At 39.8% G+C, this 288,358-nt stretch overlaps 8 protein-coding genes across 14 annotated transcripts in view; 4 read left to right on the top strand and 4 right to left on the bottom strand.

Moving 5' to 3' along the window:
* The window catches only part of LOC117396653 (LIM/homeobox protein Lhx3), a 19,112-nt gene extending 3,437 nt beyond the window's left edge, over window positions 1-15,675 (bottom strand). Inside the window, exons 1-4 of one of the 4 annotated variants that reach the window (XM_058987112.1) lie at window positions 15,247-15,675; window positions 5,697-5,868; window positions 4,560-4,762; window positions 960-1,111 (exon numbers count right to left, since the gene is read on the bottom strand). In XM_058987112.1, coding sequence (XP_058843095.1) covers window positions 960-1,111; window positions 4,560-4,762; window positions 5,697-5,868; window positions 15,247-15,316 — 597 coding nt within the window. In that variant the 5' untranslated portion in view covers window positions 15,317-15,675. Of the gene's footprint in view, window positions 1-959; window positions 1,112-4,559; window positions 4,763-5,696; window positions 5,869-7,481; window positions 7,692-10,420; window positions 10,711-15,246 lie in introns of those variants that run through there. The other 3 variants (XM_058987109.1, XM_058987110.1, XM_058987111.1) reach the window with 3 other exon arrangements.
* Window positions 15,676-25,957: 10,282 nt separating this feature from the next.
* LOC117964725 (sulfhydryl oxidase 2-like) lies at window positions 25,958-63,533 on the bottom strand. The gene is made up of 12 exons (XM_034909290.2): window positions 63,175-63,533; window positions 48,152-48,252; window positions 46,386-46,434; window positions 45,939-46,044; window positions 43,904-43,994; window positions 43,665-43,810; window positions 38,711-38,854; window positions 36,671-36,800; window positions 34,775-34,897; window positions 34,031-34,181; window positions 31,010-31,198; window positions 25,958-28,934 (listed from the first exon to the last, which is right to left on the bottom strand). The coding sequence occupies exons 1-12, from the start codon at window positions 63,434-63,436 to the stop codon at window positions 28,435-28,437; spliced, it is 1,992 nt and encodes a 663-aa protein (XP_034765181.2). The 5' UTR covers window positions 63,437-63,533; the 3' UTR covers window positions 25,958-28,434.
* A 2,650-nt stretch (window positions 63,534-66,183) lies between these two features.
* Window positions 66,184-138,121, bottom strand: LOC117422505 (centrosome-associated protein 350-like). Its single transcript, XM_058987333.1, has 25 exons — window positions 137,993-138,121; window positions 135,735-135,830; window positions 133,695-133,738; window positions 133,038-133,131; window positions 131,205-131,292; window positions 128,775-129,208; window positions 126,513-126,620; window positions 125,996-126,073; window positions 124,078-124,191; window positions 121,714-123,098; window positions 121,096-121,196; window positions 119,524-119,918; window positions 118,393-118,486; window positions 108,268-108,413; window positions 100,080-100,180; window positions 98,985-99,172; window positions 97,032-97,116; window positions 95,325-96,164; window positions 90,990-91,108; window positions 85,071-85,378; window positions 74,899-77,603; window positions 74,404-74,655; window positions 72,842-72,982; window positions 70,042-70,167; window positions 66,184-68,741 (listed from the first exon to the last, which is right to left on the bottom strand). The coding sequence occupies exons 2-25, from the start codon at window positions 135,757-135,759 to the stop codon at window positions 68,550-68,552; spliced, it is 8,163 nt and encodes a 2,720-aa protein (XP_058843316.1). The 5' UTR covers window positions 135,760-135,830; window positions 137,993-138,121; the 3' UTR covers window positions 66,184-68,549.
* Window positions 138,122-143,782: 5,661 nt separating this feature from the next.
* LOC117397001 (G-protein-signaling modulator 1) lies at window positions 143,783-208,849 on the top strand. 4 transcript variants are annotated; one of them, XM_034909212.2, is made up of 14 exons: window positions 143,783-143,974; window positions 162,182-162,403; window positions 163,272-163,407; window positions 164,384-164,526; window positions 165,890-166,013; window positions 166,518-166,633; window positions 168,746-168,901; window positions 170,267-170,390; window positions 175,529-175,640; window positions 188,159-188,229; window positions 190,986-191,159; window positions 202,492-202,651; window positions 203,247-203,455; window positions 204,065-208,849. In XM_034909212.2, the coding sequence occupies exons 1-14, from the start codon at window positions 143,916-143,918 to the stop codon at window positions 204,263-204,265; spliced, it is 2,007 nt and encodes a 668-aa protein (XP_034765103.2). In that variant the 5' UTR covers window positions 143,783-143,915; the 3' UTR covers window positions 204,266-208,849. The 4 variants fall into 4 exon arrangements, with proteins under 4 accessions (XP_034765103.2, XP_058843090.1, XP_058843089.1 ...); XM_058987107.1 differs by lacking the exon at window positions 143,783-143,974 and adding an exon at window positions 159,501-160,140 and having other exon boundaries at window positions 202,495-202,651; XM_058987106.1 differs by lacking the exon at window positions 143,783-143,974 and adding an exon at window positions 159,505-160,140.
* A 3,327-nt stretch (window positions 208,850-212,176) lies between these two features.
* Window positions 212,177-218,590, top strand: LOC117421816 (uncharacterized). Its single transcript, XM_034036199.3, has 3 exons — window positions 212,177-212,352; window positions 215,580-215,677; window positions 217,290-218,590. The coding sequence occupies exons 2-3, from the start codon at window positions 215,653-215,655 to the stop codon at window positions 218,099-218,101; spliced, it is 837 nt and encodes a 278-aa protein (XP_033892090.3). The 5' UTR covers window positions 212,177-212,352; window positions 215,580-215,652; the 3' UTR covers window positions 218,102-218,590.
* Window positions 218,591-221,905, bottom strand: LOC117422504 (natterin-3-like). The gene is made up of 2 exons (XM_034037622.3): window positions 221,779-221,905; window positions 218,591-220,438 (listed from the first exon to the last, which is right to left on the bottom strand). The coding sequence occupies exons 1-2, from the start codon at window positions 221,903-221,905 to the stop codon at window positions 219,345-219,347; spliced, it is 1,221 nt and encodes a 406-aa protein (XP_033893513.3). The 3' UTR covers window positions 218,591-219,344.
* Window positions 221,906-236,712: 14,807 nt separating this feature from the next.
* Window positions 236,713-241,480, top strand: LOC117422503 (natterin-3-like). The gene is made up of 2 exons (XM_034037621.2): window positions 236,713-236,734; window positions 240,242-241,480. The coding sequence occupies exons 1-2, from the start codon at window positions 236,713-236,715 to the stop codon at window positions 241,330-241,332; spliced, it is 1,113 nt and encodes a 370-aa protein (XP_033893512.1). The 3' UTR covers window positions 241,333-241,480.
* A 9,386-nt stretch (window positions 241,481-250,866) lies between these two features.
* Window positions 250,867-287,262, top strand: LOC117422502 (sarcosine dehydrogenase, mitochondrial-like). The gene is given in 11 exon segments (XM_058987301.1): window positions 250,867-250,872; window positions 251,806-252,142; window positions 252,672-252,850; window positions 253,408-253,587; window positions 254,490-254,572; window positions 256,495-256,663; window positions 258,830-258,934; window positions 263,119-263,248; window positions 266,454-266,540; window positions 270,108-270,198; window positions 287,103-287,262. Coding segments are annotated over 11 exon segments (1,527 nt in total).
* Window positions 287,263-288,358: the final 1,096 nt, after the last annotated feature.

Here is a 288,358-nt window from a genome sequence, read left to right as displayed (position 1 = left end):
TCATAATACGTCACGATTCTTCAGGAGGGTCGTGTTTAAATATGATGACCGTATATAGGAGCCTGTAAATGCAAATGCTTCCCGTAATTAATTTGTTTTTTTTTTCGATTAAATAAAATAAACATGAACAAAAAACGGAGGAAACAAACAAAATGAGGGATACGGTTATGACTTGTAGTCTGACTCCAAATTATTGACATGTTAACTGCAGTTTAATGGTAGAATACCTATAATATGCAGGCAATTTAGACTGCATGTAATTATTTAAACTACAATTTAACGTCACTAGGCCTTTACCAGACTAGTCTGTCGACAGAATGCGATACCTTTAGCTACTAAACACCTTAAAACGTGTGACGTGGAATTTAGTCTCCCGTACATAACATGCGTTGGTCGTCATACACAGCTTAGTACTTTATTAAAGCAGAAGGTATGGGTTGCAGGGAGCTTGGTCAGACCACGTCGTTCAACGCAGTGTCGCTCTCCGGAACATTGGTGCTGAACCACAACTCGTGTTTTTATGTCATGCTGTTTAAAAGTGGTTATTTAAACTAGCACGTGTGTATTAATCAAATTACAAATGTATTTGTAAAAGTTAGACGACCCCCACTCAAGCTAAACTAAAAACTGAAAAAATCGGTCCGTTTTATGGTCTGAATCTTAATACCATTAATATATCCATTTCTATAACATCTATTACAAGGCAAAACACATTTACATATTTTAAAAGGTACAACACATTAAACGAAGCCTTAGCACACATATATAAACGTTTGTATACATATGCAAAAAAAAAAAATAATAATACTTGTATGCACCATAATATTTATATCTATCTTTATAGTTACGTTGTCGTATGTGTATTGTCGTGTGTGTCTGTCTGTCTCGTACCAGTCCCACACTTACCCCCAGCTATCTCTCTGTTTTTAACCAATAGAATTTGAAATAAAATAAGATACCTGCACTACTCTCATATCCAGGCCGGTCTCCGAAGATAGCTGTTCTCTGACATGTCTGGCTGGCTTGGGGGAGTTATTGTAGGCGGTTTTCAGCGTTTCTAGCTGTTTGGCTGTGATGGTGGTCCGGGGTCGTTTCGCAGTGGAGTCTGCCTCTGAAATACAGGGAACTGTAATGCTGTCACCGACTTCACAGACTGGAAACTCCAAGGAGACTAAGACAAACTGTGCTACATGCGTAGATACTATATAATGTGAAAACAACTTTAATAAAACACACCCTCTGTTAAATAAGCACGTGCATTTTTTACATTTTAGATTAGATTTATCAATGTTTTATTCCAAATGTAACCCATTACACCATTTTCAGAATAGTATATAAGAATGCTTGTTTATAGAACATTACAAGGATTGCAGAGAAATCCCAAAAGAACCATATAGGTTCTGCATGGAATTATTTTCTGGTATGCATTAATGTCATTCGGGTTGACTGAGTTTGCTTTCTAACTAGCAATCTTTCTATTCTGTAATTATCACGTGCAATCTAATTTGTCATTTTTATTACTCATAATTAGAATACATAACCTATATGATAAACAAATAGCCACAGAGATATGGGTAAGGCTTTGTGCTTCATCTTAAAATGTTGCAGAACGTTAGTTACAAAATAAAATCTATCAGAAGCAATTTGAATAAACGTATGGCTTACTTGTGGTTATATAGCATTAAACAAACGGTGCTTTGGTTTTAAAGGGATATTTGTCTTTCAGTGTTTAGTTAAACATGTGTTAAATCCCATCACACGTGCCTTCTTTTCAAGATTGTCATTTGTGGTTCTTGCAGTATTTAATTATATTATATTCATAATCCTAATTTAATTTTGCTATTGGTATAATCCATCTTCTGATTTTTTATTATGCATTTTTAGCACTGTAGAGACTTTCAGTCTGGTTTTTAAAAAGAAGGAAAACGAGAACTGGATTGCAAAATAATATTCAATGCTATTATAAATCATATGTGTATTTTAAAATGAGTGACACAGTGATCAGACTGGATGTACCCCTTTTCAAAGCCATGCTTTTTTGATTTAGACAAAAAAATAGAATAAACATGTTTTCTGGCCCTGAAGGGCATGCCTGTACTGATCAGCTGAATAATTTGCTGACTGTTGGCCCAATAGATGTGGTGCAAAGTGTTCTGAGTGGAAAGTCCATTCTTCTTTCTCCAGTGCACTTGAATTTGCAGCACATTTGAAGAGCACTATCGATTGGGAGGCTGGCTGCAGGGATTATTAGCGCAGGTGGGTCAAGTGTTTTATGGATGACCTGTTGACCTCACAGATGAAGTTCACAGTTCAAAGCGGTTGTTAATGAAAGGTTAGTGGGTACAAAGAGAAAGCGTTGGCTAACACGTCGGCTGGGCTAACCCTTCATTTCTAATCATTTAGACGGGAGCACGAGCACAGTGCAATTCTGAACAAAAGGTCACTATCAGATCAGCTGTTGCCAGACATGTGATACATTTCTGCTTGTGTTTAAATAGCTGTCAGCCATTTTGATGCATATGGGTTCAGGCCAGCACAATTTCAAGGAAAGTTACATCTGTGTATTGATTTTACATGCTTAATTTCTTAATTACACCAGAACTATTATTGAAACATAATTTGGATATAATTTTGAAATAGAGGCCTATCAATTATTTTTATAAACAGATCTGATAAGATACACTGTAGAACACCATTTCTAAAGAATTAAATATTCATCTTGTGCAACACATAGTATACTTTCAAACAATTAAAATAAGCACTAAGATGTTTTCAAATCTGTTGAGGGATTGTGTTTAATTCTTAAACATTTGGTTTTACAATACTACAAAGGTTTTTTGTTTAATACATTTCTACAAAATGGAAGTAGACTTTGACTTGGTGTATTCCAAGTAGTTCTATAGTATTACACTGAACCTGTTCAATGTTATTAAATTACATGTTTTTTTTAAATATGCAAAACTATTTTAACTGCAATAATATAGTCTACGTTTTCACATTGTTTTTTTCTGTTGTTTTTTTTCTTTCTTTTTGCAGTACGATTAAATTATTTGTATTATTGATGCCAGTCTTATGATGGTTAATCAATGTCACCAGAAACCCGAGATGGAATTACAGCCTTACATACAGGGGCGCTGGAACTAGGGGTGCCGGATTGAAGTGCTGGGCACCTCCTTCCCTCATATACATGGGCTACAGTTTTGTTCAATGACTTTCAGCACCTCCACTATAAAAATTGTTCCAGCGCCACTGCTTATATGTACAGTTTTGGGGTCTATTATTTATTGTACATGGCGACATAGCAACAGACAGTAATTGAAAAACTAGCAGTGTTTATGTTCAAATAACTGAAGACGTTTTGAGAATAACATTGCAAAACATCATTTTAAAAAAATGTGGCGGGAAGGGCGAGTAGAAATGTGTTTGTCTTTTTTTAAAGTGCATTGGATGATATCCTCGTCACTCAAGAGCCTCTCCTTTCTGAGGGCCATCCTTCTACACTGCCCAACATCCCATGTCTTACTAAATGTATGTTGCGTATTGTTGTTCTTACATTATTTTGCTCTTACACAAATTTCTCCCCGTCTTCTGCAGATAAAACCGTTGTTGTTTGTTTTGGTATTAACGGTGTTTTGTTGTGTTCATTCCTACTAGGTTTTATCATCAACCTTACTATGAACTTATTTTACACAGGTCTCGCGCCACCACCGTGTATAAGACACCATGTTGTTTATTCTTCTTCTTCTTCTTCTTCTTCTTCTTCTTCTTCTTCTTCTTCTTCTTCTTCTTCTTCTTCTTCTTATAATAATAATAATAATAATAATAATAATAATAATAATAATAATAAACTCGAATGAATACCTAATGTTCCAGTGTTCCTGAATCTGGGAGCGTGTCGCCTATAATAATATCTTAGATTGTATTAAAAAAAAAAAATTTTGTTTACATTTTTTGGGTGTGAAAATTTGAAACTAATAATGCCTTTTCCAAAGTTCTTATAGTGCAATAAGAACTACATATTGTGGTAACACGTTTTGTGCATCAAAAATAAATACTTTACTCGAACCCTATCGAAAGATTATAATAAAGGCTTTACTCAAAAAAAAGGAACGTACCCATTGATTTACCGATTGATTTTACCATATTATTTAATTCGATTTTAACTTTCTAAAATATTTTTTATTATTTGTGCATTTGCTCAGAAACCAGATTCTAAAAGTAAATCAAGCGTTTAAGGATTAAAATTAAACCTACTGCAACGTTTATATATATATATATATATATATATATATATATATATATATATATATATATATATATATATATATATATACTTTGCACTGTAATGCTTATTTTGGAAAATTTTTGGTCATATAAATTATAGTCTAAAACAATTAAACTAATCACTTAAATGTGTTTAGAATCTGTTCCACAAAATGTATGCTTAATTCTTAAACACTTATTTTTACAGTGCAGTACCCTGGTATCCTTGGTTGATATTGCCCCAGTCATGAGCAGTGGTTAAGGAGGGACAGGTTCGGCTATAGCACCCGACTCACCTCTTTGTTTGGCGGTCTCATAGTCAGCCTTGCACACGAGACGACTGTCCTCCATTAGGTAATACTCGTCTCCAGTTGCTAGCTGCCGCTTGCACACGACACAGGCGAAGCAGTGAAGATGGTAAACGAAGTCCTGGGCCCTTCTGACCACTTGTGTAGGCGGAATACCTTGCTGACAGGCGGCGCATTTAGTCCCAAACCTCCTTTTGGAAATACAATTAGCAATTTATATGATTCTCAAGGTGTATCTGCTACAAGCAAATACACCCCTCACCATCTTAACGTTATTAGAGCAATATTACACACCCCACACAGAAAAGCTCATTCTTGCCCTGGGTAAAATCATCAAAATTGTGAGACAACAAAATTGGAAATAAAATACCCTTTACAATACAATACAGTAGGTGTACCAATGCAGAATAATCAACTTACATTATTTAGTATAGAAAACCTATAGAAATATATTTATTTTCTGTTAATAATAATTACTAAAGGGAAAATAGTTGTTTGCCTCTTTTGTAGCCTATATATTTTTTCTGGATTAAAATGTTTATAATATGAACGATTTCGATGTAAACAATGGCATTTTCTACAGTGCATGTGTTATGAAGGTGATATAGGCTAGTTGTTTTTTGTTAAATCACTTTAACTGTATATTTTAAAACATGTCAGACTTCAAAATGTAAAACAGATCTTGCATATAGATGCATCACTACGATATTTTTGTAAGTAACTGCATCCAGGAAGTTCATCATAAAATTGCAATAACTTGTATAGTTCTCTAGTGTTATACTTGCACTGCAAAACATCATTTAAGAAATATATCCCACACAAATATGGTACAGTAAACTAATCAAAGCCATGTATTTAATTTCGTTCATTCCTTGTTTCATGTTTAAAATTAAACAAATATTATGCAACAGATTTAAAAAACAAAACAAAAGTGTTTATTTCAACTGTTTGATACCAGCACTGCAGTTTAAAGTATATACAAACTAAATTGTGTTTAAAAGATGCTGCATACGATGCATGTTTACTTGAATATTTGGTTTACAGTGCATGCATGTGGTTTACTGGTATTAGGAAGCTGGCATCGGCTTGTCAGAGTACAGGACAGTACAATGCATGATCACTCACTTGAAGAAGTCCTCCTTGCAATAGACGCTCTCGCCTCTGCTGAAGCACTTGTCTGCCAGTTGGGTTTGGCAGTCGCTGCATTTCAAACACTTGCTGTGCCAGTGTCTGTCCAGCACTTTGAGAATGAACCGGTCCACGATGTGCTGGTTACAGCCCGCACACATAGGGATCTCTGCAAGACACCAACACATCCATTATTATTATTATTATTATTATTATTATTATTATTATTATTATTATTATTATTATTATTATTAGTACTAGTAGTGTTGAAATTCAGCTCAAATAGATGTTAAATATTTGATTTTTTTATTCCTCAATCAAACACATCTGTTTGTGAAGTTAATTTTTAGTAGTAGTAGGTTTCCATACTGTTCTTGTTATATTATTTATATTGCTGTATATTTAATGGTTGGCCTACAAAATAATAATAATAATAATAATAATAATAATAACAATAATAATAATAATAATAATAATAATAATAATAATAATCTAGGTGCCGTTGCTCTTCTAAATTGGAAAGCGTACGAATTAAACATGTTTTCAATGTGCTCAGTTACGCGTGTGTTACCGTTGTTGTGCTGATACATGCAGACCTGTGTCACCCAGTCTTGCTTTTGAAAGAAGATAGTAGACAATACATATCGTGACACATCTCAAACAAATACACACACAAATAAACACCATGTCCTGGTCTGTACAGTTAAGTATATTCAACCCTATCACTTCTGTAGAACAATCCAGTAGTTTTATAATGGTTTTATTTGATACAATTTATATTAAGATTTTTTCGTCAACTAAAAAAGCAATATGTATTAATATGTAAAAAAGCATGATTGCAATTTACAAAAACATTCTAACCATAAAAATATATATTTGGGATGTAACTTAAAAAAAGGTCATATTTTACACCATGTGCGCTCGTGTCACTAATGCAAGGGCATTCATTCTAAAGAAAATACAAATAACTTAAATGGCACTATGCTATTAGTTCAAAATATTGACTAGGAAATATGAATTAATATTAGATTCATTGTAAATAATTTGCATGCAAGTACTATTCTAGCACCAAACAACGACGCATATTAAATGTAAAGAAGTATACCACTTAGGAAATATTGAACATGAAAACATTTTAAACAAATCCCCTGTTCCAAAAGCAGATACAATTTAACAAAAAGCATTGTATGTCGAAAAACAAATCAAAGTTGACTTTAACAATTGGTGCAGCTATATTAGATAACATGCTGTGTAGCAAAAAAAGGAAATAAATAGTATTTAGTTTATTGCTCCGGTTTTGGAACAACATTTTGTATAAATCACACAACTTCATAAACTGCAGAGCACGTGTAAAAAAACACTCAAGACTTGCCGGCTAAAGTAAGAGTCCAAGGTTGACAGCCCATTTCCGTAAACAATAACTTCGGAGGAACAAACAATACTGGGCACGCGACATCCACCGATCTAATCCCCCAGATGAACTCAAGCGACTCGTCTTCTCAACAATACAGGGGACTAAGACAAGCGCCTCGCCTTCTCAACAATACAGGGCAGAAGCTTAAAGACACCGTCTTATTAAAACAAAAAACACATTTCTTCTGCTCGGCTACGTCTAATCTGATCACCCAAGAACAAAAAAAAAAAGTGTAATCTCTTACATTAATATGAACCTTAACTCTTGAGAAATTAATGTAACAGACCCCTCCCTCTCCCCCACCAAACACCCGAATCTCAAGGGAGAAGGATCCACTTGAAGAGACACTTGAGGAGAAAGACCCTTACTCTGCATGCCGAAATCCAGGCTCAAGCTTTGATGTTTCCTTCGCCGAAGAAAGAAAACTTGCGTCTTCCTTGACTTGTGCATTCAACGACCACCCTTCAGCTCATTACAAGCGCTAGAGCTGTTTCTCCTTTACATACACTTCCGTGTGTTGATATAGACTGTAAACTCAGATGGTCATATAAAAACACCGTTCTGAGCGGCTTCTAGGTCTGAACCAGGCAGTCAAAAAAAAATACCCAAAGCAATGAAGCAGAGATAATGGATAAAGCTATTAGCTCATCGGCCAACCAGTGCCGGAGTAAAGACGCCTCGTGGCCTATAGCAAAATCCCAATGGATATAATGTGTCTGTTAACCGTTATCACTACCACTATATATGGATTGCAGTATTATTTTGCAATGCTGAATTTTGGCAGTAAAAATATCACCTATAAAAACTTATTGCTATTCGGTCCACTTCACAAAGCTCGTGATTTATTTAAAGTTGCTTGAGTTTTGTGAATATAGTTTCTTTGAAATAGCGAAAAATAAAGTTGAAGTAAAACAGAATTGTGGGTCAGTCCAGTCACATTTACAAGTTGTTCATGTTTCAGAATGGCGAAAGGTACAGTTTGGGAAGACGTTGTTTTTAGGTGACAGATGTGGAACCTGGTAAATGTGTATATTAGCGGTTAAATAGGGCTGTTTAACACAACTTGCCCTGTTGCTGTCTTTATTGTAAAGTTGAGAGAGCACGAACGTCTTCTAGTTGCAGCAGCCCCTCTGGGTCAGTCAGGTCTTCTGGATGAGTGAACCTGCTTTCCTTTCACACTGTCCAGGTGAGCTAGGCTGAATTTAACACGCGGAATTTAAACTTTTTTTTTTTTTTGCAAAATAAGTATATACTCTAAAACGGTATATTTTATTGTTTAAAAAAAATCGACATATACAAATTGACAGGGTTTTGTTAGTCTTTCCTTTTGCAAACTGGACAGTGGAGGAGAAATGAGAGTCAGTCTCATTTAAAGAGCATAGCTCGTCTTATAAATACAGAAGCCTATCTGGAAACACATTTTAACGCTCGAATAATAACAATACTGCATACACATGTATCAACAGCGCAGGACCTCAGATACACTCGGAATTCCCGCCCTGAACAAACCCTTTCAAACTTTTAATGGTAACTTTTAAAAGTGTTTGTTTCCTAGCAATTACTTTATAATAATTTACTAACGCGCTACATGAAAGATGTTATTATCAGTTCTATTTTCTTGTTTTACACATTACTTTTGGATGTTGGATAAAAAGAGACACTTTTTATTTATTTATTTATTTATTTATTTATTTATTAACATTCTGGCTAGCTAGAGGATGGGAGCCTAAATTTCAGGTTTTATCCTTTAAATAATTAATTACGGATGCAAGCTTGTAGCTCCTTATCCGAAGGAAGCATCATTTTTCTTTTGTTGGTTTTATAAAACATTAATGCGGAGGTTTCTGTCATGACTGCAGCACACCTGCGAGTAGAACAACGTCGAGAACAGATGCACGAGCACCGGCCCATTGTTAATTTATAACGCTGTGTGAAACTACAGCACAATCGAGATATGATAACTTTTTTTGAAGATTTTGCAATCAATTTCAATATTACATTTTTAAAATTGAAACAACAACGATCTCATTCAAGTAGTTTGTCTTGTCACGACGTAGTCTTAATTAACGGCCTCACGATTTTTTTTTTCAACTTTTATTGTCATAATTCGTTAAAGACAACCTGTTCAGCTTCGGCAGTATAAACATGGTTACTATTCATAATCATTGTGATTGTTTATGTATTTGTTTCTGTTTTTAATACTCTGTTGCCGAATTGTAAAAATGTATAACGTATTATATTTTTTCAATATTTACTATGTAGTCCACAAGGAAAAAAATATATATTGAACTTCTGTCAATGAAGAGGATATGATTTTGTTAAGGACAAATACAAGTTTATAAATAAACTAGATAATAAACAAAAGGTTATCCATCAAGTTAATTTATTATTCGAAAAAGTGATTTAAGAAATCTGTCAAAATTTTTCACTGGATACTGGCATTTGTCCTCTTTTTTTAAGATGCTGGGTAACATTGCTTTATGGTGTGCCAGAATAAAAAGATGAGACATATGTCACCCCCGCGGATCTGCCTTCTCTGCCCCTAATCCCTTGCCTCCCTGTTTTAGCCGTAATCCGGTGCATTACAAAAATAAGAGAACGAACAGCATTACATGTAATTCTGACGAGAGGTAACATCCTCCGCTCAGTATGTAGGCACCCTAATATAATACAATAACATTTCTATTGACGTTGCACATGCGTATGGATTAGCATGCCAATGTCTAGAACTGTTGCAAAATTTTACAATTCCATAGTGTCCATGTGTTTTAATAATATCTATCTATCTATCTATCTATCTATCTATCTATCTATCTATCTATCTATCTATCTATATATATATATATATATATATATATATATATATATATATATATATATATATATATATATAATCCCATTCTGGTGGGCTCATTGTATATCACACTGACCTAATATTTCTACGTTGGCTGCATAGTTCAATAAATACGCGGTTTCCTGCATTTTAGAGTTGAAACCCCTTGGATGAAACACCGCTCAATAAAACGAATTTCAGCCAGAAATATAAACCGACAACCAAAGTTAATAGAAACCCTTCACATCCACTTATACATATCTCCCTTCCAAAGAACAACAACCTTACTATGCGTGCATGACCAACAAAACGTTTTAATGTAGTCAGTTTTAATGTTCGTAGTAATTTAGAAAGTTGACATTGACACACAGAAAGAGAGCAGCATGCTGTTCATAATGTATAGATTTTTTTTTTCATTTTTTTAAACTGTCAAAGACTCCAGAAGACTTCTAATATCTTCATAATAGTATATACCTTTGCGTAGCTCTTCGTTCTGAGCTAACAGGGCTAGCAGCATATCCGTACTGGGTGCTTCACTGGATGCGTTACATTGGTTAAGAGAATCCATCTTGCATTATCCCTCTGTGTACAACAAAACTAGGGGGTCCCTTCAAGGTATGACGATTTTCCTCAGTTCAGTATAAATGTATAAGCTTTTTCAAGAGCAGGCCGCTTCAGAAATCCCAGACGTATTGTTATTGAAGGTTTTCGTGGACTGTACAGTGCGCTGGAGTTGGCTTCGTGAATGCAAGAGAGAACATAGGCGTGAGCGTGCAGCGCGGTTACCCCTGGTGACTGGGGAGTTTAGAGGAGGCACGGGAGATGGAATATCATTACAGACAATAAGCGGAAAGGTGTTGCGCTTTCAAGGACTCAAAGGTCAACAGGGTGCAAAACAAATGGGTTCAGTTGTATGCACGAGTATAGTACTCTTGTTTAATTATCTCCAGAGTGGCGTTACCAATATATAACATTTTATATAATATTTGGTTCTTAAATTCAGTCATCTTTTTGCCCCTTCGTGTATTCTGCTCCAATATTTTATTTTATTTCACGATTTAATTAAACCAATTTGCTGATAAGTGAGCACACGTAAAGTCATTTTGACCGTGAGGTCAAAAAACATAATTCAATTAATAGTTGTGCCTTGCAAGTAACAAATCAATAAAAACAATATGGAGACGATTCATTTTAATAAATGACTTTATTAAACCAGCATACTTGTATAAGTTAGCAGGGCTACTTCAATAATGAAACGGCATGCCTTTTGAATTTAAACAATAACGACGCTTAATGGACAAAATTTGTTCTCTTGAAACATATAATTAACGCATCTGTGTCCATTAAACTCACTGCTGTTGCACTGTATAATAAAGCACATTTTAATAGAATTTCATGTGGCTGGGAGTTGATGAAAGCAGTTGCAAGGGAGTTTGTTGGGTTACCAGTGAGTTATCGAAGATCAAGCTAAACTTACATCTTAGCGCAGAAGAATGTAAGAATGGAGGGTAGATGATATTATCAAAGCAGTCTTAATGGATAGAACGTTATTCTGGAGTTGAATGGGGTCCATATTTCAGAGTCAATGTTCGAGCAACGGACAGCAGAAAAATACAGTACAAATGTATACCGCCAAATATAAGAGCATCAGAAGAAGTGTATTACAGAGAAGCTTACATCAAAGTGTGGTAAATGTGAGCTCAGCGCTGTTCTGACATGGGTCGTACTGTGAGTGTAGTAACACTTATTCATCAGTGTGTCGGTCCAAACATTCATGTTAAACATTGTTTAAAGACAGTTCCCACTTCCTACTGATTGTAATTCATCAGAGTCTTCTGTTATTATCAAATGCTATGCCACTTCATTCTAAAAAGAGATTGTATTCTGCAATCAGCGACACCAAACAATAGTGAAATGCAAGGGAGCAATCATTGTTTTCAGAAAAAAATAAGGCCACTACGCACTGTCGATTTTGACACTAACACGCGCCCAGTTCTTAACCGGATATTTTGTATATTATTAGCTTGTTGTGCGTCTGCTGTATCACGTGTTAATATCGACAGTGGAGAATAACAGACTGCAAGACGATTGGTGGAAAAGCTATGTCTTAAAAACAAGACATGTCCACATAGTGACTTCTAAAAGACAACTGTTTACTTTGGGAAGGATCGGCAATTCAATACAATGCTAAGTGAGGTAACACCCAGATACATTGTATTGACAGTGATCTTTAGTGCAAAAAGGTGCCTTGGGAAATCAAGCGTAGTGCCACCGCTGATGTTTCCTCTGATGAATTCAAAATCAATGCCCATTTGCCTGCATTTCCAGAGTATATGAAACACATTTTGGTGAAAGGTGCGCGATGCTTCAATGTTCTTTCTTACTTTTAACCTTTAATAATATTTTGTATGTCTTATTGATCGCTCTCTTCTGTAGGGGCAGGAGACAGTAATGGAATAAAATGAGCGATGATTATCGGCAAAATAAAACGAGGGGCATCTAGGGAAAGCAACTTGATCTTAATGGGGTTTGCACGAAAATGGACGCATTAAAGAGGAAACTGCTAATTTTCAATTTTTTTCGATTAGATCGACTCTACGGGATATTTAGCAGTTTATTATTACAAATATACAAGATGCACCGGTCTGTTATAAGTAAAAAATGATATATGTTTTATGGTTATTTTAAGTGATTCATTTTAAGCTAGCAGACCCTTACGATATACGCTTTGCTCATAATAATATTAAGGTAGGTAACTGCTCTGTATTTGGTCTGCTGGCTGTAATAAGAACATAATAAAGTTTACAGACGAGAGGAGGCCATTCAGCCCATCTTGCTCGTTTGGTTGTTAGTAGCTTATTGATCCCGTGTTTGCTGTATGTGTGTGCTGTATTTATTTTTGGTTGTATTTTAAGATGTATATTATTGTGGTTGGCTTTTTTACATATTGAGATGTATGTATGACATATGGTATAATATATATGTTATTATTATTATTATTATTATTATTATTATTATTATTATTATTATTATTATTATTATTATTATTAGTAATGGGATCTCAAGTTTGTTATTTGGAGGGTAAACCCACAGGCACATTTATAATTTATACACTACAATTCTGGCTTAATAAAACATTATAGGCTATGTTTGAATATATATATATATATATATATATATATATATATATATATATATATATATATATATATATATATATATATATATATATATATATATATATATCCATAATAAACACAGCAAGGTTAAATTGTAAAACAGAATTATGACAGAATGTTTACAAAAAAAACATTACTATTAAGTTAATAACCATTAATAATTTATAAATTCGATTTTATATGTGTGTATTGCATATATGCTTTTTACAGTTACTTAATTCATGTAATTGAGGTGACGTGGTTTTTTTTATTGTTGTTTTATGTATTCGTTTAACATAGATTTAAAACGACATTCACAAGATCCCCGTCATATTTCTGATCTTTTATAAGATCAAAACGTATATAAACACGACAGGGATGTAGAAGAGCGCATGCTTTTAGGAAATATAGTCATCTCAGTAGTTTTACACAAGCTGAAAAGAGAAGTCAATCCTTCACTTTTAAATGAGCAACATAACTGAACAGTCCGTTGACGTTCAATATCTACTTTATATTGTGCTCATTTTTAAGCTTGTCTCTATATCCACGGGGACTACAATACGATATATTTGTAAGTATGTATATATGTATGTATGTATTTATTTATGCTTGTATGTATTTCTTTTTTGTTGAAAGAAAACATTTTGAATTGCATATTGATTATAATCTTTACCTGGATGTGTATTACTGCCGCATTCTCAAAGGAATGCTTAAATCTGCAAAGAGTTGTTTTTTTCTCCAGGTTACAAGTGTAAAACGTGTTGCTTCTATGTGTTGAGCTATGTTGTAGATGTGTGCGCAATCTTCATCGACCTGTAGACCTGCACCCCAGACCATTACAGCCGTTGCACCTGTCGTGATGACACACACTACCTGTTGAGCGTGCAGGCCCAAGGGGAGGTCAACAGCCAGGCACACAAGCTGCCGCGCGGACGCACAGACAGGTTGTGGTTGTGTCGTTTCGGGGGTTTAGTGTCTAGGTGGTCCCTGCCTGACAGCAATGAGTAATGGTGGTGTGGAATGACAGCACGCGCTTTACATCTGTTCATATCATTTACTAACAATGGACTTCATTACATATTCATAACGTCTACTGCCAACAGGGCTAAACGCAACTGAAAAAAGACTTAAAGGAATATGCCTACGATGTCAACAAAAATCGCTTGAATACATAAATAAATATTTACCACTTTTAACTAAATTGTATTTACACTATAAAAATGCATGTGAACAATATGGTGTTGTGTTAAGTCTTTTTATTTTTACACACATTTCATTGTCCTTTAAAACAAAGTCGACAGCATTGTGGTTATTTCAAAGTTGTGTAAGTACATTTTTTATTCTTGCAAATGGCGTTTTTAAAATGGTTGGATAATCATGTTAATATGTATAGAATTAGAATGGGGGTTTGTTGGGTACGCAAAGTTCGATAGAGATTCATTTATATGTAACATTACAAAGATCTGCAACATCACTGAGAATAACAAATCAGTAGTGAATTAGCCAATACCACGACATTCGCCACAACCACCTTCGGAGAAGTTTGCCTTTGGTATCATGTTGACATATGCTTTATCAGAGTGTAGGTCCATATTTATTTGTATAAATACAAATGATATATTTACATGTATATAAATTCCATTGTATTAAGGCATACCGCGTTTGGAACTGGTTTAAATCTAATGTTGTGATTAGATTTGAATGTCTCTGACGAGGCATAAGTAAAATTGAAGACGCAGCAATAAATACTTAGTAAAACTGAAGACGCAGCAATCAATACTTAGATCACCTTTACTGATGATTTTATGTTTGGTCATTTTTGTTTTCTACAATGTTGTATTATCTGGCGAAACAAACACAGCTATTTATCATAACCACTTGTTCCCTGGTATGGAGTTTGGCGTTGGTGTGCATTTCTTAACGAGTTCCGTTTAGGAGACGCAGTGGGAATCTGACAGGTACAATTTCATGGCATGTTATGCCCTGCCACCAAACATCAGCGTGTTACCGCCGCAAAACCAGCAAGCAAAGCATGTCCGCACAGTCTACACACAGAGTATCGGTACAGCGACCATGGCATATTTGATGGAAAACATTTCACTTTCTTCTGAGATACATTTTAAAGAAACACAATATTCTTACCTTGATTGGAGCTGTATCTGGTGAAACTGGTCTGGTTCTGACAGCCAGATCCCGGGTGCTCTAGCAACATCTTGGTTAACCAGAAATACCTTTCTAATTTAAATAAATATGTACAAACAAAAACGTAAAGAAAACACCGACTTGCTGTATCCAAGCAGACTTGCCAATAGTAAAAATGTCCCCACAAACTACTTAAACTAACAAACTATTGAATATAATACACAAATACATAAATAAATAAATAAACACATAAAGACTTTAAATATATAAATGATAAATCTAAAATTAAAAAACTGCTTTAGAGCTAACTTTGAGACCTATAACTAGCTGTGTAGCGGTTTTCTTATTGCTACTATAAATAGCGTCAGCTGACCCCGCGTTGCTTCTTGTGCTGCTCTTTAGCATAACAAAGGTAGCGAGTTGAGCGGCGACACTGCCGAAGCTCTGCCTTGTCCAGGGTGCTGAAAGGGGTGTCGCTGGACGCGATGCTAGAGGCGTGCGCGTGCTGTCTTGTTCCTTGTCTTCTGGCCGAGTCCCCCCGTGCGTTTCACATACACGTGTCCATCTTTCACTGTACACAATAGCCGCAGAGGGAGCCCCGCGTCCGGACATTGTCATCATGCAAATTTCCCTTGTCATGCTCCTGCCACTCTTTTGTTCCAGTGCGAGGTACTATAACAGAATTGTGAATTGTTCATTATGCACTCTATTGTCTGCCCTTTTGTGTGTCATTTTATTTCTACGAGAGGCACGCATTTCCATTCATTAAACTGGCTGCAGAACACACAATGGAGAAACTATTTAAACTACCTTTGTAAAGGGACCACAGTGCTGTCATTCCAGCGAATCCCTTCATTTCACATGTTAATTCACTCGTCTACAAGAACATCTCTGAAGACTAGTTTGACGGTTTGGGCTATCCCTTACTGGTATGGGAGCTTATATGCACATATTAAGGAATAGAGTTGTACGCAAGGGAACTCGTTTTGATAAGATTAAGTGGACCATCATATCTACCTTTTGAATAACACACGTTTCTTAATAGGCCTAAATATTAGGTTTACCAAGGATTAATAACTCTGTGTAGTTTATGTAAAGTGTTGTGACATTTATTTCACTTCAAGCGTGTAATGATTTAAGGAGGCTGTTCAGATACCTATGCGATGACACTGTTTATATAGGGGCACGGTTATAAGGGAGCGGGCGATGCTATGGTTACACCAAAGAGTCCAGTTTAGATGACGTAAGATAAAAAAAAATGAAAGAGAAATAGACTGGTGTGAAAAGGGAAAAAAAGTATATTGATGGTATGTTACCTACAAGTTAATAATAATAATAATAATAATAATAATAATAATAATAATCTAGATGGTAACTTTACAAGTAAAGCTGTGGGCTTGCTTTATCGGGAAAGTGGTCAAAGTAGCTGATTTGTGTCAAAAGTCACATTGTTTACTAATTGTCTCTTGCTTAGAATGTGCTATAATTTGAAATTTCTCAAAGTTCTATGACAGTTAATTCAACAGTGGGAAGTAGCCTACTGAAAGAAATTGATGCGGTTACTAAAACAGCTGTACCTCTCGATTGGTAGACGCCAGTCCTGTTTTGATTTCATATCTGAATAGCTGAGAAGTACAGGAAGATTTCATTTACTCTAAGTAGTTGTCTAACTTGTTGGGAAAGTCGTCAAAATGGCAGTTATTTATAAAAGGTTAGAGAAAATTGAGTTGGTGCGGTTACTAAAACAGATGTACCTCTTGATTGGTAAAAGTTATTTCTGTTTTGATTTCAGATTTGAATAGCAGAGAAGTAGAGGAAGATTCCATATGCTCTAACTTTTACTTGTTGGGAAAGTGGTCAAAATAGCTGATTTGTGTCAAAAGTTACATCGTTTACAGTAAATAGAATGTTGGAAGTCTGGGAGTTTTTAAACAATGGGGAGCTTTAGAATGTTGAAAAAAGTCCCATTAAAGTGAATGATGGACAAAAAAAGGACAACAAGCTTAATAGTTTAAAAAGTATAAAAGATATCAAAAAGTTGTATACAAGCACACTATTCCATACCGGTCTACACGTTTTAAAGTTTGAACGGCGTTTCTAGCTTAAACCGTATAAGTGGAGTAGCGTGCCAAAGAATAATAATAATAATAATAATAATAATAATAATAATAATAATAATAATAATAATAATAATAATAATAAGTATGTCGAAGATTTAAAGTGGGGACTCTTGCTTCGCAAGCCCCACTAATGACATGCCCTTACACAGAATATGTTCCGTGTTGTTAGAATTATGCAGTATGGTGGCCTCACTGTGGATCTGCAGTGCGGAAAATAACGGACTGACGGATTGAACAGCAGTGTGGATTAGTGGTTAGGGCTGTGGACTCTTGACCGGAGTCGTGGGTTCAATCCCAGGTGGGGGACGCTGCTGAACCCTTGAGCAAGGTACTTTACCTAGATTGCTCCAGTAAAATCCCAACTATAAAAATCGGTAATTGTATGTAAAAATAATGTGATAGCTATATAATATGATATCTTGTAAAAATTGTAAGACGCCCTGGATAAGGGCGTCTGCTAAGAAATAAATAGTATAGAAACAATTGCGCATTTATTTTTTAAAAAAACAAAACAAAAACCTCGGTGCACAGATTATATATATATATATATATATATATATATATATATATATATATATATATATATATATATATATATGTAACTTTACAACTGTCAGATGTGCAAGACGTTGTTTAAGAATATGCTTTAGTAAATGACATTTTACGTTATTGTAATGTGCCAATACAAGTTGAACCATTTGGGAACTGCTGTGTTTTATTAAAATAATTTTAAACCTATTTCGTAGCCCATTTGATAGGTGTTACACATACGGTGCATTTAAATCAAAGTGGGTTTTATGTCGCAGGGAGATTCAGGTCACTCATTGTAATTTTTTTCCGCATAGTTCTCAGCTGACAGCGGTTGAAACGTCATAAAAGAAAATAGTGGGTTATGGCAAAGATGCAGCTCTCCTTTCTTGTAAAGGTAAAGTAATTGGTTCTGTATTTTGATGTTTTTGTTGTGGGGCGGGGGGGCTAGCGGTAAATTGTGGTAGTTTTAAACTAAAATCTTATTCAGGGATATATTTCCATTCGGTAATAAAAATACTGTTAACTAAAAGGCTCAAAACTATCGATTGTGCGCGACCCTTGTTAGTAGCTGCCAGTCTGTTTTTCATTCAACAGTTTCCTTCAGTTTACTTGACAGTGTTTGTAGGATTCGGTATTCGGTAGAATCTTTTGAGATGATCTTTGAGTAAAATTCTTAAAAACAAAAACAAAAAAAAAATGTACCTTTAATAATACGGAAATATACACTAGCATGAATCTACAAATACAGTTTTATCAAGTCACTATTAAGGTAAATGTACCGTAAAAATAGGGTATTTGTTTTACAGTGTATGCTAATTTCCAGAAAGTTTAATAGCTCATTTGCTTGCCCCTTATTAGGGCACTATAGCATAGGTGTTAAATATTCACACAGTAGTTATACAGAGAGTTACCAAATTATTACAACATACTTTAGTTTAAAACAATTACTTCATTAGTACCTTGTATTATTATTTATTTCTTAGCAGACACCCTCATCCAGGGCGACTCACATTACAGATAAGCGCAGTTATAAGGTACATTAAAATCAGTAGAAAATAAGATCAAATTCAAGAATCAAAATCAAGCATACAGTAAATACATTTAAGAGCAAATTTGACTAAGGGCAGTTAACTTATAGTAAAAATATTTGCGTATATGAGTAAAGTCCTAGTAAGTATAGTAAGTACAATAAGTGGATGAGAACAATTTCAAATAAGAGCACTTACAAAAAAATGTGAACACGGATACCTATAGGAGTAAAATCAACCACCAGATAAAGGAAGTAGTTATAATTAAGAGCAGTAGTAGAATACAGCAGGGTATGGAGCAGTTCAGTGCAAGTATAAGCTGGTGCAAGTACTGGTACAATTGGGCACCATATAGTCCAGTATAGTCGAGAGTTGTGAGGTTTACAGGTGTGTCTTGAGGAGATGCTGAAAGGTGGTCAGAGACTGAGCAGTCCTGATATCCGTGGGTAGGTCATTCCACCACTGAGGGGTAAAATCAGGAGAAGGAGCAGAGGGGTCAAGAGGGGGTGTAGGGAGAAATGATATAGTCTGGAGAAGGAGGGAACAGAAAGGTTGATACAACGATAGGTGAGTACAAGAGTTTTTAATTGGATGCGAGCAGCGATAGAGAGCCAGCGTAGAGAGCGGAGCAGCGGTGTAGCGTGGGAGAAATGAGGATGAACTGGAGTGGACAGATAGCAGAAGTAGGGAGGCCAGCCAGTAGGAGTGCATCCAGGCGATAGCAGAGAGACAGGTAGAGATATGGGAGGAAATGTCAGAGTCAGAGGGGGAGAAGGAGTGGAAAATAAGGGCCTCATCATCATAGAAATAATATGAGAAGTCATGGGAGGAGATGAGGGGAACCAGGGAGCGGGTGTAGAGAGAAAACAGGAGGGGTCCCAGGACTGAGCCTTGGGGGACACCTGTCGAAAGAGAGCAAGAGGCAGAGGGTGAGCCACACCAGGACACCCGGTATGTGCAATTAGTGAGGTAGGAGGAGAACCAGGCAAGAGCAGTGCCTGAGAGTCCTAGGTCAGCGAGCGAGGACAGAAGAATACAGTGGTTGACTGTGTCTAAGGCAGCAGAAAGGTTGAGGAGAATTATGACAGAGAAGAAGGTTAGTGACAGGGCAGCAATGTGGAGTAGTGGTTAGGGATCTGGACTCTTGACCGGAGGGTTGTGGGTTCAATCCCCAGTGGGGGACACTGCTGCTGTACTCTTGAGCAAGGTACCTTACCTAGATTGCTCCAGTAAAAACCCAACTGTATAAATGGGTAATTGTATGTAAAAATAATGTGATATCTTGTAACAATTGTAAGTTGCCCTGGATAAGGGTGTCTGCTAAGAAATAAAATAATAATGGCAACTACACATTTATGTCTGTTTAAATCTATGTATGTGATTTTGATGTCATTCACCACATACTGTAGTTGACAATGTAATTATGTACTATTCCTTTCTATTTAAACCTTCAGGCATCATGGTACTGAGTTTATTTATCCATATATTTTCTTTTAGTCTTCTATATTGTATATTGTTTAATTACATTTTTTCTAAATCTACAAATTTAGGTAATTCATGTTATGCTTGTTCTTTGTAAAGTGCTGAATCACTGGTTAACTTTTTTATTTCTTATGTTTGATAGGTGACTCTGTATGCATTTATATAATGTTGTACCGGTCTCTCCTACATTTAATTATATTAGATTTTTGGCAAAATATACCATAAAAAAATGATATCCACAAGTTGTACATCTAAACTAAAATGAATAAAGTAATACAAATTGTCCTTTAGAGTTCCTTTCCAGAACCTTCTCATAACATCATAAGTGTTACAAAGATAATGCATTTAAATCACTTGTACATTTTAGCATGTCTGTTCCTCAACATCCGGTTGCAATAATAGTCGGCAGTCTTGCTAATGAATCACTAAATTCTGCCCCACTTTAGATTTAAAAAAGCAGCAGCCTGACACAAGAACACAAACAATAGATTCTTCTTAAGGGGTCTGCTCGTTTCAGAGCCATGGCTGTTAGCTATAATCCTCCGCCAGCAAGTCAGGCTGATCTCTTTATGGAAGATTATAAAGACAAAGTGTGGAGTCTGGAAGGAATGAGATAACTAGGATTCCAAAACCCTGCTCAGCGTCAAAGGAGCTTAAGAGCAAAAACAACAACTACTCAGAGGAGAAATTACTAATGCAACGTGATAACCTACATCACGTTGCATTATTACTATTATTATTAAAATTTTTGTTGTTAATGATTTTTGTTCATTGTATGCATGGTATATTGTAAACACTAAAATCAGATTATTATTATTTATATGCTTATTATTAATATTATTTTAACCAAATAAATATTTCTGCCAATGACTGGCTCTATCATGTAAACAATTCCAAGCTTCACCTCTGCTTTTTCCTCCCTTCTATTTCCCTTTTAATTTTCTCCCCTTTAAAATGTACTTAATTCATTTTATCAAATTCTTTCTTAAACAGTATTACCAGGCATCTTTCTGAAAATGACTGCATTTGAAATCACCAGACTGCCATTTATTTAATTCACAATCACCTGGGAAAGAAATTCAAAAGGAAAACAGAACGATTGTGTGCATATGCTGAAGTGTAGAGTACAAGGACATTGGGGCTTTGGAGTGTAACCTCAATAATACCATTTCATTCTTTTTAGACACTGTTGTACTAAATGGGTTTTATTTTTGATCTTCCTTTCTTTTTACACATGTATTTTATTTGGACTTTCTTTTGTTTTATCCGTCAGTGCTTTGAGATACTTTTTGCATGAAAGGCGCTATATAATACATCTTGATTTGATTTACTGGTGCAAAAATATGTACACTCTACACTACTCTACACTTATGGCTTAAAGTGAAATCTTTTTAAAGCCCATTATCTCTTCTTCTAAAACCACTACATGGTAGATGACCTTTAGTTTTTACTTTGTGTTTAAGACTAAATGAGTTTGTTAGCACTTTATATTACAAGACATAAAACATTTAACATGGTAATAACTAGATAACTACCAATGGTTTCTGCTATTTCATGCAAAATTATTCAGCCCCTTTACTTTCAGTGCAGCAAACTCTCTCCAGAAGTTCAGTGAGGATCTCTGAATGATCCAATGTTGACCTAAATGACTAATGATGATAAATAGAATCCACCTGTGTGTAATCAAGTCTCCGTATAAATGCACCTGCACTGTGATAGTCTCAGAGGTCCGTTTAAAGCGCAGAGAGCATCATGAAGAACAAGGAACACACCAGGCAGGTCCGAGATACTGTTGTGGAGAAGTTTAAAGCCGGATTTGGATACAAAAAGATTTCCCAAGCTTTAAACATCCCAAGGAGCACTGTGCAAGCGATAATATTGAAATGGAAGGAGTATCAGACCACTGCAAATCTACCAAGACCTGGCTGTCCCTCTAAACTTTCAGCTCATACAAGGAGAAGATTGATCAGAGATGCAGCCAAGAGGCCCATGATCACTCTGGATGAACTGCAGAGATCTACAGCTGAGGTGGGAGACTCTGTCCATAGGACAACAATCAGTCGTATACTGCACAAATCTGGCCTTTATGGAAGAGTGGCAAGAAGAAAGCCATTTCTTAAAGATATCCATAAAAAGTGTCGTTTACAGTTTGCCACAAGCCACCTGGGAGACACACCAAACATGTGGAAGAAGGTGCTCTGGTCAGATGAAACCAAAATCGAACTTTTTGGCAACAATGCAAAACGTTATGTTTGGCGTAAAAGCAACACAGCTCATCACCCTGAACACACCATCCCCACTGTCAAACATGGTGGTGGCAGTATCATGGTTTGGGCCTGCTTTTCTTCAGCAGGGACAGGGAAGATGGTTAAAATTGATGGGAAGATGGATGGAGCCAAATACAGGACCATTCTGGAAGAAAACCTGATGGAGTCTGCAAAAGACCTGAGACTGGGACGGAGGTTTGTCTTCCAACAAGACAATGATCCAAAACATAAAGCAAAATCTACAATGGAATGGTTCACAAATAAACATATCCAGGTGTTAGAATGGCCAAGTCAAAGTCCAGACCTGAATCCAATCGAGAATCTGTGGAAAGAACTGAAAAGTGCTGTTCACAAATGCTCTCCATCCAACCTCACTGAGCTCGAGCTGTTTTGCAAGGAGGAATAGGCAAAAATTTCAGTCTCTCGATGTGCAAAACTGATAGAGACATACCCCAAGCGACTTACAGCTGTAATCGCAGCAAAAGGTGGCACTACAAAGTATTAACTTAAGGGGGCTGAATAATTTTGCACGCCCAATTTTTCAGTTTTTTATTTGTTAAAAAAGTTTGAAATATCCAATAAATTTCGTTCCACTTCATGATTGTGTCCCACTTGTTGTTGATTCTTCACAAAAAATTACAGTTTCATATCTTTATGTTTGAAGCCTGAAATGTGGCAAAAGGTCGCAAAGTTCAAGGGGGCCGAATACTTTCGCAAGGCACTGTAGTTATAGTTATTCATGGCCTGTAGTCTAAAGATTTACACTTGACCCATGTTTTTCCCCCACTGCTTTTACAATGAGTTCCTGCTGTTTAAAGTACAATAATGCTTTATTTTGAATCCTTATTATTTATTAAAGTAAATTGTTGTTAAAACAAACCCGGATGAGACAGATTTCCTACAAGGTCCCGAATAAATTTAGCAGTGGCTTATTGTAAATTACTTTTTATAATACAAATTCACTTAACATGAATGTTGGTGCAAATTATTTAAGTTTTGTATTAACTTGCATCCAGATTGTACTGTATTTTAGTGCTGTTTGTGGACTACAGATCCTATGATGCATTTCGACTTGCCATAGTGCTCATGCAAAAATGTGCACTATCCTTGCAGACAAAATTGTTGAAAGCGGTGGATAATGCACCACTGTACAAGAAAAAGAAAGAAGTTGCTGCAGATTTCAACATTCCCATTAACACTTTAACCATTCTGAAAAACCAGGGTACAATAGTATAGGCCTACGAACAGCAAACAGTGGATGCAAGTCACCAGCGTTTCCGTTTTGCTCCATGCCGCGAGAATGCCTTGCTTTTGTGGTTTAAAAATGCCTGTGATCAGAATGGGACATGCAGATATTCAAGTGCAGTTCATTTGCAACGTTCACTTACTAGCGTATTTAAAAAAAAAAATGTATATTACTTTTCAGTGTTACTGTAACTTCAATAAAAATGGACACGATGCATTTGGCTTAGACCTCTGACAACACACATTTATTGTTGCATTTATTCTGCACCATGCCTCCCAAAGAATAGGAGGGGAACTCCAATATATACAGTAGAACTGGGAAACAGGGCTGCTCTCGTACCTTTGGAGATGTTAAGAAAACCTAATAGAAAATAACAAAGCTGAACTAAAAACAATAGCAATGGGAGGTGCACAGAAGGTAAATACAATGGAAATGTTAATACACCCTTAAAAATGTAGACCTTGCTTCTAAGCTTGAACCACTGGCTAACACTCATGTCAGCTCAGCCCCTCTTCTTCCTTCCCGAAAGGAATCCAATACTAGAGATGTGTGAAGAGACACATCTGGGACACACTTTTGTGACCCATTTCAATCAAGTTAAAAGCGGTGCAACAAAATCAACATTAGTAACACCCACATGCTTCCTGGAACACCAGGGTCTGGCTTCTTAGAGACGATTTTGGAAGCGAAGGCTAAAACGTTGACAAATGTCTCTTTACAGCTAAGTGGCACTTGAGCGTCTTTTCCACTCCACTGGAGAGCAGTGCATGTTCCCTTTCAGGTCTCATACAGTACATTCATCTCAATGGCATGACGGTAAAAGGACACATGCCTGCTTTTCCTTTACCATTCTTTAGAGTGGCTTTGAAAAGCAAAGTAATGAATATTTATGTCAGCCTGGCTACTGGCTTCTTACATGCAAAGCAATGCTTTCAGGGATCATTTTGCTGTTTAATTCATGCAGAACTTGAAGATGGGGATCTTAAAAGCCTGGTTCTTGTACTCAGATGCCAGGTTTATTGCCTCTTCAGTATCAGGTACTGTCATGGCAACTCGTGGTGCAAAACTGATTCATCTTCTGTTTTAATTCCAGGCTATTTTTGGGACAAATTATATTTTGACTTAGTGATTATGCTAGTTGCACTGTTCTGTCCGTTTCAACATTAAAACTGTATAAATGCGGCATTGTACACCCACATCCAAAATGTACAGTTCAATAAACAGGGCTGAAAAAAACCAAGAAAAACAATGTTGTTTTAAGTCTATGTGCTATTCCAACTGCTGTAATTTAATACATGTATCACACTCCTTTTTCCCTTGTCTAACTTTCACGTAGTTCCCGTTATATTTCCTAGGTCATTTCACTTCAACAATATGCCATTCAATATGCTAAGCACCTGGTTGCTTTAGGATTGGAAAGAAGGCACTAAAAGGGTAAACATGTCACTCCAGGTGAACAGGGAAGGGAAAAACTACCTGAAAGGCGTGAAAACACATTGTATTTGTTTAACCTTACCATGATCATTAACACTGGGACAGCTGCTCCAGAGACAGAGTGCCACCCACAAGAGACCCAGTTTGCCCCAAGCTTTGCCACAGATACTGCATGCTAAGGGCATGTGACCATCCAGCTGTCGCACAAAACGAAGGACGTTGGAACTAGAGATGTTTATTATTGATGATAGCAAAGACACAGTCCATTTATTGGGTTTGTCCACTGGAGTGTTGTTGCATGGGGGTTACAATGGTGAATCGGGACAGTTTTCTTTTCAAAATCAGTGATGCGCGGCTCATTACAAGAGTTGTACCTTTGCAGAGGTAAACCTTGAAACAAGTCTGTGCTTGAAATGTAACCCAGGTCACTAAAGAACCACTACAGGACTGGCCTATTCCATTATTTTACATTTTATTTCCATTGAAAACTAATTTAAAATACAATAAATCTCAGCAAGATGTTTTATATCTTAGGTGCCATTTATACATGTGCTATCAAACCTGTTTGTAATGGTTCTGAACAAAATTAGTATGAGACAGAGGTAATGCATGTAGTTTTAATTCTGAAAACAAATCATAACAATATCATACATCAATTTTGTACAAAACAGGTTATCTTCCCCCATCAAAAGAGAGGCGACAAAAACACTCAACGCTAGGTTTGTGTCAAACTGTAAAGGTAGGTATTTTAATGTACTGTAAATATTATAACTTTACAAAATAAATAACAACTTTAAATTGATTCCACAGCTACTTGCACTTTAGACCAGTGTGACCTCTACCCTTCCCTTTCAGTGTAAGGCAACAGCTATTTATTTCTGTAGGTGCAGAAAACAATGACAAACACCTTCAGAAAACGTTCACGATAACATTACTGATCTCGATGCCCTCTTTTACAGCTGGGAGGCACAGTAGGCAAATAACTAAGCTGGAGATTCCTGGCTGCTGGATATAAGCTCTGAATACCACGACTCACAGTCACAGCCACTGTGACAGCAGCAAGACATGAAGGTCTCAAGCCTGGACCACCACTGAGCTTTTTACATCCATTACAAACTGGATTTCAAGTTTGGACATTCCCTCTTTGTATTGAAAAAGTATCTAAAAATAAATAAATAAATGCTACCCTAGCCTCTTCGCATGTTACAGTAAAGGTAAAATGGAACTGCTTCTTCAGTGGCACAGTACTATCACATTGTGTGTTTATTTGTACAGCATTCCAGGTAGGTTTTTAAGGACAGAAATAACCAGAATGTCTCACCAATCCTCTACTCAAACCTACAGGTTTATATCGGACGGTTTTGTAAATCTGTCACACAAAGTCCAGTTAGTTGAAACCCTGTAGACAGGCTCTCTCTCTCTCTCATCTATCCAACAGAGATGTTACTGTACATAGTCTTTCTTAATATTGTTTTATTAACATTGAAATACCCTCAAATGTATAGAAGATTTCACTACTGCAGTTTTTATATGCAATAAAAGACACTGCCCAGGAATATTTACTCTTCTATATCCCAAAAATCACTACTACGATAGCCTTTTTAACAGCTGCAACAAATTAAATGCTCCTTCAAATTCTACAGCTCAAAGATCAGACAACTGGCAGTACACTGAAGCATGTATCCAGAAAGAAGCTATGTCAGCATTTAGAATGAAAGATGTTTCAATGTCAGGTTTTGAAAGACTACATGGACTGCTCTCTCCATGTCATCCAGACTCCCTGATTTAATAAAACACTATTCCCAACAGTGAGGTCATCGATTATACTAGAAACACAGCAGGATCTTGAACACTAGTTCAAAACAGACCGCAAATTGAACTCGCACCTTTTGTAAAGCAAAATAAACTTTCCAAAATGTTAGGCAAAACCAAAACACACAATGTACCTCACTAGTGTCCCATAACCACCTTTTTATCCTCTAATCAAGTGATACTTCTCTACAAAACACACAGAAGTCAGATGCGTGATACACAATTGGAGGCAGCTAGGCAGCAACCTATAATAAAAGTTTGGCAACCTTCGAGTCAGAATTTACCGCATGACTTCACAGTTAAAAATACTTAATTAGAATCTCACGCATGCATGGCACGCATGTAACAATAAAAATAAAATAAAAATAAAACATATACATATACACTACCTTCCCAAGTTAGAAAACACATTTCTTTAGATAAGAAAATATTTCACCTCTCAAATACATTTAAACCTCCAACAGGCATGTAAGTATATACTGAAATATTATGGTTAGATTCAATAATTCCCTTTAGTATTTTAGGATGTTGGCTTCCAGGTTCTCCAATGATCAAAACATGGCATGATGGCATTCCATTTATTTTTTGTAACATGAATTCTAAAGATATTTGGCTGCTTTGACTACTGCAAGAAGTTTCTTGTTTATTTGTTAGTTGTGTTTCCCCCTGGACTTTCCAGAAACTCCACCTCCTATTTTAGCCTGTGATGTCATCATGAAACCGGCTTCCTCTCAAGAATGGAGAACATGACATCACAGCCCTGTAGCCAGGGAGTTTAGGAAAGTAACAGATGCAAAGGATACTGAATATGGCGCTAAATTAGTTCTATGGATTGAAAAGCTTCCATTTAGTGCATTTATGCTGATTTTTGTTTGTTTATTGTGAAATGAGAAACCTAGATTAGGCACCATATCAACTTCGTCAGACATTACAAAAACCTTTACTGGCCAAAACTGCATATTCCAGAACATATCATGGCTTGGTGATCTATAAAAGCATTTTTAGGAATCTAACCTCAGGGATATTCATCTCACTGAACAGTATGTGAGAAAGCGTGGTGGTGGTGGCGGTTACATCTCTCAAACACTTTACAAAATCAAGAGATCACCTTCAGCAGCTGCTGTTTTATTCCATATTATAGGTGATGAAACCTTTCTGGACGGTAAAATACATGTAAAATCAGAACAAGTTTCCTTCAGTCAACCAGGTTCATGGTATGGTATACAAGGATGTTGTGTGTGGCTAGTGTCTTCCTCAACCCTCATCTGCTATATGCTGAAACGGTTGTGTCTCACTTTCCACCTTTTGGAGCGCATGCGGAAGAATAAGAACATGATCATGAGGAAGAGACCGGAGGAGACGTACATCAGCACACAGAGGCTCAAGTCTATGTTGGAGAAACCAAGGCCCAGAAAGGACATCCCTGGCTTTGCCTCCTTGTGCAAACCGATGCCCTCCTCCTGCCTCTCCTTGCCCTGGAGCTTCTCCAGGTAGGGGGATTTGGGGGAGTGGGCCCCGTACTTGGGGTCTTCCCACCCAGGCTTCTGCTCCGAGGGTTCTTTGTCTTCCTGGCCCCCTGCTGTACCCTCCTCAGGTCCTGCAGTGTATTTAGGGGAGATGTTGGAGGCCCCATAATGCCGCTTGAGGAAGGCCAGCACCTCTTTCTCGTTCCAGGCATGCAGCCCCTCAACCTCCTCATGGCAGGCAGGACACAGATCGGGGGTCGGCCACTGAGTCTTGGGGAACTGTGGGTCCTCACTGAGAGCTCCTGCAGGGGAACAGCTGACATGTTACACTCCGTCTGTGAAACTGAACTACTCCACACTGAAAAAGGTTACATTTGATATTACCACTACTTTACACATTTCTTTGTCTTTGCTTTGTCACAGTCAATAAAATGTCAAACTTGCCGTGCACACGGATAGATAAAACCTAAACTGGTACAATATATTTTGTAAGGTGCTGATGGACAATAAAAAAATAGTGCGACATACTGACAAACTGTCTGACAGACAGACAGACAACCAAATTCTGATTCAATAAATGACTTCAGCTAAAGTAATTTTCATAACAATCTGACAAGTGGTTCTATAGTTCAATGCAAGTACATATGCAAGCCTGCCTCAACTACATCCACTGGCTGGCAGAGCCAGCAGAAAAATAAGGGCAACAGTGACTCTAGTGCGCCAAAGGAAACCCAACTCCCCCTCTCTCTCGAAAAATGTTAACCTGCTTTTAGTGCCTAGATCCACTTCTCCCCATGCAATGCTTTAGGGTCAGTTGTAGGGAGCCTGCACACAAGCACAAACAGCTGTTACTCCAGGCTGGCCCTGTGTCTGTGTGCCTGCCTGAGATTGTGTGAGTTTTTGTAAGTGGAGGCCACCCCAAACCTTCCAAACTAGACCCACATTGTGTGGCTGTCATGATCAATCACTGTTCTTAATGCTTGGCCTTGTCCTGGGAGAAGGGGCACCAATTATCCGCCTCATTACACTAGCCTGACTATTCAATGTATGGCAGTCAAAAGACACACACTCAATGGCAATTAGAAGGCTGTGTTACTCAACAATGGGATATGAAACCATTCAATTGTGGTTCCCTACTTCTGATTCAAGTACAGATCAGCTGTTTGGGAGTCAGTATGAAATGAGTATCTGTGATCCCAGGAAACTATTTTAAAATAACTGTTACTTGTTTATACACAAGACATGAATTGACACCTAATGTGGTTAACTCTTTACACTGTAGACTTGTAAAAGTGGTCTACTAGGGGAAAGAAAAAAATAAAACAAACAAAAAAAAGCAGCAGACTGCCAGAGCAGTGAAGTAAAAACTGTCAAGCTCGTATATGCCCTTAAATAAATGTTGTATTCGGCTTCCCCCTTCCCCCCCATATTGAATTAGCTAGAGTAGTCCTTTTCAAAGTTATACAGCTATACTAAAAAACAATGCTGAGCACTCCTTAACTGGAACAGCAGGCTCTTTCAGGCTGAAAGCTGGAAGTTCTTGACCAAAAGGAGTGTTCTGCATCGTCTCTCAGTTCTAAGGGAGCGGGACCCTCCATCAAGCAATAACTTGACTATATTCACATGCTAATGCTGTACAACTTTGGGGACAATGGCAAGGCACAACAACTGGACTACACCACAAAAAAGGACCTTAACTCACATACGACACATTTACAGCTTAACATGTGTCACTTGTTTAAGGGTTTGTGTCTTCTGATGCAGCAAAAAAGAAAATCACAACTGTCCACCTCACTGATGCTAGTTATTTTTAGGGCTTCAAATTGGCCATCACCAGCAACAACCTTTATTTTATTTCACCCAGATAGCCAAGCTGAGACAATCAATATCTCTTCTCGAGGAGGAAGCCAGTTTAACAACCAAGGTACAAAGAACATTTCCACATTTTATTTTAAGTAAATACAAGTTACAATCAGGAAATATCTTAAATGTTGCTAAAACCAGCAAAGAAAGCAATAATCATTTACATCACTGTTGATGAGGATTAAAAGGATAAAACATATTTCAATAAAATTATTTTCCAGCTTGCCTGCAGAGTGTATGAGTGTTTCCATAGGAACTATTAACTGGTTGATAGTTACCATTAGCAATTACCCAAATTTCTTAAAATCATGAATGTGAAGCTAGATAAGATGGTGACTGCAGATGTGACAATCCAAAGTGAAAGCGAAAGGCACACTAGTAAGATACTGCGTATACTGTGCCATGTGGGTAAAATAGAAACCTAGCGTTGAGGTGTACTGCTCATGCAATTAATAAGGATGCAATAAAGACCAGAGGAATGCGGAATGCCCAATGCGATGCCCTCACAGCATACCTGCAAGCCTGTTGTTGACTGTATTGTGTTTCCTCCACAGCCACAGAACAGCCTCATTGTGTGTCGTCACCTGGTCCATTGACTCTTTTGCCATCTCCTCAAAGTGCCGCCCACACTCCTGGCATCCAAAGAAAGAGCCAATGTAGCGCCTCATGGTCTGCAGCACAGCCTGCGCATTCTCCTCCAAACCTTCAGAGAACAGAAATAAAAAGCACCGATAGTGTAAGGATTATTTCCTGCTTTGTCAAACAGGTAACACAGCAATGGCGATAGAAGATGTGGTACGGGACAGAAAAAAAAAAAATAATTTAGAGTACACATCTCAAACCCTAGTGAACTAGAGCGGACATTTTGAAAAAGACTAAAGTTATAAGTGTAAAAAGTTGTCAGGATGTTAATGTAAAGATTTAACAGTTATTTAACAGTTGTAGCTACACATGGGGACTATTTTTTGGAATCCCGCTACTTACTCTTGCTGCTTAACCTTAACAGAATTTCAGAATTTCCCATCATCCTCCTGCTCACATATGTAACTGAGATGGGTTTACCAGTGAGCAGGAGGATGATGGGAAATGTAGTTCTGAAGTCCATGCAGGTACATGGGAAGTCACCTTGAAGCAGGGAATGAAATTTAAAAAGTTTTAAATAAGTGGGCAAAATGTAAATTATATATATATATATATATATATATATATATATATATATATATATATATATATATATATATATATATACACACACACACACACACACACACAGAGATAAATAGAGAGATAAAAAGACCTCGAATAATGCAAAGAAAATAAGTTCATATTCATTTTTAAACAACCTGGAAGAAAACTTGTTTCCTTCTGCTCTGACAATGTTCCCCAACTCTGAGGATTGGTTTTTCCAGCAGGACAATGCTCCATGCCACACAGCCAGGTCAATCAAGGTGTGGATGGAGGACCACCAGATCAAGACCCTGTCATGGCCAGCCCAACCTCCAGACCTGAACCCCATTGAAAACCTCTGGAATGTGATCAAGAGGAAGATGGATGGTCACAAGCCATCAAACAAAGCCGAGCTGCTTGAATTTTTGCGCCAGGAGTGGCATAAAGTCACCCAACATCAATGTGAAAGACTGGTGGAGAGCATGCCAAGACACATGAAAGCTGTGCTTGAAAATCAGGGTTATTCCACCAAATATTGATTTCTGAACTCTTCCTAAGTTAAAACATTAGTATTGTGTTGTTTAAAAATGAATATGAACTTATTTTCTTTGCATTATTCGAGGTTTGACAACACTGCATCTTTTTTGTTATTTTGACCAGTTGTCATTTTCTGCAAATAAAAGCTCTAAATGACAATATTTTTATTTGGAATTTGGGAGAAATGTTGTCAGTAGTTTATAGAATAAAACAAAAATGTTCATTTTACCCAAACACATACCTATAAATAGTAAAACCAGAGAAACTGATAATTTTGCAGTGGTCTCTTAATTTTTTCTAGAGCGGTATGTATAATATATATATATATATATATATATATATATATATATATATATATATATATATAAATAAAAAAATTCACACACACCTCTTAAGTAAACAGTTGTAGCAACACATGGGAACATGTAAGACATTAAAAATAAAAAAGGTCCTTACGTACCCTTTAATACCCAACATTTAGTCCCGTAGGTTAACCATTACATAAGAATTGTTCTCTAAATAATTCTTTAAAAAAGTCAAGAAATGAGGGATTAGACAAAATGATTAGGGAGCTCCTCTTGCCAGCCAGTAAAGGGTCTAATTCAATTTATGTTTCTAATTATCATCAAGTTATGCTGTTAAACTGTACTTTGAGATTGCGCCTGGCTAAACATTTGCCACCAATAACCCCATTCCACTTACTCACTCTCTTGCTTACTACCTGTGGATGAGATTACCCTGGCTAGCAAGCTCCTCTCTGTAGCTGGGATTTAGAAAGCAGCAATGGGGGTAAGGGGTGGGGGAGTGACAAATTCAAACACATAATCCCACAGTTTCAGCCTGACCCACATTCTTCAAACACCAGAATGAGCAATCCCTCTCCGATTCCTCCTCTAACCACCAGGGCAGAGAGCCTGTGACCGCAGCAGGACGGAGACACTCCAATCCTCGTTTAGCATCGTCCACTCAGTCTCTGCTGCCAGAGTTTCTTTGTTAACAATACTGTGCTGCAGTGTGGATCAGCAGAAATGAAGTACAATACCCAGACAGTGAAACACCTCTTTCGTAAACCCAAACTGCTTCTCTGCTGTGCAGTCATTTAACACAATTAACACAAAAGCACGGTTTATTTATTTATACACACTTGAATGAAGTATTTAAGAAAACACAGCAAGGTCCTAATCTTTATAAAGGGAATTCAAAAGATATTCTTTGATTCAAAAAAAAAAAAAAAAAAAATGGTAAAGCACCCTTGCTGTTTCCAGCTACAGGTCAATTTCTTTGATAAATAAGGACTTACCAGCATGCACAAGGACATACCAGTTTTAGGAAAGGCCGATTGGCTTTTCACAAACTTTGCTGTCAACTTCCTGGGAAACCCTTCTATTGTAGCACAGAGAAGGTCTTCTATCTACAGGATGTGTTAGAGCACTTTGTCCACATTTTTTAAACATGATTTAGAGCTATATTCTCACCATACTGTCTCCAAGGACCAGTGCAACCAGATCCCCACCCTTCCCCCTAGAAACAACAATCACAATTTGTAGTATGGCTATAGCCATCAATCTCCGCTCTAAGAACATTTCTTGCAGGCAATATCACAGCAAAACAGATTATTCTGTTCTTCTGGTTTGCTTCAGATCCCCTTTTGGCCTTACAATATATTCTTTTAGAGCTAACCTTAGAGATTAATAGATCTTGTTGTGCGACAAGCACAATGCCTACTGTGGCTAAAGCGGACATCATATACAATATAATGCATGTATTGGTGAGCAACACTTTACGATAAACATTCTAACAAACAGATTCTTTCATGTTGTTCTTTCTTTACCTGTGTTGGCCAGGGCGTCTGGTCTTTCTGCTGCCTGGACAGTGAGGGTGTGGAACAGCGTCCACAGGGAGCAGGGGTACCTTCGCAGAGCCGGCTGGCTACCCTGGCAGCCTACCCACTCAAGCTTATTGGTCAGGTACATGCCAGAGATCTGCAAGCAAAACCCAGTAGAGAAGGAATATGTCAGGGAAATTCAGTGCATTGGCCACATCTCAAAACCATTAGAAATATGACTTGTCTAACAGTCTCAGACTTATTCCTACCCATTATGCTACTATTGCTGTTTCACCATTTGGACAAAAGAAGGGAATCATGGAATCCCTGCAGGCTGGGAGGGGGCTTCAGTCATTAGCTTCTACCATTAAGAAGTGCGTGTTTGTGTGTGTGTCTGTCAATCAGATTATCAGAACATTAATGGCTTGATTACATTTTGATGCTGTTGTGTTGCACTCAGATGCACTGCCTCATCACAAGGCATGACGCTCAATAATGAAATCACAACGCAATATTCTTTTGTTTTTACAGTTGCTGTTCGTGAATCCTGCAGTTTCTGAGGTAAAGCTCCCATTTCAATTTGTACTTGCATGAACAGCATCAAATTATCACTGAGGCATAAGACACTAATTTATTATTCCAAAATCATTTGGTCAGAAAAACCAAAAGGAAAAAAAAAAAAAAACACCATCCTATCCCTGCCCCATTTAAAACGCAGGCTGTGCTGAAGGGAGCTTGCGAGTCGCTTACCCTCATCTTGTTGTTCACCAGGTCCAGGATGGCATCGTAGGGAATGCGGTCTAAAGGGAGGCTGACCAGCCACTCCAGAAGAGTCTCCAGCAGCTTCACCACAGGCTGCTGGCCGGGAAACAGCTGGGGAGACAAGCAAACCCTGTCTGTGACCAACACTCTCCAAGCAAACAAGAACAGGACACCACTGCTATCATTAAAATCAGAGATACAGTGTAACAGAACACTCTGCCATGACCCAAGCTGTCCGTATCACAGCAATAGATTTAACTTCTTGCCAACTCTTGAAATTACAAATCACACATCATGGGCCACAAATCAAAAGGGCAATACATTTCTCAATATTTACTAGTTCGCCAGGAGAAGAAAAATGCTCAGTGTATCCTCCCTTGTGCAACAAGTCTGCTAAATAAACAAATAATAACAAGTAGCATTGTTGCAGGAGGGAGCACAAACTCGATACACTGCGATGTTTAGAAAAAAAATAAAAATAATACTCTCTCCTGGCAAATGTTTCCGAGTAAAAGCTGAAGAGAGAAAAAAAAAAAAAAGTATATCCTATTCAAGTTAATGATCTATGGAAAACAATTGCTGTGACATGGACGACACAGGATACGCAAAGGTAAAGCCATGTTTTTCTTCTAAACACTGCAGGGATTCTGAAACACTTTAATACCAATGTGAATAAAAAATACATATCCTGATAAAAGAACAATAATTTAAACAAACTGCCCAAAGCTGAACAATATATTGGAAAAATGGGTAGGCTGATCAGCATTGCATTTAAATGATCAGAGTCTAACCATCAGCCCCTCTGGCACACATGTTTTTTCTTACTTTGCTCTTCCCTTTAATCCCTGGCAGACTAAAGTGTCTGGCAAGCGAGTGAAATCCCAAATCTGAGGGCGAGAGGCCCTTAATCCTTCCTTTAGACTCGGGTGCCCTCATTTCACCAGTCTTAAAGTAGGCCAAGAACTGGGTTAGCAGCTCCCAGCACTAAGCCTGAACCTGCTCTCCAGATAGCCAATACTTAACATTAAATCAGACGCCCTGGCTGAACTGCCCTTTTCAGGCTAAAGCTCCAGCCAGATTAGGCAGGGCACTTTCTTTAAGGAAAAGAGGCCAGCAAGAGATTTCTGCCTCCAGGGATAAGACCCTTTTACACCAATTCTCATCTTGGGACCAACTGTTCTGTCTTCTTGACTTGCGGTTCTCTGCGTGACCAGCTATTGGCTCCCCCATATTTAAACCGATGATTGACAATTAAGAAAATCAATCTTTGTTTAAAAGATATTTAAAATTCTAATCAAGACACAAGACATTTTTTAGGCTAGCTATTTCAAATCTTCTTTCTTTCATTATTGTTATGTGGTCACCAACACATTTAGCATACAAAGCATAAAGATGCAGTTAGTTCCTCAAGTGATGGCTATATAAGGCCCTGGCAGTGCGGCAGGTTTGCACAATTACTTCCAATAATCCCAAATGACTTTGACCTACAGAATCATATAATACAGATGTGTACCAATTATAAAGCGGGCATCTCAAAGCGCAAGCCTTTGACATACTGTGGTCATTTGACATTTTTGAATTTCCAGATGATAGCCATCTTAGGTCACAGGTCAAAATGAAGGGTACTATAAGATTTTGCCCAAGCAGTGGGCATAATAAATTAATAAACAAACATGGTCAAGCTCAGATCCCACCAACTTGAACTGAAAGCAAACACATTTACAGACTTCAATAATATAATGTATAGTGGCCCAAACAAATGTACAAATATATTAACATAACAGAGCTTTTAAAAAAAAAAAAAAAAGCCTGTAGATGACCCAAGGTGAGGGAAGGATACATTCAGAAAGTTTGAGAAGCGGAAACCCAATCCTGTGCAGTTACCTTGGCGATGACCGTAACAAAATCCTTGAATGTCTCCAGCTCTTTCCCTTCCAGTGTCTGGTGGCTGGCCAGCTCTATCCGCAGCAGGAAATGCAATCCTGACTCCAGGTCTGCCATGTACACTTTGGATCTGAAACGCAAACAGGGCAACGAGATCAGCGAACAGGGACAAAAAATACAATAACACAAAACCACTCATTTCCTAGGAGACAAAGCCAGCCTGCCACCCTTCACAGTTCATGCTTTTACAGAGATTCCTTGTTATTAGGTGGCCCTTGATATCGTGGAACAGGTTATAAGGTGGTATGGCTAGTGCAATGTCCCATAATGCCATTACACTAGGGTTTGCATTCACATTATAACACAAACATAATTTATTTCTTTGTTTTATGAATTCTAATCATACAGTAATAATGGACTACAACCCAGGCGCCTATTGACACTAGTATTCACAGGTAAGGTTTGAATAGAACTTTCCAGTCAAGACGAAAGCTCTGTGGGGAAAAATACAAAGCTGAAAAAAGGCTTGAAATCAGGAGATGCTTCAGTTTGTAGCAAAGTTGTAAAGCTGTATCTGCTGTCTATAAGGTTAGGCAGTGTGTACCAGAGGCTGGAGAGGAGGGGAGGAAGCTGCCTATTCACTGGTATTCTAGCTGGTGCTGTGTGCGGGGATTTTGAGAGTTTAATGCTCCTAGTGGCCTCCTAGTGGGAATTTAGAGAACCACATCCAGCTACACTGTCAGAGAGCCACTGTGGAGATTTCCATAAGACTTGCTGGGGTTGTCATAACGATTCCAGCATTAACCACAATCAGCAATTTGAAAATGACAACAGAGCCCCCTGGTGGGGCTTTGGGTAAACTACATGTACTACAAAGCAATGCCAGAAGAAATGAACTACTACCGAGTACAGAAATAAACAAACCAAATTAAAAGTGGACTCTCAATTCAAATTTCTTTATTAAGAGTGTTGTTTCAGTCTGAGAATTTCTTAGCCAAAGCATTCTCTTTAATACAAAACGTTAGTATACAAATTTGGTTAAGGTTAGTCTGAAAATTGTGATGTTGATTACAGCATCTAAATGTCTTTAATCTCAATTAATGCAAATTATAATAATTCATATTTTATGCCTAATGATTATACTATTATTACATATTAAGAAGGGTGTCTGGTAGTGTTGGAATATGGTACTCCCAATGCAAGGTTACAGAATATGATCCTTAAAGGAAAGGGACTAAACATTGAAATATGTTAAGAATGCGTGGCTCCCAGTTTTTTGCCAGCTGCAGCAGGATTGTGAACTCCAACACCTCCAGTCCAGATGTTAAAACCAAGTCCTTAATTATTAAATTGATACAACTAACTCCTGACCTCTTTCATTAAACAGGAACGGAACGACAACAGCAGAGATTAAGAGGAAGCAAGGACAAAGATACAGCTTGTGAACACCAGATGGCACCACAACACACACATTAAAGTAAAAAGGCTGACTTGAGCATAACCTGGGGTTTCTGTTCAGACAGATTCCTTTGTGAAGCGCCCTAAATTACAAACAGTGATTAATGAATCAGAAAATCAGATTCAGATACTACTGTAGAAGGTTTCACTGACGTTTAGGTGGGGTTCGTAGTTACTATTCAATACCTACAGTATACTGGGTTCTACATAATCAATGTATGGCTCTCAAAATCCTTTGACAAACAGCTCATGTGAAAAGCACTATACATCAACATATTCTTTGCCTGCAATAAGCTTATTTTAGGAATGCATCGTTTTTACACGTCTCCCTTATGCTCTTTTTTAAAGAGGGAATTTATGAAAAAAAAAACGTGACTATTTATTTGGGTAGAAAATAAAATGCATAATAGAAAAGAATGATGTTCCTTATTTTGTAGATCCAATTAATTAATAGTGTGGCCCATTAGAAAGAGATCCAGATGTGTTAGTGTAATAATTTACAGTGCCTGTGGGGTAATTGAAACACAAGTGAAACTCGTATCTTCCATATTCGGTCTCAATGAGCTGTTCTGACAAACGTACTTGTCAAACTCCTTCCAGACTGTGGCAGCTGCGTCACCCTCCTGGACAGCAAGGTCTGGGCTCCTGGGAGACTGAGGCTTCCTCCTCCTGACTCCTGGCAGAAGCTTGAGGAAGGATGAGAAGAAGAACCGCAGCGTCTTGTGGCTGCAAGAGGAGAGCAGGAGGAATGACACAGCAGTATTTGATATAACAAAACAAGGTGCTCTGACACCCTTATCCAGGGCAACTTACAATTGTTACAAGATATCACATTATTTTACATACAATTACCCAGTTATACAGTTGGGTTTTTACTGGAGCAATCTTGGTAAAGTACCTTGCTCAAGGGTGCAGCCGAGATTGAACCCACGACCCTCCGGTCAAGAGTCCAGAGCCCTAACCACTACTCCACACTGCTGCTCCTCTGTTCTAGAACCCCGCTCCCCAAACTTGAGTTTGGTTCTGACATACAGTTGCTGTGACAATCCGATCTTAACAGTACCTCACTAAATTCATATAAACAAGCCCCATAGGGTATATATATATATATATATATATATATATATATATATATATATATATATATATATATATACACATACATACACACACACACACACACACACACACACACACACACACACACATATATACATATACAGTGCCTTGCAAAAGTATTCAGACCCCTGACCAATTCTCTCATATTACTGAATTACAAATGGTACATTGAAATTTCGTTCTGTTTGATATTTTATTTTAAAACACTGAAACTCAAAATCAATTATTTAAGGTGACATAAGGTTTTATGTTGGGAAATATTTAAGAAAAATAAAAAACTGAAATATCTTGCTTGCATAAGTATTCAACCCCTGTGCTGTGGAAGCTCCCAGTTTACACCGATGAAAGAAACTGCCCTAACGAGGACACAATTACCTTACCATTGGCCTCCACCTGTGAACCATTAAAGTTGCTGTCACATTTTCTGGATAAAAACCCCACTGTTGAAGGATCATTGGTCAGGCTGTGAATCTGAAGGCAAATGAAGACCAAAGAGCATTCTACAGAAGTTAGAGATAAAGTAATACAAAATGCATAGATTAGGGAAAGGGTACAAAATAATATCCAAGTGTTTGGATATCCCAGTGAGCACACTTGGATCAATAGTCAGGAAGTGGAAGCTGCATCACACCACCCAGGCACTGCCAAGAAAAGGCTGTCCCTCAAAACTCAGTGCTCAAACAAGAAGGAGACTTGTGAGAGAAGCCACAGAGAGGCCAACAATCACTTTGAAGGAGCTACAGTGGCTGGGAGTGGAGTAATGGTGCACCAGTCAACCATATCAAGAGCTCTGCATAACACTGGCCTGTATGGGAGGGTGGCAAGAAAGAAGCCGTTACTCAAAAAGTACCATTTGAAAGTATGTCTGGAGTTTGCCAGAAAGCATGAGAGTGACCCAGCTGCGATGTGGGAAAAGGTTTTGTGGTCAGATGAGACAAAGATAGAGTTTTTTGGCCAAAACTCAAAGCACTATGTGTGGCGCAAACCTAACACTGCCCATGCCTCAAGACACACCATCCCTACAGTGAAGTATGGTGGTGGCAGCATCATGCTGTGGGGATGCTTCTCATCAGCAGGGACTGGGCATCTTGTTAAAATTGAAGGAAGAATGGATGGAGCAAAATACAGGGAAATACTGCAAGAGAACCAGCTTCAGTCCGCTAAAAAACTGAAGCTTGGGAGGAAATTCACCTTTCAGCAGGACAATGATCCCAAGCACAAGGCCAAAGCAACATTGGAGTGGCTCAAGAACAAAAAGGTGAATGTCCTACAGTGGCCCAGTCAAAGTCCTGATCTCAATCCCATTGAGAATCTGTGGCACTATTTGAAAATTGCGGTCCACAAGCGTCGTCCAACCAACCTGAACAACCTGGAGCAAATCTGCCAAGAAGAATGGGCCAAAATCACTCCGACACTGTGTGCAAAGCTGGTACATACTTACCCCAAAAGACTTAAAGCTGTTATTGCAGCGAAAGGTGGCTCTACCAAATATTAATGTGAGGGGGTTGAATACTTATGCAAGCAAGATATTTCAGTTTTTTATTTTTCTTAAAAATATTTCCCAACATAAAACCAATGTCACCTTACAATAATTGATTTTGAGTTTGTTAAATACGGTCAGATAACTTTTTTGACAATGTCATTTTGATGCTGTTAGTTTAGACTCCACTGCACCCAGTGTTCAATAACTCCAAGTTGTCGACAGCATTTTGCTGTCATTCATTCTTATGAATAACAGCTTGACGCTCAAGACAGATGAAAACTTTATGCTAATGAGGTCATCGTTAAGCATTCTCAGTTTGTTTAAAGCAGGCCTTTATAGACGAAAATTGTTGGGGCTTAACAACGCATCAGAATTCTCTTATGAATAGCAACTGCCGTTAAATAGGCGGCTATGGGCGAAATCCGATCATGTACTCCTCTCATTGACAGGCGTTAACCCTTCATGAATAGACCCCTATGTGTCTATTTCTACTACCATTATTTATACTGTTTTGAATGTTAACATCGTTAATCTGAAATAGTTACACTGGAAAATAATATAACTATGTTGATACAATATGTAAAAACGCTATGTTATGGTTGAAAACGCAGATTTTGAGATTGTATGCTTTTTACAAATGCACTTTTTTAAAGGCTATCTCAACCTCTGCAACTCTAAATGGTCACGCAAGTTAGTTGTTTTACCAGAGTATCCCAAACATTACTTTCTTTACTTTCTTGCCATCTTACTTTAGAAAACAATTATCAAACATTGAAAGGCATTGTAACTTGGTCGATACAGTAATTGTAATTCTAGCACAACGCTCTTAACTCCTACACAGATCCAGTCCCATCAGTAAACACTCACAGGGGGCGGGGCAGGGGGGAGAAGGTGAGCTCAATCGCATGCAGATTCAGAGAGTCAGACCTGAGGGGAGCAGAGAAGCTCTGCGCTTAATGCAAAAAATAGTGGCCGATTCGAAATTTAATAAAAAATAAAGGCTTTTCTTTGCTTAAACCCCTTACACAAAAACAATGCACAGGCTTGACTATCGATAGTTGTCAAACAATACGATGCATCGCCTCAGCCTTAAACATGTGACCAATAAAAAAAGAATATGGTTGAATCACTCGCTTGCAATTCGTGAATAAGCGACTGGATTCTTGATCTACAGGATTTCTCTGTGCCGTTCTAGTCCCCCTCAACCTAACCTACCTATCTGTCAAACAATGTTTTGGAATGCAAATCTATAGAATACAATATTCTGTGTTTGAGAGTCGAGATGCTTTATATTGCTATAGCAAAGCAATCCATAAAGAATACTATATTAATGGTTTCTTTATTTACATCAGTGCAGTTTTAAAAATGTTTGGAAAACCTTTTGTTTTTAGATTTTTAGGGAGTGTGTCTTTCGACTTGGAAAGAGACTGAGAAAGGAAGATTTACAGAAAACAAAAAACTAACAGCCTAGGGAGGAGACTCTGTGAACGCAGTAGCTAACTACATCGAGAGTAGCAACATCTCAGACTATAACATTATTAATATTTAAGGCAGGACTAAAGGAGGACCAAATAAGACCATGTTTTAGTTCAGTAGTTCAAATTAACATTACAGTTAAAGTGTAAGGCTGTAGTTAATGCAGACCCCATGTTAGCATTATGAACTCTATTTATTGAACGTACTTGTGACTTCTAGGTAATGTTGCATTTAACTCTCCCAAAATACACTTTACACACAGTGTTTACACAGGAGAGTAAATTACTCAATGACCCAAAACCTGATCTGGAGCACTGGTTATCATGATTATGTGTTTTAAAATTATAATAAATGTATACGATTTATGAATTCAGTCTTTCATAAATCTAATATCAAAACCACTATGATCAATATAGTGCAAAATCAAAATGTAGCACATTTGTCATTTTAACAGTGCAATCACACAGCAGTGTGGAAAAAATCACTTGGTTGCATTTTTCAAATAAGGAGGGCTGAATAAGCCATGTTAGAATAAGCAAATAAAGGCATGTATTACTGACAACAGAATACACCCTGTTGTGGCTTATTAATTAAGCACATTACAGTAAACATGGCAGTCTATGGAAACGGGATATCCCCAGAGTATATAGTATCCCACAGTATGCAAATATTTACTGGAGTTGAGGCTCATAGTGGAATATCCCTGAAGGCCAACAAAGTGACCGATAAGGAGTTGTGTGGCTTAGGGGCAGATCACCTTCTGGAGGTCACTTTTTCAGTACAAAGGACAACAGTTTTCAATATGTTACAAATCAGAGGACTACTGATTTTGTGTGCAATAGTACAAACTATTCTTGTCATGCTACACTTTTAGCCAACTGACCCAACTGCTGTTTACGAACAAGAGAACAAAACTAAACTACTCTCTTAATATGCTTTGTATTTGGAGCTTCTGACTTAGTAACTAAAGCCAAAATAGAACATTATTTTCTTTATAATAACAATGTATTGGGAATAGTCAAATATGCTTCAAATATTAAACTGATTTCTACAGAATATTCATTACATGTGTTCAATAAAAGCCTTAATAAACCAACTAGAATCATAATTTTATACACTTGTATGTTTGTAGCCCAGACTATACATAACAGTATATTAAAACTGATAAAAAAAAAAACATTCATTGTAGCCTATAGTTACTGCCATGATCAGTTAAAATATATATAACATGTTGCATCTACACAAACTACAAATAAGTATAATGAATAATTACCGGTAGCCAAAATGCAGCAGGATTCTCTCTGCTGCATGTCAGAGTAGAATCCAGAGAGGAACCAAATTTTACACATCATGAACTTTTATTAATACTAGGAATGTACTGGCTTCAGCATATTACTCTTTCTAATGAACTACACAAAGACTGAAACAGTATGGACAAGACTTTCTCTGCACACTTACACTTTCATGAGTTCATGCTTGCCGTTGGGATGAAAGAGGTATCCAGCAGGAAGGGAGAGGATTCCCAGCTTCTCCAGGAGGGATGCATCCGAACCCAGAGCTCTCATCACAGTCAGGCCGTCGTACTGCATCAGGTCCAGAATCACCTGTGGGGCACGAGGAATGAATCCGAGATACTTATTGCTTTGCACTTATTGTGCATTGTTGATTAAAAGTTTAGTAAAAACAAGTGATCCTACCTCTCGTCCCACAAACGAATTCTCATCCTCAATGATAACTGCTGTGTACTGCTGTTTTTTCTTGCCAAGCAGGGCGAGGACATCACTAGACCTTTGAGAAAAACAATTTCATGACAATAAACTCAACTTCATTGCAAAAAAAGAATGTTCAACGCTGCCACTTTCAAATTTCTTACATCACATTGGTAATTGACTCCACCAACTCAGTTTGAATCTCCACACTACTTACCTCCTTGTTCTCTTGTCTCCAGGTGAACTGCCTCCACAAGTTTATTTGACAGCTTTACAACATGTTGGATATTAACCTTCTAGCTTTAAACATTTGTAGTTCCCCAATATATTAAACTGCTTTAATGTGCCACCATGTGAGATCTCAATGGAACACAGAAATGTCATGTAAAGTTCTATTTTGATTTCACTCTACACTGGAATCTTGTGATATTTAGCAAATTCAGTAGCTTGCAGCACTGAAGATTGTGGTGCGATTTTCCAGGATTACACACATTTAAAGTCTTTACAACAGTGTTATACTCAATACGGAGCACACCGATTCTAAAATTGAAAACATAACAGAGACTCCAAAAGCTGTATCTGATATTATATAATTAGGGCTTGTGTTTTACATTTTTTATTAATTTCATTTTTCGTTGCTTATTTTTAGCTATTCGAGTTTAATGTCAATTGTTTTTTTGGGGGCTTTTGCTTTTTATATACTGCATGAAATTATTGTTTTCAGTTACTTTCCAAAATGCTTGGGTGTTTTTTTCTGTTACAATATGTACAGTCACTCGACAGTACTTGCACACTTAAGTTGTACCTTCTTTCCTTTGCTGTCTTCCATGACGAAATCCTTATGGTCACGGGCACATTCTTCTGGGGTTTTTGTGTGCAGGCATTTTTTACATTTCACCACAATTTGCAATTCTGTTTTAAATTCTCCCTATCTAACTGTAATATAGCTTTAAATCCTGCAAACAAGCCTTCTAATTGTAATCTCGTTTTAGATCTTGCAAGCGGAGTCTCCAGTAGAAATGTAGGAATTTGCTGCCACTCAGTAATTGGGGTAGGTTTAAAGTATTTAGAATGGGTTTAAAGTATTTTTTGTAGTAGGTTTTATGTGAAAGGGTTGAAGTCCACGTGAATTAAGTAACCATTTCCAGTGTTTTTTTAGCTATACACCAATTTCATGTTTTTGTAAATCGGGGGTGTTATCGGTTTTCACTGGTTAAAACTGAAAATCAGAAGCCTTACACATAATACATAAATAAATAAAAACATTAATAAATAAATAGAAAGTGGTGCTTTTTATGATGTCAATGTGCAAGGTTACTTAGTTGTTAAGTGCCTGTTTAATACAATTCAAGGGTTAAGGTGAATCTACACTGGACGTGAGCGATGCGAGCAAATCATTTAAAAGTGACTAGAGTGAAACGGACCAATCGGAAGCAAAGCCAGTTCCCAACCCACTCACAAAACCACACCCAGGCACAGCCCCAGGGCCAATCCCAATCCCTGCTCTAACCACAGTTCCAGGATAAGCCCCACCTGCAACACTTAATGCAATATGCACGGTTGGAACTGTGGGAGAGGGTGGACGAGAAAGGTAAATGATGTAAATAGTTGTTTGTGTACCGTTTTGTGTGCGCTGTGGGTGTATTGTGTTGTATTACTGCGAACGTGATTGTGTGTGTTTTTATCTCTTCCCCCTGTCCGCGGGACCTCTCTCTCTGTCTCTCTCTCGCTCGCTCTCTCTCCTGGGTGTGTGGCGACTTCACTCTCTTTGGTGTGTGTTGGCTTCACTCGCTTGCTCTATAGTCTCTGTGCTGCGGGAGTGGTGTTGTGAATGGGCCACCTGTCTTGTGTGGGATTAGGTGGGAGAACAGCAGGAGGGATAAGGACAGGGTCACATGACCGTTTCTGCTAAAATATTTGCCTTTGATGTAGATACAAAATTCGCTCCCGTTGCTCGCCCCAAGTGTAGAACCGCCTTCACAATTCTATCGTGTCAGGTTAAATAAAGTTTACCCTGCAGTACCTAGAGGATTCCAGAGGAGGGCAGGCTGGGGGCCATTCTTCCTGGCTGTGGTTTTGAAGAAAGTTTACCATCACCTGCCGGACTGTAGGCAGCTCCCTGTTTGCCCCTGTGGGGATAAAAGAGCAGCAAGTTATCATTACAAAACACAAGTGCGTTACAATGAACCAAGTGCTCTGGCTATAAGCAGACAGACATCCCACCATCCTTATAGTGTTGTGCCATAATCGATATTATATTTTGCAAGTCTGAAAGACAATATCCAATTAAGGACAAATTAAAATATATACAAAACTTAACAGTTATAGCAGAATTAACACGTAAGGTTGTTTCTTTTTTAAATGTGGTTATCCAAACTTACTACTGCTTTTGTGTTAAAATAAAAACCACAACAGCATAAGAGGGAAGATTATTTTAAAGGAACAAGTATGATTCTTGATGAAGAATTACCTCTATAAGGTTTCCCAAGATCAAACTTGTTGTTACGTGCCTTGAAGTACTGCAAGAGAGAAGAGTGGGGCAGTTAAAGATCCTAAAGGGCTACTGGAACAGTGACTGGGCTAGTTATTGTTTTGGAATTATTTTAACAGTGGAGGGACATCTGTACATTAGATCCTAGTTAAGATCATCACATCTTATTATTGAAGTTACTACAATTTTCAATAAGAGACATCACAGTACTGCTGGGACAACTATTTGAAAGCACAGCTTGAAATGTATTCAGAGGCAAATATGACTCTTCGTTTTTGCCAGAATTTATATAAGTATACCAATAAGATAGAGGACACAAAATGACAACTAAATAACCACAGCACTCCATGAACGTTCACAGAGTATTCAGTTCTTATACACACAGTATGGAAAAGAAAGGATGTTTAAACTTAGATTAAACAGCTGAATTCAGAGTATTACTTTCCTTAGACTTGCTCAACAATGTGATGTAGATCTCTCAAAGAAAATGTTTATTAAAAAAATAAATAAACAATCTTGAAATCATTTGACAAATTACCATTTATAATTCTAAAGCTCTGGTCACACCTGGAACGATAACCATAACCATAAATCGTTTATGGAGCGGTCACACCAGAACGAAAAAGGGCTCAGATATATTGTACAGCAAATGCCAATCAACTTTTTAGTACACGCCCACTTATTTCCAGCAAGATGAGGGACAGTGATGAGGAACATTAAGAAATACCCCTGTTGTATTAGATCAACAGAAGGCATAGGAGACAGAAAAGACGAGTGTGGGTACACAGAATACTAGAGTAGGGAGGAGCTAGGGGAATTCCACACGCTCGTTGGTATAGTCAAGTGCTGAAAATTACGCCTTGGGTACAACCACTTCCCATTAACTTGAAACATAAAATAAGAACATGGTATGTGTCGCTGATTACACCTTACTGAATATGACGAGAGACGAAAATAAATGTGTATATATTTATACTAATGGACTTATTTAAAGCAAAAGAAAAAAACAAAAGCAACTACAATATGCAGACTGACATGTCTTTATGGAGCACATAGGATCACACATCATGCTTGTGCTATAATTATACATTAATGACTGTTTAATCAAATAATTCATAACAATTAAAAAAAAAAAAAAAGAAAGATTCCTTGATGTATACTAGAACCAGTTTTCCGACGTGATGTTCTGCGGTGGAACAGTGGAGGGCAGTCTTCTCTGTAGTAAATCATTGCAATGCCTGTATTTACTGTTTAGCGTGTTTAAAATAACATATAAAACACCAGGTAGTTGATGTCACATTTAATACAGCCCTGACTGGCCAGGAACATGTTATTGTTACAGCAGGGAAAAAAAAAAAAAAAAAAAAAAAAAACGCTCTGAAAGTGATCGAAACGATAGCTATCGTTCTCATTTACAATGACTTATCATTCTCCTCCATTCATTTGAACTGGAATGATTTTTAAAAATGGTTATTGTTATCATTATCATTATCATTCCAGGTGTGACTGGGGCTTTTCACTTTGAAGCCATGAACTCCCTCCCCTCCCCTGCAACTTTTTTTTTTCAGTTCCCAAACTGTCCAGTTGCAAGAACTACACTGAAAAACAAATTGTAGTCTAAACATATGTTGTTGAATGTGTTATTTTTTTAATAGTATGTCTACATTTTGCACTAGCTATTTATCAGTATGGATGATAAATCTATTAAAATACAGAATAAAATTGTTGTTGGTGTTTCGACTTACCCTGAAGGTAGGATAGAAGTGGACCCCAAACTCTTTACAGACATCAAAGTTCTTCTCATCTGCACAGTCCAGCACGCCTATTTGAATAGCTGGCTCCCAATCTGTAAAGAACCCCACAATCAAAACCACGGTGCACTAGACTGCATACAAACACACTTTAGAAACTGTGGGATCAGCTTCTTCATATAACTCACACAGATGATGGAGAGGCAGTTTTATTGTCCAGATGAACAGGCCCTGAATCCCTTTGCTGAGTAACCACTAGACCACACTGCCTCCCAGTCACCTGACCGCACAGCCTCAACTAAAGGCATATTATAAGGCATTTTTACTATTATTTAGAGTATAGGGTGGTCCTGAAATCTATACATTATATTGTAAAATAAAACATACATTGTTGCTGGTCTTAGGTGCACTGTATATAGGAGTGTAGAAGCAGTTCATTCAAAACAGACACAGTACAAAGACACATGCTCTGAAACTTATTTAGGACACGATTATTTTGAAAATTTTAAAAGGAAACAATGTTAAGTAGCATTTGATTTAATTTCAAAGTGACATCATAAGCGCATCATACCTGGTGCAGGTATACAATCCTGCAGAAAGCTGCATCCCTGACCACTGTTTTGTGAGTTTTGCAATAAAAGGGCAACTGGGCTATAATTATTATACAAGTCATGTCTAATGTTATATTACCCTGGATTCAGGTAAAGAGTAGCATGTCCAACATGCAATGACAGTACCTTCTAGAAACAAAGTTTTTTTTTTTTTTTTTTTTCTTTCTGACATATCTGGGGAATTTTCAAATAACTATGTAACTTGGTGTCCAGCTGTCATATTTCTCAAAACAAATTATTTTCCCATTGAAAATTATATATTTTTAGAAAGGTAACATTGTAATCTACTCTGCACAATAACTCGATACATTTTACATATTTTGAATCTCATAACCAACCCCTGTCCCAGAGTCAGATTTAAGTTTCAGAGTGAAATTTTATACATTTAATTGTTTTTATACAAAAATCTGAAAGGGTTTAAGTTGTTTCTGAAACGGTAATTATGAGAAAAGCTATGCCACTTTGTATTTATACACCATTCTATGTATGTCCCAGAGTTTTGCCCGACACCCACTGACTGTGTACAAATAACAAAATAACGTTCAAACAAGGTGAAAGGTCAAGAGTTTCTGGAGGGAAGGACATATATGCTCTTCATTATTTTTAAAAAATATTACTGTTTAACTCACTAGTGCAGCCTGGCACAGTTGTGTAGCTCATAACCAACACTTCCAGCAAAACATGGAAATATTTATAAAATGTACATGTATTTAATGTAAATGTACTTTATCCTCAGTGTAAATACCACTGTTAACAATCTATCTAACAACTGATCAGTTTGAACAGGTTTTTGTTTTGTGTGTCAGTTATGAGATTGGGGGGTTAATGAGAGAATTAAGAAAACAATTAGAAATATTAACTGTGCCAATGTGTGGATATACTCCAAACCAGCTCTGAAAATAACTAAATACTGTAAATAAATAGGCTACTGAAAACAACAACAAAAATAACGAAGGCTGCCAGTGCTGACTGCATCCATCCACGGGAGCAGATGGACAAGCCTTCACGTGAAGAGGGAATGGCCTTCTCTGTGAAAGAAAAGGAGGAGGGGTTGTTTGGGGCATTTGCTATTTATTCTGCGCCCTGCGCCTAGCTCCCACCTGTCTGTCTGCCCCTCTCCAAACTTAAACAATGAATGGAGGCACTATCATGGTAATGCGAGCCGGAGCACTCCGAAACAATGCAGCCTCCCACCCCTCCTCCTGACAGCAGCCTGCTACTGAGAACAGAGCAGATGGGAGGCAGCAGCTCCCGAGCCTGCATGGAAACAGCCACCACTGCTTCCTTTAACCGTCAAAAAAATTTTCTACTGCTGGTTATAAATGAAGGATTACCAAAAACGGAGAAATACTACTCTACATTACTTAAATTACTGCAATTCATTTTATATTTGACTTCACCAAAAACCCTAAAATAGTAACTTAGTATTATCAAAACGAGGAGCTGCAGTTTGTTACAAAAATTCTAACATATAAAACAAATAAATAAATGACTTTGTTCAGCTGATGGTAAACAGAATTAGAACATTATCTGTCATATAGAATAAAGAACAAACATTTAATGATACAGGTATATTTAGGAGCATGGAGTAAATAAAATATGTATAGCAACATCATTAAAAATGTATTTTAATACCAAGACTTGTTATTAGATTAATATCTACAATTCACATGACACTGCACAAGTCAGCTTCCAATGTTTTTACCAAGGATTATTACACATGTGGAGTTTGTACAAAAAAATAAAAATTTCTGTAAATAAGAATAAGCAGACTATCCCACTGCAATCATCTGTCTCTGCTATTGGAGACACTGAAACTTGCATTGTGTGTCGTCGACCATTATCAAAATATAGCATAGTCAGATCACAAAACGATCTTCCTCAGGCACTTTGCTAAGGCTGCATGGATCAGCGCTTGGTTTAGAAGCATGTTTGGAGCAGGAAAATGCAAAGGCAAAACATACACACACTGTTTAGTTGTACAATTTTGCATTTTGTTTTCACATTAATAATGCATAATCCAGAATTTGGAGCTATCCAGGAAAGAGGGGACAGAGGTTTTAGATCATGTACAGGGTTGCAGACTGAAAGCACCAATTCTAAATAACTTACACATTATGTTTCCTAGTCCAGTTGTAAATCATTTAGAAAAAGCTCTTATTATGAGGATGGTCTTACGTTACGCTGTAGTGAACACTAAATTGTTTCCAATAATTCACACCAAAAAGTTAGAGGGTTATTTAAGCACTCTTGATTCTCTAAAGTTTTTGAATGCAGGGGGACCCCAGAATGATGGAAACACATATTTTGCAAGGTGTTGAGCACCTTGCAAAATATCAGAGCAGCAAATCCAGTCATTTTATTTCAGTTTAAGTTATTTCAGGACATCTGTATAACGTTACATATTTTATATTTCTTTTTTTTTTTTTACCAAACTCCCACACTGACAATCAATCCTGTTGTAGTAACACAGGCCCGAAATAACGGTCATTAAGACAAGTTAACATTGCTTTATGAAACTAAGCAGTCAGTAAGGCAAGCTGACCAACAAGATGTGTATCAGAGACCTTTTAGAGAGTTAGTGTCTCAAGGATGTATGGCCTTGAGGTTACAATGGTTTTCAGTAGAATACAAAGATTAACATGGTACAAAGTACAAACTCTTCTATGAAAATAACAATTTATGGGACATGTGAGGTGGTAAGGTGTAATGCCTGATGAGCAGGGTGTAATGTTTTTGTGGAAAACTACTGGAAAGTATGAGAAAGTTCTGGTCTTTTCTAAAAGAGTATAAAACCCTTTTAGAGAGCCGCGGCCTTTTCGATCAGTCTTCGTCTGGAAGCTGCAGGCTCCTGCTTGTTCCCGATAAGGACTTGGTCTCTGTTGCTTGTTTTATTCACTGGATCACATAGAGGTTACCAGCCTGATTCTGTACCTGGATACAGATGCAAAGGGGGAAAAGTATCTTGCCTGTTAATTCCTATAAGGAATCTTTGAGCAAGATTTTTAATTAATAACTCCTATCAGACTTAAGGACAGCCCTAACATTGTAAAAAGGCTTTGTGAGTAATATCTCTGCACACTTCAATTGTTAAACTAATAGCTTTGGCTTTCTCAGACGACCAAGGTACAATAAGAAAAGTGACTGTGGCTATCACTTCAAGGGTTACTACTTGTTTGTTGGAAACCACCTGCCTATAAAAGGAAGACGAGGATCTGCGGTACAGTTGTGGACCTTCTGTAAAATAAATTTTATTTTCAGTTTTTTTCATTTAATTCATGCAACCATCTTGTATTATTTTTGCTCCTAATAAAAACAAATAAAAAATAAAAAATATATTCTTAGTCCGAGTTAGATTTAGGTTTGGTATATTTTAACATACGGTTTCTGTAGGGCTGTGTTCAAAGGTTCGAAGGTTCGTTCTCTATGTTGTTTTTAAAATGTCACTTGCATGCAAAATTCTATCTTTTGATTTGTATAATGCATATTACTAAAACAAAATCTCCGGGGTCACTTGACAAGCGTAAGTTGACATTATTATTATTTGTAGTAGTAGTAGTATTAAAAGTAGTAAAATGTGAATGACTGATAACCTGCTTGAACGGTGAGTGTTAAATAAAGCTTTGTTTTCCTAAGTCCTCTGCAGTTGGTGCTGGTGCAATGCAAGCTTACTGTATATATCACAAGCAGCCTCAATTACGTGCAAATAAACATTTATTTTTATTTAAATTATAAAAACATAATCATTCTATAGAACGTATTTTTAAAACTACGTGTGTATGTTTTATTCCATTTATATGGATTACCTGTAAAATAGGATTTTCAATCAAATACAAAACATGGTGACATCACAAATAGGGATGTCACCGTATCAAATTTTGACGGTATGGTAACCATCAAAAAACATACCACGGTTATCGTCGTACCGCGGTATAATGTCATTTTGTTAGTGAGCATACATTTTGAAGGCATTACATTTCATTCAAACATCAACATGACGACCTTGAGAGTTGCAGGCTTTGCATGTCATACATAAGTTGCTCTTTTATGGGATCAGGGCAGGTGCTTTTGTTTTTATCAGTTTATTTAGCAAATGTGCACTTTTCCCACAATGAGTGAAAAACTAATTCCAGGGTAAGGCCAGCCAGCTGAATGGCTTGTTGTGTTGCGCTGGGCTTCAACCACCACGAGCTCTGCAATCACCAGCTGGGGCAGACACTGACACGTATGCAACAACATTAAGAATTTGGCTAAAAAACACAAGTTATATAAAACGATCCAAGATACATGTCTTCTAAAGTGTTTCAAAAAGGAACAGCTACAGTCCAAAAGTAACAACTCTCTTGCAATGCTCTCCATCTCTGTCACTAACAATGCAGATTCTTCTGAAACGTCGATATCATATCACACTTAGTGTTCCGTGTTTTTCGTTTATCTGGGAATTTTTCAGAGTTTATTTTACATATATTACAAATAGGGATAAAATCAGTACAAAATAGTTTTTAATTCAAACTTCAGTAAAAATCGGGGGAAAAATTCTCAGAAAAAAACACTTTACATGTGGAATATGATGAGTAGCAGTTCTGGTTTCTGATTAATAATGTCCCTGGCATGTATGATAAAGCAGAATCTGTGCAAGTCGAAGCCACATTTTTCCAAGTTAGCTGGTACTTTGTGAACGTTTGGGCAATCGCTGTGCTGATGGAAATAGTATCTACAGAAGGTATGAACATGACATCAGCAAAAAACAAGCCAGGTTTATTCACCTTGAAATCATAAAAATAAAACAAAATAAAAAAATTAATTGACAATAAAAGCATCACTAAGATTGTCGGTGTTAGGCAGTGTTTTACTACAGACAGTACTGTCACACGAAGTCACCAATACATACTTCTCTGCAATAAACAATGGCTGTCCAGCAAAGCACAGCGCTCTGACAAACTCATTAAGTCATTCTGCGCTTTCTTTTTATTCAAGCACGTGTAAAAGCTGCATAAATGGATTGCTTGTCTCCATTCACTTTGTTTGTTTAATGTGTCGCTTATTTTTCAGTGTGTTCTTTTATTGTCAGCGTGAACATGTACCTCAATGCAGCAGTATTTGTAGCGCTATGCATCCTCTGCCTCATCTGACCCACTACTGCTATTATTGCATACTTCGAAACATTTATTTTCTTTTGAATATATGACCTAATTTACGTTTTCTCTCCATTCCTCATCCACTAAAAATATCATAGCAATTGCCACAATAATCAGACTTTGATTGGCCAACATAATCAGGTGAGAATGTGGTTGTGAAGTGACAGAGAACCACGTTTGAATGTTATTTGATCATCTGATGTCTAAACCTCTGCTGTATCCTAGGATATACAGTGTACAGCTGAATGTCGGAGTCAAAATAAAACAGCATTTTAATCAAAATATTGTGTATTTCCTATAAAATAGTACCGGGAAAATATTGAATAATAGACAAAAACAGGTATAAAATCAGTAAAAACCGACGTCCAGTTAATAAATCCTGTAATTTTTCGGTAAAATTTGGAATAAAACGGAAATGCGGAACACTACACATACTGTACTGCACATTAAAACACAAACACATCAAATTTATCTCCCAGCCTTTAGTGTCCCGTTGTACTAGGTGGGGTTCTGGATTAGTGTCAAAGAAACAGCTCTGGTAATCCTGTTACAAATAAATATAACACCAATAATCTCTCATGAAAACTACAAGGGCAATTTCACAATTTCAGACGTATATTTCAGATACTTTAAAGATGTGGGTAATCATTAGTATAATAAATGAAGTAGCTTTTACTTGGGCATAGTATTTCAACCAATTTGTACTGTAATTCACATATAAATTAAGTCCACCTTTCTTGAGGGAGAAATGCTCAAAATACCATGGTGTTAGACGCACACAGAAAAACTGACTTTCATCCACACTGGGATGATATCAAAATATTTGTGATGTTAAAGGACTTTATACAATTTTATTAAAGTGTATCGATACAGGTCTGATATAAGTACACACAGGAAAATGTGTATATAAGCCCTTCAATATCACAGATATATTGTCACGCGACAACTTGGGAATTGAGCAATTACAGAACAGCTTCAATGCACGGTGTCCACCAGGGGGAAGCACTATCCAAAACCATAATACTTACCATGGTAAAATACTTAGAGCTTTATGACAAAGACCATCGCAATTATAAAGAGACAGAGATGAATAGTCCCCTGTGAAAAACACGATTGCGGAATGCACTCTGGGTTGCAGAATTATTGATTTTCCACAGCAACAAGCCTAACTAGCATTCATTAGAAAAAATTCAAGTTTGTTAAACATTCCACAAGGTGGCGCAGTGAGATTTTTGAATACCTTTGCTTTGTTCATCTTGCTCAACCCGCTCTTAGGAAAAGCAATCCACTCGTTTTAGACACTGACGTGCTGTGACTATTCAAATCCTCAGCTAACACGGATACATTTAAGAGCAAACATGTGCCTGGAGGCAAAACCACTTAGGAAATAAAACAGCCGCTGATCGTGCTGGGGAATACCCAAGACTCTTGTATGAGGAAGGGGGTTAACTGTTTTGCAGACCATGCATGTCGTTTCTGAAGAAACTATCAGAGCCCTGAGAAAATGGAGAATTTTTTTTTTTTTTTTTTTTAATTTCAGGTCAATTTTATAGTTTCTAGTTGCAGTTGCTCACTTTCAAAGTATTTTTCCCTCATTGCAGTGAAGGTTTAAAACTGGAAAAACACCAGTATTTATTTGATCATTTATTTTACTTTTCTACCTGCTGACAGTGGCCTCACAATTTTGTTTTTGGAATTAATAAAAGTTATTAAAAGTTTCAATAAATGTTTTTGTGTATTCATTTGCTATTTGTTTCAGCATGTACTTAATAAACTTTGAAAACAGCCTTATTAAAAAAAAAAAAAAAGAAAAAGGGAAATTAACAAAAGAACCAGGTTGGTTTTAACTTTTAAAAGGCTACCGCAGAATTCAAGAATTTCTGTTGCAGAAATCATGAACCCTTGCCGCAGAATTTGGCTTTTCACAGGGGACTAGACGAAAGATAATATATGAGAGAATGCACATATGAAAGAAATATATGGGAGAATGCACATATGAAAGAAATATATGGGAGAATGCACATAATGGTTGACTAACATGTACCAGTCTTGATCCCAGTCTTGATCATAGTCTTGTCAATAGCAATTTGTTATAGTTTTATAGATCTGGCAGTTGCAGTTTTCAAATCTGTCATCGTGTCTGTCACTTCAGATGTATATGGTCATGTCACTGCGAAAGTATCTGGTCTCCCAACGGGGGAGGGAAAAAAAAAAAAAAAAGGTATTGCGCCTGGTGAACAGCCTTTAGAGAATAAAATTTCTGTTTGTTTCTTAATGAAACAATTGTCAAAACTTTAATAAAAATAAAAGATGTGTACCATAACATTAAGACTTTGGGACTAAGACAATGCATCGATGCATCGTATCGTTTGAACACTACTGATAGTCAAGCCTGTGCATCGTTTCTATAAAGCTTTTATTGTATTTCAGCAAAGACTTCCCCCCGCTCGCCTCATGTCTGGCTCTCTGAATCTGCGTGCGACTGAGCTCACCTTCTCCCCTACTTCAGGATGAGCAATGGAACAAGTTAACAAATATCGACTTTGAAACAAAGCCTTCTGATGTTTGGCAATTATTTTCTAAAATAAGACGGCAAGAAAGTAAAGTGCAACTTATGTGACAAGTGTCTGGGTTACACAACTAATTTGCGTGACCCATTTAATTAGATGGGACCCTACAAAACTCTGACAATGAGCAAAATTAAACATGTACCACCAGCTGCTGCTTTTTTTGAAAAAAATAAATCTTGCACAAGGCTACCAAAACGACTTACCCAAAGACCGTGTCCAAGTAAAATATAAGCCATGGACAATTTACTGAACTGCTGTGGACAGTTTACTTTTTGTAAATGAGTTACGTTCTCTGGATTGGTTGTTAAACCGACTGCATTAAACAGTTTTTTTAGTTGAGAGTCCTGGACCCTCAATGGGAAAGCGTTTTGGAGAGCCCTGAAACACTTACCATGCTGATATTTATTTGTGTGTTATAAGTGGCAATAATAGAGACAGTTCAAGAGTATGGAGCTTAACAGCTGCTTTAGATATACAGTTATACTGTAGTAGAGAGCCTACATTAACGCCATGCTCAAAAGGTATACAACCGAGACAGGGGTCTAATTTGTTAAAAGATAAACATATATAAGCATACATGCTTGCAACACTTACTGTGAATCAAACTAAATGCATTTAAACAAACATTTAAAAATATTTAATAAAGGATTTAAAACAGCTTTTTAAATGTAATACCAGTTTAATACAACTCAAGATACTGACTTTAAAGATTGTAACAGCTGTCCTCATATTGCTTCCTAAATACTGTATGAAGTTTTAAAATACATATTTTAAATAATGTGTCAAACCCTAGAATTGTAGTCATAAACAAGGAATGGTAATGCACTAAAATCATTTCAGTGGCAGAATCTAACTGCAAAACAACTAAGCAGAACAGCTGGGTGATCGAGGGCCACTGACCTAACACAATGTGATCCCTGCCTCCTTAAACAATAGAAGGTTTTGTTAAAAGATGGGGAACTCCCAGGGTCAAAGTAACTGGCCATGCAGTGCTGTGACAGAGAAGACTGAGAGCTTTAACCTCAAATGGTATTGCGAGGACACAAACGCTTGGGCATCTTCACGTTGCCCAATACAACCTACCTAAGACTTGATGTTAGGTCATATTTTAAATTACATGCATGTGTAGTTAGTTCTTTTTCAACCTTTACCAAGACAGTTTTGTTGATGCTAATGGTGTTGTTTAGTAGGTGCGCTCACAAGAGCATTGAATGAATCTGATAAACTCACTCTGTAGTTGAAATTAGCTCACTAACTGAATATAGGACAATTTTTGTTAAAAGTGAACAGGATTTTTTTTTTTTTTTGAGGTGTTTTCAGGTGTGACTTTAGTGCTTTTTTCTACAATGGTTTTCTATGATAAACATGGCACAAAACTACATTTGTTTTTTTTTGTTATACTTTTCTTCCTCATAATATCCACATTAGTAGGAGTTATCCCTTGAGTATAAAGCCTTAATACCGAATACAGATATTTTCTAGGTATATTATTGGGTCTTCAGAATGTTTTGAAAAGTTCAAATTGCATCCGTCTAAACCACACATCTACTAAATTCAAATAATTCCTTATTCTAGATTTTTAAATCGATTGCTAAGATTTCATGGCTCATCCTACTTTAATTAAAATCTCTCAGTCTGACAACTAAAAATATACAGTTACTCTTGTACAGTAAAAATATCCCGATTAAACGAGGCATTTGAGATGACCTTAGTCACACTTTTGTTTCTAAAAGAAAAGAAAAAGAATGAAATCATATCACGTTGATTAAATGTTAAATACAAGTCTTTTTGTTTTATTCCGAAACAAAATTAATCACTGTTTTTAATTTCTACATTAAATGAACAAGAATAAAATCACATCTTAATCACAAGGCGAGGCACCTGCGATGTTGACACGTCAACTTTATTTGCAACAGCAGCCTGAGAAACCACAGGAGACTCCAGCTCCTTCAAGAGTTCAACATGGTTTACACATGTCACAGCGTAATCACAAACTCACTCGTTCTTTTAACCGGTCTTGCTCTGAAGCGATCTCCGTTCATCATTTGAACATACCATATCCCAATTAAACGAAGTGATGTCCCAATTAAAATGACAAAAATAGCATTGGGAAGAACTGTCTCCCTGAGTTGTATCCCATTTAAAGCAGAAATCCTGATTATCAGTAAGCCGATTTGGTGGTGCAGACCAATTAATAATTGAATTCTTTTAAAATGACCACACTCTTTGGTGGCACTTTACCACAGAGCGGCCCATATACAATAATTTTGAATGTTACAACTAAATGTCAGAGTAAAACAAGACTTTTCATGGTCATTAAAATACATCAGTGTCTCAGGCCTTAGTGCGACAGGTTCCTAGCCCAGCAGGGGCTATTACGAACAATGCAGCTAACTGCAGAGCAGTTTGATCCATACTGGGTGTTTACTACAAGCTTACATAGCTACTGTTTTGGCAACAAGCTCAGGTGCGTTACTGTTAGGGATGTGCTTTTTGTACATTTTTATGAATGTATAAATGCTATGTAGGTGTCAGCGTTTAAATGTTTAAACCATATCTACATACATACACTCTTTATATTATAGGCATTAGTTGATTAACAGGTAGATTCATCGGTGGATGTATCCGTGCGCATTTTTAATAAAGGTTTCATCACAATTGTGTACCGAGTATGAAGCCAATATCTTTGGTCTTTATTAGCTGGGTACCAAAAAGTCAAAGGAGATTTCACTTGGTTAGGGTTTACCTGGTTTATGAGAATATAGCAGCTGTTGTGGCAGACTTGGAAATGCATACAAGCTTCCAACAGGAAGGTCTAATTAATATCACACACATAAGCATGGTTAATACTGTACAGTAGGCCGAATAAATGCTTAGCTTTTGCAATGGAGAAACACTGTGTGGGTCTGTTAAAGAAACATACAACACATGAACAGTTACACAATTCTGTGGTTTTGGCAGGCACTGGCGACTCGTGGTTTGAAAAACTGGTGGGGCACAGCCCTCACCCCACCCCCCACAAAAAACTGTGCTCAAACCCAATGCCTGATTTTAACCATTTTTATGTAAACGCTAAGCTAGCTTTCTAACATTACCAGAGATCTTTCATCACAAACAGTTCTACGCCAGATTGTCACAATCAAGAGAGCTGCAAACAACACTTTACAGACAAGGGTCTCTTATCGACAGACAGCTGCACCTGCACTAACCTGAGTGTTTGAAATGAAAGTATCGTCAAACTCTCGTGCTGTTAATAACATTCTGAACTACAGAAGAGTCAGGTTCGGTTTCTGTTGATGTCTCTGGCGTTGGTGGTTTAGCTTTTTTGTTGTAGAAAAACTCCAAACTTAGCTGTAAATATAACGGTGAAGGGTCTTAGACACTCTTTGGTTATGTTAAGTTTTGAAAGTTTGAAACAAACTGCGCACTTACGTATTTTTAAATAAACCCTGGCAACAGTGGCGTAGCCAGGATTTTTTTTCAGGAGAGGGTGGAAATGGTAACTTTATTAAGGTGAGTAGTCACAGTGGTGCAATTGGCAACCTGATTTCTTATTAGTGCATTCATGTTTTATTTTCGAAAAATAAAGAACAATCTTTTTTTTTTTTTTTTAACAGAAGATCCAATAACCAAATACACTGTTGTGCAAAAAAAAAAAAAAAAGATTTGTTTAGAACACTTCCGATTAAAAACAAAAGAGGAAATACAAAGCAAAGGACTTGAACTTTTAACATGCGCATCAGATTTCAATTTCACATTATGATAATAAATAAAAATAACTATATATAATTTCATTTGTACTTATGGTTGTTCATTTTTGTTAACTAACATTTGGTGTTTAAAGCAAAGCAAACCATTTTATTTAATTTCACAAATCCTGACTAATTTAATTATCGTTTGACTGATGCAGGACTGTCGGTGGTACCTAATCTTCTGGAGGTTTGGGGGAGGAGGGACTTGTGCACACAGTTGCATTAACTACATTGTATAACTACAGTGCCTTTTAAAAAAAATAAAAAAAATAAATAAATATACGAACAGCTGATCCAACAAAAAACTTTGGTTGATTGACAGCAAATCCAGCCACTGGTTTTTTATGGTATCACACTGCACTGACATTCGCTAGCCTATCAAGCTTTGTTGAGCTGACAGACGCGCTGTAGCCTAAAAAAAACGAACAGGTAACCGAACTTAGGAATTGACAGTTTTGCCGTTTCTTTCTCAGCAGCATCCAGAACTGTTTTCATTCCGATTTATTTCTTTAGTTATTCAATTAATAATAGGTTGTACATTTACCACTCCATCTCCAAGACCTGGATGGACTTGGTTACCGTCCCTTGATGAATCTGGCTGCACAATCCGTAAAAAATGATAATTTTATTAATAGGATGGCCGCTGGAGAGGTCAGCTGGCAGTAAGATATGTCGAGAGGCGAGTGCATTCTACGTAAATACATAGGCTACTCATTACATAGTAGATGTCCTTTACCCCATCTATGTGTGTAGTAGCTAGGCTACATAGCATATACAGTAATCACAGCCTATATGTTACATGCATCTCTGTGTGCGGTTGAGCGAGTGCAGCTTGCTTATGTATTCTCATTGGTTGATAGCAACGCGGTAAATAAATAGTTCGCTCCGTGAGTGAAATGAAAAATCAGCGCCGCCTGTGCCACATCCGCCCCACGTCCTGTGTGTACACACAGGTAGACTATAATGGGAAGCGAAAAATATAAAAATATTGCAATTTCTTTGTTTCTTAGACGTTTCAGTGTGAACGATCCTAACGCAGTGGCTACACTGCCTGGCAGAAATCTGGGGGGGGGCACGTGACCAGACGTGCCCCCCCCCCACACGTCGCCACTGTTGGCAGGGAAGGAAGTTATGGAGTTAAGACATAAAAAGGCAAACTATTGAAAAAGATAGTTACTACAAAAAAAAAAATAATTGTGAAGCACTCTAAAACCAACAGCTCGTGTAACTATATTTGTGTATCTGTGTGTTTGTTTGTGGCTATGGGAATAGGAGTCAGAGCGATAATATTTCTCCAGACCTTGACATTGCTGTAACCAAGAATTGTGGATCTTTACGTAATATTTGACTACCCTGGCTGTACTGTATTTTACTCAGGTGTGTGACTGGGTGCTTTACACAGCTCTCTCTGCCCGTGTTCATCTTAGTGTACAAAACATTGACATCACTGCAGGAATTGATTTCGACAGGCTGACTTTGCAACACTGAGAACAATTAAATTCCACCGTTACAGTGTTCTAATTGATTAAGCTGGCAGAGGCCTTCTACAATACGCACCACCCTCCTTTTGCTTTGCCCTCACTATTTACTGTAAAGCTTTCAGTGGAAACAAGACCTGGGCTTGATCTTTGCAGATAAGCAGAGAGTGTCTCTAAACGTCAAGTGTACCCAGAGATGTATCCGGACAAGGTGGCCACAGTAGCCTTGCTGGCCACACACCGTTCTGTTTGGGCAGTAAGCAGACTGTTCAGTGAATATGAGACTAAACAATTTATCCAGTTCATGTCTGTCCAGTTCGAGAAAATAAAGGAATTAAGCACCACCTGGAAGCCCTTATCTTGAACACCTAAACGTGTCACTGGACAGGCTTCCGCAGTTTACAACACATTTATTATTGCTGCCTGCCATGACACATGTGGTTCGCATCCCACGCTGGTGTTGGATCCTGCTGACAATAATACACCCACCCACAAATGTACTGTACTGGTACTGTCTAAAAGCACTACTCCTGGTAAAATATTTTAAATAAAAACCATCTACTTTAGTGAAAGCAGCTTGTTCAAACAGCCAAAGGTTCAGACTGCCAGAGCAGAGACCAGCTGCTAGTGTGCAGCTTTCAAATTAACATGTTGCACAAACATTCCACTTCTAGTATACCTGTACATGTTTGTCATTCATGATCAAAATACCCACAGGTACTGCACTGTTGTACAGTCAGCTGCTTTTCAAGAGGAGGCAGAAAAATAGGGAACTGTTTGCAACAAGTGTGTAATTAGGCTGTAATAGAAATACTGGATAGTGTGTAATTAGGCTGTAATAAATATACTGGATAGAGTTTGTAATTAGGCTGTAATAGAGATACTAGGTAGAGTGTGTAATTAGGCTGTAATAGATATACTGGATAGAGTGTGTAATTGGGCTGTGACAGATATACTGGTTAGAGTTTGCTTTTTATTGTAATGTCTCAACAATTAGATAATCATAACTGCCTCCGTTTTTCACACATCCCACGAGTATTTTACCCAGTATGGGGTGGCTGAAAAAAACGAAAATACCTGTGTATGCACAAACGTGCTGGATAACACGATTGCTGTCTCTTGTCCGATCACTTAACATTTCCACACACACAACAAAATGTAAAGCCTGAATCGACTGCAAGCCGATAATACAACTCACAACAACATACACTATATCACTAGTATACCATTGTTTGTAAAATGACTTGAATGATGTGTTTTAAACTAAGGAATGAAAGGGCTATTTGCAGTTATGACATTTATGTGAAATACACACTAAATGTTCAATGCCTGGGCATGACAAGGACCTTGAGGTTCAGTCTCGTGCAGAGCTTTGCAGATGTTTACACTGTAGGTCCGACGTCCTGATGGAGGAATTTAATGAAATCCTTGTAACTATACCACGTAATAATGTAGCGGTAAACCCTACCTTTAACGTCCCCTGCCAATGCTTTCCATGTCGGCGAGTACTGGATGCAGTGACCGCACCACGACGAGTAGAACTGGACAAGCCAGGCACTGGACGAATTTTGCAGGGTCTGCTTCACTGTGCCGCTGTGCAGAATGGTAACAGGATCCTCGCTGGAATATAGATGAGCGGCCTGCGTCCAGCAAATGAAAACAGAAAAAAAGAGACTGTACAAGCCGAGTACGAAAGCAATAGAACAAGGACAGCTGCTACCCGTCGCCATGTCGTGGCTCTAATGTGCTATTGAACCAGCTGGAAGGCGGATCAAGGCTGGGCCTCAGTACACGTCACCGGGAAATGGGCCTAGCAACCGCCTTCTTAGCAACCGGGGCGGGTTCAGTTAAGGGGTTTGGCTTATGTGTCGTGATAGAAATGCGAGTCCGTTTTGTGCGTGACATCCGAGGCAACCAATGAGCAACACCGTGGTAGTTGTTGAAATTGTGGTACTGTATATTCGCTGTTCATGAGGATTCCATAACCAAATCAGTGTCCTTGAAAAGCATTTTAATATTTTTGTATCACACTTCTAAGTGACACAATATGTGAATATACTGTTAAAGTTTGTATAGATTAATACAATTTATGCTAATGATCATAAAACTAAAAAAAAAAAGGTTTTAAAAAAGGATTAAATCGTATTCCTTTTCTGATCAAATTCAATGTTGTCACTAATTTACTTACAAAGTCAGATACTTCTAAAACACCTTATATAGCCATCACACTTATTCAACGGATAGCATTCATCTTAAATATAGTACCCTTTGTCTATTTTTTTCTTAAACTTTGCAGGATAACACATATACTACTTCAATAATACATTAACACAGAATAAAAATATGGGGTCACCAAATTGAATAGATGTATCCACCTCAACTTATTTAGATATTTGTAAAGGTAAAATTAAATAAGGATTTTTTTTTTTAACTATTTGTATTATATACAGTAGGCCTGCTCATCAATGTAAATACAATTTGAAAGAAATTAAATGGGCACATGGAGACCTGAAACTACTGTTTAATTATTGCCAAAAAACCCCCCCCCCAAAAACCCCAGTATACTAAAAGAAATTAAAAATGTTCAATATTTACAATATTTACATAATTTTTACAACATGAGTTTCACAAATGTGAAAATAACTAGTTCACAAATGATTTTGTATTATCCACACACATACTGTAACGTCGACAACCTGCAAGGTCAACGTTACCCAGACTCCCTGCTGCAGGGTACGGTTAATGGAGTGTCAGCCTATCAGAAAAAGGGACACTGAACTAAGACTGCTGTGGAACCCTGTAAACTGAGAGTGTTTGGGACTGGTGGGCTGGTGTCAGGAGGGGCATGATTATAAAAGCAGCAGCGTGCCCTCAGCACGAGGAGCGAGTCAGACTTAACTGAAGAGCTTGGTCAGCATCGTAGACAGTTTGTGTTTAAGGTTGTTTTGCGTGGTCGAGGCCGACAGCGACCCAGTGCATTCAGAAGCCTGTAAACAATAATTGTAGCCGCTTCTATTATTAGTTTAAGGGGACTGCCAGCTGCTACGGCACGTTCAGTCGGCACCCAGTAATTGTACAACAAATAAACCGTGAATTGGAAACTGCAACATCGTCTCCCTGGTCTCCTGCAGTGTTAAAACATTACAATACGTTTCTTAGAGGGTACCTGTGGTTAAATCTACCCTTATTTCAATAGAAAATATGTTTCCAAATACTTGTGTCACATTTTACAGCCCCTCCTATTGTTGTGATGGGCTATTTTGATGCACAAAGTGTTCAAACCACACAAGCTTCAGTGCACTGCCTTGTATGTAAACATGGCACAGTGATGTGACACGACAGCGTTGATTTCCACAATTGTCGCCCATAGCTACACACGAAGCAAAGCCGTTTGCACGCAGATACACAAATATCATGGATAAAGATGAATAATTCCAACACTAGTTTAACCTCTTCAGGCAGTGAGAGTGATGATTCAGACGAGGACAGCCGCCAGTTCATTTAGCAACAAGTCAGTGGATAAACCCAGCCGCAATTCTCTGTGATTGGTTGCAAATTTGAATGTTGACTCTTCAGTAATTCTCCAGATTTGCATGGCGCTGTACAACCATTTTTTAATGCTAGTTTTTTGTATAGTACAATACTGCAGTATATTACTAGAGCAGAGGTGCCCAAACTTTTTTTTTTTTTACCTGAGACCCACCTGTTCAGCTGCATTAGGAACTGAGGCCCACTATTAGCACTTCTTAGGAAAAATGACAAATTAAAAACATTTTAAACCTGTAACACTGTAAATAAACTTAATCTAAATTGTTCTTTTTCATTTGAATCTAATTGTTTCTTCATTAGTATTTTGTTGCTTTTCATTATCTATCTATCTATCTATCTATCTATCTATCTATCTATCTATCTATCTATCTATCTATCTATCTATATAGATCAGTAGCGGCTTGTCATAAGAGGCTAAGGAGGCTAACCCTACATGTAATTTTGTAAAAGTAAAAAATGTTTTTTCTGTGGGCTAGTGATTTAAAAAATGTAAAATATTTTTCTACAAATGACATCAATCAGGATTCATCAATCAAGTCCACAATGTTTTTGTCATATTCAGTTGCTTGCCTTATGTGCTGCGTATACTATGTGAAAGTATTTGAAAAGTAACTTCTTTGAAAATAATTAAATACATATCACAGAAAGTAACTATTATTTGAAAATAATTAAATACAGATTGCAGAAAGTAACTATTATTTGAAAACATTTAAATAGGGTTTGTGGAAAGCAATTATTATTTGAAAATATTTAAATATTAAGTAAAGTAGTTGAAATAAGTTGAAATACTTTAAACACTTCATAAATATGTAACTGTAACATACAGCAGCCTAATTATTGTGATTATATTGACAGAAGCAAAGTGGACAGGGGTAAATACACTTAGAAAATAAAAAATAAAAAATAAAAAGGTTAACTTCAGTTGTGTAAAACACAGCAAACTTTATTTGGGTCGGTTGCAAATATAACAAATCAGTATAAACTCAAAGAATATCGTATAAAAATATACATTTCATAAATAAAAATCAATATTTTCTTTACAGCACAGTGCACACGCTGGAGGCAGGGTCTTTAGACCTGAATGTCATTACTGATTATCCATTTGCTACTCCACAGTGAGGAGGGCAGCTGGAGAAATGGAGTGTAAATCTGCTGTTAGGATTCTTGAGCTTGTTCTTTTACATACTGTTTAAGACACATATCCATCACTGGGAATCAGACTTGTTCGTTTCCATTAGCAGCAGGTAAAGATCAAACAGATTTCAATTGGAACTCTGTCAGCCCAGCTAAGACTGCCCGCTGGTCCAATATAAATACCAATTATACAAACAATGTGATGACTCCACCCCCAGTTTGATACTGGAACAAGATGCCATTGAGATGGAAGATGGGGATGTACATTACTGTACTCACAAGTAATGTCAATACTGGATTTGTCAGGAGAATTCCCACTGCCCTGAGCTCAGTTGCATCTGCCCTATATTCAATCTGTGTTAGCTGTTACACTCTGATGTACCATCTGAATTTATACAGGTGGTTTCACAGACCTAGATTAACACTCATTTTGGACTTCCTAATGTTATTTTAGGTAAAGTAATACAAGATTAGTACTAATCACGGTCTGTGAGACATCTAAGTAGACATGCTTGGGGCCACTCACGTCTAACACCCTCCTTGTCGCTCTTGAAGTGAATCAGTTGAAAGACAGCCTGACATGAGTGTGCCGGGCCAGAGACATCTAAGTGCACATGCTTGGGGTCACTCACGTCTGTGTTTTAGAGCCCCTTTTAAAGAACACAGCAAGAGTTTCATGAATATAAATAAAATATATGTAATTTTTTTAATAACTCTTTGTGAATAGTGATCATTATTTGAAAACATGTCAACCTTGTACACACTGTGTCCTCATTATCACAAATGATTAAATTATCAATCTTTTTTACACTCTGTGTTCATGATAACATTATCACTGGATAATAAAATGATTGCAATTAAAAAAACAATAAATACATTTGATTATTCAATTTCGAGCTGTATGCTGTATAAGCTACTGAAATATAGCTATTAAGTAATAGTAATATAACTACTATTGTTAGTGTCTATGCAGTGCAATTATTTAGGCATCACAGGTATAAGAGGTTTGTGTTTACACAGTTTTCTGTGCTGAAACGAGTTTTTAAACTTTCATTTTAAGGCACCTCCCCACTAGAACCTATTAGCAGTGACTACACTTATAATTTTTCACTGAGAGCATATATCTCACACTGAGAATGTCAATGACAAAGAATTCTAACGTGTAAACCTCAACAGAATCTACATAAACACATTCAATATGTTAATATGGTCTTTTTTGTTTTTATTTAGATGTATTTAACTTCTAATGTGTCTCTAAGGTTCAATGGCTACCTCTGATCAAGCTGAGAGTGTATTTCCTCTCGCACTGTTTGTATGACAGACCCAGAGTCTGCAACGCTTCCCTCATGGGCCTCACACAGCAAATAGTGTACGAGATATACACTCTCAACTTGATTAGAGGTAGCCACCAAACACTTATACTCAAGACCTACTGTACTGAAGCAACTTCTTAAAGTTGCAAAGTTTTTACCATGTGCAAAGTTCAAGCAACACAATCTAAACAGTTTTGTTTTCAGCAACTTGGTGAAAATTGTTGAAAGCGTTAGTTGCCACAAAATGTTACCTGAATACCTTAAACATATGCAGGAGAAAAGTGGTGATTAAGAGAGAATGTGAAGATAGCTGTGCCCAAACTGAGGAAGAAACTAATTACCACAGCACGTTTTTGTACTGCATTGCATAACTTGAAATGAGACTAAGTGGATAGCAGCCTCACTGTCAGAGCAGAGCCTGAAAGCGAAGTGGATTATAGCAGAGATAAAGGTAAACTAGAGACAATGCATGTGTATGTGTTCTTGTGTATGTATAAATATACCATTTGAAATGATAAAGAAATACAGTACTGCATCAGTTCTAAAAAGAAATCTACTACACAAACAACCCTGGTGTAAGATAACATGCAGTAAACTTGATTATGATGGCTTAATTACTTCCCTTCAGATGAAAATAAAAAATAAAGATTTCACTTCAATGCAAAGTCCGTACCACTTATAGAGCAAGTATGACTTTATTGCATGCAAGTTCCCTTAAATTAGCATTTTGGATTGCTCGCAGAGAAGAAAGTGGTGGAGACTTTACACTGTAGTGAGTCTACAGGGGTTCCTGTCATATCAGAGTTATTACCCTGGTTCAGTAGCCTGAGTGCTGTAGAGGCCTAGCTCAGCCTGTGCTGAAGGCAGGTTGCAGTACGCACAGGTTGGCAGTAGGGGGCGCTCCATCAATGTGTTTGAGGACCTGGATGGTGTCCTGCAGTAGAGCATCGAAGATCTCCTTTGTCAGTCTCATTTTCACACTGAGCTTGTCAGCGCTGTAGTCCACCCACTGCGGCTCCTCCTCATGCAGCTCCTGGATCTGAACAAGGACACATGCGTGTCAAATCAGAGCAGGACAAAGTCCGGGTCTTTCTTCTAGCCCTGTTCCCAGTTGTTTTTTTTAACCAATTAAACCTCCATTCAGGTCCTAAAGTAGTTTGTTATTTCATTATACATACTTAACATTTCAAAACACACATTCACAGGCAATACATCTAATACATCTTATTTTAAACTACATAGAAATCATTAAGGAGCAACTTGGCTTGGGTGTGAAATATCAGAGCTTTCTTAACTATGGTTTTATTGCTGTTTTTTACGTTCTCTTTGTATCATGTTCTGTTTCAGTTGTCACATCCTGGTGACTTTTGAAAACTCTGAAGTTTAAAGCGCCCTTGCGGCCTCAATACTGTGGAGTTCTCAGAACCATGTGTAACTTCCAAGTATTGGCAACAGGGGTGCTTTCAAACTTCTGAGTGGTTTGTGACGTGATGTGATTCCTTAAACAGAAAACACAATAAAGTGGATCTAAACAAGAAGAAGAAAGACATTCGTTAGGACAGCTGTGAACGCCAACTTGTACCTCTACAATTTAGTGACCCAATTTGTTGAAGTTGTAATGGTTAAACAGTGTCACTACCTGATATTTTGCAAAAAACGCTATCCACTTATCTAAAGTAATAGTCTAGTGTAGCATATTTTAACACTATTTAGCGAGTCTGCATGACACAAGAATCACAGTGTTGCCTGCCTGCTCTCAGTCTCAGTTTCCTCAATTACGTATCTGTTTTTTAAATCAATCCACAGTTTTAACTTGCTTCTCAAGTACTCATGACAGAGTTGTAGGGGTTCCAGTTTGAAATACATATATCCCTAGCGATTAATGAACAGCTGAAGTATCTGGCATGATGCCAGCTAAAGAAAAACTTCATTTGTTCCCACCCACTTCATCTACAAAGCCTTTCACCAGACATAAAAAATAGCTTCTTGATCGACATGGCTAGGTTACATTTAAAAGCTTTTTTGTGTTGATAAGAGAAAAGCTAGCACAGTTAGACTGATAGAGGGATATAATCTAATAGCTATGTTAGCTTACAGTCAGCTTAGACAAAAAATGACAGTAAACTGTGGTTTTGCATAGCATAAACATAGTAAAACCACAAGACTACTGTGTATATGTAGACTTTTATTCTGGGCCTGCCTGCATCCGGTATCTAGTAGCAATATCCAGCATGCTTAAGGTTGGAAACATAAACCAGCAAGTGAGAGCTACATCCTGCAGAAAGACTACCTAACCCCTGTGGTGGTGCTGTGAGCTGGATCTTTGAGTCATTGCCTACCAGAATGTAGTCCACTCTGTCTCTTTGAACTTTCCCAAACTTGGACATCTTCTGTAGAATCCTCCTCATCTCCAGGTCGCTGCGGTCCAGATTGAGCAGTCTCAGAACCTCCGCCTGCATGACAGACTGGAAGAGAGACCACGTTCATTCATTCATCATTATAAAATGTCATGGGCAAACTAAGCACTCTGATTGGTTGTTAGTGATCACATCACCATACAGGACTCTGCACTACTGCACTGGTCAGAACTTTTTTTGCCTCATCACATTCTTAAAGATCAAAGCGTGTTTGAATCAACACCTTTTGAAAGTGAATTTCACCACCATTACAGGTGATAAGGAACTACATTGCTGTGTATTGCCTGGGATTATTCTTTGTGGTTGCCAGACCGGGATTATAAAAATGAACGTCTGTTTGGACCGTGAACTTTGTTGTCTGTCTTCTTGTTTCATAATCACATCACCTCTACACCTGCGCACTGCAAACCACTTTGCCACAGTTGGTTAGTAATATATTTCTTCGGGTATTTCTAACAACTGATATCTGAAGCTGATATCTTTAGGCTGATTTTTTAATTTTTTTTTTTTATGGAAGCCGTTCTGAAGGAACATGAAGAGGCTCAGCCCCTTTGCCCTGGAATCCTGTTTGGCACACTGCTTAATTTGAGAAGACAGATGTCTTTGTATAAGACAAACTGCAAACTTGATGATGATTTCCATTACACGAGAGTAGATGTTAAAACTTCATGCTGATTTGAACTCAGCTCTCGCCAAGATAAGCACCAACTAAGACGTAGCTTTACAGTAAACTAATGTGATCCATATGTGTCTCCATCCATTTACGTTTCCTTCCATATGATGATGTAGATATCCTTCTGTCTGGTGTTAATGGCTGAAGTGTAATGCTGGCTCCAGGGATCAGCTTATTTTGCCTCCCTGGCGCATCAGCACACACAACGGCTGCGATGCTGGCTCCGGGGATCAACCAAAGTGCGGCCTCCCCAGCGCATCAGCATGACAACCGTCTGGATTGAGCTAAGTAGGGTACATCTCTGGGGTTTTCAAGTGGGCACCTTCCATCCTCAGTGTTTCGTCGACTAGCCCACGACACCTCAAGAGGGCTCGACGGTGATTCTGGCGTCCCAGCATCACCCCCCTCCGTCCCCCACTCAACTCAGCCCAGCTTACTTACCTGTCCCCAGCCAGAATCTTTCCGTCTCAACCACAGCCAGTTGCTGCTCCTCTCTGCTGCTTCAGATAAGTTCTTCACTGTCCGACGCAACTCTTGGCCACTGAATCCGACGTCTCTGAGAAACCGGGTTGTAGAGTGTGCCACAAATCCTCGACAACCCACTTCCACTGGGTAAACCCGAACTCTCCATCCTCGCTGTTCCGCTTCAGTGGCTAGTTGAGCATACCGCAGTTTCTTCCTCTCATACGCCTCATCTACAGCGTCCTCCCATGGCACTGTTAACTCTACCAGGTGAACAAAGCGTGCTGATCCAGACCACAAGACAATATCTGGTCGAAGGTTAGTGGTGGCAATCTCAGGTGGAAAAATAAGCCGTTGACCAACATCTGCCAGCATTTTCCAGTCTCTAGCAACTTCCAGTTGTCCTGGGCGAGAATTGGTTTTAACACCTTTTCTTGGTGGTTGCTCTCCTGGGCGGAGGAATGTTGTCTTTTGTGTGTAATGTTTTGATGGAACAGGTGACAACTTATTGGTCATGTTACGCTTGTCTTCCAATGCTAAGGCCAAACATCGCAGCACCTGGTCATGGCGCCAAGTAAACCGTCCTTGGCTAAGAGCCACCTTACATCCTGTCAAAATGTGCCTTAATGTTGCAGGTGATGAACACAAAGGACATGAGGGATCCTCTCCTACCCAGAGGTTTAGGTTCTGTGGTGATGGGAGAACATCACATTTTAGTCATTATTACATTATTGTTTTTATTTTGGCTCAAAAATTGAACCTACTGCACAGATGACATATATCCTTACATCAAATACAGCGTGACAGGGGAGGGACTGAGTGTGAGGCTGTAGGAGTGGACAGCAGCCTTAGATTATATCAGAGACAGTGTTAGAGCAGAGAGTACAAAGGGATGGACACCAGTCTAAAGCCATATTCCCACAGAAAATGCAGGATCAGTGATGCCGCATTTCGTTTTCTAAATTCACCTTTTACACACAACAATATTGCCAGTTCAGTGTCTGCAATTTGGTGGCTTACCCCCATTTACACAGAAGGCAGATATTCTCGCGTTACCATAATTTGCTATGTTCAGTACCGTGATCAAAACAATGATGCCTTTGGTACCTGCCGTGGTATGTGTGATGTTTTTCACTATACTTTCTGAATATCACAATAGAGTAATGAAAAGATTGGAAGACATGCAGAAAGAATTTAGCCATCATTTGCTTTTTATTATGCACAACACCGCGTGTCATTAACTTTTCTACTATTGTGGAATACACATTAGCATCTCCCAGTTCCATCAAGTTGGGCGTTTATCTCTTCTTCTGCTCTGATGGTCAAAAGCTCCCTTACTTCTTTTTCAGACCAATTACTACCTGGTGAAAAAAAAATCCACCTTGAATGCAGAATGCGGTGGTTGTGACGGCATTGCAGTTTACACTGAAAGTAATGCACTTCAGTACCTGCACTGTGCCGCCACTGCATTTTACCGGCATTTCCCATTTACACTTAAAGTGATACTGCATCAGTGCCGCCACAGACATGGCAAATTGCTTCAGTGTAAACATGCCTTAAGATACATGAGTTTTGTCAGAGCGTTACCTTGACTTCCTTGAGGGTGGGCCTGCTGCACAGTAGAGCTGAGAGGGTGGAGACCCCTTTCCCCCTCCATGGGGAGGTACTGGTGTTCAGATTCTCTCGAAAAGCATCATGGAATATATCTGAGGTTAGATCAAATATGACCTGTAAGTGAAAGAGAAGAATGATTTATGGTACATCAAACAGTATTCGGTTATTCCTTTCTCAGGGTTTACAAACTGTCATTTAACTGGCTGCCCTAGTAAAAAATATGCTGGTGATAAGAAACATGAACCCAAAACAACTGTCTACTAGACATCATTTCAAAGTAACCAATAGTAGGGCTACCACATTGGAGTGAGAATTTAAAATGCCACATACCAAGAACATCTTTCATTTTTACAATTTAAAAATTTTAGATATGGGGTGCAACACTATCATTGGATACAACTTATATAGTACCTTGGTGTTCATGGCTGTTGTAAAAACAGTCATACAAAATTGCATATTCACAAATCAAACATATTTGTATTTATCCCACTAAGAACAAGTGGTGTGCAAAGAAATCTGATTTGGCTTTTCCTTTAAATCTAAATATTTTACATAGATTAAGTCTAGCTAAATAAATCAATAAAATTGTATCTTTAGTAATAATTCATTGTTTAGAGTCATATTCCAGTTTAGACATCCCTTTCTCTTAGTTCCATAGTGTACACTACACTGACCCCCAAGATGTACCTGGGTTTACCGAATCTCATTAGAATGAACCTGTAGCCCAAAACGACGAGAAATGCAATTGTATTCCATGGATAAAAGGATGGTCGGGTTAGCTGCTTCCAATTAAGACATTAAAAACTTTCTTTGCATCACCTCATGAATAAACATGGACAGTTTGCCCAAGAGATAAGTGTAGAGAAATGTGATGATCATCTATACCAAGTGGAAGAGCAACTAGAGTGAGAGAGTTTTATAGGTCTGAGTGAAGAATAGTTAGGAATAAGTGTGAGTTTGAATTATGTGCTCAGTGAACTAGGTACAGAAAGTAAAAATGTCAAGTGGAAATGGAGAGAAGTTCAAAGACATAGTTTTGACAGATGTGTTATAGTTAACCATGGTACATATTGTAAGGTGATGGCTGGGAGATAGGCATAATGACCTGTTTGACCAAAATTGGTTTATGGCCAGTTTCTTAAGAACAGATACAAGTAAATAGTTAAGGGACCCCATCTTATTTGAAACAATATGTTTTCAGTATAAATATAAGTGTAGTAATGAGACACCCTGAGAAGATTCGAACACCTCCAGATCTCCTATCCATCATATCGACACCTCCCTGCAGGAACAGGTAACCTCGGCCTTTACCTTAAAATCTGCTGTGTGATGATAGTGACCGTCATACATAACTAAATGGAACGGAACTTTGTACTTTCAAATCAAATTAATGTAATCTTGATGAGTTTTAATTATGAGTCATTTGAGTCTTAATAGGTAAATACTGATTTATTTACCTAGCCTCAATCTCTTTCAAAGTTTGACAATTATGCCATGATATTCCAATTGTAAGGGACCATCTCTAACATACCAACCTGTTTATAGGCTTTCCTGCTTTCTTCATCGGCCATACAGTCATCCCCTTCTCTCTTTCCCTCAACATCACACTCCCCAACCTTCTGACCTGGTACCTGGCTCCACAGCCTCTCAACTGCGCTCCCCACCAGTGTTCGTACATGTGCAGGGTCATGGAGGCGTTTGTCTTCCAGGGGGGGTGCTGTCAAGGTAGTGCACTGCCATTGATCCAAATAGCATAGTGTGCTGGGGGAGCAGGGCTCCTGCTGACACTTCTCAATTGGGGGGGGGGGGGGGAGAAGAAGAAGACAAAGAAGAAGAAGAAGAAGAAGAAGAAGAATGGGGTAGACATATAAATGTATTACAAATAAAAACTATTGCTGCACAATGATACAAATCACATAGGCAGGAAAATAAGTAAAATAATTAAAACTACAGCTATAATATTTTCTATAGTGTGATTTACATGCCCCACAAGCCATACAAAAGTAATTTAGATGTAAACCTGTACTTACAGGTTCAGGGCTCTTGGGGGTGTTGGTCAGGCTCCCTCTGGTCCTCGCAGCCTCCTGCTGCTGCTGCTTTCTCTTCCGAATCCCTTGGAACTCCCTCACCACCTCGCTCAATAACTCCCCTGCCACACTGTGCACCAGACAATTCAGCACAGGGCTGCCAAGGGTGCTTGAATCCCCCATCTCCTCTTTGTGTGTATGGCGTTCCCCAATGAGTGGAGCTCCTGAGATGCTCAGGGATTTTCTTCGGTTGGTTTCAGGTAGTTCTTGAATCATTCTATCTGCAGGTTGTTCACTACCTAGTTTCTTATTTGTATTTGTTGTAACACTACTATCCAGCTCAAAGGAGTTGTCCGCTTCATTCTGCTTGGACTCAGCCCTTGCTTCATTGATGATCTGCTGGAGGTCTGTCTCTCCTGTACTGAACTCTGATGCAGTGGAAGAGGGAATGGACTGTGCCAAGTTCCATTCTTCCTCAATAAACACAGCTGTGTTCTGTATATTGTTATTAATCTCCTCAAGAGTCGGGCTGTATGAGCCAGCTTCACACACCTTAGGGGCTAAAGACCGCTTTCCTCCTTTTTCCCCACTAGGCTCCTTCCCTCCCCTTTCTCCACTCCTCTTTTCTCCTCCTTCCCCCCTGCCCTCAGCTAATCCACTGTCCCCTATATTATCTCTTAGGGATCTAAATTTCTCAGGTGAGTCTCCATCTGAGAAGGGATCTTCATTGGCTTTGAAATCTGAGTCAGTCTCATGGCCCCCCAGAAGGTGAGATATGTCCTCTGCTCTGACCAGGACACCACAGTTTTTAGGACATTCAAAATACCGGATGCCTCGGTAGGTGCCATTGTGATGTCCGGATGGACTGTCTAGGGCAACCCCAGCCCAATGTCCGGTTGCAAAACTAGTGAGCCCTTTGAACTTCAGAACCCCAGGCTTGGTGTGGCACACCAACACTCGGTCTCCAATGTGGAAGGATGACAATGGGTCTGACAGTGAGTCTGAGTCGCTTTCATCAGCATTGGTAAGAGTTACAAATGGGGTTCCCTTCTTGAAATGCTGGGAGCTCTGTTCTTGGTGTTCCACATCTTCCTGTGAAGGCTGAAATTGAGACCCATTGGCTACAACCTCAAGAGTTTGCTTTTCACGCTTATGATTTACAGCTACCATACATTTATCCATAGGATCCAAGAACTGCTTCTCTTGCAGAGATCTGTTCAGCTCCTCTGTGTAACACTCCTCAACAGGAGGGGCCAGGTCCTCTGATAGGGATGGTAAGTCCTCGCTCTTGATCGAGGGATCATCATCCACTGGGTATTGAGGTCTCTCCTTCCCAAACTCTCCCAGTTCTTCTGGTACTGGGGGGAAGTCTTCGCTTTGAAATGAGGCATCATCACTTGTCCATGTAATCACCTCACCTGCAGGGGGAGGAGGAGGGAGGGGCAAATCATCACAAGCTTCAGAGCCTGTCTCTCTTGCAATAGGTGGAGGTAGTTCAGCACTCCCATAGGACAGTACCTCATCCAACGGTGACAATATCTCTGATAAGTTCTCGTCAGACAGTGGCCTTCTTGAATTAATGGAAGCACCGTCTCTCATTGCAGAACAAAATAATGGCCTATCCTTGGAAGCCTGTGCTTTCTCCAAGACTTTACCTGAGGAACTTAGTTTTACATGTCTTTTAATCTTTGGTGGCAGGGAAATGGATGTTTCTGGGCATGGTTGGCCAGTACTGTTCTTTGTAACCTGTGATTCAGTTTCTCTAGAGGCTTTATTTTGAACCAATGGTTTTAAGTTATTTTCAAGATCTGAGGTGCCTTTTCCCTGACATTCTATCCCCTCTAGTATAAGCTGCTCCTCCCTTGAAGAAAACAGTTCTTGGCTGCTCAGGGAGAAGTCTTCCTGGGGCTCTGGTGCTTCACTCTCTGAGAAGTCATCACTGTTGGAACCAGATATTTTTAGTGAGCTATCAGGGCTTCTGGGTTCAAGATCCAGGAATAGGCCTCCCTTGTTTGGCTTGCCTTCTGTAGTTTTTTCTGCAGACGATGTACCTTTTGGGAACTCAACTCTAGGTAAAATGGGCTCACCAATGTCCTGGTGATCTTTCTTAATCTCTTCCACCACAGTGTAGCTCTGATGGAACTGGTCTCCTACTGTTCCTGGAACTCGTGGAAGCATGTACTGCTTGCTTTTGAATGGGCTGTGGTCAACTAAAAGATCACTTTGAGTTAGATAGTCATTTTGAGAACTGTGCCTCATTGAATCTTTAGGTATTTTGGTTATCTGTTGTTGGTTAACCTCTTCAGGACATTCTTCCTTCATAGGAGAAGCGTCATTGGACACTCTCTTTGACTTAAGATCAGGTGAATCAGGGCCCTGAGGGCTGCCTGTCTCTAGCACTTCCCCTTTACTGCTCTCTGTGTCAAAAGGGATTTCTTCCTCAATTTCCAAAGAGGAGACAGATGTCTCAGATATGTTTATACGAACGGCAGATGCTCTCTGGAATTCTTGGAGTGAGGGATATGACCCCAAACTTTTCTGTGACTTCAAGGAAAGATCATTTGAATTAGAAGACAAGTGGAGCTTCAAGTTGAACCTGGAACAAGATGATTCTTCTTCTGAAGACTCATAGCTATCTATGTTTTTTTGTGAATGCTCTTCTTTCTCAGATTCTAAATTGCATGCCTTTCTGTCAATCACCTGTCCATCTATAACAAAAGAAAATGTCTTGTTACTATATACACTGCTAACAACATAATTCCATAAATAGTAGCCATTTTGCACTTCCATTAGCTACATAGGTCTCAAATGTGCAGTTTTAAAAGAAACACATAGTACACATGTACAGTGCAGTCCGTTTATAAGAATCACATCCATCCCGGGTGTTTTGATTCTTATAAGCGGATGATTCTTAAATGCAGACCGATATGATTACTGTGGTGCAGAATCAAACTTAGCATGAGAATGATAAGAGCGTGTTCCCTGGCTGCAGTGTAATGGGTTGACCAGTAGATGCCAGCATGTATGCACGCCCACGAAAAATCCACAGCTGCTTTCCTTAACGAATTAAGGATAATAGTCAATTGGTTAACTTCTTGTTAAAGTTAATAGCTTTGTGTTTGGGGGGGGGGGGGGGGGGTATAGAGGCGTAAGGAAGCAGAAGTAACAAAAAGAAACCAAAACTCGAGTAAGAGACCTAATCTTTGTTCCACATGAAGTACTGTTAGTTAGTGCTCCAGCTAGACCTAGGTTTATTTTGTTTGTTTTATTAGCGGTTGTTTCGCCACCGCAGTGTAAGAAAAATAAAACCAACGCTGGTTTAAAACTGTAAATCAAGACTCCAGCCTGATAATTTACACTATCCTCGGCCACTCTGTCACATTGCAATTAGCAAAAGCATACCATCAGCAGTTCAAATACAGTATACATATGTCAATGATGCTCAATCATTGAGGACAATACATCAGAACAAGTCCTTGTGGGTAAGCAGCTTGTTATATGATCACAATTATGTTTACTCAAGTCTGCAGAATCCTATTTTACTACAGTATACCTGAGAAGCAATCGTCTTGTGAGGGTGCCTAGTTTAACTGCTGTGCGTGTTACGTGTAATGGCCTTTGAATTAAAATGAGATTACAGTACAGTATTTACGGTCAGGACTACCACTGCATTTAAGCATCTATGGCTTACTTAATCCCACTCCCTCTACATGCATATCTCACAATAACACTGCTGTACTCAGTATGTATTCAATGAATATGTATTCACTTTATTTAAACACATTTTCACTAATAGAGAACACAAAAAACCATGCCTGCACAATGCAGTGGTGCAGTCACGATTGATTACAAACAATGCAGTGTTTCCTGCATCATTGCATGATCCATGCTGCGTACGTGCCTAATTGCACGAGATGTGATCAAATTCAAAAACAGCTTTTATTGGCTGTAGTCAGTTTACCCCGAAATGATTATTATAAGCAGACTGCTTGATTCTTACAAGCAGATTATTTTACATTGGTTGGTATAGGAATGATTTGGTCCCAGTGGTTTTGATCACTATATGTGGCTGATTCTTATATCAGTGATTCTTATAAATTGACTGCACTGTATTTTAATTTTAAAACATGTTATCTGCTACTACTTTTGGTTCAAGGAAACTCTTAGTTTCGATGCCTTATTCTCGTGTTTTCTGTTTGCATTTATACTCCCTGGGCTGTTTCACCGTAGTAGTTTCTTCTGTGTCAAAGAATGTTACTGACTGAAAGCATGTGCATTAACAGGGGAAGAACCTGATTGGTTATTGACAGAAAATATGCAAGTGAAGGGGTGGACCGATTTAAAATAAACCAGCCAATAGAAGATCTGCATTTTCTCAGTGGCAGTCCAATCATAAGTGAGTGGAGGCGGGGCATAAACAATTGAAGGTATTTTCTGGCTTGGCTGACTGTTTTGAATAAGTTTAACCAATGGCAATGTCAAAGATCTGCCCTGGTTTTGCAGCTGTCCAATCATGAGTGAGCAGAGGTGGGACATAAATATGCTAGGCCCTAAGTGGTGTAACAATAGCTGAATTATGCACGATATTGCTTATTAGAGCGTTATTGAGAATTATATTCAGAACGTCTAAGTCATATTTCGATTTACGTTTTACAAATACAAAAATAATGTCATCAGACTACAGAGGTATTGTAGTCGATTTGGTTACAAACCAATTTTCAAGAAGAACTTTCTCAGAAAAAATTTGGAGATTGTTTAAAAAGGGAGGCATATACCACAAATACCCGAACCGACACAGGAAGGGCAGGGATATACTCGCCACTTCCAAAACTGTAATTATTAAAGGTCTCTGTGGTTTACTGGTAACTGTCAATTAAACAAATAATACTGCTCAGTATAATCTTTTGTTCAGTACAGAAAAGGCGATACCGAACTGCACTGGCTACAGCAATCTAGGATGTATAACGAAGTCAGCACAAAAACATGAGTGTTCCCAAAGTCACCTGCGAGCCACTGTAACACTCAAAACTTTTTTGATGTTCAAATGGATAAGCAGAAGTGTAGGGATGCAATACATCACAACAAGCAAGCAAAAACTGGCTTTCAGAGGGCATGATGAAGGCAGCAATTCTGTGCAATATTGCTTATTATAGAGCGTTATTTCACCCAAGACTTCCGACTCGTTTGCAACTGGTTTGCGACTATTGCGACAGGCGCAACACTTTAGTAAACCTACCCCATAGTGTCAAATTATTTATCTGATGGTCTAAAGCTGGTTTCATTGTTTCATTGTGAGTGTTTGAATGTATACAACATTATACCATTTGAGTTGCTTGATAACTTATTAGCTAAATATGGTACATGATAAAAGAGCTGTAAAGCATGTTGTTAAACACTGATTAGCTCACCATGAGAATTCTTTAACGTTATTTATTTTCCATTTCACTAAAAAGAAAAAATAGCGCTGGATTTGAACTTTTGTGAAGAAACTTGTTATTGTATTAATGCTGTGCTCCTTCTTCTTTTAGGGCTCCTTCCACAATGCTTTCTTTGTCCCCAACTCCCACACATTAATGAGAAGCCATGGCTCACAGCAGAAGAGAGTGGAAGCTGAAGTGGTTTGGCCATGTGACCAGAGCAACAGGCCTAGCAAACACAATTCTACACTGGAAAACTGGATTGAAGAGGAAGAGATGCCATTCAGAGGCAACCTGGCACAAAAACATCTCCCGCCCCAACCCCTGGATGGGGAAATCGCAGTCAGAGCTTCTCCACAGACAGAGGGGAGTGAAGTGGAGGGAGATGACAATCTGTCATCAAAAAATGACACCCTATGACACCCTATTATCACGGGATAAGCTAAGCTAAGCTTGGCGTTTGCTAGGTTACAGTTAATCATACCAGCTTTCTGCAAAAAATTAAACTAATTTGCATATATAACATACTCATTGTATAAATAGGAAAGCTAATTCTAGGCTATTTGTTACAATATTTATCTAATTTATTCCAACATCATTGGCATACCCTTAACCATGCTTCACATGTCATAGGTATTTGGACTGACGTCATTTATTAGATAAACATCATATCTACTAACCTGGAATCAGCTTTCCTATGCAATGCTGTTACATTGTGTGGTGTATGTGTGGAGAGGGGAGGGATTGATGCAGAGGGTGCTTCAGTTTGTAGGTAGCAGGACTGCCTCAGACAAGCAGCTTCTGAGCATCTAGCAAGTTCATCTTTTTTTGTAATGGTAAAATATTGAGACCACAGATTTGTTTTTTTAAATGAACAACATTACCTTGCAAACTGAAAAGAAATGTAGAAAACTATTTAACTAGAAGATTAGCATTAGTTTGACTTGAAAATGGTAGAACATGTGTTCAAACAAATAAAGGACAAAAGCAGTTTACAGGCGCTGTGGAGTAGAGCGGCGGTGGGTACAGGGATGAAGTGATGGTTGATATCAGACTCCTGCAGCAAGGGAATACTATTGTATTTATAGAAGGCTGCTACCACTATACACAGCAAAGCTTTATAGAAAAAATCATAATTATTAACAAGACTTTGAAAACTACATTACTAGGGAAAGAAATCCACATGCTGGAATAATAACAAGAACGACATTGCTAAGGACAAAACCTGCCAGGCTGCCATATTGGATATGAATTCCAGGTCAAAGTCACCAAATAAATTTCAAGTGTCTGACTGTTTGTTGTATCTGCTGAGTTTAAAGATATATGTATGTATAGCCTTGAGACGGGGTGCCCGCCCCTTTATTAATGATATATTATTTAGTTGTTATTTTTATGATTTATTTCAGTTTTTATTATGACTTTGCTATTGTTTGTTTTGGATCGGTATAGAGGGGGTTAAATTCCTCCCTGCCAGAAATCTATGTGAGAAAAGCCACAGACTCTAAAAGCCAGGAGAAATCCTTTCTCTGGGTGGAGTATGGTGGACAGACAGACAGACAGAGTGAACAGCAAGAAAAATCAATGCTACCTATTTGTTAACAAAGGTACTTGTTGTGTTTATTTTTGATTTATATGGTGTGGAAACCTTTACTTTGGCCCTTGTGCCTTTTATTTTGTGTTTGAGAAGTTTATTTATTATTTTGTTATTTTTGTTTGCTTAAATACGAACGCAGCAGCACACATTTGTTTGTGTACTTCTTCCTGGTCTGCCGTCACCCCACAAGCCAGACTGTCACAGTGGCATACAGACAGATAGATTTACTGACAGAGAGACACCTCCCTATATTCCCAAAGTCAGATAACTTGCTAAATCATGTTGCTACCACGTTGCATCACAATTTAATAATAGGTTTTCCAGATATAAGTGTGACCGATGATGGATAAATGTACAGACAAAGGGGTAGATGTAGTAAAGTGTTGCGCCAGTCGCATAACCACTCGGAAGTCTAGGGTGAAATGCACTAAACATGCGCAATGCTGTGCGACTTTTTAGGGAATGCTTTGCGGCAGCAGTTTTTCTTTGCGGTTCAGCCTTAGATGAGTGTGTAATTATGGGCGTTCCTGTATACATTTGCAAAAAGGGGGCGGAGAAGAGGGTTCTCAAATATTATAATGAGATGTACTAAAACTACTGACAATTGCGACACTTACAATTGCATCAATTTGTTCAGAACTTTTGAAAGCATGTTTTAAACAGTCGCAATTGTTGCTGGCATTTCCCAGTATGCTTTTTCTCGTGTGTTGCCAGTTGTGCACAATGCATTCTTGAGACAAACACCCAAGTACCTAATTTTCACGAAAGTCATGGTGTATTTACAAGGCTTGAAAACACATTTCTATGACATTTCTGGTTTTCCCACAGTGTTGGGAGCAATAGACTGCGCACATGTGCCACTAACCCCTCCAGCTCATATTGAGCATCTGTATAGGACCATGATCTATTGTGTGTTAATTGTCAAGGGTACTAAGTAGGCCAAGTTAAAAATAATAATAATTAAAATAAAGTAAAAAACCCAAAAATCAATTTTTAAAATAATCTTTTATTCGCATTGTACAGCAATGTATAAAATGCAGCAGCATGATTTATTTTGTGTTACCAGTAGGCTAAAGTAAAAAGAAAGTGCGCTAGGTAATCATTTGATTTTACTACTGTACTGTATACTGTATAGGCCTACTGTACAGATTCCTATTTTTACATAATGTAATGCATAGCCTTCCCAAAACACATTAGTGTTATTTCAGCACAATTAAAATACATTGAGAACTCTAAATGTATGTGTGTGATTTTATTGTATTGTTTTTAAACCCATCACCTCCTCATGTCGGACAAACATGTCAGGTTCAGCGAGGGCCTACTAAATGATTATGAAAAGCTTTTTGGGGGTGAAGGTTGGGGCCCCACTATAGAATCTGATGGGATTAAACTGCCTTTCATTTTTTATATATATAACAGTATTAAAACAGGTAAAATGAATACGGAACAGAATGCATCTTATAGATGACGTTTACATTTAACAAAAACTATGTTATTTTGATTCTTGCACCCATGCATGTATAGACGTTATCCTTTGGGCACCCTCTACTGCAGCAAACCCCAACTCAAACCCCGCTATTTATTTGAACAGTGTTGCACCACTCTTGCAATGTATGCCAGAGATCTCGCTAAGAATACGCAACACTCTCTCCCTCTTCCTCAGCTAAGAACCTTGGAGTCACCCTGGACCCCTGCCTCTCTTATTCCCAGCACATCTCCACTCTGGCACGCACTTGCCGATTCTTCCTGAGCAACATCCGAAGAATCCGACCCTTCCTCATCAACTATGCTACCCAGCTCCTGGTCCAGGCCCTGGTACTCTCCCGCCTAGACTACTGCAACTCCCTCCTGGCAGGCCTCCCTGCGTCCGCCACCCGTCCGCTCCAGCTTATCCAGAACTCTGCTGCCCGCCTGGTGTTCTCTCTGCCTCGCTTCGCCCACGCTACTCCACTACTCCGCTCGCTCCACTGGCTCCCGATCACCGCTCGCATCCAGTTCAAGACTCTTGTACTAGCCTACAGATGCCTTGACCAGACTGCACCCAGCTACCTCCAGACCCTCATCTCTCCCTACACCCCCACTCGACCTCTCCGCTCCGCCTGCACTAGAAGACTAGCTCTACCTCCGCTACGCTCCCCTGCCTCCAGAGCCCGCTCCTTCTCCACCCTTGCTCCGCAGTGGTGGAATGACCTTCCTACAGATGTCAGGACTGCCCAGTCCCTGACCACATTCCGGCGCCTCCTCAAGACTCACCTCTTCAAAGAGCACCTGTAGAACTCCTCTGTTTGTATCCTGGGACACTATCACCCTTCATGTAAATGTGCTTTATTTTGCTCTTATCTGCCCCCTAGTTTACTGCATTTAATCCTGTACTTCAGAATACTGTAATCTGCCAAGTGTTTAACCTGTAGTACTTTGTATTTAATCACATCCTGATGTAACTATCACTATTTAATCATATCCTGATGTAACTATCACTATTGTCTGCTGTATTATTGAATTGTGGTTTGTCACACTTGTACTTTGCTTGAACAAAAGTTATTGTATTTCTTGCTCTTATTGTATTACTTGTATTGTAACACTTGAAATGTATTTGCTTACGATTGTAAGTCGCCCTGGATAAGGGCGTCTGCTAAGAAATAAATAATAATAATAATAACAAGTATTTAAATGAGTATATTGCTGCTCTTTTCATTAAGATATTTTCTCTTAGTACATACGACAAAATGTATACTTTGTGAATTGTCGCAAAATGTTAATACAAAGTTTCATCACAATAAGCGTTTTTCAGATATATCGAAAAAAGTGTGTACAGTTGTATGTATGTACATATGACAGTCTCCACTATAGCTCTGTTACTAGGGGTTTCATCTGCTATGGAAGATACAAGCACGGCTTCAAATCAATACTGGCCTGGCTGCTACTTACCCCAGTCCACCAGATGTTCAGGCAGTAAAGTAAACTGATTAAAAGAATAATTAAGTGATTAACTCATTTAAGGAACAAATTAGCTAAGATCATCTCCAGAAACTTACATTATATACATTATATAGGTATTGCAATTCACATAAATCATCATTGTTCATTGCTATTAAATCCACTCACTTGGCTTGGATACAAGTGGATAGCTTGGTGATTTTTAACACACCTTCAGTCCTTCTTACCTGTCTGTGTCCTGTCCTCTACCACATGAGTTGATCCCTCCTCAATCTTCCCAGCCTCATGCTCCCCAGAGCCCCACTCCTTATCATCCCATTCCTGGTTATCCGTATCACTGTTCTCCTGATCGGAGTGGAGACTATCCAGCTTGCTCCGTTTCGTTTCCAGGTTCTGGATATCCTGCTCATTGTCCTCTGGATCTGAGCGAAGAACATCTGTTTCCAAACCCAGGATCTCCAGATCACTCTTTCTCTTTTCCCAGCTCCAACTCCCCTCTGTTGGAGAGGCGTCTCTTTCTGTTTTCATCACAAACCTGGAAGTACAAAATACATTGAAAAAGAAAAAATGCACTTGATATTTTATTAGCTTTGTGAAGTGCACTTGGCCTAAATGTGAACAAAGGAATGAGTTTGGGGATAACAATAATAATAATAAACTATATTTTATATATCATCCTTAAAAGCAATCGTCTCAGAGCGCTTCACAGAACAAAAACAGAAACAAGGAAAAGGAATCATAAACATGCCTTTCTAACAAAAAAGTTTTTAAGCTAGATTTTAAAACACTCAAAGTTGCTGAATCCTTGATCTCTAACAGAATAGAATTCCACAGTTTTGGGGCACAGCAACAGAAGGCCCTGTCGCCCATAGAGCGCAGACGAGCAGAAGGGACACACAACAGTCTAAGATCGATGGAGCGGAGGTTGCGAGTGGGTGTGCAAAAGGTTAAAAGATCTGACAAAAAAAGCCTTATAGGTCAGGAGAAGGATTTTAAAATCCACTCGAAACCTAACAGGCAGCCAATCCAGGTAAGGTTCTTATATTTATATCCGTCTTTATAAATTAACTTTATAAACTTAACTGGATTACATTATCATAGCACATTTGTCCAGGACGCTCACGTATGTTTAGAGCTACCCTTTCACGGGTACCCAATTTGTTTCACTTGGGGGGGGGGGGTGTTGCATCCATAGATATATAGGTTTTTTACTGGAGCAATCTAGGTAAAGCACCTTGCTCAAGGGTACAGCAGCAGTGTCCCCCACCTGGGATTGAACCCACAACCCTCAAGAGTCCAGAGCTCTAACCACTACTCCACACTGCGGTCATAACAACGAGACACATTCAGTAGAGCACGCATTAGTACTTTTTTTTTTAATGGTCTATTATTTATTATTTTTTATTGGAAAATGAAAAACGGGTTGATTTTTGTTTTTATGAAAAACAGAAATAGAAAAACGAATCGTTTCTGGTTTTCCGATTTCCGATTTAGAATGCAAAAACGATTGGCCAGAATGTACTGTAATACAGTACTTTGTAACAACTGCTAAATTAATTAATAAATAAATAATGTTGTTAAACAGACAGAACACTTCCACGACAATAAGCACAGGCGTGAAATTATTGCATCGTCATAACAGCGGGACACAGAGAGTTGGCCGTGTCTTACCTTTTTTTTTTAAAGGTCTTGAAGCAGCTAAATAATTTTTAAGATATTAAATGTGGAGTATGCTGCAGTGGGGGGTTCTTTTGTAACAGAACATGGTGAAGGGTGGGGGTGAATTCTGTTTACAGTTTCACACTGTATCCCAGTTCCTTCTTTTGTAAGAGCTGCAAACCACAGGGAGAGAGGAAATGTTAGCATTTTACAGAGCTTGCCATAGGATCACTAAAGCGGACTGGCACGCTTGGTTAAATAGGTCTGTCCCTCTACCAATACGTTGGTATCTCTATCCTTGTTTAAGTGTGTACCTGTTAGACAAGCATTAACAGATTGCCTGTGAAGTGCTGTCTCTCCAGGTATCTGCTTGAATGAAGACTACCTTCTTTATCACCGACTCTTAGAGACTGATTTCATTTTTTGTCCCTACAGTCTATTATTTATTTTTGTATTACAGATTATTCCATTTTTAATATTTTGTTGCAAAAACCAATATGAAGAATGGGAAAACAAGCCTCAGTCTTATTACAATTTAGGTGTAAAAATGTTGCGACATCCACATTTTTATATCAGAGATACAGGCAGAAAGAACAGCAACATCAATATCAGGTTTAGAATGAATATGATCTGAGCGTCATCTGCGTAAAAATGATAATTCAGGCCATATGATCTTAATATGTGGCCGAGGGGAAACATATAAATACTCAATAACAGGGGCCCAGGATAGAACCTCAGAACTAAACCCGCCCAGGGAAATGAATTGTTGGCACCCTGTTAGATAAGCAGTGCTAGAGATACCAAATAAACACTCTGATCTGTCAAGAAGAATGATTTACAGTGTCAAATGCAGCACTAAGATCCAAAAAAATTAATATTGATAAAGCACCTGAGTCTGCTACCATTAATAGATCATTAGTAACTTTGACAAGGGCAGTCTCAGTGCTGTGAAGATGTCGAAAACCAGATTGAAAAGATTCTTAAAGTTTGTTAGCAGTGAGGTGGCAAGTTAACTGCAGAGTGACAGCTCGTTCTAGTATTTTAGCAAGAAATGGCAGATTTGAAATAGGCTGAAAATTATTAAAATTATCCAAGGCCGTATGTGTTTTTATAGGCACTGGCATGACTGGTGCAGTTTTAAAAGCTACTGATACCACACCAGAACTCAGGGAATCATTTATGATAACGATGACAAAAACAACTAAGACTATTCAATATTCTGTTTTGTCATGAAAACAGTTATCTTTCGTTTTATGTGAACCATTACTTATCACAATACATCAACATCTACTCTAGGCTGTTACTAAAAAAAAAAAAAAAAACTCTATTTAATTATAGATAGGATGATTGGCACACCCATATTACATTGTCAGCAGCTAGGAAGAGTATACACATGAAGGCTTCAAATTAGCTCTGTTTAAAAAACAAAATGCTGCCATTAATTGTTTCCAAATTGCAAGTCATCCAACTAATCCTTTCTTAATTAAACAGCTCTATTAGTATGCCGTGGATAAAGTGACTTTCTTTGCTGGAGACAAAAAGGCCTTCCTCTAAAACACAAGCTAGCAGAAATACTATATTCCTTAAATATGTATTCCTTTCCTACAGTATACATCATGCTGCTGTCAGCTACGTACTCTATAGAATCTGTATTAACTCCGACAATGTTGAAAGCAAATTCTGCTTATAAAAAAGCAGGTCAGGTAATCACTGGGTAAAAAAGAAATACCTACCCAGGTCTGCTCATGACTGGCATATTTGCTGAGTTTGCAATCAAAAATAAAGCTTATATCCTTAAAGATAGGATACCAGGATACCCCAAAACTCCCCACTCTCCGACTGAACCCCCAACCTCTCTGCCTGCAGTAGGACTGTAATGGGAGAGATGAGAGTATAGATCTCTCCGTCTGTCTCTTGCTCCTCTCTCTCTCTCTCTCTCTCTCTCTCTCTCTCTCTCTCTCTCTCTCTCTCTCTCTCTCTGTGGGGCCTTGACTGACGCATCAATGCATGATGCTTTACAGCAGCCTCTCCATCTCACTGTGCAGTCTTGGGACAGGTTCGTTAGGCAGAGCTCTCAGGTTAGGTACAGTCTATTTTATGATACATAAAACCTGTTTAATCTGACCTCTCTGCATAGCATCCTGTATCATTTTTATTTGTCTCAGTTAAAATGGTGTAACCCCTCACAAACCGGAACCTGTCTAACACGGAATTCAGCATGGTTTGTTTGTCTTTATTTATTTATTAATTTTTTAACCAGGAATAAAGTGTGTCCTCTAGACCACCAGCAACTTGCAGTTGTAATTTCACATCACTACCTCACAACCTCACTCTAAAAACATGATCATACATTCATCTGGGATCAGAAACATTTATACTTCCATAGTTATCAGAACCTACTCATTAATGAAAATGTAATCTTAGTGATTATTCTACATTAACTGGGTTATTTATCTGACTATTCCATGCCATAGGGGCACTGTCACTAAATGCACTAGGTAGGTGTAAGACTAGATCATAAACTGTATTTACAGTATGTATAGTAACCTTTAACAGACCCATGGTAGTTGTGATCTTTTCCTTTATTACATGAATAATCCAGTTATGTTATCAAAACCAAAAGAAAAGGTTTACAGACATGCAGAGCATGAGGCAGAGGTTAGTTCTGCACTGGACAGATGTTGTACAGTACATCAGATATCATGCCGAGTGAGCTACACTACAAGCTACCATTTACTGTAGTTTTAACAATTAAATACATGATATTGTAGCGTGCACAGGGGTAAGGTCAGGGCTGGTAGGTGACGCAATCTAAACATGGAGACATAAGCCTGATATCTGTTCCTGCAAGGGAGCCCAGCTCTTTTGTACAGCGGTATCTGCACTGTGTTTCAAAGTGGGAGGTCCCGGGTTCGCGCCCGCCCTCCACCTGTGAGGCACCTGCTGTGGGAACTGAGGCTCGCCACAATATAATGTGATCTATTCTGTATAACTGCAGATCCAGAGATGAAAAAAGAAATACACAATGTGGAAGTGTGACATACAGAGAATTATTTATTTAAATTTAATTGAAACTAAAAGAGGAAGTCAGTAGTTATAATATTTATATAGTAACAACATTACAGGAAGGGTAGATCTTGTTTAACTAATTTACTAGATTTCTTTCAGGAGGCGACTACTAGAGTGGACAAGGATAGTGCGTATGACATCATCTACTTAGATTTTCAAAAAACATTTGACAAAGTATCACATGAAAGACTATACCTACAGATTAAATCAGTAGGAATAAATGGTAAACTAGCAGCATGGATTCATAACTGGTTACAAAGTAGAAAGCAGAGAGTTATAACTAGAGGCCAGACATCAAACTGTGGGATACCACAGGGATCAGTATTGGGACCGTTGTTATTCCTAATCTATATAAATGACTTGGACCAAGACATAATCACTAAGTAATGTAAATTTGCAGATGACACAAAACTGGGTGGGGTCGCCAACGCCCAATCAGCAACTTAATAATACAAAGAGATTTAGACAAGATTCAAGCTTGGGCTGACACATGGCAGATGAAATTTAATGTGAATAAATGCAAAGTCTTGCACATAGGGTGCAAAAACATTAGAGGCAAGTACAACATGAATAGTAACGAAATAGAGGAAGCTATGTATGAAAAGGACTTTGGGGTAGCAGTGGATGAATCTCTTAAGCTATAAAAAAGGCAAATAGAATGTTAGGTTATATAACCAAGACAGCTGAACTAAAATCTAGAGAAGTTATATTAAAATTATACAATGCACTGGTACGACCACACCTAGAATACTGTGTCCAGTTCTGGTCCCCATATCATAAGAAAGACATTGAGGCATTGGAAAGAGTACAGAGGAGAGCAACTCGATTAATTCCAGGATTGAAGGGAATGTCATATGAAGATAGACTGAAAGAGCTGAATCTATATAGACTAGAAAGAAGGAGAGTCAGAGGAGACTTAATAGAATAATTTAAAATTGTCAAGGGGTTTAACAAAGTAACTGCTGAGAATTATTTTTCAGAGAGATCAGAACCAGGGGCCACGGGTGACAGCTGAAGAAGGGCAGATTCAGGGAGAATCAGGGTGGTGAACCATTGGAATAGGCTGCTGAGTTGTTGAAGCAGACTATCAGATCCTTCAAGAATAGACTATATAACCCTCTCTGTGACCACAATAAGTCATTTCGCTAGCCACCTGGAAGAAGGGCGGTCCGTTTAGCCACAGATTCCCAGAGGTTTCATTTCCCCTACTAACCTGGTTAGGGTTTGTTTGTTTTTCTGCTCCTGAGTGCTAACGGACCTCACTGACACCAAAGCGAGAGAGCATGGGTGGGCCGAATGGCCTTTCCTCATTCTGGAATTTCTTAAGTTCTTATGGTCTAACACTAATTTACACAGAAACATTTAAAAGGGTCCCTGCAGATTAAGATTGTTTGTTTGTATGCATGATATTAACTCACCTGTCTCCCAGCTCACTGCTCGTGTTCTGGCTAGGCTCCGCCACCCTGCGCTGTCTCTCCCCGGGCTCTGGACCAGGTGAGCTCCTAGGCCTCTCAGAAGAGCTGCTTTGATCTGGAATCTGTGCATGCAAAAATGATTTAGATTCTGGTATAGTAACAACACAAAAAATAGGAGGAGTGGCAAACACTGTTGCAGCAGCAAAAGATCATTCAAAATGATCTAGACAGCATTCAGAACTGGGCAGACACATGGCAAATGACATTTAATAGAGAAAAGTGTAAGGTACTGCACGCAGGCAATACAAATGTGCATTATAAATATCATATGGGAAATACTGAAATTGAATAAGGAATCTATGAAAATGACCTAGGAGTTTATGATGACTCAGAAATGTCATCTAGACAATGTGGGGAAGCTATAAAAAAGGCCAACAAGATGCTCGGATATATTGTGAAAAGTGTTGAATTTAAATCAAGGGAGATAATGTTAAAACTTTACAAAAAGTGCAAAGAAGAGCAACCAGAATTATCCCGAGTTTAAAAGGCATGTCGTATGCAGACAGGCTAAAAGAAATTAATCTGTTCAGTCTTGAATAAAGAAGACAACGCGGAGATCTGATTCAAGCATTCAAAATTCTAAAAGGTATTGACAATGTCGACCCAGGGGACTTTTTCGACCTGAAAAAAGAAACAAGAAACAAGGACCAAGGGTCTCAAGTGGAGATTAGATAAAGGGGCATTCAGAACAGAAAATAGGAGGCACTTTTTTACACAGAGAATTGTGAGGGTCTGGAACCAACTCCCCAGTAATGTTGTTAAAGCTGACACCCTGGGATCCTTCAAGAAGCTGCTTGATGAGATTCTGGGATCAATAAGCTACTAACAACCAAACGAGCAAGATGGGCTGAATGGCCTCCTCTCGTTTGTAGACTTTCTTATCTCTTAAATAACAGTAATAATAAAATAAGTAAGATCAGTAATTACTGTGTTTCATATACAAATCCACAATATTTGGTAGCACTGATTTTAGGAGCTCAGACACCAAAATAGTTTTTTTTAGTGAACAAAATGTGTCATAATGTATTCTAAGGGTGATAGTATAAAAAGGTTTTAGATTGCAGTAAAATGATGTGTTAAGATTAGGTTAAAACAATGTGGCAGTGAAATGTTTACTGAACAACACCAATAATGGAACATGACTGAGAAAATCATATAATAAAGTTGTGTACTAAATATTAAGACGGTACGTCAAAATGTACTGTCTCTATATCTCAACCTAAAAATGTCACACAGTATGACGATATGGCTGACATTCTGTGTCACAGGTTAATGTCACAAATTCATTTAATATGCTGGGTTTATATATATGAGGCTGCAAGCCCCAGCAGTGTGTAGCCATTTCATGAAATAACTTTGTGTAAGATTTGAACTCACATAACTCTGTGTATTTTTAATGAACAGGTATATAAAGTTGCCTGAGCTCCCTGCATGGTTAGATATAGTACAATGTAGGGGTTTACACCTGCAAGGTCACAGTGTCTAACGCTGGTGTGAACCAGAATTGTGTTGCTAGATGAAGTGCTGAAGTTGCAGATGTTAAAACCAAGGAAGTGTTATGGAACTTAATGACCAGCGCAGAACAATGTGGACTATTAGGTGAAACAAAGAAACGATTGTGAAAAATGGTAACTCCTGTATAAAACAGGCTTATTTACTAAAATAAATAATAGAGGAGAAGACTGCCACTCTATCTCTGGAATTGGTAAATATTGCCTTTTTCGTATTGCTTGGTGTTTTATAAGTTTATTAAAGTATTAGCATTAAACTAACACATTTTTGTATTGGGTGAATCATTTTGGGTTAATCCATCACAAAGGCTCCAGTGAGCCACTCAAGGAGGCTGTGACAGGGTGAGATCTGTGCTGGCTATCGTGCATATGCGTGCTCCTGCGGGGGGGGGGCGGGGGGGTGTAAGCCCTGTTTTGACCTGCCTATCAATCATGACATTGACACAAAGAGGTGGAGTGAGGTGAGTTGCTCGGATCACTTTGATTGGTTGCGGGGCGGGTCTTGGGGGGGACGATCGACCCATAAAAATGATGCTCTCCTGTTCCTTGGGTTGCCCATAGCAGGACACCGGTCAGTAAACTGGACTAAACACAGAGAACGAAAGTCTATGGACAAAGAAAACGAAAGAAAGAAAGAATGAAAGAAAGAAAGATAAAGCAGCAGGCAGCAGTAGAGGCTACCTAAAGGCAGCGTAGGCAGCTGAAGAAGACAGTCGCTCGATTTGATTTTGTTTATGTGCCCATACTGGTAAAATACAGTCCCTGGGATGTTATTTATTTTAGCTCAGGGGGATCTGGGCAACCCCATAAAAGAACACTGAAGGAACAGAACAGCATCATGTACGTGGTGTCTCGCAGGCTAGCGGAGGCTGTGAGGCCCTGCTTAAAGCAGCACTTTTCTTTGTAGTTTTAATTGTAATGTTTGTTTTCCTTTTTTATTTCTTCTTTTGATTGTGAACTATTATTTCTACACGTACAGTTCCTCAGGGCAATACCATTGCTGTTTCAGATATAAGCAACGTGTATATAATAAATCCTGTGTGCCTGTGTGGCGTCTCAAAGACATATCTGGCTCCCGTGTAATCCATTGGTAGCATTGTAAAATGTCTGACACAACGTGGGTAAACGAGCCATTGGTTTCAAATGTCATTGTAACATTGTTTTGTGATGTTTGCAATCACACAAGGAGTAGGTCTGAAAGCTGTTTCTCGTTTATTAAGTTTTACTGATATTTTTATATAACTTAAAAAAGGTTCTTCTAGTTCTTGACAGCTCCCTAAAGTTTATTGATATATTTATTTTATTAATCTATTGCATTTTTATAGCACGTTTTATATAAGTATCGCAAAGCATTGTACAGTGCATAGCAGAAAAAAAGAACAAACCACAATGCTACCACAATCAGGCCAGTTAAATAACAGATTTAAATAACAGTATACACATAATAATACAAAAGCAGCAATTTTAAAGTTAAAACCCACTAAGATAAGAAAGACATTTTATAAAAGTGTGTTTTTAGTCTTGACTTAAAAACTGTAACAGTCCCAGCTTCCCTGACAAATGAAGGCAGAACATTCCATAATTTAGGAGCTCTACAAGAAAAAGCCCTACCTCCCCTGCCTACCCCCAAAACAGGGGTAATATGTTTATTTTTCCTGGTTTTAGTCAGAATTCTAGCAGCGGTATTCTGAACAAGCTGCAAGCGGGATACAACATGTTTTGGGACACCAGAAAAAAGTGCATTACAATAATCAATTCTAGATGAAACAAAGGCATGCATTAGTCTCTCTGCATCAGATACGGATATAATTGGTCTAAGTTTGATATATCAGGGTTCTCCTCAGGCCTTTTCAGATAGGCGGGTCGCCCGGCAAAGTGGCTGTCGCCGCCCGGCTGAAAAAAACAGATCCACCCGTCTTGCAGATGATACTGTGCCTTTAACAGTAAGGCTTGATTGCACTTCTAGCAGACTAGATCAGTGGAGTGTTGCTGGGTGAAAAAAATCTTGGAACCACATGACAGCTGTGTTACATCTTGACACAACATTTAACCAATCAGAGAGTTGAAGAGGCAGGATTTCTGTGTTGGCACTACGAGAAGATAAAACATTAAAAATGACTGCTAAAAAATAACCAATTGTTTTCAAAGCAAAAATAGTGACAAATAATGCAGGGGGTCAAAATAAGCCGGCGATCGGTGTAATCCACCGCCTAATACTATATTTGCGCCGGCTACTTTATTACAAAAATATTAAGATTGTTTTCGGGTATTATCATTCAGTCCATTTTTTGTCGTAAGGTGATATATTATTATTATTAGTTTATTTAGAAGACACCTTTATCCAAGGCGACTTACAGAGACTAGGGTGTGTGAACTATGCATCAGCTTCAGAGCCACTTACAATTACGTCTCACCCGAAAGACAGAGCACAAGGAGGTTAAGTGACTTGCTCAGGGTCACGCAATGAGTCAGTGGCTGAGGTGGGAATTGAACCGGGGACCTCTGGGTTACAAGCCCTTTTCTTTAACCACTGGACCACACAGATATATAGTACATAATAGCTACTGTATACATATGCACCAAAAACAAAACAAAAAAAAGTGTATTCCTTTTGTTGTGATATCGTAACAATATGTACCCAGGTGCTTGTGAGAGATATTGGTGTTCATTTATAGAGGCTGTACACCTTTAAGATGAAAGTCATTTGTCAGCTGTCAACTATAAACTATAAACACTCCTAAGCCTAAGCATACTAGACTGTACCCACCTGCTCCCAAGTAGTGTTCCCATGGTCACCAGTGGAGTGTTTTTGGCCATCACCGTGTACCTGATGCAGAGTGGTGTCTTCCTGGCTACCCCCCTGAATGTTGTGCAAAGCAGTGTCTTCAAGAGGACTCCCTGGTAACTTGTGCAAAGTGGTGTCTTTCTGAGGACCTTCTTGTAGCTTTTGCTGAGTTGTTCCTGCTGGTTCTTCCCCCTGTAAGTCATAGAGAGTGGTGTCTTCCTGTGGACCATCCTCTAAGTGGTGCAGAGTAGTGCCTTCCTGAGGACCCCCCTTTAAATGATGCAAAGTTGTTCCCTCCTCATTGTCCCCCTTTAATTGGTTCAGAGTGGTGTATTCCTCAGGACCCCCCTGTAATTGATGCAGTTTGGTGTCTTCCTGCTGAACCTCACAGCATTTATTCAGATCTCCTTGTAAATGGAGCAGTGCTGTGTTTTCATGCAACTCTCTCGGTGACAGCTGCAATGCAGAGTATTTGCTTAGGTCCCTATGTGATTGCCGTACAGCCCCATCTTTCTTTACATCATCTTGGAACTGGCGTAATGCACAGTGTTTCTTTAGATTTCCCTGGCTGAGATGCACTGCACTGTGTTTGCTCAGATCCCCTTGTAACTGGTGCAGTGCAGTGTTATTCTCCAGCCCTCCTTGTAGCTGCTGCTCTGCACTCTCCGGATTCTCTTGGCTCAGTGCAGAGTCTCCCAGTAGTTTACTCTTTATTAGTGCAGCAGATCTCTGGATGCCCAGGATCTCTCTCTGATGTCTCAGAAGTAGTTTCCTCTGTTGCCGAGCAGCTCTGTACACATTCTGAAGGTGCCGGATTTCAGTCTGTAGAGACAGAGAGGCAGTGAAGTGTAGAGCTCCCCTTATAAAAGTTTAGCACTCTACATGTGCATAGTAATTGTGCAGTTCTCATGCTTTTCCCATGGTTATACAGTACTATGCATTATTCATGGTTTCCCAGTTATTAATACAATGTACCTGGGCTTTACAATGTGTTTTACCATTCTTTCACTGTGCTTTACTACACTTTACAATGCAACATTTTTTTAAGGGTCATGAGAATGAGGTAATCCCTACGCTTTGTAGCCAGTGAGCTCTTTCCTGAGAACTAACATGAGTTCAAGACTTTGTTATTAAATACTGTTAGCATCATGCCAAACAGAACATGCCTGTGCTTCCGTATATGAAAAGCTGGACTGGAAAAACTTTCTCTGCCTTAATCTTTCCTCACCGCGTCCTACTGTGTATTTGTGTTCAAATACTAGCTTTGTTGTTTACTTAAGTGACTTTATTGCATTCTGAACATTCATGAACAGCATAACTGAACCGTTTCTTTATACATAAGTGATTTTGTCGTCAATACAATGCTTTATCAGTACCGTTACACTTGATACACTTTTAACATGTTTGAAATATCCTTTGATCACATTTTGAGATTGATAGTCTTAAATATTTTTAACACTCTTTGTCTTCAAGACAGCATTCTTAAGGAGCGCTTTTTCGTGTTCAAATACTAGCATTGATACTACGGACGCTAATAAGAAACTGGGTTTTAAAATATTGATTAGCACTCCCTTAATCTGTTCCTGGTTTGCTTTCACTTCTTAACACCCTGTCCTCCCTCCTGCTCCCAGCACGTCTCTGTATGAAGTAGTACTCTGAGGACCCCTTGTGGGGATGCTGTTGAATTACCTTCTCCTGCTGCAGGGTGTAAAGGACATCCTCCTGTCTCCTTGCAATCTCAGCCAGAGTGTCCTTCTCTCCTTCCCTCAGACACCTGCCCTCAGAAACAATCCAAGCACAGGCTCTGCATTACATTCCCGATGAACTTGATGCTGTGGAGTCTGACTAGTGCAGCTGCAGTGTAGCGGTTAAAACATACAGTTGCACCACAAAGCAGCACCTTGCTGTTAGGGCAGGGATGGCAATAAGACTCATTGCACAGCAGTGTGATCCATTCCTCACTCTACTATGAGTTTAATAAGACACACCTAAGCATGTACCTATTCACAGTAGCTACCCAAGCTTGTATTAAAAGCTGGAATAGGTGAAACTGCTATGTAATGGAAGTCTTATTTCCATCCCTGTGTTAGGGAGATGTTTTCAAGTCACATCTACTGGTTGGTTCAATGACTTTCAGAAAATCTAAAGAGGGAGTTTTGACATGCATGTTTTCAGGAGTTCAATGTTTTTCTTGACCTTACAAGACATGCAAAGAAGTTACATCCAAATATTGATGTAGTTGTTGTTAATAGTCAACATTTACATCGTAAAAAAAAATAAAATCATATCTCACTGTGACAGAGAGGGAATGAATCTTGGTTATAAATCTCCTCCCGACCTGTGAGGGCGCTGTGCAAAGGGAACACAGTGCCCCGGACTGGATGGTCTGACAATTCATTCCAAGGAAAAGGTGAAAGTTGGCCATCTAGAAAGGGGGCGGAGCTATGGTATACCAAGTCATTGCCCCAGAAGGGAAGCGATGTGGCAACCACGGATTGGAGGAAAAACGGCTGTACTTGCTAACCAAGGGGGCGTGACTGATGGTACAAAAGGGGACGTGGCTAGTTGATCTGTTCCTTTGTTATGGTTAAGAGCGAACCGCTAAAGGAGAACTGTAAACATACCGTGAGTGTTTTGTTTGTTTGTCATGTCTAATTATACTTGTTTGTTCTTGTTAGATTTTAACACGATCCGGAGCTGTCGCTTAAGGTCAGCACCAAACCCAGACAACACTTCACAACTGTACACGAATAAATTGCATTTCACCACTTGCACTTTAGCACTCGCTCTGGCCTTGTGATCGTGTGTGTGTCTTTGTGTGTGTTCTACTGTGTTTATTCTTTTGGGACTGTAACCCGTTGTTTTGAAACAGTGCGATACACATTGCTGTGTATTGCCTGGAATTATTTTTTGTGGTCGCCAGACCGGGATTATAAAAAGAAACATTTTCTGTTTGGATCGTGAACTTTGTTGTCTGTCTTCTGTTTTGTAATCACATCACCTCTACATCTGCGCACTGCAAACCACTTTGCCACACTCACTGACAAAAACATATCTCAAAATCATATAGGTGACATAAAAACCTAAACATTTGGCAAAACAAACTTCCATGAGGTAAAATTTCAGTCGTTATCTTTCATTTGACACTAAAATGACTGAACTCTGACAGCATGATTCACCCTGCACACCACATGCTAGTGCATTTACCAGGTAAGCCACTTATGAGATCCACCTTTTATTGAAACAAACCCACTATCTTTAACACTGTAGCTCCCACCAGTACCTCCCACACTACAGCCCAGAACTATAACCACTGAGCAACTCATACCCAGTACCTCCCATACTACAGCCCAGAACTATAACCACTGAGCAACTCATACCCAGTACCTCCTACACTACAGCCCAGAACTATAACCACTGAGCAACTCATACCCAGTACCTCCCACACTACTGCCCAGAACTATAACCACTGAGCAACTCATACCCAGTACCTCCCACACTACAGCCCAGAACTATAACCACTGAGCAACTCATAGCCAGTACCTCCCACACTACAGCCCAGAACTATAAACACTGAGCAACTCATACCCAGTACCTTCCACACTGCTGCCATTGCTGTAACCTCAGAGCAATTTAACTTACATTTTCTGGTGCTCGAGCCAGGCTAACTCTGCCTGGGTCTTCTCGCTCAGAGCCTCCTCTCGCAGCCTGAAGAGGGCACTGTGGTGCCGGGCACGCAGCTCCTCGTCACGCAGGGTCTGCTGGGATAGCTCCAGGGACAAGCGGTTCAGCATCTCACCCCTGCCAAAGAACTGACTCACCTCGCTCCACTGAAAACACAGCACATACACAGCACACATTACATACAGTATATAACAGGGATGAGACAACACTCCAAGAACTGACTCACCTCGCTCCACTGAAAACACAGCACACACACAGCACACATTACATACAGTATATAACAGGGATGAGACAACACTCCAAGAACTGACTCACCTAGCTCCACTGAAAACACAGCACACACACAGCACACATTACATACAGTATATAACAGGGATGAGACAACACTCCAAGTTGGAGATCTGGAGAACTTCTTCACTTCCATTTGTATTATTTTTATTAAGTATTTCTTTAAAGACATTATAGTGATAGAAACTAACTATTTTGAACTTTGCCCAACTCCCCTGAGGAAGGAAATCATAATGGCTGGGAGTTACCATTATTGTAATGTCTTCAAAGCAAACATATATATATATATATATATATATATATATATATATATATATATATATATATATATATGAAACTAGAGAAAAAACATGAACATATACAACCAGCCGACTGATTGTAAACAAATAGGTGAGGACATAGTTTTAAAATGATTTATAAATGACTGTATGACAATGATATCAAGTAAATGAAACCAGCGTATAAATGATGTCTGAAGTAAATATCACACATCTTTGACAGATGAGTTTCGCTTCTTTAATAGGTCATTTGATGAGGTACTAGATTTATTTTGCAGTACTCCTGAGATGTTTTACAGTAATATGGTAGGAATCATTCTTCTGTTTTCCAGCTAATTTTTAATTTAAGAATACTCATATTCATTTCAGAACTGAAAGAATATTTGAACATGTAAAACTAAATTTGGTCCCAACACTGGCTAACACAGAAGTAGAGTGTTACTAGGACTGAGAACGCTGCCCCCTCCTGGACTGAGGCCACTCCTACCTTGCTGGTGGACTCTGTGTCAGCCTCACTGCTGCTGCTGACCGCTGCCTCCGCACTGGCTTCGCCAGCCCCCGGCCCCCCTGAGTCATCACTCAGCGCCTCTGCAACACAGAGCGCCACAAGAATGAGTTCACATTCTACAAGAGCCTTTCAATCAGGTGCTATTGAGTACTCTCAGGGTTTACCATTAACTACATTGGTTCACCAATGCTAATTCAAATGTGTTGGAACATTCAGACACCCGGGACAATATTTTGAGCACAGTACAGAAACCAGAAACACAGCTGGGAATTAAGTGAAGACAGACTTAGGTCAGAGGGTAGGAGACACCTTTTGGAATATTGAATGGGTTACCAAGCCACATTGTTGATACGGAGTCATTGGTATCTTTTAAGACTTGACTTGAGATCAATCAGCTACTAGTTCTTATAAATGTTTACCACAGTAACAGAATAGCAAAGTGTAATAAAGCAAAGTGAAAGCATGGTTATTATAATTCTGCATTGTACAGCTCAGAGAGCTATAATAAAGAAGATTGAATAAGATGGCAAAACATGGTACATTGTGGTAAATGCATAGTATTAGCATGGGGAAAGCATGGGAAAACTACAGAATTACTGTGCAAATTTACTGTGGCAAATTTGGAACTGGATTGATGTATCAAATGGACTCCTCTGGTTTACATTTTTTATAAATGTTTTTATTTTCTAAAGTAATTGCCAATGATATATCATGAATGATAATGGATTTTACCATTGTGTTTTTTATTTATTTATTTGTTTGCTTATACCATTGGAACATTGCTTTATATCTTACCATTGGAAATCTTTCATTACAGCGGTCATTGCCATAGCTAGGATTAAAATCATTATTATAATGGGTGTCTTAAAGCTGTTTCACCAGTCAGATCAGACATAGACAGCTTACTGCCTTACTCTGTGTTATAGAACCATTATGGAAAAAATCACCAGAGCCAGACTCTCTAATGACATGACCTGAACCAGCGACTAATAGAAAAGGCAGCATGACATAACATAACCCGAATAATGCAACAGATTCCAATATTGTATCGACTAGAAGTTAAACTGCAGTAAATGAGCCCTTATACAGGTTTATCACAATAAGAGCATAGACTCGTAATAGTAAAAGCATGATAAGCATAGGCAAGCATTGTAAGGCCCAGAGAGGAATGGTAAGACCAGCGGTACAGATAAGCTGTGTACCTGCTGTTTTTATGCACTCAGTTTAAATTGAATGCGTAAAAATACGCATAGCAATTAAGATGCAAATCTTGTCTGTCTCCCCTAAATCTTCCACTAACAACTACATCACCCAGAATACAATGCCTTCAGATACTAGGAAACTGAAAGCATTATCCAATCTCTGGCTAGCCCTGTTGTCTTTGCAGCCAATCAGAGTAAGAATAAGAAAAATTCGAAGCTACACAGGTTGAAGCGTAAACACCCCAGTCCTGCTACAAATCCAACTGGAACCATCGTCACAGGCAACCGCTAAAAAACAAAGTGTTCCATAACTTATTAATGCATTTCCTTATTTTATTTATCTATATGGCTTTATATTAAAGTTTTAACATGTTCACTGAGTTTAAGAATTTAATGTTAAAATATAAGTTTCTGTGCTTATCTTCATATATATGTTCTGTTTCTGTGCTTATCTTCAGTCATATTGGCTGTGCTCAATACAGTGAATACGAATAGCTGCTGTCTCTGATTTTCTTTTAATACTAAGTTTTTGTACAGTAGTTCAAAGTAACATTGCAGTTCAAATGGAAGGCTCTTTTTTAATGCCTACCCCATTACCATTAAAGATTGTACAGTATTTATTAATATTACTCATGACTTCAAGGTAATGTTGCCTTTTACCCCCTGAAAATACATTTTACTCTCTCGGTGTTAAAATTAGAGGGTAAGTTACTCCCAAACCCAAAACCTTATCTGGAGTGCCAGGTAAGACTAATTAATAGTCTGTGGGAGGGTCTCTGCTGGCAATTATGTGGTATAGCTACAGTTATTGAGATAATTTCTGCTGCTAACAAGATGCTTTTTTTTCATTACAGGGAAGCTCGTAGAGGTGTAGATGGTGAGATAAAGAAGATGAAAAAGTCACATGTGGAACTAACTTGAAGTATCTTGTAATGGTAGTTAGCAGAGAAACATATGTCTATGAACAATGCTGAGCTCAGACTCTAACAATACATTTCAAGGATGAAAAACAGAACCAGACGAGGAATTGAAAACCAAATACAGTACCACGAATTATATGTAGGGTAGAGAATTTTGTACACCCTATTGATCCTACCTTTAATATAAGGGTTGTGAAGTTTTTTTTGGGGGGGGGGGGGTTTGGTAGTTGTGTATTATTACCAGTTTCTCATTCACAAAAATGCCCAAAATTGGTATTCATATGAAACTTCCCTTATAACCGAGGCTCTGTGTACACTGTCTATCCTCTTTCTCGCAGGACTTCCAGGCTTCATTTTTTACTCTTATTGAACCAACTTAGGTGTCATAAACAGTATACACAAGCTTTCAGGACAGCATATGTGCATTCATCAGGTGAAAATCGTCTAAGTACAAAATCAAAATCTCTCTTTTGCAGTCATTTAGCAGCACTTTAGTGACAGAGTAATCCCCACGGTCCGGGTTATTTAATTTCCATTACTTACTCTGCTCTCTGTCAACATACCAAGAAACAGAGCCTAATTTCTCCAATCCCGTGGCTAAGCCAACGGGGCCATGAGCAGCTTACAAAAGAAAAAAAGCAGCATTACACAGCAGTTAAACTGGCCAGAATTCAGCTCAAAATGGTCATTAGTGTAGAAGATTGGGAGCGCGGAGGCATTGTCTTGGGATTGGAGAGCTGGCCCGGGAGTTTAAAGAGGTTTTAGAGGAGGGCTAAAAGACTTCAGCCCTCTCATCAACACAAGATATTGAGGAGAGCAGAGAAGACAATGTCCTGGATTTAAGGGCTGATCCCCCCTCAGCTTGGGATACAAGGCCAGGCTTTAGGACGATTTCTCAGACTTTTCTGTGCTCTTCATTAGTCAAATGGGTTTCTCTCCTGGTGGGGTCAGGGCGGCCCCACAGCTCAGCACCATGTTTTGTTCTCTGTGCTTGTGCAATGTGATAAGTGCTTCCTCGCAGTGGGAATGCCAGCTTTCTCTTCCTTATCTAGGATTTTCTTGTATCAGAGACATGTGGGTTTAATATTTATGCTTCAACAGTGCCCACAGTACTATCTTTCATTTGTGATGATCAACCCAAACACATTTCTAGCAGTGACACACATATAGTATGGTAATACCTAACACTGAACGCTGAAAAAGAGCTGTTATTGTGGGTTTTGTAAGCGTATTTAAAGTGCTCAGTATTATTGTTTCTTCCATAACTATTAAACACCCAAATGTGATGAAGTAACAAATACTAACTACATGTATGCCAATATATCACCCAGACTTTGATTATCGGAACACCTCTGCTCTCAGAACAGCCCCTTGGTAACCTGCCTTGCTGTTCTTATAAGAGCTTACCATAGTAAAAGCATAGGAAAGTGTACTGAAGCATGATCAAACATAAGTAAGCATTGTATAGCCCAGACAGGTATGGTAAAGTATTTTAAAAAGCATGGAAGAACATTGTAAACTATGGTGCAGTGTAACTATAGGAAAAGCATGTACCGCAGTAAACTTTTATAAGGCTCAGAGTGAGAGAGTGACTCAAATAATGTCAAACACTTTTAATATTACTTCATAAAGACGGAGACAATAGAATTCACTTTACCAGGGGTTCACCAGTGAGCAGAAGTACTGACACATAAATATATATGCCGGTTTTGCTGTGGAACTGGATATAGAGTACAAGGTATTGCATTACTATGTCCCTTCATTTTATTTAGGTCAGTCTCAGCCAGGTATTTCTAAGGAGTAAAAATTGTGCCCTACTGGTAAGACATTACACTGGATGTGAGGGGGTGGGAGTTCAGTGTACAGACACCACATAGAGACCTTCCCCCAAAGGACAAAGGACTTTAAGAAATCCTTTTTAACACAGCCATCCTTCCCCAGTGCTAAGTATAATCCCAGGGGACACTACAGCTCTGTCTCCCAGAAGCACCATCTGGTACCAATCACTGCAGTGCCTAATCTCCCTCCTCCTCTCAATCACGCAGTGCCCAAGTTCCCTCCTCCTCTCAATGAGGCTGCAGTGCCCAATCTCCCTCCTCCTCTCAATGAGGCTGCAGTGCCCAATCTCCCTCCTCCTCTCAATGAGGCTGCAGTGCCCAATCTCCCTCCTCCTCTCAATGAGGCTGCAGTGCCCAATCTCCCTCCTCCTCTCAATGAGGCTGCAGTGCCCAATCTCCCTCCTCCTCTCAATGAGGCTGCAGTGCCCAATCTCCCTCCTTCTCTCAATCACCGCAGTGCCCAATCTCCCTCCTCCTCTCAATCACCGCAGTGCCCAATCTCCCTCTAACCTGTTACTGTAATAGTTAGTTTTTTGTGTAGTTGCTTTGATATTCTGTGTGGCGTAAATGTGACTTTTTGAATTGAACCAGCAAGCCTCTGAGCTGTCAATGGTGCAAATGTTACTGAAGCTGTGTTTCTACTGTTCTTTTTAAGTAACCAAAGTAGTTTACATGCTAGTTGAATAGTTGCATCACGCCGTTAGATATATAAGCTCTCAGGTTTGCTCTTTGCTTAGCGCGTCGGAAACCAGGAAGAGCGCAGTGCAGCAAATCAAATACGAGAACCAGTTAGTGTGCATCTGCCTATATACTCAAGAGCAAGAGCATGCATGACTAGTGAGGTAAGTATGGTAGAACGCAATACACAGAAAGTAACTGTGGAACCTTGGAAATCTGTAAAACAAATTGGTAGATGAATTATGGGTGTTATGTGCATGGGCACAAGTAATCTACTCAGAACCCTTACTTACATAAACATCTTGGTAACCCTAAAATATATTTTAAAAAATCCATTCCAGAGGTACAATGGTACCCCAAATATGATCAATTTACTTCATTCATTTTACCTACTAAATAAGATATGTTTTGTGGTTTACTGTGTGCAGTTATTTTACTGGTACCTTTTATTTTAATTTTAAACACTCTCTCTGATCACAGCTTCTGGGAATAGGCCAGGATAAGCCAGAGATACATCAATGAGCAAACAAACAAACCACAAATGAAATCTAACAAGATTTGTGAAAAAAGGAAGGGATTTGTGTCCTGGTTTAGGGGGCATGTATCTTTGTTTCTGTGGAGCCTGATCCTATGTGGACTAAGTAAAGAGATTTCTGTATCTCAGTGACTCAGGGCAGAGCCTTTGTACACCTAAACACAGCCATTAATATTACAAACCAGGCCACTACCCAGAAGCCATTCTGCCAAATCCTGCTAAAAGCTTTGCAAAGTGCTTCTCTTTTACACGTCGTATATTTTCTTTACCTGTCTGAATTTTGCTAATGTTTCGTTCATCACTAAACACATATGGTAACGTACAGTGTAGAGGTGAAAAGAACACCAGCATTAAGACAAGGCAACGCAGACCTGTCAACTCTCCCTTATTTTTTTGGACACTTCTCCCGGACAGATTTTCTCCTGTATTTTGCTCAAAATTCTACTGTTAAACCCCTTTATGTCAGAAAACCTTTAATTTCTGCAAATATAATGTACAGTATGTGGTTACTGCAATCGCCGTCTGTACCTAGCAGGGTTTAGGACCCAGGGAAGCCCTGTGGCAACCATGCAGTCAGTGTGTGAGGCAAGCTCACATATTTGACCATCTACGATGATGCATCTGCCGAGCACCCTTTAGAAACGGGTCGCCAGAATATGGGAGCCTGGGGATACTGAGTCTATGGGGACGTGGCATGCAGATATAGCTGCCAGGTACACTTTCAGCGTACAGGGGGACCTGCCCGCCGCTAACAAATCTTGCAGAAACTGTAAAATAATTGCTATAGGGCAGCAGTGTGGAGTAGTGGTTAGGGCTCTGGGTCGTGGGTTCAATCCCAGGTGGGGGGACACTGCTGCTGTACCCTTGAGCAAGGTACTTTACCTAGATTGCTCCAGTAAAAACCCAACTGTATAAATGGGTAATTGTATGTAAAAAAAATGTGTAAAAAAAAAATGTAATTGTATGTAAAAATAATGTGATATCTTGTAACAATTGTAAGTTGCCCTGGATAAGGGCGTCTGCTAAGAAATAAATAATAATAATAGATGGTGTCATGACCTCTAGCCATACACCACTTTTGAAAATACCTCCACTTGTAAGGATGTAGTGCTCTTGTGGAGGAAGCCCTAGCGTTCTGCAATGTACTAACAAGCGCATCTGAGAGCCCTAAGGCAGACAGTTGGTCCCATTCAGGGGCCACACCCATAGCTGGAGTCTGCCCGGTTCTGGGTGCCAGAGGGTACCTTGCGTCTGACTGAGCAGATCCTTGCGCAACAGGATCTCCCAGGTCTGGCCCTGCAGCAGCTGGCAAAGGTTAGAAAACCATATTCTCGTGGGCCATCTGGGGCCACCAGGAGAACTGTCACTTTTTCTCTCCTCACCTTCTTGCGGAAGGCAGGGAGCAACGGTATCGGCGGGAAAACGTACAAAGCGCTTTGGGCCATTCGTTGGCTAGTTCACTGCTCAGAGCTCTAGCATATTTATGTGCAGGGATGTCCAGTGGCCTGTCCAGGACCCGCTGACTCCTTTGCCTGCTCAGACCGCACCCCAACCCAGGTTGGATGCGTCTGTCGTCACCACTTGAAGGTTGTGTATCACTCCATCCTTACGCCTTCGCTCAGGTGACAGGCTTGCCTCAACCAGCATAGGGCTTCCCAGCATAGGCAAGACACGGTCAACCGACGGTGTCTGTCGCGCTTTGGGTGTAGCCGAAAGGCACTGATTCACGCTTGGATTGGGCGCATGTGGAGTAACCCCAGTTGGGTGGCTGATGAAGCTGCGGCCATCAGACACAATTGATTTTGACACAACACCAATTGTACTGTGAACCCTTGTTGAAACAGGGCCAGACAGTTGCAAATGGATTTATCTTAGTTAATAGACATTTTCGTTATCTTTACAGTTAACTAAAAAAACACTGGTCTACAGGCAGAGGGCATCGAGTCACCAAGCCCTGTGCTGCGTGCTCTGAGGCGCTATGTGCACCGAGGCACTGAAGCACAGTGCGCACCAAGGCGCTATGTGCACCGAGGCACTGAAGTACAGCGAGGCACGAAGTGCCGTGTGCACGAGCACTGTGCGCACTGAGAGCTGTCCGTACTGGGTGCGCCGAGTGCACCGAGCACCGAAGCGCTATACACCAAGCACAGTGGGGACTGAGGCACAGAAGTACCAAGAGCTGAGCCTGCACCGGGGTACCGAAGTGCCCCCTAGTGTATAACACAGTCAGGGTATTAGGGACCATGTCCCTCAGTGTTGGGGTTTAGTATTTTACCCTGGTTTCACCTGAAATTATTAACCTACTAGATCCCTTTATATAATGTATGGTATCACTTTTCTCAGTGTTTTTTTTTATTTCAAGATGAATTATAAAAGAGCAGTATATCTGATTGAAATCGCAAATTAAAACAAACCTGAAATGCATGCTTGCCTTTACCCGTTATAGCTATCTGATTGCTGTTGTGCAGGTCCGCACTGAAACCTAGCCAAGTTGTTTGATCTAGTTTTCATAAATGTGATTTTATTATATATATTTTGGTTAGGTGCTGTGATTACCAATGTTTTTCAATTGGACATTATACCAAATGGGATGAGCCACGGCAAATGTGTGATAGCAGCTCATCCCATATGGTAAAAATGGTATTACCAACTGTTTTCGTCAAGTTTAACTTCCTTCTCTCAAATTCCATTGGTGTTTGGGATACAGATTGCATTATGCACGTATTAATTACGTATGTATTATCCCCCTCCCAAGTCAGCGCAGGGGTGGTAGCGGAGCCAAACAAAATAATGGGACACTACTAAATTGGGGAGAAAATAACAAAAAATGAATTGGTGACTACTAAATTAAAATAAATAAATAAATAAATAAATAAATAAATACATTGAAATCTCAACTTGATGTTATTTTAGAGTAGGATTATAGGAAGGAGACACAGCGTTTCTGTGTGTATGTACAGAAATAATGTCACATTAACCCTGTAGGATACCTACCAGGGTCTGTCTGTGCTCTCCCCTTGAAGGAAGGCTGTGTCCTGGACTGCCCCATCCCAGGAGAGGTGGACTGCTGTCCGGACCGTGATGTCTCCTGCTGTCTCTCTTTCTCAACTCGTTTCTCTGCACCTCCTCTTACCAACCTCCTGAGGAAAGGAAGTGCAAATAGTTCATTAATTCATATTTACTTTAAATATTTTAATCCATAAGTAACTGGATTTGAATATCTAACATCATACAGTGTTTTTATCAAATGGTTTTACAATTCTGATGATTCTGTATTAAGAAGCAATAGTATTAGCCATTGGTAAAATGTTGTTATAGTGGTATGAACCAACACACACTAATCCACTTCAGAACCGTGGATTAGCAGCACCAGTGTGCAAATGTATCAGAACCACAATGTGTTCCAATCCATCACCTTGCCATTGCTAGTAATGCTGTGGTCTGTTACTGGCTCTCATAGGGATAATTCAGCATGATTGTACTGTACAGAGTGGCTGGAAGACAAATAAACTAATATGGTTTGATTTCAACACAGTGTACAGAAGGGTGGAGCAAACAACTATACTATTTTAGTATAACACCTGTATTAAATTGACCATGTTTGGGACACTACAGTTTGAAAATAGCAATAACACATTTAAGCCATTTGTTTCTATGCAAAATGACTAGCAGTCAGTACATTTTGAAATAATGGGCGTGGTGGTTGTTTCCACACACAGACACAGCACAGCGTTGTAACTTAATTACTGGTCACTGAGGACAATAGAGAAAATACTGCAGTGATATCAATTTTGAAGCGGCCACAAACTAATTCAATACTGCACTGGAAAACAGTGCTGCTTCCACACTAGGCTTAAACACAGGAGCAAGAATGCACTTAAGGCAGATGCTACTGTTTGCCTTCCCTGTGGAGTAAACCAGTGAGTGAGTTAACTTCTTGTCTATACTGACTTGTCATTACTCCTGCAAACAGGTAGTTTTAATGCTGAATTGCTGAAAAGAATAATTGTAGTGTGTGAGTGAAGGCAAGAACAGACACATAGTAAATATACTGCAACCAGAGTCTGCTACCTTACTTCCTGTAGAAACATCTTGTCTGTGCATAGTTTCTGGTATTTGTACTCAAGTGCAGTTCAAAATGAATTTACAGATGTCAGTGTGAAAGCTAATGTTTTTTTTTATACTGTGCTTCAAGCTCTGGACAGCTTTTGGGAATGTGCATTCCAGCTCAGAAGGGAACGCTGAAATATACACAGATACAGTACATATCTTCAGATATTTAGATACTCAATGGTTTTTGTCCTTTACCAAGTTTCATCACATTTGGTTAAGGGGTTGTTTGTATATAAGAAAAAATGTAAGTGAAAGGTATGTACAAATTTGCATTCGCTGTAGGGGACACTTTCGTTGCATCGGTACAGCAAGGCCAGACACAAGCTTGTTGTGTGCCCACTGGCTGCCTGTTGAATACTAAATAACAATGCTGTACTTTTCTGTGGACAGTCAGAGGGCTCCAGTTTTCACTTGTAATACTGTACGGACTCTTATGTCATTTGAAATTTGATGTTATACAGTACTTGTCACATTATAATTTGATTGCATGCTAGGTTTTATTTATTTTTTGTATTATCTTTTTCTGTAATTTTGCTCTGCTATATTTTTTGTGTCTGGTTTTCACAGACCCCGATTAGCATTGATCTTGGACTGGGGGTCTGAGAAACCAGCCATATCTTTTGTAAAGCACATTCAGGAACCTTGGCATAATAAGGCACTATTTATTTACAACTTCAGAAATACTAAGAGACTTAATTAATGCAAAGACAAATGACTAGAATTCTTCAAAAGAAGACTTTGAAAAAGACTTCTAGTCGAAACATGTGTTATTAAATGTATTAGGTTTCTTTTAGTATTTCTAAATTCAGCATGACCGAGTGCTTGATCATTGAGCATTACGAATGAGAGGAGGCCATTCGGCCCATCCAGTGAAGGCGCTAGGATTTACTGGGCCCTGGTGCAAGACAGTCAAGTAGGACCCCCCCACCCCCCTCCAAAAAAAACGTGCAGCGCTGCTCCAGCACAAGAAGAAAACCTTTTGAAAATAAATACATCAGCAGCAAAATCTGAATTTTTCAACAAAACATATTATAATGTTATTTTAAGATGACTGAACAAGACAGTAATCAATCAAGTAACAGTATATCCAAACATTTTAATAAATCAGTTGTGTACAACACTTAAACACTGCTCTTACAACTACATTAACTTCCTCTCAGGCCTCCACCTGCGCCTCTCACTCAAATTCCATGCAGCACAGACTGTGTGCCTAGCAGCCCGAATACCTGCTGCACATGAAGTGATCTTATACTGGGCATTCAAAGTAAATTGAACGTGAAATTCTATAGAAATCAGAGGTCGCAGCTGCCAACCGGCATGATATCACAGCGCACCCGCCAATTTAGTAAAGGAAGGACTTACACATCATGAATTCATCTTAGGGAATAAAATGTTTTCAGACAGAAAAAAAAAACTTTAGAAATGTTTAAAAATGTACCTTTAAAAAAAACCCATTTCTTACCTCCAGATTGCCCTGAGCAGAAATGTGACACTTCTAGATCTGGAGGGAAAATCTCTGATCTGGCAACACTGGTTCAGGCTCACTAAATTGCACCTTTAGTATCACATCTCCCAGCATAGCAATCACATGACCTTAACACTGATCTATTGCCAGAGTGCTTGCTCTGCGTCCCACCTCCAGATGGACAATCTGTCAGCTGTGATTTGTGAATTTGTGTTTTGATTGACAGTCCGCCAACACTACCTTGCTACGTTTTCTTTTCTAATCTCAGTGGAGTAGATGGCACCTCTATATTTTTTATGTCTAGTCATTAAAGTGGTCTCAGAAAAAAAAAAAAAAAGAAATGGACTCGGGGCTTAAAGGCTAGGCCCTGAGCCCATCTAAGCTCATCTATCTGGTTCCTAGTAGCTGATTGATCTTAGAACTTTGACAAGATGGGTCTTAAAGGATCCCAGTGTTTCTGCCTCAACAACATGACTACGATGGATAACACTATGTAAAAAAGGTGTTGTTTTGGTTGTTGTCTGTAAATCTCTGAGCTGATGGGCTGCTATTCTGAGAATTAACCAAAGAAGCAGAGAGAAGCCCAGTCGGCCGGGCAGGAATCCAGTGGAGCCAGAGAAACAAGAACAAAAGCTAACAGTGGCAGATGTTTTCTAATGGAACTAAGTGGATGTCAATTTGTGATTAATCCCCAATGAGCTTACATAAATCTCATTTCATCTTATTTTTCTTCACACGATAATAAGCTGTTTTGTCCCCAGCACCAGCACTGCCTAGTGACAGTCTCAAACAGATTAACAAAGTGGTGTTTCTGCTGACAAACAGCTTGCTGTTTTGTTTTTTGTTTTTTTGGTTCACTCTAAGGAAATATATCTAAGGAAAGAGTAAGGAGGGGAATGAGCCGTTAGTAAGAAAAGGCTATTGTTTCTGTAACAGGAGCTTACAGGGTCTCACAGACTTCAAATCTTTAGTAAGAGAACAGCGCCCCCTAGTCCACACATACAGAAAAACAAGGCGCTGAGTATAAATTAGAATTCATGTGAATTTACATGTGCTTAGTGTGTTTTTTGTAACATATTAAGAACCAGACTTTGTTCAATGCTCTGTACAGGTCATTTCTCATTGCGGGATGGTACTTAGATATGTTAACCCTCAGCTGAGCATATCTGAAAATAGAATAATACTACCCTTCACTTATTGAAATATGTATCAGCAGCAATGGCATCTATTCTCCGGTTTGAATGACAACTAGACCACACATTCTGAGGAAACCATATTACTCATGGAATATTTAGAAAAACGTTTGTATTAATTAGCAACAAAAACTTAAACCTATCCCATTTTCTAATAGTAATAGACCCCTCAGGGCTTTACCGTCTGCTCAAATGCTCTTGCCTTCAGCTTGGGACACTTTACCAGACTGTAAAGTCTCTTCTTCGAGTTATATTGCTTAAGTAATAAATAATCAATTTGTTTGGGAATCCTATATATGTGTTTTCGTCATCATCAAATGAAAGGGAAAGCCCTATTCCTCTGAAAGCCGATGCATACTGATCCTCTTAAGCCACATTATTTTAAAAAAGGGCATTAATGCAACAAATACCTCCTAAATCCACTAGTGCTTAAAGCAGACCGTTTTTAATAAACAGGAATTTTCAAGATATGTGATTTAATAAAAGTCTCTAATACCCTTGTGCTGCAAACCTTTTCACCTCATAAACTAAATGCTGCTTTTAAAACTTTCAGTAATTACTTCCTTGTAACTTAACGCCGGGCAGCAAAGCCGCTGAACCGGACTGGGATTGAGAAACAATAGCTCTGAAATTGAATTGCAGGGTGAAGCAGGTTGAAACCCAGTTGTGTGGATTGTACTCTAACCAAGTGGTAAGCAATCTCCTTAAAACAGCCCTTCCACTTGCATTAACATTACTCTTTTGGATGCTTACTATACATTAAATATATGAGTAGGACTGGATCATCTATGTTAAATCATTGTTTATGAGGAAAAGAATACCTCTCTCTGAAAATGTGATTGGGGAAAGCAGTTACCTCTTTCTATTCATTTTGTTACCATGGTGCTGAAAGGCCAGACTGCTCAAGCATCACTAACTGGGATGTTTACTCTAATCCAGCAGGAATGTTTTTTTCCCAATAGCGGGGCTGACGGTGTTCAAGACTGAAGCCCCTGGCTCCCTGTCTGTTTATCCACAGAGAAATGTAGGGCCTTTGATGTCAATTTAAAGTCAATATATATAGTACTGTAAAGATGAACTGGAGAGGAGGGCTATAGTGGAAAATTATTGACCCAAGGGAATACTATTATTATCGACAGGGGGCTATAATATCTCCAGGCTTACCACCCTGGAGATAACAACAGTCTTCCTGAGGGGCATTCAATTTCCACTATTAGCCCAGTCTGCAGTACATACTTGATATATGAGTCAGTCAAAATAATAAGAGAGGTAAGGTTGGATAGTAAATATGACTATATATACAGTAAAGCCACAAATATTTACAAGCCTTTCATTATGTGTTTTTCACGTATTAAAAAAAAACGTAAACATTTTTGGCATGAATATCTTAGTGCTGCACATATAATGAATTAATCTACTACTACCAGTGCAACAGGGCTCCAACATTTCTGGAGCAAAATAGGTTTTATGAGTGTGACTCGCCAAATATTTTGGCCGCAAATATTAATGGCTTTACAGTATTTTGTTTAAATATAGCTAAGTAAACAACTAATACAGCCTAAGTAAACAACTAAATAACATAAATAAATAACAGAACATGTTTTTGAAGTTCATACCTTTCTTTTGTATTATGTTTTATGTTTTGTAATTCATTTTCTGTCAATCGGTGTTCAGTTTTTTCATTCAGCTATTTTTATCTTGTTCTTTGGAGGGCGTTCCTTTGAAAAGGGGTGGGACTGACTGTTTTATTATTAATTATCCCCTGCACCTGGTAGTTATTGTTAAATTAGATCCAGGTGCAGGGTATTTAAAGAGTGCACTCAGTTTGCTCAAGGCTGCTGAGTAGAAGGAGGCAGAAGAGGTGCTCTGCTTCCGAGCAGTCGAGAGAAAGGTGGATGCAGTTTAAACCGGCGAGGTTTTGTTTTGTTGTTCTGTGTTTGGTGGGGAAACGGACTTAGCCGTCCCACTTATAGTCAGGGTGTTCCAGAGAGTTTAGTTAGTGCTCGTAAAGAGCTAGGTGTTTGTTTTGTGTTTGTTTTATTTTTGTGAATTAAAAATATAGCGCGTCAGCGCATAAAAATCCATTCCGCTGTGTTCTGGGTCGTATTTTTAAAGGGGCACAAACCTGTGAGTGGGGCGATCGATATATATATATATATATATATATATATATATATATATATATATATATATATATATATGTATATAATTCAGAGTGTCTCATTATTTTACCACAGATTTCCCCCCCCAGTTTAGAATATTCTATTTTCCACCTCACCACAGCAGTTCCCCACACAGCCCAGGAGAAGTGAAGGTTCAGTGAGCAGCCTTTGATCCCACAACCAAGTCCGTTTCCTCTTTTACACACAGGAACTTGAAGGCAGAGGTGAGCTCACTAGGTGCCAGGCAGGTAGGGTCTTCTGTAGTGCGATGAACACCACGCGACCGTGCTTTACCAGGTGAGCCACTCAGGGACCCCCAATTTAAAGTCGATATTAAAGTGATTCTAGCTAAAAATAATTATAACATACATTTCCACACAAAGCACATCCATTCTGTATATAGGTCTGAAACGTATAGTTTTGTTTTAGCAAACATTTTTTGTGAACCCGGTCAGACAAACCAGCATAAGAGAGAAAAGAACCTCAACGGGCACAAGCCTGGAGTTAAATGGCCAAGAGCTTGTGAGAAAACTGCATGGGACACAGTAAACACAGATCTCTGCGTTGCATTGGAAAGATTAAGTGGAACAGTTGAAAAGAAGCTGGATAAATTTGGGGACATCATCTACGCATATGGAAGTGAGAGGTTTGGAGTTGAAAAAAGGAAGGAAAAAGTACAAACTATTCCTGGAAAGTCTAGACGGCAGCAGGAGATTGAACGCTTAGTTAGAGAAAGGAGACAGCTGAGGAACCAATGGAGAAGAGCAGAACAAAGTCAGAAGGAGGGACTCAATCTCTTACAAAGGGTCATAAAAGATAAGCTTGCAACATTGCGCAGAGCTGAGCGCCTACGGAAACGCTACAGAAAGAAGGAGCGTGCGAGAGCTAACTTTTATAAAGACCCATTCAAATTTGTAAAGAAGTTATTCACCAGTGAGAAGAATGGCACACTAAAAGCATCTAAGGTTGAGCTGGAGAGATATTTGGAGGAAACACATACAGATTCAAAAAGGCAGGAGCCTATGTCAATTCCGTCAGACATCCCACCTATCAATCCACCAGAATACCAAATGGAGGACTGTGCACCTAAGTGGAAAGAAATAGAGCAAGCTGTGAAAAAAGCAAGGGCTTCATCATCTCCAGGGCCTAATGGAGTTCCGTACAGAGTGTACAAGAGTGCTTCAGGAGTTCTACGAATTCTGTGGAAATTGATGAAAGTGGCATGGGAAAAACAGGTTGTACCAAGAGCATGGCGCCGAGCAGGTGGAGTCTTTATACCTAAAGAAAAAGATTCTACAAGCATCAGTCAGTTTCGTCCCATCTCCCTATTAAACGTAGAAGGCAAGATTTTCTTCAGCATTATTGCTCAGAGATTGTCAGCTTACCTATTAAAGAACTGCTTCATTGACACTTCAATACAAAAAGCGGGCATTCCAGGTTTCCCAGGTTGCTTAGAACACATCAATGTGATCTGGCAACAAATTCAATCAGCTAAAAAGGAGAGGAAGGAGCTCCATGTGACATTCCTGGATTTGGCTAATGCATATGGTTCAGTGCCACATGAACTACTTTGGGCAGCATTTGATTTTTTCAGTGTACCGATGACAATAACAAATTTAGTGAAAGCCTATTTTGGAGATTTGCAATTCAGTTTTTCAACTTCAGAATTCAGCACTACATGGCAATGCCTAGAGGTTGGAATAATGGCAGGATGCACCATTTCTCCACTGGCTTTTACCATGGCAATGGAAGTAATCATTAGGGCATCAAAATGGGTAGTAGGAGGAGAGCGCTTGGCTTCTGGAATGCGACTACCACCAATTCGAGCATACATGGATGACATGACAACCATGACTACAACAGTAGCCTGCACTAATCGATTATTGGGCAAATTAACCAATAACATTGAATGGGCACGAATGCAATTCAAGCCCACTAAATCAAGGAGCATCTCTATAATTAAAGGCAAAGTAGTAGATAAAACATTCTTCATTAATGGTGAGGCAATACCAACAGTGTCTGAGAAGCCAGTGAAGAGTCTTGGGAGATGGTACGATGGGGATCTAAAGGACACAGTTCGTGTGGGAGAAGTTAGACAACAAGCAGTGGAAGGGTTGAAGAGCATAGACAGCTGTGCTCTACCAGGTAAACTAAAACTCTGGTGCTTTCAGTTTGGTCTACTGCCGAGGTTGCTGTGGCCACTGACTGTGTACGAGGTTTCTTTGACAACAGTAGAGAAGCTGGAAGCTTTAATCAGTTCATACATCAGGAAATGGTTGGGAGTTCCACGCTGCCTCAGCAGAGTGGGACTTTATGGTAAAGGAATACTGCAGCTACCAGTCTCTGCTCTAACCGAGGAGTTTAAGTGCGCCAAGGTCAGACTGGAAATGACATTAGTAGAGTCACGCGATAAATGCGTAAGGGAGGCAGCACCTGTGTTGAAAACTGGAAGAAAGTGGGCGGCAAAGAAAGCTGTGGAAGATGCAAAGGCTGCCCTTCGAATTGGTGATATCATGGGGCAAGTTCAGCATGGAAGAGGGGGTCTTGGTTTCAGTTCAACTCCTCCTACATGGCACAAGGCGGCCCCAGCTCAAAGGAGGAAGCTGGTAGTCAACGAGGTGCAAAAGCAGGAGGAGAGGATGAGGTGTATAAAGGCCATTTCCCAGGCCAAACAGGGAGAATGGATGAGATGGGAGAGTGTGGAACAACGTAAGATTGGCTGGCAAGACCTATGGTCAATGGAACAGAGCAGGTCTTCATATGATGTTCTCCCATCACCACAGAACCTAAACCTCTGGGTAGGAGAGGATCCCTCATGTCCTTTGTGTTCATCACCTGCAACATTAAGGCACATTTTGACAGGATGTAAGGTGGCTCTTAGCCAAGGACGGTTTACTTGGCGCCATGACCAGGTGCTGCGATGTTTGGCCTTAGCATTGGAAGACAAGCGTAACATGACCAATAAGTTGCCACCTGTTCCATCAAAACATTACACACAAAAGACAACATTCCTCCGCCCAGGAGAGCAACCACCAAGAAAAGGTGTTAAAACCAATCCTCGCCCAGGACAACTGCAAGCTGCTAGAGACTGGAATATGCTGGCAGATGTTGGTCAACGGCTTATTTTTCCACCTGAGATTGCCACCACTAACCTTCGACCAGATATTGTCTTGTGGTCTGGATCAGCACGCCTTGTTCACCTGGTAGAGTTAACAGTGCCATGGGAGGATGCTGTAGATGAGGCGTATGAGAGGAAGAAACTGCGGTATGCTCAACTAGCCACTGAAGCAGAACAGCGAGGATGGAGAGTCTGGGTTTACCCAGTGGAAGTGGGTTGTCGAGGATTTGTGGCACACTCTACAACCCGGTTTCTCAGAGACGTCGGATTCAGTGGCCAAGAGTTGCGTCGCACAGTGAAGAACTTATCTGAAGCAGCAGAGAGGAGCAGCAACTGGCTGTGGTTGAGACGGAAAGATTCTGGCTGGGGACAGGTAAGTAAGCTGGGCTGAGTTGAGTGGGGGACGGAGGGGGGTGATGCTGGGACGCCAGAATCACCGTCGAGCCCTCTTGAGGTGTCGTGGGCTAGTCGACGAAACACTGAGGATGGAAGGTGCCCACTTGAAAACCCCAGAGATGTACCCTACTTAGCTCAATCCAGACGGTTGTCATGCTGATGCGCTGGGGAGGCCGCACTTTGGTTGATCCCCGGAGCCAGCATCGCAGCCGTTGTGTGTGCTGATGCGCCAGGGAGGCAAAATAAGCTGATCCCTGGAGCCAGCATTACACTTCAGCCATTAACACCAGACAGAAGGATATCTACATCATCATATGGAAGGAAACGTAAATGGATGGAGATGCATATGGATCACATTAGTTTACTGTAAAGCTACGTCTTAGTTGGTGCTTATCTTGGCGAGAGCCGAGTTCAAATCAGCATGAAGTTTTAACATCTACTCTCGTGTAATGGAAATCATTTCATTAGCTACTCTGGTTAAAGAAATCTCAGCTTGCAGGCCTTGCTTTCTTTCTGATAGGTGAGGGAATGGAATGAGTTACCTAGTTATGTTGTTGATCCTGAATCACTGGGATCCTTTAAGACCCAGCACAAATTCTGAGATCAATCAGCTACTAGGAGCCAAGATAGATGGGGTGAATGGTACAGAAGTGAATCAGTCAGTGAACATACCCTGGTGGAAGGCTTCCATTCTGTGCTCCAGTCTTTGCTGTCCCTGCTCTTCCTGCCTTCTGCTTCCTCTCCTCACACAATCCCCGGGTCGTCCCTGTGAAGAATCTCTGGTTAAGAGATTTCAAAACTCAAGCAGTAAGAATATTGATTTTTGTGCTGAAGCTTCAGGTTTCCATCCCTTCAGTCAGCATCATTATGTTCAATAAAAGGTTCTAGATTTTTAAGTTTGCACAAGCATGATAGACACTCATACAAAAATGTAATATTATTTCTCATGTTAAAAAATGGTAAAGAAACAAATTTTGTAATAAGTTTTGTAACCTCAGTTTGTATAATGCACTACGAAAATTCAAACCTTTCCGCAAAAGAGTATTAGTCAGCCCTTTTTTGGCAGCTGGCTTGAAAAATGTCAATTGATAGTTGATAAGGATCCCTTCACAGAAAATAAGAATGCAATGTTTTTTGACAGCTGTATTGAAATTGGAACATGGCTAGGCTATAGTGGAAAAGAAAACTGAGATTTGAAGATTATCTCAATAAATTACAATGATGATTTTTGTGTGTGTGTGTGTAGAATTGCCTGTTAAACAGAATGATCTGCATTTTTAATGTAGCACATCTCAGCTCAAAGTTATAAAACCAAAACGTTTTATTTGGTACAGCAAATAGCTGGAGACACACAGCACATTAGTATTTTCTTTGAAAGGTGTATTTTCAACTACGACGTGAGGGGTGCCTTTGCCTTTTAAGAACCGATTCTTACTTACAATTACCAACTAAAAACAATTTCCTGCAATTGTTTGTGGGTTATTAAGTTTTTCCATCAGATCTTTTTTACAAATAGTTTTTGATTGTAACAAAAAGCAAAATTAGGGTTTTCCACGACACCCCTCAATTGACTTTCTCCAAATGAGTATTGATGGGTCGAATAGCCTTCTTTCATTCATACATTTTCTCATATTGTTAGAATTATTTACAGTTTTCCAGAAATGTAGTTCTGAAAGCCAGCCATGAGCCACGAGTCATTATTGACGCGAATCCTTTGCCATGGTAAAGAGGGTGTTTCTGGATTGAATAGTGCCACAAGGCAGGGTAAAGCGTTTATTTTCCAGTGCTGTGGACCCAGTGTACCTGTGGAGTCAGGCTGTGTCCTTCTGGCTCCAGGCTGTTCAGGATCCTCGCACCAGGGCAGCTCCTCACTAGCGGAGGTGGAGTCCTGGTCTCTGGGCAGGGCAGAGGTGCCTGACTGGCCAGTCTTGGAGCATCCTGGCACAGCCTGCTGCCTGGCTCCTGCACCAACAGACAGCCTGGCGCTGGCCCCCAGCCTGACAGTCTCGGTCTCAACCCGGGCACCCAGTGCTGCTGCCGCCTGTCTGATAGCCTTGACTCTCTCTGCCCGGCTCAGCGGCGCAATGCCAGCCCCCCCTGCTAGCCTCCCTGCGGGGGCTAGGTCAGCTAGTCTCAGTGGACTGGAGCTGCAAACCTCCCTCTGTGTGCCTTCCACACTCACCAGCTCCACTGGAGCTCTGGAGAGGGAGGGAGGAGAGACAGGGTAGTGGGAGCAAAGGGAAAAGGGAGGGAAAACTTTAATGAATAACAAGCATTCTAAAATTCAATACAGTATACTAAAATTTGCTTTACAACCACTGTCCTTCACGTTCCGTATCTCACAGTTACACAGCTAAACTAAGCAACATACAGTACTGTGAGAAACATCTGGCCTAAAGTTTACAGAACACCAGACCAATCCTCTGTTTTCAGCTTCCTCACTTAGAAGTAGAACCAATTAACCTTTTTAACGAGAAATGCATTCATTAATGACCTCATTGACTGAATTTGAAAGCGTTAACAGATTGATTTAATTAACACATTTGAAAATCACTTGCTACTAAAGCTCTTGTTACTATACCACGAGTTCAATACAATAACACTGGGTTTTTGAAAATCCTCCCCTATGTGTCTTCTGGTTTTCATTCCATCTGAGCTCTCAACAGCTCTGTTGAGTTAGCTGTAACATTTTATAAGTAGCTTGAACTTTGCAATTTTTTAGGAGCTGAGAACAATTAAAAATGTCTAATTAAGCAAATTATTAGGTAAATTAAGGGTCTAGTTAAGTAATTGAGAGCTCAGTAGGAATGAAAACCAGGACCAGGGTTGGGAAGCCCTGCTCTATTTTGTTCTGTATTGCTATTCTTAATCATGTAAAAGTCAATTAAATTGATCAGCAATGCATACAATATTTCATTACCATCTCCATCTTTCTTAGTGTTAAATTGGTACATACACTGTTTCAAGATATTTTGATAGAGCATTAACCTGTTTCATTCCTTAAGTAACACTGCCCTCTGTTGGCCACTGAATTTTTTTTTTTGGTGGGGTGGGGGGGGGGAGGTTTAGAGAATTTATTTACAGGTACGGTTAGGTATGAACTTGGCTACTGTTAATTTTCAACTAATTCTGTGAAACATCAGTGTGCCATCTTTCAAAAGAAATCATGCAGATGCTATGATGTCAGGAGATGACTGCAGGAGTCCATGAATCTAGCATCAAAAGCACTTCTGCCCTGGCAGTTCTTGACACATACTCATTGAAATGTATTATTGTACTTATCTGAGGCATTGACTGTTCCATGTGGTATCTCAATGAAAATGGCATGTAAGTGTACTGAACTCCCCCGACACTCCCTCCAGGTCACACACTTACCCTCTGCCCTGCTCCTGCGCTCTCCCCACCCCGTCCCCACTCCGCTGCAGCCAGTCCTGGGTGTCTCCATCACTCTGCCTCCCTGCAGCAGGCCGCTCCTTCTGTAAAGGGAAAAAAGAACCAAACCAAGTAAGAATCCTGGGGAACATTGTAAGGTAAATTATGCAGAACTTCAAGACCCACAATCTGAATTCTAAGGTAAAGCTAATAAGAAACTAAGTCAAGTAAAAATTTCAGCTTGAGCTTTTTTAGCACAGTATGTGATTTGTTCTCCTACCCACCCACCTGTCCCACACCATCTTTTGCTACACTGTGGTGATTAAAAAATATGTGGAGTTTATCTGTTTAAAGCAAAAGGAGGCTAGGAGTGTATGGTAAAGGTATGGGGAATATTGGTGCAAAATCAAGGCAGTTTGTGTGACAGACAGACAGACAGACAGACAGACAGACAGACAGACAGACATATGGAAACCGGCGATAATGTTGCTAAAGCTAATGAATGCTAAGAAAATGAATTGTAAAGCCTTTGTAGTATTCCTTCATTATTTCCATACTTACAGAAAAATGCCTTAATTACAACAAGATTTGTAATCTGGTCTCCTCAGTACTCCTGCTCACCTTGGTGTTGGTGTCTCTCTGCCCCTTCCTCTTTCTGCTGTGTGCTCCTGGACTTCGGCTCCCCTGGGCTCTGTGCAGGACGTCCCTCTGTTTCCTGAGCACCTCCTCTAGCAGCCCCCTCCTCCTCTCCTCTTCCCTGCGGGCCTCGCGTCTCTCATCTAGAGCTCGCCTCGTCCTCTCTTTCGCACGCCGCCCCATGAAGGCACGCACCTCCTCTGCACTGTAGCTCCGGGCCTTAGGGGGGCGCTGTGGTTCCTGTGGCCCTGTGTTTTCCTTCCCATCCCATCTAGCTGTTCTTCCTGTAGGTGGGGAGGAGTTTTCCCTTTGTGGAGCCTGATGTCTCTTATTGTGGGTGGGGCTTTGTGAAGGGACAGGTCTTCCTGCTGAGCGCATTGGGCTTTTCTGGGAGGGCCTATGCGAAGGTGAGGTACTTTTCTTTGACAAGACTGTGCTTATTTGGGAGGGGGAGGGGCTTCTCTTTGACAAGGTGGTGGTCCGTTGGGAGGGGGAGGGGCTTCTCTTTGACAAGGCGGTGGTCCGTTGGGAGGGGGAGGGGCTTCTCTTTGACAAGGCGGTGGTCCTTTGAGAGGGGGAGGGGCTTCTCTTTGACAAGGCGGTGGTCCGTTGGGAGGGGGAGGGGCTTCTCTTTGACAAGGCGGTGGTCCGTTGGGAGGGGGAGGGGCTTCTCTTTGACAAGGTGGTGGTCCGTTGGGAGGGGGAGGGGCTTCTCTTTGACAAGGCGGTGGTCCTTTGAGAGGGGGAGGGGCTTCTCTTTGACAAGGCGGTGGTCCGTTGGGAGGGGGAGGGGCTTCTCTTTGACAAGGCGGTGGTCCTTTGAGAGGGGGAGGGGCTTCTCTTTGACAAGGTGGTGGTCCGTTGGGAGGGGGAGGGGCTTCTCTTTGACAAGGCGGTGGTCCTTTGAGAGGGGGAGGGGCTTCTCTTTGACAAGGCGGTGGTCCGTTGGGAGGGGGAGGGGCTTCTCTTTGACAAGGCGGTGGTCCGTTGGGAGGGGGAGGGGCTTCTCTTTGACAAGGCGGTGGTCCGTTGGGAGTGGGAGGGGCTCCTCTTTGACAAGGCGGTGGTCCGTTGGGAGGGGGAGGGGCTTCTCTTTGACAAGGCGGTGGTCCGTTGGGAGGGGGAGGGGCTTCTCTTTGACAAGGCGGTGGTCCGTTGGGAGGGGGAGGGGCTTCTCTTTGACAAGGCGGTGGTCCGTTGGGAGGGGGAGGGGCTTCTCTTTGACAAGGCGGTGGTCCGTTGGGAGGGGGAGGGGCTTCTCTTTGACAAGGACAGGCTTCTTTTGGAAAGGCCAGGATTCCCATTGGATGGAAAGAGTCTCTTCTTTGCGGGAGGTTTGATGTCATTTTTCTCCTCTGAAAACAGTGACTCTGAAAAATAATCATATTAATCATAATAATAGTCATAATATAGGAAAACAGGTAGCTAGGAGTTTATTTTCAGATATCCAAAAATCATGGATTTTAAAACCCCTTTGTTATGTTTCACCAACTTAATAATAGAAGTCATATGTTCTCATTTATAATATATATTGACAACCCAGTTTTCATCCTTACTGTTATCTGTGTATATACAAGGCATTTTTGAATGGAAATGTCTTTTTGCACCATTACAAGAACACATGAAGATCTTGACATTTTTAAAACAGTGGGTGTTATTAGCTACTTGCCTTACAGGCATCAAGCATTGGATGTCACAGAATTTTCTAATGTTGACTTCAGATAAAACAGAGGTTATGCTAGTGGGATCACAGAACCAACTAAAAGGAAATGTGGGATTACATGAGCTCGACCCTTGCAGCCTCTCATCAAAACTTAAACTAGAAATTAAGAGTTTGGGGGTCATCTTTGATCCTGAGCTCTCATTTGAGACTCATATTAGGGAAGTTACTAAAGTCTAAAGTCTAAAAACACACTTTTATAAAATGGCTTTCTTATGTTAGTGGGTTTTAATGTAACTTTAAAATTGCTGCTTTTGTATTATGCGTATACTGTTATTTAAATATATTATTTAAATGTTCTGATTATAGCAGCTGTATGTGTGACATGCTATAGAAATGTATTGTGGTTTGTTGTTTTTTTCTGCTATGTAGTATACAGTGCTTTGTAATACTTTTGTATAAAAAACGCTATATAAATGCAATAAATAAATATTAACCTGTTAATTTATCCAGGACCTTGACACTCAAATGGTCTTTTGGAAAAATGATTATCAACACTAGTATTATCGTCAATAATCGTGTTTCGGACACGAGGGTAGACTGATAACATTCAGTCGACACCCAGGCATTCCATTCAAAATTAATATAAAGCTTTTTCCAGTACAATATGATTAGAAAAGAGAGAGTACCTCCTGACCCCTGGGTAGCGCTCTCTCCCTTCTTGGGTCGGGGGGCGGGCCCCAGCAGCATCCTCACCAGGCGCTGTCCATCTCGCCAGGCAGACACCCCCGGAGACCGGCCTCCTGCACGAGACACACAAACAGGCAGGTCAATACAGGGAGCACAGTGACCATTATGAAAAGGACAATACAACAGTGTACTTATTGCCAAGGATCCTATAGTAGTATGCATCTCAATGCAATTAGAAGATCTATAGTATTTTGGGCATAACTTTTTGTAACAAATGTTTATGTTAAATTTTATTAAAATTTTTCAGATGTAGTCTTATAGAAAACCAATCATAGACCAAAAGGGTTGGACGATAATGACATTTTTAATTGTTAATTATCAGCTAGAAATTGATTGTGACTTTCTCTGAAGAAACAGTATTATTGACGATAATACTATTGTTGATGATATTGTTTCTGTACAATAAATAATAAAGACTAAACAAATTATCAATAATATCACAATTGTTGATATTTGTTCTAACCCTGCTCTGAGTCTAGAACTCAAGAACTCAAAGGAATGTCCAAACCAAGTTTCATCACGATTCGATAATACATTTATAGGTTCAAATATAAGTGTGACATACTGAGCGCCACCACCGCTCAAGAGGCTGAGAATATATTGGGCTTCACCCTTACAATACCGTAGGTCACCTATTCCATGCACTTAATGACTAATATCCCTAGCACTTATGTAGACCCTCAGTACTGAGTTAAAGTGACATGAAGCCATTCAACTGTACATATGAACATCGACCCGGTGGCGGTGACCTTTGAATCTCCATTAATCTCCCCTGGCCCTGACCCCAGCTGACCCGTCCTGCAGTACATAAATAATGGGCATCTACACACGATCCAATGAGCTCCTGCCAGCCGGCTGGGCCTTACAAGGTCAGTGCAGTCATTTGTCAAACATGCACACCAAGCACAGGCTGCCTATGATATTTAATAATGTGACAAGCATTCAGCCAACAAGACTTCAGACTAACTAAATTCCCCCTGGTTAACAATTGCCCAGCCACTGTAAACCAATCCAGAACTCAATGAAAATAAGAAGTTGCATCCCAGTGGATTCAGGAGGCTGTGTGGTCCAGTGGTTAAAGAAAAGGGCTTGTAACCAGGAGGTCCCCAGTTCAAATCCCACCTCAGCCACTGACTCATTGTGTGACCCTGAGCAAGTCACTTAACCTCCTTGTGCTCCGTCTTTCGGGTGAGACGTAGTTGTAAGTGACTCTGCAGCTGATGCATAGTTCACACACCCTAGTCTCTGTAAATTGCCTTGGATAAAGGCGTCTGCTAAATAAACAAATAATAAAAAAACATGACTTGGTAACCCATTCCATACCCTCACTACACTCTGTGTGAAGAAGTGTCTTCTTCCTTCTGTCCTAAGTCTATCTCCACTTAATTTCCAGCTGTGTCATGGTTTATATGCTGTATTGATTAGGGTCAACCCTTTTTAAAATGCTGAAGACTTCAATCTTAATTCGAATTTGTTGTAGGCTCAATAGATTCCACCCACTTCAAACTGTCCCCCTGGGTTGCAGAATTGTGCAGTGAGTAATTCATTCCTATTACAGTATCTCCCTGGCAATTCTTTTTGTATCCCAGGTTAGGACTTAATTCTATTTATGATCTGTGTTTTTATTACCAAGCTCTATGGCACAAAATAATTAAACTTTCAGGCACAGGAGAACAAGTGCCAAATATACCAGTTTGTTATTCCAAAACAGTGCTTGCGTTCAAAAAGCCCCTAGTTTAAACACATGTACAGTACTGTACCTCTGAATAGTGCTGAAAAAGGAAAATAACGCATGCCAAAAGTGTGCTTGCTAAATGAACCAGCCGCAAGGCTTTAAGAAGATGGAAGATGGTTTACTTGTCTGTCTGCTCATGTCTCTGGAGGGAGAGCTGCTGGGTGAGGTTGTTTTCTTCAGTCTTGGGCTTTTCGAGTGACCTGCAAACACACAGACGCTTAATAACCAATGCTTATAAAACACTTTATTAACATCTCATCTCATGAGTCCCAGTATGATGAACAAGAATTGACAGTCATCTAAAGTTCATAAGGATCAGCACTACTGTAACTGATTTTTTTGTTCCTCACTTCCTGTAGCAACAAATGTGTCCAAAAAGGAACAAAAAGAGTCTGTGAAAGAGGAAGAACTACTAACTACGGAGGATTGTGATTATCGTGACAATTTTTAGCCTGTAATGGAAAATGTCATTATCATCCAATCCTACTGTAATGGGCATCATACAAGATCATGTTGACAGCAAAAAATGTGTAGAAATCTAAAGTGTATGAGTGTGTGTGGTTAACATGCCTTACTATCATTCTTGAATTCATAAAAAACCTGTAACAGCAGTAACTGATAATATCTAACATCTGTTACCTGTTCCCTGTGTCTGGTCCCTCCTGCGAGTTGTCCCTTTGCTGCCGAGTTGGAGGCTGGCTCTGCCTTCACCTGGGCTCTCTGTTCTCTCAGCCACAATGGTGAACCCTGACAAGAGGAATGGGTAGCAGAGTGTTAAACAAACCTGTATCTATTAGAACATAAGAACATAGGAACATAAGAACATAAGAAAGTTTACAAACAAGAGGAGGCCATTCAGCCCATCTTGCTCGTTTGGTTGTTAGTAGCTTATTGATCTCAGAATCTCATCAAGCAGCTTCTTGAAGGATCCCAGGATGTCAGCTTCAATAACATTACTGGGGAGTTGGTTCCAGACCCTCAAAATTCTCTGTGTAAAAAAGTGCCTCCTATTTTCTGTTCTGAATGCCCCTTTATCTAATCTCCATTTGTGACCCCTGGTCCTTGTTTCTTTTTTCAGGTCAAAAAAGTCCCCTGGGTCAACATTGTCAATACCTTTTAAAATTTTGAATGCTTGAATCAGATCACCACGTAGTCTTCTTTGTTCAAGACTGAATAGATTCAATTATTTTAGCCTGTCTGCATACAACATGCCTTTTAAACCCAGGATAATTCTGGTCGCTCTTCATTGCACTCTTTCTAGAGCAGCAATATCCTTTTTGTAACGAGGTGACCAGAACTGAACACAATATTCTAGGTGAGGTCTTACTAATGCATTGTAAAGTTTTAATATTGGAATGATTCTACCTACGGTAGAAGGATGCGGCCCCTTTAAGAGTGTGTATGTGTTTCATCTCCGTCGTTTTGAATGACTGTAAGTAGTGAGCATGCTCAGTGAGAAAGCGCTTGAACCCATAGAAGTGCATAATGTAAGAGATGAGCTCTGGAAGTGGGACCCTTTTCCGATGTGTGAAAGTAATGATGTAATAATATAACTGATTATGTTAACTGGAATCTGCTTTACACTGGAACCTGCTTTACACTGAAAGCTGCTTTACATTGGAACCTGTTTTACACTGGAACCTGCTTTACACTGAAACTTGCTTTACACTGAAACTTGCTTTACACTGGAACCTGCTTTACACTGAAACTTGCTTTACACTGGAACCTGCTTTACACTGGAACCTGCTTTACATTGGAACCTGCTTTACACTGTTACCTGCTTTACACTGGAACCTGCTTTACACTGTTACCTGCTTTACACTGGAACCTGCTTTACACTGTTACCTGCTTTACACTGGAACCTGCTTTACACTGGAACCTGCTTTACACTGGAACCTGCTTTACATTGGAACCTGCTTTACACTGTTACCTGCTTTACACTGGAACCTGCTGCAGTTGTACCTCTGGCTGATGTTATGTTATCTACTAGCCATCCTGTCTACCTCCCAGCTTGCCGGCTGTCATCCAGGACAAAGCTCTCAAGTGTGTCGGACTTTCGCCCGTTACCCGGACCGGGGGGGGGGGGGGGGGGGGTTCACTACACTTTTGAAGCGACTGGTTGTAGGGGACTGTGACGAAGTGCCCGCCCCTGTGTGTATTTTGTATGTTGTGTGCGTGTGTTAATGTTGGTGTATAGTCATCATTGGTACACGGGATATAAATGGGTGTGTGCAGCACGAGTATTTAAATTGTATAATTATATTTAGGCACGGGATTGCACTATCACTTCACGTGCATTTAAAGTATAATATGTGAGCACGGGGTTGCACGTAATGAATTCACGTGCTGGGATTCAAGTGAATAATTAATTAGTAATTGAATCCCAGCACAACAGTATATATAGAGACACGTAGCTCTCACTCGGGGTTGTGTGTTCGGTGAGTGGAGAACGGGATAGGAGTCGGAGGTAGTAATAGTAAAAAGTGATAAGTAGTAAAATCTGCTCACCGTGTTTTGTCGGTATAGTTAGTTTTGTTTGTCTTTTTATTTTGGCGTATAGTGCCGTGTCCTGTTTTGTGCTCTACTCTCGTGTAATGGAAATCATGTGTGTTCAACCTTTTTATTTTCTGTTCTGTTTATTAAATGCTGAGTGAAAGCATTCGCTCAGCTCCACCAAACCACACCTCTCTGTTGTTTTATTTCCTGCATCTGGTCTGACGCCACCCACTTCGGCCGTCTTTGTGACAGGGACATTTTCCATTTTCCATGAGTCCAAGCAACAACAGAAACCTGTGAAACTTGCTTGAAAATGTCCGATTTATCTGGTTACTTGAACAGTTAGACAGACTTCAGTCACTTTTTTCCCCTCACTAATATTGCAGTATTCAAACTCAAACAGACCTCTATAGACGGGAGGGGGAGGTGTGAAGGTGACCTTCCTGACCTTCCTGGTGATCGCCCCCCGCTGGTAGACCTCAGTAGTGCTGCCCTGCACAGCCTGGTGCTGCTGTCTCTGCTGGTGGATCCGCTCTTTCAGGCTCTGCAGGGTCCTGCCAGTAGGGGAGCCGGCTTTCAGGAGCTGCCTGCGCTGAGCATTAAACAGGGGGGAGGCAGCGCTGCCTGCTGGGCTCTGGGTTCCTCTTCCCTCTGTGCTTCCATCACTGCAGCTCATTGGCTGGTGCTTGTGGAGAATGCAGATGATGTCATCGTTGAGTTCTCGGGTTCTGCTCCGCTCAGGAGTGTTCTGGGGCAGGTTTGTCTTTTCAGACAGGACCCCGCTGCAGGGAAGTGTTCTGGTGCTCTCAGGTGAGATCTGGATCAAGCTGCTGTGTGGCCTGCAGGAAAGACACAGAGATGGTAACCCTTTAGTTAAAGGAGGGCTAACCAAGTTTTGTCAATCCACTTTCTTACCTACGAATCACCAGTCTGTATTTTCTTCTGTTGAACATCTTTTGGTTCTTTGTTTGTATTTAAAACTTACATTCACACAATATATATATTATTAGCAAGGCAGGGAGGGGATTAAAATCCTCCCTGCCAAATGCGCAAATGTATGTGTCAATTGTTTTGTTAATTTGTTTAATTGTTTTGGCAGTTGGCAAATTCTTGTAAATTGGTGCCAGCTGCCTGTGCCTGTTCTGTGGGGAAATAAAACCCCCACAGATCATTCATTCGAGGCTGCTGAGTTAAAGGAAGCAGGAAGCTGGCGAGCAGTCAATAGGGAGTGTAACAGGGAGAGATCTGGACTGGCCGTCTGACGCATGCACGATGCTGCAGGAAGAGGGCGGCAGTCCCGTGGGGTCTGCCTGCCAGTCATGGCGGTGACACGGAGAGGTGGGGAAGAGGGTGTGTGTGCTTTTCCCCTCTCTGAGTGGCTGGGAGGCGGACTTTAATGGGATTGTTAACCTATAAAGTAACACTCTGTTGTTTCCTCAGATCCGCCCCTTTAAACTGGAACTGCGAGAACAGCGGTCTCGTTTTGAATACTGAGGGACGGGAGGCTAACACAAGCCCGGAAAGAAAAAGAAAAGAGATCAAAGAAAATACTTTTAAAGAAAGAAAGGGAAAAGTGGGGGATCGTTGGGCAGCCCCAGTAACGTGTATGAGTTGGAGACAGCAAAGGGTAGGACGGAGTCCCGGGTCGTACGGGTAGCGGCGACTGGGGAGATTCACGCTGCGAAGTGCAGCACATTTATTTTGTAGTTTTTCCTTACTGTGTTTTATTTTCCCTGTTTCTTTTTGCCTTTTCGTTTTTTATAATTTGTGAGCACCTGCGAGTGCCGGACTGTACCTGAGTACCCTGCCGTGGTATTCTCCGTTGGTTCTGGATACCATAGCTGGTAGCCAGACCACGGACCACAAGCGCCCTCTACGGGCTCAAAGAAATCAGTGCACCAGAGAACAAAAGAAAAATAATAAAACCGAGCACCTGTGTGGTGTTATCAAATACCATTTCTGTCTCCCATGTCAGTGAATACCCGCACCCTCCCACAGGGAGTTAAAACTGTGTGGTTCTGTTTCAACCTAGTCGACAGTGCAAAGACAAGTGTTTGTGTTTTGTTAACTGGTAAACGGCATATCCGTCCAGTTTGTTTAGTTTAGGGACTTTTTGTAAATGTTTAGTATTGCATTTATGTAGCGCTTTTTATACAAAAGTATTGCAAAGCACTGTACAGTACATAGCAGGAAGAAAACCACAATACATTTGTATAGCATATCACACATACAACTGCCACAGTCAGACCATTTAAATAACAGTATACACATAATACAAAAGCAGCAATTTTAAAGTTACATTAAAACCCAGTAAGATAAGAAAGCCATTTTATAAAATTATATATATATATATATATATATATTGTTGTATTTTAATACAAAAAAATACATGCATAATGCGATATCATATTGAAGCACAGGCATGTAACTGTTTACTGTTGATAGCACCATTTTGTTTTTTGTTTTGTAAATGGGTTAATTTACTGGTATTTAAAGCCAAAAAAACCCCCAAAACTAAACAAACTCTATAAAAGTAAAAGTTACTGCTGCTTCCTGGCACTCGGTTTTACTCCAATGTCTACAGCTCTGGCCAAAAGTTTTGCATCACTATAGAATTAAGTAATTTTACTCAGCACAGGAAGTGATTTGATTTGCTTTGATCTTCTACAGCCTTGTATTATCTTTATATCCCAAATAAAAGATTATCATGAAGCCTAGAATCAATATCAGCACAATACAATATGTACATGATAAAGGCTTCAACCCCAATGGCAGAGACATGTTAGGGGCACAATGAATGAGACCGAACCACAGATCCTTAAAAGCAGACCTGACCTGAGGGAGCTCCAGTCAGTGTTCTGTGTTCTGAGGCTTCTCATAGTCTTCGAAAGGTCTGTCTCTGGGTTTGACTCTCCCTCCATTGCTGTGGACAAAAATAGACATTATTATTAACAATGTCATTGCTGTAATCATCATGTATTATTATTATTATTATTATTATTATTATTATTATTATTATTAGTAGTAGTAGTAGTAGTAGTAGTAGTAGTAGTAGTCGTAGTAGTAATAGTAGTAAACTGACAGTTTTCACATGAAGGATAACAGTAAAATCCTATTGTAAAGGGGGTCATACAAGATCTCATGTTGACAGCAAAAATGTGTAAAAAGTGTATGAGTGTGTGTGGTTAATATGCTTTCATATCATATCATTCTTCAATTCATAAAAAAAGTATAACAGCAGTAATTTATACACATGAAGGGTAACAGTAAAATTTTAAAAAATGTGTCAGAAAGGGAAATGCATTTGCATTCTGATAACCAGCCTGGCCAACAGACCTTTGAACAGCACAATCAACTAATAATCTACACAACTACAGTACAGATCCATTCATAATCTACACAACTATAGTACAGATTCACTAATAATCTGCACAACTACAGTACCAGATCCACTAATAATCTACACAACTACAGTACCAGATCCACTAATAATCTACACAACTACAGTACCAGATCCACTAATAATCTGCACAACTACAGTACAGATTCACTAATAATCTGCACAACTACAGTACCAGATCCACTAATAATCTACACAACTACAGTACCAGATCCACTAATAATCTGCACAACTACAGTACCAGATCCACTAATAATCTGCACAACTACAGTACCAGATCCACTAATAATCTACACAACTACAGTACCAGATCCACTAATAATCTGCACAACTACAGTACAGATCCACTAATAATCTGCACAACTACAGTACCAGATCCACTAATAATCTGCACAACTACAGTACAGATCCACTAATAATCTACACAACTACAGTACCAGATTCACTAATAATCTACACAACTACAGTACCAGATCCACTAATAATCTGCACAACTACAGTACAGATCCACTAATAATCTGCACAACTACAGTACAGATCCACTAATAATCTACACAACTACAGTACCAGATCCACTAATAATCTGCACAACTACAGTACAGATCCACTAATAATCTGCACAACTACAGTACAGATCCACTAATAATCTACACAACTACAGTACAGATTCACTAATAATCTACACAACTACAGTACCAGATTCACTAATAATCTACACAACTACAGTACCAGATCCACTAATAATCTGCACAACTACAGTACAGATCCACTAATAATCTGCACAACTACAGTACCAGATTCACTAATAATCTACACAACTACAGTACCAGATCCACTAATAATCTACACAACTACAGTACCAGATCCACTAATAATCTGCACAACTACAGTACCACAGCCACCAACAATCTACACAGCTACAGTACCAGATCCACTAATAATCTACACAACTACAGTACAGATCCACTAATAATCTGCACAACTACAGTACCAGAGCCACCAACAATCTACACAGCTACAGTACCCAAAGTCAATTGCCCCTTTACATCCAGGAAATCGACAGAGAATGATGGTGAGATACTGCCCCTGGAGGAGTAAGGCCATTCCTGCACCAAGCGCCCGGCCAGTAGGGGTCTCTGTAGCGCAGTGAGGTGATTTAGTCCCTGTTGTTTTTGCCTCTCTAATCCCCAGCAAAGTACATTATTTTCACAAACCTGAGCTCCCCAGACTTAGAAGGAACAGGTTGGTCCCCCTTAACTCTGACCTACCTGGCTCTCTGTCCTGCTTCACCCCCGTTCCTTCTGTCCACGGTGGATCTATTATTCGGTCCTGGATACCAAAGCTGTCCTCAACCAAGTGAAGCTAAAAGAGACAAAGAAGGGTTAGTTGTGTGATTGGACCAGAATCACCACAATGAAGCAACGCAACACAGAGGAGCACAGACACTACAGAGAAGAGCATGCTTTCCAACAATCTCAAAGACGTTAAGAAAAGGATCTTTCATTACACTTCTCAAGGTACATTTAAAATGTACGACATACTTACAGTACCTTCCAACATAGGCTTCTCCACTAACTACCCTGATTGCAAATCAGTGGCAACACAGTGGATTTGGAAGATATATTGCACAGCGGTGCTGCTTCAGGTGGTCTGGTAACATTGAACTGCAATGGATTGCCCTTAAGTTATGTAAACAGTCTAACAGTGCAGTAGCACAGAGGAGTTGCATTGAAGAGTGTCTGTAAGGGGTATCTTATGAAACATACTGTAATGAAATTCGTGGAGTGGTGATGGGTGACCCACAGGATTGGTAACATGAATCCATGATTGAATCCAGTTGTATATTTCATTCATTTTAAAGCACATTGACATGCAGTGTGGATGAAAAGGGCCACTGAGTAGGAGGAGAGGATTCTGGTACTCACCATGGCTTTGGCTTCCTTCATCCTCTCCCAAGCTAACTCCACATCTAGGGGAGAAAAGGGGCTCAACTCACCTCTGGACTGGGGAGCAACAATTTCACAGCAACAGAGCTTATTCAAATAAAAATAAACTCGAATGATGGTTTAATAGACCCTGATTAGCACTAATACACCTTTAGGTAGTGTAGTCCAAGATTAGTGCTAAAGAGGGTCTGTGAAACTGACCATTACATTAGTAACTTGAGAACTTTAGAATTTTGAACTATTTTAACCTTTATATGTATACTGTTTTTCAGTGTAGTGTTTAAACAAGCAATCACACAGAGAAATAGCATTTCTGGAGGAGTAAAAATAGATTACTTACTGATCATTAAGGAGAATGTTGACAGCAAGGAAGTGGAGAAATCTACTGGTCGTTATTAACTCTATGAACTCATCCTATAACTATAGTGTTACAGAACACCCTATTGCTTTGATGTATCCCGTGTTGAGCTTTCAACACAAGCACAGATATTTGGAATACTTTTTTAAAGTTTTACTTGTGTTCACCAGGAATAAGAGCTTTTTTTTATGATGGTCAGTGTGTATCCAGATCATGCTCCGTGATGCAACTATGCTGGTGCTCTGATCCAAATGAGCAGTTATTTCTTGACCATGAAAAGAGTAAAATGTATTCCCGTCTGATTTACGACCCATGTGTGAATAAGAATATCAAAACCATCAGAACTGTGGGGATGCAACATGGGATACAGGAAAGGTAAAAGTAACAGGTTTCCGGTAAACACTGATGATCCGTAACACTGAACTATGATGAATTATGAGAAGATCCTGCTTGCTGCTGGAGAAGTGACAGTACTGGAGAGCTAATAAAAAGTGTTTTACTGCTCTTAATCAAAAGGCAGGGTGACAGCACTGGAGAGCTGAGAATCATCATTGTAAAGGTGCAAGGTGACAGTGCTGGAGAGCTGAGAATGATCATTGTAGAGGTGCAGGGTGACAGCACTCAAGAGCTGAGAATGATCATTGTAAAGGTGCAGGGTGACAGTGCTGTAGAGCTGAGAATCATCATTGTAGAGGTGCAGGGTGACAGCGCTGGAGAGCTGAGAATGATCATTGTAAAGGTGCAGGGTGACAGTGCTGTAGAGCTGAGAATCATCATTGTAGAGGTGCAGGGTGACAGTGCTGGAGAGCTGAGAATGATCATTGTAGAGGTGCAGGGTGACAGTGCTGGAGAGCTGAGAATGATCATTGTAAAGGTGCTGGGTGACAGTGCTGGAGAGCTGAGAATGATCATTGTAAAGGTGCAGGGTGACAGCGCTGGAGAGCTGAGAATGATCATTGTAAAGGTGCAGGGTGACAGTGCTGGAGAGCTGAGAATGATCATTGTAAAGGTGCAGGGTGACAGCACTCAAGAGCTGAGAATCATCATTGTAAAGGTGCAGGGTGACAGTGCTGGAGAGCTGAGAATGGTCATTGTAGAGGTGCAGGGTGACAGCACTCAAGAGCTGAGAATGATCATTGTAAAGGTGCAGGGTGACAGCGCTGGAGAGCTGAGAATGATCATTGTAAAGGTGCAGGGTGACAGTGCTGGAGAGCTGAGAATGATCATTGTAAAGGTGCAGGGTGACAGCACTCAAGAGCTGAGAATCATCATTGTAGAGGTGCAGGGTGACAGTGCTGGAGAGCTGAGAATGATCATTGTAAAGGTGCTGGGTGACAGTGCTGGAGAGCTGAGAATGATCATTGTAAAGGTGCAGGGTGACAGCACTCAAGAGCTGAGAATCATCATTGTAGAGGTGCAGGGTGACAGTGCTGGAGAGCTGAGAATGATCATTGTAAAGGTGCTGGGTGACAGTGCTGGAGAGCTGAGAATGATCATTGTAAAGGTGCAGGGTGACAGTGCTGGAGAGCTGAGAATGATCATTGTAGAGGTGCAGGGTGACAGCGCTGGAGAGCTGAAAGAAGGGTGTTTTAGAGCGCATTATGAAGCTCTATCACAAAAATTCCTGCAAAACTGCAAGCCCGTCCTCATGCTTCACTCACCCTCCAGTTTATACGATCCCTCCATTGAGGAAGTTCCAGTCTGCTTACTGTGCTAAGTCTTCAGAATGTTTGTTGTTTTTTTCTTTACTTTAGAAACTGCAAATAAGAAATACAATGGATTCCACATCTATAAAATGAACCATTTATCCACATTAATATCCATCACTTGGGATATAAGCACTAACTTGTTTCTTGCTATGAAGGTTATTGTGCTGCTTACATAATGTTAATGTTAAAGCATTTTAAAACTCACTCGTTAAAAACTGCAATTCAGATCTCAAACAGATCATGTGTGTGGTATTTCTGAAATCCACTAGGGGCAGTGTTGCAGGGCCACAGGTTAATGGCTACACTCTGGAAACCCAGTTCAACTTAGAGATAAAACACATCTTTGAAAGCCATTTTTGAGGCCTTGGGGGTGCTTTAAACTTATGAGTTTTAAAAAGTCACCAGGATGTAAAACTAAAAATGTAAGCATGGATTTATATAAACCTGCAAATATGAATGAACTAGCTAAAATAAGTTCTGAGATATAAAGCTTTACCACTGTTACGGGGACAGCTCTATAAAATAACAGCCACAGAGGGTTCATTTTTCTTGTATAATAACCATGATCAAACCTGACTGAGTGATGTGCAATGAGAATGAAGGCAGAGAGGTGTTAGGTTAGTGGTGTCACATTTGAAAATTCAGTGCCTGTTTACTCAGTGTTGCATACGTTATCAAAAAGCTGACCTTATTAATACTTGCCACCATGTAACTTGATGTGCCAGAAAGGCAACTATTTACAACAGTATGATGTTTAAAAAATGTAAAAGCTTATGGTGTGCTGGTGTTTTCATATTGAACTTTTATTCAAATAACCCTCTTTATTCAAACTTGGGAAACTACACATTCACAATGAAAGATTAAAGCCTCGCTCTAATGATAAGGCAAAGCTATGCCTATTGTTACAATATTTCACCACAAGAGGGAGCACTAGATCATTAACTATTTTTAGAAGGCTTCTTTCTGTGCTTATTCTACAAGGAATCGTTAATGCTGTCCACAAGTTCAGCCCAACACTACTTCCATCGGTTAAATGTTAGTTGTAATAAAAACATTTTCTATCTTGCTCTCTATGGAATGGCATAATGGGATACATACACATGGAGGCGTATGTCTGCATGTCGCACTTGCATTTTTAGATATAACTAGTGAAGCAATTATCCAATTGTGATGAAACTTACTCGGGTGTGATCTTTAGCACATGTTATCGATCGTATCTGAATCTGGGTGTATACCGAGTTGTCTGTCCGTCTGTTTGTAATTCACACTGCTATGTGTGCGCATACAGTGGATGTATACTAATATACATTGTAATAATCCCCCGTGATTACAGGAGCAGCATTGGGGAAATGCATGTAAACTACAGGCAATACCAATAGTGTTTTATTTTATTAACTGACATTACATTGGTGACTAAAAAACAAATATAAATAAATAACTCTTGCAAAGCTCCACACATGCAGGTCCGGAGGACTCCACTCAAGAGAAAATCCAATAGCAGACTCTGGATGATCACACAATAGGCTCGTTCTGGATTTATAGGTTTTTTTAAGGGCTCTCCAACAACAATATCAACAACAACAACAACAACAACAACAACAACAAATAATAATAATACTAATTTATTGGCGTAACTGGTGAAGAAAACCCCACTGTTTCACTTGGTCTCAGCATTGGCAACTGATGTGCGCAAAGAAATGTTTTTTTTTAAGTCACTGTTGAAATAATTAGTGGTGTAAATATAGTATGGTTCTTTATTCGTATTATTCTTTACTGCTGTATTTCATTGTATTATTTTAATAAAAGCCCCAACCGCAACTTTAACCTAATCATTATTAACAGCTGGGAAAACGAGAACATCTACAGAGGTATGAATACAAAATAAGTTGTTTGCACAGCGTGTTTTTGAGAGGTAATAGTTATTAAAAAAAAAAAAAAAAACTTGACAAATTTAGTTTTACAAATCACGTTTACACACATTTTACAATTTTGCATTAAATATATTTTTTCCTTTTCTCAATTTTGCATTAAATATTTTTTTCCTTTTCTCAATATTTTCACGGTATTCGTTTAAAGGCTGTTAAAAACTAACTGAGCGTTACTAACAGGAACCATGTTACCTGTCACTCTGGTAACCTGTCACAACAAAACAAAAAATGTGAGAACATAGCCTACTGGTTCACACTTAAAGAATACACTGTTTTTTTTACCTTTAATACTTGCAGAATATCTTGATCGGGTTGATTTGTTAACAGCTGCTTTGAAGCCAGCCGATCTGCTTCAGAGTATTATTTTTTTCAGTGCAAAAAGGTGTATTAGGCACTAAACAGCGGCACAGGTGAGAGGTGTCTGTCTGCCCGCCAACTCTGTGACTGCCCCGGGAAGTTCACCGCCTTGACTAGCGCCAAGAATGGCAAGTACATCTCACTGTTAGCGACACACCCTTCTGTATACTTGCCTAGAAAAGAGACTGTTATATTATTATGTATTTATTTGGCAGACACCTGTATCCAAAGTACACAGTACAGCGCTTTGTTAAACACGGAGGCACTGTAGCATGTACGGTATAGCAACTAATGCACACATTTTCAGCTTCCTTGACAAGGGTTGCGTGTCTCTAGCTTATTGGAGTGGATAATACAGTAATACAGCACACGCAGTCAAAACCTGAAGTTTCTTTTTTTAATTTTTGCTCCAAATGATTAGCCTGTTTCTGAAGGAGAGAAAAGTTTGCTCCCTTTTCTTTGACAGGGCTAGAATTAGTTAAGCTTTTTTGATTCAGAAAAAATAACAGCAGCAGTATAAACCAAGGTGAGCAAGGGAGAAATTTATTAGGAGTTTCTGATAGGAGTTGGTACATTATTCAGATGGATTCTAGCACATTTTATAATGTTGTTTTATTAATTTTACCTGTACAATCCGATTTAATTCCAGGAAACCCTCAGAGATGAGAAAATATCATATTTCAGAGGGAGACACTTGCTTTATAAATTCACAACACCTCCTTGTGCATCATGTTTTATAATACTTTCACATATTATATTGTAATTATTTTGCATTTTTAAAAATCATTTTTTCCAATGTTATTCTGAACATGAAATTTAAAACATAAAACAATGTGAAAAATAAACATGGCTCGTGCTACAATTTCTGTCTGTTATGTCACCATGTTTATAACAAATAATATACACCAAAACTGTACGTATAAGGCTGTAATTGTATTTCAGATTTCTGGTGACATTGAGAAACCATTGGTGCTATGACTCTCTTGATTTATATGTCCCAGAAACCCTTGATAGAATGTTTTATTATGCACCGTTGGGTGTACATTATTATTAGTAGTAGTACTAGTATTATTACTACTACTACAGTACTACTAAAGTACTACTACAGTACTACTACTACTACTACTACTACTAATAATAATAATATAGTTAAATAAACAGTGCACAAGTTTACAAAACGTTCTTTGCGGTTTGTTTGCAGCTGTTTCCGAAGGGTGTCCTGCTGTCACTGTGTTTCAGTGCCTGTGCAGTTTGAAGGCTCATTAGTTCCTGTGTAAAGCAGGGTTTGTGACATGAGGCCTAACCACAGTGTGATATCCTGTTTCTCTGCTGACACGACAGAGCGCTAGGTGGCCTTCTATTTGTTATTGTTGCCCCATCGAGCCGTTCCAAACACACTCATACAGGTTCCACACACTGTTCCAGAGATACTCGGGTGCACACAGTACATTACAAACCCTCAGTAATTCAGTTAGACTGGCTGAATATATTCACCGCGCATGCTGCTTTCCACAGGGACAGTTTGTGGTCAATGAGCATTGCCAGACATTCTAGCCACGTTACCATTATTCCATTGCTTAGTACAAAATAATGTGTGCTGTGGATAAGTTTGTACCCTCCCTCCATGTCAGTATAATCCAGGCCCAGTTTAAGGGTGGTCACGAGTTCATCATTACAGCATGCAGTCTGGCAATGTAGAGTAGGCAATTGGAACCCCCCATAGATAATATAGGATAGTGGCATGGACCTTAAATGTGTTTGTGCTTCACATTTGTTGGATAAAAGAAAAAATAAAATTGTTTGACCTTTCAACTCTGTTGACTCCACTTGCTTGTATAGTAGCTGGTGGAGTAAATAGAGTAGAAAAGTCACACAATCTGATGAACCAGGAAGCAAAAAGACATTGGAAAACAATACAGGCCTGCCAGCAAGATGAGAGATAATTAAACAATTATAAGAAGCTCACTGTTATTAAATTACATTACAATATTTACTGTAGAACTTTGCATTACGAAGCAATATACTTATATAACACTAGTCTGTATTATAAACTGGCTCACACTTTGAGATCAGCTAATGACGGCCTGTTGGTCATTCCAAGAACTCCATTAATACAATTAACAAATGCAACATGACAGTTATAACAATAATTACTTTTAGAAAGTTTGAGAACAGTTGCACATTTTAAAGGGATTGTAGCTATAAAATAATGTCATTACTGTTCCACACTATATTCATCCATTTAATATCAAGTCAAATGAGAACTACACATTTTACCCAGTGTAGTACCAGATGTCATGTTTTAAAATGAAACTACATGTTTGCGAAACCAATTTTCTTTTGAAAGTGCTTGTAACAGGGTGAAGCTATTCAAGAATGTCCGGCCTCCCGAAGACAGGTGGCGCTGAGGTCAACTGTAGGCTTCCCTCACAAGGATGGTTGAACGAGCCATTTAAGACTGCCATCTTTGTGAGGTCAGGTGTGGTAGATGCAATGAGGTACGCCTCTCTAGCAGCCATCTTGGTAAGGCACTCATAGTCCAGGCTGATTGGAGAGTAAGTTTATTTATTTATATAGTGCCTTTCATACGACAGTATCTTAAAGCGCTGTACTGTTCAAAAATAACACATTTAAAAATTGGTACAAAATGCTAGCTAATCTTGATTTAAAAATCAAGCAGCAGTGTGGAGTAGTGGTTAGGGCTCTGGACTCTTGACCAGAGGGTCATGGGTTCAATCCCAGGTGGGGGACACTGATGCTGTACCTTTTAGCAAGGTACTTTATCTAGATTGCTCCAGTAAAAACCCAACTGTATAAATGGGTAACTGTATTTAAAAATAATGTGATATCTTGTAACAATTGTAAGTCACCCTGGATAAGGGCGTCTGCTAAGAAATAAATAAAAATAGTAAGTGACTCAGCATCTGCAGTATCATATGGTAGATTGTTCCACAATCTGGAAGCATTGCAACTGAAAGCTCTCTCTCCTTTCCTTTTTGTCTTAATCTTTGGGAAGGACAGAAGAGCAGAATCAGCCGCCCTTGTACCTTCTAGGTACATGTAGGGACAAAAGCTCTTTTAGATAATCAGGTGCCAGGACATGAAATGTTGGATCTTATAATCAACTCTAAATCGTACTGTAAGCCAGTATAGCGAGGCCAGCAGTTATGTGGTAACTCACGCCGCTGCATTTTGAACAAGCTGTAACCATGAAAAGGCAGGGTCTGGTAACCTAGTCTAGATTAAACAAAGCATGAATTAGCTTCTCAGAATCAGGCCATGAAAGACAAGCTCTACAGGGAACTACTCTGCCTTACCTGTAACCTGAACTTGCCTCCAGTGGATTAACCCCGCGAGCTCCAGTATCAGGACACCTGAGTAAAAGAAGGGACTCGCTCAGAGAACCCTATTGCCTGGGGACCAGGGGACCAACACCCCTGAGGTACTGCAGATAGGCTCTCTGGCTCCCACTAAGGGACAAATAGCCTCCCAGCAGCCTACTGTCTGTTTTTGTTTGTTTTATTTTTCTGTTTCTGTCATTGAACACTAAATAAACTCACCTTCATTTCCTCAAAAAATTGTCATCCTCTGTGTCATTCTGCACGTCCGTTTACACTGCTCTCCTGAGGCATGTACAGGGAATGAAAGTGCATGGCAAGTGAGATTTATGAAAGTATTTCAGCTACTACCAAAAAAGAAAATCTTCACAAATATTCATCTTGTGGTGCTATACATAGCAATTGATCCTTTCATATATTTTTTGGAGATGTAGAGAACCCCAGACCCCCATGCGGAAAATCATCAAGTTAATGAGCAACATGTTAAAGATACGTTCCTATTTATAAACTATACAATATTTTAATGTGAGATATTACTCTAGTAAAAAGAGAGTAAGGACTTATATGTTAGTGTAAAACTGAATTGTGGCACATTTGAAATGAATTGTGTGAATTGTGTGGCAGGTTTGAGTATCAGTTAAAGCATGAGCCATATGATCTTGTTGTATAATTGGGGGATGAAGAAGCATGGAACTCATTATACCAGAAGAATTCCCCACTTAGGAATCCCCAAACCTACAATTCTCTCCTGTCCTTTCTCTTTTCTTATTTTTCTTTATAAAAATATATAAAAATATATATATATATTTTTTTTTTTTTTACAGGGTTATTACAAATACAGCAATATAAGTTAAGATATGGTGTGTTATCTGAGGGGGTGCGAGGTGTGGTGGCCTGGCTGAGTGGTCTTATCACTTTGTTAACCACAGACATGGGTTCAAATGCCAGCACTGCCAAGTGTTTTCCTTCCCCTTATTATTTCTCCAGTCAGTGCAGTAGTGTGGCTGAGGCTGCAGTCTCGAACCCCACCTCTGCCAGCGTCTGCTTCAAAGTCAGAAGTCATGGTAGGTATTAATAGCTCAGGTGTGTATTAAAATTGCTATTGCCACCACTTTTTTGCAGCCCGCAATTCTTTTTTACAGCTTTATTAATGTCTGTTTGCTGTGAACTTGCCAGTTTCCATGCAGGATTAAGGCACATGCATAGCAGAGGGAAAACACACAAACGTGCCCAGAAAAAGCACATGCTGTTTTAGATGATCTAAGCACCTGACATTCACATGGAGATCACATTGAGGGTATTCTGGTAAAATCATTGAAAATAAAAGTATAACACAGTGTATCTGTTTTACAGGTGAAAAGACTCCATCTGGTTACATGATGGAAAAAGTAGGTCTACATACATAGTGTTATGGAAAAGACAGAAGATTCATGGGGTGGAATCTGGTAATTTCTTCAAAGAGCTGCTGAATGGTATTCAGGTAGTTTCCTGTTATAAACCTAAGATCTGCTTCCAATTCAAGGAGAGCACAGATTATCCACATTACCACACAATGAATAGTGTTTGAGGATTCCTGTCCAGGATTCAGATAGGAGTATTGACTTGTTAGAAATTTGTTTGCAATTAGGCTCTTTCAAAACTTGATCAAACTTGCAAGTTTTAAGAAATCTATGACTTGGAACAGGTAATCCAATAACAACATATGTGGTTTTGAAAACAGAATTACTTTCAATTACCGGTAAGTTCCTTCCAGAGTTCTCTTAAACCACTGTACGAAAAGTGAGAGCATATTTAGAATCAGTACACACAAGTATGAGGGGAATTCATCGCACAGCCACGTGCCTTCAAAACATTAAACCTGTTGTTTCATCACAACGGGACAAGTGGTTCTTTAGACTTGTAACAATGTGTGACATGCTGACAGTCTCCATATATCCTCAGATTATGATAGGATTGGTAATCGATGCTGAATTAAAGTACTTAGCAAGTTTTATCGATATTGTACAAGCGGCTCTAGTCACAACTCCATCTCCACTATATCCTATTTACAGGGGATATAGAATTATAAATGATGTCAGCTCAACAGTATCACAATAATGAACTTCACTAGTTTTATCTAGCTTGTTTTATTATATTGGAAACCCCTTTGCCTAACCACAAAGATCTGGGTATATCTATATTGCCTTCATAAGACTGTCTTTAAAAACAGAACTCCTTCATGTGAAAGAGAAAGAAGAAAAATGAAGGAAGCAGCTCTACAGTGTGTGTAATTTAGACTCTGGTATGTGTTTTTCTGTATTCTGAGAAGTCTCCTCCCTCTTCACCCTCCTCCATACTGAGACAGCCTCTTTTTGATGACATCACAGCCAAGGCAGGGCCTGTCTCTATGGTTTATTTGCTCAATATACATCACTTCCTACAGTAGGAGGCTACCGTCACCACAGTATTGTACTGCTGTTAGTAAACTAACTAGGGAAGCTGATAATCAACAGGGCTGCTGTATCCAGTTCATGGCTCTGTCTCATAATGGTGTAGACCAGGAACCTGCAAGCAAGAGGCTGTACTCGAGGTAGGCTGGGAGAGGAAGGGGCTGCGAGGAGCAGGGTGCAGTTACCAGCAAGCTGCCTGTGTGTGTGTGCAGGAGGGGTGAAGAGAGAGTGTGGGAGCTGGCTTGTTTTTTACACTAGAGAAAGAACATGCCCTGGACCATCTTCTCTTAGAAAAATCACTGTCTGTGTGATACAAGAGGCACTCGCTAATATCAAACACCTTCCTTGAGCCTTGACTAGAACAATTGTAAACCTAGATTGCTGATAGGTTTGTTGATAAAGGTATCTGTAAACTCTAAATGTGATGTGTAGAAGTGTATAGGACATATTCCATACATGCTGTTAGAATTTGGAATTTGCCAATTCTTCAGCGTATTTCTATTTTAGAGTTTGGCATCCACACATATCTATGGCTGTATCCATGCTCATCAAACCTTACAGTTTTTCAGATGTGAGTTTGCATACTTTTCTGTTTTCCTCTTCTGTTTTTGCATACTCCACAACATTGTACTATAATACTGTTGCTTTTCCTGGGGATTTGCATTACAGTGGTAAAACGTCTATTCATTTCCTGAACCGTGATAACAACTTCCGATATATAGGCTCACAGTAATCTGTTTTGTATTTATTTAATTGTATCTGTGAATGCACAAGCCTTTCAATCCTGGAGGCCTTGTTTAGAATATGACAGTATGAACTTAGTTTGTTGGACAATAGTGTAATTCATAAAACAAACCCCACACAATGTGACATTGTTAGCAGGCTCGTTCAAAAGAGAGTCCAATGAAAGGAGGGGCCTCAAAACTACATGGTCCATCACAGGCGTTCACAAGGCAATGTGGTGAAGCTCACATCGCTTCTGCTTGTGCTGTCCCTGCTCTGTGGATAAACACAGTGGACGGCAGGCTCAACTGCTACCGATCCAGGGTCTTTTCAACTGCTATGTGGATCTGAATCCATACTGAAGTGAAGAGTCTGACATGCATTATGGAACTGACTGCACTGTAATCACACTTTGGTGGGCTGTGTATTTTAAACATTACATTGTGTTACATGGTCTCAAGATAAAGTATGGCTGGCTGTGTATTGACAATTCTAGATGTCAGTTTCCATTTCATTTTCATTGAACTTGTCTTTCATTACATGTTCTGCACCCTAATAATAAGACAAACGACTTCCTCTCTTTAAAATATGTTCAGTTTCATACTAGAATATGAATCAATGGTGTCAGTTTGATATATTTAGGTATATACACTGTTATAGAGGCACTATAACTTTAAATACCCCCCCCCCCCCCCCCCCTTCAGCTGTGAGAGTACCCGCTGAGGGAACGGTGTGAATGCTAATGAAGACACAAGTGCAAATTGACATTCAGAGGGGGTCCTCAGGCACCTCAGTTGTTTTTTTGTTTTTGTTTTTTGTTCAGCACATGTGGAGTGGTTTGTTACAGTAACTCTATTAATCCAAGCTGACTGGAGCAGGGGGTGTTTGTTACAGTAACTCTATTAATCCAAGCTGACTGGAGCAGGGGGTGTTTGTTACAGTAACTCTATTTATCCAAGCTGACTGGAGCAGGGGCCTTATCACTGTATGTACAGTTATGGCCATTGCATTCCATTCCATCATTGTTGTTTGTGTGGATGTTTCGCTGTAGAAATACAGAGCACACAGGCTGAAGTTATTTGTTTCTAGGCCTTTCCTAAGCTTGTACCATTGTTATACTATCCCTTTACCAGAGTTTATCATAGTTGGCCATGTTTTTTTTTATTTGCTTTCCCATGTTTTCACTATGCTTTATTAAACTTTGCTATGGTTTTACTAGGAGAAACCTTTATAAGGCAACTCATATACAATATAGTAGGGCCTTAAGTCAAGAAGACAAACATTTCTGCTAATGCCTTTGTCTGTTTTACTGTGTAACAAGAAGTGTTCCTTTAGTAGAGAAAAACAAAGACAGAGTGCAAAGAAAAGAGAGAGAAAGAGAGAGAGAGAGAGAGAGAAAGAGAGAGAGAGAGAGAGAGAGAGAGAGAGAGAGAGAGAGAGAGAGAGAGAGAGAGAGAGAGAGAGAAATACTTTTGGTTAGATCAGGAGCCTCAGTTTGTTGCCATGGCAGCCAGACTTGCATCCCTCTAATTTACTAAAGATTACCGCTATTTAATTACAGCCTTCTGTCTGAGTGCAATCTTTGCCAAAGCAACCACAATTCTAGTCCGCACCCGGGCACACATGAACCGTATGCACTACGCGACTGACTTTTCTTACAATATTGAAGAAAAATTTAATGGCTATGTACTCGAATATAATTGACATATATGGCCAAAAGTTTTGCTTCCCCTAGTAGAATATTAGGATGCAAACATAATTGTATTAACACAAATTTGATATTTTATTTAACATCATGCAATCAAAGAAACTACAAAATGATATCACAAAAGTCTACCAGAAACTACAATAGTAGTACAGTATTTCATGTTTTCGAAATGTCACATTTTTCAATTTCTGGAAAACTACAAAGCGATATGTAATACCTTTTTTTTTCTAATAATTAATTTGATAAAAGCAAACATTTTACCAAAATGTAAAACTATCAGCCTGAATGCTTATATAGTGTAGTATAGTTTCAAATAAATTAAACGTCGCTTTTTGATTGGTTAAGAAGTATTTCAGTTAAAATACCAAATAGTGAATCATTTTGGGTCGTGGGTTCATTATTCCTGTGTTCATTTGGGTCGCCAATCAAAAAGTTTGGGAAACACTGCTCTAGATAATATTGATCTCAATATTACATAAAGTAATAGCTTAAATTGGAGTGTAGAACACATACTACCTACAGCAAGACCTTGTTGACTCTTTTTACACAACCTGTCCGAACCGTTTTAAATACATTTTTTTAGAGTGGCCATATTATATACCTCTGATTTTTTCTACAATTTAGGAATTTAGAATGCTAAAGTATGTTCCCTCACTGCAGCAATTCGCCACATCAGCTCAGGAGAACTGAAGGTCAGTGGGCATCCTCTGATCCCACAACTAAGCTAAATGCCTCTTTACACCCAGGAGCTACTGGCCTCTGAAGGACAAAGGTCAGCCCTGCAGCTCTGCTGTAGCGCATTAAGGAGAAACAGTCCCTGATGTTTTTGTCTCCATAACCTGCAGAAGCCTTAGAGCCAATGCCATGTGCAGCAGGGATGCAAACTTGTGCCCTGACTGTATGACTCACCCTGCACATCACACATACAGACGTGCTCAAATTTGATGGTACCCCTCCACAAAAAATGAAGAATGCACAATTTTCTCTGAAATAACTTGAAACTGACAAAAGTAATTGGCATCCACTATTGTTTATTCCATATTTAATAGAAATCAGACTTTGCTTTTGATTTTTTATTCAACATAATATTGTAAATAAGAAAACAAATGAAAATGGCATGGACAAAAATGATGGGACCGCTAACCTAATATTTTGTTGCACAACCTTTAGAGGCAATCACTGCAATCAAACGTTTTCTGTAGCTCTCAATGAGACTTCTGCACCTGTTAACAGGTAGTTTGGCCCACTCTTCCTGAGCAAACTGCTCCAGCTGTCTCAGGTTTGATGGGTGCCTTCTCCAGACTGCAAGTTTCAGCTCTTTCCATAGATGTTCGATAGGATTCAGATCAGGACTCATAGAAGGCCACTTCAGAATAGTCCAATGTTTTGTTCTTATCCATTCTTGGGTGCTTTTAGCTGTGTGTTTTGGGTCATTATCCTGTTGGAGGACCCATGACCTGCGACTGAGACAGAGCTTTCTGACACTGGGCAGTACGTTTCGCTCCAGAATGCCTTGATAGTCTTGAGATTTCACTGTGCCCTGCACAGATTCAAGGCACCCTGTGCCAGGTGCAGCAAAGCAGCCCCAAAACATAACCGAGCCTCCTCCATGTTTCACTGTAGGTATGGTGTTCTTTTCTTTGAAAGCTTCATTTTTTCGTCTGTGAACATAGAGCTGATGTGACTTGCCAAAAAGCTCCAGTTTTGACTCATCTGTCCAAAGGACATTCTCCCAGAAGGATTGTGGCTTGTCAATATGCATTTTAGCAAATTCCAGTCTGGCTTTTTTATGTTTTTCTTTCAAAAGTGGAGTCCTCCTGGATCTTCTTCCATGGAGCCCACTTTCGCTCAAAAAGCGACGGATGGTGCGATCAGAAACTGACGTACCTTCACCTTGGAGTTCAGCTTGTATCTCTTTGGCAGTTATCCTTGGTTCTTTTTCTACCATTCGCACTATCCTTCTTTTCAATCTGTGGTCGATTTTCCTCTTGCGGCCGCACCCAGGGAGGTTGGCTACAGTTCCATGGACCTTAAACTTCTTAATAATATTTGCAACTGTTGTCACAGGAACATCAAGCTGCTTGGAGATGGTCTTGTAGCCTTTACCTTTACCATGCTTGTCTATTATTTTCTTTCTGATCTCTTCAGACAACTTTGCTTTCTCTGGTCCATGTTCAGTGTGGTGCACACAATGATACCAAACAGCACAGTGACTACTTTTCTCCATTTAAATAGGCTGAATGACTGATTACAAGATTGGAGACATGTGTGATACTAATTAAACTAATTAGTTTGAAATATCACTATAATCCAATTATTATTTATTATCTTTTCTAAGGGGTACCAACAAATGTGTCCAGGCCATTTTAGAATATCTTTGTAGAATAAGCAATAATTCATCTCTTTTCACAGCTTCTTTGCTTTATTCTATGACATACCAAAGGCATGCAAGTATACATGATAAAATAGCTTTTGATTTCATCACTTTTCAGGAGGAATGAAGCATTATTTCAATGAGCTGTAAGGGTACCAACAAATTTGAGCACGTCTGTATGTACATTTACCGGGTGAGTTGCTCCGGGACCCCTGTGCTCCCCTGACTGTATGACTCACCCTGCACATCACACATACGTGTTTATACCAAATGAGTCACTACAAGGTCTTTGTGTCAGAAACACAGTTGTTGTTAGAGCTAGCAGCTAAAATAGGTGCTGAAATCGTAACTTAGTTCAAGGTTTAGTGAAGTAAAAATATACAATGTAATACTTGAATATTCAAGTAATTAACACACATTCGTGTCCTTTTTCATACACACAAGCACAGACTAATTACAGGCCTGAGTCTCTGAAGAGACTAATTAGCAGCAGTTGAAAGAATAAATCTACCACAAGTATTCCTTTTAACCATGTAAAGGGAAGCATAACTATACATCTACAGCAGTTTGTACTCTATAAAAAGTTTTATGGTAAATGTAAGTTTTCCAATTGAATGCAACATATTTAGAGTGTTGTATCATGTTTCTTTGTTTTAATGCATATTCTGGTTGTCAAAATGATGGTGTGACCAGCCTTGAAACGGAATGACTGGGGGTGAGACGTTCACTCATCCCACTCAGACTCTTACTGCTGTAAATATCTTGGTATACCTGAACAGCTACTACTACAACAACAACTACTATACTGGGTATCAACTTCAAAACTGTTTCTTCTTTTCATCTCTGGACCAACACGGACAGAAAAACACACTGCATGCCAACAGATGCTGTTGTTTGAAAGCGTGTCTGGAAGCTTTGCATACCCTCCTTAGACCGAGCCCTTTGTACACTGCCAGGGACATTTGTTTTATATTTCCTACTAAACTAAACAACCATAACCACTGACTGTAGGAGAAATTGTGAACAGATTCTCACCACTGCAAATTCTAAATTAGACCAGCAGTAGCATGACAAAGTAAATCACCTGTATCCACACCCGTTCGTGGGCACTACGTTCCAATAACAGAACACAGCCTACTTGAAAATGCATTCTTTAAAACAGTGGTGTTCTTATTTGTTCTTTTGTAAGGTGTGTGTTATATTATTGTTGCTGTGTGTTCATTTAGCACACATCTGGACTTGTTGCATATTACCAGGTGATTCCCAGTTACCCCTATAAAAACATACAATTTTGCAGTTTTCCCATATTTTTAACATGGTTATACTATACTTAGTTTACCATGGTTTTTCATGTTTTTAAATTTGTTTTACCATACCTCTCTGTGCTTTACAATGCTTACCTATGCTTTGCCGTACTTTCACTGAGCTTTATTACACTTTGCTGTGCTTTTGAAAATCGAATCTGCCCAGCAAGAAGTCCAATACATTACACATATTCTTTGTATCTGAACTACAGCAAGTGTGCAGAATGGCACACAGGGACTAATTTAAACCGTGAAAGAAAGCTGACCAAATATACATATTAATTTCACCTACAGTGTGCTTCTGCCTGTTCCGTGGTTCTGGGAAGACACTCCAGTCTGTGTGTTGAAATTGAAGTTAATATGTTGTGTGTAGGAAGTCTGTTATAAGATGTGAGCAAAGCTGAATAAGAAACACCTTGCACTCAAATGTATTCACTTCTATAAACCAGAACACTGATATTGTAGCCAAGAACTTCTATTATACATAAAGGGCTACATTTTCAAAATGTTTACTCCAGTCTTTAATGAACTCCTTTGTTGGATGCAGAAAAACACCTGTTAATAAGACAAAGCTACTGTAGAACCAAACAGCTTAGTGCATATAATACAAAGTCTTCCAGACACCTTGTTTGTTTCTCCTTGGTAACATTAACATGAATATTTATTTGTTACAGAAATAGAGTTAATAAAATACGGTAGTAACACTTTGAAAATATGGCCCAAAGTGTTTTATGTATCCTTTTAACTTTAGAATTGTGCTGTGTGGCTAATTTCTCATACGTGATTTATATGTAATACACAGACTATTCAACACACCCAAGGTCAATACATAGTATAGTGTGGCTGACAGGTGCTAGTGGACGAAATCTTTGGACTTGAGTACCATGGTGTCTTCTAATTCAAAGTAACATTATTTATTTATTTATTTATTTATTTATTTATTTATTAATTAGCACACACCCTTATCCAGGGCGACTTACACTTGTTACAAACAGTTAACTTATATTAAAACTATTTACTTATATAAGTAAAGTCCAGTATGAGCACGTAGTAAGTACGATGAATGGATGAGAATGATTCCAAATAAGAGCAATTACAAAATACGTGAGTACGGATCTGTGAATAGGCTGGGTTTGCGGTGTCACGTCAGGCCAGGAAATGAATGAATATCCACACCGGACTGGGGTAATGAATGCTCCGGTGTGCAGATTTATTGTAAAAGATTTACACAAAAATAATTCACAAACACAAAACACTGACACTCAATAAGTACCGCGCTGGTCCTTCTAGCACGAGTAGCAATTATTATTAGTTTCGTTTTTCTCTGTACATCCTTTTCTCTCCCGTTCTCCACTCTGAACCCCCAACCCCGTTCAGCCAAAGCTGCTTGTTTTTATATTCTGGTCGAGGGATTAACTGGCTATCAATGATCTAGTTAATCCCCTGATCACATTCAGCACAGGGTTTCTCATATGTGTGGTCAACAGCCAGTTTGTCAATAAGCACTCACTGTTGACCACGCATTTTCACAATTTTATCTGGATGGGGCATTTTAACCCCATCCAGGCAGTGAAACAATAAAACGGTGTGTTTTTAAATAATCACAAAACAATAATAATAATAATAATAATAATAATAATAATAATAATAATAATAATAACACAAAACATGAAATACGCAGATGGGCAGGGAGTACCCCGTCACAGGATCTATAAGAGTAAAGTCAAATACAAGATACAGGAAGTAGTTATAATTAAGAGCAGTAGTAGAATACAGCAAGGTATGGAGCAGTTCAGTGCAAGTACAAGCTGATGCAAGTACTGGTACAATTGGGAGCCATATAGTCCAGTATAGTTGAGAGTTGTGAGTTTTACAGATGCTGTCTGAACAGGTGTGTCTTGAGGAGGTGCTGAAAGGTGGTCAGGGACTGAGCAGTCCTGATATCCGTGGGTAGGTCGTTCCACCACTGGGGGGCAAGGGTGAAGAAGGAGCAGGCTCTGGAAGCGGGGGAGCGGAGGGGGAGTTCAGCTAATCTGCCGGTGGTGGAGGAGCTGAGGGGGTGAGAGGGGGTTTAGGGAGAAATGATAGTCTGGAGATAGCAGGGAGCAGAAAGGTCAAGACAGCGATAGGCGAGTACAAGAGTTTTGAATTGGATGTGAGCGGCAATAGGGAGCCAGTGCAGAGAGCGGAGCAGCGGTGTAGCATGGGAGAAACGAGGAAGGGAAAAGACAAGACGATCAGCAGAGTTGTGGATGAGCTGGAGCGGACAGATGGCAGAGGCAGGGGGGCCAGCCAGGAGGGAGTTGCAATAGTCAAGGTAAGACAGTACCAGGACCGTTGGGGTCAGAGGGGGGAAAGGAGAAGAAGATCTGGGCATCAGCAGCATAGAGATGATACGAGAAGCCATGGGAGGAGATTAGGGGACCCAAGGGGGTGTAGAGAGAAAACAGGAGGGGTCCCAGGACTGAGCCTTGGGGGACACCTGTCCAAAGAGAGCAAGAGGCAGAGGGTGAGCCACACCAGGACACCCGGTACACGCGATCAGCGAGGTAGGAGGAGAACCAGGCAAGAGCAGTGCCTGAGAGTCCCAGGTCAGCGAGGAAGGACAGGAGAATAGAGTGGTCAAGCATATCAAAGGCAGCAGAGAAGTCGAGGAGAATTAGGACAGAGGAGAGGGAGGCAGCACGGACAGAGAGTAGAGAGTTAGTAATAATCTCCTGCCCTGTCCTGTAATGAATAATAATTTATGGGCATGCACAACAGTTACGTTATATTTTTAAGTAGTCACTATGAATTATGGGAGCGATGTTTTCGCAAATGCTATACGCGAACGTAAAATGGAGCAGAACAACATTTCACAATTAAAAATAAATAAAAATGGAAAAAAAATTCTCAGGAAGTGCAGAAGTGTATAGAGCTTGAAGACAACTTCCCCGAGCTCACTGAAATTGATGAAGCAAGAAAATATAAAACAAAGATGAAAAACCGGAGTGAAAACTACATGACTTCACAAGTCCATATGCTTTTAGATAACATTATATTATACCAGCGTGTGTCATTGCTGAAGGAAAAGAAAAAGTTGGGCATTTCAATTAATTTGAGAAATGTTTTTTTGTAAGGCACCAATGCTGGTTAATTGGCAAAAGATTGATGTATTGTAATTTAATGAAAAATTACCAGTACATGACAAATGCATCTGGGTTGTTTCTGTGTGCTTGTTTTATTTGTGCACATCTGATGACAAGTAATTTTTTATGAAAATACATTTTCTATTATTATCTGTCTGATTTGTGTGGCTTGCATGGATGGCTGATCTTTGTCTGGCTGAACATCTGGGTCCTCCAAAGCTGCTATTTGTCTTCTGTTCCACTGCAAATGTGTGGGACATTTCTAAATATTGCTATATTGCAATCTGTTCCTTGTGTTATGGTTACACAAAGACCTACGTGGAAAAACCTTGTGTACTAACCGTGAGTGTTTTATTTGTTTTGTCCTGTCTAGTAACTGTTGTATTTGTGATTGTTAGACAGCTAAACTATCCGGGAGCTGTTGCTAAGGGGCCAGTTTCTAACCCAGACTTCACATCACTACTGTGCACATTACCTGTATCTCACCACCTGCACTAAGAGCACTCACTGTGGACTTGTGACCATGTTGTGTTTGTATGTGTATTATATACAGTGTCGTATTATTTCAGGACTGAACCCATTGTTTTGCACGGAGCGATACACATTGCTGTGTAGAGCTTGTGCTTCTTATTTAAGTGTTGCCGGCACGCAACCCAGCCAAAGAAAGAGCTGTTTTACCGTGAACTGTCTTGAGTCTGTTTATCCTGAGCACCGCATCACCACTGCACCTGCGCACTGCAAACCACTTTGCCACACAGATACATAATTATAGGTAATTAAATATAACAATATTCTAATAATAAAAAACCAAGTTGAAAGCATTCCATGATTTCTCTACTCTCAAACATTCTCCAAGTTTCACTCTGTTGTAAAATGAAAGAATCATCACATGATCCGGGGAAATGAGTAAATACATTTGTGATATGGCAACGAGCCTCGCAGATGAACTGGACATTTAAGGAGTGGAATTTGTTCCTGGTTCTAAGAACAGCTTCAGACTCTGCAGCAGGTTTTATTGCTACATGTGTACAATCAATTAGTACAATTATCTGAGGCATTCCTGCTTCTTGACAAAAATCACATTTCATTTGCTGTTGCTCAGCCACTGATAGCGGGAATCTAATAAAAGCTGGCACTGTCTGTATCAAGGCTTCAGTTACATCATTAATGATCAAAACCTGATCTGGAATGCTGACTAGGATTGCACTGCCATGGTAAGGTCACTGCTTGATTAAGCAGATGTGAAATGCTGCTGTGCTTTTCTTAAAATGGCAAATATTTCTAGTAGACATATCAGTGACACAGACCTGCCTCTTGCAGTATTCTTTTACAAATAAAGCACAGCACATTAGCTCTATTTTGGCTATTGAGCCACAGCTGCAGGACAGCCCCTGTACATAACAAAGCCCCGTAGCTTTTAGAAAAATAGCTTTCTTTTCTTTAAATTGGCTGTCTCCCGCTTAATCCCACTGGCTTCATGGCTCAGCTAAATTAAATTCCAGATTAGTCTGCCTGCGCTGGGTAATCCCCTCCCAGAAGACTGCCAGTCAGACTGCCCTGTGTGGAACTTACACAACATGCCTCATTAGAACTAGCTACAGCAACAGCGTACAGTGTACCCCCTGAGACGCTAAAATATATTTATTGTATTGTTGCCACATAAAACGAACATTTTTGTCTATGACATATTTATCCTTCAGCATGACTGGTTGTAAATGATACCTCCAGTGTTAGTCAAGAAATCGGTATATAAAATTGATTTTTGGTATTTTCAAGCAGTCATTATGCCTATTTCGTTATTAAATAATCATGCTGATGTGATTTCCGAAATTATGTTAATATCTTAACGAGTGGTGATTCTTGCGACTATTTCTTTTGTTTGTATGGGAATTTAAAAGGAAATCCGTGTCAATTGTCATAATTTACCAGGAGTTAATTTGCAATTGGAACAGGAGGTTTTTAATTAATGAAACAGTATATAACTCACCTTGAAACAGAAATTTAACAGACCGTGGCTGATGATACAGAGAGAGAGAGAATGTACAGGACCAGAGTCGATTTCTTACAGACAACCTAGATAATTCAATATTTGTAGTTATGAAAATATTTTAGTCTTTTCTATACTTGTGGTTATGAATGAGATTTGTTCCCTTGTTTTAACCATTTGTAACCTTAAGGAACGTTTGTTGTATTGCTACAATGATATACCGTTATTTGCACCCAGTGTAATGTTACTACCAAGAAATTATCAATGCAACTGTAGCCTATTTGAATTCTGCATACGTACATTATATGACAGCAGACCTCTACTGTAGATTTTATTTGAATTATACAACTGAAATCTTGATATAGGAAACGGCATGTTAGATATTACAATAAAGTTTCCTTAGGTGATTGTGGATTTGAAATGTGTCCTTGGCATTTAACACCTGTGTCATATCCACACAAGAACGAAGAACAGGCGTACAAGGGCACACAGATCCACGAGGAATGTGATCGAGATCACTGACATGGAATTTGACTTTATGTACAATGTACACTTTCACCTTCACACGTTTGTATGCATATAAAATGTTCTTATAATCTGTAAGTGTTCTATTGTAATTTTAAAAGCTTAATAAATATATAATGAAGGGTTACATACATGCTATACGTGTATAATATAGCTAACAACTACAAACACAAACGGCACTTCAAACATCCTACAATCGTACATACTACAGACAAAAGACAAAACATAAGAAAATAAATTCCAACCAATATACATAGATGGCTTATGGTATTTGTTTTTTCTTTTTAACCAAAAAAAGATTGTAAAATGCACATTAAAAGAATTGTATGATTTCCATTACATGAGAGTAGGTGTTAAAACTTCATGCTGATATTGGACTCAGCTTCTTTTACTGTAAACTATTGTGATCCATCTGCGTTTCCTTCCATTTGATGATGTAGATATCCTTCTGCCTGGTGTTGATGGCTGAAGTGTAATGCTGGCTCCAGGGATCAGCCTACTTTGCCTCCCTGGCGCATAAGCACACACAACGGCTGCAATGCTGGCTCCGGGGATCAACCACAGTGCAGCCTCCCTAGCGCATCAGCATGACAACCGTCTGGACTGAGTTGAGTAGGGTACTTCTCTCGGGTCTTCAAGTGGGCACCTTCCATCGGTACACCATCGGTACACTGAAAAAATGAAATGCTGCCCAAAGAAGTTAATGTGTTACTGAACCATATGCATTAGCTAAATCCAGGAATGTCACATGGAGCTCCTTCATCTCCTTTTTAGCTTTTTGAATTTGCTGCCAGATCACATTGAAATGCTCTAAGCATCCTGGGAAACTTGGAATACCAGCTTTCTGTACTGAAGTGTCAATGAAGCAGTTCTTCAATAGGTAAGCTGACAATCTCTAAGCAACAATGCTGAAGAAAATCTTGCCTTCTACATTTAACAGGGAAATGGGCCGAAACTGACTGATACTCGTAGAATCTTTTTCTTTGGGTATAAAGACCACACCTGCTCGACCACACCAGCTCTTGGTACAACTTGTTTTTTCCATGCTATTTTCATCAATTTCAACAGGATTCGTAGAACACCAGCGGCACTCTTGTACACTCTGTGCAGAACTCCATTAGCTGTGGCAAAATATCCCCCCGAAAGAGGGTAAATGACTAGTGGGGTTTACATTTATTTTTAATTCCTGCCATCCGATTTTTACCCACACCAGATAATTGCAAATCAGCATTTTATATGTGAAGTGCTCTAAATAAATGTACATTCTGCATGACAAAACACACAATTTTAAATTAAGTTTAGAAATTATACACAACATAGATATTCCCATTATTTTTTATTTCTTTGGCTGCTGCTCGCTGGTGGGAGAGCCGCCTCCCAGTACACTAGTAGTTTCCATAATAGCGAATTATGCTTCATTTTTCTTGAACTCATTATCATGCATTTCTAATAATGCATTCCCCTTATCTAGTCGTTGACACAAGAAGTGATGTAGGTGACCTGCAACAATTAAGCTTTTTAACAAGAAATACATTCATTAATGACCTCATCGACTGAATTTGAAAGCATTAACGTATTGATTTAATTAACACATTTCATTTGAAAATCACTTGCTACTAAAGCTGTTGTTACTATACCACGAGTTCAATACAATAACACTGTTTTTTTTTTTAAATCCTGCCCATTGTGTCATATTTTCAAAAGCTTTAGTCTAGTCTTTAATTAACTGCTATTTTTAGAATGGGCAAAAAATCTGCTTTTATAAAACTAGAACCAAACAATGTAAGTTCTGATATTCCTGGCCTTTAAAACACTCTAAAGCAGTTTGCTTCTCAGTTTTGTATCATTTACATAAAATGTTCTGCTTTCAGAAAGTTCCTTAAAGACTGGAGTAAACACAAAGTAAATGTGGCTCATTGTAGTGTAAAGCGCAATTCTTAAATACAGCAGCTTTTTTTTCAGCTGTGGTCTTGTACCTTTAAATAAAATATTAGCACTTTAAGACACACACTCGACTTCCCGGCCCCTGTTTAATTGTCGCAATGAAAGATTTATAGGCTGCATGAATAAATAATGAGATATCAGAGCTGTGAAACATGCCTCGCTGAATCAGTTTAACTGCCAGAGACAGCAGACCTGTTGTCACATTCCCAGTGGAGGCTGCTTTAACATCTTGATAGTGTGTTCAAACAGTCGGTGACTGAGTCAGGGAGGAATTTAGTGCAGTCCTTCACAGTCAGTGTAGAATTAAGTGCAGCAGGATGATTCACTAGCCTTTCACCTCGGGCTCCGGTCAAAAGAGTTTTGTGGTTTCAACCTAAAACTTGAAGATTTTTACACAATTGACATTCAACCCACTAAGTTCAATTTACTTTTATTAGCATTTTTTGCCTCAAAACCGCTTGGCTGTCTGAACCAAGGAGTAGCTGTAAAGGTAGGGATGGGTTAGGTGGGAGGATGAAGAACAACAAAAGCAAGAGAGGAGCCCCTTATAAAAGTTTCCCATAGTAAAATCATAGTGTAATAAAGCATTGTAAAACCATGGTAAAGCATACACCATTGTGAGGTACCATACCATGGTAAACTATTTTACTATCATTTTATAGTGCATGTCCTCGACTGGCATGTTTAAGCACTGGATGATTTTGGTGTCTGTTAAAGGCAAGGAACTGAGCGTCTGTCTGTCAGTGTAAAAGATACAGCACAGGAAAACATGTTTAAGGACAATGTATCGTACATCCCAATAGACTGAACTATTTAAGTTTAACCCTAGAACCAGTTTAATGCCTGGCCATTGGACCAACTGTCTGTACTTTAATGAGTGGAACAACCAAGACACCAGCATCAGTGGTACATATAGCATGGACCTCTGTAGCAGGCACACACATATCTGTATACATATCTGCAGGTACTAGTACATATATAACAGAGGCAGGCTGGGGCCATGCCTGAGCGAATAATTGTATATTCATGTGAATTGTATATTTTTATGATAACTGGTCATGTTTTTTTAATTAAAAGTAAATGTAATAAAATGATAGGTGTAATGGTTTACTTTGGGTTGTTAGTATCCAATTCAATACAAAAATAGGACACACAAAATAAATGAACAGCAAATCGTGATACGCGGCTTGGTTCGACGTATGGGGATCCAAGTTTTAACAGGGAATGAATTGTACTAACTGCAGATTACCGTGTTATACCTGCTGGTGAGTCCTGTGCCAGTATTCCCAGTCCCCACCCCACTAGGGTCCTGCCAGGCTGTGTGCCCCTCTGACCGGCTTGATTAAAATGCTTGCTTTGCTTTCTTGCTGAGCCAGTCACTTGCAGCATTAGAGGGGATTGGAACACTTCTAAGTATTAGCGACTAGGAGGCAATGTCACATATTCCTCCCTGGCTGGATTTACAGATACTGGATTCACATGTTCCGTAGCTTGAGAGCAGATGATCTCAGGGTGCCAATGACAGAAAGGGTTTTCTGTGGCACTCTCCATCACAAGGATGTTTTAGCTGCACCATAAAGGAAGCCAGAAGAGATCTAGAAGAGACAGGAGGAACTGATATGGTCCTTGCTTTCTGTCCCAGAATTCCTTTTTAAATTTCAAAAACACCAGCTGAAAAAGCAAGGATTTCATAACAGCAGGAGATTTATATTTTGGCTTTGGGTTGGAATTTTTCTTGTCTGTTTATGAAAGAAGAAGGTTGCCCCGTGGATTTCCTTCCAGCTTGCAGGGCTGCAGAATAGTTGTGCACATGCAAGGATTTGGTCAGGACCCAAAGATTTTCTTCTAGCTGTCATTTTTTTACCTTTTTCATTTCAGCATCAGCTGCCACCGGAAACCCCCTTCTTAGCCATATTTTGCACAGCTAATCGAATATCTTATCAGATGCGAAGTGAAATAACAAAAGCCTGTAACTTTTGTCTTTTGATAATTATAAATATATAATTATTTGGTTCCGGGAGGTTTGGAGTCTGTGTCCTGAAGATTTTGGACATTATGCTATCCTGCTGCTGAACGACAGAACAGGTTAAAACTAAGACATCTGCATTGGAACTCCTGACGTAGGGCAGTATTGTTATTCTGTCTCAGTATACTGTACAGCAGGGGCTGTCAGTCCCAAGCATACCCCAGAGAACTCTAAGCTAACAAGACAATCTGCTTGTGGTGTTTAGGGTTTCATTGATTTTCTTCTCTGGAACAGGATTGTCTGATTGTGTTGGATTGACTCTTTCAGTGTTGTAGTGGGCAAGGTCTCATAATTATTGGGCTTGTGGTGCTGGATTCTTTGGTAGTGGGCGTGAATCTAGCCAAGATGCCCACAGTGTGCCCTCTTCATCAGGCCTTGGGGCTCAGCATGGCAGAGAAGGCCCATAGCATGACTCTAGCCAGGATGCCCACAGCGTGCCCTCTATGCCAGGCCTCGGGGCTCAGCGAGGCAGAGAAGGCCCTGTGCATGCTGGCACACCACGGCCCCCGGCCACGTCCGGTCCTGCAGCCCCTTGACCTGGAACTCTGGCTCTATGTTCAGAAGACCCGCAGCATGCAGAAGAAGAGGTAAAAGGCTAGGGCTAGGGTTAGGGTTAGGGTTAGGTAAAGGTCTGTTGATAAACCAGAAAAAACAACCACAAAACAATTATGCTGATAAGGTAGCTGTGAAAATGTGTCTTAATAATGAATTGGAAAATTTCTATTTTTTTTCCTGGTGTTATCATTTGTACTGTAAACCTGTAGAAAAATCATGTTGTATTTTGATTGCAGTTTATTAGTAATTATCAGTTATTTTGTAAGCAGTGTAACATTTTCCTCTCTAAATTGTATGTGCAGGTGGCAGGGAAATTGAAGTGGCTTTTTGAAGAAACCTCTAAATTGTAAAGACATTATATTACATAATCTTCAACAAAGTTAGAAAGTTTACAAAGTTTTTACTGTCATTACAATCTAATTTTGAACTGCAGTCAATAAAGGTACTTTTTAATTAAAAACAACTAGGTTTGGTAATTGATAATTTTGCATTGAAGGACCCATATTTCTATTATAGTTTCATTATGGATTATCTTTCTACCCGTCTACCTTAAAAAAATCAGTATATGAAGTTAAACGATTTTCCTATGGTTAGAACATACATGCTGTATATATTTATTTTAACTCAGCTTTTGTTGTATTAGAACATACACTTTTGTAAACCTGATGCCCTGAAGTTCTCACTTTAAACAGAGCAATTTGTCAGGGTCATCAATGCTGATTAAAAGATTAAGGGAACATCTCAAAATGATCATGAAAAAAAAGAATGGAGATTTACTTTAAATAGATAAGTAGTAAGTGAGAACATAAAAAGCACATTTTGGAGGGGAGATTATCTGACAATTAAAATGATAATCATTGTCTTTTATTTAAAGCATCCAATTTATTTAAAGCATCCCCATTCCATCATCATTGTGTGCCTCTGTGTGCTTTCTGCAAGACAGAACAGAAAATAACTTGCACGCTCGGGTTCATTATCCCAAGGCTGTATTTATTAGAAATGTTTATACAGTACCTTCATGCACCACCTAGAGCTGACTTATATCCAGAGAACCACTAATCCAAATGTGATCAGAATTCACCAAGCTCATTCTTTAGCACGTTGAGTGCATCAGAATTTGGTGGGTATATGGAGGCACCATGTCTGTGTGTCACATTCACATTCTTACATATTTCTAGTGAAGCACTTACCCAATTGTGATGAAACTTGCTAAGGACATTCTTCAGCACATTATTGATCAAAATATGAGAGTATATATGGGAGTATATGGAGGCATCTATCTGGGGAGTTAATAGTGATTTACTATTTCAGTATACTGATAGCACTAATTGTGTATTTAAAGATGTATGTTACTGACATACTGTACTTGTTTATTTCTTAACATGGAATATTTTTGGTACACTTAAAAATTATGTTTTACAAATAAATACAAACTGTTGCCTATGAATACATTTCAGGCAATGTTTATTTATATACTTAATTCATTATTTAATATTCATCCCAGCACTTGGTAAGGGTAAGGGCCAAACCCAAAATATTCTACTGGAGAAAAAAACCTAAGACAGGAGGCCTGCTGCTGTGCCGTGAATACAGACTGAGCAGGGAACAAGGAAGCTCTTTTTTTGGGGCCTATGAAGTTGGAATTGTATTTCATAGCCTCTTATGTTACAGTCTCAGGATGCCTAGCCTTTTGGGAATGTCTTGTAAATATGGAGATGAATTTGCTTGCTAAAGTCAATCATCATTTAGAATGCACATGAAAATGTCTCACTTTTTTGTTGTTTGTTTTAATAAGAGCTTGTTGTACTGCATGACAATTAGTATTTAAAGGTTTGGAAATGTGAATTACAGCAATGAAGGAGTTTTTGAACCCAGTGTTTTAACTGGTACATCTTAGTACATACAGTATCCTGTAGATTGTTTTCTCTATGTAAAAATCTGCTTCCTACATGTATGTAATATTTTTATCCCAGGGACCTGTGTTGTTTTATACAGTGCCTCATTGATGTCATGATTTATAATAAAGGAGTGCTCTGCCAGTCTCACTGGTAACAGTGGTTGTGTGTGTTGCAGGATGGAAGCCTCTTGTCTGGAGCTCGCTCTGGAAGGGGAGCGGTTGTGTAAGGGTGGAGACTTCAAGGGTGGGACGGCCTTCTTCGAAGCAGCAGTGCAGGTGGGCACTGAGGACCTGAAGACCCTGAGTGCCATTTACAGCCAGCTGGGCAACGCCTACTTCTACCTCAAAGAGTATGCCAAGGCGCTTGAGTACCATCGGCATGACCTCACGCTTGCCAGGTACGCAGAACTACATTACAACAATGAGTTAAAAAGTATTGTTTTGCATTTAAAGTACACAGACCTTAAAACAAAATAATTCCAGTAAATCTTATCTAATATTTACTGCCATCACTTCATATAGCTCACCTGTTCTTAAATGAAAGATGCACACATCATATTAAACATGTATTTGATTTAATTTTTTTTTTAATTCAAGGCATCTCTTGCCCTTTTTTCTGTGCTGCACTTCCTGTTGAAAGAAATCAGACATGTGAGTTGCTTGTGGCAGTTTGAGTTTTTTGAAGCAAAACAATTCAGAACATTTCCTGATTCCTCATTGTATTTGTTTCTATATAACCCCCCTCCAAATAAAACCCCACAACATGTATTTTCTTTAGAACTCTCAAAGCATTATGCATAGGCACACCTCTGAGTACTGCACCAGTCGCTGCTTTTTCTGTGCTTGATGTGTTTTCAATGTCCGCTGTGTTCCTTCATGCAACCTCTTTCTTCACTAACAGCTTCAAATAAATTAACATTAATAAATCGAATTCTTATAATGTGTGCATGAAAATGTGAGACCTGCGAAAGGATGGCCATACATATTAGGTAAGATTTCCCAGAATGATTTTGTTAGCTCCATCTACTTCAAGGTTTCTAACGTTACCCATACAGTACCTGACAAGGTCTGCCGCATTACCATCACCCATACCTGTGAATGCAGAGTCTGTCCCATTTGTATCCTAGCAGGACCAAACCAATAGGACATCATTCAAAAGAAACTAGGATGGATAGATATGACTGTTGTAGTGTATACTGTATACAGTGTACTGGTAGTCTGTCTGCAGGTAGATAGAAGGATGATTTCTCTCTCTCCCCTGTGCAGGACGATTGGTGACCGGGTCGGTGAGGGGAAGGCCAGCGGTAACCTAGGGAACACTCTGAAGGTTCTGGGACGTTATGACGAGGCGGCCGTGTGCAGCCAGAGACACCTGGACATCGCCCGCGAGCTTCAGGACAAGGTACAGTCCATCCCACCAACATCAGACCTTCTTATGAACACCATCCAAACCAGGAACAGACCCAGAGCAGTGATTCCCAAAGTGTTCCCTAATGCAACTTTACCACAGTAACAAGCAAAGTGCAATAAAGCAGAGTTAAAGCATGGTAAAGCACAGGTAAGCACAGGTAAGTACAGGTAAGCACAGGTAAGCATGGTAAAGCCCAGAGAGGTATGGTAAAGCATATTCAGAAACATGCTATAACAATGGGAAAAGCATGAGGACACTACAAAATGAAGTGTGGGCAGGGGGCAAAACAAGTGGCTGTGGTGGCCTGCAAGTCTTAGCAGAAATGTGTTGGGAAGAAAAAGGTTATAAATGAACAGCTCATTTTGTTAAATAGTGGAGCCTCTGCAATCTGTACTCTTTTTCAGTAATGCCTAATTGTGTTTGTATTATTATTACAGTATGCTTATACCGTATAACTTACTGTCCAGCTGTTATCAGTAGATCATATATGTGATGAATAAAATTTTCAGATTGTTTTGGACGCTTAATGCCAGAGAACTTTTATTTTATGTTTTGTTTATACAATAAGTCTGTGTAAAAAAAAAAAAAAAAAAGAGCGAGGTTTCACAGACCCTGAATAATCTTGGACTACCTTAACTGAGGTAACATTAACTAGTCCAAGATGAGTGCTAATCAAGGTGCAGAATGAAGAAAAAACATGTTTGTAAGGAAGAGCTTTCACATTAACATGGGACTCACAAGCAAGTTAAAATGAAAAGTTGTTTGCGTCCTGCAAAATGATGTACTGATAGCTGAATCTGTTTGGGTACAATCAACAGGATATGTTAATAATTAGAATATGTAATGAATTATGTAATGACAAATATACTGGAATACACTGCAACAGTAAGTAACACGTTGACTCTAAACATGACACTGTTTCCAGTACCATTTCTAAACAGACCTTGTGTGGTGTGTTGCCGTGCAGGTGGGGGAGGCCAGGGCGCTGTATAACAGCGGGAATGTCTTCCATGCCAAGGGGAAGCAGCAGTCATGGAGCTTTTCCCAGGATCCTGGAGACCTGCCGCCGGACGTGCGTGAGACACTGCAGAAAGCCACTGATTTCTACGAGTGAGTGACTACAGACCACAACACAAGAGCAAGAAACATGTTTGCTGGTTCTGTACTCTCCTCTACTCCTGCGTGCTGCTGTGCACTAACCTGTCCGATTCACCCACCTCCCACCTGCCTCATGCAACTCCTCCTGGGAGTCTACAAACTGCTTTAACTGCTTGATTGCCTGCTGCTGGTCTAGCTGCTCTGTCAGACTAGCTATCCGATCTTTGTACTTGCTTTCTGCTCTGCAGCTTCTGCACAACCTACCTACTTGGTTTAGCAAACCATGCAGGCCAATAACAAACAAACAACACAGCAGCACCGCTGGTGTTAAAATATCCCTTTCAGGCTGTAACTTTCTGCAAATACACGTTCCTAGTCCTTAACTGTACCTAACAATAACACAATTACTTTACAGAAATAATTATAAAAAAAACTTCTATCCTCGAATGATCACACTAAATACAGCCCTTCTAACTCTAGTGCAATGTATTATTGCTCTCTCTTCAGTAAATTGGTAAGAGCTGTAAGAAATGTATTATTGCTTTCTCTTCAGTAAATTGGTAAGAGCTGTATGGTCTTCTTTGAGAGATGTTTAAAGCCTCATACTCTGGAACCTCCATTCATTTATCAGTTAAATTGCCCATAGCCTGTGGGAATCAGAAAGTATCGCAGAGTGCTTTAGAATGAGGATGGGGTGGATGGGAGTCTTATATCGGAGACAATGGCCCTTTACAAATTTAAAACTGTTCTCTGCGTACACATCCTTTTATTAACAAAATTACTAAAGAGTCTGTTGGTCTTCATAGGCTTGGCGTGCTGTTACTCGCTACTCATACTCGCAATTGCTTTGTCGGCAGGTATTCAATACATTAGTTACATTAACATGTTAAATTTAATACAAGAAAACCTGTTCTTTCCTTAGTTTCCAATTGAGTACCAATTTCTTGATAACATTTAGCTAATAATCGTATCTAATAAAAGAGAAGAATACCACATCATTAAACACTGACTAGGTCACAATAAGAATTGTTTTAATGTTATTTGTTTTCCATTTACACTAAAAAGAAGACTAGCCCTGAATATAAGCTTTGATTTGTATGACTGGGGTGCCTTAGCTCTTCTTCTTTTGAGGTTCCTTCTGTGAACATTTCCTCTTTACTGCCCATTAATGAGAACCCTAGGCGGATGCTGCGTTACTGTTAAGCATAATGTCTTTCTACAGAATAAACCATATTAAATGAATTTACATAACAGACTATAAAGATGATAGGTGATTGCAGGCTATTTGGTATAATATTTATCAAATATGGAAACCAGTGTAAATAAGATATGCAAAGCCTTTTGTCCATGGTAAAGACTGTGTTCTGGGTTGCAGGATGAACCTGTCCTTGGTGAAGGAGCTTGGGGATCGGGCAGCACAAGGACGAGTCTTCGGAAACCTGGGCAACACCCACTACCTGCTGGGAAACTTTGTAGAGGCCATCAACTTCCACAAAGAGGTAACGTCATCTAAAATTCTTACAGTTATAATGCACTTGTCAGTGCTCTCGTGAACACCAATTGTTTGGCAATCAGATTCGATTTATTTTATCAAATCTGATCCTATATTAATACTACTTATATATTCATTATGATGGAATCTGCTTTTTGAATTGGAAGAATTCAATACATCCTAAAACTCAAACTGCTTAGGGGAGATTTTCAAATCTTAAAAGGTGATGACAGAGTTAACCCTAGCCAATAATTAAGCACATCACAGTTAACAGAACCAGAGTACACAGCTGGAAATTAGGTGGAGATAGACTTAGGACAGAGGGCAGGAGACACTTCTTACATAGAGAGTAATGAGGGGACACTTCTTTACACAGAGTGGTGAAGGTATAGAATGAGTAACCAAGTCACGTTGGGATCCTTTAAGAACTGACTTGTCATAGCTTTCCTATCATTTAGCTTCTAGGAACTGGACAATCAATGATTGCACATGTTCTTATGTTCTCTTGCAGCGGCTCTCAATAGCAAAGGAGTTTGGAGATAAAGCAGCGGAACGCAGAGCTTACAGTAACCTGGGCAATGCTCACATATTCCTGGGTCAGTTCAGCATTGCCACTGAGTATTACAGGTAAGTGCAATACACAGGACCTCTTCAGGTAATGAGATTTCTGGGTAATCAGAGCCCACCCAATCAGATCAGATCAGATCAGATCTGTTTACATGAAGGTAACTGAATGCTCATTGCTGTGTTCCATATTTTTTTTTTTGGTTTGGTTTTTGCAGATATAATGTTTTGTAGCAGCAGACAATAATTTGAAGTTAGGAGTGCTGTTACTGATTTTTATTTTCCATGATAACACATTTCCCAATGTATTTTAATTACTTTCTGTATTTGTTTCTATTGCTGAATTGGGTTTGATGTTTCCTGATTTCCTTTCTTTGAACTAACACTACTAGTACTGCTGTTGCGCTGAACCTCTATAAGCAGTACTGTGCCTTTCAGGTGTTAAAGTTCTAACCACACCCCTCTGCGAGCGTGCTTCCTCCCCCACGCTGCGCGCGAGGAAGAGGGTTAGTGGAGTTGGAGCAGCTGATGGAGTGGGACAGAGCGTGAGAGGGAGTAGGGCTGAAGTGTGAGGGGGCGGGGTGAAAGTAGGGTTGCCAACTGGCCCCATAATTCCCAGACACTTTAAGACAGGTCAGGTTTTTTAACTCACCTCTAAACCACAAATGAATCGACTTTAATCAACAAGTGGGTGTGGATTGTGTGAGCGGCTTCAATAAATGTGTTTAATTTTGGTGCCGATTCTATCCGGAGAGCATCATAACAACATGTATTAAAATCATGTTGCTTTAAATTTTATATGGTAAACAATATCTATCAAAATAGTGTAATTCCGTCGTTATAGAGAATTTTGAACTCACCCACACTTGTTTAACCTTCTGGTTAAGTTTCTATTTATTTAATAGTTCTTACTGCTTCACACAGTCCTGCCCAGTCAGACAAATACAGCAAATCAGCAGGCTGTATGGGTGTGATTGAAGGAAACGATCCTCCCAGGAAGTAATCCCCGCCTCCCAGGTGTGTACTTTTGCTAACTTGTAAGCAAACAATTCAATTCCTTTAGCGACACACTGTTCACACTCACTTTACATGTTGAATAAAATCAATTGATTTGCTGTTTAGAGAGGTGAGTTGAAAAACCTGACCTGTCTTAAAGTGTCCTGAAATTATGGGATGAGTTGGCAACCCTAGGTGGAAGTAACTATGTTAGAAGTCAGGAAAGGAACCAGGAAAGGGTTATGTGTAAATGGTATGTGTGCCTGTAATGAACCTGCCTGAGTTATGTATGACCAAAGGATCCTGAGATTTCCCAATAAATTGGTGACCTGCTGCGTCTTTCTGCCTTCACTGTCTGACATCAACCCTTACACTGTCTGTACACACACTTACAAAGAAAATACATTTTACATTTTGCCTTTTCACACGGCACCTCACTCTAGATTACCCTGCTTCATGAAATGTATCTTGAGGCATAATGCAGTTATAGGAGGTAAAGGGCTGAGGTCACTACTTAGAATTTACCACAGAGATTATGCCTAGAGGGCATCACTGGAGTTGAAGTTTGGAAAAGGTTGAAGCATGTTTTTACACAGTAAAACGTTTTCAAATAGCCTACCAGGTGAAGTGGAAACATTTAAAACACTAGGAACAATTAAAAAATAACTGGAATCTGTCCTATTTAATTAGATCTCTTAAGTAGGGGAGAATGATGTGTGGTTGGAAGGGACAAGCCTTGATGGGCCAAATGGCCCCTTCTCCTTCACAAACTTCTTATGCTCCCATGTTCTGTTACTTTAGTATATGACCACCTCCATAGATATATAAAACAAATCTAATTGGATTTAAACATTTTACTTGATATAGGTTACCCATGTGTGAGACTGGAGACTGGAAAAAATCTGTGCTTTTTAAAATTTTCAGCACAATTTTAAAGTGAAAGGGAAAAAAAAACACCCTAAAAATTCTAAATATATGATAAATACCACTGCTTGCAAGCTCCTGAATTAAATGTATGGGTACTGTAGTTTATTTCTGTTTTAGTTACTTTATTATCCTTTCTGATAAAATCTTGCTAATGCTAATTTAGAGTGAATAGATTTGAAAATGTAGCCCGTTGTGTATAATTTGTAATAGACTATTTCTCTGTGGTGACTGTGTTCCTATCTCTGCCCCCAGGAAGACGCTGCATCTCTCTCGGCAGCTGAAGGACCAGGTGATGGAGGCCCAGGCCTGCTACAGCCTGGGGAACACCTTCACACTGCTGCAGGAGTACGAGAGAGCCATCGAGTACCACCTCAAACACCTGCTGATCGCCCAGGAGCTCGGAGACAGGTACAGCTAGCACTCTCTCAACACCAGGGCGAGGGGGTGGGCGGGCTCAGAGACAGGTACAGCTAGCACTCTCTCAACACCAGGGCGAGGGGGTGGGCGGGCTCAGAGACAGGTACAGCTAGCACTCTCTCAACACCAGGGCGAGGGGGTGGGCGGGTAGCGATGAGGTGATCAGCAGAATTGAAACACACATTTTTGTTGGCTACAATTACTTTAAGCGTCACCGTAATTAGTAATAAATAATTAGGTAAATAGACAAGAATGTGTACTGTTAAATGTAAATCTATATTGTATCCACAAGATGGAGCACTGTATTAAGCTGTGTTCACAGAAGAATTCATGCTTTTTACTAGCCAGCTTGTTTCTATTCACATTTTTCCATTGAAATCCAAATATTCTAAAGTCACTGTGTGATTCCAGTGTGTGATCCTGATGAAAAGTAGAGCTGCAGCACAGTACTATCTCTTATTTCATTTTTTATAAACAGTGGTAGTGTTGCGAAATACCAATAGTGGTAACATTTTAATATGTGGACTCACCAATGGTATCACAGTGGTATTAACACCAATTCACACTGGTAATGATAAAGAAATGTCTCAGTGAACATGCACAGTATTCCATGTGCCTGTTCAAAGACTCATTTTTTGATTGCCCAAACTTGTATATTTATTAACAGATAGACAATGAGTCTACCGGAATCCATAATAGTAGTGCAGTATTTCATGTTAGATTTTTTAAATGTCACATTTTTCAATTTTTGGCAGTTTTTCGTATATGGAAAACAACAAAGTGGTATGTAAATTAATATTTTAACATAACATTATTTTAACATAACATTATTCAACAGGTTTCATTCGAAGCAAAATGTGTTAATTCTATAGGGTGCTGCAAAACTTTTGACCATAGCTGTATGGTGTCTGTTTGAGTCTCTCTGTTACTGTCATTATCAATGATTATCAATAAAGTATAATTAAGACTTGATTACATTTGATTCCAAAGCACAAACGTGCATGTATTAAACTTCTATTACATTTAGTTATGTAATGGTGGTCACTAGCATCAAACAGCAGATTTAAGATGACGGCAAAGTTACCCTTTTCTACTGGGAGGTGACGGTATGATACTCCTTCAGGGGGTGGATAGGAGATCTGGAGGTGTTCGGAATCGCAGCTCAGGGTTGTCTGCAACTACCTTTCTATTTCTACTGAAAACATATCGTTATGATATATACCATAGGTTAAATGCGGGTCAGTGCATATATATTCTCTTTCGCAGGCTTGATACAATACATCTGTCACTCCAGTTGCTGGTCCACTAGGTATACATGCTTATCACATTTCTCTGCACTGTGTTGTTTGTCTGCAGGGTGGGTGAGGGTCGAGCGTGCTGGAGTCTGGGGAATGCCCACGTCTCGCTGGGAAACCACCGGCAAGCTCTGCACTTCGCCAGCAAGCACTTCGCCAGCAAGCACCTAGAGACCTCTCGGGAGGTAAGACTGCAGACCAATCATTACACCCCCAGTACAGCGTGGTCTCAGATCTTGATTAAACTTGTGTCATGCTTTTAATAGAAAACGCCATATTTAGATTTTAATATGTAGCTCAAAAACAGTTTGCTCCTTATAAATGTTTACAGCATGTAACGAGCAGAGAAATATGAAAAAAAAAACTGGAAAACATCTTTGAATAAATCATATTCACAGTAAAATGAAAATTATTGGGCATTCCTGTGGAAAATTACACACTGCTAGCGATGAGGTGATCAGCAGAATTGAAACACACATTTCTGGTTCCAATGGAATACCCAACTAGTATATACAACTGAAGCACAAGTTTACAGCAATTCCATTCCAAAGTGTATTGTAGAGTAAAGGAACTTTTTCTCATAAACCAGCGTTTGGTATGATCAGTTGAAGACCAGCTCAGTTCTGGAATTTCAGAATGAGCTCATTTAGCATCCGGCTTCCCTGTCTGTACACAGGAATAATGTTGGCTGCGCAGATTTTAAACTAAGTTGAATGGCGGCTCTAGTATGGCTGAGGTACAGCCAACGCTGTGCATAATGTCTTTCCAAATGTAGTGAATCAAGGCATATCTGTGAAATGGGATCGGTTACTCATGCCTTGTTTACAGCAGTTCTATTGGGCGTTTCTTGACTGAGCTATTTAGACACACATAGCTGTACTTGCCATCTTTTCACAGGACATGCTTCATCCACAGACCCTGTCCACAGGAATGCAGAGGGAGGTCTGAGGCCCCTCAGGCTAAACTCCAGTGCTGTCTGCCTGCCTGGTCTCTCAGGCCTGAGCCACAAGTCAGCTAAACTAAGGATAGCAAGACTGAGATAGCCTCGCTTCCAAGGGGCCTACCTATTGTAACTGGGTGGCAGGGTTTTAAAAAATGATATCCCACAAGAGTTTTAAAAAAATCGTATTCACAATTGTGGAATTCTTTCACCTCACGCATTTGTAGGCCAGTTTACCCCTCGGCCCTCAGTCCAAATTATAATGCCATATAGCCTCCCAGTAACTCGGCTCTGAAAATTAAGCAACAATGCTGCTAGTCCCTTAACTATAACCACTAGGACACACTGCCTCTCAGTCCCTCAACTGTAACCACTAGGTCACACTGCTCCAGCCCTTTGGTTCTAACCATTAAGCCACCCTATCTCCCAGTCCCTCAGTTCTAACAAATAGGCCACACTGCTTCCCATCCTAGGGCCCTATATTTGAAACTATTGTATCTGTCAATATTAATTACTGTTAACTTTGTCTGCTTTTGTATTAATTTACAGTCTGTAACTTTGCACGATACCTGATACTGTACATACCCATCCCCATTCCATTTCCAAAAAGGTTTCCAGGAAAGATCTAATTTACTGTTCGGATGAAACCATATCAAACACCGCTGTCTAAAGTAATGCCTCTTTATTTTATTTTGTATCTAATTTTCAATTCTGATCTGATAGTGATAGAATGAAGTGCAGGATAAGAGACAAATACACTTTCTGCACTGGCCATATCATTTTGAAATAAATAACGCACAACATGAGTATCCGTGTGACCAAGTGTGCAGTATATAAGGCTTACAGCAGGTAAAGAAATTGTAGCTAACCAAATTATTCCATAAATCTCACCTGTTTTGCACTTCTATTTGTTACATAGGTCAAAAGTATAGTTTTGTGAATATAGCAAACATGTATTTTCATTTTGAAGCATGATATCTGGTACTACATTATGTTAAAGATAGTTCCCAGTTTCCATGCCTTACTCAGGAAATCTCTTACACTTGCACTTCCTGTGCCATTTCACCTAGCAGTGTCTTCAGGGTCCAAGCATGTTACTGACTGAAAGTACGTAAGTCAGTAGGTGAAGCATCTAGTTAGTTAATGACAGGAAAGAAGCTGTTGAAGGGGAGGAGACTGAGAAAGTGCAGCACTTTCTGAAAGCATGGCTTTCTTTAACCTAGTATAGTACAGTACATGCCAGCTAAACGGGACACGCTTAAGCAGGTCGACCGCTTTAGCGAGACCCTATAATGGGAACTGATTTTCCTCTATTAAAAATGTGCTATTAAAATTTAGGTTTGTTGGCATGATAAAAAAAATAACAAATTTTGCTTTAGTGAGACGATTGGCTGGCTTCTCACCAGTGTTGCGCTTTGTCTGTACACTAATACCCCTTCTCCACTGGCACATCCGACCCGTGAGGGATCAGTATGGGTACGGGTATGGGTGGTTCTCCACTGGCACATCTGACCCATGAGGGCGTGGTACAGTACGGGTACAGGTGGTTCTCCACTGGCACATCCGACCCGTGAGGGCGTGGTACAGGTACGGGTTTGGGTGGTTCTCCACTGGCACATCCGACCCGTGAGGGCTCGGTACGGGTATGGGTACGGGTGGTTCTCCACTGGCACATCCGACCCGTGAGGGCGTGGTACGGGTATGGGTACGGGTGGTTCTCCACTAGCACATCCGACCCGTGAGGGCTCGGTACGGGTATGGGTACGGGTGGTTCTCCACTGGCACATCCGACCCGTGACGGCTCGGAACGGGTATGGGTACAGGTGGTTCTCCACTGGCACATCCGACCCGTGAGGGTGTGGTACGGGTATGGGTACGGGTGGTTCTCCACTGGCACATCCGACCCATGAGGGCGTGGTATGGGTATGGGTACGGGTGGTTCTCCACTGGCACATCCGACCCATGAGGGCGTGGTACGGGTACGGGTTTGGGTGGTTCTCCACTGGCACATCCGACCCGTGAGGGCTCGGAATGGGTATGGGTACAGGTGGTTCTGCACTGGCACATCTGGACCCTTGAGGGTGCGGTACGGGTTTGGGTACAGGTGGTTCTCCACTGGCACATCCGACCCGTGAGGGCGCAGTACGGGTACGGGTGGTTCTTCACTAGCACATCCGACCCGTGAGGGCTCGGTATGGGTATGGGTATGGGTGGTTCTCCACTGGCTATTTGTCGAGCCAACAAGACATCTGAATCCGACTGCGAGCCGAGCCGAGCCAGGGGCAGGGTTAAGGATTTTCGTCATTACGTTGCATCAGCCAGTACACTCCAGAAAGTAAAACAACAAACAACATGGCGGGCAGCAAGTGTGATAAGAGAAGAGTAAAGCCTTGGGATGCTGAGGAAGTGCAGGCTCTAGTTTCTCTGTGGGCAGATAGAAGTGTTCAGGAAGATCTGGAGTCGTGCGTCAGAAATGAGAAAGTTTATGCCCAAATTTCTGACGACTTGAAGCAAATGAATGTAAACCGTGGGTACGGTACACTTAACTTACACACTCAAAAACACAACATTTTACCAAATTTCTCATCCTTGACCTTTATTATATAAATCTAAAGAAAATAAATGCGGAAAATAAAACAATGCTAAATTTATTTACAAAAATATAGTAAAACTAAATCCAGCTCTCCCATACATACAACTACGGCTCTCGCTGCTCTCTCGCAGCTTCTTTCTTTTTTTCTTTTTTCAGCACTCAAACAAAAAACAACTCCGGAAACAACAACTGTCCTTAAACGGGATATCTTTGACAAATCATATTTTTAAAACCTTCTTTTTTCCCCCTTCAACAGAACTAATTGAACTTTATTCGATATAATCAGTAAAATGTGTGGATTTTAAAGAAATTCCTAAATATATTTACAAAATATAGCAATACAAGATACAGATGTACCGTTGGTCTATTGCGCTTCTTTTGGCAAACTGAATGAATTAATAACAATAATTAATAACAACTGTCTTTTGTTGCATGTGACGTCAGTAGCACGGCTTGGCTCTGCAGTGGAAAAACAACCCAGGCTGTCCTTAACCGCACCGCGAGGGCTCAGTACGGCCCCAGCGCGGCTCAGTTTTACAGTGGAAAAGAGGCTTGAACAGAAGTTTCAGCAAAAGTTGTACAGTACCGCAGTTTCAGTACGAAAATGTCTCAGCGGAGAAATGAACTCTCACTTACTGACAGGGTAAAGGTTCTGGAAGCTCTGCAGAAACCCATATCATCTCTGTCCTCCATTGCTGCTCAATTTCACATCTCCAAAAAAAAGCCAGGCAGGGAGGATAAGCAAAAACAGAGACGCTATTCTGTGTGAGTGGCGATCAAACACAAATTCCAAAATGAAAAGGAAATGCAAGGGGGAAAGACAGTAATGTTTCTTTCAAAAGAACACATTTGAGACCTATGTATGACATGAAAGTGCACAACAGGATTTATTGAATTATTTGTTAGCTACAATCATTTAACTGTTGGTTAATATGCACATCAGTAACACAGGACTGTGGCAAAGTGGTTAACAGTGTGCAGGTGCAGGAGTGATGCGGTGCTCAATGAAAGGCAGACAACAAGAATCCAAAGTGCAAGAAGGTTTATTTATAATGCAGGTCTGGTGACTGTAAATGATAAACCCAGGCAATAACTATTGAGAAAGTATGACTGTCAAAAAGGCCTTTTTTTGGACTATGGCTGGCTTGAAAAATAAAATTTCTGGAAACCTTTGAGCTAAGATTTGGAGTTGAAACTTGGAGATGGGATGAGATGTCATACATAATAAAGACAGACAGCTTGTCTTGTCCTGTCTACACACAAAATTCATCTGTGCTATTCTTGGAGAAAATGTTCATATTTCAGCTCAGAATTATGGCAGTGTTAAAGCCAGGTCGCCTAGCCAACTACAATGGTACAAAAAAGTAAATAAGCATCAAATTATTAATTTAAGAAGGGAATATTGCCAGCTATCAATTGCCATAAATATTTATAGTTCTCCAGAAATTCCATATTTCAAGCCATCTGTGGGCCAAGAAAAATCCTTGTGACAATATGTGTGGCCCACCATTCACTACTTGAGAAAAGACAAGTGCAACTGTACTTATACGGATTGAATCCAGGTCCTCTTCTAAAGCAGGGATTCTACCACTGAGCTAAAGCAGTGACTCTGGCAACTAACTCAGACCTGAATCACAAAATACAGCCAGTGTGTGGATCAAAATACAGAACTGCACTTCAACACAGTACTTCAACCTTCAAATTAAACCTGCTCTCACCCTCCTAGCACCATGACACTCTCTGAGGGGTTGTGTGGGGCAAGTAAGTCGACTGCCTGTTTGTCTCTGCAGATTGGGGATTGTAACGGGGAACTGACTGCCCGGATGAATGTGGAGCAGTTGATGACTGCCCTTGGAATGGGAGAGGACCTGTCACCCTGTGGATCGGAGTTTGAGGCTCAAGGTAGGTCCAGACCAGAGGTGGACTGTTGCTTTAGGTTCTAAACTAATAGTCTCCTCAAGACTCTACAGAGCTTTATCAACATCTAAACATGGTATAATCTTGTTTTTTCAATAAATTGTAATGATAGTGTTCTGTATAGTTAATAGTTTTAATAATATTTTAAGAGAATACATAACAGGTCTAATTATACAAAATTGATTACAACATTATTTGTGACCTTAAATAAGTCAATCATAAGAACATAAGAAGATAAGAAAGGATACAAACAAGAAGATGGCTGTTTAAACCAGGAATAATTCTGGTTGCTCTTCTTTGCACTCTTTCTAGAGCAGCAATCTCTTTTTGTAACAAGGTGACTAGAACTGAACATAGTATTCTAGATGAGGTCTTACTAATGCATTGTAAAGTTTTAACATTACTTCCCTTGATTTAAATTCAACACTTTTCACAATATATCCGAGCATTTTGTTGGCCTTTTTTTTATAGCTTCCCCACATTGTCTAGATGAAGACATTTCTGAGTCAACATAAACTCCTAGGTCTTTTTCATAGATTCCTTCTTCAATTGTATATATATATATATGTGCGCTGTTATTATTATTATTATTATTATTATTATTATTATTATTATTATTATTATTATTATTTTATGTATATATGACTGGTGAAAAGCCTTATTTAATTGTTTTAGTATTGTTTGTGGTGAGGACGAAAAGCCGCCGCCATTATTTGTTATTTGTAAAAACCTTGTGAGGATGCGTGACTGATCAGCTACTGATTAATGAACTAGCTGACAGTCACACATCCTTATTAAACCTGTGCCAAATGTGACCGAGGGATAATAATAATAATAATACTAATAATAATGCTAATAATAATAATAATAATAATATAAATATAATAATAATTGATAGCTAGTTTGTCTTTGTTCGGAGTGGAGAACAGAGACGTGTCTGTCTGGAGAAACTGCAAATCCTTGCATCCTACAAATCCTATCTGTCTACTCACCTTCTTGAAGGGTACTCATTTTCATTGTTTTGTGTTCTGTTATAGTGTTTGTTTCTTTGGCCAGTGTGCCCTTCTCTTTGAGTATTTTGGTCTGTGTTTGTTCAAGTGTTTGTTTCTATCATACTCCCATATGGTATTTTTATTGCCAACATGCAGTACCTTACACTTTTCTATATTAAATATTATTTGCCATGTGTCTGCCTAGTTTTGAATGACCTTTCCTGCTGCAGCGGTGTTTGCTACTCCTCCTATTTTTGTGTCGTCTGCAAATTTAACAAGTTTTCTTACTATACCAGAATCTAATTCATTAATGTAGGCTAGGAAGAGCAGAGGACCTATTACTGATCCCTGTTATGCTTCACTGGTTACCTTGCTCCATTTTGAGGTTTCTCCTCTAATCAGTACTTTCTGTTTTCTACATGTTAACTACTCCCTCATCCATGTGCATGCATTTCCTTGAATCCCTACTGTGTTCAGTATGAGAATTAATCTTTTAAAAAGCTTGTCAAAAGCTTTCTGGAAATCTAAATAAACCATGTCGTATGCTTTGAAATTATCCATTGTCGATGTTGCATCCTCAAAAAAATCAAGCAGGTTAGTTAGACACGATCTCCCTTTCCTAAAACCATGCTGACTGTCTCCCAGGATATTGTTACCATATAAGTAATTTTCCAGTTTGGATCTTATTATAGTTTCCATAAGTTTACATATAATAGAAGTCAGGCTTATTGGTCTGTAGTTACCTGGTTCGGTTTTGTCTCCCTTTTAGTGGATCGGCATTACGTTTGCAATTCTCCAGTCTGTCGGTACAACCCGTGTCTCAAGAGACTGTTGCATGATCTTGGTTAGCGGTTTGTAAATAACTTCTTTCATTTCTATTGTACTATTGGGAGGATCTCATCCAGCCCAGGGGATTTGTTTATTTTAAGAGCTCCTAGTCCCTTTAACACTTCTGCCTCTGTTATGCTAAAGTTATTTAAAACTGGATAAGAACAGGTCGACATGGGGGGCATGTTGTCCGTATCCTCCTTTGTAAAAACTTGTGAAAAGTAATAATTTAATATATTTGCTATTTTTTTCTCTTCATCTATGATGATGCCATTTCTTAGACATTTTACTTCCCCCTTGAATGTTATTTTGCTGTTATAATATTGGAAAAATGTTTTGGAATTGATTTTAGCCCTCTTGGTAATGTTCATTTCTATCTCTCTTTTGTCCTTTCTAACTTCCCTTTTGACTTACTCTTTCTGTGTACTTTGTTCTTGGTCCATTTTAAACTCTCTGAAAGTGCCTTTTTTCTCTGAATATATTTTTAATTGATCTATTAAACCATTCTGGCCATTTATTTTAGATTTAGATTTGTCTACTTTTGGGATGCAATTGTTTTGCGCCTCTAGTACTACATTTTTAAAAAACAGCCATCCTTTTTCTGTGGATGTTGTCTCTATTTTACTCCAATCTACTTCTGTTAGTCTCTGTTTCATTCCTTCATAGTTTGCCTTTTTAAAATTGTAAACCTTAGCTTTAGTCATTACTTTTTGGGTTTTAAAAAGCACTTCATATGAGACCATGTTGTGATCTGAGTTTGCCAATAGTTCTCTGACCTCTGTTTTAGTTATTCTAATAATCCTTATCATTACAGCACATTTGTCAATAGTGCCCTTTCTGAGATGTCTGCAGCTGCTTTTGAAACTGTAGCAGTAAATCAAAAGGCTTTCTTTGCACTGGCACAGATGCACAGTACATTTGTGGAAGCTGTTAATTATTTTATTGTTGTCACTATGGGTAGCAGAAACAGTGTGGTCTTTCTATTAAATGGTTTGTGTTGCATGATTTTGAGGTGAAAATCCTAAACATTTATAACAATAATAATATATTCAATACTGTATTTAAAAAAAAAAAAATCACATTAGTTAATATGTTAGCACCAAATCACAAAGCTTTGCATCAGACGTTACCTAGGTTTAAATGCCTTTTCTGAAGTATGGAATTCCAACTGCACAGTGGAGAGAACATACATATTAGGTTTATAAACCGGTAAGAAATGGAATACAATGGAATTGTAACTGCCTTTCTTTGTCCTTGCTGTCGCCATAGCAATGCCTTGCAGTCCGTGTTTACTCTGCTGGGGTGCGGGATCAGGCGTATATACTGTAGACCCAGGTACACACCGACTGTTTATCCTCTGATTGGCTGTACATTGAATAGACTGGTTGTTATTACAACTTCATGACCAGGATCTTGACCATCGATTCTCTTGCTATAGACCTGGGAACCAGAGGTGTCCAAGGGAAAATTCCTCACACCCAGAGTTCCTTGCTGTCTGGCTGAGACATGCACTTCAATGTAAACAAATCCAGCTTATAGGCAGTGCTCCTAATATAGTATATCGAGGCAGATCTACAAGGGATGGAGTAACAGGGTGCATGGCCACAGTGGAAGCCAGTACAACTCTGATTTGATGTGACAGCTAGTCTTCAAGGTTTTAAGGAACCGAACCATTTGTTGATAGAATTCCTAGAATTCCTTCAGGAAGGTGGGGGTGGAAGTCTGAAATGACATATGAAGTCATTCATTTTGCTAGTTCTTCAGTAATATTTAATTGTTTTGCAGATATTGGTGTGAAGCAGTGTTCATTTCAAGTGCTGAATTGGCAGCATTGGAGAAGTCCTCTTTATTTATCCACAAAAAAAGTCTGGTACCAACAGTAGCAACATGAGCTGTACAAACGCATTCGCCCTGCAAACTTGCTGAAGTCTGCCTGGAGCAGCTCTTATGGTGTTTTCGTAACTGCCTGCACAAAGGCAGATTTAGTTTTGTTTTTGTGGTATGGGCTAATTTCTTATATGACCCAGATTGAGAACTCAAGTTTACAGTGTGTTAACCCAGAGTGCCACCTAGCCTCTCTGAAAGGGTGCATTAACATAAAACACATACAAATCCTGAAGGGGTTAATCATGTATCCAGCGTTCGAAGTACACTTTGCCTCTTGGGAGGGGGGGTGGGGAGGCTTGTTTTCCTTTAACATGTAACCACAGTTTAAAGCTAAACTTAAATTTGGTTGCTTGCTTTTCGGCAAACAAACACCTCTAGTTAATTCCTAAACGATAAAGCATGTCATTTTCTAAAGCTTCTATGTTAACGGTATATCATTTAGCAGTGCAGAGTTTACACTAGGTTCCTTTCAGTTAGCAGACCGGGCACGTTAGAAACCATCAATTGAGCTAGTTAAGAGGGCATGTTCTAAACAGCGCCACACCTGGTGTGGATGATACTTATAACACTTACACTACTCTCCCAGCTGGCTCCAACATTGACAACTCCGACAGAATGCAGAAGCAATACAGAGGCCCCCCAGATTATTAATTCAAACCGTTAAAAGGGTGCTCTCGTCTCTTACGGGGGTGTTTTAGCCCCCAAGTCCCCCCATCGTATTTCAAAACCTGCATGTATCTGATGTGGAGTATTTGTGGTTTAAAATTTCGCAGCAGTCAAAACATTTTAAATGGGGTGAAATATTTGTAAATGGGTCCCTATTTGTAAAGCAAAGCTCTTGTTTTGTCACTGTTTTTTAATATTTAAAAGCATTTTAAAAACACACCCACAAACTTTCCATCTCATATAAATCAGGCTCTTTCAGAAGGAACAGCAGCGATCAAAGCGGCACCCTGAAATCAAACACACTCTGACAGTGGCAGCATTGAGATGGCAGTTGGGCCCAGCCCTGAACACAGGCCAACACACACACACACACTGGCAAGCGGTGAGGCCAATTAGCCCCACTTGCAGTATCATAGCAACACAGGCTCCCCTCTGCACCTACAGCACTGAGCTTATTCAGCGAGGACTTGGAAAATCACGCCACAAGCCATACCTACAATGTATTGTGATCTCAGTCGGATATCTGAACCTGTCCTACACCCAATTCATATCCTATAGAAAATTACTAACCAATACTATAAAAAAAAAGTATTTTAATCACCCAGGAGAAGGGGCCAAATGTCCCCTCAATCACTTCAATCTCTTAAAAAAGTTTTCAATAGTTAAAGCATAGCAATGTGTAATAAAGCACAGTGAAAGCATGGTGAAGCATAGGTAAGCATTGTAAAGTACAGAGCACTATGGTAAAGCATATTAAGAAGCATGGAAACCCATTGTAAACTATGGGTAAAAAGCAAGGGAAAAATGCAAAATTACCGTGCAAATTTACGTGGTAAACTTTTATAGGGGATGCATCACCACAGAACATTTGACCTCACATGTTATGAGTGTTTATGGATTGAAGACTTTTTAGCACTGTTTCAGAGTTGCAGTGGTGGTAATCTGATTCTTAAGATACATTATCCCTGACCTTGTTCATTAATTTCCCCCCAAAAAATCTGTGTATTTGTGAAATCATGTGACACGTCAGGGGGAAAGGGAGAATTGTTTTCTTTCCTTACCTGTGAGGCTGACAGTTAAAAGCCAGTTAAAACAACAAGTAAAAATAATGTATTATCATCTCTCCCAACCTTCAAAACTCCTTCAACATTTACTCAAACTGAGAAAGTGCCAAAAACAGTTTGGCAAACAAACAGTACTGGGCTGTTTAAAATAGGGGTTTCTTGAAGGTGAAACTTACTAGAGTTTCCACATCAACCTCCCTCTCTCTTCTTTCCTTTTTATTTTACCCACATGACAAAAAAATAATAAAAGGAAAACAACATTCCCCAACTATGCCACTAAGACTAGAGCAAACACTTTTTTCAAGGTGGAACATTCAACCTGAAAGCCACAATGAGGGCCGCACAGTACAGGAGGCGTAACTAAGCAGTGGGGAGAGCGATGCTGATTGCTGCTCCACTTTGCTGTAGACCAGGTGTCTGGAGGTCTGTAGGTACAGGGACACATGCCTTGCCTAGGAATGAAGTGTGCGTCTTGGGCTGCCCTTTCCAAAATTAGGTAAGAGTGTGTGTGTGTGCATGCTTTGGCTTGGTGTATAACTTTACCATTTAATCTATTATTTTTAAGGTTAGAAACATTAAGGCCTGCTATTTAGGATGAGGTCAGATTTTGTTTTTTGTCAGAGTAATATGCAGTACCTAACAGAGTTTCAGAGCTTGTGTTACCACAGGAAGGATCACGCTGAAAAACAATGTTACACTGCAAGTTAATGGAGGTCTGCAGTAAATTCCAATTTGAAATAAAACCTTGTGTTATTCATCCCTGTGAAGTAGAGACTGTATATTTTTGTCAACCTGTTGATTTCAATGCTGTTTTAACTGCTTGCTAATATCTCATATGGAAACTCCCCGGGTACAATCTACCCTTCACTGTGACCTGCCCTGACCTGTGCCTATTATTGTCATCATGTGTTTGTTTTGTTTCTGGAAGATAAAGACTTTGAGATATTGGCTTACAATTTGGTACACAACTGTATTACATGGTCCGAAAGAAGAAGAACATTGTGGTTGTAATTTGACAGATATGGCTACCATATTTAGATACTGTAACTTTTTTGGTTTCAGCTGTATAGAGACGGTACACTTGGAGTTGTGAGTCAAGTTTGTATTTTTGGATTTTCTCATTTCTATTATTGAAAGTGAACTGTTTTGCTGCCACATATTTTAACCTCATACCAATGACCACAAGCTTGGATATATTGTCTTTAAATTGAATACATGGTTGTATTCTTGGATTTTCTCATTTATTTTCCCCTTTAAAATAATAGTGCAATAACAACCAGGTAAACATCTAGTATCTCAATTGATGACAGCAGTGATCTTCTGCGACCACCTTCTTCCTGTATTAGAGTTATTAGTAGTAGATGTTGTGAAATGGTTTCTCATGATAGAAGTGTAGTAACAGTCATTTTGCATTATACAACGCTCTTGGTCAACTGTTATAAAAGTTTGTAGTTGTGCAGTTTTTCATGCTTATCCCATGGTTGTACTTTGCATGTACTGTAGTTTGCCATGGCTTGCTGTTTTTAATATGCTTACCTTTATGGGCTTTATAATACCTGCACTCTTAATTACACTTTGCAATGCTTTTACTTTGGTAAACATTTACAAGGATAGGTGAATATTTCCTTGACAACAAGATGCTGCTCCATATGTTTACCATGGTTAAATAGAAGGTATTAATATTGCTTTACCATGGTTAAACAGAAGGCATTAATATTGTTTACTGTGGTTAAATAGGGTTCCCTTTCAAGTCGAAAATAACCATCAAGGTATGGGATATTGCCGTCAGGCAGTAGGGATTGGCTGAGCTTTATAGCAAAGCTGCTGATAGGCCTCTGAGCGAGCTGCCATGTAAGTCTGCCCCCCTGGGCGCAGATAATCTCTTCCTCTTTTGTTTTCAGCATTGGTAGCGGTAGGTAATAGAGCTGGTAACTGCTTGTACTCGCTAAGCTTAGGCTTGAGAAGCTGGTTATTGCCCCTTCTCTGAGTTTATTTCAGTTATACTCTTCAGAGTGATTATTATTATTTGTTTAAGAATTATATAAATAGTTTTTACATATATATATATATTTCCTTCACGCTTTGCTTCGGCATCGCGTTGTCTCGTGGTCTCCGTCTTTCCTGTGTTAATAATTTTTTTTTAATTATTAGTGTTGTGTTTTTTGGTTTTTTGTAAATAAAATTGTATATATTGTGTGTATATATATTTGCTTACGATTGTAAGTCGCCCTGGATAAGGAAATAAATAATAATAATAATAATATATATATATATATATTTTGTGAAGGACGCGCGTTGCGTTGGCCTCGGCCGCGCGCGTATCTGCAGCCCCGGTCTTCCCTTGGCCAGACCGCGTGTGTGGAGCCTGCACTGCAGTTTCCCACATACTACCTCTGCGATGTGTTCCACCAACCGCGTGGTAGCTGTACTGTGCCCACATATTATTGTGCCCCAGTCACATATAACTAGCATATAGTGCTGCTGCAGCATCCCAAAAAAAAAAATTCCCATTCACTGCACAGAGGAAGACGGCCACAAAGCGCAATTCCCCAGCACCAACAGGTAAGTAGTGCACAGCATCCAAGACACTGTACCAGCACTTAGCGTCTCCGTTCTGCGGGTCAGCTGACGCTTAGGCGTCTGTGCTAGCGTTCTACGCTCGGTACTCACGCTCCGGCGTGCTACGCTTCGGCGCTTGGTGTCAGCGCTTTGCGGCTTGGTGCAGCGCTTCGGCGCTTTGTGCAGCGCTTCGGCGCTTTGTGCTAGCGCATCTGCGCTTGGGGACTCGACGCTTGACGCGCTTCCCTCGACGCACGCACCGTCGACGCTCGACGCTCGGTGCTCGACGCTCGGTGCTCGACGCTCGGTGCTCGACGCTCGGTGCTCGACGCTCGGTGCTCGCACTTCGGTGCTCAGCGCTCGACGATTCCGATGCTCCCCACCTTCTTAGAGAAGGTCAGGGTAGAGCAAGCGACAGTGATCCTGATTGCTCCTCGGTGGCCTCGGAGGATATGGTTTCCAAGCCTGGTGCAGTTGCTGCACGGTCACCCGAAGGAGCTTCCCCTGCGAGCGGACCTATTGTCCCAGGCCCAAGGAGGGCTTTGGCACCCGAACCCCAAGCTCATGCAGCTATGGGCTTGGCCCCTGAACGGGAGCGCCTGTCAGCCTTAGGGCTCTCGAAGGCGGTGATTTTGACCATTCAGAGTGCTAGAGCGCCCTCTACTAGGTCGCAGTACACGTACAAGTGGCAGTTGTTTCAAGATTGGTGTCTGGCGGAGGGCCATGACCCAATATCCTGCCCTATGGCAGTGATATTACAGTTTCTACAGAAACTGTTAGATGAAGGGAAATCTCCCTCTACGCTTAAGGTGTATTTAGCCGCCGTATCGGCTTGCCATGTACGCATTGACGGTTTATCACCAGGTTGCCATTTTCTGGCATCTCAGTTCCTGAAGGGTGCAAAACGCTTGTGGCCTCCAAGAACGACCAGTTTACCGTCATGGAGCCTTGACGTGGTGTTAGAAGCCCTTACCAAGGCACCATTCGAGCCTCTCCACAGCGTGGATATGAAGCTTATGTCTATCAAAACTGCGTTTTTGCTGTCAGTGGTATCAGCCAAACGCGTGGGCAAGCTACATGCACTGTCAGTGCATTCATCATGTACTCGTTTCGCAGGAGACGGTTCTAAGGTCTCCATGCGTCCAAATCCGGTCTTTTTACCCAAGGTCATATCCCCGTTTTATATGAACCAACCAGTCGAGTTGATGGCATTCCATCCTCCTCCTTTTTCTTCCCCAGAGGAAGAACAGTTACACATGCTCTGCCCCGTGTGGGCATTGAGGTGTTATATTGACCGTACAACGACTGTGAGGCAAACAGAACAGTTGTTCATATGCCATGGTTCTAGGACTTTGGGTCAGCCGTTGTCTAAGCAACGCCTTTCCAACTGGATAGTGGATGCTATTAAATTAGCTTATGAATCTGCAAGCCTTCCGCCACCAGGGCAGTTGAAGGCGCATTCCACTAGGGGTATGGCGACATCCTGGACCCTCTTTAGAGGGGTGCCGGTGTCTGATATTTGCGCGGCAGCCAGTTGGGCTACACCGCATACTTTTATGAGGTTTTACCAGTTTAACGTACTGGATTCCTCTGCTCCACTATTTGGAGCATCTGTGCTACACTCTATGACGCCTCAGGATGCGGACATATAGAGTGGTTGACTATATGGTGTTCACTATTCCACCTTAGGACAGGTGTCATTGCGAGCATAGACGCTGAGGCGCAGCTCCGCATATGCGTAGATGTACTGCCTACGCAGTTGCGTTATGACGTAAGTCTGTCCTACTGCCGAGAATCCTCCCTCGCGATGGCTTGGGTACACTGTTCCCATACCTTGATGGTTATTTTCGACTTGAAAGGGAACGATAGGTTGCGGATGCAACCCCGGTTGCCTGAAAGAGAAAATAACCATCAAGCCGCGAGGTCGCTCTGGAAGCCTTCACGGCCTGAAGAGCAAAAGAGGAAGAGAGTCTCTGCGCGCTGAGTGTAGTAAGCTCCCAGGGGGGCGGGCTTACACGGCAGCTCGCGCAGAGGCCTATCGGCAGCTTTGCTATAAAGCTCAGCCAATCCCTACTGCCTGACGGCAATATCCCATACCTTGATGGTTATTTTCTCTTTCAGGAAACCGGGGTTGCATCCGCAACCTATTGTTTTCACTACACTAATGATTTACTAAACTCTATGTTAGTTATGTTAATGTAAACCTCTAATTATGATTTCCATTACACGAGAGATGTTAAAACTTCATGCTGATTTAAACTCGGCTCTCGCCAAGATAAGCACCAACTAAGACGTAGCTTTACAGTAAACTAATGTGATCCATCTGTGTCTCTATCCATTTGCGTTTCCTTCCATATGATGATGTAGATGATTCTGTCTGGTGTTGATGGCTGAAGTGTAATGCTGGCTCCAGGCATCAGCTTATTTGCCTCCCTGGCGCATCAGCACACACAACAGCTGCGATGCTGGCTCTGGGGATCAACCACAGTGTGGTCTCCCCAGCGCATCAGCATGACAACAGTTTGGATTGAGCGAAGTAGGGTACATCTCTGGGGTCTTCAAGTGGGCACCTTCCATTCTCAGTGTTTCGTCGACTAGCCCACGACACCTCAAGAGGGCTCGACGGTGATTCTGGCGTCCCAGCATCACCCCCCTCCGTCCCCCACTCAACTCAGCCCAGCTTACTTACCCGTACATCAGTGTTTCTTTCTTTCTATTGTGCTTGAGATCCCCAGCCAGTAAACCTCTAAGACTACAGTAAACTTAATTTTCTGTAGACTGTGGGAATCTGTGGGAATATTGCCTGAGATATACAGCTGGTAAATGTGGCCTGTGGCAAAAGTGCTCCACAAGGGACAGGGTTGGTCTGGGTCAGGGTTGCAGCTCCACAAGGGACAGGGTTGGTCTGTGTCAGGGTTGCAGCTCCACAAGGGACAGGGTTAGTCTGTGTCAGGGTTGCAGCTCCACAAGGGACAAGGTTGGGCTGTGTCAGGGTTGCAGCTCCAGTCATCTACTGTAGGATCTAATCTCAAAACTCTGGTAGTGCCTTGTGGCAAAGTGGTTTGGAGTGCACAGGTGTAGTGGTGATGTGATTGCGAAACAGAAGACAGACAATAAAGTTCACGGTCCAAACAATATGTTTATTTATAATCCCAGTCTGGCGACCGCAAAGAATAATCCCAGTCAATACACAGCAATGTGTAATGAACTGATCCAAAACAATGGGTTACAGTCCCGAAAAAATATACACAGTTCGAAAGAATAAACACAGTAGAACACGCACAGAGACACACACACGATCACAAGTCCCGAGTGAGTGCTAACGTGCTCGTGGTGAAATACAATTTATTCGTGCACAGTTGTGAAGTGTTTTCCAGGTTTAGTGCTGGCCTTTAGCGACAGCTCTGGATCGTGTTAGCTGTCTAATAATAACAAACACTACAAATTAGACTTGACAAACAAACTAAACACTCACGGTTAATTCACAGTCCTCCTCTTGGTTCAGCTTAACCATAACAAAAGGAACAGATCACCTTGACACGTCCCCTTTTGGTGCTGTTGCACCTCTTTCAGCTCCATTCAGTCGTGCAGGTCCAGTGCGCGTTACACTATATATATATATATATATATATATATATATATATATATATATATATATATAGAGAGAGAGAGAGAGAGAGAGAGAGAGAGAGAGAGAGAGAGAGAGAGAGAGAGAGAGCTTCAGAATCAGGAAGATGGAGGAAAACTCAACTGAATAATACATAAATATGTCCATAGGTGGTGCATTTATTGAACCCAACGATGTACAGTAAGATACACACACATTTTAATATATATATATATATATATATATATATATATATATATATATATATATATAAAGACTTGCATTATTTTTTTAATTACTCTGTTTTAATTAACCACTCGGGGATGCTACATATATATTTGACATTGTTTTTTTTTTCCCCCAACATAAGGTGGTCAAATAAATGAAGTTTGACATAGCTTGTACTTTAAAACATGTTATGCCCATTTAAGCGAGAAATATGTTTGTTAGACCTGCTTTGCACGTTTTTTCTTGAGAGGGTTTAGGCAATTTATTTTGGGGAGGCAGCCTCTTATATGCGCCGCCTATGAATATTGAAAGTCTTGTAATGTTTACAAGACTTTCAATGTTTCTAGCGAGAAATGATAAATTCCATGCCAAATGGTTAAAGACATTCAAGACACTAAAAAATACTTTTGTCATTGAATGTAATATGTTTCTTTTAGTATTTCTGAATTGATAGTGTTGGAATACTTATATACTAGTGTACATACTTATACGAAATCTAATTAAAAAAAAATTATATATATATATATATACACACACACACACACACATACATATACTTACACATAAAGAGATTAAAACAAAATTAAATAACCCCTCTGTGCAAATTTGATGAATGTCCCAAGTAAGCAAACAAGCATGGGCATTAATAATACAATTTTCTCTCTCTTACAGGAGCCAGGCCTAAACTTGTTAAGAGAAACAGCATGGACAGCTTAGATCTGTGGAAATATTCATCGGAAAAGGTCATTCTGCTTTTTCTTTTTTCTCTGTTGCTGTGTTTCTTAGTGTAACAGAACACCCTGCAAAGTTTAAAAGAAACGTATTATATTACCTTTGCTGTGTCCAGTGTTGTCCATATCATAGTGTTATATTTAAAAAAATATTGCTTTTGAAACTTTTAATCACACATCATGGGTCATAATAAATTAACTGGGCAATACAGTTCTCGACACTTACGTTAGCCGGTTCGCCAGGAGAAAACAATGTCTTATAAGGATCGCAGTGTATGCAGATCACAGTCCCTCCTCTAACAATGCTGCTTTTCTGTTCCCACAATAACTTCAGAGCGCCAGCATTGTTGCAGGAGGGAGCATTAACTATATAAACTGTGATGCTTATTTACTTATGGATGTGTGAATAAAACATGTCAAAACTATCAGGAATATAAAAGTACTGTGATATACAATGCAGGAAGTTCTGTAACTCTTTAACTGGTGGTAAATCATGTTATTTGCTCTTTATTAAGATGCAGCTTGACAAAAGAATCAGGACAGCAGATTTGTAGAGCCCATTGTCAGCTTTTATCTATGTTAGGGTGATGATATCTGAGCTGTGAAGTCATGTGAATTTTAATATCAGGGAAATATACAGCAAATAATATAGAGCACATAGAGGACACAGGACCAGGATAGGATTGGTTTTATGTCATTCATTATTCTCAGGGACTGTGTTAAACAGTAATTACTAACTGGTACAAAGGCACCAGCATTAGACATGTTTTACTGTTACTTTATTGTCCCTCATTAATGTACTTTTTATCTTGTGTGGCCATTGTATTTGTGTTTTAAAATAAAACTTAGCTTGGTCGATATTTATGTTCAGTTCTGTAATTGGGCTGTCAGTTAATCCTCCAAATAGCAGTCGATTAATTGGGCACACAAAATCGAATCGTTCAAATAAATATCGATGATTGTACCACCCAAATACATTTTTGCTCCATTCCCCTCCCCTTGACGTGATTATTTTAATATCATTGCATTTAAGTAAAAGCTTGAGAATGCGAAAGGCAATTACACCTTGGTAGCGTTAGGAGAAAAAAAAAAAAAACGTGCACAATTTATTTCCAGGCTGTTTGCCAGGAATACAAGCCTGCAGTCCTGCTCTGGATTCACGGCAGCACGCTTTTTTGTTTGTTTACATCGGACACACGGAGGGGGGTTCTTACAACGGATTTTCCCCAAACTGATTTGCTGGTAGGGTGGGACCAGCAAATCAGATGCTAGTTAACACAAGCAGGAAAAGAAGAGCACGCCCACTGCTTGTCTGGCAGAAATACTGTAAATAAATAGCAAGGCAGGCAGTGGTGGATTAATCTTTTGTGGGCCTGGCACCAAACAGATTTGTGGGCCCCATGTGGTACTTCAAATATACATATTCTCTATGGAAATGTATCGCAATGTGTACACCAAAAAAATCTATTTAGGTTGTTATGGGCCCCTTCCGAGTGTCAGCCCGGCTCCACGGCGACATTGGAGCCATTGTTAATCAGGCCCTGAAGGAAGGGCGTTCGGTGAAGTTTCGTTAAACTTAAATAATGTTATTAACTATGCACGTTACAAAATGTAATTATTGAATTGATTATCCAATAATTATATTGATGTATATAATGAGGAATGGAATTGATCGAAAAATCGATTTTCGATTTAATCGTAGCAGCCCTATTCTGTGGTAATAGCCTAGGCAGAAGCTTTATTTTAGTTTTTTTTTTGAGGGAGGGGCGGGGTGGGGGGGGGTGACAGTAGCTTATTGATATCCACCAAATGCCATTTGTCTTTATAATCATACTGCAATGATCAAACAGGCCGTACAAAGAATAATCAGGTTAATTATTTTAAACACTTTAAGAAGCATATGATAAACTAGGATGTGTGTTATAAATGTCCCCTTATCTTTTGTTAGTGTTTTTCATGGATTTATTAAAAAAACAAAACACAGAGCCTATTACAAAACTCCACTACATCGTTTTGTTTAATGGGTGGGAAGTGATAAAAAATGGCGCCACCCATTGTTGATGTAGATGCTTTTTTACAGAACTATACTAAATATTTAGTATTGCAGCTTTCAATTGTAAATGTGTATTTCAGTTGCACTCACATATCTCCCTCAAATAATTCTACCTGAGGTTGCAAACCACAATTGGTGCCAGCATTCTGAAGTTTAAGAACATAAGAAAAATGACGTGCTAGAGGAAGCCATTCAGCCCGTCTATGCTTGTCTGGTTCCTGGTAGCTGATTGATCTTAAAGCTTTGTCAAGTTGGGTCTTAAAGAATCAATGTGATTCTACCTCAACAACATGACTTAATAAGCCATTCCATACACCCACCACTCTGTGAAGAAGTGTCTCCTTCCCTCTGTCCTAAGTCTGTCTTCATTTAATTTCCAGCTGTGACCTCTGGTCCTGGTTTCTGTTCTGTGCTTAAAGTATCGGTTAGAGTTAACTGTGTCAATTCCTTTTAAGATTTTAAAAACTTCAATTAAGTCCCCTAATTCTCCTTTGTTAGGCTAAATAGATTCGGTTCTTCCATAGCTTCATCTTCATAGCTCATTCCTTTAAGCCCTGGCATTAGTCTGGCAGGACTCTCTCCACAATGTCCGTTTGGTACTGTGGTGACCAGTTGGTAACCACAGTTTATGGATCAGAACCAGTACTGTGCGTATTGTTCATGAATGCTTCCAGCTTGTTTGAGTGAGAGATGTGGACTGTTTTGCTCCTTTCAGGATCAGAACGGAGAAAGTCATCAAATGAACGAGTCACAGGCCAGAGCCAGGAGTCACCTGAGTGGGCCAATCAGAAGCGAGAGAGACACCCAATCAGGAGCGGAGAGCAGGTGGCTGGATTGCAGAGCATCACCAGTGGACACCAATGACATCAGAGTGCAGGTGGCACAGTCTGTAAGCATCTTCAAATTATTAAATTCTGTATTTATTTAAAAAAAAACAAAATAAAAACAGATGTACATATCCAAGACAAATATATAACACAATCTGCTGTTCTTGGAAAACAGCATGATCAAGATTTAAAGAAATTAAGGCAGGGGGTGTTTGTCAGTAAAGGAGAGATTACCCAGTAAAGTGCTGTGATATTGAGACCACATGTTTTGAGCAGAACCATAACTGTTGATTTAAATTAGTACCATTTGAGTTTACACAATTAAAAACAAGATATATCCAGTATGACTATCTTTTTTTCTGGGGGAAGGCCACACCAAGCAATGTTACATAGTGTGGATAATTTGCTGAAATTCATGACGATTAGAAAAAACACTTCTTCACTTATAAGCTTTGACAACAAAAAAACAAAACAAAACAAAACAAAACAAAACAACAAGCCTAGGGCAGAATTCTGAATAAAGGCTAATGTTTCAGAAGCTCATATAAGTTTATACTGTATATCTGCCATTATCATCACTGGGCTCTTACCTTAACATTCTGGAATAGGTCAAACTATTTTCAAATCTGTATGGGCTTGTGTTTTATCGAGCCTTATCGAGTCGCTGTTAGAAAAAGCCCATCTCACTGTAAAAAATGTTTCGGGCTGTGGGACTTGGAAAGGTGACCATTGTTTTGTTGGGGTTTTAAAATAGTTTTTATTTTGTGTTTGAACCTGTATAACCTGTGTGCAGCACCCCTTTATTTTCCTCTACTCCTGTACATCCAGAAGTCCGTACATTTTTTCAGATATCTGGTGAAACCATTTATTAGTGCTGGGATAAATATCCAAACAAATATTTTTTGACATGTATTCAGATACAAAAATCAGATGTTCGTATTTGCTACAAATGACAAAAATACCTTGCAGTTTTTTACCGTCTCACAAGAATTTGAGTGACAGTTTCAAAAAACAGCAAATGAAAAAGAGCTCCATGTGATATGTGAGATTAATATATGTATATATAACCAAAACAAAGAATCAGCACAGCAGCTCTTGAGCCTCCATTTAAAAGTTTTAGACAGCAAAAAGTAAACAAACCAGATTATGCACGCGCACCCTTAGTGATCTCTATGGAAAGCCAAACGCGTTGTACCCAGCACTACCATTTATCCAGCTGTCATGAACCTTGGTATTAACATTATTTTGCAGAAGTTATCGAGACTATCTGATTCTGGTGCTACAGTGGGTGCATGTCTGTCCGTTCATCCATCTGTCTGTCACACTGATTTTTGTGGATATATTTGGAGCATTGCTTATAAAACTGTAATGAAACTTGGGAATGCGCATGCTTTAGATTCTATGTTGTTGATATACGCCATGGTCATCTACTTTTTCATTACACAGCACTCTTACTTTGAATTTACATCTGTGGCAGGAGATGGATGTTACTGACATACTGGTTATTTGCTAAGAGTGTAAATATTCCTGGGCACCTGCACAGCATTTCAAAAACAACCTCAGTCTTTCTCATACCAGTGGATCCTGATACCCTTTCACAGGGCTCCGGCATGATTCACCATCAAATCTCAGCTGATATAAATATGAACGCCTTTTGCAGTAGTTTTATGACAATATAACACTACAGAACATATTTATAATATGGTATATAAAATAAACCATAGTGGTTGGAGTGCCCCTGGGTGTTTGAAATGTGTCTGTGTCTGTACAGCGTCAGAGAGCCCGGAAAGCAGGCAGGGGTGCTCTAGACATCATACCAGGCAGCTCTGTTTGTGGCACTGCCTGGCTTCCACTTTCACAATCGAAGTGTCTGCCCCGGAGCTGGTTAGGAAACCTGTTCTTCAAAATATGCAGGTGTTGTTTTAACAAGTCCATTTAGTCCACTCTCTCTTTCTGCCAGAGTAACATGCCTACCCATGCCCACAGACTGCAGTTTCAACACCGTCCTTTTGCAATTATATTGGAGATCACACTGTACATACAATACACTATAAACACTGTACATATGATACACTGTAAACACTGTACATAAAATACACTATAAACACTGTACATACGATACACTGTAAACACTGTACATACTATACACTATATACTTGGCTGTTTTGCCTTTCAGGTCAGCTGTCTACATCACAGTTTTTAGAACAAGGCAAAATGCAACAGTTTCAAGCACCTTTTATTTTAACAGAAGAGAAAGTTAACAAATTGTGCCTGTGGTCCTTTAAAGCAACAACAACAACAACAACAACAACAACAACAACAACAACAACAAAACACTAGCTCCTTGAAGGTTGTTTCTTCCTCTTTCAGCCCTAATTTAAGACAGGAAGACTAAGCCTGTAAACAGCAACAACAAAATAACGAAACAATCTATCTTTTCAAAAGGGTTTTTAAAATACAGTTGTAACTAGTAGATATTTCAATACCAACACGAGATACAATTCCGGGACCTTCCCCCAAACTGATAAAAAAGCTCTTAAACAGAGCTGAAGGGTAATTGAGAAGCTCTGGTTCCCTGGTACAGCCTTGTAATGCCCTTCATCACTCTGCCACCTGTTAAATGTACATAGGCCTGCCTCAGATGCTGTGCAGTATTTTTAGCAATTGTAGCTGGCTCATTAAAATTTAGCTTGCGCAATAGCTTCCCTGTTCTTCTTCGAACGAGTTACAGATTTTTTGATGTCTGCAGTACAGAGCCCCAGTTTAGCATTTCAGCTGAAGAACAGCACCTCCAGCAACACTGTGCCCCTTAACACCCTGCTGAATCCCTGGGATTCATCACACCAACTGTTCTTGGGAAGAGTGCCAAGGAGCTGAAATGTCAACAGAGCAGACAGGACCATGGGTAACTTTTCGAGTAAGCTGCTGCATCATGGCACATTTTCTTGCATCATTTCACATTTTTCTTTTAAATAAATAAATAAAAGTAGGTATTTACAGCCACCCTTTTGAGTGAAATGACCACATCGTTCAGAGAAGTACTAACTGACCCAAAACTCGTGAAAGTGACCCAAAAAACGGACCAAGTATTTAAGCAGGAAAGTCCCATTTTCATGCGAGATTCCAGGCAATGCTTGTGAAGTCAACGCCCACTTACACATGTAAACACAAGTTTCTCGTGAAAATGTTAATTAGCTCATTCAAGTTCTTTCCTAAAGCCGCTATAAAAGTCACATGGGAATACGTAAGTTACCATTGTCCAAAGATGGCAGCAGGGAAGTTAATTTTTTGTTTGCAGTATTTCCCTTATCAGATTGATGTTGCAGATAACCCCACTTTTTTTTTTGCTGGAGGCTGAGGTAGCTGTTCCTCTGCTTGCCTGAGCACCTCCTTACGGTCCTGGCACAGATGTGCAGGATACAGCAGGCTGTAATAATTTAGGGAACAAACTCGTGGTTCACTTCAGTACGCTTCAGTAGTATCCACCACCACCCTTTCAAAAGCCCAAACGCCTGTTCAATGACCACTCGGATTTGACCCAGTTTATTATTAATAAAGATCTAACGGAAATTGTGTATTTGACTGCCTACCATGAGAAATATGCATTTTATTTTCCTTACAGTATTGTACATTACTGTACTCTTCACCTGCCCTGTGCATTTCTTACTTTTATCAAGTAGAAACAGCGCTGCAGTAGCTGTACACGGTCTACGGCAACAGGGTCAAACAAATACCGGCTTCATGATTGGCGAATTCCTCATACTGTACAATGACATTTCTACATACTACTAATGTACAGCGGGTATAAAGAAAACCACAAAAGCTTCAGTTTTGTCATTTCAGGTTTGCAGTTAACCTTTCTCCCGTGTTTAATATTTTGGGATTAGAGGCAGCAAAATAGGCCATAAATTGCACATTTTAATTGATGTGTTGTAAGTTTTAATGGTTTACAAAACTCAAATGTTGCTGAATTTATCATTCAAGGTTGTTTTTAAAAAATCTGTTTTGTCTGATTGTTCCTTTTTTTGCAGCTAACACAGACTATTTTAAACGTCTTGTTTCCAGCAGAAGTTTGTTACATTTTAAAAAGATTGTTTCAATAGCAAATCGAGTTACAATGTACATTTTTAAAGAGTTGACTCATTAGCTAGGCTTAATATTAAAATATTTCAGCCTTAGTTTTTATGTGATGTTCTTGATGAACTATCAATGATAACACATTTTAGGCAACTTACATCAATAGAATACAATGTAAATAGATTTTTATTATTGTCTTTTGTGAATTTCTTTTAAAAATACAGTGAATTGACTGCTGCCATAATGCGCTGCAATTTGAAATCGGTCTTATTTGTGGACCCTTCATAAATCTGATTTTAATAGCACAGACTTACAAATGATTGGCGGTGCTAATACGGCCTTAACTTGCCAAAAGTGTCATGATACATACAGGGCAATTTTAAGGTCGGCGTAAACTCGGCACTGTGGCCTTAACACCGTCGCAAACACTTGCTACAACATGTCCCCCATGAAGCTTTCCTGTTGCAGTGCATCATTGAATCATAGTGTAATAAACAGCAATGCCTATTGGATATGGAATCTTTGTTGATCCACTGAAGTATGGGTAAGGAAGGATGTTCTACCTGCTATGAGGTCAGTTTAGATTTCATAAAAGTTTACCACAAGTGGTCATTTTGCATGTTTGTCACATGGTTATACTATGCATTTACCACAGTTTACCATGGTTTTGGATATGCTTTATCATACCTCTTTGTGCTTTGCAATGATATCACTGTGCTTTATAAAACGTTGATATGCCTTTACTGTGGTAAACTTTATATGGGTCTGCATGAAGTATGATTTTACAAAACACAAACAAAAAAATGGTTTGAAACCATTTGAAACTATGTATAGTGGGTTCTTATAGTTGTTGATTCAGAAGGTTGCTATGGTAGGGGGACCGAAGACAGCAGAGATGTCTCAAAGATTTGTACTCATTAGCATGGTTTGATTTTAGTAGAAAACCCCACCCAATGAAGTAACCTAACCAGAAGTAAACAATTAAGAAATGTAATGTAGGATTTTACTTCTTCCACATTAGTTTTGAAACAGTAATACCGTGGCAGAGCCCAAGAACATCGGATGACTGATTTACATGTTGATATTAAAACCTTAAATGGTCTCAACCAGCACATTGGGGGTTTCCTCTTTCAGATTGTCTTAATAATGATTTAGAGTAAACCGCTCTGAGAATATACTGCAGGCCTAGGTGTCCTGGGCCCAGGCAACCTTAAATTAGCCAGTAAAGTGTGGGAAAGCAAAGATATCTATAATTCTGTGATTCTTCCGGTATCCTTAGCCAGTAGGGATGAGCTGTGAGGGTAATCTTTGTTTCGGGGGACTCAGCAGATTCCATTGGCACACTCCAGCGCAAGGCTCATCATTTATTCATGAGGGTTCTGACATGATTGGTGTTTGGAATCAAGCGAGCAAAGCACTGCCCTCACCCTCTTCCATTGATTCCTCTGTGTGCTGAGAAGAGATTAAAAACATGATCTAAACCAAGACCCCCAACCACAGTGCTAGGAAAGGATCCAGTTGCAATTATCCTGATAAAAACGAGCAGGGAGGGGATTTGTCCGGTCACATCCCTCTGGGAGAAGGGGACAGGGAGACTCAGTGCGGAGGAATGCTGTCTCAGCCCCAGGACAGTGCAGAGCTGGACAGTGTTTGCGAGGCAGAGCGATGCAGTTTGGTTTACATAGCTACTGTTGATGTAAGCGCAGAGGAGTGCCCTGTACATTCTCAAATGGAACAATACGTACCGTATTAGGATCTGACCTGGGACTGTATAGACTGGTCTGTGAGTGCTGCTGTGCACTGGAACTGCGGAGCACTGGGGGAGTTGAGGTGAGTAAACCTGGTTTAACCCTCAGATTGAACTGTGGTAACTGGATCATTGACACAGTTACCAACCTAATTCTTATTCTTGTTCATAGCAGAATTCACAGTCTTGCCAGTCTGTCTAGATCCCTGTGGCTCTTCTCATTGTGTTCTGCTTTTGTTTCATGCTGAGCCTCCTCTTCTCTCAACGCACACAGCAGACTCTGATTTGAGTTATAATGAGTAATATTCCCACAGTGCTTCCAACAGTCTGTAGCCTGCACAAAGACCTCCACTTGAAAGAATATCAATCAATAACACTTTATAATACAAAACATCTATGTGCCTACTGAAGGTGTTTTTGTCGGTCTGTTTGTTTACATCAAGGTTTTATAAAGTTGCACCTAGATGAAGGGATTGATAATGCAAACGGATGCTATGCTTTGCAGTAGGAGTTTATCTGTTAAATTAATATTAAATTCAAAATTTAGACACATTTTTGTATATTCTTTAATTTTTTCATGAACTGTTTGTTTATGAGAGCATTGAATTACAATTGAGAAATATGCCATGAAAGATGTTATTACTTTAGATATAAAATCTGGAGGGAAGGATACCTTCACAAGGGTTAAGCGTTGATACTTGGCAAACAAAAATGTGGTCCTTTTTTACCTCTGAATGAATTGTTTGGGTTGAACATTGTTTACAACTGAATGATCTTTTATTAGATGTTTGTACTTTAGTGTCAGAATTTAACAAGGGGGTTTGTCACGTGTGTGGATCAGCACTGGAAAATACCAGCAATGGTATTTGTGTAACATTTAATAAAGAAAACAAAACAAAACAAAGCTAAAAACAAAAGTTTGCGGTTCAAGCTTAGATGAATATGTAATTCTGGGCGTTCCTGCACAAATTTGTAAAAAAAGGGGGCGGAGATAGTGCGCATGAGGGTTCTCAAATATTTACAATTGCATCAATTTGTTAAGAACTTTTGAAAGCATGTTTTAAACAGTTGCAATTGTTGCTGGCATTTCCCAGTCTGCTTTTTCTCATGCGTTGCCAGTTGTGCTCAATGCATTTTTTGAGGCGAACAGCCAAATACCTATTTTTCCCTCAAAGCAGGGTGTACTTACAAGCCTTGAAAACAAATTTCTATGACATTTCTGGTTTCCCCAACATGTTGGGAGCAATAGACTGCAAATGTGCCTCTAACCCCTCCAGCTCATTTGAAACATCTGTATAGGAATAGGAAACACACCTATTCTATTAATGTGCAGGTGGTTTGTAATTGTGCACAATTTAGCACTGCACCCCTGACTAGCTAAAATAACAACAGTACACATTTGGCTTATAGGTTACTAGTGATAATACAAATTAGTGGTATAATTCAAAATTTGTTGCTGGTCCTTTTGAAATTCAGACCATTGAAAACCAGCGCTGGACAGTTTCGATCAGGGTTTGATTAAATATCCAGGATTCCTCACTCAGCACTATATCTCTTTGATCTGTATTGACTGTGTCTGTCAGGATAATTGTGTTAATCCACATGCTGTACATCATCTGCTTCTTTCAACAGCAACATCCATCTATTATCACGTCCGTCAATCTCTCAAATTCAATTCCCTTAACACTCTGCAGAGCTATTTGAAAAACCCAAGACCTTGGATGAAAATGAGATTTGTGAAATACTGGATCTATCCTTGTCAACACCCTAGAGGCCATCAATTGGATTTTTGGCAAAATAAGGAAGAGGAGTGCAACAAAAATTTAGATTATAGTGTATTTAATACAATATATAACAAAAGAACAGATATAGAACAATTATTCTATATATCTAAATATATATTTGTATTCACTGTTTATATTGTCCATTGAGCATATACAGGAGAAGCAAACTGAATTTCTTAGTAGGGTTGTCTTGTCATTGACCAGGCGCTTGATTCAAAAGTGTCTACATGCCTGTGTTGAATAGCTGTACCCACAGGATACAGATCCGTCACTAGAAATCATCTACTACACTAGGAGTCCATTATGAATAGACCAGCCATTCAATATCATGCTTGTCTACATTTCTGCCCTTTGCTGGTTATAAAAGGTCACAGACAGTGTTGTTTTTTTGTTGAAGTTGTGTATGGATTTCCTGACGATTTTAGATCAGGAGTCATGGTTGTGACTGGGATAATAATGAGCCCCGGGTATTATGGAAATATGCAATCTCTCACCTTTAGGTTCTTACAAGCCAGAAGGCTTTCTGCACTTTTGTCTAATTAAAGAATGTGTCTATTATATTATTATTATATTAATTTTGTTTATTTATAAAAATAAAAAAAAGAAACAAGGGAGTCTACAGCATGATCATATTATTACAAAGGCAATTTAGGAGGTTTGATATATTTGGTACTGATGGTGGCCTTTAAGATTAAGTAGCGAGTTTCTGAAAAATAAAACGTTACATGTTCCCACGTGTGGCTACAACTGTTTCAATAACGTACCTTTAATTTTTCTTTTCATGGTGACAACATCCTGACAACTTTTTACACTTATAACTTTAAAGTATGTTATAAAGCTCTTTTCAAAATGGCCGCTCTAGTGCATTGATAGTGTCAGGATTATTGCCCACATTGCCAAACAAGTAACACAGTAATAATAATTATGTGGTACGGAACTGAAAAGCCAGAGCACTTGTTATGTATTTTCATCCTGCTGTGATTTAGAGGACAGATCTCAAACCCCAGTGCACTAGAGTGGACATTTTGAAAACAGCTTTGAAACAGATTTTAAAGTTATATGTGTAAAAAGTTGTCAGGATGTTAACAATGAAAGGAAAAATGAAGGTATGTTATTTAAACAGTTGTAGCAACACGTGGGGACGTATAACGCTATATTATTCAGAATCCAACTACTTACTAATACTGAATACAGGGATGGCCTTAATACTGAAGGTGACTTTACATTGCCGGTAATTGAAGCAAATCCAGACTTGAAAATAATGGCCTAAATTGTGAGCTAGCCTTTGTACTGAGGTGGCCTTAAGGTTTTAGTGTATAAGCATTGGTGAAGCAATCTATTGAATAAGTATCTGTTCAGCTTAATATTGAATCTGCAGACTGCGTCTAACACTAAAAGCAGCTGCGTGCAGTGCACCCTTACACAGAGTACGTTGTACAGTTTAACAGTCATTTAAGATGACTTGTGTTATTACTCTAAAGAGGAAACCTGGAATAACATACTTATTTAAGGTAGCGAGACTGTACAGTAGTGACATGTATTGAAGATCAGTAGTTAATATCTATGGAGTGGAAAGCAATTTAAATACAGTGCCTTGTCCTTGGATTCACTGACACAAAGGGCAGGTGGGGCTTCTGCCCCAGGGGTTTTGTTATTTCATCCCTTTTTAATTGTGGTGCTTGGGAATGTAATGGAAAGTTAGGGACAATGTCAAGGGCTGTGAGCACATCTCAGTGCTGAGACAGTTTAGAACACAGGTCTCCAGAGATGAGAGGGATTCAGGCTACAGAATTAGCCTCATAGATTTTAAAGCAGTTTATTGTTTGTTTCTTTGGTTTTACATCCACCTCTTTTAATTGTTTACCACATTTGCAGTCTGGTGTGGACTCGCCCATATATTGAGACTGCATGTCTGCATCCACCGAATTGGTTGGAAGTGTAAGGCAAAGCTTTGCCAAGTTAAACAGATGTGGAAATCGATTTGAAACAGTCCCAAAACTCGGTCACCCAAGGGCGCCTGGCATTCTTTAATAAAAGCAATATATGCAGCATGTTCATTGTAATGTGATTTGTCCCATCCAGGAATTTATTTTATCAGTACAGTCAAAAGAAAGAAAACGTGCCTATTCGGGTCTAAAATTCTAACTGTGTTTAAAAAGTAAGCAGCAGGTTGTTTGAAGCGAGGTGGCTGTGCTAGATCGTACATGTAGTCCTGATTTAACTACAAACGACAGGAATACTTTTTGTCTGCGATGAATTTTAAGTTTGTTTTATGAAAGCTGTTTGTTTTACATTCTGTTTAGCAGCCTCTGTAGGAGCCTTTCATTTAATGTGTGATTCTGAAGCTAAATAGTGATCGATCATATTTTATCCAAAGTCATATTACAAGATCTTGCTCTTATTGTATTACTTGTAACACTTGAACTGTATTTGCTTACGATTGTAAGTCGCCCTGGATAAGGGTGTCTGCTAAGAAATAAATAATAATAATCATGATTGTGAACAAGACAGTAATAAATCAAGTAACAGTATTTCCAAACATTATAATACATCAATTATGTAACAAGATTAATCAATTTGATTAATAACTTGATTTAGTTAATATTGAAACATTAATATCTGTTAGCTCTGATTTGTGAATTTGTGTTTTGATTGACAGTCTGCCAATACTACCTTGCTACGGTTTATTTTTCTAATCCCAGTAGGCTGGGCCCAGGTTCGGTTGCTGTTTTCCCTAATGAACTGTAACACAGCTTACACTAGTTGACCTACTTTCTTGTCACATAGGAGCTTACGTACTTGGCTCAAGAAGTTGTATCTCAACACTGAATCTTTTACATTTTTCCCAACCAAATATGGTCCTCTTGAAAACAAGACGTGGTCTCTCAACAAAGTTTTGCCTGGTAAACATTTACAAAAATATCCAGGTTTACATGTGTATTTAAAACTGATAGATTTCATTTTCCAGCACTGGGTCTCTGTGTCTCTCTCTCGCAGTGATGACAGGATATGTAAAAGTAGTTTCACGCTTCCAATCTCAGGTGTAGGAATGGCTTGTCATTATAACAGTGACAGGTCTCGTAAGGCAGAGGACTCATTTAGCTGAAGCTGTCCCCCTGGGCGGTACTTTAATAGATCCTGCGGTCCTGAGAAACTGCAGCTCAGGGAGTCTGGGGAGAAGGCAAGTTGATAAAGTTTTTTTTTTTTTTTTATCTGGGTTGACATCACTCTCTCTGGCCAGTGTAATTAAGGGGCTCGGAGTCTGCCCAGAGACAGAATCTTCGAAGAGTTTGGTTCGTAAATTATTATTATTTATTTCTTAGCAGACTCCCTTAACCAGGGCGACTTACAATTGTTACAAGACATCACATTATTTTACATAGAGTTGCATTATTTTTACATACAATTACCCATTTATACAGTTGGGTTTTTACTGGAGCAATCTAGGTAAAATACCTTGCTCAATGGTACAGCAACAGTATCCCCCACCTGGGATTGAACTCACAACCCTCCGGTCAAGAGTCCAGAGCCCTAACCACTACTCCACACTGCTGCCCTTGCTAAGGAGGTGGCAGTTTGACTTTGAGTTCACTAACTTAACAGTTGATTCATTTGAAACATACAAAGATAAATAGGTGTATGGTGCCTATTATAAAAAATACTATAGTGATCGAATTGGAATCATAATAAAATTGAAGAATTATGTTGTCATATGTATTAAAATATGAGAGTAATTAAATCGTCTTCCCAGTATTTTTATCATGCCCGCCTGTTTTTGTGTTTCAGAAGATCAGTCGTCACTCTTCGGATGAAGAATGCTTTTTTGACCTGCTCAGTAAGTTCCAAAGTAACCGCATGGACGACCAGCGCTGCCCGCTGGATGAGCAGCAAAATGGAGTGGAAGGGGCTTCCTCCACCCATGCCTCTTCGCTGGACAACAGGATCGGTGAGATACTCCTTAATTTAAGTGTTAACTGAGGCATGCCCTCTTGTGTTCAGTAGACTCCAATGGAAACACCTACTGTAGCAGCAGTATTTGCAGATACTGCTCAAGGGCAGTTGTTTATTCAGTTCATATCTTTACTGCTGCTATTGATTGTACCATGAGTACTGAACTGAAGTGAACTTAAAGTAGGGCATATTTGATTTAGGAAAAAAAAAACACCTACTCCATTTAATCTACATTTTTTTCAATGCTATACATTTTTGGTAACAAAAACAAAATACACGGTTTAACAAATACATATATAAATGCTATATATTTGTTTTAGTTTTTTTCCATATGGAAATTCAGGTTCCTATTCACAAAACTTTAAGGACTGTTTTAAGGAATGCGTTGTTAAGTACCGCTCTACCCAAGCTAAATACTGTGGGGCCTTCTCAGGACAGGGTGCCAGTACTTGGTGGAGGGTGGTGTATAAACCACAGGTTACCTACACTCCACTCCACGGCAGTCAGCAGACCTGTCCTTTCTTCTGACTGATCATACGGGATTCAGCTGAGTTTCCTAATGTTTTCTGTATTTTCTCATTTGCCTCTAGCCGCCTCTTCCTTAATGACATCGCCCCAGACGGAGGAGTTTTTCGATCTCATTGCGAGTTCTCAGAGCCGGCGGTTAGATGACCAGCGTGCCAGCATTAACAACCTGCCGGGACTGCGGATAACTCAGAACAACCTGGGGCACCTCTGCGCTGACCCCGACCCCCAGGAGCCCAGCGACGACTTCTTCAACATGCTCATGAAGTGCCAGGTAATCTTCAGCCCTTATGTTATGTTATTGCAAATGTACCAAAAGCCTTTTAAGAGTCCTACTCCAATCCTATAAACATCTTTTTACTGTTATTATACAGGGTGTCCTGTAAGCCAAGCATCATAGGCGTTATGCTAATTTTGGATCTCTATTTATTTCAGCTGTGAAATGTCTTTAAGCAGAGGAACATATTTGGATCATTTTGATGTTTAGTACAGATACAATAGGGTGTGGCCGAACGATTTAACAGTGGACATCCTAATTGGCCTAATACAGTATGCGATATTGTCTGTGATGCCTGACTTATGGAACAATCTGTATTACTTACTTCCCTTATAAAAGTTTACCACTGTATTTTTTACCATGTTTTTACTGTGCATTTACCATAGTTTACACTGGTTTACCATGTTTATTAATATGCTTTACCAAACCTTGATATTCTTTACAATGCTTACCTATGCTTTATTACACTTTGCTATGCTTTTACTAGAGTACACTTTTATAAGGGTTATTTAAAGTAATAGAGCATGTGAAATGATATGAAAGTACCAGGTATGTTTAAAATAATATCCATTTCTTTTTTTATTCCGTTCTCTTTTTTTTTGCCAGGCTTCCAGGATTGATGACCAGCGCTGTTCCCCACCTGATCCAGGACCCAGAGCCCCCACTGTCCCGGATGAAGATTTCTTCAGCCTGATCCAGCGGGTCCAGGCCAAGCGACTGGATGAGCAGCGAGTCCACCTTTCTTCAGACGACCAGGATGAGACCCAAGAGCAGCCCCCATCTCCTCCGTCACCTCCACCCAGCTAAGACTGCCCCAGGACTAACACCCTCTAATCCTGCTGGAGCCCCACAGGAGTTAAACTGAGGACTTCCCCATCCAGCTACAGTCACTACAGCCCCATAACTACGTGGACTAGATCTACTTCTGGAAAACCAGCATTAGCACCAGCACGATGGAATTACACTGACTGGATCTACTGCCAGACATATACATTTCATTCAGATAGAGCCACGTTGACCTCTGTGTATGAATGCCTGCTTGGGGCTGTCTGTTGTAGAAATGATATGGGAGTCAAGTTTGATCTCCAAGATGGGCTGGAAGAGCTACAGGATGAATGTTCATGTTAGCTTAGTTTGAAAATGTCACAACCAAGATAACCCTGCTGGACATTCCAGTAACTGCTGGTTGCTGCTTGTGGCCACCAAAGGTTGGGTACTGGAACACATATTTACTGGTTCCTTGGTGATTGCTGAGGGCAGGGTTGAAGCAGCAAGGTTTACTGTAGACAACTATCAGTTGACTGTATAATTTTACTGTGAAAGCACTTTTAATTTCACTTGCTTTTCTTAAATCAGTATACCAGCCTAATTGCATGAAGATTTAAAACTACCAGCTCAGCAGGTGAAATGGGTTTATAATCCATCACAAAAGTAAGAGGTATTCTAAGCTGTCTAGATGGGAAACATCTTCCTACAGACCACAGTATGTTAATTAGGAACTCAGTGGAAAGAATGTTCATTTTCAAATAAATTACAGAACTTAGTATTCATTTAAAGAAGAAATATACATGAAGATATATTCCAGTCTTCAAACATAGAAGTATTTTAAGGAAATAAGCACACCTTCTTCTCCCCAGAGCTAGCCTTAGTGCCTTCCAGGTTTTTTTTTTTTTTTTACCCAACCACATCGAGTCTTAAGAAATAAGACAAAGTCCTGAGCCCAAAGGACTTAAAGCATTTATGCTCAGAATCTATATCCTAGACATCTAATTCTGATGTGGGCTACAACAATACCTGTAAACCTTCAGTGTTAGCCTTTACTATACATGTGTATGGTACTAATTACATGGCCAGGAGAATCTGGAAGGCTTCTTGATTCTCAGATGGGAACCTTTTTCAGAAATCTAAAACACTGTACAGGACTAATTAAATATCTAAATAAACAGTCGACACTTGTAGTCATTTCAAATGGCATGTGAAAATGTACGATAAAACACTGGGCCAAATTGGGTTTCATGGTAAGCATATATAATTTATTAGAAGTACAACATTTAAAAAAACATGCATTTCCCTATGAAGAAACGGATGAGAAAAAGGAACAAATAGAGTAAGTATGAGCAATAAGATGCAGCACCATTTACATTTACAATGCCAACCGTTTTATACGCATAGCTAGATGCAGTCTTGCTTCACTAACCTTAATTCCTAATTGTATATTTCAATGTTTAAGACATTTTACTCAATAATGAAAACATATGGAAATAACCTTTTCAATAATGTTCCCCAATGCAGTTATGCAGATGACGTGTTCTACGTTTGTGTAGCCCAATCCGAACAATCCTTCCATGAAGTCTCTCCTGAGTTTAGATTTCCTATTAATAGAGCACCGACAGCCTATGATAGAATACAAAGAATGTGTTTAATTGAAGTAGCCTCAAAAAATCACCAAATGCCATTTTAAAAGATTGAAAATGAAAAGTGAAAGTCATTCATGTGTAACCTTGTACCAGGGGTACAAACAGGAGCCTCGCGCATCCCTTTAGAGCCAGGAGCAGGCTGCACAGAGCAGAAGCCTCACGCATCCCTTTAGAGCCAGGAGCAGGCTGCACAGACCAGGGGTCTCATGCATCCTTTAGAGCCAGGAGCAGGCTGCACAGACCAGGGGCCTCATGCATCCTTTAGAGCCAGGAGCAGGCTGCACAGACCAGGGGCCTCATGCATCCTTTAGAGCCAGGAGCAGGCTGCACAGAGCAGAAGCCTCACGCATCCTTTAGAGCCAGGAGCAGGCTGCACAGACCAGGGGTCTCATGCATCCTTTAGAGCCAGGAGCAGGCTGCACAGACCAGGGGCCTCATGCATCCTTTAGAGCCAGGAGCAGGCTGCACAGACCAGGGGCCTCATGCATCCTTTAGAGCCAGGAGCAGGCTGCACAGAGCAGAAGCCTCACGCATCCTTTAGAGCCAGGAGCAGGCTGCACAGAGCAGAAGCCTCACGCATCCCTTTAGAGCCAGGAGCAGGCTGCACAGACCAGGGGCCTCATCAGCTCCTAAGCAGCACCTCCAGTACAAGCAGTGAGAATGCACGTTCAGTCTTAAAGTAGTTCCGATCAGCGTTCCCTCTAAGCTTTTTACATACTGAGAAACTTGCTGTTTTGACTGAGAAAGGGTAAAGTATCAGTGAGAACCATCGGCCACGCATTAACCCTTTTAATATATTTTTGTTGCATTATACAATTTTGAAACAATATTTCAAGTATACAAGTATTTCAGTAATTTTACAATTTACTTTAAATTTAAACAACAGCTCTGCTTCTGAATCATTCTCTGATTATATATATATATATATATATAGATAGATAGATATTATACACATTGCTGTGCAAAAGACTTAGACATTTTGCATTTTTCTACTCTGATTCATTATGAGCATCAACAATTTACTCAAAGCCTCCACTCCAGTCCAAAGCACCTTTTGACCATTGTTCTATAGTCCAACTTCTGTGTTCTTGTGCAGCATATTTTAGTCTTGTTCCCCTTTCTTAACAGAGGTATTCTTACTGCAACACATCCTTTAAGTCCTGATTTCATGAGTGACCTTTGTACTGTTGATTTGATGGACAATGACACCTGTGCCTTCTGCCAGTTCTGTTGTCAATTCAATGCTTGTCTTCTTTCTATTCCTAAAGGATATTATCATCCTTGTTAGCCAGCTTTCTGGGTCTTCCAGTCCTGGGTTTGTCAACTACAAATTATGTTTCTCTGTACTTGTTGATTATGCTTCAGAGACCATGCCTTGAAAATCGAGTGATTCGAACTATTTCACTCAATGTTTTTCCTTCTTTATGCAAGTCAAGGTTGTTATAGTAGTAGAAAACACTAGTGGAGGCTTTGAGTAAATTGTTGATGCTCACAATGCATCAGTGTAGAAAAATTCAACATGTCTAAGACTTTTGCACAGAAGTGTATATTTACCTTTATGAAGCATGTCTGAGATTCTAGGCAGCCTTGTCAGTTGTTATCATAGATATAGACTGCATGGCCTGAATAAAATAGTTTTATACTATTGTATAAAACACTGGTGTCTGCACTGCCTTCAATTGTAACTATCTTTAGGGCTACTAATTTTTGCATTCTTCGGAATACCAAATTCCGTTTTTCAAAAATGGCCAAATCAATTTTTTCCCCACTTTTTATTTTTATTAATAATTAAATGACATTTGAACATAAATATAATGTTGTTAGTTAAAATAATTAATACATATTACCACTTTTTTTTCATTCAGACTTGTTGCTGTAATAGTAAGTAAAGCACCTGAAGACACTTCAAACCTGTCATAAAGACCTGTTTATCTTATTGCTGGCATTACAATAACAACAAAAATATGAAACAGTTTAGTATCAGTCCAGCAATGTCATGCAAGATTAATCCTATGTACAGGACTCCACATTAAGTTTAGCGTTTTACTGGTATTACAATAACCAGGATAAAATATGAAACACTTTGATAAAAAGGCGTGTTGACTGAGTCGTTGCTACACAGGTTCACTGCTGTGTATCACCCGATTGTAATTTAAATAGCTCCCCTTTCAATGTAAACACATCATTAATCCTCCCAGTTGTTCCTTAGCTAATTCTGCCTTGTTATTTGCACAATTTAACAAGATGTGTGTCTCCAGACAGACTGTCTGTGAAACAAAGAGTGTGTCAATTTCCTTTAAGGAATGTATAGCTAAAAAAAAATAGCTTGAGCTAATTTCTTCATCGCCAGAAAACATAATTCAATTAAGAAACAGCCATGGTTTAACCTTGCTAATTATAGCTTTATTAAAAGGCAGGTAGCATGGAAGGAAATTAACGAAACAATAATGCACTAATGTGACGTGCATTTTTACAGAGGGAAATCAGAGAATCCGCTGCAAGACAGACGTGAATGTGTTTACGTTATGCTTTGCAAGAATTCTCTCAAAGGTTTACCTCGAGATGCTGGCGTCTCGATTGAGGTTGATATTTATGATAAAAACTTGCAAAAGTTAGTAAACCGAGTGCGGAGGTTGTTGCCAGTTATTGCAAAAAATGTGCGCATTTTAGCCTTAGAGGGAATGCTGGTTCCGATTGAGGGGTGGAGACACCCAGGGCCTGAGCAGACAGTTCCATTTAAAGGCGTTTACTTGACTATAGCATCTAATAAACTAATTTGTGGCTGAAGCTAGCCATGTGGGTTTGTATTAAAAGGTACGCATTTTACTTTACTGCCATATGTATATAATGCTTTGTATTTATGTTCAGTTCAGCAACAAACTGGGCTATGTTCTGTAAAGCCTAGCTCTAGTGGAGATGAAGATCTGTCCACTGTTTGACTTCCTCCACTGCTTTTAATAAAACAGTCAACTCACTTGTGCTATTGTTGGTTTCTTTGGGGTTTTAGTGTGGGGGGCAGATGCATATCATCTGTGTCTAGATTTGTAATCAAACAGAGGAGCAATCTCATTGGCTGACAAGTGTTCTAGCCTGTGCAGAAGTCACCACCATACCAGCACAGCTTGAAACTTTTAGAACCACTCTACCTGATTTACTTGACAAGCAATTCAATTCAACCATTTTGCTATTTTATAATGCAATACCACTTTCCAGGATGTTCAGATATGGTCAAAAATCCACAGACTTGGTTTAGCCTCGTGTCAAACAACACCCCTAGGCGAGCATATCTGAACACCCTAAGCGACCCTAAGCCGATACAATTTTAATAAACGGTTAATTGAAACCCTAACAAATATTTTACATACCGATCTATCTCCATCAACTAACCAAAGCAATGCAATTCCAGCTTTTTTTTTGGTATTACAGTATTAAATATGTTACTGCAATGTAGATCATACAATTAACATTAGATCTATAATTAGGGCTGTAAATCTACGTTTAATTTATAACAAGCAGCACCAAAAGCACGACTTGAGAGGAATGAAGACTTTATTAGCAGAGGTAGAAACATCCAAAGTAATACCAGCTCTGCTGTAGTTTTGTGTTTATCTATAGCGGGTTTTTATATATATATATACATTTTACATTATTTATATTTACATGACATAATGATTTCTGTTAAATCCCAGTGAAGAAGCAAAATGATCAATCTGTCCCTCAGGCAACGGCTTTCTCTCGAGTGGAAGACAGTGAAGACGTTGCGCGAGGACAGAAACGCTGCTCTAAGTTAAGACCCCCCAGAAAATCGTTCTGTGAAACAGACTTAAGACTCGGTCATAATAAAGTCAGCAAAAGCAACTTAAGCCCGTTTGTTGGTCTTAGACTTAAGTCAGCTTTGTGAATATGACCCCAGGTCTCTGTCCTGATGAAGGCGAGGCTGGAGCTTGATCTACCAAGGCAGTGAGGTCCAGCTCTTGAACCTCAGCTGCAATTAAAGAACACTTTATTGAATTGTCTGTTACTGTAACATTCAATAACAATATCCTGATTTAAGCTAATCCTTTATTTTTGAGTGATTGCTATGTAGTTGCTCTCTTGTTTCGAAACCTGTCGAAATGGTTTTGGAAGTCTTTATACCTGAGGCTTTAGCAACCCCTAGTGCAGTGATACTCAACTCTGGCCCTCAAGATCCAATCCAGTCCAGGCTTTTACTCCAAGCCGGTTCTAATGTAGTTAATTGAAGCTGTTAAGAGGCAATTAACTAATTTAGGACCTGCTTGGAATAAAGACCAGGACTGGAGTGGATCTTGAGGGCCAGAGTACCACTGCCCTAGTACAGGGGTAGGTAACCCTGGTCCTGGCGTGCCTCAATCCTGCAGGTATCTCTTAATCATCAATTGCTAAATACCTGGAACACATGGAAATTCTAACCAATTAAGCCAATCATTAAATCATTTAATTTATTAAGGGGCTTGGGTAAAACAAAAACCAGAAGTATCTGTGGCACTCCAGGACCAGGGTTGCCTCCCCCTGCCCAAGTGGATGTCCCTGCAGGTTTTTATTCCAACTGCACCCCAAATTACTTTATTGGACCTTATTAGGTGCTTAATTGGTCCAATTAACTAATTTAGGGGATGGTTAGAACAAAAACCAGGAGGGACATGACCTGAGCTGTGCACCACTGCACTACAACCTTAACTTGACATTCTGGTTATGAGAAAGGATTTCTAGTTTGTTTGCTTCTGAAATGTCTCTTGTGAGTTTTGTATCACTGCCAGGTTCCTCTCACGGAAATAAAAAGCTTTGATACATTAGCTTTCGCTTGCAACTGCCACATAGTTTCCAAAACACACACGTCCATATCATTTGTAATGGTTAAGCGTCAGGGCATAGAGGGCAGATCCAAGCCGAATGCAGCAATGAAAAAAGAAGCTCAGCCTTATTTAGGTTCACTGTCATGTAGAGATGCATTTGTACTCCTCAACAACCATTTAAGACTTGCAAGTTTTCATGTTTGCATGTGTTTGATTCATGTATGATTTGTAATATCCCTGATATCACAGGGAGTCTTCAGTGTGTGTGTGTGTGTGTGTGTCTGCGCGCTTCTCTCAACCAATATAGAGCACAGAGCACACCACATAGACTGACACTCGATACTTAAGTAATATGACCCAAATACTTTTTTGAAGGGAACAGAAACTCCCATTATGAATTGGGAATGAAGCAATACACTACTACTGTACACAATGAAAAGTAGAAAGAAACTATACCGAGGGTTACTCAGGTACATCAAGGCTAGCCATTTCACTCCAGGTTTAAAAGGTACTATTTAATTGATAAAAGGTAAATCCCTTTATCAGAGATACACCATTTAGAATATGGTTGGAGAAAAGAACTGCCCACTCTTGTAATACAGGAACTGTTATTCACAATTTGTTTAACATCTCTAATCGAAGAATATAACCATTTTAAAATATCTTTAAAAACACAAATGTTTACAATGTACACAGCAATATGTAGGACATTATAGACCAGACGGACACATTTTTCCAGTGTTGATTTTAAATTCACTTTCTTTTTTAAATGAGCAGAATGTTTTGAAGCAGGTTCGTCCAAAGAGGTGCCCATTATTTCATTTTTTTGTTTGATGTGATACAGTATACAATGGTCCAGTGGTGTAGTCGAGGGTATACACAGGTAAACAGAGTTTACCCACTTTGAATTTGGGCAATATAGCATTTATCCACTTCTCATATAAGGGATACCGTTTACTCACTTCTACTATCCTGTAATGTGCAAATCCTGGATTAAAGACAAGATATTTTAACAGTGAGTGTGTGTTGTGTTGTGTTGCTGACAGCTGAGAGCTCTGTCAGAACTGTGGCACAAGCAGGGGGGGGGCGTGGCCACTGGCCTGCGTGTCCATTTGAGTGTGTGCGAGTGTTCTGCACTGCAGTTTTAAAGTGGTTTGTAAAAGGTGCTGGTGTGCACACAAAAAAATATTAGGTGGGTGGCCGGATTATGTGTTGTTTTTAAATGCCATCTACAATGGGGGACTCTGGTTGGCTGAGGGCTAATAACAATGCATCTGTTCATGTTTATCTGTTCAATATATCTGTTCAAATCCATCAAACAGCGGTTTACCCACTTTTTTATTTACCACTACACCACTGCAATGGTTTGAAAGGTAAGAGATGCAAAAAACACAGACAGCAGGGAGCTAGACTGCGAGAAAGGAAATCCCAGGGCACTAGGACCTGGAGGACCTTGTTTACTCTATTGGAATGCAGGCTGGTTGGGAGAAAAATACCTGTGCTGAATTACCTGACAAACCTCTCAGGCAGGAAAGGCAAGAAGCATCTGCGATGTACTGAATCAATACAGGGACCCTGTCTGCTCAGCTGCAGCAATTACATCAGGGAAGATACTTCAGTCCAAGTAACAAGACACAACTGTGTTTACCAGCTCAAACACAATGTAAGTACCAAATCACTTGTTAATTGAAAATGTTCTCATGCATAGAAAACAGGGAACAGGTACATATTTTAAACAAACTTAACACATTTATAATAATAAATAGGTAGATGTTATTGTCATTTGCAAACGTGTTATATGCTCCCCGTTTAACTTAAATACTGTTTGGTTAAGCAGGTGATACATGTATCACCGAAGTGAGGTAATTACACCTGCGTGGTAAATGCTATCCTTCAGGTGGTACAGCCAAAATCTATCTATTTTTATCAGTAATAATTGGGCTGTCAATTAATCGCAGTTAACTTCTGCGATTAAAGCAGTACTGTAAAGCCATAAATAACTGTGAGACTTTTATTATGCGTGTTTCGCGTCTGAAAAAAAGCAAACATTTTTGGCACAAATATCAAATTCCACTAACAATACATATTTCGTATTGCAAGTGTATTTATATATTGCAACAGGTCGCCAACATTTCTGAAGCAAGATAAGTTTTATGGTATGCTTCGCCAGATCTTTAGGTCGCAAATATTTAAAGCTTTACATACTTATCTATTTCTTTGGCAGAGATTTGTTATTTTTAAATTTACAGCATTGGAATACAGAGCTCAATGAAACTTGCTCAAAGTACCCCGTTGTAACGCTCTCTCCCCCTCGTCCCAAGACACCACCAAACTCCCCACAGTTCAGCAGCCACGTCACAGTGCGCAGGTAAAGCTACAGTTGCATTACGCAGTACAAAACAGTCCCAACTAATCATTTTTGCTGTATTAATTCTACACTAATAACATTTATAAAATAATCAGAGAAGTGCAAATACTGTAATCTAGCCAAAACAATAGAAAATGCATTACAATAGTATCAGTAATATAACAAACTTCAATGAGATATGAAATAATTGTATCAATATGCGATTAAAACAAAGATTAACTGAGATTATATATTTTTTTAATCTCAAAATTAATCGCGATATATTTTGTAATCGCTCGACAGCCTAGTAATAATTAACAAAAACGTTTCTGTAATTTAAAATTAACACCCCAAACGTGCAATGTACTCGAAATCGCCTTATTAAGAACCGTGATGTTTCACCCCACAATCACATTTATAACCACTACTATGCAGTTATTAAACATACATATTAAATAATAACCTACTTTACCTGGTGTTTAAATCCATCCTCCTGTTTTTCATTGCAAACTTGTCGAGTATTATAGTTCTCGAGTCAGGACCGGCCCTAGGGGGTGACGATTTCCCCCCCACCTATCCCAAATAAAAAAAAAAAAAAAACATCCCCACACATTACATCAATCAAACGGTAGGCTAGTGCTCACCTTCAGTAATCAAGTAGGCAAGGCATACTGCATGTGTGCTGTCACTTAAGCGAAATAAAAACTGTCTGCAAACGTTATCCTTTTTATATAAATCTAAAATTATATTTGACCGCCGATCTACTTATCAAATCCACGTGTAACATTTCACATATCGATACTGCACATTCAGCTGCAGTTTTGAGTGCTCTTTAATTTTTGCTGTAAATTACCTGTAAAACAACATGCCCAACAAAACATCACGAGTTTTTTTTTCTTCTAAATATTCTAGCCAATAAGCAGCTATATTTTATACAAGATTTAACATTTAGCTAAATATTTAACTGGCCAGCTAAATCTGGAGTCTGTATGCAAATGAGCTCCGCCCTTGTGCTTTCACACAATTTGATTGGCTCTTGTTACGCTAATTGGTAAATATGCCTTTGCAAATCAGTGTCAGGCTGTTGGGGAACAGGTGATGTGAGTATAAAAAGTCACATGATAGTGGAATTCTATAGTTTTATGTCTCAGATTGGCTATCCAATGTGTCAATCATTTTGGGGCTGTGTAACACATTGCAAAATGATGAGGCAGGGGTGGGGCTTTGCTCCAAACAGATATGCTAAGGTTTGACTGTGGCGCTAAACTGTAAAATTGCACTAGTGTTTAGGAATCCAGGATAAATTCCATTCTGAAGGCATTTAGCCCGTGACCGGGACTTGAGTTTTACATTTAGGGACTGTCCCGTCCAGTTAGGTGGTCACCCTAGGTGGGGTGGGTTAGGGGGGTCAAACACTTCCTAACCTCCAGTCGGTCTAGTTTTATTCATCTGTCTCAATACTTTGGATGGGATTGTAAACATATAAATAAATGTCAATATGGCTGTGAACAATCATATTGTTTAAAACAACAACAACAACAAACAACCCTCAATACACAATATATCTTTGAACCTTATGAAAGGCTTCGCAAGGTTTAAGGGAGCCCTGTTCAAATACTCCTGCTGTGTGTCGTGTTTGTGAGACACTGTGTCAGGTAAAAGACACATTCAAAATTCTGTGCATTTTAGGCAATGTATTGCGTGCCTGCCACTTATTTGCTTTGTGAAATGTAGAATTATATGTCTTGTCAGACATGCTTGAGAAGGAAGTAAGTTGAATTTGAGAAATAGTTTCTATTTGGGTTGGATAATTGATTTTCATGAACCTTGTATCTATCCCTACTAAAAGAAACAATTACATTAATAAGGTCCAATATATCCATGTCTAAAGGACCCCTTTTTGAATGTTGCTCTATGACGCTGTGAAAGCAGCTGTGTTAATCATCAGTCACTAATTGTACTAATATTTTTCTTCAAATGTAATTCCTTTGGTTACACATGTTAATTGTTTTTGGTTGTTTATCATTAGTGCTAATCAAGGTGTGTGAAAGCAGCCATTTAATAAAGAACTGTTCCACTTGAAATAAGTATGAAATAACTACTACCTTGTTGAAACATTACAATTCTGTTCTAAACAGAGTAATCAATGTTGACAGGTTTCTCAGACTCTGATTACCACTAAACTCAAGCTTACTTTTAGATAGCCCAAGATTAGTGCTAATTAGGGTTTGTGAACCCAGCCTTAAAAAATGTTGAGCAGGGGCTCAGATCGCTGGTTCCTGATTTATTAAGTATTCCATCCACACTACCTAAATACACTACCATGTGATTGCCATTGACAATATTGTTTTGAAACCATGATGATTGCGCATTATATAGGTAATGTGAATTTGGTATTGGTTACCTGTCTCAGTGACAGTCCCATTATTATTTAGGCAGTGTAATTAGGATAGAAGTAGTAACTGCCTCCTGCCCTCTCCTCCCCACCCCACCTGAAATCCAGCTCATGTTCCAGAATGTTATCAAATGTGTTCTCCTTGTAGAATTCCACCCTGACTACTCTGGAAGCCTGGGGGTCTCTGACCAGACAAAGCAAGTTTTGGAGGTCCTGGAGAAATGGCCATTGTTTCAAGTGAGACAGGTATGTTTTCTAAGCTGGGTGAAGATGAAATGACCTATCCACACACACCTACAGGGTGAACATTCAAATGTATTTATTTAACCAGGGTAGAACCCTTGAGATGTACAGTACATCACATATCCTTACAACGTTTTACACTTTTTAAAGACTGTTTCAAAGCTCTTTTTATAAATGTCTGCTCTAGTGCCACTGATAGTGCAAGGATTATTGGCCACATTATCAAACAGGTAACACAGCAATAATGATCTATGATGTAGTACAGAACAGAAAAGCCAGAGCACTTGTAGTTTATTTATTTATTTATTTTGAATGGCTCTTCCTGCAGTAATTTACAGGTCAGATCTCAAACCCCAGTGCATAGAGAGGCCATTTTGAAAAGAGCTTTCAAACCGACTTTAAAAAGTTGTCAGAATATTAACAATGAATAGAAAAATTACAGGTAAGTTATTTTAAACAGTTGTAACAACACGTGGGGACATGTAACGCTATATTTTTCAGTACCCCGCTACTTAATCTTTAAGTGCAGTTCAGCCTTCTCTGTTTGAAACCTTCTAGGCCATATTCGGATTAAAACCCATAGTAATTATTAGATAATTAAACAGACTTTTATTATATTGGCTTAAATATGTTCCTAAACGCAGACATTATGCTGGGAAATGATACCGTTAAGACACATCTCATTCTCTGCCTGGTCTGAGGCACCTGTTAATTATGATGCCAGTAAGGGTCCATTAACAGCACAATACAGATTTATGAATCGGACGAATACTATTCTAATGAGAATATTGGTCTCTAAGGGCATGTTATTCTAACGTTGTGATGTTTTTTGAAGGTAAATGACGCTTATGCATTACCTGATGAAATACTGTCCTCTTTAAAACATACAATGTTGATTCAAGTAAAATGTATGTAGATGAATGCAGTTAAACCCTGCTGTTGGTGTAGACGTTTTACCTTTGTGTAAGAAACTTCACAAAGTCTTTTACTTTAAGTGTGTTTCAGGAGAGTTGTTTTTATACAAGCAGAAATCTTCATAGTATTACAGCACGTTGAGCATAACATACTGGATAAAACTCCACAGTACAGAGGATTACAAAAGAGTTTCTAATTACTGTATACTGGAAGCACAGCAAACATTTATTAACATTCAATAGCACAACCACCCCAGACTTGCCCAATAACAGCAAACACATTTGTATTGCCCTATAATATCCTTTTAAACCAGTTCTAACTGAACCAGTTTTGAACATAGCTTTGTTATCTTTATGGCATCTCACACAAACGTATGCACTAACTTCAACTGTGAGTGGAAACTTACCAAATATACATACCAAATTCACCAACAGTTAGTGACCTAATGTTAGCTCAATTTATGAACACTATGTCAATGCATTCAGTGCTGTTCACTCTGCTTGCCTTTTCTACAAAGGTAAACCTTTTAGGAAGTCCATAGACAAATGTGTAGTGAGACAAACTTGTACTATGGAAATGGAGACTTTTCTTTCCATTACCCTGATGAAGACACAAGCCAAACGTATTTGTATACCTCAGCTGTTTTCAATGACTGGATGCTTTTTAAAGTTATGACTGAATTGCTGTTGCTCCTCTACAGAAACAGGGAAGGAAGACAATGTGTCTGAAGACAGTGATGCAGACACTCAGGGTGAGGTCCCAAAAACAGACCCAGTGGCAGGGGAGAGAGAAGAGACGGCAGCCCAAGAGCCAGACCTAGAGGACTCCGACTTCCTCCCTTCTGTCTGCCTGGCCTCCCTCCTCCTGCTCATCTTCATTCTGGTTTCCTGTTTACTCATCCTCAAAGAGCCTGTGGCCCACCGGCCAGCACATCCCCGCCCCCGGCCAGCCTTTGTTGAAGGTCACCTGGACCGGCTGCGGTTCCTCTTCCCTGGCCAGAGGGAGGCACTGTGGAGAGCCCTGAGCAGTGTGACCAGAGGGCGGCCCCTGAGGGGAAGCCTGGTCCTGCTGGGCTGGGAGGAGTCTAGAAACACTCTGCTGCGCTTCTCCAGGAACTTGGTGTCAGTGCTCTCGGGCTGCAGTAGGCCTGAGCCACACAGCAAAACTGTGCACCACAGAGACTTCTCTGTAGAGCACAGACTCTATCCTGTATCCCGCTTCGCTATAGTTTCCATTGTCATGGAGATGAGGGAGAATGTGGTGGGCGGGGTCATTGTAGAGCTGCAGCATAGAAAGGGGGGCGGGGCAGTGGGAATAGAAACCACCACAGCGTTGCTACCGGAGCACCTGGGCAGTAGAGAGGAGGAGGAGTTCATGGAAGTAGGTGTCGCCATTGCAGTCGAGCTCCTGATAAACCTCAATAGTACCCAGCAGGCCTCGCTAGGGGGAGTAGATATGACCATCCTAGTGGTGGAGCCAGAGGGGCTCTACATCAGTGGCTTTGTTTGTTAGGTCCTTAATGAAGGTGCAGTCATCAGGAGCCTGTTTATTCCAGGACAGTTTTCTTAATTAAGAAGACTACCTCCTGAACACCCACATAGTTAATCAGGGTTTTTTTTATTTTTTATATAAAGAACAGGATGTCCTTACGGCTATCTTTTAAAATATTGAAGACGGGATGTCACATTAGGAATGCCAAATAGTATACATAGCTGGTGAGTGAGGAACACATGTTCTCAATTTGCTTCATAGCATATCATTGTTTTGATAAACATTTGACACAATTCAGTTTCTCAATGGAACCTTTTCTTTTAGAAATTGAATTTTTGTGTAAGAATGCAATAAAATGTTACTCATTTTCAGTTCTAGATTTCACAATTACAGTATCAGGATTCAATTGAGGCTTGTTCTATGTGTACGTGTATATAAAAGGTTTGAATATACAAATAGATTTTATGATGGTGTTGTCCTTATTTTTTTACAATAAAATTTGAGAGTATGTTTTGTTTGTTTCAGATGTTTTAATATTGTCAACAGATGGTCCAGTATCTTTCTTTTATGTGGGGGTGGTTCAATTAACGCAACTTTCATTGTTAAACATGGCTTCTCCAGATACAGTATCATTGGATTAAGACATGTCATTCCTTTAAGAGGCAGTCAGTTTAGTTCCACATCAGGTTTCTGCATTTGCAAACCATGATCTTGATATACAGTACTATGATGTCTGGTGACACATGTTAGTAGCATCACTTGATGCAGGGACTGGAACAAGCTCTGCAGTTGTGAAGGAAGTATGTGTCTTTTGCTGATGTCAGTATTATTAACTCAGCCACTAGGAGGAGATCCATTACAAAGTACAGACAGACACCTCCATATATTCCCGATTACATGTAGCTCATTTTAGTCTATTTTTCCATGATAATGATAGCTCCAATTATGTACATGCCAGGGATACATTTTACTGACACTGTATAATAGCATATTACTTATGAATGGGGTAAAAAGAGATTTTAAAAAAGGTACCAGATATACTCGGCTTGATCATCTCTCAAGTCAATATTTTTTTTTTATTTTAACATAAGAAATCATTCACATTTTTCTAATTTCCAAGGTGTTCTTGGACATTGACTTTGCCATTCTAAACATCTATTCTTTCACACATCAGACATTGATAAGTATAAGATGTGTGTAGATAGCAGCAGAACAGGTTTCACATTGTCCTGTTCTATTTAAGAAGCTGTTGATGCTAGTCTGATTAAGTGTTTGGACATGGTTTCGCATCAGTGATGGGCTGGCAGCGTTCCACCACTGCTTTCAGCTCCCCTATCTGCACACCATCATACTTGCCTACAACTGTGGTCCAGTGAGTATCCCCATTAATGTATGTGCGGCTCAGTCGTGCTGTGAAGGGAATATCTGCGGTCATCTTTTTAGCTTCCATTTTCACTGTGCAAGAGTGATTGGGTGGTATGTCTATTTCAAGGGAGACTGAGTGACCTATGGATTCTACTATAGAAGTGCCTTCAGAAAAGTGAAAAGTTTTCTCCTTTGTGAACCCCACAGATGTGCTACCAATAATGGGTACTGCTGTACTGATACTGGATGTTGAGCTATTCATAGTTGAGCGGCCTATATCCCAGTTAGTCTTGACTTCAGTGTTTTTCTCTAAGCTGACTGTCTTTTTCACAGTTTGACATTCGTTGTTGGAGACGGAGGACAATCTTAATGTTTCAGGAGGGTGGTGGAACAGCTCTATCTGGTCTATTCCATACTCAACATGGGATATATGCTGGCTGTAGGATTCTCTATTGATGGAAAGAACTTGGTATTTCTTGTACCAGTACTCGTCACCTTCCCATGGCAGGAAGAAAGCTTCATGCTGAGTGACTACCTTTCCTAAACCATACTTATTCTTTCCTACATAGATACCAACCCCTGAACAGGTTTTGATGGCATTTGTTGGAACAGAACCATATGATCCATCAATCCACTCTACAAATTCAAAGTGGTCCTGATTGACCAGTAGCTCAAAATTAGGGGCATAATACTCTTTATCAGCATATGGATACCGACAGTATGGGCCTTTACTTGGGTTGTAAAAGCCAGCTTCACAGTTGAATTTACAGACATAGTCTAACCGTTCAGCATACCCGTTCCAGATTGACATTGCTCCATTAGGCATTGTCCCGTTCCAACTAACCCATTTCAGATTAATGTTGTCACCGAATATAGAATGAGACTTCTCCCCACTCTGATGCAAAAGCTTGTCTGGGTTCTCTTCATGTTCTACTGCAGAGCTGAACACAAGTGGTGGAATGATTTCTTCAAGATTGGGATTGAGAGTCCGCTCTAAGAAAAGAAACAAATAATTGTGCTTTTTAATCATGCTTTTTTGGTGAAAAGATTATTGCAATAGCTTATTGGGTTTAAACCCTAAGCAGCTCTTTGTTAAAACAGTTTTAACCATTCCGGCACTTGTCCAGATATTTTTTCAGATCCAGTTTTAAATTGTTTAATTGAACTAATTTTAACCGCTATCTCCATCCAGGTTGTAAAGCAGTTTAATATGTAATTCTACCTAATTAGCTTGGAGTGGAATAGGCTTCTTGACCAGACTGCACCCAGCTTCCTCCAGACCCTCATCTCTCCCTACACCCCCACTCGACCTCTACGCTTCTCCTGCACTAGAAGACTGGCTGTACCTCCTCTACAATCCCCTGCCTCCAGAGCCTGCTCCTTGTCCACCCTCGACCCGCAGTGGTGGAATGACCTTCCTACAGATGTCAGGATTGCCCAGTCCCTGACCACCTTCCGGCACCTCCTCAAGACTCACCTCTTCAGACAGCACCTGTAGAACTCCTCTTTTCCCTCTGGACACTTTATCACTCTTCCTTAATGTGCTTTACTTCCACTTATCTGCTCCCTATTTTACTGCATTTAATCCTGTACTTTAGAGTACTGTAATTTGTCAAGTGTTATTTAATCTGTAGTATTTAGTATTTAATTATATCCTGATGTAACTATCACTGATACTGTTATCTGCTCGTATTGTTATTGAATCGTATTTTGTCATATACTTGTACTTGCTAGAACTGAACTAATTGTATTTTATCTTGCTCTTAATTGTATTCATATTTGTACTGTGATTCTTAAAATGTATTTTGTTTACGACTGGAAGTCGCCCTGGGCGTCTGCTAAGAAATAAATAATAATAATAATAATAATTGATGTTTATACTGCCATATCTTAAATCAATCATAAAATTAACAGTAGAAAGAAACTTGGCTAGGTTCAATAAAAAATATACTGCACCCGCATTTTACATTCTATGTCAACATTCAGTACTTTATATGTGTTTCAGAATGCTAGTTTCTAGCATGTGAGTGCTCTGGGTGAAATGAAATGTATTTTAAGTGGATTTTACATCACTCAAAGTGAATTACCATTAATTGTTACACAGTTGTTAGATGAGGGCAAGTTACGAAAAGGCAGCTTTTTTTGTGAATTGAACATACTTTTAACAGGCTTTGTTTTTATACCTGACAACAAAAACAAGTTAAAGGGAATTAACCAGGGTATCTGCACACCCTTAACATATATCTAAAGAGAGCATTAGACACAGAGACACATTGGCTGCAGTTGCTACAGTGATAGCAATGAGCAATGTTAAATAAAGAATCACAATTTACCTGCCGAATCAGTTTTTGCTGTCTTCTCAACAATTTCCTTCAGGCTTTTTGGTGGAATGGAGGATGGATGGACACATTTTAAGCTTAGTTGCAAGAGGATCAGGACAACCACCAGTGTTGACTTCATCTAGAAATAGTTGAATTATGCAGAGGATCATCAGATTAAAAGCCTGGTTAAACGGACTATCCTCATTAGACCAAATCGTTTTCAAACTTGTTTTTTCCAGCCCAAGAATACTCCAATTGCTATCCCCACTTACTGTCATTATGGTGATAATCTGACTTTGGGGACATTTTTAAAGGTTATTAGATTACATGATAATATTTTCTAATTAAACTGGAAACTGTTAATGCTTGAAATAGAACATGGAAAACAGAACTGGTCAGAAAACTACCGGTATAGATTAAAAACGACAGTCTGAAGAACAGAAGTGAATTGCTTGTTTTCTCAATTTTCCTCAAATGCTTTATTTGAATTGATGTTACTCTTATAAAAGTTTCCCAGAATAAAAAAAGCCTAGCAAAGTGTAATAAAATGTAGTGAAAGCATTGTAAAGAGATGGTGCATTATAAAGTATGGTGCATTGTAAAGCCCAGAGAGCTATGGTAAAGCATAATTAAAAACATAGCAAAGTGTGATAAAGTCAGGTAAATTCATAATCAAATAATAGGAAAAGCATGGGGAAGGTGGGTAAATACATAGAAAAATAAGAAAAGCATGGGGAAGGTGGGTAAATACATAGTAAAATAGGAAAAGCATGGGGAAGGTGGGTAAATACATAGTCAAATAATAGGAAAAGCATGGGGAAGGTGGGTAAATACATAGTAAAATAGGAAAAGCATGGGGAAGGTGCTAAATTACTGTGAAAATTCACCACTTCCTGATAGTTATCCCTGCATATACTAGATTATTTAAACAAAGCAGAACTATAGCAGACATCTGTCTTTCTTTAAGGGAGCATTTTGCTGTCTTCCTGAGAACATGTGAAATCTGCCAGCCTTAAATTACAGAATACCAAAATTGATTAGATGTTTTTTATAATAAGTAGAAACCGTGTTAGAAAAACCCTTAAATAAATCACAACAAAATAGTACACCTTTATGTTTAGGTAATCTAATACCTACATTATTTTAAAGTTTAAATAAGAAATGTTTTGATCAGATGTATAACAGATAGTAATACAGGGTACTCTACCTTCCACTGCTCCACTACGAGTGTAAAGACTGCAAATCTCTAAAGGTTTATATAGCCACTGTTTATTGCCACTCATAAATAATATGACGCACTCATGTAGATTTTACTGCAGGCAAATCTCTATGTCTTAATAGCTGATTCTATTTGAACAAACCTTTGTGATATTGTGACAGAGAGCAAATCAGCAATCGACCTGTGAGGGCACTGTACAACAGGAACTGTGTGCCTCGTACTGAATGGTTGGGCAGTTCATTCTGGGGGCAGTCGGAAGCCGGCCATTCAGGAAGGGGGCAGCGTCACGGTACCAGGAGTCATCGCCCTAGTACGGTGAGCGAAGTTTCAGAATTGGAGGAGATGTGATTTAACTAGCTATCGGAGGGGGCGTGGTGGAGGGTACTTTTGGGGGACGTGACGGCATAATCGGTTCCTTTGTTGTGGTTAATGAGAGGAAACAAGGACAGTGGAAACGTAAGTGGAGTGTTTTGTTTATTTGTAACCTGTTGGTATTTGTCTTCGTCAGACGGCTAATACGAAGCCAGGAGCGAACCCACATTACCTGTACCCCTGAGCACTGTAAACCATACATTGTGTGTGAAGAAATTAATGTCCAATACCATGTAATTTGTAATCCAAAAAGGTCAGTTTTATTTTATCACCGCCTTATACCAGCAACAGCGGGTTTCAGTCCTAAACAAAAAGTTAAACAAATAATAGTAACACTGTCCAATCCACAAGTGCACAGAAAAGTCCTCCAGGAAAGGTGAGGTTACTGTGGTGCTGTGCAGAGGTAGTGATGCTTCCAGGATCTGTGCTGGCTCCGTGGCTGCAGCTCTCAAGCTGCTGCTTCTTCTGCAAAACAATAACAGAACAACAGCGCTCCAGCGAGTTAGTATTTTAGCGTAAGGGGCCGTACTCGCATAGCTGCATCCGCTTTGTACTGCTACACTCCTCCCTGTGATCAGCATGACGTCACGCTCTATCCAATAGTTGCATGCCCCACAGCTGATCACAATAGATTTGTTTAGCAGTCTTGCAACTACGCCCTTTCTCAAAGATGGCCAACTTCCGGTTCCGTCCTACTGTCGAGTCGGCCCATCTTTAGGAAAGCTCACCACTAACCTTACTTAGCGCCCTTCCTGGTTCGGAATTAGATTTGCAGCTCAGGATCCTTCTCTCCTCATCACATATCTCACCCCTCAGAGTGGTGCTGAAGGAACACTCAGCTAACCCTAACTCCCCAACTGGTCCCCACACCCAAGAAAAAAAAACGGTGTTTCGGTGCTCTTTACTGCACGATGCTTCATCTGGAAGTTAAAGGGTTCCAGTGCCAGATACCACCGAGTTATCCGGGCATTCGTGTCCCTCGTCATATTTAACCACTTTAAATGGCTGTGGTCCGTAACAAGAAGGAGGGAATGTCCCAACAGGTAATAGCGTAGCGCGTACGTAGCCCTGTGGCAAGGATGTCTTGTGGTGACGTCAGACCTGGAAATGCAGGACACAGTATTGAGAGTGCATGCGGTGGTGCATGGATGTATTTCAAATAAAATGATTTAACAAAACAAAACACTGAACAAAAAAAAACAGACAATAAACAAACACTAAAGCAAACAAGGGTCATGCTGGGAGTAGCAATTGTCATTTTTACTTTCTTTTTATTTTCTCTTTCACTCACATCTCGTTCTTCCTCCCTGAACACCCAACCTCGTTCAGCCAAAGCTGCAGGTTGTTATACATGTGACCGTCTCCAGTTAGCAATAAATTAATCAATCTGGAGACGGTCACATTCTGCACAGGTTTAGCTGGATGGGACATTTTAACCCCATCCATGCTGCAAAACAACAATAATAAACATCATGTTTTTTACACACTAAACAATACATTTTACATAATAATAATAATGCAAACTAATACAAAATAAACAAAATACACACAGGGGCGGGGGTGTACCCCATCACAAGCCCATTTGATGGCCAAACTCTCTTTCTCAATTACAGAGTAATTCCTTTCCCTGGTAGCCATTTTCTTGCTCAGTTACACAATGGGATGTTCTGCTAACAAGGGATATAGTGAGCCAACCACATGATCTCAGCCTGTAAAGGCTTTGGGAACCAATCATTGTTTTACAGGCTGTCCTGTGCCCGGGGCTTGGGATACCCTGTATCAGAAGTGGCCAAACTGTGGCTCTTGGGCAGTTCAAGTGATGCACACACTTTGCACCTCGAATGAACTGAAGAAAGAATAATAAACAAAAACATAAAGAGAGAAAGTACAACTAAACACAACAAGTTTATTATTATTGTTCTCTATTTATTCGTGTTAATTCTTCTCTCCTGTTTCTTTGAGCCTGCATGTTCACTGCAAGGATATCTGTTGACTTTCGACACTATTATTATTATTATTATTTATTTCTTAGCAGACGCCCTTATCCAGGGCGACTTACAATTGTTACAAGATGTCACATTATACATTATTTCACATTATACAGATATCACATTATTTTTACATACAATTAACTGTTTATACAGTTGGGTTTTTACTGGAGCAATCTAGGTAAAGTACCTTGCTCAAGGGTACAACAGCAGTGTCCCCCACTGGGGATTGAACCCACAACCCTCCGGTCAAGAGTCCACAGCCCTAACCACTACTCCACACTGCTAGCTGGCGCATGCATATTTCGATCACAGAGTGAAAGACGGATGTGCAGTCAAGTACATTTCATAATTTTTAATTAAGTATATGAGGTTTTAAACCAGACTGGGAGAAAGAGTTTGCTTTCACTGAAAACAGTGGTAAACCTGTGTCACATCTGCAACAAATCGCTTACACACTGTAATCTGTACAAGGCAAGCAACCTCAAACGTCATTATAAAAATCACAGCACATTTTCATCTGAATAACCTCCTGGATCAGACTTAAGGCAGATGCTGCTTTTGGCATTCAGTACAGAAGCTGATTTAATGACTCAAGCAAGTTTTGTATGACAAGCATGGAATATTGCTCATGGCAAATGTCAGATGAATTAATCTTTTTATAAAACTGGAGTGTTGGCGAGTGACAGAGAGCGAATTAATCCGAGTCAACAATCTCCCTCCTGACCTGTGAGGGCATGGTATAACAAGAACAGTGTGCCCCAGATTGGATGGTTTGACAGTTCATTCCAGGATCAGTCGGAAGTTGGCCATCCAAAAATGGGGCGAAGCCACAATACTAGAACTCAGAGCCTTACTGCGGTAGGCGATGTGTCAGTCATGGATTGGAGGAGACGTGATTGCACTCGCTACCACAGGGGGCATGACTGAAGGTATATCAAGGGATGTGGCTGAGCGATCTGTTTCTTTGTTATGGTTGTGAAAGACCTATTATTATTATTATTATTATTATTTATTTCTTAGCAGACGCCCTTATCCAGGGCGACTTACAATCGTAAGCAAAAACATTTCAAGCGTTACAATACAAGTAATACAATAAGAGCAAGAAATACAATAACTTTTGTTCAAGTAAAGTACAAGTTTGACAAACCACAATTCAATAATACAGCAGGTAATAGTGATAGTTACATCAGGATATGATTAAATAGTGATAGTTACATCAGGATGTGATTAAATACAAAGTACTACAGGTTAAAAACTTGGCAGATTACAGTATTCTGAAGTACAGGATCAAATGCAGTAAAATAGGGGCTGATAAGAGCAAAATAAAGCACATTTACATGAAGGGTGATAGTGTCCCAGGATACAAACAGAGGAGTTCTACAGGTGCTCTTTGAAGAGGTGAGTCTTAAGGAGGCGCCGGAATGTGGTCAGGGACTGGGCAGTCCTGACATCTGTAGGAAGGTCATTCCACCACTGCGGAGCAAGGGTGGAGAAGGAGCGGGCTTTGGAGGCAGGGGAGCGTAGCGGTGGTAGAGCTAGTCTTCTAGTGCAGGCGGAGCGGAGAGGTCGAGTGGGGGTGTAGGGAGAGATGAGGGTCTGGAGGTAGCTGGGTGCAGACTGGTCAAGGCATCTGTAGGCTAGTACAAGAGTCTTGAACTGGATGCGAGCGGACAGTAAAGGCCGAAAGTAACCATAAGTTTTTGTCATATCTGTCTGTCTATCAAATGTCACCCTTCTCATTTATAGAAGACTAAATCTGGGAGCTGTTGCTATTCAGCCAGCATCAATCCAGGATGGCACTGCACTACTGTTTCACTGTTACTGTATAAATCACCACTTACACAAGGAGCACTCACTATTGGGATTCATGTCCGTGTCTGTGTACAGTATGTGTTATTATTATTTCGGGACTGAACCCTGTGGTTTTGACTGGCTTTACACATTGCTGTGTATAGGCAGTCTTATTATTTAAAGCAACAAATAAAGCTTAGTTTTCACCATTGGAACTGTTGTTGGACTATTGTTATTGAGCATTGCATCACCTCTACACCTGTGCACTACAAATCACTTTGCCACATGGTGCTATACTAGAGAATGTATGTTTAAATGTTGTATTGCAGGTCTAAAATTAATACATACAGTATAAACAGAAATAATGGAAATAATGGAAGAGATAACGAGGCGAGACTCTGAAAGCATAGAACTTAATGCAGGAGAGAGTACATTTGAACATGTCTTGTAAAATTCAATGGGAAACCCATCTGGACCAGGGGATTTACCACTTTTAATTGATGAAATTGCATGTGTAATCTTGTCTATTGTGAAGACCTCCTCTAAATGGTCTTTAAAAGATGGATCAAAAGGAGGAAATTCTAGGTTTTGGAAAAAGGAGTTATTAACTTCCTGCTGATCAACAGTAATTGTACCTGATGATAACCAAACCTGTGAGATAAGACTAGAGGCCTCTGACTGACAAATCTGATGAGCAAGGAGTCTACTGTCCTTATTTCCATATTCATAGACAGTATATCGTGCTTTAAACAGTAATTGTTCAGCCTGTTTTGTTGAAAGAAGGTCAAACTCAGTCTGCAATGGCAAACGCTGCTTAAAAAGATCTGAGGATGGGGAGTTAGCGTTTTGCAGGTCTAATTTTGAAATTAGATCAGTCAGTTCAAAGAGTCTCTTAGAGAGATGTCTGTTTAGTTTAGCTGTATACAAAATTATCTGGCCACGTATGTACACCTTCAGTGTTTCCCAAAGCGTAGAGTACGAGATTCCTGGAGTGGTGTTAGTGAAGAAATAAACTCGATAAAATCTAGATCTGAAAGTAAAAGTGGACTAAATCTCCATTGGCTGTGGATGGAGGATTGTTGAGGCAAGTTAAGTTCTAGGACTAATGGAGAGTGATCAGAAATAGCAATGCCATGATAAGGACAGGCACGTACATAAGGGAAAAGCTTATTATCTAAAAAAAATGATCTATACAAGAATACGTTTTGAAAAGATCATGGGAAAAGAAAGAATAATGTCAAGCTGTAGGGTTGAGGAAACACCAGGGGTCAGATATTGCATATTTTTTAAGAAAGACTGAATAAGCATTGCACATTTGGAAGGACCTACAACTTTTAGAGAGGAGTGATCTAAGGAGGGTGACAAAGTACAATTAAAGTCTCTTCCCAAAATGAGGAGATGTGAGTTAAGATCAGGTAAAATAGATAGAAAACTGGAGATAAATTGCATATCGTCCCAGTTAGGGACATAAAGTTGGCCAAGACCAGCGGTGTGTTAAACATCCTACCTGTTACTATAATATAGCGACCTTTAGGGTCTGCTACTACCTGGGAAGCAACAAAAGGAGTGGACTTGTGTATAAGGATTGCTGCACCTCTGCTTCTGTTATGAAAGTTAGAGTGAAATAACTGGCCAACCCAATCCCTTCGCATCCGGAAATGGTCAGAAGATCTAAGAATCTGCTGAAATTCTTTACTCTAACTTTCCGAACAAAGACAAAATACTGGAAGAGATCAGCCTCTTGCAACTATCAGACACAACAGCTACAAGGCGATGCAAGACTCTTGGTTCTGATGTATTTGATCAGCTGATAACTGACTTGAACGAGGCGCCTTGCTTCAGTATAGCACTGGATGAAACAACCAATATCAAAAATATTGATAGTTGTATGGGTGGTTTTCGAAAACAGTCAGATAGTGTGTTTCGAGAGGAGATGCTCTGTTTACTGCCTCTTGAAGGTCACACTCAGGGACGAGACATATGTGAGAAGCTGACAGATTTCTTTGATCTCATGATGTACAGTGTGAGAAGCTTGTCTCAGTTTGTACAGACGGATCACCTTCAATGATTGGATGTGAAAATGGTGTCGTGTCACTGCTCAGAAGTGCCAAAGGTGTTGGAAAATGTGTTTCCATACCATTGCATAATTCACCAGGAGGTTCTGGTTGCAAAGATAAAAGAAGGGGAACTGTCTCAGGTCATGGATCTTGTTGTAAAAACAGTAAACTACCTGCGTGCACGAGCCTTAAACCACAGCCTCTTTGGCGAGTTTCTCAGTCACTACGATGTGGAGTATAAGGACATCATTCTGCACAGTAAAATTCATTGGTTGTCTCGTGGACATGTACTTGAGCGTTTTTTGTCTTTGCTTCCAGTAATCTGGCAATTTCTCATTGAGCAAGGCAAAAATGAAGCACGGTTTTCTGACCCTGACTGGATATTAAAACTTGCCTTTCTCACAGATATGATTAGAAATTTAAACACCCTGAATCTCTCCCTGCAACGCAAATGTAAGATGGCGAGTAACATTCTTCTGTGCATTCCTTCCCAAGCAAAGTTCTGATCAACAACTTGAAAAGCACAGAGTTCACACATCATTTCCCAAAACTTGCGTGCATCACCACTGACAGACCTGAGCTGATGGATCACTACAGACCTGATATATTTGTGACCTACATAAATCAACTGAGGGAGAGCCTTGAGGCACGATTTAGTGACTTTTGCAATAGGAAGGTGTTCAATTTTTTGCAAAACCCTTTTGTCATACCTGTGAGAGCCACCTCTACTGAACTCACATAAATGAGGACTGAAACTGCCAAGTCCGACTGAACTTTTGGAACTTCAAGCTGACTTTTGATATGCAAGCAATACTTTCAACATGTTTCGTGACTGAATTCTGGTTTAAAGTACCCCAAGAAAAATATTCCACATTGGTATCCTGTGCACATATGTGTGCAAAGCTAGCTGTTTGGCAATGAACTCAATGGAGATGAAGCAGCGTAACAGACTGCGACACGACCTGCCTGCAGCATTGCCTGCGCGCTGCAACCATATCCTACGAGCCACCTTATCAGAACATTACAAGCAAGTTCACTCGTTTCCGAAGTTCCAACGAATACGGGTAAATTAAAAATGTATTCCGTTTTTAATGTTTTGGGGTTAGGGGGTTATAATATTTATATGTGGTGTTAGGGGGTTATAATATTTATATGTGGTCCGCCAACAATCGCAGAGTTACTTATGTGGCCCGCCACAATATTTTAGTGGGGAACACTGCCCTAGAGTATAATACATGCAATAAACTTTCACCACAATTGGACAATTGATTTTCAAGATATGCAACACTGACATGTATTAGTTAAAGAGCATAAAATTGACTACTTTGAAAATAACTTGTAGTAAACCCTTTTGACATAATCAAAGCCAATATCTTATCACTTAGTCCAAGGTTACAAATTTGTAACTACCTTTGGTAATTTGATCAATATTGCACCAAGCAGAGTTTTTATTTATTTATTTATTTATTTATTTATTTATTTTTTACAGCCAATACATGTGCAACATTATTGTCCACTGTGAACTGCTGTGTCAGTATAATAGCAATTGTTATAATACAATTCTGATTAATGTAAAGCTAAAAAGGTTGCTTTTCTTCATAGTTTGATGTCAATTTGGATACAAGAGCACTAGGATTTAAAAGGGAAATGTGGCTTGCAAGTCTTAAATGGTATGTCTCGTTCAATTTGTTGTTAATTGAATTCTGCTTCTCTGATTGACAGCTCTATGTTTTCTATCTTGACACATCCATTGTATTTCTATTGTATTGCTACAGCATTTTGCATTCAATGTGAGAGCCCAGGTGCACAACATGTCGGGCCCTGCAACATAGCTGCCAAAAAGACAAAAACAGATCTAGATATGTCCAAGAGCATCTGAACTTGTTGTGTATACTTGACAAGATTAACGTCTGCTCAAGATTCAACCCTCAAAACTTGGATGATTATGTGTTAATGGACAATACAACTTGGTAACTGACAACAAAATCCTCTACAGCCAATAAAAAGCATTGGTCAACACGCCAAACATGAAAGATTTTGATGAGGACAAAAAACGAACTCCAGGTGGATGTCGGCCCTGTAGGTCTTGCAGCTATCCATGTACAGAAGGATCAGAACAAGCAAAAGAGACATGTTGTATCACACTGAAGTCAGCCTTGACACCACTGGAACCTAGCACTTTAACATTTACAGTATGTGTAAGGATGGCCATTAACCGTCCATAAACTGCTAATCACCATCTATGGTGATCTAATGTCAAAATCACCAGCATGGATTGAAAGGACAATAAGACTATGCGCCACAGCTCAAAGAAAATATTTCAGAAGAATATATTAAGTAAATCATGTCAGTTTTGCATATCTTGAGAATCGATTGTCCAATTGTGGTGAATGCTTATTGCATGTATTACACTCTAGGGGTTAATGGAAGCTCTCAGTATGTCACACTTTTTAACATATATCTAGAGAACCACATACCCAGTTGTGATGAAAAACAAGAATCAAAGACAAGAAAACCCTTCCTATTATTTATCTTATCAATAAGTCCAATGCTACAAAAAGAACATCAAAGACTGTCATAAGCAACAGTATTTAATGCCTTTGATAAGCTGATAAATACTGCACCAACCAGAGTTTTTATTAGCCAGTGCGTGTGGAATATCATTGTTCACTGTGAACTGCTGTATCAGTCTAATATAAATGGTTAGAATACAATTCTGAATATTATAACACCAAAAAGGTTTCTTTTCTCTGTGTTATACCAAGTTCATTACTTTGCTGTTTAGTTCTGAGCCTTGCATTGAATAGACGTGCATCTATATTTATCCCATCAAAAGATTCTGTTTGGCTAGACTATGGCAAGGTATTAAAACAACTACAGTATATATTTGAAAAGCAGACACTGAACAATTCAAGGATAAAGTAACACAATATTTAAAAATCAGCAGTGGTATCAAAAACATTAGGAGTGGGTTGCTTTCATTGAAAAACATGGCTAGTTTCAGGGGTGATTCGTCACGCTGTGGTCCCTGTATTATTATTATTATTTATTTCTTAGCAGACGCCCTTACCCAGGGTGACTTACAGTCGTAAACAAAAAATACATTTCAAGAATCACAGTACAGGTATTAATGCAATTAAGAGCAAGATAAAATACAATGACTTCAGTTCTAGTAAGTACAAGTATATGACAAAATACTATGCAATATCTGAGCAGATAACAGTGTCAGTGATAGTTACATCAGGATATAATTAAATACTAAATACTACAGATTAAATAACACTTGTGACAGATTACAGTTCTCTGAAGTACAGGATTAAATGCAGTAAAATAGGGAGCAGATAAGAGCAAGTAAAGCGCATTTAAGGAAGAGTGATAAGTGTCCAGAGGGAAAAGAGGAGTTCTACAGGTGCTGTCTGAAGAGGTGAGTCTTGAGGAGGCGCCGGAAGGTGGTCTGGGACTGGGCAGTCCTGACATCTGTAGGAAGGTCACTCCACCACTGCGGGGTGAGGGTGGAGAAGGAGCAGGCTCCGGAGGCAGGGGATTGTAGAGGAGGTACAGCCAGTCTTCTAGTGCAGGAGGAGCGGAGAGATCAAGTGGGGGTGTAGGGAGAGATGAGGGTCTGGAGGTAGCTGGGTGCAGTCTGGTCAAGGCATCTGTAGGTGAGTACAAGAGTCTTGAACTGGATGCAAGCAGTGATAGGGAGCCAGTGGAGTGAGCAGAGCAGTGGAGTTGCGTAGGAGAAGCGAGGCAGAGAGAACACCAGGCGAGCAGTGGAGTTCTGGATGAGCTGGAGTGGACGGGAGGCGGACGCAGGGAGGCCAGCCAGGAGGGAGTTGCAGTAGTCTAGACGGGAGAGTACCAGAACCTGGACAAGGAGCTGGGTGGCGTAGTTGGCGAGGAAGGGTCGGATTCTTCGTATGTTGCTCAGGAAGAATCGGCAAGTCCGTGCCAGAGTGGAGATGTGCTGGGAATACGAGAGGCAGAGGTCCAGAGTGACTCCAAGGTTCTTAGCTGAGGAGGAGGCAGAGAGTGTGGTAGATTCCAGAGGAATGGAGATAGAAAGATCAGGGGGGGAGGGAAAGAAGAGGAGGTCAGATTTAGAGAGGTTGAGTTTGAGGTGACGTGAGTGCATCCAGGAGGAGATAGCAGACAGACATGTAGAGTTATGGGATGGGATGGTGGAGACAGAGGGGGGGAAGGAGCTCCAAATCTGAGCATCATCACCATAGAAATGGTATGAGAAACCATAGGATGCGATGAGGGGGCCCAGGGAGCGAGTGTAGAGAGAGAACAGGAGAGGACCAAAGACTGACCCTTGGGGGACTCCTGTTAAGAAAATAAGAAAGTTCACAAACGGGAGGAGGCCATTAAGCCCATCTTGCTCATTTGGTTGTTTGTAGCTTATTGATCCCAGAATCTCATCAAGCAGCTTCTTGAAGGATCCCAGGGTGTCAGCTTCAACAACATTACTGGGGAGCTGGTTCCAGACCCTCACAATTCTCTGTGTAAAAAAGTACCTCATATTTTCTTTTCTGAATGCCCCTTTATCTAATCTCCATTTGTGACCCCTGGTCCTTGTTTCTTTTTTCAGGTCAAAAAAGTCCCCTGGGTCGACATTGTCTATACCTTTTAGGATTTTGAATGCTTGAATCAGATCACAGCGTAATCTTCTTTGTTCAAGACTGAATAGATTCAATTCTTTTAGCCTGTCTGCATACAACATGCCTTTTAAACACAGGATAATTCTGGTCGCTCTTCTTTGCACTCTTTCTAGAGCAGCAATATCCTTTTTGTAACGAGGTGACCAGAACTGAACACAATATTCTAGGTGAGGTCTTACTAATGCATTGTAAAGTTTTAACATTACTTCCCTTGATTTAAATTCAACACTTCTCACAATATATCCGAGCATCTTGTTGGCCATTTTTATAGCTTCCCCACATTGTCTAGATGAAGACATTTCTGGGTCAACATAAACTCCTAGGTCTAGGATTCCTTCTTCAATTTCAGTATCTCCCATATAATATTTATAATGCACTTTTTTTTTTTTTGCCTGCGTGTAGTACTTTACACTTTTCTCTATTAAATTTCATTTGCCATGTGTCTGCCCAGTTCTGAATGCTGGCTAGATCATTTTGAATGACCTTTGCTACACAACACTGTTTGCCACTCCTCCTATTTTTGTGTCATCTGCAAATTTAACAAGATTGCTTACTATACCAGAATCTAAATCATTAATGTAGATTAGGAATAGCAGAGGACCTAATACTGATCCCTGTGGTACACCACTGGTTACCTCACTCCATTGTGAGGTTTCTCCTCTAATCAGTACTTTCTGTTTTCTACATGTTAACCACTCCCTAATCCATGTGCATGCATTTCCTTGAATCCTTACTGCGTTTAGTTTGAGAATTAATCTTTTATGCGGGACTTTGTCAAAAGCTTTCTGGAAATCTAAATAAACCTTGTCATATGCTTTGCAATTATCCATGGTCGATGTTGCATCCTCAAAAAAATCAAGCAGGTTAGTTAGACACGATGTCCCTTTCCTAAAACCATTCTGACTGTCTCCCAGGATATTGTTACCATATAGGTAATTTTCCATTTTGGATCTTTGAGTACTATTGGGAGGATCTCATCCGGCCCAGGGGATTTGTTTATTTTAAGAGCTCCTAGTCCCTTTAACACTTCTGCCTCTGTTATGGTAAAGTTATTTAACACTGGATAGGAACAGGTTGACATGTGGGACATGTTGTCTGTGTCCTCCTTTGTAAAAACCTGTGAAAAGTAATCATTTAATTTTAAAGATGTAATGTAAAGATGTAATTTCTCCTTACTGCTTCTAACTGCTCTGTACTTCTCCTACGCTGTCGCCTCCACACGCTGTCGCTGTGAACACTGGCTGGCTTTTGTTTGTTTTCCTGAGCGTCTTCCAGAGCGCTGCTAGGTTCGGATCTTTTCCAACAGCGTCTCAGCGCAGGCCTCCCTTCGCTGGACTCCCACAGCTAGACTCCCGGCTCTTTTGTTGTGAGGCTCTTCAGTTGGCTGCCACTTCGTGCTTGCGCACAAATAACCCAACTGACTAATATAGCAACTATCTGCCTCAGACTCTGGTTACCTGTAGACTGTGGGAATCCATATTTAAGCAAAAGCATTTCTAGTTTGCATGCCCAATTCAGAAGATTTGACTGTATCAATACATTCATGTTGGAAAACAATGCCATCTATTTCATAATCTGTGACATGACAATGTAAGACAACAACAAGAAAAGGTTAGATTTGGATCTCACGAAACCATATCTAAAGCATTACCCCTGAACATTACTGGATCAATCCTTCAACTTTCACTGAGAAATTTATCAAGTCCTTATCACGCTCTTTACCATGATACTAACCCTGGACTATGGATCAGTTAATCTAAATTGCATGCTGAAATAAAAAACTAATACCAGAATATTGTCAGCATAATGAGTCTGAGCTCCATAGGAACATAACATAAGAAAGGTTTGGGAACAATAACAGTCCATTCAGCCCTTAAAGGCTAGTCTCTTTTTTAAATCAAGGTTTGTCCCTTCCTATCAAGGCTCATTCCTTCTTCAACAGCTAGAAGTAGCTAGTGTAAACTGAGTGTCTGTGGAAAGATGATACCTCTCAATTCCATGACAACAGCTACAGTTACCTGGCTTTAAACAGCCATCTAAAGTCCCAAAACAGTGGTGGTTTTTGGGGTGGTGTGGCAATGTGCTCCGCCCCTGTGTGCATTTCTGTGTTGTATGTTGCGTGTGGTGTGTTTAATGTTGGTGTATAGATATGGCTGCACGGGATATAAATGGGTGTGTGCAGCACAAGTTATTTAAAATGTATAGTTGTATTTAAGCACGAGGATTGCACATCACTTCACGTGCATTTAAAGTATTTAATATGTGAGCATGAGGTTGCACATAATTAATTCACTTGCTGGGATTCAAGTGAATAATTAATTGCTAATTGAATCCCGGCACAACAGTATATATAGATACACGTTTTACTCACTCGGGGTTGTGTGTTCGAGAGTGGAGAACGGCTGTGGAGAGGAGAGTAAAAGAAAGTAAACTAAAATAATAAGTATTTGTTTATTTAAACTCACCGTGTTTGTGTGTCTGTCCGTCCACCGTTTGTTAATGTTAGTCCGTTTTGTTTGTCTATTTATTTTGGCGTAAAGTGCCGTGTCTTGTGTTTTGTTCAAACCTTTTTATTTATAATAAACCGGCGCAAGCAAACACCTTCATCATTTCATTTCATCTGTCTGTGTGTTATTCATTTCCTGGATCTGACGGCACCACTCAGCCAGCCGTGTGACAGGTGGTCACATATCCAACAACTGAATGTGTCTTCCTGTGTTCCTGGTACACTGCAATGCCTAACCAAGTCCATTGGGACAGGTTCAGATTCATGGTGATCAGGTGAGATGCATTGTGGACAGCAGTCCTGAACTTAAACGTCCCTATGGATCATCTCTATAATGTCTGGAAATATGACTTTCAAGGTGAACTCCGGTATCCCTTTCCATATGCTTATTATGTATTGGATGAAGCTGGTCATTATGAGTCATAATTTCCAATATATACATGTGGCAAAGTGGTTAAAAGTGTACAGGTGCAAAAGTGAAGCAGTGCTTAATCAGGAGAGAAGACAGTGATAATCCAATTAGAAAGGCTTTTAATATTGTAATCCAGGTCTGCTGACCTCAAACAATAGTCCCCGGCAATACACAGCAATGTGTATTGCACTGTTATAAATAAAGGGTTTGCAGTCCCAAATAATAAACACAGTCCAGTTACACACACAATATACAAACATGGTCACCAGTCCTGGGTGCGTGCTGCAGTGCTCATGGTGCTAATACAGTTACTATCGTGACACAGGTGTAGTGATGTCTGGGTTAGTGCTGGCCTCAGGAGACAGCTCCACAACTTGTTAGCCGTCTACTAATAACAACAAGTAACAATTAGATACGAGACAAAACAAACAAAACACTCACATGCGATATTTTTAACACAGGTCCTTCTGGGTCGTTTCCTTAACCATAAACAAAGGAACAGATCACGTCGCTCCATCCCCTATTTGTACCATCACGCATGACCCCTTGGTAAACGATTGCGGCTGCTCCTCCAATCCGCGGCTGCCACATTGTTTCCCTTCCGGGGTCAGTGAGTTAGTGCACCGGAGTTCCACCCCCTTTCTAGATGACAGACTTCCTTTTAGCCCTGGAAATGAATTGTCAGGCCATCCGGTCCAGGGTACTCTGTTCCCTGTACTTAGCGCCCTCACAGGTGGGTAGATTTACCACCAAGAATCATTCTATTTCTGTCACAATACAGTATTCTCTTTCTTGTAATTATCCACAGGCCCAAACACTTTCTTAGGATCCAAATTAATGATCATTATAATTTCAGAATTTTTTCTAATGAGAACAAGTCCAACTGGCATACCATTCCTCCTGACTCAAACTCGTAGACTTGGTTTGAGTCAAACCTTGATTAACTTCTGCTGAAGATTAATCCCTGAAAACTCAACACTAGCCAATGAGAGAGTTAACCAGAATGGATGCTGTGTGGCAATGGACAACACAGCATGAGAAAGAATAAAAAAGACCCCAATAAACGCTGGAGCATGGGGATTATTTTGATCTGGGAAGGAAGAAAAAAATTGGATGCAAGCCCTGTGCTGTAGGACAGAAGCTCCCACAAGGGAGGCATGTTGTGGTACGTATCACAGGACTCTCTTCTACCAGGCCAGGAAGTTACAACCCTGCTGACTCTACATCATGGCATCCTGCTCCCGGCAGCCTTTTGAGAAAAATAAATACAGAAGAATCAATACTATGCACGATACACCAATAGCAATAACACCTGAGGACATGTCAATAACCAAACAGCTGCTTCCCCTATTGACTGCCATGCTTTCAGTCAGTGGCATGGTTTGACCCAGAAGACACTGCTGGGCTGAAATGGCCAAGGAAGTAAAGCAGGAATATGCTTCCTGGAAGGCAAGCCAAAGAAACGGAGAACTTCCTTTAACCTAGCGCAGTACCAGATATTTTAAAATGAAAATACAAGTTTGCTATTTTTAAAACTACACATTTTAAAACATATGCAGCTTATGGATGTGCAAAATGGCAAAGATATATTGATTTTTTTTGTTAGCAACAATTATTTTAATAGATTAGATTGATAACATTTCACTGAGTTGCAATGTCTTAAAATGATATCAGCTATTAGACACAGAAGTGTTGATTGGGACAGTGGCCCTATTGTTTCTTATTTCCTTGTATTCAGCAAAATCAACACCTGTTCCAATAGGGAATTTATGTTACAATGTCATAAGCTTTATGAGTGGCAATAAACATGGCCTATATAAACCCTTTTGAGGAGTTTCAAACTTAGCACTTGGAGTGGAGTAGTGCAAGGTAGAGTACTGTCGATTACTGCGTGCTAGCTCTGCTTATTTGAAAAACATACATAAAGATAATATAGCTAATTTGAGCGTGCAAGGTTTTGAGCGTGCAAGGTTTTGAGCGTGCAAGGTTTTGAGCGTGCACGGTTTTTTCTGTCTAATATATTCTTTTGGGGAAAAAAAATGTAATTCTTTTGAAAAAAATGTATTCTTTTGATTTTTTTTTTTTATTATTATTTTAAAAAAATGTAATTACAATATACGGAAACACCATATGTTTATAGCTTGTCTAATGAAATTATTTGCTTCTTGTGTGAACATTGCAGATTTAAACTGGGTAATTTATCAGTGGAATATTCAAACTGACAGAATTAGTTATTTTAATTTTACAATTAAGGCATGCAAAGTAATTTGTGTAGAGTTTTGTATTTTTACAGTGAAAAAGTGAATTATTATTTATCGGTAATCTGAAATTTTTACAAATTGAACTAATAAGCAAAATGTGTTTCCCATTAAATCACGTTCAATGAATTATAGTTGTATGCTTTACGTAACTCATATGAGTTGTACAATTTGACTCATGGGACAGAATGAATATGATTTCAAATCAACATCAAGACCTTTTTGTCACTTTCATTCTAGATGAAGCCAGTACTGTTGGTTGTCCTTGCTCTTACGCAACTGAGTGTAAAATGTGTCCATCCATCACCCGCTCCACCCAATAGTTTGAAGGAAATTGTTGAGGAGGCAGCAAAAACGAAACCAGGTAAATGCTGTTTCTAAAAAGAAGAGGAGGGCTAGTGCAAATATCAGTAGTACCTTACTGAGTCTGAACCCAAATATCTATTTGTATTCATAATGAATATGGCTGTATATTCATTATATTGAATATAGTAAACATATTAAAACTGAGAGTCCTTACTGGGATGTGACTGGACATCTTATTTGCATAATGTATTTGGTTAATTGCTTTCTAATTTACCAAGACTAAAGTTTAGTAAATCTCATACAATAGCTAGTCAAAAATGCAACTTTAATCAAGTATAAAGTGTCAGTCAATTGATCTGATAGTGGCTGATCTTGACCGGAGGGTTGTGGGTTCAATCCCCAGTGGAGGACACTGCTGTTGTACCCTTGAGCAAGGTACTTTACCTAGATTGCTCCAGTAAAAACCCAACTGTATAAATGGGTAATTGTATGTAAAAATAATGTGATATCTGTACAATGTGAAATAATGTATAATGTGATATCTTGTAACAATTGTAAGTCGCCCTGGATAAGGGCGTCTGCTAAGAAATAAATAATAATAATAATAATAATAATAATAAATACCACCTCCTTGAAGGCAATTAAAAAGTGTCCTTTGTTATGCAAACCATCACCTCTATCTGTGCATAATTTCTTTGTTAATCTCTGTTTTCAACATATTCTTTATTATTAATTGTTGACAGATTTGTATACGCCTTGGGATCCTTATACACGTGTATTTTATTGTGATTTTCTTTGTTTTGTATTGTACAGAGCTTTGAGATTTGTGTGAAAGACATTTGATTTTGATTTGAAAATGTATTGTCATGTTTCATTCTCCTGTCTGTTTCTTCTCTTAGGACCGATTCTCAACCCCAGTCTTGAGGGAATCGTGCCACCACTTGTCCTCAACTCTGCAGAAGAACATGGGGTTCTGGCTGAGCTTCTGGAGCAGAATTGGGAGAAGTCTCATTCTATATTCGGTGACAACATTAATCTGAAATGGATTAGTTGGAACGGGACAATGCCTAATGGAGCAATGTCAATCTGGAACGGGTATGCTGAACGGGTAGATTATGTCTGTAAATTCAACTGTGAAGCTGGCTTTTACAACCCAAGTAAAGGCCCATACTGTCGGTATCCATATGCTGATAAAGAGTATTATGCCCCTAATTTTGAGCTACTGGTCAATCAGGACCACTTTGAATTTGTAGAGTGGATTGATGGATCATATGGTTCTGTTCCAACAAATGCCATCAAAACCTGTTCAGGGGTTGGTATCTATGTAGGAAAGAATAAGTATGGTTTAGGAAAGGTAGCCACTCAGCATGAAGCTTTCTTCCTGCCATGGGAGGGTGACGAGTACTGGTACAAGAAATATCAAGTTCTTTCCATCAATAGAGAATCCTACAGCCAGCATATATCCCATGTTGAGTATGGAATAGACCAGATAGAGCTGTTCCACCACCCTCCTGAAACATTAAGATTGTCCTCCGTCTCCAACAATGAATGCCAATCTGTGAAAAAGACAGTTAATATAGAAAAAACCACTGAAATGGAGACTAGCTGGGATATAGGCCGCTCAACTATGCTTGGCATAACTTCCGGTATCAGTACAAAAATTCCCCTGATCGGTTCTGCGTCTGTGGACTTCACAGCTGAGAAAACATTTCAGTTTTCTAAAGGCACTGCAATTGTAGAGTCCATTAGTCATTCAATCTCCCTTGAAATAAATATACCACCCAATCACTCATGTACAATGAGGATGGAAGGTAAAAAGATTACTGCCGATATTCCCTTCATAGCACGACTGAGCCGCACGTACGTAAATGGAGATACTCACTGGACCACCGTTGCAGGAAAGTACAATGGTGTGCAGATAGGGGAGCTGAAAGCAGTGGTAGATCGATGCCAACCCATAGCTGATGCTGAACCATGTCCAAATGTTTAATCAGAAAGACAACTTTCACAACTTTGGAAATTTTAAATTGTTGTTTACACAATCTTTGTACTTCTACAAACCTTGTACATGTAATTTCATTTTACTGATGTTTGAAAATGTACCAGTGGAGTGAACATATTGAATACATAAATAAACTTCATAGAGCACTTACAGTTGTTCATTGTCATTGGGTCTGATCATTATTAAGAATGAGAAAGAGGCAATTCAGCCCATCTGAGCTTGTCCACTTCCTAGTAGCTGATTAATCTCTGAACTTTGTCAAGGATCCAAGTGATTCTGCCTTAACAACATGACTAGATAGACCATCCTATTATTATTATGTGTTTATTTAGCAGATGCCTTTATCCAAGGCGACTTAAAGAGACTAGGGTGTGTGAACTATGCATCAGCTGCAGAGTCACTTACAACTACGTCTCACCCAAAAGACGGAGCACAAGGAGGTTAAGTGACTTGCTCAGGGTCACACAATGAGTCAGTGGCTGAGGTGGGATTTGTACTGGGGACCTCCTGGTTATAAGCCCTTTTCTTTAACCACTGGACCTCACAGCCCTCACCACTCTATGTGAAGCAGTGTATCTTTCTCTCTGATTTAGACACACAAGCAGAAGCAGTATTATTGTTAGCACAAAAACTTATTGTGTCTCTACAAGTATTTTATTATATGTTCAAATGATCAAATAGAGTTCAAAGTAATTAATCCACCGGGAGGCTCAATAAGAAACACAAGATCCCACAATCAGATTCTTGTCAGGAGAGCTAAAACCAAGCCTGACAGACACTGATATACTGTTCTTTGCTTGATACACTAAACCTATTTACCAGTAGATGGGGCTTCTCACATACTTTCACCATTTGTGTGGTAGCAGGTCTGCATCAGGTTCTCTATTAAATCAACTGAACGCAGCACCTGGAAGAGTCCATATGTAGGTGAAGAGCCATCAAAATACCAATGAGAAGATTGTGAGAAGGGAAAGTGAATGAGATCCTGAGGGAGAAACAGCTGAGCACATAGAGCAATATACCCATCTAAAAAGCAGCTCAACTTTCACATTGGGGTTAAGGGGTCAGTCTTAATCTAAATACAGTATGCATTAGGACTGTGGCTGGTACACTGAATTCTCCTGCTAAAGGAGTAAGAACCAAGGCTTTGAAATGCATGTTCTTCCTTCCTTAATGGCAACTTGCTAGTTTGAGGAAGGTCTTTTGCTTATTTGTTTTTATGTAGAATATTTTACTTCCTGGTATCTATCCTGAGCTGTATGTGTGACAGACAGGGAGACAGGCAGCATCTATGTTTTTTAAAAAGCCCCTGGCAGGTAGAACTCTACTATCATAATAAAACATGCTTTATGTAGATGTATATAGATGGAAGACCCTTTTCCTTTCTGGAGTGTGCCCTGCAGTGTGCAATGTGGATTTAGAATAGGAATTAAGGCTTGTTTGGAACAGAAATCTGAACAGAGTATGTGTGTTTATATATATATATACATATATATATATATATACATATATATATATATATATATATATATATATATATATATATATATATATATATATATATATATATATATATATATATATATATGGTGCGGGGTTGGGATAATTATTGGTTGTGATAGACAGGTGGTAAGATGCAAAACACCAGACACGGAGAGATTGTAGTATGATTTCAAAAAGTATGGTGTCTGTATATTTAATTATTTCCAGTTTTATAGCCTTCCAATAAGGCAGCAGATTATACTTCTTTTTAAATGAAAAGAAAATAAAACAAAACAAAAATAATCTTTAACTCGTATAATTAACCAAAACAAACAATCATTGGCAGTCTCGTGGTTCAGGTTCAGAAAAAGGGTTGTTTTAGCGGGTTCAGGTACTCATTCAGTCCAGTAGTCCAATCCACTACTCGAGGTCCAATTCCATTCCAAAGCTGCTGCCAAGTAATCCTTTCTTGTTTGTTTGATTGTCCTTTTTTTCTGACTCACCCACTCACTCACTCATTCACTGCAGGGATGTTTGGCAATGCAACACGTTCACTATTTTCTGAATCCAGCTCCAATAAACAGCTGAGTTTAGAGTGCAGTTAATTTCACTTGTTTAAACCGTGAACAGCTTCCACCTTTCATTACACTCCCATAGTCGTTCCTCCAATATATAATTTTTCAAATCCCTATGCTTCTCATATATTTGTCTTTACCTACAGTATATGTAGCTAAAGTCACTGTTTGTTAACTACTATTTGACTAACCAGTCTTCCATTGCTTCAGTCCAAAAGGTCATGTAATGCTGTAACCTCTATTTGGCCCCCTCTACACAACTGCAGAAGGGGTCGTTAAAAGGTCATGTATGTATATATTATGCTTTACTTTTTCATGCATCTTATTTGTTCTTGGCTAAACTACTCTCAACTACTGCTGCTTAGTTTTAAATTTCATATATTAGTAATCCATTAACAACAAATGTGTATTGTGAATTTATAAACTGCAACCAATATTTCCCTGTTAATTTGATTAAAGGGGTGTGGCAATGTGCCCCGTCCCTGTGTGCATTTGTGTATGTTGCGTGTGTAAATGTTGGTGTATAGATTGGTACACGGGATATAAACGGGTCTGTGTTTCACGTGTATTTAAAGTGTAGATTTGTATTTAGGCACGAGGAGAGCACAAATCACTTCACGTGCTGGTTAAATGTAATATGTGAGCACGGGGTTGCACAGAATTAATTCACGTGCTGGGATTAAAGTGAATAATTAATTAGTAATTGAATCCCAGCACAATAGTATATATAGATGCACATTTCTTGCACTCAGGGTTAGGTGTTCGGTGAGTGGAGAACGGGTTTGGAGACGGAGGTGAAGTAAAGTAATAATAATAATAGTAATAGTAATAGTTAAATCTGCTCACCGTGTTTGTTCGTCTGTCCTGCACCGTCTGTTTCGTGTTTAGTCGTTTTGTATGTCTGTTTATTTTGGCGCAAGTGCCGTGTCCTGTGTTTTTGTTGTTGCAAACCTTTTATTTTCTGTTCCGTTATTAAATGCTGAGCGCAATCACGCGCTCAGCTTTACCAAAAACCCCATCTCTCTGTGTGTTACTTCCTGATTCTGGTCTGACGCCACCCACTCCGGCCGTCTTTGTGACACGTGGTGTCAGAAGTGGGGTCGACAGCGCCTCCAGGACTCAGGCCAGAGAAGGAACCGCAGTTTTGGATTTAAAAAAAAAAAAAAATAATAAAAAAAAAAAAAATGGCAGAAGACGCCATCAAAGTGCGGGACTGGATGCTGGAAAATGCTGGGCTGGAGGCCCAGTCTATACCAGTAGTCGTCCAGTTCCTGCAGTTTATGGACAGAGAGCGATGGGAGGCTTATGCAAGGGAGCAGACCGTAAGCACCTGGGAGGAAGGTGTGGGTTTGGTCCTCAGCTACCTGGAGGCAATTATAAGTGGAACAGCAACCCAGGTAGCAGTCCCACCAGCAGAGGAAGAATGCCTGCTGTCCCCGTCTCCACCAGCAGAGGAAGAATTCCTGCTGGTTTTGCCTCCACAGCCCAAGCGGGAGGAGCTTGAGTGTCCACAGCCCAAGCGGGAGGAGCCCGAATGTCCTACGCCTGAGTGGGAGGAGCCCGAACGTCCTACGCCTGAGTGGGAGGAGCCCGAACGTCCTACGCCTGAGTGGGAGGAGCCCGAACGTCCTACGCCTGAGTGGGAGGAGCCCGAACGTCCTACGCCTGAGTGGGAGGAGCCCGAACGTCCACAGCCCAACGGGGAGGAGTCGGTGCGTCCACAGCCCAACAGGGAGGAGTCGGTGCGTCCACAGCCCAACAGGGAGGAGTCGGGGCGTCCACAGCCCAAAAGGGAGGAGTCGGTGCGTCCACAGCCCGAAGAGAGGGAAGACGGGGCTTCCACAGCCCTAGGACCCAAGCTGCCAGCAGAGGGTGAATACCTGCTGGTCCCACCTCCACCAGCAGAGGGTGAATGCCTGCTGGTTCCACCTCCACCGCAGTGGGAGGACTGCTTGCCCCTCCCACCTCCACCAGCAGAGGGTGAATACCTGCTGGTTCCACCTTCACCACAGTGGGAGGACTGCTTGCCCCTCCCACCTCCACCAGCAGAGGGTGAATACCTGCTGGTTCCACCTCCACCAGGAGCAGAGGAGCTGGAGCTGCCTCTGCCTCCACCACCGCCAGGAGCAGAGGAGCTGCCTCTGCCTCCACCACCTCCAGGAGCAGAGGAGCAGGAGCTGCCTCTGCCTCCGCCACCACCACCGCAAGGAGCAGAGGAGCAGGAGCTGCCTCTGCCTCCGCCACCACCACCGGAAGGAGCAGAGGAGCAGGAGCTGCCTCTGCCACTTCCAGGAGCAGAGGAGCAGGAGCTGCCTCTGCCTCCACCACCGCCAGAAGCAGAACAGCAGGAGCTGTCTCTGCTTCCCGTACTTCCACCACGGGGAGTACGGTGGCCGGAGCCCCAGAAAGGGGAGCTGTCGGCCACGAAGAAGGGGGAGGAGGTCTGGAGACCACCAACCCCAGCAGCAGTTTCGCTGCCGGAGATCGTGGGGGAGGTCCGGAGACCTGCTCCCACTGCAGCAGTTTCGCTGCCGGAGATCGTGGGGGAGGTCCGGAGACCTGCTCCCACTGCAGCAGTTTCGCTGCCGGAGATCGTGGGGGAGGTCCGGAGACCTGCTCCCACTGCAGCACTTGTGCTGCAGAAGAGACTGTGGCCGGAGCCCCGGAAGAGGGAGCTGCCGGCTACGAAGAAGAGGGGAGGTCAGGAGACCATCCCCCAAGCAGCCTTTCCGCTGCCAGGACTGCCCCTGCTGAAGGAGTCAGTCTGGGAGCTGTCAGCACGTCTGCTGACAGCATGGCCAGTAGCAGCCTGGCTACTGGCAACATTGCCACCTGTGGGCCCCTGGAAGCCTCCCTTCCCAGCCCGAGACTTTGTCCTGGACTGCTGGATTTTTAAGGGGGGAGGTGGCCGTTGAGGCCATGTGTGCTGCGCACAAGGGGGGGTATATGTGGCAATGTGCCCCGTCCCTGTGTGCATTTGTGTATGTTGCGTGTGTAAATGTTGGTGTATAGATTGGTACACGGGATATAAACGGGTCTGTGTTTCACGTGTATTTAAAGTGTAGATTTGTATTTAGGCACGAGGAGAGCACAAATCACTTCACGTGCTGGTTAAATGTAATATGTGAGCACGGGGTTGCACAGAATTAATTCACGTGCTGGGATTAAAGTGAATAATTAATTAGTAATTGAATCCCAGCACAATAGTATATATAGACGCACATTTCTTGCACTCAGGGTTAGGTGTTCGGTGAGTGGAGAACGGGTTTGGAGACGGAGGTGAAGTAAAGTAATAATAATAATAGTAATAGTAATAGTTAAATCTGCTCACCGTGTTTGTTCGTCTGTCCTGCACCGTCTGTTTCGTGTTTAGTCGTTTTGTATGTCTGTTTATTTTGGCGCAAGTGCCGTGTCCTGTGTTTTTGTTGTTGCAAACCTTTTATTTTCTGTTCCGTTATTAAATGCTGAGCGCAATCACGCGCTCAGCTTTACCAAAAACCCCATCTCTCTGTGTGTTACTTCCTGATTCTGGTCTGACGCCACCCACTCCGGCCGTCTTTGTGACAAGGGGTTACAGCTAATACAATGCTTTCATGAATCTTACCTGTCATGCACTTCCATTCACAATACAAGCCTCAAATGTGCAGTTTTGAAAGAAACACGTGCTGTATAAACACGTGCTGTATAAACACGTATTGCCTAACAAACACTTTCAATGTAGTGTTTATGTTTGTTTATCAGAAAAACACTCAGTTGTAAGCTATGTAGAAATATAAACTTTTTTTTTCTTTCCAACTGTTTCAAGGAAAAGTCTTTATGGTGTTAGTGTTATTTCTACACAAAGCTATACGAGTCAATTTCCATAGTTGCTGTGTAGGTCTTTTATGCAGTTTCACATTACCCAGTAATTTTTACTGTAGTTTTAGGCTCTTCTTAAACTACACAGAGAAGATAGGGGCCAACATATTTGAAAGGTCACAGTATCATCAGGCCACATCCATTTTCTAGGGTTCAAGAAGCACACACACAATCATACATATACCCAATCCTGTAACATAATCAGTTTGTTTATGCTTTCTATAAGCATGTAGAAAACTACCGAGGTTTGCAGCGCAGTGTCATAAGCAGCGGTCTTGTCGGTGCCAGCCTCATTAGTACTTTCTGGCGCTGCAGCCGCTCAACTCGACTCTGGGGCTGCATACCTACTTCTGCGGTGTGTTGACTTGAGTTTTAAAACATTAAATAATTTGGACGCGAAAAAATAATATAAACATAAAATAAAAAGGTAAGGTCTGAAATTTTGAAAATGAATAGGAATTACGTTTCCAGTGTACGCAGGAAGGGTCACCCCCATCACCAATGAGACCATGTCCCAGTTTTCCATGTGGCTTCTGGTAACTTCGTTTGGCTTTGAGAAACTTGTGTAAGGCTTGTGTATATTGGGAGTGTAAACGGTATGAGGATGTGTGCAGAGCTAAAAGGACAGTGGCATTGTTTACCTTTTATCTAGGGCCTAAAGGTCAACCCCAATCAAAAATAGGGGAACCCTAACAGTCCAAATGCAACTGTGCATTAATTAAAACCTGTCATTTGTAGGTGTAGACACACATTTCAAATATAGTATGACCAATACAAATTAGTTATTTACTGACCTACAAAAACCTCTACTATCAATTTCTGGTTACTGCTTTTAATTTTTGTAAGGTTTTACTATTTTTAAAAGATTCAGTGCTGGTATTTCTGTGATGTCACCCTTTCATCTTTTGATTGCTTAATTCTATATATATATATATATATATATATATATATATATATATATATATATATATATATATATATATATATATATATATATATATATATATATCTTCTAACTAAAACCCTGTTCTAAATAGAAGTGGCTGTGTGGCTTTGAAGAGAAGGGGAGTGTAGGGCAGATAAATTATTAATTATGAATTCACAGTTTATGTTATGAATCCATAGAAAATGGTTGATTTTGCACCAATCATTTAAACAATTAGTAAATTATAGTATTACACATTTCAACCATAACACTTAGTAAAGGGCTTTTGATTTCAGTTTAGCATATGTTGTTAAAGAAAAGTAATACAATTATACATTAGCATAATGTAAGAAAAGTTTTCATAATTACAAATTCACTTCCACAGAAACATCCAGCCTTCTAATTTTTATGTTTCACATTCTTTATGGCACTCGAAACAGTGAATTGTTTTTACAGATGCAACGCTTATCTAAGCACAGTTTGAGTATATTAACAACAAAGATGTAAACATATTGATATTTTTAAAAAGTGGTCAAAAGTGCTTAGATCACATGCATTAGGTAAAAAGCAGAGACGCTGAGAACCAGCGAGACAGTGCTCAGCAGGGTGTCCTCGACTCACCGCACACCAGCGACCCCTGTAGCCTGGCCGGGCGCCTGCGGGCCTGCCTGTAAGTTGCTCAAAACTGCGTGATCCTCCTACGCTGTAGCTCTGAGGTGACTGCATGACGGGCCTGCACAGTGAAAAGAAAGCAGACGGCTGACAGCACACGTTTCAGATGACGCGTGCGTCCGTCTTCCTCCCTCCCGAGTCAGCGCGGGGGTGGCAGCAGTAAGCCAGGTTGAAATGAACAATAATTGGATTTACCAAATTGGGTAGAAACTAAGAAATAATTGGCAATTCCAAATAATAATAATAAAAAAGTTGGGTACCAACTGCTTAATATGATGTCAATTTAAACATACAACAGTCATTTAAAATACCGTTTGTAGTTTTAGAATTGCAATTGGTATTATTTCAATTCAGAAATAAATAGTTTGTGACATAGTGAATTTTGGAAATCTGTTGCATGTTTAGATGTTTTTGGGTGCTACATTTTATTGTTTCCACTGCAGCCAATATCTATTAAACTGTTACGAGGAAGGTTTCTGGGCTTTGTCCACGTGTCATTTAGTCTTGGAAGAATAGCTGCTTCCACTCCCTCTCAGTTTCAGTGTGCACAGCTGCAACCAGAAAACAAGTTTCACAACCTGTTACCCTTAACCTTCAGTGGATCAAGCGAGTGATACAAAGTGCCCAGAAACATTTCCAGTGTTCTTTTACTCTTTGTTGATTCATTTTTGGCTTATGCAGATCTTTATTATAAAGAATACACAAATGTATAATGTGAAGGTGCTATAAGGCCTTAAATACAATTATTTTTTTAATTATATATTTTTTTACAAAATCATTTCTGATGAAATTGGTTGTATTTTATAAAAATCAGGTTTGTTCAAATGTCTTTGGTTAATAACTTTTCATTAAATATATACATAGCATGGCTTTTTACAGCATATACATACAGACATATAGAAATGAAAATTTGTTTACTGGTGAGAAGATCCTCTATTTTGACAACCAACCAATTCATTAAGCATCTGCCTAATATTAAAATGTATTTGGACACAGTTACTGTTTTTTGCTTAAAGTAATTGTTTTGTTGTGGCTGTAAAAAGGAATTGATAGTGACTTTTGCCATTTTTTCCAGGTATTAAGAAACATACAGCATTACTCAGTATGATGTAGAAGCATGTACTGTATATGGTGTGCTGCCAGTTAATACCAAGCTGTAGGAGCTAGTCTGTAAATTGAGGGGTTTTTAAGATAAATATACATTTTCTGGATTTGCCCCACCACAGATTATGATACAGAAAAAGCAGCATGTATGAGATATTATAACAGCATTTTTTAAATGGATGTTGTCACATTCATGCCTCATAAGGGTACACACATGATTGACATGTATCCTGGTGGGTCAGGTGAATTATATATGTGTGCTCTAAGCCAGAGTGAAATGAATTTAAGCAAACCAATAAACCTTTTGAGAGGAACAAAAACAGGCACGGCACTTATAATAAGGTAACAGCGTCCTTCGGAGAAACTATATTTATTAAGAATATACACCACTTTTATTCAGAACACATTCTCAATTTTACAAACATTTTGAGTTTACAACATAGTTTTATCGTTTTCAAGAATGTCATCTTATTTTTGTGTTGCATCCACATGATTGTTGACAAGTTGAGAATTAATTCCCAACACAAAACACTTCTGTGGGTCTTTGGGGTAATTAAAATTTTCAAATGTTTCACATTTGCTGCATCAGTTGAGTAAGCTACTGCTGTTGTATTTAGTTAGTTAGTTAAACTTTGATTTCTCTGTACCAGAACTGAGTGGAAAATTACACCAAATAGAAAGTATCTCCTACTCAAACTCCCTCCTGCATGTTGTTCAGCTTGCTTTCACACACCGACAGAGTTCAACGTGCTGCAGATACAGCACTAAAGTACGTTGCCATCCAGTTTAAAAAGCACTACTGAAATACTATGCTAGCGCTGCACAGAAACAAAGGTTGAACAGTCCTTGATATCACTGATATTAATTTTCCAAATGGAGGACACATTCTATTGCTGCTTATAGGTCATGAAAGTAGGACCCACAGAAGCAGTCGGTGTCCAAAGACCCCCAAGTCTATATGTGTGGCATACTCTCAAAATATTACAAGTGTTATCTACGTTGGGAATTAAGTCCCCTGTGAAAAAACAAAACAAAACATGCACTCCACTAGACTATATATTTGTGTTTTGTTGTCCTTGTTTTGGACTACTGACTGATTGCGGCTGTGATGAGTTCACACATTGACATGCAGACATGTTTTTCTAAATAATTTGGGAACCAGATACCCAGTTCGGACTCGATTCCAAAATTCTCCTGAAATGCACATCATTAGTGAAACTTCAATTTTTGCACATACAGTATCTGGGGAGTCACTTAACCCTTTAAGGTACAAGGGACACATGTGTTCCACAAATAAAAATGATGCTAACTTTCTTATTTTTGCAAGGAGATGCACGAAATAGGGTTTAAAATTTACTGACAGTTGGATGTGGTCATCCAAATTGTCAGTTTCCTCGTGATGTATTTTAAGAAGAAACCGCTCAATTCCTTGTTTAACTTAAGGTTAAAAATGTTTGATTAAACATTGCTAATTGTTACCCCACAGTATACTATTCTGTACGCTGCTGATCCGTGTCATGGTCCTCATCTGTTTAATCATACGAAGAGCTCTAGTTTTTAATTTACAGCTGTGGCAGGGGATCTATGTTATGGACATATTTACAGCCTTGTTGTGAACAGAAATATACAGTATTCCACCTGGACTGAAAACCCTTTCCACCTCAGGTGCAGACGATTACCTGTGGAGAATGCATGTCCAAACTTCCCAAGGGAAAGTGTTCTAGCCAAATTCATTTTTGTTCTGTAATGACAAATAAATGAAGACCTCTAGATGACCTCCATATTCAGTCATGTGTGTGCAATTCATATTCACTGTGCTCCTTTGCTCTTGTCTATGTGTTGTAGGTAAGAGTGGACCATGGCCTTTCTAAGCACTGCTGTCCGAGTGCTGTCTGCTTTTGGCCGGTCCAGAGCGCTGCCCGCTCCACCACCTCCCGCTGGTACTGCAGTGCAGCGGGACAGACCACAGAGAAGAGCGTCCAGTACGCCAAGACCTTGAAAGAGGAAACCGGCAAAACCAGCGGCCCTACCAAGCCTCTTCCCAAATCAGCAGATGCAGTTGTGATTGGAGGAGGTAGCCTAGGCTGCCAGACAGTGTATCACCTGGCTAAAATGGGCATGACTAACGTGGTGCTCCTAGAGAGGGACCGCCTGACTGCTGGGACCACCTGGCACACAGCGGGTAGGGAATGACAATGTGTTGGTTGTGTAAGAAGGTAGAAGTTAAGCCCTATGTTGAATTGTAAGTGGAGACAATGTGACATGATATTTAGAAAGTACAGCATCCTGGAAAAGTGATGGACCACACCTGCTAGTATGTGACGGTTGAGGGTGGTGCATTCGTTGCCCATTTTAACCAACTCCGACTGCTGATTTTCTTAGTTGTTTAATGTCTCTCTACAATTTTGAGTTGAAAAACCTCTGTATAAAAATACAGTTTCTGGGAGACAGAAATGACAGCTGCACACCTTTAGGGGTCATTTTTCAAAACGCCTTACTTCAGAAATTGTGGTTGAAATTATGCCTGTAAAAATGATTTTTTTGTTGGAATAGTTAGTAAGCATAGCATGGTAAATTTGAAGCAACAACAGAGAGCACACATAATAGGTAGGTAATTTCAATAACATTGAAATTGAAAATGTTGACATTGAAAATGTAGACATAAAATATCCCTTGAAATCATTTTTTTTTGTTTGCGTTCTTTTCTGCAGGTCTGTTATGGCAGCTGCGGCCTAGCGATGTAGAGGTGGAGCTGCTGGCCCACACTCGGCAGGTAGTGAGCAGTGACCTAGAGCAGGAAACGGGCCTCCACACAGGCTGGATCCAGAACGGGGGGCTCTTCATCGCCTCCAACAAGCAGAGACTGGATGAGTACAAGCGCCTCATGACGGTACGTCCGCTACAACATAGGCAGCCCTTTTTAAAAATGATTGAGGAGACCTTACAGCTGATCAATCGTAGAACAAGCATGTGAAATTAGATGGCTTTGCATAGGGTAACAGAGATTTTAAGGGCAAAAGAGTAGAATGGTTAAAAAACAAATGTTTCAAAGTTAGTAAGTTGCCTTTTCATCACATAAATGTATGTTTCTAAGTGTTTGTTGGCTTCCTCTAATCAAGTTTGTTGTGCATTCTTTGCTGGGTCTGAAGGGCAAAGACTGCAAGAGAAAATACACTGTTAGAGGTAGCCACTGACCACTTAAAAGTCATTAAATATAAATAAAAAAACTGACAAAGCCGATATTAATATATTTTATCAATTTATATCGAACCTGTTGGGATTTAAACGTCATTACATTCTGAGTACACTCTCAGAAAAATGAAAAGTGTAGTTGTTTGCTTATAGGTTATAACTGGGACACGACTTATAATGAAGTTTAAAACCAGTTTAAATTGCATCATGATGTTAATACTCCCTTATGAACTGGCTTTCTGGTCATTGTTTCAGCTAGGGAAGGTGTATGGGATTGAATCCTATGTGCTGTCTTCCGCTGAGACGAAGGATTTGTACCCACTGATGAATGTGGAAGACCTGTACGGGACTCTGTATGTTCCCAAGGATGGCACCATGGACCCAGCTGGAACCTGCACCACCCTGGCCAGGGCTGCCACTGCAAGGGGGGCTACCGTAAGCTTTCAGCTTGATTTATTTTCTAAACAATTGTTGTTTCGGAATAGTCCCCCGGAGATAAAGCTGTGCCACTTTCCTAGAGGATACTGAATTCTGAGATAAAGCTGTGCCACTTTCCTAGAGGATACTGAATTCTGAGATAAAGCTGTGCCACTTTCAAGAGAATGCAGTTACTGAAACAACTCCCTATCTCCCCTGCACGTCTATGTAATGTGTAGATTAGTAGATGCTGAGATGTGAGTTGATGCTTTTGTTGTTTGTTGGCTAGTTTATTGTAATGCTTTGTTTGCTGGCCTTTTCGATTCTAAACTGCGTCGGCTCCAACTAGTTCAAAATGCTGCAGCCAAACTGCTGACTCGCACACGTTGTTCATAATATATTACTCTGGTTCATACCACTGCACTGGCTTCCTGTTAAATTCAGGATTGATTTAAAAATTGTGCTTAAGGCTCTTCGGGGTTTTGGCTCTCTATATTTAGAGTAACTGTTGGTTCCTCATGCTCCTCGTTGCACCTCGAGATCCGTGAATGCTGAACTTTAGGTAGTTCCTAGAAGTCATCTAAAATCCGGAGGGGCTGTGGTCAGTCACACTGAATACTGCGTTCAGGTCTTGCCCCTACACTTCAAGGAGGATATTACAGCTTTGGAGAGAGAGAAAATAGTGTAACCCCAGTTAGCTGTTAGTACAACGCAGTACATTCTAGATACTGAAAGTGCTAATTTTCTGGCCTACAGTATATTCACAAAGTATTACAGTTAACAGAAAGCCAATACTTTTTGTATGTGTGAATAGACTGGTCATACAGTTAGAACAGCAGAGACATTGACCGTTGGCACATCTTTTTGTTACCGTAGAAACAACCTAATGCAAGGTGTGTTCTTTTCTTTTTTTGTTCCAGGTAATTGAGAACTGTCCTGTAACGGGAGTCCAAGTCCAGACAGATGATTTTGGGGTGAAAAGAGTGAAGGCTGTTGAGACTGAGTGGTAAACTGTGGAGGTAACACATGTCACGGTTTCCTTTACAGGCAGTGGAATATTGGTAATCGGAGCTGGTCGGTGTGTTAATGCTATAGTGACCAGTGTAGTTTGAAAAAAAAAGTGTTTTTCAGTGTCTTCAAAACGATAAAAGACATTGTAAAAGACTTCAGACAAAACATTTGTCATTTTAATGTATTACATTTCTTTTATTATTTTGCATGATATACTTATATAAATCTATTGTCATACACTTGCATTTAGTATTTAGGTCTTAAATCTCAAGCAAAGCTGTATTGCCATTAAAACATATCTAAACATGAAGTATACTAGGTTAAAGAAAGCTCTCTCTTCAGGCCTGTTTTTTTTCAGATAGCCTTGCACTTCCTGGGTCATTTCACCTGGAGAATGGGCTTCTCACCGTCCCGTCAATGTCTTCTGTCATTAACCAACTAGTGGCTTAACTTAATGTCCCCCATAATGCTTGACATTAGACAATGACATGCTATGAACCAGCAGTCACTGCTGAGGCAAAGTGACCCAGGAAGTGTAACAGACTACCATAAAGTAAGACATGAACTTCATAAAGAGCACATATCACATTGTCCTAGCTAAAGGAATTGCACCTCAGGTAAGATATATAGTATCATTGAATTAACCATAACCCCTTTAGGTAAGATAAACAAACAGCTAACCTGTGGAATATGTTTTAAATAAACCCCAAACATTGATATTTACAAAATTGCACATTGTTGTGGCACACTGCAGCTTTACAGATCATCCCATATACAGCAGATTAATCCGTGGTGTTTATCAGTACACATTCACATCGGGTGCTTTGTATCTGTGTGTCGGTTTCCAGTATTCTGGACCCACACAAAAGGGATGGGTCTCCTGTCCACCCTACTCCCCAGCCAGTGAAGCCTTCCTTTATGGTTTGCTGGCTGGCTGTCATATAGATGTTTATTCAGATGTCATGTTTCTTTGCCACAAGGCGGGTCAGCTTTTCTGTTCTTATCTAACCAATTATCCTTCCTTAAACCTTTTTTTTCCTGTATTATTTTGGACTTGGAGCTACCAATAGAAACACTGTTTCAGAGATTTTCCAGTACTTCCTTTGTGAAAGGAAAATTACACTAGTATTGTTATAAACTATGTATAAATCACTTCAGTGGACATCAAATTAATCATCTGGGTTTTTTTGGTTTTTTTAATTACTACACTGCCAGAAATTTCCTGTAAAGACATGCAACAGGCCTTTAGTGTCAATGAAAGACAATGAGACATTGTTGCTTGATTTTAATTAGTCAAGCCATACATACAGCCTTTTTATAGGCTCTGTTTTTCTTTGTCAGAATCCATTTTTAAATGTTCTTCCTGTGTTTGTCTTCATTTTTTTTCTAAAACCCATTATTTAGACCAGTACATCCCTACTGAGATTAAACATTATATTTGTGTCATGCACTAATCACACATTTTAAATAGGTAGAACGGGTTTTCATACTAGTTTACAAGGAAATTAGGCATCAGAAATGTTACATCTGATATACACATTACAAGGACCGTTGTATTATTATTAAAATGAGATTATTGTATTAAAAATAACAAGAATGATTTTAGAACTGCCTGATCCTCCTAGATTTTACAAAAATAAAAGGTTACCTGCTTATCTTCTATATAAACCGCATTAATAATTATAATTCATTGTAACAGTATGCCTACAAACAAGGTCTTGTTATTTCATAATGTTTCTATAGCCTATGAAATGTGGTGTGTGAACTAGGGTGGGGTCAATTCATTTTCTTCAATTCCAATTCCTTTTTAAAATCAATTCCCATTCCCATGTGTTTGACAAGTTGTATATATGTTTGCTCAATAAAGCCTGTGTCGTAAAAGGAATTGGAGTTGGAATTGGAATTGATTAAAAGGGAATGGGAATTGCGAATGGAACTGACCCCAGCCCTGGTGTGAGTGCGTTTGTGATTGTGCTTCGCAGGCGTGTGGGCGCAGAGGCTGGGCAGGATGGCTGGAGTGAAGGTGCCGCTCATCGCCATGCACCACGCCTACGTGGTGACGGAGAGGATAGAGGAGATCCAGGTAACACACTGCAGACAGAACAATGGGGAGTGCTTTCTTAAATATGGCTCTCTCAAAGCATGCTGAGGGTAGCTTCTCCCACACTCTTTGTGTCTGCCCCACAAGCAAAGTGAGCCGGAGATAGCACTGGAATACTTGTAAAATACAAAAAATGTATAACCTTCTATTGTCCAGAAATAGCATACAGGTTTGATAATTACAGTATTTGCATGATTGTGAAACTATTTAAATGTATAAAGATATGCTGGTAATTAACAAAAATGGTGAAATGATCTTTTCCCAGAGTCTGTTTAAAATACAAATTGGCCATTGATCTATGTGCATTGTTTTCACATTTAGATGAGCTTGCATTCAAAAGATAGAACCCATTCAAATTAGCTAGCTTTGGAAAGACTGCAGCTATTCAACTGGGGCCAGCACCTCAAATTGTAATCACAGCAATGCTGCAGTACCATAATCAAACTTTTATCATTGCTTTGTACACAGCCAATGACTGCAATTGAATTGAATTACTTGAAACTACTTACAAGATTATGTCCAGTTACTCAAACAGGATCCCAGCTGATCAGAAAAATGCATTTTTGTTTTTCGGGTTCCCTCGACCTATGTCTGTTGATTTACATACTTCTACGTCACTTATTTTTTTAGAAAATTTGTGACGAGCGGTGTTTTGAGAACAGGCCACTGAAGGGTACAGCTGTAATCTCTGCCTCTGCTACTGTGGCAACTGTGCAACTTTCGCTTGAAATTAAGTATTTAGTGACCCTCATCTGTTGGTGCCAGGCTTAGTTCAGCATCTGTGAAGAGAGCAATCTTCAATATTCTTATGACTTATGAGTCAATGCTGTTAAGGTAAAGTGAAGATTGTTTCAGGTGCCAGCAGAGGGCAGTCTGCTACTAGGTTGATTTTAGGCACAGCAGACTCAGAACAGTTATTCAAATCCGTGTATTACTGCTATATGCATTATGCACACCACTGTTCAATAACAAAAGTAGTGAAAAAGTATCTTCACCAGGAGGAGTTTCTAAAGTCTGTTGGCATTTTGAACCCCTCCTGACATCCTATCATTTCAATGGAACTCATTTTAGACATGTATATTAGACACCATTGCTCACATTATACTGCAGCTTCATATCTTAGCTCTTAGCAACCAAGACCATGAGATGCTCAGAATGAGAAGTGGGCAGTTGAAGCGCATCCTTTTAATGATCCTGATGTTTTAGATGTTACTGGTTCATTCTGATAAGCAGTGCAGTGCATTTATAACTGATTCCTAGCTTTTGTTCTGAACTTACTCAGCTTCCATTAGTGCCCTCTCGTCCTTTAGTACTGAAGTTTGAAGTAGTGACCTGGGTTGACTTTATCTATAGCACTAACAGCTGCATTGGCAGGGTCGCAGACGTGATCGATTTTAAGCTGGTCAAACTTAGAATGCCTCAGAACTTGCCCTACTGTGACAACAACACATTCTTTATTTTGATATGTGTTAGAACAACATTTCACATCACTTTGGTATCATTTTGATAATTTGGTTTGCTGCACACTTTGAACTCCATGCTAATTAGCATTCACAATAACAAACAAACAAAAAAAACATTACCAAAACAATACAAAAAATATCTGAAATGTTACATTAACATGTGTTAGAAGTACAGAAATGTAAGTATTTGGTTACAATTTGAGATGTTGGAAGTTCGACCAACTACTTCTTGAAATGCAAAAACAGGGTGAAAATGCTAACTATTTTGTATAAATCAATCATAAAGTTTAAGTACATTTCTAAGAACATTTCTAAGAACAAGGCTCGAATTGTGTGTTCTGTGTTCTTTGGGTACGATTTTTATGTGGCCATAAAAATATAATGATATGAAGCTAAAATGTTGACAGTGTGCCTGATATCCATGCATCTGTTACTGAAAGGAGTTAAAATCAGAAGTCAGAAGGGGACCAAAAGGTGTATATTGAGGTAAAACAATATGCTTGAAAGCTGAGTGGTGATATGAGGGCTTTGACTCTGCTTGGCTGTTTCAGATTTTCAGGACTATCCCAAAACTCAGGACAGTTTGCTAGGCTATACAGTAACTTACTAGAGGTGTAAAACTACATTATGAATAGGGCTCCAGAAATTGTACATGTACAATGTGTTTGTCTTCTTTCTTTTGTAGAACATGCCTAATGTACGGGACCATGATGCCTCTGTGTACCTGCGTCTCCAAGGCGATGCTCTCTCTGTGGGAGGCTATGAGTCTAACCCGATCTTCTGGGATGAGGTAAGACTGGGCTGGGACCCTAAGTCAACTTTCTGATGAAAAATACAAGAGGAAAACAGAACATCTGGAGTATTATTAATCCGCATTTCAGTCTGTGTACATTGTGCTCCATATGTTTATACTGCATGTCATACTGGTCATTTATAAGGATTGTATTTTTACATGAAAAATGCATATTTCAATAACCATTTCAACAGGTATGTACATCTGTTGCTACTTAAGGTGTTCAGTAGAAATCCTACAGCTGTTTTCTCAGACCTTATGTAGCCCTGTGAAACTAGCTGTTGGTGTTCCACTTGGTGCTGATGATTGGACATGCTGCATGTCTTGGTTTCTGTGGGGCTGCAAAAAGGACTTAAGACCCAACTTGACAAAGTTTTGTGATCAATCTGCTATACAGCAGGAACCGGACGACCATTGATTGGCCGAATTGCCTCATCTTATTCGTAAACTTTCTAATAAGCCTCACAGTATCAGAAAGTCGGTCAATTACTTGTCCCTTTGCCTTTTTATAATGTAATCCTGAATTGTTTTTTATTTTCTTTATTTTGATATTTCCAGTGTTAAGGCGCGTTGAGCCAAGTTCAGAAACTGCTCTTCTGTTCAAGTTGCTTGACAGGCATTTTAAGTCCAAGATAGATCAGCCAAAATGTTTTTCAACAAGTAAGGTCGGCACCATTGAATGCACAGCAGTGTTATGGCCAACAATACAAAAAGATCCTTTGTATATGTTCAATAGATGGCACTAGCCCAGGTTACATATTTGGCAAACAACTAAGAGTGGAATAGCTCCTGAACTCAACTCAAAGGACATGAACAATGCTAAAAGGACAGTACAAAAAAAAAGCCTACCAACAACCTGGTAAAATAAGCTCTACTTTCTATGGGAGTTGCAATATTAGAAGGTTAGTGTGACAGGGTAGCGTCGTGGGCCCAGATGGTATTCGGCAGGCAAAGAGACTCAGACAAGGAAACTGCAGTTAAAGCGCTTCTGCGCAGTTTAATCAACAAAAGGGAAATCAAAAAAGACAAACAAAACACTGCTCACAGAGCAAAAATAAAACAGTTAAACAAAACAGAACTTTCACAGTAAAACAAATCACAAAACAACTGGCGCAAGGGCCAAAACAAAAGGTTTAAACAAAATACAAAAAGGTAGGCTGGGCATTCGCCTTCACTACACTTCTTTTTCAAAAATATAAACACAGCACAAACCAACAACCACTCACCCAAAACACCTCCTCCAAACAAAGGATTTTTCCCCTTTTTTATAGCATGTGGCTGGAGCCTAATTATCAATAATTCAATTAGCTCCAGCCACATTCTCACATGTATTTTGGCAGGGACAGGAAATTAACCCCATCCCTGCCAACCACCACCAAATCACCACACAACAATATTTACAGGCAGGGCTCTGCCCTGCTACAGTTAGGTATTCCATTTTCTTTCCTCTCAGGTAAGGTGGTGCATCAGTCTGTATGTTGATGAAAAGTAATTTCAGTCTCTGTATCTTTTTAAAAACAAAAACAAATGAATAAATAAATGTGAAAGTGTGTTCCTCTAGTTTTATAAAGTTCTGCTGCAAAGGCAGTATTGTATACTCTTTCAGTGCCTGTATTCTTGTGCTAACATAGCGCTCAACAGCAGCTCCGGATTAGTTATGACAGGACAGACATGTCTTCATGTTTTTGGTATTTTAGGTACTTACACCTGTCTAGTTGCATTGAGGAAAGCAGAGCGTGCACTTGCATGTGTTTTCAAAGTTCTGTCTCATATTTCCGCTGTAGTCCACAGTACCGAATATATTCCTGTCTCTATAACAGTAGATGAAGCTAACTTTGAAGTGAGTTTTCTAAAAAAAAAACAAAAAAAACACCACATTTTTAACAATGTTAAACAAGTAAGAAGTAGCCCTAATTTGCATAATTCATCAAAAAAAAGGAAATGCTGCAGCAGGATGCTGGCTTCAAATGAAAATGGGAACATTGCAGAAAAAGCCTTGCACTGCCAACACACACAAAAAGGTCTTTGTCCAGGTCCCTGTAGTGCACAAACCGCACTAAATCTGGCCGTGAAATTGAAGAAGCATTTGTGACCAGTCGTGGCGTGGACGGTCAGCAACCCCTGTGGAAACACTTGCTGAAACTGAGACATCACGCTGACATGCACCCGCTTGGTGATTATCAAGTCATTAGCAGATTTTACAGTGAGCGGCCACCTTGACCCCCGATCTCTTCCTGGCAGATTACTGATTATGGGGTCACCTCAAGGCTCATGTTTATCGGGGTGCTATTCAATCACAATCCATACTGATGGATTCAATTTGACGTGAAGAAGCTTGCATTGGGATCGGCTGTTTTCAACCTCCTCGATAATAGGTTAGACCATGTCCCAGCTATGACACTGCAAAGTGGCCAAAGGACTTTATGACCACTCGATATTAGAGTGCTTTATAGTTATTTATTTATTTACCTGTTTCTCTGAAATAATCCTTGAAGTCCACTGAAAGGGTTAACTTTTTGAGAGCAGGGTGTAATCGTCCCTGTGGTGCATTTATCAGTAAGAACTGGTTTTGGAACAGTTGTTGTTAATTTGTTTAATCTTTTCTGTTATTGAGTTATAACAGAATGGCTGACCTCCATAAAACAATGTGAGAATAGTGTCTGGTTGTTGTATAATCCTGGACATACTGCAAAACAAATGGTTTGTACTGGCTTTAACACACCAACAGTAGAGTATTACAGTAGGTCTTAAAAAGACAAGCCAGTAATTGGATGGGCATAGGGGCCGAGTCCCTCCAGGGCAGGTTTTGTACTGACGGGAGCCTGAAGGTTAGCTCACATTACTTCTGTGAACAATGCATAGGACTTCAGTCTCCAATGCTATCCCACTGAGAAATGTTCAATAGAACCAAAATCATTTACAAAAACACTAACTTACGAAAGTCAAGCACTGCGGTAACTGTGAAGCAGGCATGGCTTGTACAGGAACCTCATTGAGCACAGCCCTACAATAAATAAATAATTGCTCATATTCATGATAATCCCCAGCCCATGTAAACTTGGTTACACTTTAAAGAATGGCCGCAGACTCCTATGATCCAGTGTGTTACTGCTATTCCTGTGGTGGCCTTCAGGATTACAAAAATCATTACATTACGAAACATTTGTATTCAGATGTTACTCCTATGCAATCCTGTGAAGCGCTGTTGAAATTCATGTGAATTTGCAGCCATTGTTTTAAAGTGTTACTGTGCACTTTGTCACTGCAGAAAGCACCACTACGAGCAGTGCTGGTGTGCTTGCCTGTGAGTTGTGAAGTTGGCATCCAGGCCATTGCCAGCTGATATTCTCTATGAATATAAAGATGGTGGTTAAAAAAAGAACAAGTAAAATAACTACATTGTTCTGCATGCAGTATATTAAACTGGTAAATATGCAGTATACAATATGTCATTTCATGTAGAAATGTACAGCCAGAATAAAAAAAGTGAAAGTATGAATTATTGTAGTGTTTTGGAGCACTAAACCCCTAATTACAGGAACTGCAGAAAAATCTTCTTTGATAATATATGATGTCAGCTTGTTTTTATTTTCATGATTATTTTGGAATTACATTTAGAAGATCAAGTCACACAAAATCCATAAAGTGTTTTATTAAAACTTTCCTACTAAATGTACACAGGCTATTTTTTAAATAACCTTTCTGTATTCAGCATTTACTGGCATAACTGTCAGGATTTCAAAATATTTGGCAGACAAATTGGTTTTATTGAACAAGAACCTTTAGGAAAGCTCAGAAAGCTTAGAAAAGTGCTGTCTTTATGAAGAATGAGATTCTAAGGGTCTCTTGGCATGCTTTTACATTATGTAAATAATGGTTCATTGTCTGCATGAACTTGACTAAACTGGAAAAATCTTGCTTGCAATGTAAATTCACCTCATTGTAACCCACAGTTTAAGCAATTCAGAACATGTGCCAAGGTCTTTACTCCAAAGTGACAGGTTGTTTTTTTTCAGTTAATAGATACAAAATAGTACTTTTATTTTTGTGCCCAATCATGATCTAAACACACTGTATCTGTATGTAGCTGGCCACCACCCACTAGTTTCACCTCAAATATGAAGCTCCTCAATGATGAGGAGAAAGCTGTGCTAAAGCTAATCAAAGTGTTTCTGTTGAAGGTATCCGACCGCTTTGCATTCAGTCTGTTTGATCTGAACTGGGATGTCTTCACTCAGCACATAGAGGGAGCCATCAACCGCGTTCCTGCACTAGAGAGAACCGGTATTAAATCTACTGTCTGCGGGCCAGGTACTGGACATCTCCAACCTCTGTACAGCAGGACAGTAATATCTGTGTGTCCTATGTGTGCGTGTGTATGTGTGTTTGGGGGGGGGGGGGGGGGAGAGAAAGAGAAAGCGCCCCCTACTGGTAGTGTGGCTGGGGTGCTTAAACCACAATATCACCTCTTTTGGGGGAACCCAGGAAGGCAGACAGACACCAGAGATGTTCTATAGCACTCTATAATGCTGTTTTATTGAAGACAGTCAAATAGGGCGTTTGACCCTTTAAACGCAAAACAAAGACCTTTCCAAAACAAACAAACAAAACCCAGCTCTCTCTGAGCACTAACTAAACTTGGGGTCATGTTCACCCAACTACAACTGTTCCTTCTCCCCTCTGTTACACAACACATTATTATTCACTTTTGTTTTACACAAACAGTATTTGCTTTTTCCAGACTACTGTCGACCTTAGTCAAGCAACAAACCCAACAAGAGCCTTATATATAGTTTTTCCTAATTAAATGACCCTCAGCTGTAGACAATTAGTTGATTGTCTTACACCATCAGTCTTTTACCTTGTTGCATTCTGGGAGATGTAGTTTTCTGTCCCTTAGATCTGCCAGCAGAACTACATCTCTTAATCTCATCTACCATGCAGAGTTAAATAGGATACAGAATTCTGGTGGTACGACCAATGTACCTCCCCTCGGTTACCCTACCCCAGACTTTCCCACAACGTCTAAAGCTGAATTTCACCTGCAATGTTCAGTTTTTGGATAATCAATTTTTCACAAATTTGGCTGACCCAATTCAAAAGATGATTGGCCTCAAAGAAACCACCCTGAATGATTTAATAAAACCCTGATTTGGTCAGAATTTCCATATGTGCTGTTCTCTAATATAACTTTACCTTTTTCTAGGTTGTTTTCACAACCTGCATTTGTCCATCGAGATGTGAACACACCCTAGAATATGTGTTGATTTGCAACACTTCTTTGGATATTCATTCTTCTCTGTTTAATCTGGAGCTGTGAAAAGTGATCAGATGCTGACATACTGCCTTTCTCAGGGGTGGTCAAAGTTGGCCCTTCCACTCCTGGTCTTTGTTCCAACCATGTGCTCAATTGTTTAATTGAACCAAGTAAACCTCCATCCATTCTCTGAAGTAGTTAATTATATCATTTTACCTGATAAACCTGGAGTGGCATGGCCCTCCAGGGCCGTGATTGGACACCTCTGGCCTATCTTCTTGGGAAGCCACAGCCTGAAATGACAGAACTGCCCTGCTTGGCTCTCCACCTTTTGCTTGTCTGGCTGCCTGCCTCCCATGGCACTTTTGTATAACATTAACAAGGGACAGGCAGCAGTGATGTTCCAGTCTTTGTCAAACTGCAACCACTTTTGCTTGTATTGGTTGGATTCTAATGTCTGACTGCAACTTTGCCTTCAAGACCGTCAACACTAAATCAAGACTGCACTAATTAGAGCAAGTTAGACGCTGTACCTGGATACGTCTCAGACCACCCTAAAGTAGTATTTCAGTACACAGGCAGTTTAACAGCAAAAGGAGTTTATTTTATGATGCTGAAGTCAGTTATATTCCTTTTGTTTAGTCAGGTAAAACCACTGAGAACATGATCCCGTTTGCATTGATGACCTGGAGAAGAAGGCTGTAGCAATTCACAATAACAATGCAAGTCAATAAGGGCTCCTGCATAAAGGGCTTCATACCTAATAATAATAATACATAAATGCGTCAATCCATGGAAATACATGGCCCGAAGGTATTTTGATCATGCTTGTTATGTTTTGCTACTGGACTTAAGACTTCTGTGTGTTACAGTAGTACATCAATTCACTATTACACACCATGTGTGGACCACACTGTAAATCTGTCTCCTTGAGTATACAAGTTGCACGTATCTCCACAGTGGTGAGCCGGTAAGTGATAAGAGCCCAAGTTGGAGGCAGAATGGAGATTAAAAATGAATGAGGAGCTTTAAGTAGAGAAAGCTGCTGCCTGTCCCCTGGGCCTGATCTAGATCAGCACTGCCTGGGAAGCTGGCCTACACGTTCATCCCAGGCTAATGAAACATGACAGGTACACAGCGGCACTTTCACCAGAGCCAGAGCTTGCTCGCTCTGAAGCTGCTCGCTGACTGACGTGGCAGCTGGGAGCCATGAGTCTCAAACCCTAGCTGAGGAGTTAGTGTATCCTGCATCTTTTAGCCATGGCTCCTATTGCTAGTCCTCAGGGACCTCCAACAGTCCATGTTTTTGATTTAACCAGATCTTGATAAAACAGTACACCGGTTGTACTCTGTGAATCTGCACAGAATAGCTGCATGTCTCTACAATACAAACTACATGATCTGACATTGTGTCCCAGTGGAAGATAAATTTAACTGAAGTCAAGAAATATTTATTTATTTATTTATTTATTTATTTATGCACTGCAAAAAATGAAATGCAAAATAAATACTTCCACTCATCATCCAGGTTAGACTTACATACACCTCACTCTAATGTGCACTTAAAGGAATATGAATAAATGATATGTCCTTCCTTTCTCTGCTCTTCCTTTAATTTCCTGCTCTGGATCTTCATGTGCCACTGCTGCTTATCCATGTTCTAACTCTCATTGTTATAAAGGCTTCAGTATAATATCTTTTTAAATCTACAATACTTTGCATTCATTCGAATCCAATGGCAGAGTGAATCACTCTGTTCCAAATTATGTTGTGTTGATAAGTAGATACGAAGCTTGTTATAAGGAAATAAACTCACTTTTTTCAGTTGTTTAATTAAGTTTTTAACTTTTCCATACATTGTACTTGTTATATAATCAGATTAGGGGGCTCATTAGATATTCAGCCGGCCTCCATGAGCCCAGTAGTATCTAGTTGTATTTTGAGTAAAAGGAGAATATTAGACGGGATTAGTGCGTCCTGCACATTTTCTGAATGATTGGTGAATCAATGGATAAAGTGCTCTTTACCTGAATAAGATTTAGGCAGTTTGGCAAATCGCTTCACACAAGCACAATATCTGAAGAACACTGAAGGTTACTGGAGGGGTTACTTGTCTGGTCATTAATGCCCATCATGCCATGTGTGTATGCAATTGTTTAATCTGTCTGAGGAAAAAAAAAATATTCTGCTGAGAGGGTGGGCGAGTTACAGTAGTTGCTCTAAATTCAGCTTTTGGTAACAGTCTAATTTTTCCTCCAGAATCTTTCACGGCTGACCACAAGCCCCTCATGGGAGAGGCCCCGGAGGTGCGAGGGTTCTTCTTGGGGTGTGGATTCAACAGTGCAGGTACAGTGGGAGGGGCGGGGTCACACGTGGGTTTGATCTTCCACATTGTTATCCTGATGCTGCTGCTTAATTTAGATTTGTAGGTACAGATTACAAACTGTGTAAACCACACTACTTCAGGCACAATAACGTGTGTGTGTGTGTGTTTGTTTGTTTGTTTAGCTTAAGTAAGGGTTGTAGTTCCTGTAATGATTGATTAAGCAATGCGAGTACAGGTCAGTGCCCATGGGATCATGGAGATGGATGAGCAGGACTTGCATGGTAGATAGTCACTGAGACAGAATGACTGTATGGGGGTAATGCACACTGTCATACATGTACAGCAGGGCTGGAGAGATAAACCAACATCAATTACAAGGGGCACTGGATGAGCTTCTCTAGAAAGGGCTGCTGTAGGGTTATTACAGTCCAGCTTACCCACAGTTACTTACAATTACTTACAGAATATTTTTTTGCATTTGGCATCCATTTGATCAAAGAGCACACAAATGAATTACATCCAACAGGGGCCATCTTCCCCCAAGGTAGATCTCCTGCTCCCGGGTGAGGATGTCTTTGAAATCTATTAGCCTTGTGCCAAGGTCGCTGTCTTGTCATAGTGCACACAATCCTATCCATTATAAAAGCAATAGATTCAAGGACAGCATCACCCTGGAGCAGGTCTGTCTTGGAGGAAGACAACCCCTGTGTGATGTCATTAATCTGTGTGTGTATGTGCTTGTATCAGATCTGCCCAAAAGGCCTATGTGCTGATATTTCACACTGCTGAGACACCTGCGGGAATTGTACCCCTGAAAATGTAAACAGTTACACCTTTCCTACATCATGTTTGATAAGACCACGAATAAAACAAATACAAATGGTGCAGATTTACTAAAAAACTGGAGGAACTGCTGCCGTCTCCAAAGGGGGAGGGGCCTCTGCCATCTCCAAAGCCAAAGGGGGAGGAGCCGTCTCCATCTCAAGCCAAAGGGGGAGGAGCTGCTGCCATCTCCAAAGCCAAAGGGGAGGAGCCACTGCTATCTCCAGAGCCATAGGGGAGGAACTGATGGTGTCTCCAGTGCCAGAGGGAGATGATCTCCTGCCGTTTCCAGTGACTGAGGGAGAGGAACTGTTGCCGTCTCCAGAATCAGAACGGTAGGAGCCGATGCCGTCTCCAGTTCCAGAATCAGAGGAGGAGGAGGAGTTGAGACCACCGCCACCACAGCCCCGACCACCACTCCACCTGTGTGTCTGGGACTAGTTCTCAGGTAGCTGCACCACCAGGCACACATTGGTGTTTTAAAAAGTGGGTGGGGGGGGGCAGTTACAGTCATGTGTGTTTTACACAAGGGGGAGGATGTGTGGCAGAGAAGAGACTCTGCACATGGTTTCAAAGGGCACAGTCCAGCCTTGCCCGGGACGCTACGCCACAGTATCATACAAGTAGCCCATCAGGATACCTATCATATTATTATTATTATTATTTATTTCTTAGCAGACGACCTTATCCAGGGTGACTTACAATCGTAAGCAAATACATTTCAAGTGTTACAGTACAAGTAATACAATAAGAGCAAGATAAATACAATGACTTTGGTTCAAGTAAGTACAAGTGTGGCAAAATACAATTCAATAATACAGCAGATAACAGTGACAGTGATAGTTACATCAAGATATGATTAAATACAAAATACTACAGATTAAACACTTGGCAGATTACAGTACTCTGAAGTACAGGATTAAATGCAGTAAAATAGGGGGCAGATAAGAGCAAATAAAGCGCATTTAAGGAAGGGTGATAGTGTCCCAGGGGAAAAACAGAGGAGTTCTACAGGTGCTGTCTGAAGAGGTGAGTCTTAAGGAGGCGTCGGAATGTGGTCAGGGACTGGGCGGTCCTGACATCTGTAGGAAGGTCATTCCACCACTGCAGAGTGAGGGTGGAGAAGGAGCGGGCTCTGGAGGCAGGGGAGCGTAGAGGAGGTAGAGCCAGTCTTCTAGTGCAGGCGGAGCGGAGAGGTCGAGTGGGGGTGTAGGGAGAGATGAGGGTCTGGCGGTAGCTGGGTGCAGTCTGGTCAAGGCATCTGTAGGCTAGTACAAGAGTCTTGAACTGGATGCGAGCGGTGATCGGTAGCCAGTGGAGTGAGCGGAGTAGTGGAGTTGCGTGGGAGAAGCGAGGCAGAGAGAACACCAGGCGAGCAGCAGAGTTCTGGATGAGCTGGAGCGGACGTGTGGCGGACGCAGGGAGGCCAGCCAGGAGGGAGTTGCAGTAGTCTAGGCGGGAGAGTACCAAGGCCTGGACCAGGAGCTGGGTGGCGTAGTTGGTGAGGGAGGGTCGGATTCTTCGTATGTTGCTCAGGAAGAATCGGCAAGTGCGTGCCAGAGTGGAGATGTGCTGGGAATAAGAGAGGCAGGGGTCCAGGGTGACTCCAAGGTTCTTAGCGGAGGAAGAGGGAGAGAGTGTGGTAGATTCCAGAGGAACAGAGATAGCGAGATCAGAGGAGGGGGAGGAGGAGGGAAAGAAAAGGAGGTCAGATTTACAGAGGTTGAGTTTGAGGTGATGCGAGTGCATCCAGGAGGAAATAGCAAACAGACAAGTAGAGATACGGGAGGAGATGGTGGAGTCAGAGGTGGGGAAGGAGAGGAAAATCTGAGCATCATCAGCATAGAAATGGTATGAGAAACCATAGGATGCGATGAGGGGGCTCAGGGAGCGGGTGTAGAGAGAGAACAGGAGAGGACCCAAGACTGACCCTTGGGGTACTCCTGTTAAGAGAGGGTGAGGTGTGGAGGTTGCTCCACGCCAGGTTACCTTGTAAATGCGGTTGGAGAAGTAGGAGGAGGAGAACCAGGCCAGAGCAGTGCCAGAGATCCCCAGGTCAGCGAGAGATATTGCGGTCTGCATAGCATGGTGCATGTCATATTGCGACACAGGTGTATTGTTACATTCCTAATATCTAGCGAGACGACCCGTTTACAGTTGACCTAGCAGCTCTCATCACATTTCTTTAGGAGAAGTCATTGAGTTCTGGCATCAGTTTTGGGGTAACGGACCACACTGGCACCATAGCGAGCGAGCATAGGTGGGTCGAATGGCCTTTTCTCATGCTTGAATTTCTTATGAATACCCTATATGTCACACTTTTTATATACAGTTGATATAGATCACAATCATTTTACTTTTTCACATTACTGATGGCTTTTGTATTTTCTGCCGTGGTGGATGGATGCCACTGACACTTATTTGAGTAGTACCAGGAATGTAAAAGGTACTGGCACAACAATGGAAAATTGAAGATTATTGAGATTTTGTTTTCCTTTAAACAACATAGGAGTGAAGACTGGTGTAAATTCTTTAGACAATTATGGTTAAAATCCCTCACCACCCTCTGCATACTTGACAAGATGGATCTGTGCTATACAAAGAGTACAAGATTGAGATGAGGGTTAAATTAAATACACCAAACCAATAATTGGTATTTAACTGCGTGAGAGGTTTTTAATGTTGAAATAATATGTATATAGTCACCTCTCACTTGGGTGGTTATGGAAGGGAGTTTGTGTATAATGAGTGCTGTCTCTCTTTAGGGATGATGCTTGGAGGAGGCTGTGGAAAGGAGCTTGCACACTGGATAATCCATGGCCGTCCAGAGAAGGATATGTATGGATACGACATCAGGTATTCTCCCTTGCCTTCCACTTCTGGGCTACTAGAAAGCTATGTTCTCTGTTTAATATGCATGCAGGAATGAAGGCTAATGCTGGACTATGTATCGCTGTAAATGACCGAAGGCAGCATAATGAAGGTACTTCACGCTGTCTGTTAATTTATGTCATGAATCAGCTTTTCACAGAGGGATTTATTCCAATTGAGTATTGTTACCGTTTAAAGTATTGCATCATTCTGATTGTGTTCTGTTTCAAACACTTGGGGATTTCTGTGTGGAAGAGACACTCATACTGCAGTGTCCGTACAATGCATCATGCATCCTTTGAGTCACAAATACCAGTAGAGATCTCTTGTTTGATCAGATGTCATGTTTTGAAAACACCTCTTTCGATTCAGTTCAGTAAATGTTGGCCTCTTCACTGTTCCCCTTAATAGTGTTACGGTTTCAGTATTGCATTATTAAAATAGCCAGACTCTTAAAAGGAGCTGACAGTGTTAACCCTAACCAATACTTTTAGCACAGCACAGAAACCAGGACCAGAGGACACAGTTTGAAATTATGTGGTGATAGACAGAGGGTAGGGGACACTTTTTTACACAGAGTGGTGCGGGTATGGAATGGGTTACTGTGGCAAAGTGGTAAGGGTGATGCAGTGCTCAATACAACAAAGTACTGGTGAAATAATGATGTTTATTTATAATCCAAATGTCACTTGACAACAGCAATAATAAAGGAGGACTGGCAATACACAACAATGTGTATTGCTCAGTGAAATAACCACGGGGTTCAGTCCCGAAATAATAAACACAGTATAAACACACACAGAACACAAACACGATCACAAGTCCAGAGTGAGTGCTGCAGTGCAAGTGGTGTAATACAATTTATTAGTGAACACGAGTGCAGTGAAGTCCGGGTTGGGTGCTGGCCTTAAGCAACAGCTCCCAAACTGTGTTAGTCGTCTATCAGGAACAAACAGAAACTTGATTATTAATTACATCTGTTTTCCCAATGCTCCTTTCAGTAACCAATCAAAGGAACAGATTTCCCTTAAATACTAGCAGTCACGCCCTCTTTCGGTGGCACGACCAATCACGTATCCTCCAGTCCATGACTGACACATTGCCTACTGCATTAAGGCTATGACTTCTGGTATCATGGCCCCGCCCCCTTCCTGGATGGCCGGCTTCCGACTGACCCTGGAATGAACTGCCAAACCATCCATTACAGTGCACTCTTTTCTTGTTAAACAGCGCCCTCACAGATCTGGAAGGGAGATTGTTGACTAGGATTCATTCGCTCTCTGTCACAGTTACCTAGTCATGTTGTTGATGCTAAATCACTGGGATCCTTTAAGATCCAACCTAAGTTTAATTAAGGGTACTCTGTTCTTCTTGCACCATGCCCTCACAGGTCGAGAGGGAGATATAATACCAAGAATCATTTGATCTCTGTCACAACCTCTTATACAAGGTGCAAACCATTGTAGAAGCGAGTAACTAAGAGCTGTATAAAAGCACACACCTGCAGAGACCCGGCATTGGCTTCAGGACGGCTGCTGTGGTACACTTCCTGATGCGGCGACACTTGGATCTTGTTGAGGAGAAATGCAAGACGATGAAGACCCTGCCTATTCAATCCCAGGGTCACTTTGTTTGGGATGCCGGAGGATGTGGTGCTAAAGCGTTATTGTCTCACTCCGCAGGCCATCCTAGACGTAGTAGCTGAATTAGCCCAATACACCTTTTCCAGCGTGCTAGGCAAATTTCTGGATTTCATGCTGAAAAGTGTAGGCCAATACATATCATGTCCTAAGGATACTAGCATAACTGATGTTGGCTGAGGCTTTTCCAAACAACTCTGTTTCATGCTGAGTGACCTCAGCTGTAAGGACTCCCGGCTCCTTCTCAGAAAACTTTACTTTTGTTTTCCATGCACGAAGAGGACTTTTCTGCCCTTTGTCTGACTTTTTTTTTTTTTGGTTTGTATTTTTGGGCTCTACAAATGTCATACAGCGCCTACTGCTGTCTGTACTCCTAACTCCATCACCTCTGGGCTGCAAGTGCGGCCGCTGAATAGACCGATGTGCTCATTGAGACCCTCATTATCATAGTTGAGGCTCATTATTTGTGCATGTTGAGTCATCTGCGTTGCTCTTAAGCTTACTTATGGCGCAGTGCAAAATAATTGCCTTGGCGCAATGCAATCTTAATTTTGCATTCGCAATTATTTGCACTGTGCCTATACTTGCATCTTCCCCACAATTCTGTGGTCCTTCTATGCCCTCCTTGTAAATATCTACTTCTGTTAGCCAAGGAGACCCCAAAAGTAGATGCCTGTTCTGTTTGTTTTTCAAAAATCCTTTTGAAACCAGATTGCTGAAGCTTAACAGCATTATCAGAGAAATGATGCTGTTTAAATTGAAAGGCCTGACTGAGGTTTTGGGTTGCTAAGCAACAGTTTTTTTCCCCCAGAGAGGTTTTGTCTGTAAGTGAACATGGATATATTGCAGGGCAGAAATGAGTTACCCAACACTATCTTTACATTTATATTTAGTGTTTTCATAGTGCTTTACAAACATCAATTATGCATCAAGTTTTTGTAAATATGCAGCCTATAATATCACTTTTATATGTAAATTCAGAATGTACTGTAGCGGTCCAGGCAGCGCTGGGGGATCTCTGTGACCTTTACCCCAGTTAACATTGTGCCAGCCCGCTTTGGGACTCTCAGCTGGCATGGCACCAGCCCATCATTTGGGACTAGGGGGGTGCTGCAACCAGGTTCGTTTCTGTTGTATATAAGTATTGCGGTGAGCGATTTGTGTTGATGCTGTTTTTCTTTTTATACCCTCCAGCAGAGTATGGGGAATGTCATTAGTAATATGGTGCATTCCATTCCATTGGTGACTTCAACACAGGACCTCAGTGGAATTGTTTAATAATAAATGGCAAAAATACTCCTGTTAGGTAATGCCCACTCTGCCACTAACTGGTAGCACAAAGACAAAGCTAAAACAAGAATGGAATGAAACCATACAAATTAAACGCTGAACAGCAACGTTTCTTTTTACCCTGTAGAACTGTCTATTTCACATCTGTGTGTGTCAGAAATCCTATTTTAATACTGAAGTACCTTTGGTGTATGCTGTGAAACCAAAACAGCAGAAATCAGTTTTCAAAACCCAGCTGAAGTATTCAGTGTTCCTATTAAAATATCTTATTCTTATCTTATTACCATATTTAAAAACTTGTTTTACCCCAAAAAATAACATAGACCACCTTTTCAAGTATAATTTAAAGCAAAAATGTGCAATTGAAGTTTGGTTATAGATGCCAACTGTTTCAAGAAATGGTTGAAGGTCAAGAGTTATGTTGTTGTTTCTTAATATGCGTCTTCAGATCGAGTATTTATTTTAGAGCAATGGTGTGAAGAGAAGGATGGTGTTTAGATGAGGCTGAGTATGAAGTTTCAGGTGACAACTGCAGAGTTAGGTGTCTGCGATGAGTTATCCCTAGGATGACACCCCCTGTTACTGGTATAGATTTGTCAGGTGTTGAGAACTGCTGTGTTTATATCGAGCAAAATGCACTTGGTCTTTCATTACCTTTGGCTGTACTGGAAACCAGATATCTAATAAGTATTGTTTTACTGGAAACAGCTAGGATCTGATAGACAGAGTGCCCAGCAGCAGAGATGACATGGGTAGGTGATGCCACTGTGCTAATTCCTGACTGGGTCTGTAACTACACTGGCACTAAATGTACTTTGTTGGTAATTTCCTTCATTTAATAAAAGTAAACAATTTAGACACCTTCAAGCGGTTAATTAAACCAAGTCAGAGTGGATTTAATGGTAACATAACTACTGTTTTGCATGCTATTATACTGTACATTCAAATACTTTTACAGATGTTAACTTGCTACTGCAGGCTAATTGCAGCTGCAACAAAATGAAAAGGCTGTTGATAAATTGTAAGCGAGCACAAAAGAATGCAGAAACCTTAATAAGCAGGCTCATAATTTACTACATTTCTGAAAACTATTTTTAAAGCAGCATGTTAAATATTAACATGTGCATTCTGTTGTGACATTGCATGTCCCCAGATGGCATTAGCTCACTCTGGTCTCGTAGGCGCCTGTATGCTCTGTGGCAAGTTGTCATGTTAATCAATATCAACATGATCCACAAGCAGCTGCTGAGAATGCAATCTCTACATGCCATCGCAGTTCCGGGCTTGAGCACCAGCCTTTATTATCTCAGCCCTGCTGCACCATCCAGTCATGCTGCTTAAAACCTTTTTATGATGTCATGCTTTTCTCTTCTAGTCAATTCATTTTACAATTCAACTAGAAACCGTGGATCTGTCAATAGCAAACCACACTATCAAACTCCATCTAATTGCAGTTGTCTAGGGGTTCGATACAGTCAAAAAGTAGTGCAGTTTTATGACCTGTGTTATTTTCCTGGTGCTAGTCAATCAAACCAGACATAGGAGACATTTTGGTTTGAAATGGCAGTGCTGTGACGAAATGGCACACATTTTTATGTTTGAGTTTTATTTGATAATTACTGTTTACCGATTTATTATTGTTATTAGCAATGTTTTTGTTTTTATTGTTAAAAAAAAAAAAAGTTTTTATTTCTGTATTGAATATGGGTATGTAGTACTCAGGAGCATAAAGGGTTAATGAAAAATACAGTTTAGGTCATTTATTTGTGTTTTATTCATCATATGTTAACATTTTATAGCAATTACAGGTTTGAAAACCATTATTATTATTTTCAAAATCTGGTACCTGGGAAGTGGTTTAATTTTTATTGGTTTCATTCTGGAGTTGAAGTGGTTAACAGCAAAATCTTAAAGTCAGTTCTATACTGCAGAGGTAGCCAATGTAAAGAGGGGTAATATGTTCACTTTTCCTGGTTTTAGTCAGAATTCTAGTGCCGGTATTCTGAACAAGCACACGTTTTGGGACACCAGAATAAAGTGCATTACAATAATCAATTCTAGATGAAACAAAGGCATGCATCAGATACGGAAATAATTAGTCTAAGTTTGGCTATACTTCCCTAATATGAGTCTCAAATGATAGATCAGGATCAGACTCTTAATTTCTAGTTTAAGTTTTGATGAGAGGCTGCAGGGGTCAAGCTCATGTAATCCCACATTTCCTTTTAGTTGGTTCTGTGATCCCACTAGCATAACCTCTGTTTTATCTGAATTCAACATTAGACAATTCTGTGACATCCAATGCTTGATGTCTGTAAGGCAAGTAGCTTCCTCACCCTTCCTCACCAACTATGCTACCCAGCTCCTGGTCCAGGCCCTGGTACTCTCCCGCCTAGACTACTGCAACTCCCTCCTGGCTGGCCTCCCTGCGTCCGCCACCCGTCCGCTCCAGCTCATCCAGAACTCTGCTGCTCGCCTGGTGTTCTCTCTACCTCGCTTCGCCCACGCTACTCCACTACTCCGCTCGCTCCACTGGCTCCCGATCACCGCTCGCATCCAGTTCAAGACTCTTGTACTAGCCTACAGATGCCTTGATCAGACTGCACCCAGCTACCTCCAGACCCTCATCTCTCCCTACACCCCCACTCGACCTCTCCGCTCCGCCTGCACTAGAAGACTGGCTCTACCTCCGCTACGCTCCCCTGCCTCCCGAGCCCGCTCCTTCTCCACCCTTGCTCCGCAGTGGTGGAACGACCTTCCTACAGATGTCAGGACTGCCCAGTCCCTGACCACATTCCGGCGCCTCCTTAAGACTCACCTCTTCAAACAGCACCTGTAGAACTCCTCTGTTGTATCCTGGGACACTATCACCCTTCATTTAAATATGCTTTATTTTGCTCTTATCTGCTCCCTATTTTACTGCATTTAATCCTGTACCTCAGAATATTGTAATCTCCCAAGTGTTTAATCTGTAGTATTTTGTACTTAATCATATCCTGATGTAACTATCACTACTTAATCATATCCTGATGTAACTTTCACTATTATCTGCTGTATTATTGAATTGTGGTTTGTCACACTTGAGAATTATTGTATTTCTTGTTCTTATTGTATGACTTATATTGTAACACTTGAATGTATTTGTATTTGCTTGCGATTGTAAGTCGCCCTGGATAAGGGCGTCTGCTAAGAAATAAATAATAATAATAATAATAATAATAGCTAATAACACCCAGGCAAAGAAATCCCTGTCTTTAGGGACAAATATAGCTGGGTATCATCAGCATAGCAATGGAAGTTCACTCCGTGTCTGCGCATAATGTCACCTAATGGGAGCATATATAATGAAAACAGCAAGAGACCTAGAATGGAGCTTTGTGGAACACCACAGACAACTTCTGATAATACCAATTTTACCTCCCCAACAAACTGAAACCTATCAAAGATAAGATATGAACCAGGGTAGGACAAGGCCAGACAGTCCTACTGTGCTTTCAAGACGATTCAGTAGGATAGAATGGTCTACAGTATCAAAGCCATCTATTAGATCAAGAAGAATGAATACTGATGGAAAGCCTGAGTCAGAGCTTATCAGCACATCATTCAGAACTCTGACAAGGGCCATCTCAATGCTATGTGCAGCACGAAAACCAGACTGAAACTTCTCGAATATACCATTAAGAGTTAGAAATTTTTATAATTGAATTGCAACAACTCTCTCTAGAACCTGTATCCTAACTTTTTCAGCTGTCTTGTTAAGGATTTAAAATCAGAGGTGCATTATGAGAGGTGATAGACATTAAAATATGATATTGTTTAAAGAGGGTGCTCTTATAAGGATGTGACAATAGATACAATTGATTTATGATAATACACACTTTGGTAGTTCCATTAAATGTGAAACATCTTTCTTTTAAGCTGACTGGTCAGCTGTAGGTCCCTAATGACTAACAGAGGATGTTGAATGTTATCTTTCAAGTATACAAACAATTTCTGTCCGCTTGAAAGAGCAGTACAAGAGCTAACAAACGCCCATGGAAACTGGCTGGGATTGTTCCATATAAAAGGACACTATGTTTGCCTAGTATTCTTACTTGTTTTAATATCCTGTTATTTGTGATGTGCATGATTCTCAGTTCTTTCTGTTACAATCATTATTTGATGTGCTGACTAACTACAGTATTCAATAATCCTCCAGGCTGATTGTGAGGGAGTGAGGAGCGGCCACGTCTCATTGTAGGCACAAGCTTCAGTGTCCAGTGCTTTGCCTGTGGGCCTCTGTGCAGCATTAGCATGGCAAATAATCATCTAAGTAGAAATGACATTACATAATCATATATAACACACATAGCTGGATATTTAACAGGCAACAAATTAAATGTTAGGAAAATTTAAATGATTTAATGTACCACTTTAAGTTTTGGGAAATGGGAAAATATATATACAGTATATATATATATATATATATATATATATATATATATATATATATATATATATATACACAGTACTGTGCAAAAGTTTTAGGCAGGTGTGAAAAAATGCTGTAAAGTAAGAATGCTTTCAAAAATAGACATGTTAATAGTTTATATTTATCAATTAACAAAATGCAAAGTGAGTGAACAGAAGAAAAATCTACATCAAATCAATATTAGGTGTGACCACCCTTTGCCTTCAAAACAGCATCAATTCTTCTAGGTACACTTGCACACAGTTTTTGAAGGAACTCGGCAGGTAGGTTGGCCCAAACATCTTGGAGAACTAACCACAGTTCTTCTGTGGATTTAGGCAGCCTCAGTTGCTTCTCTCTCTTCATGTAATCCCAGACAGACTCGATGATGTTGAGATCAGGGCTCTGTGGGGGCCATACCATCACTTCCAGGACTCCTTGTTCTTCTTTACGCTGAAGATAGTTCTTAATGACTTTCGCTGTATGTTTGGGGTCGTTGTCATGCTGCAGAATAAATTTGGGGCCAATCAGATGCCTCCCTGATGGTATTGCATGATGGATAAGTATCTGCCTGTACTTCTCAGCATTGAGGAGACCATTAATTCTGACCAAATCCCCAACTCCATTTGCAGAAATGCAGCCCCAAACTTGCAAGGAACCTCCACCATGCTTCACTGTTGCCTGCAGACACTCATTCGTGTGACGCTCTCCAGCCCTTCGGCGAACAAACTGCCTTCTGCTACAGCCAAATATTTCAAATTTTGACTCATCAGTCCAGAGTACCTGCTGCCATTTTTCTGCACCCCAGTTCCTGTGTTTTCGTGCATAGTTGAGTCGCTTGGCCTTGTTTCCACGTCGGAGGTATGGCTTTTTGGCCGCAAGTCTTTTATGAAGGCCACTTCTGACCAGACTTCTCCGGACAGTAGATGGGTGTACCAGGGTCCCACTGTTTTCTGCCAATTCTGAGCTGATGGCACTGCTGGACATCTTCCGATTGCGAAGGGAAGTAAGCATGATGTGTCTTTCATCTGCTGCAGTACGTTTCCTTGGCAGACCACTGCGTCTACGGTCCTCAACGTTGCCCGTTTCTTTGTGCTTCTTCAAAAGAGCTTGGACAGCACATCTGGAAACCCCTGTCTGCCTTGAAATTTCTGCCTGGGAGAGACCTTGCTGATGCAGTATAACTACCTTGTGTCTTGTTGCTGTGCTCAGTCTTGCCATGGTGTATGACTTTTGACAGTAAACTGTCTTCAGCAACCTCACCTTGTTAGCTGAGTTTGGCTGTTCCTCACCCAGTGTTATTCCTCCTACACAGCTGTTTCTGTTTCAGTTAATGATTGTGTTTCAACCTACATATTGAATTGATGATCATTAGCACCTGTTTGGTATAATTGTTTAATCATACACCTGACTATATGCCTACAAAATCCCTGACTTTGTGCAAGTGTACCTAGAAGAATTGATGCTGTTTTGAAGGCAAAGGGTGATCACACCAAATATGGATTAGATTTAGATTTTTCTTCTGTTCACTCACTTTGCATTTAGTTAATTGATAAATATAATCTATTAACATGTCTATTTTTTTGAAAGTAGTCTTACTTTACAGCATTTTTTCACACCTGCCTAAAACTTTTGCACAGTACTGTATAATTACACACACACATAAGTTCTTAAACCCTCAGCTCCATGCTAATGCCACTGGAAGCACACCCTGTCACTTTTTATTTTAGATCCAACCCCAGACAATCCAATACTGAAGAATAACGCCAGTTCGGTTAGCACTATGTGGTACTTTAGCCTCACCAAAGTGGCCATAAGCAGTAGTCGAATGCAAGTTCAAAAATCCACAGATTCCAAAATGTTTTGCATGATTCTTGTAGATCTCATCCAAAAATATCTTTGGGTGATTTTTTGGACCCCCCCCCCCCCCCTTTCACTTGTCTTATTTCTGCCTAAACTTGGTAGAAATACCAAAAATTAAAATTTCACAGGGGGTTAATGATCAGTAGGGGGGACTTGAAACCAAAAGTGTTTCACAACATTTGGAAGAGTGCTGCCTAATGTTCCCTCGTCCCTCGTTCCCTCGTCTGGCAACTTTTGTTTATTGAAAGCCCTATTAATTTCAAGTCGAATGACATGCTACACATGATGGTAGTGTTTAAGTTAATCCCAAGGTGATTTTTCACTTTAGGTTGACCTTTGCCAGGTCACAGCTTGAAGGGGAAATAAAAAAAATAATAAAAAAAATTGGTTAGCATTTCTGAACTCAGTGGGCATGTGCATATTTCATGTTTTGTGTTATTTTGTATTTGTTGTATTCTTATTAATTAAATGTACCGTGTTGTGTTTATTTAAAAACACACTCTTATATTGTTATTATTGTTTGACAGCCTGGATGGGGTTAAAATGCCCCATCCAGATAAAATCGTGAGAATGCGCTGTGAACAGCGAGTGCTTATTGATAAACTGGCTGTTGACCACGCATATGAGAAATCCTGTGGTCTAGGTAATTGATAGCCAGTTATATTCTATAATACAGTACATAGTAACAATGTCATTTGCATATAATCAAGCTAGCATGTGTCTGTATTTGCTCACAAGTGCAAGAAACACCTTATGACTTCTATTTATACACTAAGCCACTGTAAGTTTAATAAATTGTTTTAAAGCCCAGTGTGTGTTGAAATCTCTGAAAAAACTGTGTAAACATGATAAAGCAATGCTCAATGTTCAATGAATACGGCTTGCTTTGCATACCTTCATGCTGTTTCTATACGTAACATTTCACTGTTGAAAGATATGCCTTACGTTTGCCACTGTGAAAGCTACTGTACATGAATTGTATTTGGCCTTGTGCCTTACAATGTACCCAAGGTGTGTGGGTATCTCCTTGTGTCTTCATGAGAAATGTGCAGATAAATGATTTAATGTACCAACTGAAAACCAATATATAGTGCTCCTAATTATGGGAACTCTGCTAAGAAAATGTCTTTATCATAACCAGGTTGTATAACTGTTAAAACCTTTCAAAAAGAGTAATTTGGATTCCATGGTTTATTCTTGGAAGCAAGCACCTGCTACTGTGAGTGAGTGTGTGTGTGAGTGTGTGTGTGTGTGTGTGTGTGTTTTGGTGTCAAACCAGAATTCTTCATAGAATTCTGAAGCTTTAGTACCATTTGTCATGTACTTATTAAAGCATTTTTTATATTTTAATACTTTTATATTTCAGGAAGATGTAGTTCTTACATAAATGTACTGCCAGTATGAGCTACCTAGTTCCACTCTCTCTCTCAATCCTTTCTTATGTAAAAAAAATACCCCCTGACAGGCGGTAGATAATTAACACAATTGGAACTGACAAGCCCATTAATTTAAACCCACGGAAATTCATATTTCCTGTAATGAAGTTGTCAAAAAAAGCTTCTTTCAGGTCATTTCTTCCCAGGCACTGCATCATTCCTCACTTCAATGAACAGAGATGTACTGTATCGCTTTACTTTCAGCAAAGTCTTGTCTTTGACGTGGGAGAATATGTGGCTTATGCACTGAGCCTTAACTTTCCCTGAATATTAAAACAGAATCCTGGTTTCAGCCAGTGTTCTTATGCTATTCTTGTATGTGTGTGTGTGTGTGCAGATTTACATGTGAGACACGTTAAGATTATGTATTCATAGACACCTACACATGAATATTTTAACTTCCAAATATTTGAAGCAAGTATCTCCATGCACACTCATATGTGAAATAGTTACTTTTGTTGAATATTTTATGTTAGTTCAATTTTGTAGTGATTTGTTTGTTGATCCTTTATGTCATTGTTATTACCTTCTTGTTGCTTCTTTTGGGAACTTGATTACAACCTATGTTATTGGTAATAACAACATCTGTGATGCCCACTGAAAAGATACCGGAAGGGGTCCAATCATAATACTTTACTGTGATTTACCTACTTATTTTATTACAACTCTTAGAATAAACTATTGGTATCACATTCCATTATAATACAGATGCTGCAGATTTTTCCCATTGTAAATGCTCCGGCTAAAGGAACAGGAACTTCTCTTAAAAGAACACCTTCTTGGCACCGATAGCGATTCGTTCACAATGGATACAGACTGTTTTGTACAACACTGTCATCACGAGAGTGCCTTGAGGCCACTGATTGGTTTATTAAATCTTTCCAGAACCGCCGTCATATCATTGAATTGTTTTGTATTCTGATTTCCACGAGTGCACCTCATCGCTACAAAATGGCATGTAAACAAACAGCAAAATGCGCCACTGTTTCTCTTGCTACACAAAGTTGAAAATTCTTCGAGGTCTTGAAAAAAAACCTGAAACAGACACAAGTCGCCGAACAATTTGGTGTTTCCTGTTGTGGTGAGTTGCTTCACCATTCTGTTAAATAATATGCATGTCTTGTATATTGCTGCTGCATTTTGTAATGTGTGCAGGGGTGCTGTGTTAATTTAGTTTGACAGTTAGTTTATTACCGTTAAGTTAACCCTCAGTAACAGCCATTATTTTTGCCTCGGCCAATGTGACACACCCGCCAGCTAATTTCAGAGTACATCGCGATTATAGCTTTGTGACCATGTTGTTTTGCTTTATTAACATTAGTTTCTCGGTTACTTTATTATTATAGTTAACATATACTTGCCTATTGTTTTGCTTTTACTTATTCAGTTAATTTCATATGCTGATGCACGTGCGTCATGACAAGTAATACAGTTGTATTTATTTATTGATTGATTCATATTGTGTCTGGTGGCTAATCCAGTCTTAGAGAACACTTCTGCTATAAGAACACTTTGCTTGCTTCCCGAGGGGTGTTCTCTTAGCCGGAGAGTACTGTACCTGTATATTGTATACATGTTTGTCATTTAGGGTTAATTTAATCATTTGAAACAGAGCTTATCAGTGTGTGCTGGGTTCTTCACCTGCTCAGTAATGAAGACATTCTTAAGAGGTGTTACGCTGTATAATTCTTGTAGTGTGGGGGAGTGTGTTCCAGGGAGCTGTAGATGTGAAGCTGTATTAGCTCATGAGTCACAGCCAGATTAACAGCACAACATTCCTTTGAAGTCTTGAGAGAGGCTGGGAGAGGTTCATTGGATCAGCTTACTGCTACTAGTTGCCAGTTTCAAAATAGAGAAGTAATACTTAGCTCCTTCTAGAAAAGACAAAACTTTGACCATCTCCCTACTTCACAGAAAAAAAATTTCAATTTTATAAGTCCCAAATTTCTAGTTTTTAGAACTACTGTGGAAAATACATACATTTATACATATAGTACAAGCATTCCTGCAACAGAGCAGGGGTCCCCCAGTGCCCCCCCCCATGACATCTTGACGGAGGAGCCCCCCCCCAATGAATACACAGAAATGTATAATCTGTTCTGCTAACACCCCATTTTGCTGTATAATGGCGCATACTGTTAACATTGGGAATGAAGATTTTAAATGTGTGATAACTAATGTCAAGGTAGTAAGTGTTACATTCTAAATAACCCCAAAAAGCTAAAAACAGCGTTCAGTGTCAATAAGGGTGGTTTTGCAGGGACACCTCTGAAACCTGTGTGTGGCCCCCAGTTTAGGGACTTCTGAACTAGAGAAACAAACAGAAAAAACAGATTTTATTGTATGTGTCTTTATTTTTTCTTTATTTTTTTTTTTTTAATCATGTTCCAACAATTAGGCTCATACTAAATTTGTTCTTAAGGGGAACCGTATTCCCCGCCATGGTTGCAGTTCATCAGATAAATATTCCAATATCAATATTCCAAAATATCACAGCTGTGTTTACATGTGTTGTTAAATCAGAATACATTTTTCAGAAAGTTTTACCTAATACTACTGAAATGTATTTAAACACACTGTATGGTATGTGTTGGAAGAGAGGTATCGGGAGAGTTGCCACTAATGGACCGTCTGTCTTCTGGGTTTTTGTGTAGGAATACAATAGGAAAAACACAAATGATGCAAATGGCTGTTAGTGGTTCTTGAAGAGTGTAGGACAGTGGTTCTCAATCCTGGTCCTGGGGGACTACTGCACTGCTGGCTTTTGTTACATAATTGAACCCTTAATTGAACTAATAATTTGCCTAATCTGAGCTTTTTAATTATTTAAAACAGGTGGAGATTTCAATTTAGGTATTCAATTGTATAAGGAACTTGAATTCTCCAACTTTTTATAAGATACACTATTTAAAAAAAGTCAAATTAAGCTAATTATTAGTTCAATTAAGGGTTTAATTATGTAATTGAGCGCTTTGTTGGAACAAAAACCAGCAGGGCAGTGGTCCCCCAGGACCAGGATTGAGAACCGCTGGTGTAGGACAAATGATTGTACTCAGCACAGCACACTAGTTGGGTATGACCCTATATAAGTAAGCAACAGCTCATTCCAGGGTGTGCAGCAAGACCAATCTTACGCAAGCCTGGGTGTGTTGTGAGTGGTTTGTTTAAGTAAAGATTCCTATTTTTGCATTGTTGTTTGGCAGGGATGGGGTTAATTCCATCCCTGCCAGAATCCATGTGTGGAATGTGGCTGGGGCCTTGTGAGTAACTGATGATCAGTCAAGCCCCAGCCACTTGGTATATAAAGGAAGCCAGATCCTTTGTTTGAAAGGAGGGTTCAGTGAAGGTGAATGCCCTGCCCAAAAAGTGGGAGAAAGTTGGATTTGGTTTTTGATTTGTGTTTGTTTAAATCCTTTCGTTTTGTTTTGTGAATAAAAGTGTGCATTCACATTTAAACTGCAGCTTTCCGTCTCTGGGGCTACTTCCTGCCGATAACCAGCCTTGTCACAACACTACCCTTTCATAACCACATAGAAGTGTGGTAAGATATGTCTTACCACACACCCTGGAGTGGGTTATTGCGCTCATATAATGTCTCTATTTTTATAAAAAGAAAACAAAGATTCAGTAAGATTTTAAAGTTTAAGTTGTATTGAATGTATCCTTTCGAAGCTATGAATTTGCTGGAAAAACGTGTTACTGCTGAAATAAATATGGACTCTACAAGGTGTCAAAAGCGTTCCACAGGGATGCTGGCCCATGTTGACTCCAATGTTTCCCACAGTTGTGTCAAGTTGGCTGGTAGTGGATCTCTACTCTGAATAGCTCATTCCATCTTATCCCACAGATGCTCAATTGGATTGAGATCTGGTGACTGGGCAGGCCACTGCAGTAAGCTGAATTCACTGTCATGTTCGTGGAACCATTCCTGCACAATCCTAGCCTTGTGGCATGGGGCATTTTCCTGCTGAAAAAAATCCATTAGCAGATGGATACACTGCTGCCATGAAGGGATGCACCAGACTGGCAATGATGTTCAGATATCCTGTGGCATTCAAACGTTGCTCCACTTTTATCAAGGGGCCCAATGTGTACCATGAAAACACACCCCACACCATCACACCACCACCACCAGTCTGCAATGTTGACACGCGGCATGATGGATGCATGTACTCATGTGGTTTTCTCCATACCCTAGTCCTTCCATCAGCGTGAAACAGCAGGAACCGGGATTCATCAGACCAGCCAATGTTTTTCCAATCCTCCAGTGTCCAGTGTTTTCGTTTCTTAGCCCACTGCAACCGCAGTTTCTTGTGTTTTACTGAAAGAAGTGGAACTCTGTTAGGTCGTCGGCTGCCATACCCCATTCGTGTCAAGGTACGACGAGTTGTGCATTCTTTTATGGGTCTTTCGGCACCAATGTTGTACTGGACTGTCAGTTGACTAACTGTAGCCCGTCTGTTGCACTGCACAATTCATGTCGGCCTCCTTTGGCCTCTTTCATCAATGAGCCATTTTCGACCACTGGCCTGCCGTTGGCTGGATGTCCTTTGGGTGGTAGACCATCCTTGATACACACAGGAAACTGTTGAGCGTGAAAAACCCAGCAGCGTTGCAGTTCTTGACACACTCAAACCGGCACGCCTAGCACCTACTACCATTTTTTATTTAGATATTCAAGGTTGTGTTTTATACTGCAGTTTGAATATATTTTCCTGTAGAGGAAGAACAAAAAATATACTACTTACTGTACATTTCTTATACACTTTGGTGATTTAAAGTTGACATTTGAAATGACTGTTTCCCTCGTACAATAATCGCATGCTGCACCTTTGTTTTTTATTTCTCCAAACGCGCTGCCTGTGTCTCTTCTCAACACTAGTTTAACTTCCCCAGGCGGTCGCGGAGGCAGTCATGCAGAATGTCTCTCGGACAGCCAAGCTGAACAAAACTGCTCACTGTATAATAATACACACTGCCGTCTGCAATTATTGTCATGTGTTGAACTTTTATACCACATTCTTGAAAATGAACCTAGTTCCCCCCCCCCCCCCCCCCATCATACGCAGTCCCTTTGTTGTTAATATCCAACACAACCTCTCTCTACAGCGATTTCAGATTTTTGTACTTTAGCCTGGGGCTTTACAGCACTATTTCTGTGGCCAAGTAGATTGAGATTTAAATGAAAACAAATAGAAGGAATGTAATTAGCTTTTTAATGTTGTATGATTCTATTTAATGTCTGTTAGTGTTTGACAATAAAACACATATACAACTGCTGAATATCTAAATGGCCTCAAGTACTTAACTGCCAGTATGGTGGTAAGAAGTTGTTTTAAGCTGTTGACTCACTTCAGAGACCATTCATATGATCTTGTTTAGCCTATCACAGCATTTCTTGTATCCAAGCGGTTTTATAATTCCAGTTGTTTAGTGGATTTATGATGGGGACCACACAAGCCTGTTTTATGGATTGTTGTGAATAATAATAAAAACTGAAGGTACTTGTGGCGGGATGACAGAGGGTGAGGCTCAGAGACAGTTTTAAAAGTTCAAAAATAAAGCTTTTATTCAACAGAATAAACTGGCACGAGGACCAAACAAAAGGTTTCAAACATAAATAAAACAAAACTCACAAATTAGGCTTCAATCCTTCCTGGCTCTTCAGACAAAAGCAGCCCTCTTTCCTGGTTCTGGAACTCTCCCTCTGCCCCGACTGTGAGGCTGAGGCCTCCTTATATACCAGGTGGCTGGGACTGATTGCAGCAATTAGCTCAATCCCAACCACCTGAAACAATTTGTAGGTAGGGCAGGGGATTAACCCTGTCCCTGCCGATCGAAACTAAAACTAATAGGCAGGGCCTCATCCTGCCACAGTACTTTATCATGAAAAAGTTCACCAAGCACATACCTAAATGACACCTACAGATGTTGATAGTCTTGGAACACAAAGGGCCCTATTTTAAACATAGGAACATGGTATTTAGAATGGCTGCTTAGACCAATTCAATAAACTCCACAGTATTAGCTACAACTCATTAGCCTGGTTCATGAATGTAATGTAATGTAACTGTCTACATCATGGACCTAGCTCCTCCATTTTGAGAGTAAGACCAGATTTGACCCCCCGTCACCTTGATGTGGTTTAAAGTTAGTGCCGTCACCCCTCTGGATCTGTTTGAGCTGTTTCTTTGTTTTTTTTAATTGCAGGAGATTCCATCACTCTCTGACTGATAATAACCACTGGATTCGGGAGCGGAGCCATGAATCCTATGCCAAAAACTACTCTGTGGTGTTTCCATTTGATGAGCCCCTGGCCAGTAGGAATATGAGGATACCACTTTCTAGTAGATTTTTCCTCCAAAAATAATTATCGTAATTCTTTAACAAATGCCACTGTCACACTAAATAATGTATAGTTGTGATTTTGTGGTGTGAGGGTGGATGTGTGAATGTTAGAGTGTGTATCTGGGAAACGTGTTGCTAGGCTACTGTGTGACGTGGATACTCCTAAAATAGTGCTCCAAAAATAACATCACATGTTGCCTTACATCTGCACCACTTCAAAGTTTTATAAAACAAACCAAAAAAAAAACTGGTAAGAAACAAATAAGACACACAGGTAATTCCTTTTCATCTCCAGGTACCCCATTTTTAGAGACACCTTTATTATACACCCTGTGAGCTTGCATGAGTTTCATATTCATTCATATTTTCAATGTTCTGGAACTCTTAGGGAAAAAATCCAAAGGCATTCTTAATTTTGACCAGTGTCCTATGGCCGCTTATATTGTGGTCATGTGCCTTTTCCAGATGATAAAGACCCAACGCTTGGAGATACTGGTGTCATACTCGGTAGACACCTGTATTCTGTGCTCTGAAGCCCAAACTATCCAAGCACTTTATAGTCCTATTCATTTCGTACTTAAACATGTCTGTTAGGCGGGCTTGTATGACTTTCAAATCCGTCACCACTCTTCTACAACTGCTAAAATCTCATAAAAATGTTCAGCTTGCAGCTGCAGTACTATGGAAATTCCTCAAATCTAACAGCTCCATCACTGTTTTGTGGTCACGTTTGTTTTAACCTTCCACCACATTTCTTTCATTTTACAACCACATCTGATTTTTTTCACATATCAATTTTACATCACATTTACAAATCATTCTACCAGAGATGCCGTTTCTTTGCAGTAAGTCTCAGGGGATGCTTTGTTTCTGTTCACAAAAGCACCCTTTTCTAGATATTGCCCAAAATCTAGTAGTCTTTAAAACTTTCAGCCCCACAGTTTACAGTAAATTAATTTTTATTCTGAATTTAGGAGTGCCCTTATATTTATATATCTCATACATTTAAAAATATATTTTTAATCATTATATTATATCTGTCTGAAAATCAGATATTTTCATTTGTACAGTTTAATTAGCCTGGATCTGCATTGCTGAATCAAACAGGATATAGATAT

This window comes from Acipenser ruthenus, chromosome 15 (assembly GCF_902713425.1).
Source record: "Acipenser ruthenus chromosome 15, fAciRut3.2 maternal haplotype, whole genome shotgun sequence".
Lineage (NCBI taxonomy): Eukaryota > Metazoa > Chordata > Actinopteri > Acipenseriformes > Acipenseridae > Acipenser > Acipenser ruthenus.
The sequence above is the reverse complement of the archived record's forward strand: the minus strand, read 5'-3'. Positions and strand labels throughout refer to the sequence as shown.

Coding starts and splice junctions, on each gene's coding strand:
- LOC117964725 (XM_034909290.2), bottom strand. CDS start 63,436: ATGGCGACGGGTAGCAGCTGTCCTTGTTCTATTGCTTTCGTACTCGGC. Junction 34,898..36,670: donor TTGTTACGGTCATCGCCAAG/GTAACTGCACAG, acceptor TTGTCTCCCCAG/CTGTTTCCCGGCCAGCAGCC. Junction 31,199..34,030: donor AGACGCCCTGGCCAACACAG/GTAAAGAAAGAA, acceptor TGTTCTCTGAAG/GTTTGGAGGAGAATGCGCAG.
- LOC117422505 (XM_058987333.1), bottom strand. CDS start 135,759: ATGGAGGGATCGTATAAACTGGAGG. Junction 131,293..133,037: donor GAAGCAGGACAGAGAGCCAG/GTAGGTCAGAGT, acceptor TTTTGTCCACAG/CAATGGAGGGAGAGTCAAAC. Junction 99,173..100,079: donor ACACAGAGTCCACCAGCAAG/GTAGGAGTGGCC, acceptor CTGTGTTTTCAG/TGGAGCGAGGTGAGTCAGTT.
- LOC117397001 (XM_058987106.1), top strand. CDS start 159,899: ATGCCCACAGTGTGCCCTCTTCATCAGGCCTTGGGGCTCAGCATGGCA. Junction 188,230..190,985: donor GGAAATATTCATCGGAAAAG/GTCATTCTGCTT, acceptor TGCTCCTTTCAG/GATCAGAACGGAGAAAGTCA. Junction 203,456..204,064: donor ACATGCTCATGAAGTGCCAG/GTAATCTTCAGC, acceptor TTTTTTTGCCAG/GCTTCCAGGATTGATGACCA.
- LOC117421816 (XM_034036199.3), top strand. CDS start 215,653: ATGGCCATTGTTTCAAGTGAGACAG. Junction 215,678..217,289: donor CATTGTTTCAAGTGAGACAG/GTATGTTTTCTA, acceptor GCTCCTCTACAG/AAACAGGGAAGGAAGACAAT.
- LOC117422503 (XM_034037621.2), top strand. CDS start 236,713: ATGACTTTCAAGGTGAACTCCG. Junction 236,735..240,241: donor GACTTTCAAGGTGAACTCCG/GTATCCCTTTCC, acceptor TTCTTCTCTTAG/GACCGATTCTCAACCCCAGT.
- LOC117422504 (XM_034037622.3), bottom strand. CDS start 221,905: ATGAAGTCAACACTGGTGGTTGTCCTGATCCTCTTGCAACTAAGCTTA. Junction 220,439..221,778: donor AGCAAAAACTGATTCGGCAG/GTAAATTGTGAT, acceptor TTCTTTTCTTAG/AGCGGACTCTCAATCCCAAT.